A 288,358-nucleotide genomic window follows, 5' to 3' on the forward strand; every position below is an offset into this window, starting at 1 on the left:
CTAATTCACTAGATGAACACAAGCAACACCTCCAGATAATATTTCAAGTTCTAAGAGAGAATAAACTTTATGTTAATCGAAAGAAAAGTGATTTTTTCTTGCAAGAGATTCAATAAATGGATTTATCAAAGTTAGAGGTAATAAAAGATGGCCTAAACCTAGGAATCTTCATGAACTAAGAAGCTTTCTAGGTATGTGTGCATACTATAGATGCTTCATAGAAAAGTTCTCACAAATTGCGGGACCATTACATGACCTAACAAAGAAAAATGTTAGGTATACATGGTCTGCCAAGGAGAACAGGACCATTACATGACCTAACAAAGAAAAATGTTAGGTATACATGGTCTGCCAAGGAGAACAATGCTTTCAAAAAGCTTAAAGAAAAGCTTCTCTCTCAACCTGTGCTTACACTACCGAATCTCTCAAAGCCATTTGAGGTCCAATGTGACGCTGTGGTGAATTCCTTGGAGCTGTTTTGCTCCAAGAAGGGCACGCCATAGCCTATGAAAGTCGAAGGCTCGACCCTGTTGAGCAAGCTCTAGGTATATATGAAAAGGAATTCCTCGCAGTTCTACATGCCTTAGACTCATGGAAGCACTATTTATTGGGGACTCCTTTCATTCTGCGAACGGATCACCAAAGTCTTAAGTACTTCATGACGCAGACCAAGTTCTCCGACAAACAAATGAGGCGGGAAAATTTCCTTTCGCAATTTCATTTTTATATTGCTCCCATTGCTGGCAAGCATAATCAAGTAGTCGATGCACTCTCAAGACAAACGAGAGTGAATGCGGTTTCCATAGCTACTCACAATGATCTATCTTCTATGATAGATGAGTATGCTATTGATCCCGATTTTAGAGATGTAATTTCAGTCCTTGCATTAGGGAAGAAAGAGGAACCATTTACTTTACAAGATGGTTATCATCTCTATGGCAATAGACTATGCGTTACTAACTCACTACGTGAGAAAGTCATGTATGATTCTCATGCTCCTCCTTATGCGGGGCATAGAGGGATTGAGTCTACCCTAAAGGGAATTGAACATATTTCTATTGGCCTACCATGAAAGCAACCTGAAATGCTTCAACCTTCGCCAATCCCTAATTCACCATGGGAGAGCATATACATGGATTTTATCTTTGGATTGCCTTAAGTCTATCCATGGGAATATGGGAATATGGACGATAGTAGACAAGTTTAGTAAACAAGCTCATTTTATACCTGTCAAAAATACTATCAAAGCCCATCAAATGGCAACCCTCTTTATATCACAAATCTTCAAGTACCATGGCTTGCCAATGTCCATAGTGCCGGATAGAGATCCTAGAATGATTTTGGAAGGGTCTCTATGAGAATTTAGGGACAAGACTAAACTTCTCTTCAGCCTATCATCCGCAAACGGATGGCCAAAGTGAAATAGCTAACCTAGCAATCCTTGATCTACTAAAAGCCTATGTAACGGAAGTAGATCAAAGATCCCAATGGGAGAAGTACTTACCATTAGTAGAGTATGCCTACAACAACAATGTACATACTTCCACAGGAAAAGCACCTTTTGAGGTAATTGAGGGAAGATAAAAAAGTCCCCTGCTACTTAAGGTACACGGGAAGATCTTCGCTGCAGATGAGTATAGCCAAGACCTACAAGAATCTTTCCAAAAGATTAAGGATGCTATCTCTATCTCACAGCAAAGGCAAAAGGCTGATGTTGATAAGCACAGAAGAGCCCAAGCCTTTAAAGAAAATGATTGGGTCTTACTTAAATTTCCCAAGGATCGACTAAGGCACACGACGGGCAAGAATCCTACGGGACACCAAAAGTACTATGCTAAGTTAGCAAAAAGGTACTATGGTCCCTTCCAAATTCTTAGGCCATCTCATTCAACTCAAGTTGCCCAACCATTGGCTCATACACAATGCTTTCCATGTGATCCTATTAAAGCCTTACAAAGGAGAGCCACCTCAAGAACAAACTATTGAAGACCCACCGGAGATCGAGGACCAAGAAGAGGTGCTGCAGCACGAGTCCATTCTCTGACAAGAAGACAAGGTACTAAGAGGCGGTAAGACTACTGCCAATATCTTATTAAGTTTAAGAATTATCTTTTGAAGATGCTATATGGATGCAAGGTATACAATTAAAGGATAACCTAAACCTTGTCAATGCTTACAATGCTTCCCTAGAGTAAGCAAATGTACAAATGTTTAAAATGAACAAAGTTTTTGTCTTATAAGACTCTCTTTTTCTTTATTGTGCACAAATATGAAGTAGTATGCATGCTTAGATCAAGTTTGCGGAGACGATGTCTCCCAAACACCAAGTAGAGCTTGGTGTTTTGGAGCTTGTCACTCTACTATGGAAGGTTGATAGGACTAATGTGTAGACATGCTTGCGGCAGCTCAAGCTCTCAAGCACCAAATGGACTAGTCATCCATTCTGGAACGATGTCGTAGGGTAACATAGGGATCCTCTATCCGCTAGAAAAATTACTAATGAATAGACTTTATCTTCTCTACCCCATAGTCGAGGATGACTATGATTTCAAGAGAGAGGTAATGCCATAATAACTAATATCTAATTCTCCTAAATGATTTTCTCATGTTAGACTGATCATTTAATATGGGAAAGTGTTAGGAGAGAAAAATCTATAATATTGGTTAAGCCGGCAGACCGTCCACACAAGGGATCCAAAGGATCAAGGTGAAACAATGGCTTTAAAGACCCTAAGTCTCAGCCCATTAAGACTTCCAAAATGCTAAGGTTCCAAAAATCAAAGGTTGTGTCCAATGGTTAAGCTTAGGAAAATTGGATGCTTTGTGTGTGTGTACAAAAGTCTTCATAAATCCTACAAAGGAGGGGGCGAGCCTTGCAAGTAGGGGATTAGAGAGAAACACACACACACACACACACTCACAAGCCTCCTTTACACAAAGGGAATGAGGGACACATGTCAACTCCCTAGCCCAGATGCCCACAAGGTGTACTCAGATCCTATTGGATGGCCATGGAGGTGGACCAATGAGAATTAGGCTAGAGTAAATCTAGTTTAATTAATTTAAAACACTTAATAAAAGAAGCAATAAGAATTAAGCTCTCTAGAACTATTGGACAGTCCATCAAGGGGTCCAATGAGCATTCAGCAACCCAATGGCTTGCCTGATTCCTATTGGCCAGGAGAAAAAGGGATCCAATGAGAGTTTAGTTTCATTAATTAATTACCTAAAGCTCTCAGAAAAGGGAAAAGGGGGACACATGTCAGAAGGCTATCACTTATGTTGCTTAAATTTCATTGGCTAAGCCTGGCATGTGCCAATGGGGTGCCTGCATGAGTAAAATGGAAGAGGGGTCGACCAAGAGAGGGAGGGGGGGGGCTGAATTTTGAAAGGCTATCTCACACACTCACACACAAGCTCATGTGTGAATCAAGAAGACTCTCTTTCTCTCCTTCTCAAGCTTTGATGGAAAGCTTATCACCTACTCCAAGCTTGTGAGAAGGGAGGCCTACACCAACAACTCTTGGCTTTGTGATGCAAATCCAACCAAGAGCCAAGCTTCAATGCATGCTGATCTCCTCTACCATGCTAATTACTAAGCTATGCTATGCTAACATGAGTTATTATGTGAGGAGATGTACATCGTTGTCGTAAGACTACTCCTTCCTCTCAATCTACTCTCATACCCCGCTAGCTCTCACCATCTTCGAAGGTGTGTGAGGTCTTGGGTCTGAGATTGTGAGGGAATTGATGTTGTGTTTTATAAGTGTTTTTCTTAGTGCTTGAAGCCTCCATATTCATTGCACTAGCTAGTATTTAAGGAACACAAAGAATTGTATTGTAAAATGTCTCTCTTGATGGGAGAAACCTATAATACAAAGGCTTTCAGAGGGCGGACCGGCTCCATGTAAATCCGGTCCTCAACTGTTGTCAATAGCTTGATTTCTCTCTCTTTTGAAGTATTGTTTATGCTATCTAACTAGGTGTTATGCTTTTAGTTGCTTTCTCTCCACCCAAGTACTCTTGTTATGCTCATTAGGAATTTGCTCTAATGAAATACTCACTATGTTCATGCTAATTTTCGCTACGCACAAGTCACTAGGCAATTTAATGTTACACTACATTCCTCATCATAATTCCCCCTTTTATTCTTGCATGGATAGAGATCATCCATTTTTTGATTTAGAAGAGGACATTTCTTATTTCAAAGGGAAAGGTGAGGTTATCGTATTTGGGGATATGAATGCTCGCAAACAAACACTACAACATGATAACAATTTGATATGCCATACATTTTAAGGGAGTTGAAGTTCACTTGTATGATCATACTTCAATGGATGAGAAAGAGCCGGATCACTATGGAAAGTTACTTTTATACATGTGTAATAGCATGGGTATGCTCTTTGCCAGTGGTGTATCTTTGTGATGTGGAACCAATGGATTTATGTGTAGGAAACATAATGGGGATAGTGTGATTGACTATATGCTACTCTCTAAAACCATCATGTATCGCATAAAGAGTGTTATGTTTGGCCAATGGACCCCAGAAGCAGACCATTGGACCTTATGTATTGATCTTTCATTTGGAGAAGCAACTAAGCATTATAATCTCAGCCAAAGGGAAGAGAAATTATCACTATCTATGGATTTCAAACGGGCACCAATGTACATTGAAATGGTTGAGCAAAAGTTATGGATGACAAAGCTTCACTATGACACACCATTGAAAACTAAATGAGAAGTTTTCAAGAAAGTTATTTGTTCTTGTGCCGAAGAATGCTTTTCCATAAAGCATCTCCATGGTATCAACAAAGATAGATCACGACGCAAAAGATGGTTTGATAAAGAATGTCAAGATTCTCGAAAGTCCTTGATAAAGCTTGATACAACTATAGACAAACACAATTATCAAAGTCATTTGCATACATACAAGGCATTGATTCAAACGAAGAGAAGAAGTTGGAAAGTAAAGCAACAACTTTTTCAAGTCCAAGAAAAGGCACATGCATGTGGAAGATTTTGGAGACACTTGAGGGGTAAGCGGGTTGAGAATTTTAGTAACTAGAGTCTTGTGGATATGCACACACATTGTAGACAATTATATGAGCAAGCAAATGCTAAAAAAATGTCATTTTTATGGTTCACTCCCATGTATGTCCTCTTTTTTTACTATTGAGGATGTATGCAGAGGGCTTGAAAAGTTGGCCACTTGCAAAGCGGGAGCTCTTCAAGGTATCAAGCCGGAGATGATCAAATGGACGGGAGATTTTCCCTCTGAGTGGATGTGTGATATGTTCAACCTTGCACTTCAACACGGTATACCTTATGATTGGAGTACTAATTGGGTTAAGCCTTTGCATAAAGGAGGGAATGTAAGGAATGTAAACAACTACCAGACTATAATGATTGGATCTCTTATGGAAAAGTTTTTTGGGTGCATAATGGAGATGAAATTGAGTGATTGGGCTGAAGAGAATGACAAGCGTACAAAAGGACAAACGGGTTTTTGTCAATGCCATAGCACCATTGATCATCTTGTTACTCTTTGTGTTCTCATGGAAGAAAGTCGGTTGAAAGGCAAGCGACTTTATTGTTGTTTTATGGACTTTAAGAAAGCCTTTGATATGATTCCAGTAACAATTTGTGGAATAGGATAGAAGAACTCCAAGTGCCAAGTGAGTCTATGCTTGCGGTTTTTTGAATCTATGAAAAGGTGATTTGTCAATTGCGCATGGAAAGATGAATTTCGATTTTTTTTGTAAGCACTATTGGGGTAAACAAGGATGTCTGTTGTCACCAACTCTCTTTGGTCTATGCATCGATCAATTAGAACAAATGGTACTTGACTTTATGCAAGAAGAATGCATTGAAGAGGTCACTATTTGCAATGCGGTAATCATGCTTTTGTTGTATGCGGATGATGTAGTGCTTCTAGCACACACTTTAGAAGATGCACAAAAGCTTATGGTTGTCCTTGAGAACTTTTGCTTGCATAGTGAGCTGATTGTGAATGAATCCAAAACAAAGGTTATGCTTGTGAAAACCAACCATAAGGAGAAGCCATGCATTGTGTACAACAATGAGACACTTGAAGTTGTTGAGAGCTTTAAGTACCTGGGCCTTGAGGTTCCGTCCAATCAAAAGTGGCATGAATGTGCTATGCGTCGTTTGAAAGCGGGAAAGAGAGTGTATTATGCATTTGAGAACACATGTACTGCGGGAAACATCAAGTGTTGGGTTCTCAAGAAGTACCTTTTTGATGCATTGGTGACACCGGTTCTTCTTTATGGAGTTGAAGTGTGGGGAGGGAGTATCTCAAAGTCTACTTGAAAAGAGTTTAAGAAAGAGTTTTCTTAAAAACTTTCTCCAAGTTAAGACACAAACACCATATATGCTCCTACTTCTTGAGTCAGGATCTCTTCCAATTGAGGTTATGGGCATGGAAAGGGTTGTGGAGTACATGATAAAGATGCGTCAAAACCCCTCACATCGACTTCCTAAAATTGCATGGGAAGCAAGCAAAAAAGTTCAAAAGACGCATAAAAGCAAGATCATGAGCATGGGATGGAGGAAAGACATAAAGAAGTGATTTGGGAGATGGATGCATTACCCTTGCTACATGATGCTTCAATTGACTCCTAAGTGAATGAAGCTTTTCTACGATGCAAATGTATTACGGATTGGGAGAAATCCGGTGGGTCACGCTTCATACATTACACCACCCATATTGCCCCCAACTACAAAACCATGTTCTTTGCTGAAAGAGGAAACCATACTCACACTTATATGCTTGAGCCTATCCCCTTGTCGGTGATACGCAGTATCGCAGCCATTCGGCCTAGCTTCCATTTCCTTTGATGCGAGACAGGGCGTTGGGGCAATGGAGAAGAGTCAAATCAATTATGCACAGTATGCTCACTGCAAGTTTGAGAGTCTGAGTACCACTCACTATTAGAGTGCTTAGCTTTTGGCACATCTGAACTTGCTTCTCTCACATTTCAGACATGACGTAGACCTACACACTTTCCTCTCCCAGCCACAATGTGGGCTCTCCATTGCGACTCTCATCACCACAATTTTGGAGCATCGAGAGTCACTCATCAGCCATACACATACTACATCACATGTAACTTTGGTCCCATAGGTCATATTTGACCTCCAAAATCTCTCTCTCTCTCTCTCTCTCTCTCTCTCTCTCTCTCTCTCTCTCTCTCTCTCTCTCTCTGCTACAAACGGAAGGTGTGGTTGCTCTGCAAAATACATAAATAACATGTTGCAATCCATGAAAGCACGAATCGGTATACATGGCACAAACCCATAGCGCGTATGCAACGCCGTACTCGAACAGATAGAGAGACATAGAGCGGTAGAGAGAGAAAAGAAGCCTGCAGGCGCACCTCCTAAATTGGAGTGCTACGCCGGCACGGCGAGAGATAAGAGAAGAGGAGAGAAGAACAGACACGAGCACTGGGTGCAATCTCCCCCTGTGCAAGAGTCACCATTTCCCTCTTGCACGTATTTGTTTTATAGATTTCTTGAATGGTCAAATTGGTTACAAACTGGCCGGCCGGTCATAAATGGCCAAAGCTCATAAAGAGCACTTGAATAATAAAATGTACATAAAATATGATATCCTTTTGCAATAGCTTAGCTCGGTCAAGCCTTTTCCACCTGTCACAGCTGCAATAAATAATAAGATATCAATTCCATAACATACCTCTCCGTTGGAAAGCAACTATCCTTAGTTGCGAAGATAAAAATCTGCAAACAATACTTGTCAAAAACAGTGATTAGTATGTTGTGTCAAAAACATCACATAATAAAAGAGAAATTTATGAAGCTAAACAACATTAGCTTATGCCCGCCGTCGTCCACATACTACCTATTCTAGTGTCCCATACCACTAGAATAAGCAGTATATGTCATACCCTGATGAACCAAGATATCATTGGTCACACTCATCATTAATCTCATAATGTCAAGTCTCATCACATAAACACTGCCATAATAATCACCAGATACCAAATCCCAATCCAATTCCAATTCCACAATATAAGTCCAAATCCAAATCACTGTCATTATGTACCCGGGTAACAAAATCATACCAGTTGCAGTGGTGGCAAGCCACTGCAGCATGAGTTTGTGATTGGTGTTGCCTAAATCGGCGAATCTACACCAATAAGACGTGCTGCCTAGATCGGCGAATCTGCACTAATGCTGCCTATATCAGCGGATCTGCATTTATCCTTGTGAATAGATCTGCAATTTGTCAGTGTGCTGCCTAAATCGGCGGATCTGCACAGATAATTGGTGCTGCCTAAATCGGAAAATCTACACCAAGATGAGCATTTACACACTGCCTAAATCGGCGAATCTGTGTGCATGTGACCAATGGACTAGACAGGGCATAGAAACATAAAAATTATACTACCTGTTTCACACCACATTGGAGTAAGATTGAGTAACAAGTACTGACAAATTGGTATTTAACGGAAAGCACCTCGACTCACATGAGTAGCTGCATATCTCAATGTGAAATGATCGCAATAGCAATTTCGTTTAATACAAGTATTGGCACAATGTTAGAGAATGCAGGTAATTAAAAAGAGCCATATTGTCTGTCAAAAAAAAAAAGATGGTAATGAAGCTGATAAGTAAGTCACGTGTGTTGACTTTATGTAATTGTGTTGTTCTCTGTGGAATGGTGTATGTGTAGGACTTTGAAAATCATAGAACTTTGAGAGAGTGCTATGAGTGTATGATTGCTTATGTTTACGAGAAGATTTTTCAAAACCAAAAATTGAAAATGCAAAGAGAACTTACCTCTGTGCTGTCCGTAAATCATTAGACTCTGGATGATATACTGTATTTGAAACTATGTACCAGTTTGTGCGTGGGGAGAGAGGTACAAGTAGCAGACAACTGTAACTACCAAATGGACACCAAAGTATAGTTAACAAATTCAAAATGTGTAAATATGGTGTTAATAATTGGCCATGAAATAAAAGCATATTTTGCCTTATTAGTTTATAGACTGGATAGGGAGAGGATGATAACTGAGTAGGAAGAAAAACTCTGCAGTTTTAATTTTAATAGCTAAGATCCACTAGAGTCACAAATAGACATAAAATATAGGAACAAGATCCAATTTGATTGTATAACACAATTTGAGAGACAAAATTACACTGATTACTTACAATTATTTATTATGATTAGCCTTGGATCGATTAGAAAGTTAGATGGAAGTAATAAATTGTTGATTGTTTTTGTTTGAATAATTGGAGAAGTCCTCTTGATATTGTAAATTGTGGGGGTAAAGGGCATGGACTAGTGTAAAGTCATGATATCACAAGCATACATCTTGTATATCATTTAAAAGCCAGGCTACAGATAGGAGATTGATCGAACAAATAAAAAAAACAATGCCAAAATTCATTGGATCTGAACTGCTCTTTCCTAGAGGCCTCTATTTGCTACAGGCATTTCCAGATAGTCATAGAATTATGTAGGAGAATTTTATTTTATTTTTATTATTTTTTATAAAACGACATACTTAAGCTTCTCATTTAAACTTGTAGTAGGTATTATGGGAGTCTGCAACTTGTACAAATTAGCTAAACTAAGCTAAATAATTATGTCTTGAAAGTCAGATAACATAGTGACATGAGAGATATCCCTGTTAGTCAAAATTAGGATGAAGTAAAGGTCTAACTAGCTTGAGTAAAAGAAGAAGGACCCATCAGGAAGAGATTTTGGTTTGCGTAGTAACGAGACGGTATGATATGTGTGTGTATGCGTATAGCATTTGTATTGGCAAGTGAGTGTGTGTGTCTGTGCCGAAAGAAATCATCGATGTGCGAGGTTGCGGACAGTTGAATACAAAGGTAGGGTTCGCAATTTGGTGAAGGGGGGTAAAAGAGAGAGAAAATGAAATGAAATGTTATAGTAACAGTTTACAGAAGCCAATGAGATCAAAATGAGACGGTCTTGGTGAGTCTCCTACAATGTCGGGATAAAATAAAATGAGGTAAAAGGTAATCATCATCCTCATCGTTAAGGTGTTGTCTGAGAAGGTATTGCAGAGGTCTCTATAGAGCTTTGCCAATGTACGCCTTCTTGTAATGTGGCATCTTAAGAATCTTTGGCTATTGTGATGTTGCATCTACACTTGGCTTCTACTTTGGGGTAGGTAATGATTCGCAGGTCATGTCTGTAGTGACTTTGTACGTTGCAGAGATGCAGAAAGTTGGTAAGCTGAGGTGGCAACACTAAGCTTTCCAGGCTCCACATCATGCATGTGCGCTTCATCGACTGCTTCATTGCTTGTTTTCTAGGTACTGGCTATTCAGTACGTCCACAATCCAACCGGACTAGCCCAACCCAAAGATACGCTGACACTAAATGTACAGACGCTCCCTCTTTTTTCTTTTTTTTTTCAGTCTCCAAAACAGCATGTATCGAGGGCTGTTGAAGGACCTTTAGTGTCCGGCCAAACTTGAAGCTCGCCAGGTAAGGGTAGGCGGTTCTTTCAATGCAAGTGTGGACTCTGCTGCTCCATTAAACAGTGATGGACATGGCGCTCATACTTCATCCACTGCAAGCTGGAAATAGCAGCATCCAAATGAAGCCAACATCCAAAGGGTAGGAGGCAACCAGGCACTGTCTCAATATCAGAAAGTGACACAGCTACATGTGGTCGATGAAGAGGGTTCCTGGGTGGTGGGCAAAAGGGTTGATGAGCATAGAAGGTTCTTCATGATAGCTTGTTCTATTGGAGACAGGGGAAGCCAGTACTGAAGAAGCAGGCTCCTCCATTTCAGTAGGTGAACCAAGTGAAGGTCGAGAGATGGGCACATCGCCTTCAATCAACAGCCAGGCAGGACTCAGCGGCCTCCTCTTCCAGTAGCTACTGCTTGGTGCCATGCAAGAGATAGAGGGAGGGTGGGATGACTCAGGTCGACAATGAGAAAGCTGTGAGAGCCGGTGGGTGTGTGTGTTTGTGGTGGTTGTTGCAGCTCCTACCATCAATCTCGGGTAGCAATGTGAGCGCCCTTGCATGGCCATCAAAAGATGATGGGTCGTGACTGCGACTCTGAGAGTTGGGGGGGGGGGGGGGGTAGAGAGAGAGGCTTATGAATGTGTGTGTGTGTGTGAGAGAGAGAGAGAGAGAGAGAGAGAGAGAGAGAGAGAGAGAGAAAGAGAGAGGAAGAAAGAGGTCGTTTGCTGCAGCTCCTCTAGAGGGGGGGAAAAGGGTGGGGTGAGGAATACCTTGGAGAAACTAAGAGTGGGCGACGACTGCGAGAGAGAGAGTGGGTTGGTGGGTCGTATACCACCAAAGGGGTGGCTGCCAACTAAAGGGAGAGGGAGAAAGATTAGCTGAGAAAGGGAGGGATAGAGATGCCCTCAAAAGGGATGGTCGATGACATGCATGCCACCAGAACGGGTGAGAGACTGGGAGAGAGAAGGATGGTGGCTGAACAGAATCAGAGAAAGAGAAAGTGCCATTTTCTCTGGCGGCTGAGAGTGGCGATAAAAGTGAAGGGGCTGAAGGTTGTACCGAGAGAGATAGAGAGTGAGAGCCACTGCATGTAGGCAGTTGAGAGAGAGTTGAGAGAGAGATATCGGTTCAGCTGCTGCAGATGCTACATGGCGGCTAGTGGAGCGAGGGAAGAGAGAGAGAGAGAGAGAGAGAGAGAGAGAGAGAGAGAGAGAGAGAGAGAGAGAGAGAGAGAGAGAGAGAGAGATTCAATTGCGCTGTGTGTGGCTGTAAGGTGATGAAAAAGAGGGTTGCTGCTCGTTAACTCCCCACAACTGTATGCTGTAGGGCAACTAGCCGAGGAGAGAGAGAGAGAGAGTAGACCAGAGAGAGAGAGAGAGAGAGAGAGAGAGAGAGAGAGAGAGAGAGAGAGAGAGAGAGAGAGAGAGCATGGGTGCATGGCAGGCCGGCATTGTCATCCTTGCGACTATTGCTACTGGATGGACTGTCGGTGATGCAGTGGCTACCCTTATGTTCCTGGGTTCCCCACAACCCATGTTGTTTGTGTTCATGGAGATGATCAAGTCTGCACGATGATCAGCGGCCTTGCAGAATGATGTCCTTGTGTACATAAAATAAAACAATATTGTGGTTCATCACAGAGCTGAAAACATAGCTAATGAAAGGGTCGTTTTGCATGATTTTAGCTAGATAGTTTGCTCATATCCCTCGGAATTGATTTTTTTTAAAAAAAAAGACTATGAAGCATTAACAAGCCTCGTCTCCCCTCTTCGTCTCATTTCCCCTTCCGGAATCTATCTCACTACTGTTCCTTTCTCCTCCTTTCTCGTCCTCGAGTATCATCGTGCATTAATTTTAATTTATTCTATTAATATGTTTTAATTAACATAGTTATATAAGCGCTATATTATAACAATAACGAAAGAATTCTCTACAATTTCGAAAGATCATTATCTATCTCATACAATCAACACTAATTATTATAAACTGAAGCCATGAATTCTACAAGCATAGGGAAACAAAACACTTAGCTGCTACTTGAAAAAAAAAATCTTCAGTCTTGGAGCGTAGCCTACGCTCTGATACTACTGCTACAAACGGAAGGCGTGGTTGCTTTGCAAAATACGTAAATAACATGTTGCAATCCATGAAAGCACGAATTGGTATACCTGGCACAAACCCATAGCGCGTATGCAACGCCGTACTCGAACAGATAGAGAGACATAGAGCGGTAGAGAGAGAAAAGAAGCCTGCAGGCGCACCTCCTAAAGTGGAGTGCTACGCCGGCACGACGAGAGATAAGAGAAGAGGAGAGAAGAACAGACACGATCACTGGGTGCAATCTCCCCCCGTGCAAGAGTCACCATTTCCCTCTTGCAGGTATTTGTTTTATAGATTTCTTGAATGGTCAAATTGGTTACAAACTGGCCGGCCGGTCATAAATGGCCAAAGCTCATAAAGAGCACTTGAATAATAAAATGTACATAAAATATGATATCCTTTTGCAATAGCTTAGCTCGGTCAAGCCTTTTCCACCTGTCACAGCTGCAATAAATAATAAGATATCAATTCCATAACACTCTCTCTCTCTCTCTCTCTCTCTCTCTCTCTCTCTCTCTCTCTCTCTCTATGCACATTTGCACTTTGAGCGCCATGTTTGTTTATGAGAGGATCCCACTACAGTGGACTAGCAACGTGCATCTTTGCCAAGCACCAAATGGGAAGAGATGTTGAGGGTCTTCTTTATATTTTGTACTATCTCTGACTTTCACGTTTCTTTTGATTTGTTGTTGATTCCCTTCTTGGTGCACAACTTTGCGTCTGTATTATGTTTGTTTATACCCTTGTGATGCACCCTGCTAGGAATCTCTATAATGTCTCTTTTCCCACAAGATGGACTCAATTGCAACACGTTTGCATCCCTATGCACAACGAGTAGGTGTTTGATTGGTCATCACATTTCGCGTGCTTAGTGGTTTTCGTGCTTCTTGTTAGGTCTACTGCATCCTAGCCACACTCCAAGCTAGGTGGTGCCCCTATCTTTTGTTCTCCATTATGAGGTCCTTGTGCATCACCTCGATGTCGAGGCCATCGAGTTTGTTTTTCACTCCTCACTACTAGCGCTTTTGAATTTCTTCAATGTTGCACTTTTTAGATACTTTTTGTTGCATTAAATTGCAAGTCAGAGGTTGCGTTAATTTGGCTTGGTTTTCCTTCTTTCCTTTTCAACGTTGCCGCCTTGGAGGTTCCTCCACCATGCGTTTAATTTGTTGATTCAACGTTGCAAAATTCATTTTTCGAGCTTCCAAGCTTTGCAAAGGTTTTGCCCACTTCAGCTTGTCTTTATTTGCTATCTGTCAACCGAGGTTCCCTTGTAGCAATGAATCACGTACCTGTTTGAACCTTGCTTAGCCTTACAAGATCTCCTTCCAACTCGACTCATAATTTCATGCAAAAAATGGATATCTATGTTTCCTCTCTCTACTTAAGCTCAAAGCCTTAAATCCGGTCTGAAATTAACTCACGCGGTGAGTGGGACAAGGTTGCCATTAAAATCATGCTTTGATACCAATTGTAGGGCACGATGCGCGAGATGGATGCATGCGTGCATGCGAGAAGGGGAAGAGGAGAGATTGAGATGGGGAATCACACAATATGAAGTAGAAGTGTGTGAGATTTCCTTTATCTTATGAGAAGGAGAAGTAAAAAGTGTTAGTAGTGAGGGTTAGCCAAGGGATGGGTGGCCACTATGGCTTTTGCCCCAGCACCTTGTTGATAGTGAGATGTCTACATGAAAAAACCTTCTATGCCCATATGAAGTGAGATTGTTGTATACATAGCAATTAACCCTCATTTTGGAAAGAAAGTGGGACAAAATAAGCCTCAAGTCACCCCTGAATGCATCAACTATGACCCTCTACCAAGACCCGAGCATTCATCTTCTCCTCTACACACACATGCTTACTGTATTTGCCCCTTTAGTACCTTCTTCTTGCACTCTTCTTGAAAAATGGCCTCTACTTATACAAAAACTTATTCTTCAAACCACGCACATGTATCCCACTTTTTAATAGAGTTCTTAAACTATTTTAGAAGCCTGTCTATCTCTAATTTTAGTAAAACTATTCATATTTGGCAATACTATATCAATTACTAAAAGTAGCTGGATGCAAAGATTCATGTTTCATGTGTGCCTTATTTTCCAAGACTATAGTTTACAGAGTACCTTCATGCATTCTTAATTTTTTTATATTCACCTTATGCATGTAAGCTTTTACTTTTGAGCAAAACTCGCTTACTTATTGCCCGAGCCCAATGGTGAGACACTTTCAAGTATTTCACTATTCATGGCAATTTTGACATGATCCTAAGGTGTTATGGTCTCAATTGCAAGCCATCAACTTAGTTGGGATGTAAAGTGCCATCATGATGCTTCAATCAATAGCTTCTATTTGGGAAGACCTCATGTATATTAAAATGGTCCTTCCACCTCATATAAAGCTTGGTCTAAAATATTTTGTCAAGAGCACTGTTATATCACATAACAAGGAATCCCTTTTTCAAATCCTTACTCTAGATAGCTTCTTTTGAATGCCTTGATTCTGTTGGTACTTCGCTATTCATACTATTGCGAAACTAATTTGCTAGTGAAGATTGATCCGCCTTTGCTTCTTGTGGTCATCTTGGTTTGCCATAGCATTCATTGTTGCCTTTGGCATCTTTTTAAATAATCACACACATACCAATTACCCTTGCCCTCCTAGATCAGAATAATCATATGATCATTGTCATTTATCACTAGCACAACCATACAAAACCTTAACAATGTAGCTCCATATGCAAGGTCCATTCATGAAACATAGCAATAGCTTGTTGATTTGTGGTATCAACACCTATAATAGAGCCACAATATATGTTTTCTCTTGCAATAAATTTGAGAAAGAAATCACCTCCAAAATATTTTTTGATATGACAATAGCTCATTGTCAAGATGCTTTGAACAATATATCTTTCAACAACTTTGCACATATTTACTTTAATTTTATTTTATAAAGCAAAATTGCAATTTCTCTTATTTGGAAAGTTTTTTTTGGCAAATAGCTTTAGATACTTGTCAACAAGAGCATAATATTTCTCTCTTTCATGAATATTCAAATCATTAGCAAGCATACCCATTAACTCCATCGTAAGCATGATTGGTTGGAGGTTGATTTGATGAGTTTCTTTCTTCTTATCCTTGTTTTGTAACTCCTTGCTCTCATCCATATTCATCTCACAAACATCCATGTCAAGATGGAGTTTGAGCAACAATGAATGCAATTTAAACATAGTTTACTGGACCATAATGAAGAACGATAATTCAATAAGACGTAGGGGAGCAAACTTTCTTGCTACAACCACTCCTTATTCTTGGTTCTCTATGGACGATTATGGCCATGGATTTTATCTCTTCGCCCTTAAAATCTATTTATTAAAATATAGAAATTTGGACAATATTTGACAGGTTTAGTAAGCAAGCTTGATTCACATGTATCAAGAAGACAATAAAATCACATCATATGGAAACCCTCTTGCATCTTTAAGTATCATGGTCTGACCACACCTGTTGTTTCTAGTTGAGATCTCATAGTGACCAATAATTTTGGGGAGAGTATTATTTGAGAAGTTGGAAAAAATGCTCAATTTCTCATCGGCCTATCATCCTCCAATGGTTGGCAACAGTGAAGTTGTGAACTCCATTGTCCTTGATCTAATAAGGTCCTCTTAATGGAAGTGGATCAACACAATCAATGACAAAATATATGAATTTTGCCATAGTTTAAGGAGTTGAAGAGATACTACAACCTTAAAGTATCTTTACATCAGGAAGGTCAGGTTCTACTAAATGGATGCAGAAACCTCAATTATAGGGTAATATGTGTCTTGTAAATACTTATAATACTTTACATACAATGGATTAGAGACAACCTTTCCCTGTAATGATGACAAATGGAAATTTTTTCTCTTTGACTTCTGCTATTTCAATGTTCTTCACTATGTTTTTAAGTTTAAGTGTATTGATGTCACACACTTGAGATAGAATTTTCTTCAAAGCACTGAGTAAACTTGCAATTTAGGGCAAATTGGTGTTACAATGTTATGATATGCTTACAATAGTAGTCACTTCTAAGCACTGAATGTTATGATGTTATGATATTCTTACAATAGTAGTCATTGAATAGAGTGGTCCTCTACTATATAATGACGTAAGTCCTTGTAGTGGTCATTAGCCAAATATAAAGAGACCAAGCTCACACTCCCTTGTATATGTTCATAGTCAATGACGACTATGATTTCAAGGGCTAATGTCACCAATTCTAAAATTTGGTCGAACTTGAATTGTAATTAGAAAAGGTATAGAGATGGCCGAAACATCCATGCATGAACTATCACTTTTAGAAGAATCATGGTACCTTCAAAATTCATTATGCATTGCAATGTCATTTTTTTTGGGATGAAAACGACATCAAATTGAGTCTTGAAAGCCTTTGAGAGTGTAGCCAAACAAGACAAAAGTGGGTAGAGAGGTGCATTCATGGTCTAATAATGCTAAAGCAATGATGTTACTTTCATATGTGCCTAGGGGATTCATTTTGGATCTTGACATGTTGTTATGGGATCAATATAGTATTAAAATGGGTCTCGAATGCCTTTGGGGAGGTTACTAAAATTCTAACTAGAAGGGGGAATTAGACATCAAGGAAAAATTTGGTGGCCAAGCCAACAATGGATAGCCAGGAGGGGCTCCAAGAGGGGGCACCTTGGTTGAGTGTGGAACAAGTGGCCTCCATCCACTCTCTTCCAAGTCTTGACACCCACAAAGTGAAACACTTTCCACCAAGGATAGCATGCTCAGAGGTGAGAGGTTGGTTTGGCTCATGCAAGGTTGATATGTAGCAAACAACGGTTATGTTGTTGGATTTTGGAGTTTTTAATCTCTTTGACAAGGGAATGTTGTGACAAACAAGGACACTTATTTGTTTGAAGTGTAGAGAAACTATAAATACAATACCCTTTTGTTTGTTTGTTTTTTTTGTTTGGTTTGGGGGGGGGGGGGGGGGGGGGGGGGGGGGGGGGGGGGGGGGGGGGGGGGGGGGGGGGGGGGGGGGGGGGGGGGGCCCATAATACAATCCTCAATCTCTGTCAAGTTCTCTCTCTTTTCATGTATGTATAAGTGTATACATGTCGATGATCTAGCAAGTGTTTTGTGAATTTTACAAGTGTTATATCATCTCTTTAACTAGTCACACTTGTCCTTCTTAAATTTGATTCTCTAACAAGTAATTGTACTACCATAGGTGAGTTACAACGAGGATTGGAACATCTGTGTCGGAAAAGTTTGATAGCTTAAGATTTTTGTTTTTTGAGACACACCAGAGGGCCCACAGGGGGAGGTGCTTATCCCTTCCAAATATTAGCCATGTTACATGGCCGGGAAAGGGCCGCATGCCATCGGGCAAGAGCCACGCATAGGCATCACCATGGCCACCTAATTGATGCACCATGTGTTGGGAACGACGGAGAGAACTAGTAGCAACCAGCTAGAAACCTCCTCCTCGAGTGATCCACCCTAGGAGGAGGATGCACTCGAGTGCCCAAGGGCAAGAGCCCTAGCAAAAGGTGTCCCTCTAGAGTGTGACCCAACGGGGAATTCGAACCCACACCCTATAGGTTGAGAGGCCAAAGCCTTACTGGTAGACCAACTCTTTGGGGACAACAGTTTAAGCATTTTTCTCATAGATCAACCATAAGAAGCGTTGCTAGAGCTTTTATCCAAGAAAACTTTGCATGAGCAATTATACCATAAAGGATCGGGTACTCTTATTATGCATGTTTTCTAGATGCCATTTAATCATCCACAAAAACGTTTTTTTGGCTAATTATCTAAAAAAAAGGAACATGCTGAATATAAATGAATGTATTCATTATGCAAAATGCAAGTGGACATATGTAATCCTTTTGACACAATGCATCAAGGATTTTTATTTTTCACAAGATGAGTTATCCATGATTCAACAATACATTGTGAATTGTCGTTCTATTTTTTATGAACATAGCGAATCCTTTGGTGTTGTTGATAGGGAGCTATTGGTTGCCTAACTCTTGTTCAACCAAACAAGGACCTCCTTGTGAGCATGGCTGCATCCGTTCACACCTAATCATTTCGTTACGTCTGGAACATGCAGACTCACCTATTGCATGTTGGCTATGCGCATAAATGTAAGCACATATATAATTAAGGGAAAACTACCAAAATATCCCTAAAATTTGTGAAAATTTCCAAAATACCCATCAAATTTCAAAATTCCCAATATACCCTTGTATCATTTTGGGATAGATTTGCCTCAATTTTTGCATAGTTTAATCTTTATGACAATGAAGATCTATCTTTAAGTGTCTTAGACCAAACTATTCACAAATGAGCTCACAAATAGAGGCATCTATGTTTAAAAATGACGAGCGATTTCATCTTTTAGGCCCACAATCCCATCTAAAACCAGTCCTATCATCTTTTACTGTGGGAGAACCCACCTTCCTATGAAGAGAGGCTAAAAAAATTGCCTTGATAGAGATATTAGTGAGGTTAATGAGGGGCATTTTGGGAATTTTGGAGAAATTGAAAGGCATTTTGGGAATTGCTGGAAAAATATTAGAGGTATACTAGGAATTTTCAAAATTTGAGGGATAATTTGAGAATTTCCACATATTACAAGGGTATTTTGGTAGTTTTCTCTGAAAACAGTTTGGACTTTTGACAACCTGCATCAAGTTTCAGGCATATCTTTTATGTGTGCAATATAGTGACGTAGATAGCATACTTGTCTTGAGAAGTAGCATACTTGATTTCTTGAAAACAATATATCCTACCACCGTGCCTTGAAATGTTCTTGTTTACAATACAGCACATCATTTGTAGCTCTTTGCAGCTACCTTTTTGGGAGGTGTGGTCAATTGCATGAACTATTTCCCCCCCTCAAGTAAGCATTTTGTGGGACAAACTTATTACATTCATTTTCACCTCATAATGCTCAATTGTGAGCAAATGGTTATGTGTACTCTTACCTGTATTGGTTGATTCGGCTTCAAATTTCACATTCAATCTGTGGCTCAAGGTAAGTTTCCCACATACAAGTGGTTGACAACTAGATTGGGTTTACTGCATACTGAAATTGGTACCAATATCAATATAGCACTCCACTTTGCTGGCTTATGGTCAATTTTACCCTTCTATTACCTTGGCCTACATCGTCCAATTCTGCATTTCGTATTCAATATTTAGAGGCTTCTTTGGAAAACAAGAAGTAAAGAGGTGGAGAGGACACATATTTCAGAGGGGTGAGTTGATCAACTCACTATTATGAGCTCTGCATTGATGGATTGTACGCTTTTTCTATTTTTCAATCGTGCTGTCATCAATCCACTCTTGGGTGAGGAGTGATCACTACTCTGCATCCCTTCTTCATGGATTTTCCTTGCATGCAAGCTTGAATATTTGTAATTTGTAGAGTGCATGTTTATGGTTTCGTTTCGGGTTCAAAATTCTTAAATGTGTAGATTCTAAGCATTTAATTTGATGAAAATTGGCACTGTAGCGTATTGCCAAGATAATGCACAACACTTAATTACTACCAAGTATATTTGAAAACAAAATCACTTTGTTAGATAAATGACTTAATATCCCTAGGGCTATGTACAGGCACCTGTAGATTACTTATCAACTTCTCTGATGCAAAATGTATTCACTTAAGAGCAGAGGAGCTTCCAACTCTTGGCAATACATACTTAAGACCTGCTGTGTGCAATTTGGAACCGAAATAGTTGCGGCAGTCTTGCCTTTGGACCAGAGCAAATGTCTTCCGCCATCTCAAAATGAGAGTAGCCTGAGCATGTTCTCAACAGGTATCACAGTGCAAAGAATTCCACTTCTGAGTCCGGAAGCTTCTGCTACCAGCTCTTTCAGACAGCAATTACCCTTCTCCTATTGCAATACCACTCTGGTGGCTACTTGCTGAGCCCATCACATCCTGTTCTCGTTCCCTCCATGTGTCTGGTTTCTCTCATCTGGATTTGCAGACAGAACGGAGTTGTTTCAACCCATTTGTAGCCTTTCGTCTCCAAGTATCCAACCACCTACATACCATCAAATCAGTTTTCAAACAATGATACCCAAAGTCTTTTAGTCATGCACTCCACACTAAGAACATGTACGTCAATGGAGCGGCCTCTTCTTCAAAAGCTCTCGCTCCCTCAATCCCGCGCCCCCCCCCCCCCCCCCCCCCCCCCCCCCCACCCCCCACAACACCATTGCGCACACATGTGCACGGTGCACCCACACCCCTTTTTTTAATAGTGAAACTGAATTTCCGTTAATTACAATAATGTATAATGTACAAGACATAGCCACCCAAAATGGGTGAAGCCATGCAGGAACAATAGAAATAAAAGACCTCAAATTGCAAGTGAAATGTCTCCCAAATGGTGCGAAGAAACTGAAGGAGCTCAATACAAAATTATGGCTAAGAACTGTTGCCACGACAAAAAGTCCAAAGAACCCAGAAAAGCACCCAGGTAAGAAAGTAGTCGCACTCTATTAGTGGTGGATTCAACGGCAACAACATGAAGAAGAAGCAATGCACCCACATGCTGGAAGGGGCCCCAGACAGAGCAAACCTGTGAGACATTTTTTTGAAATACTCCTCTCTCTAAGGGGTAATTTGCACCTCCAAGTCTTTTGCAGAATACTTTTCCACCAATGGATGAGTTTGTGCAAATGACATAGTCCATTGCCATGCTCTGACATCCGGGACGGGGGAATGAGCAGGAGATATGCATTGGAAGCAATAAGCGCATAAAACCAGGCAGTAGCTGCCCGGGCGATCAAAACGCCAATATTACAAACTTTCCACAATCTCAAGCGGAGGACCTGGTTTGTTTTACTGAAGGATCCATATCTTCTTTGAAGGATTGTGCTCATTTTTACCCACAAGTTCTTGTTTACTTTTCCAGGTCTAATCGGATCTAGTTGTTTTCCAAAGAGACAACCTTAGAAGCTTAAATCGAGAGAAACAAATGTTATGAGAGATGGCAGCATTTCAAACACACTGGTCGCCAGCTGTGCACAAAACTTAAAAGCAAACTTTGCAACAATACATGAAGTACACGTGACTTTCAAGACTCTGAAAAAGTATCTTCAATTACCTCTTGTTTGATTCTTTTATGTCCTGCTTTTGGGTTTTCCAAACAGCCCGTGACAACAGTAAACGTGTCACACGCTGCAAAACGAGCAACCAGTATTAGAACAATCCAACAAGAGAAATATAAATGAGTCAGTCTCATACAAGGGATTGAAGAAAAAGACTTCAAATGAAGCCTAAGTAGCTGCAGGGCCTCAGGAATGTGCTGCTCCTGCAGATCAAGGGTAAAATCGCTTTCGCTCTGCCGACTCCTGCATACAGCGACATGACAGGAGAAAAGATTTCAGTAGTTTCAAATTTCAATCATTTGGTTGGTAGTTTCAATCATTGCAACCCAAAATGAAAGACAAAAGGGGTAAGCCGTGCCATGCGGTGTTGGGGGGGGGGGGGGGGGGGGGGGGGGGGGGGGGTTCAGTCAAATCAAAACTTGCACAATTTCCATTTTAATGATGATAATGCTCCTAAAAATGAGAGAGATGAAAAACCATACAGAGTCACACACCGGTTACCCTGCCCAACAGCCAGTTTTCTCACATGTGTTGCTGTAGATCTTCGGCTTGGAGTGTCCAAGAGTCTATTACAGTGGTATAAGAGCAAGGACGATTCTTCTTCTAAGAAGGATCCAATCCCTTTTCTATAACACACATGGATTCCGGTAGTTTATCTGGCAGGGAGGAACAGTTCTACCTCGCATGAGCGAGGAGACCAACGGACCTCTTCCGAGGACTCGTGAGCCGAGTATGGCCCTCTTCCGCCAAGTGACCTCGAAAAGATGAGTGAAACCCAACGACAACTTCACATTGACATCTCTACCAACCAGATGCTCAAATATTAAAGGACCCACAATATGCGAAATTTCTGAAGAATCATCCACTTGACAAGATCCATTTGGGATGGCAGGCGGCCATTCACCCACCCTCTCAAGTTGGCAATGAAGCAAAAATCCAAGCCAAGTGCAGATAAGATGAGTTTGACAGTGCCATTACCAAAGTCAGGAAGTCTTTGAACAACTCGCAAAAGAAAAGTCACGCAATAGATTACCCTGGCTACCTAGGCTAGAAATCTACATTCGAAGCAGTTAGTAGATCCAAGAAGCATGTACGCTTTGAGAATGATCCCAGTTCATCTTCGACTTCACGCAGCTTTGAGAGATCCTCTTCCTCCAGCTACAGCGGGGAGGACGGGAAGCATCGGAAGCAGAGAAAGACTCGAAAGAGCAAGAAGAACAAGGAGAACCGACAAACCAAGAAGGACAAAAGGATCCAAGAAGCATAAAAAACAATTCTCACGAAGATACATCATCCTCGGACAGTTTTGATTCGGACAAGTCAATGTTTGGAAAAAGGTGGAGATGAGGTTACCGATTAAAATAGATTCGACCATCTTGAGAAGAAGGGTGGAATGACCAAGGACTTTAAAGAGAGTGGGCAAGCACTTAAATTCGACATTGTTTCAAGATATAAAGACACCCACAGAGCTCTTGCTTTCAAACAAGAGTTCGATATTGTTCTCTGAAGAGGACGCTTTTTAACTACTCCAAAGTACGAAGAGCATCTTCTTATCTGAAAGGAAATGCCCATACTCTGTGGTCGACTCTACTTTTGCGAATGGAAGCACCCACATCATGGATAAAATCCAAACATGTTTTCACCTCCGCATGGCTCACCGAAGAATACGAAGAGGACGTGATCACAGCTTGATGGTGATCTTGTTTAGAAATCGTTAGTCTATGCACCTTCAAAACGTGCCATCTTTCTTCTCCACTAGTAGAACTGGAGAGCAACAGGGTGAAGCACTAGGTCGTACTAGACCTTTTTCCAAAATCTTGTTGACTTGCTTCAAAAGTTCCTCTTGCTAAGCAAGACTTACCCTATATAAGGGTGTTGGTTAGGAGGAGAGCAACCAAGTATGAGATCAATGCAACGATCTCCAGGACATTCCGAGGGTAGCTTATCAAGAAGAGTTTCAATGAAACAATCCTTATATCTTTCAATAAATTGAAAACTTTTAATTTCAAGACTCCAGAGTGGCCCCTCGTTAGATTTATCCTTTTCCCATGCGAAAATCAAGTAAGCAGAAACACACTTTTTTATTTCCTTTTTAATGGAGATATGGCTTACAGTAGGGAATAGCCAATCCCCAGCATCAACAAAAATTTTAATGTTCTTGCCCTCCTGCTCAAAGATGAGGGACTTTTCCACATAGTTTGGGACCGGTTGGATGTGGAAGTTCCATGGCATATCCAAGATGATATCACATCCCTCGATGGGTGCGATAAAAAATGATTCGCGGTCCTTGTCCTCGCCAATCCGGAGATTGAGTTGTCCTTGCACGGGAGTTGCATTGGTAATCAATCCCTCGAATGCCGATCCGAATGTGACAGAGTACCTAGTTGAGCCGGTGTGAGGCCCAAGCATTCTCCTTTCAGCAATGAAAGACCATCAGTTTCAACCCTAAAAGAGTAGCAGATTCAGCCTGGAGTAGATGCAGATTTTCAGCCCTAAAGACCAGCAGAATCAGTGTTTTCCTTAGCGTTTTCGGCAATAGCAGATTTCAACCCATAGCGTTTTTGGACAGCAGATGAAGGATTGCAGATTCCAACCCTTAGGTCCGCCTCGTCATCTCCGTCGTCGTCGTCTTGCATCAGTCACATGCATTCAGTTTGTACCAGTTTGTGAAATCAATAGTAGACCACTCTTGCCGACAAGAGTGGGGCCTTCGGAGGAGGGTTTTACAACGTCTCTGGTGTCGTATCTCTCTTTTCTCTATCTCTCAGTCTCATACACTTACACGCACAGTGTCCATTCACTTTGTTCTGATCATTGCACTCTCTCGTTAAGAACGGAAGGCTCTCCCTTCCATAAGAACAAAAGGAAACTTGAACACAGTTCGGAGCACTCATCTTGAGCAAAGCGCAAACATTCATTCTGTTGTACCTTACAAGAACTATTGGTTAAAATCCTCACCTATTACCAATTGGAATAATTGTTCCAAAAGGTGATGACATCCTTTTAAAGTATGATCTACCCAAGGAAAGGGTGAGTCTTCATTCACGTCAGCCTATTAAATTATTTCCCTCTTACCCTTCTTTCCCTGACCCTTGAGCTTTCAGATTTTAGGGATTGTATATATATAGATATAGTAACTAACCACCCTAGTGTAAAACCAAACAAAAAAAATAAAATAAAAAAATAATAAAGAGCAAGAGCAATTAGCAAACGAGTGTGCACAATACTAGTCAAAATCATTGACCCAGACCTACATATATCACATCAGGTATACTGAAACAGAAACCTATGTCATCAAACACCTAACCATGTTCTATTTGTGTTCACAGATATGGCTGATTCTTACGAATATTCCTTTTACCTGTCCCAAGTAATGCATTTATGTTATCCTCATATTTCCTCTGAATGGGATTCGGTTGGAACACTCGCTTGTGAGAGAAATGTTGAGGAGTTAAAGTGGTTGGTCCGCCTCTTGACTACGTTGGATCCCTATTCTATCCAAGAAGTTCGCTCAATTGCCCAAGTTTACCTTTTGCCCAGGCTGAGTATGCACGCCTCGTGACATTCCTAATACTATTCTGTACGGAAGAGGACGAGGACAATAATGGTGATTGGACAAATGAGACACGGCCTTACCGAAGAGGATTACACCTACCTTGATGATGAGGATGACGGTTTAGCCTTAGAGCTACCGACTGAGCTCTCCAACCTCCACTTACTTTGATCCTAATCACTCTAGTGGAAGGTAGGTAGGATTAGTACGATAGGAGTGTTTTTGTTTTAGAGTTTAGTGATTAGCAAAGTTCTTTTCTCCCACTGATGTACCTCTGGAAGGTGGATGTTTGGTGATGACTATTGTGCAATTTGTGACTACATAAGGATGCCTTCGAAGGACAACGACAATGGATGTTTACATGTTACAACGGATGTTCTACATTATATCAGGTGTATTACTTCCTTTTATCTCTGCTTTCCACAGTTACATGTTTGCATCTTGTCATTTGAGTTTCTAATAATGCATAAAATTTATGAAGTTGTGACATTGCCAGTTTAGATGCTATAATTTTTTCAAGCTTCTAGTACCTTGTTCTTCTCTTTGAGTTTGGTCTATTAGTTGGCTTAAAGTAAGTATCAGGACCTTGGGCTAAACTACGTCACTTAATTGCTGACTTTAATTCCTAAATAGTCTATTAATTGTAGTAACTTTAGTAATGTTTTAGGCTATGAAGATATAGTTCTCTCTAGCTTATTCCACTTAAGTGTGACTTGTGTTGTGGAAGTTCATGTGTTAAGCTGGTATTTGAGACCTCAAGTCTCCCGACTAGTTTATGCTCAAGCTAGTATTTGAGACCTCGAGTCCCCCAGCTACTTATAGCAACTATGACAAAGAAAAAAAAAGAGAAAACAAATAGCACAAACTTCTTTGTATTTTATGTTGATCACACTTAAGTGATATAGGTGACAAGATCACTACTAGTCTTTAGACCCCGACGAGCATTCCTAGGATTAACTCCTATTTAGTCGACTTTTTTTAATTAACGTTGGTCAATCTAGTACTTACTTTAGCCCTAGCTCTTGTGTACTTCTCTTAGAGTCAACCTAATAGACCTTAACTCAATTTCATTTTATTCAGGTACTACGTTTGTTCTAGTTGACAATGTTACAATTCATGATTTTTTTTTGCGTTTCCTAGAATATCATGTATGCATCTCACTTATTGCACGCTTGTACATGCTGCCTTTGACCTTTCACAATTTTTGTTTTTCTTCTGCTATCTACAGGTACTCCTATCGTGGAATCCCGATGTTGCACTATTATAATCTGAGGGCAGAATCTACATCAGGAAGAGAGGCATGTTAACCACCGGCATCCACTTCTAGTAGTCATGGGCCGGGCTTGTCGGTCCAATAGGAAAAGAGTAAGAGTGATCGCCGATAAGAGGCGCACTCTAATTGGAACATTTAAGGGTTAGTTGGCTAAGCATGGGCACCCAAGTGTGAATGAGCGAGCTCGTATAAAAGTCAACTAAACCTAAAAATCACTCATTCTCTCATTTGTGCAATTGAAGAGTGCTCTTGCTCCATCTCTACTATCTTCTTCATCTCCTTCTGTGTGTGTGTATGCGTGAGAGAGAAAGAGAGAGTATGTGTGATCGAGCATTGCGACGGCAAGGCGGCGGCAAGGCGATTGAGCACGGCACGGCGGTAGCTCCCTCTTCTTCGTGGCAAGGAATCCTCCACCAAGGCCAGCGTAGGGCGGTGAGTGACACACCCTTGCTCTCTTCAGCTTGCTCGATTAGTCTGGTTGTGTGCTTGCAGCCATTTGTGGCTTGCACACAGTGTACGGCAAGTCCCTTGCTTTGACACGTGCGACAGACGCGCAAATCCTCCTCTATGTTGCTTTGTACACATTTGCCCATGATAGTGGATTGTCTGGGGAAAACCAAGGTTATAGTGTTTAACATCACACCACAGTGGGTCAAGAGGTCAGCACCCACATTTACATATAGCCAGCAAATGGTGGAGTATACACATGCATACACCTATCTTGGGATGGTCTTCAGTGGACCGGTGTTTTCATTGAGGAGAGCAGCAGAGACTAGATTGACGAGAGCTTATACAACCTTGGGAGGATTGAAGAGGATGTGCTCGTAGGATTAGTTTCAAGCACCTCCAACAAAGCTCATGATTTTTGACATTGTAGTGGCTTCAACTATGCTTTACAGAGTTTAGATTTGGGGACCCTCAATGGACCACCATGGCAGATCTGGTAGCACTGATGGATGGAGATGTATAGAGAGGCCTTTAGTCTCTATGATCTTCTAGATGATTCGGGCTAAGGCCTCAGTGCTACATGAGATTATTCGAGCCGAGCTACCTGCCCCCCCCCCCCCCCCCCCCCCCCCCCCCCTTCTCGAGTTTGAGGCGCTTACTAGATCAGTATCCTTCATGCATAGTTTATGGGGCCTCCCCAAAGACAGATATTCTAGACTAGCCCTTGAGTCATCCCGACAGCTCCAGAGGGATATAAACATGCTGGTATGGGTAGATGACATCATGGTTTCAGCATAGATAGCCTGCCTCCATTCCAATATTCCTTGGATGCACCCTCCCTATCTCTCACACGAACAAAGATCACTAGACTCATACGTCAGGATCTGATTCAAGTAGATATCAAAGCACATGGATACAACCGACACAAGAGTTGGGCACGTAGATGGCTTTCTATAGAGAGTATCTTCTCAAACTAACAGAGAATGGATATGTGATCAGACTGGCCTATATGGACACTCATTTATCCCATGGGATATGATGCCCTATTGGTCAGATGCGCTCATCATTGCATCAGTTAGAGATTGAAATTAGCAGATTTAGAAGAGTACCAACAGAGACCAGGATTTTCTATTTGTGTCATATAGAGCCAAAGACAAAGTTACATGACATTTGTCATTGTTCGATATACTATGAGATACGAGGCCACTTTCATTGTCTATTCAGAGAGGGCTTTGGACCGTTGGCTAGAGTCATGAGATATTAGGATTAAAGAGATGCCTCGGGTTTTTTTTGCTAGAGCTAAGCAAACATAGGGAGAGTCTCTTGAGGAGATCAGGCAGTGGGAATTATTCACAGAGGGAGATCACTAACTTCTATATATATATAGATATGTGTGTGTGCATGTGGTATCACAGCCGTGGTTGTCGATTTGGGAACGGAGACATTCGACAAAGCTTGGAAGCTTTGCGGGAATGGAATGGCAGCTTGAGAGCACAATTCAATATATACAGACACGACTCGAGTCACTGCCATAAGTTGCCAAAATCAGCACCACACAAGCGTCAAGGCAATATCCCCATACTTCCTACATAAAACGTGAGAGATAAAAACCCAAACGTTGCCAAATAGTAGCAGATGCGAGCAAACTGTTGGGGTATAAAGCCCAATGTGGTCGCCCAGGTAAGTGGGCGGGCCGCCAGGTATGTACACATATTCTTTTGTAAAAACCAAATAAGAACTCACTATGCTCTACACATTACAGTAGAGCGAGTTCACCATATCGTCATGCTCTTCTTCTCGCACTCTCTCTCGCGTCGCACTTCCGCTCTTACTCCTTCAACTGGTATCAGAGCTCAAATCGAGGCTCGGGGCAGCACTGCAAGAGGCTAGAGTCACCAGCTCAGATTGGAGTGAAATTCGACAGGCAAAGACACGGCTCCAAATCTTGTGGGAAGGCCCGTAGGGTATGGTGTGCTCAGAATTTCATTCTGAGGTCATCTCGGCCACCGTTCGGCTTCGACAAAGTTCTGCGTAGGACATTTTCGACTACGTGGTCTCGACGGGTGCAGATCCGACTCTACAAATTTGGGGTTTTCGGCCTACGACTGCAGGTGCTCAGGATATCGACACTCCCAGAGTGTTGATTTGTGGCTGTCTACACATCGAAGGACAGCTCACAGTTCTTGGAGGCGTGTCACATACGACACGGACGCATCTACACACAGACTGTAGGCGACATCCACTAGTTCATCAGGTAGCTTGTGTTTGCTGCTTGATATTCCAAATTTCATCCTGACATTGCAGGTACTTCCACATGGGATGTGTTGTCAGAGATGATGTATGTCTGTTGAGGGTTTGCTGGTTGTGAGTCACGCAGCAAACAACCGCCGCAGCGGTTACAGCATACAGTGGGAAATTTGTGGATGTATGACTTTGTGGGAAGTCTATGTACTGTCAGATTTACTGCAGCCTTTGTTGAGGGTTGAGTGAGGTTTTATTGAGCTGGGGGATTCTCGAATGTTGAGATCCTTTCGGTGATACAGGTCTTGGAGCGATCCCTCGAGCACCCTTAGATAGGTAGCTAGGATGTATTGACTGTGAGTTAGACAGTTGGGATTGCATCTTTGCTTTACTGCCGTTGAGGCATTGTCGCAGTCTATGCTTACAGGACAGTGACAGGACAGTCAGAGACAGTACAGGTGCAGGACAGGTTTACCCGTAGCTTACAGTGTCAGAGAGACAGTGGTTTTTGAGCTGTTTTTTGGTCTGTTTTTAGTACACCAAAGCCATTTTACAAAGGTGACTCTGCCAAAATTTCTGCAGAATCTGAAGCTTTCTTGGTTCATTTGACAGGTTGATATTGGTTCAGAGGTCAGTTTACAAGGGAAACTCTGCCGAATTTTTCCCACAAAAGCAAACTACTGTGAAGCGTAGCTATGGATGGATCACAGGACACTGCTCTTTACAATATCAAGAAGCTGGATGGAACCAATTTCCCATTGTGGAAGAAGCAAATTTGGCACGTGTTGGGACAAAAGAAGCGGATAAAACCTATAAAGCTCAAGGGGATAAAACCAGAAGATATGGACGAAGATGAATGGAGCGAAATGGATGAATTGGCACTTTCTACCATTATGCTGACTTTGGCAGAAAGCGTTTACTTCAATGTAGCAGACGAGATGTCGGCTTATCAAGCATGGTTAAAGCTGAGTGATCTTTATGAGAAGCAGAGTGCAGCTTCACAGGTATATTGGCTTAAGAAGCTTGTTGACTTGAAGATGAAAGAAGGGACACCTATGTCCAATCATCTGAATGAATTCAACACAATCTATAGTCAGTTGTCAGCTCAAGGTGTCAAGTTTGATGAACCTGTTAGAGCTATGATCCTGTTGATCACATTGTCGGAAAGTTGGGACACTTTTCGCACAGCTTTGAGTAATTCTGCACCTCCAGATGGTTTGAACATAGCAGGTGTAGAAGGAAGTCTGCTTACTGAAGAAACCAATAGAAAGACAATGCACAAAGGCAAAGGAACAGCCTTAGTTGTCAGGGGAAGGACCAAAGAAAAGTACAAAGGTGGAAAGAGGAATCAGTCTTGTAGCAAGTCCCGTAGTGCTAAAGGCAAGAGTGACATAGAATGCTACCATTGTGGCAAGAAGGGTCACATGAAAAGAGACTGCAGAGAATGGAAAGCAGAAAAAGGCAAAGAGAAAGCTGAAGACCATGGTGAGAAGAACAAGTCCTCAGTGAAGATTCAAGAAATAAATGTGACAAACACTGTTGCAGACGATGACAGTCTAGTGTCAGGAGACATCTACTTCTTGAAGAATACAATGGACTCGGCTCTTCTTACAGCATCTGATGGAAATGCACTGAGTGACTGGATTATAGACTCAGGGGCATCACTTCATGTGTCTCCAAACAAGGAGTGGTTTACCTCTTATGTGACCACTAAAGATCATGTTCGGCTAGGCAATGGGCAGACATGTGAGATCTTAGGTGTTGGAGATGTACAATTGAAGTTTCAGAATGGCTCTTCTTTCACGCTGAAGAATGTGAGACATGTTCCCGCAATTACAAAGAGCTTGATTAGCACAGGTTTACTTGATGATGCTGGCTACGTCACCACTTTTGGACAGAACATGTGGAAGATATCCAAGGGTTCTATGACAGTAGCACATGGAGTAAAGTCTAGAGGACTTTACATGATTTATATATCAAATGTCTCTAAAAATGTAATCAATGTAACCGAGCAGCCGAACGTTTCTTTGTGGCATAGCCGGTTAGGACATATGTCCAAGAAGGGAATGGAAATCTTGTCTCGTTCTAGTTATTTGCCTGGCTTTTCATTTAATGATTTTGAATTCTGTGAACATTGTCTGTATGGTAAGCAAACACAGCAGCCACATAAGCATAGAAGCAATAGAAGAGATACACAGTTGGCACTTGTTCATAGTGATTTGTGTGGATCTATGCCTAACCTATCTCTAGGGGGAGCTTCTTACTTTATGACATTTATAGATGATTACTCGAGGAAAGTATGGGTTTACTTTCTCAAGCACAAGGATGAAGCGTTGAGTGTTTTCAAAACGTTTGTGACACTTGTGGAGAATCAGAGTGGCAAGAAGCTTAAATGCTTACGCACTGACAATGGTGGAGAGTATGTTTCAAAGGCCTTTCAGGACTTTTGTGAGTCAAAAGGTATAAAACGTGAACTTACTGCTCCTTACAATCCTCCTCAAAATGGTGTTGTTGAGAGGATGAATAGGACCATACAAGAGAAGGTCAGAAGTATGTTGTCTAATGGACAACTTCCAAATGGGTTTTGGGCTGAAGCTGTATCAACAGCTGTTCATCTTGTAAATAGATCTCCTAACAAGGTTTTGAAGCAGGATTCAGTGCTAGAGATGGTATGGTCGGGCAAAATGCCCTCATACAAGCATCTCAGAGTCTTTGGCTGTGAGGCATATACTCACGTTCCAAAGGAATTTAGGAACAAACTTGAGCCAAAGAGTAGAAAGTGCATCTTTCTAGGCTATGGTAATTCTGGTGAGATGGGGTACAGACTTTGGGATCCCGAATCCAGAAAGGTTGTCCGCAGCAATGATGTTCACTTTAATGAATCCAAATATCATTCTAAACCAGAGAGGATTGAGGAGATTAGAAGAGTTGTCTTCCAAGAAGATGGACCTGCACGTGCAAGACAAAATGTCAGAGCTCAAGAGGAGCAAGGACAGGATAGAGTGGAACCACAGGTTGTGGCTGAGCCTGAGCCACCTATTGTGCGTAGATCTGGCCGTGTCACGCGACCTCTTGATAGGTTTGTTCCATTTATGAATTATGTCATGTTGATTGATTGCAATGAGCCTTCATGTTACAAGGAAGCAGTGCAAATGAAGGACTCCGGGAATTGGCAATTGGCCATGCAGTCAGAGATGACAGCTCTGCATAAAAACAAGACATGGAAGTTAGTTATATTACCACAGGGCAAAAGGCTCTACCTTGTAAATGGGTTTACAAGTATAAGATCACCGCTCATGATAGTCAGCCAAAGTACAAAGCAAGGCTTGTTGCCAAGGGCTTTAAGCAAGAACAAGGCATTGACTTTGATGAAGTCTTCTCTCCGGTGGTCAAGATGACTACATTGAGATGCTTTCTTGCATTGGTTGCCATATTAGATTTGGTGTTGCACCAAATGGATGTCAAGACAGCGTTCTTGCATGGTGATTTAGATGTGGAAATTTACATGCAGCAGCCAGAAGGGTTTGTTGAGAAAGGCAAGGAAGATTGGGTATGCCAGTTGTTAAAGAGTCTTTATGGCTTAAAACAATCACCGAGGGCATGGTACCATAAATTCCACAAGTTTATGCTTTCTCAAGGCTACAAACGTAGTGAGTTCGATCACTGTCTATATACAAAGAAGGCTAAGGATGGTAGTTGGCTGATCCTTATTTTGTATGTGGATAACATGTTGATTGTTGGCAAGCACTTGGAAGAAATTTCAGCTTTGAAGTCAAAGATGGCAAAATCGTTTGACATGAAAGACATGGGTGAAGCAAGTCATATCCTTGGTATGCGCATTGAGAGAGACAGATCAAAGAAGTTGATTTGGTTATCTCAAACAGAGTATATTGACAAGGTTTTGCAACGTTTCAATATGGAGAAGGGAAAGGCACTGAGTGTTCCATTGCCACCATATGTGAAACTTAGCAAACAAGATTGTCCTGTGTCTGAGGAAGAACAGGCTGAAATGGATAAGATTCCATATGCGTCTGCAGTGGGTAGTTTGATGTATGCAATGATTGCTACTCGCCCAGACATTGCATTTGCAGTGGGAGTAGTAAGTCGATACATGTCAAACCCAGGCAAGAAACATTGGGAGGCAGTGAAAGGAATATTGAGATACCTGAAAGCTACAAAGAGTATGCGTATATGCTATGGGAGTCAGGAGCTAAGTGTAAAGGGTTTTACAGACTCAGATTATGCAGGTGACTTAGACAACCGAAGGTCTACGTCAGGGTATGTCTTTACATTGGCTGGTGGAGCAGTATCATGGCGTTCTAGATTACAAGATTGTGTTACTCAGTCTACTACAGAGGCTGAATATGTTGCAGCATCATAGGCATGCAAAGAATCAATTTGGCTTAATCGACTAGTAACAGATTTGGGAATCAAAGAAGAGATGCCTGTGTTATATTGTGATAGTCAAAGTGCTATACAATTGGCTCGCAATCCAGTTTATCACTCAAAGACAAAGCATGTGGATGTGAAGTATCATTTCATCAGGGAAATGCTCGAGGATAAGCAACTTCAGCTTGTCAAAGTTTACACCACAGAAAATCCTGCTGATCTACTTACAAAACGACTTCCCTCAGAGAGTTTTGCACATTTTCGCAAGCAGTTAGGTGTAGGGTAGTACATCACTTCTCTACATCTCTTGTATATTAGCTTGTATAGTAGCTTCTCTCACACTTAAAGTGCCACATTGGACTTTAAGTGGGAGGTTGTTGGGGTATAAAGCCCAATGTGGTCGCCCAGGTAAGTGGGCGGGCCGCCAGGTATGTACACATATTCTTTTGTAAAAACCTAATAAGAACTCACTATGCTCTACACATTACAGTAGAGCGAGTTCACCATATCGTCGTGCTCTTCTTCTCGCACTCTCTCTCTTGCGTCGCACTTCCGCTCGTACTCCTTCACAAACAAGGACCGACTTGAAATTTTCTACACACAATTAATCTACACAAAGTATATGCAAAATGATGCGGAATTTGAGGAAACCTTTTATCTCGTCATAACGTGTGGGCATCGGGGGCAAAATTCTCAGATCTGCATTTTCCTAGGAGATATTGTTGCGCAAGGTGTACACTCTAGTGGAAGCTTAAAAGAGATTGTGCAAGTGCATGTGAGTTGAAGACTGTGTAGGGTTACGCAGCGTGAGGTGAAATACCTTATCGAAACCTTGCCATAGGATATGTATAGATTGGGTTGGACGCTTGATAGCAAGGTGGTAGGGTATGTAGTGTTTGATACATGATTAGTACGTAACGCACGTAAAACTGAACAAATCGAGTGTAAGGTACGTAAAATTCGCTCGTTATTTTTTAAAACGCCTAAAACCTACAATATTTTCATAGGTTCATGATATATTCAGAAGTATGATTGCGGAAAAGCAAAACAAGACTACTATATGGCATAAACTTTAAAATTTGAGATGTTCATACGAGTTACAAACTGTTAGAATTGAACAATGTTACAACAGGTACAAATAAACACTTCAATTACCAATCGAGACCCAAATATACATAGATGATGCAACAACATTGAACATTCAACAAAACACTTTACAAGGTTGAAACTTCAACTCTCTGTAGCTTAGTTTATAAACCTGAAAGCTCAGTAGCTTATTTTATGAACTCTCTATACGGGTATCTTATAATCTACACGCGAATATAACCCACGAATTCATGCGTTGCCGACCAGAGGCTGCAATTGCAAATTGTAAAAATCTATGCTTGTACGGTACGCAAGGTACGTTGTACAATACGGACATGCCGTGCCTTACGGTAAGGTACGTATATACCTTTCCAACCTTGCTAGTCGATAGCCAAGTTGACTTGATACTATTTTCTTGTTGTAGTTTAGACAATTGGTTTTATATGTGTTTTCTCCAATTACTACCAAAACTCTACCAAAATATGGAAAGAGCAAATCCAAGATGATCTTGTCCAAAAGAAGCATCTAAGGTAAACCATCCGAATTTGTGCCCTATGCATAAGAAAAAAGTTTCTAAACGGCAAGCTTTAGAGATAAGAATTTACGTTTATGAAGAGAACGAGGTCAAGGAGGCGGAGGAAGAGGCTAAAGTGGAAGCCAAGAAGAAGAAATCCCTTTTCGTACACACTACCCTTGAGGAGGAGGAGATGCGGTATGCCCGCTGACTCAACATGAGAGTGACCGACATAGTGGAGAAGAAAGACTCCACACTCGACATGGATGGTAGAGAACTATGTCCCAAGCTTGGGTACAAAGAACAAGAGCCACCCTCCTTCAACAAGATTTGGAGAGCTGGAAAAGACAAACAAGAGAGAGAGAGAGAGAGAGAGCCCTCATCCTCCAATTATCCTCCAGAGAGAGAAGGGCCTCTTTCGTTAGAAAGAGGGTGATTCTACGAGAACTCACAAGCACCCCCATCTACCTAGATGGTGATACGAATAGCACAAAGACGGGCATGCATGCCTAGAGTGCTCAAAGCACGTGAAGAAGGGAAGGAGACATCATACCGCAATGGCTAGGTCATCATTGATGGCAAGGCCGTTCCATAGGGACTTGCAGCCTACACTACACAACACAACATGAGGAGATTCCCATTGCCGTTTGGAACTGCAATGGTAATCTATGGACACACCCAGAGCGACTAGAGGATGTGACGAGCAATTGAGACATTGTCTTACACACAGAGAGAGCCCAGAGAAAGGCCTACCAAGGATCCACAAATTATAGTGGGCGTCCGCCCACCAAAAGTGTCCACACCAAAACACTTGCGAGGGTTTGAAGGAATGGGCCAATGGCCGTTCTCTTAACACGAGATCCAAAGGCGCGTTTAATTTCAATCCGGTTAGAGATTACACAAGAGCCTATTATATGCATCACCCTATGTTACTTTGCACCCACACGCTCTACATTCACCAAAAGGAGGGTGGGGAAAGTCACCATACCCATGTTTGATGGAAGGGTTTATGGGTTACTTTACACTCAGTAAAGTTTTCCTCATGGGAGACTTCAACGCCTGGACATGTTGCCACGAGTGAGAGACCTATGCTTTTGAGGACCAAGAAATACTACATCCTACAGAGAAGGAGGAGCTCATCCGAGTCTCAGTGAAAATAACCAACCCACAGCCTATGGACGCCCTTTACTCGCTCCCAGCACCGTCTTGTTATATATAATGGGATGGCACTTTGGCCTACGTCCGGAAGTCTGACATGCATGCCACATGGAGTTGCAGACCTGCGGGGGGGGGGGGGGGGGGGGGGGGGGGGGGGGGGGTGGTTTAAGCATGTGATATCGGATGGAAACACAGAGATAACTGCAATCTACACACTTGGAAACATTTTATCACTTCAAAACACTGGAATAGCTCTGTGTGTGTGTGTGTGTGTGTGTGTGTGTGTGTGTGTGTGTGTGTGTGTGTGTGTGTGTGAGAGAGAGAGAGAGAGAGTAGTCAGCACGACTCAGCGGAGTTCCGAGCCAAGAGCCACTGGCCCCAAAGACTGGCACCCCTTTCGGTATTTCTTTATTATTATTGCTCGCAATGTACAGCACCCAAGGGTCCGACTCTTTCCAAGACTTTGCATCCAGAGAAGTGGCCCCTGGGTGCCAAAAGCAAGGCACCAAAAGCATCATGTCCAAAAGCACTTAATTTTAGAAGCATCCGGACCAAAAAGCTCACGTAAAATCTGCCCACGGCCACCATAAAAAGCGGAAATCTGTACAGCTGCTGCCACGTGTTATGCTCAGCATAAAACGCAGAGGTAGTGCAGGGGTCCATACTGCTGGCCACGTCATCCTTCTCTACGTCTCATGTGTGTGTATCTTTTATTTAATTGGGCCCCTCAACAAAGCTTTATAAGTTGGTAAGGGTTAGGATTATTACTTCCTATCCCTTTGAGCCACTCGGCAAGACTCCATAAGTTGGGGTTTCCTAAAATTCTTCCTTGTTTCTCTAGGCTTTAGGCCCCTCGGCCGGAATCTGCAAAACCCCCAATCAAGTTAGCCAGAGAGCTCTTGGGAAGACTACAAAGCAAGAGGTCAGACAACAGATGAAGACTCCCACACGCCGCAAGCGGCGAGCTTTCCAGGGGCGGAGGAGCTTGAGCTTTACAACCTATTCATGAGTATTGATAGTGCAACAGCATGGTGGACCTTTAGAGAGCCCCACTCGACCACAGCCATTGAGGATCCATACGCATGGCATGATTATGCAGAGAGGTTGTATGAGGCCCCTAGGCTGTACATGTTTTTGTGCTTTTCAGCGGCCTACGACCTGCTTGTTCTCATATGCTTCGTAATGCTCACTGATTAGACATAAGTTCAAATTGATCTTCTCAAACAATCAATCATGAATTCAAGCACCATCAAATTAGTATTTCAAAAAAAAAAATCATCAATCCTTTGCCACGGTGCACACTTCCATGACAGTTTTTCACTGAGCAACAACTTTTCCTCATAAGCTCAGCTTTGCTGACGTCTGTTGTAGGTTGCACGCTTAAGCATTTATGTTGCCATAGCACGGCTAAAACAATAATTATCATTACGTACGTACTTGATTCCCAATAAAAATGTGTTTGCCCTCTCCTTAGCTTCCATAGATAATTGTTTGTATATATTGCCCTGCATCTCCAAAAAAGCAAGTAAAAATTGGTTTTTTGCTTCGTCCTGTAATGTAACCTGACTGGGAAATGAATTTGACCACCCACAAACCTTCTCTGTTAGAAGTTCTGCTTTATGAAAATCCGATGACGCATAGGCTGCAGTTGCCTGAGGTTTAGGTAAAGAAATAATTACCCAATTCAGAAGCGCTAAACCAAAGCATGCTCTTAAAACATCTCTATACCAAATTACTATAAAGTCATTCTTGTTTCACACTCATTATATGACAGAAAACTTGAAGATACTGTGTAATTTAAACACAGTCCAATACAGAGGAAGCACAAAAATAACCTAGGATGAAGAGGAAAGGATATGATGCTTGTAGATGGAAAACATGTGCGTTCACCTATGCTCTCTTCGACATCTGCGTCTCGGTGCACTTTGCAAGAAGTCTCATTCAACACCCAAAGAAGACATCATACAAGTAGACAGTGAGCAACACAACAATAGACTTCCGTGAACAGAACCAGACAACAACCACAGTAGTCACCAATAGACACCCCTAGACTAGAGATGAACAATGAGTAGTCTCGAATGAACAAGATTTTATACAAAGTTACCCAGAACACAGAATGAAGACATGGATCCCTTGTCCCCCCCCCCCCCACCAAAAAAAAAGGGGGAACAGCCAAGACCCGGAATGGGAACTGCACAGAACGGGAGGCATTAAAAACACCTAATAATGGAATTTTCAAGATCATGCGATTAAATAAAAGAAACATTAGAGTCCTTTGACTACTATTACTAACAAATAAACCTATTTGAAGGCTGTTTCAGCCTACTATGGCTTGAATGTGGTGGGTGCACTTGAGAGCTTGAAAGCTCAAAGACCTTGAAGGTTTAAAGTTGAGCCTTGAGTGGGAGAGGGGGGGAGAGAGAGAGAGCTTGTCACTTGAGAGAGAGAGAGCTTGAAAGTTGAGACTCGAGAGGGAGCTTGTGTCTTGAGAGGGAGAGCTTGAGAGCTTGAATGGAGACGTGAAGGGGTGGGGGAGTGTTTCTATAAGTAGGGAGGGAGGGGGGGGAATGATGATGTTTTTTGCCATATGGAAGTTAAATTGCCCTTGCCGTTCTGGCCCCGTTCCCTTCCGTTCTGGTGACAGACTACCACCCGGACCGTCCAACCGTTCTGAAACGCCTGCACATGTCCGGAATCCCGTTCAAACATTCCCTAGCCAAAAAAGGGTGTTCCCTTGTAACATTATTTACATAGCCTACATATGTCTCTAGAGATCTGAGCAACTATGCCTGTAATAGACTTTGACACCCCAAGCCGAAGATCTATAGCAACACGTGGGAAAACTCCAAACAACTGAATTGAACTTGGAGAAAGAAAGAAAGATTTTTAACGTCTATGTCAGGCCGAAATCGGCCTATGAGACAAATCAAATGTACATGGTGTGTATGTCATCCGTCTATCGGAAAGACAAATGAAACAAAACTGATACAAAACTGAACTGAATGTAGGTAGTGGAGTATCTGAGGAGGGATGGAGCTCTATCTCTAGGGGTATATGCATGTCTATATGCTCAAGGTAGTACAATCATGAGAGAGAGAGAGAGAGAGAGAGAGAGAGAGAGAGAGAGAGAGAGAGAGAGATGAAATGTTATATTGGACGTCTTCAAAAGGCCAAAATGATCCATGAGACCAAACTGATACAATCCTTGTGGATCTAATCCAATGTCTGGGTACAAAAATAAAATGAAGTAAAGTGAAAGACTAAAACTAAAAAACTGAAATCGTCAGACTAAAAATCATCACCATCATCAACCATGCCCGAGGATGCCCGGCATCGGGCGTTGTCCGAGAAAGTATTGCATCAGTCACTGAAGAGCTTCATCAGTGTCCGCCTCTGTAAATAGTCGTACTGGGCGTCTCCCATGTGGTGATAGAATAGTCATGATTCTCCGGTGGAGCCTCCATCGACGTCATGGTCACCCCCGTAGACGTGGGCGTCTAGCTCTCCCCGGCTCAGTGGCTTTGTCCACTAATATACCTCTGGTAGAAGTGGGCTCTGAAGCCTGTTGTGAAGCATGCTCATTTGGCTGCCAAGTCCCTGCTCTAAAGAAGTCAGTGATCTCCCTCTCTGAATGTCTCCCACTACCTAGTCTCCTCAAGAGACTTTCCCTCTGTCTGTGCAGCTCTAGATAAAACAACCCAAGGCACCTCTGATCCTGATATGTCATAACTCTAGCCATCGGTCCAAAGCCCTCTCTCAATAGACACTGAAAGCGGCCTCGTATTTCACAGTATACCGGACAATGACAAATGTGATGTAACTCTGTCTCTAGCTCTATGAGGCAAAACTGGCATATCCTGGCTTTTGCTGGTACTCTCCCAAATCTGCGAGTCTCAATCTCTAGTTGATACGATGATGTGCGCATTTGACCAATAGCACATCGTATCCCATAGGATAAATAAGTGACCATATAGGCCGGTCTGATCACATATCCATCCTCTGTTAGTTGGAGGATATGCTCTCTATAGAAAGCCATCTTCGTGCCCAACTCTTGTATCGGTTGTATCTGTGTGCTTCTGGTATCTAGTTGAATCAAATCCTGACGTATAAGTCTAGTGGTCTTTGTCTGTGTGAGAGAAAGGGAGGATGCATCCTAGGAGTATTGGAATGGAGGCAGTCGATCCATGTTGAAGCCATGTGACTGAAACCATGATGTCATCTGCCCATAACAACATGCTCTCCCCTTGTAGCGCTAGCTGTCAGGATGACTCAAGTGCTAGCCGAGCATATCTGTCTCTCGGAAGGTCCCATAAATTATGCATGAAGGTAACTGATTTAGTAAGGGCCTCAACTACGAGAGGAGGGGCAGCTAGCTCAGCCCCGAATAATCTCATGTGGCACTAAGGCCTTAGCCCAAATCATCTGCCGAGAGATCATAGAGACTAGAGGCCTCTCCATACATCTCCATCCATTAGTGCTACCAGATCTGCCCTGGTGGTCCACTGAGGGCCCCCAAATCTGAACCCCGTAGAGTATAGCTGAAGCCACTAGAGTGTCAAAAAGCCACACAGCTTTGTTTGAGGTTCCTGAAACTGAACCTACAAACACATCTTCTCCAAACCTCTCAAGGCTGCATAAGCTCTCGTCAATCTAGTCTCTGCTGCTCTCCTCAATGAAAATGCCGGTCCACTGAAGACTACCCCAACATAGGTGTATGCATCTGTATACTCCACCGTCTCCTGGCCATATGTAAAAGTAGGTGCTGACCTCCTGACCCACTGTGGTGTGGTGTTAAAACACCATAGCCTTGGTTTTCCCCAGGTTAATAGACAATCCACTATCGTGGGCAAAAGTGTACAAAGCATCTAAATGACATTGTATCCCCTCTGGGGAGTCCAAAATCAGCACAATATCATCGGCATATAACAATAGTGGGATCCATGTCCCTGCCAACTGCGCTCCTCTATCACCATCCCTCTCAATGTAGTCAGCAACCTCATCCACATACATGAAAAATAGTGTAGGAGATAGCAGGCAGCCCTATTTCACCCCAATAGTGGAGTGAACCAAATCAAAAATCCCCTCTCAGGTGCGTACATGCCCCATGACTGGCTTATATAGAGCCATGATTCCCCAAATCAACTCTATGGGTACCCCCATCTCTTGCAGCCTGCGCATCAATCTAGCTCTGGGCACTGTATTGAAGACTTTGCGGAAGTCCACAAAGCAACAACAGAGCTGTCTCCCACGTGATCTCCCCTCCTCAATAATGGCTCTGAGTGTCAGAATATGATCAAGAGTAGAGAAACCTCTCCTGAAACCCGCATGTCCTGTTGCCTGTACACCCTCTCTCTTTGCCCATCTACTCAACTCCTCCTCAAGGATGGATGCGTACAACCGTGCCAATGTGTGTCCAATCATGATAGTGCGATATTTTCGACGCTCCATAGGATCCCTTGACTTGAAGATAGGTACAATCGTGGACAAACTCCAAGTATCAGGTAGGGCCTCGCACATGGTATGGTTCAACATCACTGCTAGAAGCTTTGCAAGCAAATCCTTGCCATGTATAAAATGCTCTGCTACCAGGCCATCGTGATAATATGCTCTCCTAGTCTTCTTCATCCTGTCAATGGCTTTCTTTACCATCTCGGCAGTAAAGAAAGCACATGTGTGTGGGCATGGCTCTGACGATCTGGAAGAGGTGGCTGCCCCAAGACGGTGTAGAGAGATGATGCATACTGACCCCATACCTCCGTAGAAGTGATGTTTGGTGGGGGGGAGTGCTCATGGAAGAGTCGCCATGCCTCGCCTAAATGCTCGCTCAAAAAAAACTGATATAGATCCGGCTCTAGTCGACGAGCTAGAAACGCCCTCTTCTTTCGTTGTACCAAACGCCGAGAAGCAATCCGTGACGGCCTATGAGTAATGACGACTCCTCGATCCACTTTTCACCTTTATCAACCTCCTCTTGTGTTTTGAATACGTGCTTCGTCGACGAAGAGGTTGTTCGTGCCTTTTGCTCTTCCACTTCTCGTAAAGTTTTTTCACCTGCTCCTTAATGCTTTCGAGCTCCTTGATCATTGAGGATTGATTTTCTGCCTCCTTCGCGGGGGTATTTTTGCAAGCTGCAAGGTCTCCCTTATGTGCTTCAATCACTCCATCCTTTTCATTCATGCATTCTTCCATTTTTTATTTCCAGGATTCAAACATAGCGAGTGCATCCTCTAATCTTTTCCGCATCACACATTCCATTGCATTCACTTCTGCCCTCACAATCGTCTGCATTTCGGCCTTCAATGATGTGTACATGTCGTCACGCTTACTAAGCATCTCTTTGTCCAATTCTTTCCTCATATCTGCATACATAGCTCTTTTGTAAGTTTCCGCATTTGCATACATCTCTTTTTCAATGACACCCCTCAAGAGGCTCAACTCCGCCTTAATGATCACATGTATCTTCTCATACATTAAGTCATCTTTGACTCTAGATAGTTTCTTTGCTCTCACAGAACCTAGCGATAGTGTGCTCTCTCGAAACCTCCACCTAAATGTCGCTTTCGATTTAGGCGGGGTTTCATAAATGTTGTCATTCCCGACATCGACTGGTTGGTCCATCCCCAAGCACCCGAACATTCCTTGCGATGGGATCACATGGGCCTGTGAAGAAAGAGCCTGCTGTGTGTCGCCTCGACAGTGTGCAAACCATAGTTACCCGGAACAGGATATCAGAATGGGGAACGGGGATTGGCAATGGGCATGAAATGCCATTCCCTGTTACAGATACTCACGTTTGAAAGGCAGAATGGGGATTCGGAACGGCCAGTAGGAATGGGAACGAGGGATTGGCAACGGGCATGAAATCAGATCACATGGGCCTGTGAAGAAAGAGCCTGCTGTGTGTCGCCTCGACAGTGTGCAAACCATAGTTACCCGGAACAGGATATCAGAATGGGGAACGGGGATTGGCAATGGGCATGAAATGCCATTCCCTGTTACAGATACTCACGTTTGAAAGGCAGAATGGGGATTCGGAACGGCCAGTAGGAATGGGAACGAGGAACGGAGACCTCAAAATGGCACGTCTTGATGCACGTAAGCCCTAACACTCCGCATATAAACTCAACTCTTACTCAAACATTGCTCCATAAAGTTTGACCAATACATGACCAACCATGAATGTCCTGCAGTTGCTTGGATTGAGCATATCTCCTACTTTGTGGATTGGCACAACGGTGTCCATCGTCCACTCAACCAATAAACCCGCTGTTAGTACCCTGCCAAAATAGATGTGCAAGGAAAGGAACTAGTGAATCCACTGCATTTATGAGATGCTCACCTTGTAAGTCCATGTGGTAAGTTGTACGTCCATACTGGAGACAGTGAATAGCATTCTTTAACATCAAATGGGTAAAGAAGTTGGCAGTGCTAGGTTGGGGTTCTTGTGGTAGCAGTATAGACAGCTGCTGTGGAACGGGGCATAAGCCCTCTACATATGTGGGTCAGCAATGGGTCTCTATGTCCATGGCTCTCTGAATCTCCGCCATGCAATAGGGCTGCTCTACTCAAATAGAACCGGAAGATCTCCATCTCTTGTCCCTCTGCAAAAGCCCGCCTTTACGGAGGGTAAAGTCTCTCCATCTCCTGTCCCTCTGCAAAAGCCAGCCTTTTACGGCAGGCATAGTCTCCCCATCTCTCCTTTGGCATCCTCTTGTGTGATGAACCCCAATGCTCCCTGGGTACGTAGGAGTGAGTATAAAGCTATGCACTCATCCAACATACCATCTATTTTGGGGTGGGGCATAGTCCTAGATACGATAGGCTATCTTGAGCTTACTCAATGAGGGAAGCTTTGTACTCCTATTGAATGAGGCGAGTCGGGTGGTGATCATATCCATGGGTGCTATGGGGTCTATGCCTAGTAGCCCATTATGTACACTGCTAATGTATATATCAGACAATCATATGTAAAGTAGATCATAGTGTGTAGTGTCTTCGTGATAGAGGCTGGTATTAGTGGTGCTTTTGCCAGGGATATGGCTGAGTATGTTGATTGACACCGATGGGGCGTGGTGGTACAAAGAATGAGGTGACTAAGTGGGAGGCCTCTTGACCCCATACTATAGTCCACCATGGAGGCTCCAATCCTAGTCCTTCGTGTGGAAAGCATGTCAAGCCTCCTGTGAGGACAAGGGACCAAGGAAGGGCCTGTAAAGGGGCTATGAGCCCAAGTGGCCTTATATAGCCATAGATGGCTATATAAGTGAGGTTTTTCCCTTGCCCTCACATTAGTATCGAGAGCCAAGTGGAGAGGGACGTAGTGTATTACTTTTGGCATGTTAGCATGCATGCAAGGGAGAAAGTGAGGCCCAGGAGCTTCGAGGAGGAGGAACTCGAGCGTGTGCAGGTGCCCTTACACGCACGCACGCACGCACACACTTACACTTGCGGACCAGCACCAAAGCAAGGGAGACATGGCTCTGAAAAATGAAGCGCATCATGAGAGTGGCTGCCCATCCCTGAAAAATAGGAGCATGCCGTCTCAAATACGTAAAACGAACATATGAACCTGTAGGAGTCCATCTTTTGACTGCAAATCTGGATATTGCTTGAGAATCTGGATATGTACATGGGCCAAAAAGCCACATGTAGCAAGATCACCCCTCTAGCCCTTTCATTTGTGCTCCTAGGAGCTCGGACTCATCCCACAGATAAGAGAATTTACAAAGTATGTAAAGCTAGAGATTTTTACACATTCAACAAAACCAAAAAAAAAACCCTCCAGGCATTTTCCTTACAGCTGTTAAATACGATTGCATTGTCTTCCAGTGTTGCTTTGCGCTAGCCTGGTGACGCTCATAATCATCCCAATCGCCTGCACATATAGGAGTGGTTACTAACATTTAAGTTTCAGACATAGACAGGGAGGTTGTAGCATCTATACCATAAGAGCTTCTCCCCTCTTCCTTTGATGAGGTAGCTAATGCAGATCCCTTCACCAATTTATTTAGCTGATCCACATCAGATAATTTCCTTTCTTCTATACGTTCTTCATCTTCTAACATAGACAGTTCAGCGCTAGTGACTGCTTTCCATTTGGGCACCTCCACTGCCTTTGCAGCTGTCTCTTTCATCTGCCTTGTAATGTTTTTCTTGCACTTCTCTTCACAATCGACAACCACTTCTTTCAGGCCGCTAAATAATGATTCTAGAATTGTCTTAGCGAGCTGACAAGGATCCTTTCTTTCTTCAGCGCCAGGACTACCTTCATGAAGACAAGCTTCCTGCAACATTTTCTCTGCATCACTTCAAACAGGTACTCCCTTTCAACAAAAGAAATATGTAGTGCAAACTGAAGAATTTCTGTTAAAGAAAAGAACTTGGAGGTTATAAAAGCTTAGATCTGGGCTACATTGTAAGAGAGTATTATGCATACTTGAGGTTAAAGTTTGTTGCACGAAGAACTTCTAACAAGGTCGCCACCTCTGCATGAGGATATTTGTCACATAAGCGTTCAACAACCCACTGCTCAAACACAGGGAAAATACGCATTAGCTGCATAAATTGTCACAAACCTTGCAATAGACATACCGCTACAGAAATGGTTGCACGCAAGCGCGCACACACACATAAATATGAGAAATAAAATGAGATGAAGTGTTATATTAACGTCTTTAAAAAACCCCAATAACCTAAGAGACCAAAAGCTACAACCGTATCAGATGTGATACAATCATCTGAGATAAAGTGTAAAAGAAAACACCCTAGATCTTAAAACAATCCCAGTAGGAAAGGTTATGAAGCTGGTATATATATATATACAAAATGACCTATGAGACCAAAAGGTTACATGTGGTGAATCTAATACCAGGTCTGGGCACAAAAAGTACAAAGAGCTGAAAAGAAAATAGTGGGTAGGGGTGGGGTGAAAGCTGATACAAGGGGAATACAAAGGGGTGAGCTGTACAATGGAGCTCTCTGACAATCGAGGCATCATATACATATACATATACATCAGTATCCAAAAGGCTATAGAGATTCAATGTCCTCCAAGGTAGGCACTCTGTCGGGACAGCTCCTATGTCGCGCCAGTATGGTATGGATCCTCTGTCGCAGTTTGCGTCGATGTCGAGAGGGCCCCCTCATCCGTGGGCGACGGGACCACCCCAACTCTATCGCCCGATCAAGCAGTATGCCTCTGGTGCCTCTGGTGTTGTTATGCTGTTGGGGCTACTCGGACTCCTCCGTCTGTGACTGAAAGAAATCTGTTATCTTCCGTTGTTGCTGGATCTCTCTCATTGTGCCCCTCTTCAAGAGGTCCTCTCTGTGTTTGCGAATCTCCAATAAGTATAATCTGAGGCATCTCTGATCCTCGTATCTCTTGACTCTAGAAAGTGGCCCTAAACCCTCTCTGAATAGACAGTGAAAGCGGCCTCGTATCTCATAGTATACTGGGCAGTGACATATGTAATGTAGCTCTGTCTTTGGCTCTATCTGGCACACCTGACAAATCCTGGCTCAACGGGTACTCCTCTAAATCTGCCTGTCTCAATCTCTAGCTGATGTGAGGATGTGCGTATCTGACCAATAGCACATCGATCCCGTGGGATAGATGAGTACTCGTCCATGTATCCTGGTCTGATCACAAAACCATCCTCCGTGAGTTGGAGAAGATGCTCTCTATAGAAAGTCATCTTCGTACCTAGCTCATGTGTAGGTTGTATCTATGTCCTCTTCGTATCCAGTTGAATCAAGTCCTGTCTGATGAGCCTAGTAATCTCTACCCTAGTGAGGGAGATGGAGGGTGCATCCAGAGAGTACTGAAATGGGGCTGGCCGATCCATACTAAAGCCATGTAACTGAAACCAAGATGCCATCTCTGCATACCAACATGATCTATCTCCTTGCAATGCCAGTTGTCGCGAAGATTCTAGTGTTAATCGAGCATATCTGTCTCAGGGGAGAGCCCAAGTGCTATGCATAAATGAAACTGATCGTGTGAGTGCCTCCACTAACAATGGAGGAGCAGCGAACTCCGCCCTAACAATGTCATGTGGTACTGAGGCCTTGGTCCTAATCATCCGAGAAATCATAGACACCAAGGGCTTCTCGATACATCTCCATCTATCAGTACTGTCAGCTCTGCTATGGTGATCAATTGAGGGGCCCCATATCTCCACTCCGTACAGCATGGCCGAAGTGACCAAAGTGTCAAAGAGCCAAAGCTTTGTCCAAGGTTCCTGGAATTGAACCAGCGAACATATCCTCTCAAGTCTCCCCAATGCTGCATAGGCTCTGGTCAATCGCGTATATGATGCACGCCTCAGGGAAAATACTGGACCACTAAAAACCGCCCCAAGATAAGTGTATGTATCTGCATACTCCACAGTCTCTCAACCATATGTAAAAGTGGGGGAAGACCTCCTTACCCACTGCGCCGTGGTGTTAAACACCATTACCTTGGTCTTACCAAGGTTCACAGACAATCCACTGTCCCGTGCAAATCCGTGCAATGCATCCAAATGACGCTGCATCCCCTCTCGAGAATCGGAGATCAACACAATATCATCAACATATAATAGCAACGGAATCCATGTCCCTGCAAGCTGGGCACCTCTATCACCCTCTGTATGTATATAATCTGAAAACTCATCTACATATATCCCAAAGAGAGTCGGAGATAAGGGACAACCCTGCCTCAATGGTGGAGTGAACCATGTCGAACATGCCCTGAGTAGTGCGTACATGTCCTACCACTGTCCTGTATAAAGCTAAGATCCCCCAGATCAGCTCTGTGGGCACCTCCATGTCCTGCAATCTGCATATGAGTCTGGCTCGTGGCTCTGTATCAAAGGCTTTGCGGAAATCCACAAAGCTACAATATATCCTCCTGCCATGGTGTCTACCCTCCTCAATAATGGCTCTGAATGTCAAAATCTGGTCAAGAGTGGAGAAACCTCTCTTGAAGCCTACTTGTCCTGCTGCCCGTATGCCCTCCCTCTCTGCCAATCCACTCAGCTCATGCTCAAGAATTGATGCATATAGCCTAGCCAGAGTGTGACCAACCATGATGGTATGGTAATTCCTGGGAAGCATAGGATCTCCCGACTTAAAGATAGGCACGATAGTGGACATGATACAGGTCTTAGGGAAACCCTCATACATGGCTCTATTAAACATCATAGCAAGAGGCTCTGCAAGCATATCTCTGGCATGGATAAAGTGCTCTGTGTTAAGTATGGAGCCTGATTTACCCTTGTAATTTTCTGTGGTAAAAGCGCACATTTGTAAGGCCCCCATTATGAGGAGAAGCCATCGTGCGTGAAGGAAAATCACTCACCGGAAACCAAAATTTTCACGGACAAGAATCAGGGGCAACTTTAAAGGCCTCGGGGTGGAGGCCCCCAAGACTTTTTTTTCGCCGGAATATTATGGCCGGACGGCGGCCGGAAAGTGGTCGGAAAACAACCGGTCGGTTGGCCGGTGGCCGGTAGTCAATGGCCGATGACCGGTGGTCGGAAGTCAATGGCCGGTGGCCTGTGGTCGGAAGTCAATGGCCGGTGGCCGGTGGCCGAATTCAATGGCCGATGGCCGAATTCAAAAGCAGACTTGTCTTCTCAAGGGCGGCCACACATGGGCGGATTGGAGGGTCCGATTTGGACTTATTCGCACAAGGGCGGCTACACATTGCTGTCTCCCATAAGAGAGGGCAACCCTTTTGGCCTATAAAAGGATGCCATTTCTACACACATTTCATAGTGTGAAGTTGATGCAACAAGGTGAGTGTGAGGTGGTGAGAGTGAAGCAAGGCGGGAGCTCCATTAAGGGTATAATCCCTTTGTAAACTACTTCTTGTTTTGAAGTACTAAAGCCATTGAGTGACTGCTTTCCCGTGGACGTAGCCCACATTGGGTGAACCACATATATCGTGTGTACTCTCTCTCTCTCTCTCTCTCTCTCTCTCTACTTTATAATCTCGTGTATATAAATCTGTCTCTCTCCATTAAGTAATCTACTCAATTATCTATTTAGCTACGTCTTATTTCCTAACAACTGGTATCAGAGCAAGGTTTGCTCGTAGCTAAATTATCTCAAGGAAAGAATTCCTTGAATTGAGTGGGAGTTATGGCGGAGGAAGGGAAGCTCAAGATTGAGAAGTTCAACGGCAAAAACTACCAACATTGGAAGATGCAGATTGAAGACTATCTCTACCAGAAGGACCTCTATTTGCCACTAGGCAGTCTTGCGAAGAAGCCCGCAACAATGGCAGATGAAGCATGGATTGTCCTTGATCGAAAGGCACTGGGAACAATCCGGTTAAGCTTGGCGTCAACGGTGGCCTTCAATGTTTCGGAGATGAAGACCACGGAGGACTTGATGAAGTCACTTGACGACTTCTACGAGAAACCATCGACATCCAATAAGGTATTTCTTATGAAGCGCTTGTTCAATCTAAAGATGGCAGAGAATGGTTCAGTTGCAGAACACCTAAATGACTTTAACACAAACATAAGTCAACTTCGATCAATGAAAATCAATTTCGATGACGAAGTGCGAGCTCTCTTTATACTATCATCTCTACCGGATAGTTGGGACAGCCTTGTGATGGCTGTAAGTAATTCTATCTCTAGCACAAATACTCTTAAGTTTGATGATGTTGTGGGTGTTCTCCTAAGCGAGAAAATGCGAAGGAGAAGCACAGGAGAATCATCAAGTGTTGCACTGTCAGTGGAAACAAGAGAAAGGCCTAAGGAGAGGTTCAAAAACCAAAAGGGTCGTGATCGCTCAAGACAGAGCAAGTCAGCACAAAGTCAGTTCTTGAATGTTGGAACTGCGGCAAGAAGGGCCACGTCAAGAAGGATTTCTAGTCCAAGAAGAAGAAACAGACAGAGTCTCAAGCCAACAAGCCAACATCGGAGGCCAATGTGGCAGGTAAAGTAGAGCAAGATGCTCTAATTCTCTCATTAGAGAATGTGTCTAATTCCTGGATAGTAGATTCCGGGGCTTCATTCCATGCGACACCACACAAGCAACATTTCCAAGACTACACCAAAGGTAATTTTGGGTCTGTATATTTGGGAGATGATGAAGCTTGTGAGATTGTCGGCAAAGGTACAGTTTCTGTCAAAACTGCTAACGGAAATGAATGGAAGCTTAAAGATGTTAGGCATGTTCCTTCTCTTCGGAAAAATTTGATCTCTATAGGACAATTGGACGATGAAGGTCACAACATTGCATTCGGAAACAAACGGTTGAAGATCTCAAAGGGATCTTTGGTGGTTGCCAAGGGAGAAAAGGTCGGTACACTTTACTTGTGTACTATGAGCACGCAACCTTCAACTTGTGCAACAACTACAGAAGTTGACAGTGTGGTGTGGCACTACCGGCTTGGGCATATGAGTTCCAAAGGAATGCAAATCCTTCAAACAAAGAAGCTTCTACCAGGTTTGAAAGAAGTGGACTTAGAGTTCTGTGAAGATTGTGTTTATGGTAAACAAAAGAGGGTAAAATTTCAAAAATGAAGAAATGTAAGAAAAAATAAAAAACTTGAGTTGGTTCATTCTGATGTTTGGGGTCCTGCAAGTACACCATCACTTGGTGGTTCATTGTACTATGTAACATTCATAGACGATGCCACTAGAAAAACATGGGTTTATGTCATGAAGAATAAATCCGATGTATTTTCCATATTTCAAAGGTGGAAAGCCTTTGTGGAAAATGAATCAGGTACCAAGGTTAAATGCCTTAGATCCGACAATGGAGGCGAATATTGCAGCCAAGCTTTTGAAAGCTTTTGTGCTAGCAATGGCATTCGGAGGCAAAGGACAACTCCAAGGATACCTCAACAAAATGGGATTTCGGAAAGGATGAACAGGACAATCATGGAACGAGCACGAAGCATGCGGCTACATGCAAGCCTACCTTTTGAGCTTTGGACGGAAGCTATAAGTACGTCTGTGTACTTAATCAATCGGTCACCCTCAACGGCATTGGATGGGGGAGTTCCAGAAGAGGCATGGACAGGTAAACCGGTGAATTATGCATTTCTCAAAGTGTTTGGGTGTGAGGCTTTCATGCACATAGATAGAAGCCTAAGATCAAAGTTAGATGCAAAGTCCAAAAAGTGTTTCTTCATTGGCTATGGAGAAGGAGACTTTGGGTATCGTCTATGGAATCCTGAAGATGGTAAAATCTTAAGGAGTAGGGATGTAATTTTTAACGAACAAAATATGTACAAAGATTACTTGGAAAGAAAACAAACAAAAGAAACAGGTGATGAGTACATGGAGCTTGAGGACGGTGAAGACTCAAGGACTGCAAACGGTGACAATGTGCAACAACGTCAACCAAATGAGGAGCCTCAACCTATTCCCCGAAGATCTACAAGAGCAATTAGACCTCCAGAAAGGTTTGTTCCTTCCTTCAACCATCTCTTGATCTCAGATTCTGGAGAGCCCGAATCATATGAAGAAGCTATGCAACATGAATCCAAAGAAGAATGGACGAAGAGCATGCAAGTGGAGATGGACTCACTACATCGCAACCAAACATGGGAGTTGGTTGAGTTGCCTAAAGGTAAGCGGACACTTCAAAACAAATGGGTGTACAAGCTAAAGGAAGAAGAAGGTGGGAAGAAAAGGTACAAGTCTAGGCTTGTGGTAAAAGGTTTTTCTCAAAAGAAAGGTATTGACTTCAATGAAATATTTTCTCCTGTTGTAAAAATGAACTCAATTAGGCTTGTCTTAAGCCTTGTGGCTGCTCATGATCTAAATCTCGAGCAAATGGATGTAAATACGGCATTCCCTTACGGTGACTTAGAGGAGGAAATCTACATGCTTCAACCAAAGGGGTATGAAGTAAAAGGTAAGGAGAAAATGGTTTGCAGATTAAAGAAGAGCTTGTATGGTTTAAAGCAAGCATCAAGACAATGATACTTGAAGTTTGATCGATGGATGTTGAATCATGGATTCACAAGATGCAACTCGGATCACTGCGTCTACACGGAGAATTTGGGAGATGGGAAATTCATCATCCTAATGTTGTATGTTGATGACATGTTGATTGCAAGTGCTAACATACAGGACATCAAAGACCTAAAAGAGGAGCTGTCCAAATCTTTTTCAATGAAAGATTTAGGTGCTGCAAAGAGGATACTTGGTATGAAAATATCAAGGGACAGGACGAAGAAGACAATAAAGCTATCTCAAGAAGATTACATCAAGAAGGTACTAGAAAGGTTTGCAATGCAAAATACAAAACCAGTTTCTACAGCTTTGGCTGGTCATTTTAAACTAACGAAGGATATGTGTCCAAAGACACAAGAGGAGATAGCCTATATGTCTAAAGTTCCATATGCTGCAGCGGTAGGTTCTCTAATGTATGCTATGGTCTGGACAAGGCGAGACATTGCACATGCAGTGGGAGTTGTGAGTAGGTTCATGGACAACCCAGGTAAAGAGCATTGGCAAGCTGTGAAGTGGATACTTAGGTATCTAAAAGGGACAACAACAAATGCTTTGTATTTTGGAGGAACTGATATTTTTCTAGAAGGGTATGCTGATGCAGATATGGCAGGTGAAAGATACTCGAAGGAGCACTACTGGCTATGTGTTCACAGTTGGAGGCACAGCAGTAAGCTGCGCTTCAAAGCTGCAGAAAGTGGTTTCACTTTCTACCACGGAAGCAGAGTATGTAGCAATGACGGAGGCAAGCAAAGAAATTATGTGGCTTCACAGATTCTTAGAAGAGCTTGGATTCAAACAAGACAATTGTGTCTTGTACAGTGATAGCCAAAGCGCTATCCATCTTGCGAAGAACTCAGCCTTTCATTCAAGGACAAAGCACATTGAGGTGAGATATCACTTCATACGCACTCTTTTGGCAGAGGGACAGCTAAAGCTAGGAAAGGTGCATACAAGTGAAAATCCTGCAGACATGTTTACAAAGGTGGTCAACAAGGAGAAGTCGAGCTTTTGCTCATCTTCAATCGGCATTCAAGGATAAGAAGCCAGAATGGAAAGCAGTCACAGGTTTGGTTTGGAGATCAGTCTCCAAGTGGGAGATTGTTAAGTATGGAGCCTGATTTACCCTTGTAATTTTCTGTGGTAAAAGCGCACATTTGTAAGGCCCCCATTATGAGGAGAAGCCATCGTGCGTGAAGGAAAATCACTCACCGGAAACCAAAATTTTCACGGACAAGAATCAGGGGCAACTTTAAAGGCCTCGGGGACGGAGGCCCCCGAGACTTTTTTTTCGTCGGAATATTATGGCCGGACGACGACCGGAAAGTGGTCGGAAAACAACCAGTCGGTTGGCCGGTGGCCGGTAGTCAATGGCCGGTGGCTGGTGTGTTCTTTTTTGATTTTTCAGTTTCAGTTTTCGTTCCATTCCTTTGAACTCGATTTCTTGAGCCTCTTTTGTTTTTTCGTAAGCTCTTTTGATCATTGCCTCTCATTCTTCCAGAAACCTTGTCCTTAACACAATCTTCCGCCTTTACTAGCATTAGGAATTGATTTTTTCCTCTTATTCTAGGCATCGGATTGGTTCTAACCCCCTTTGTTTTTCTCTTTGCTCTATAGCGTTTCTGGCGTTGTTTAGTTTGGTTTGGAAAATCATAAAATCGGACATCTGTTATAGTTTCTTTGTTTCCGCTTCAATTGTCCGTTGACTCCTTGTCTGCTTCATTTTCCCACTCAGGATGATTGGGAATGTCGTGAAACACCTCCTCTTCATCTTTCTTTTCCAGTGTATCGTTCTTTTCAGTTTCTTTTTCGAGTACAGTTCTCAACATGAAGTACGGAACCACATCGTACCCGTCCTTGTCGCAAAATTTCGTTGTGGGACCATCCGGAATTGCACAAACATCTAGGGTTGCTATAATGTGTGTCCATTCTAATGGTTCAAGCGTGTCCTCTGGAAAGGGTTCTCCTATATAAGTTTCGTCTTCGATAGCCCTTTCTTAAACACCTTCTTCTCGTTTCAGACTTCCACATTTCGAAGCTCCACACATCCATAACTCCTTGGGTTTACCTAACCAAGCTGGAAATTCGGATCCCGCCAAAGTAGCTGAATCAAACTCTTCCACCGGTGTTCGGTTCACATCTTTGTAGCTATGGTCTCTCAGGTTCACACGTGTAGTGGTTTCCATATTTCTCAGGTATATGTGATCGTAGCCCCAATCTTGGACCATTTTCAACTGTCTCATGAATGGTCTTCCCAATATGATATCATAGTTATTCTCCTTGCCAAAATCGACAATAGCAAAAGTATGTTCATATTCAATGCCGCAAGAAGTCACTACGACTTTCTCTAATAACCCCATAGGTTTCTCCATGTGTCCATTTGCTAATTGGAGTTTCAACCTAGTCTTCCTTATTGCTGGTTTCCCCCATTTTTTCCAGATTTCTTTTGTAGCAATGGCTACCCCAACTCCGCTGTCTAGTATTGCCATCGTGTTTACTCCTTGGAATTCAACTGGTAAGAGGTAAGGTTGTATTCCCCTCTTCACCTTCGCAATACTCTCCGACCTTGTTTAAGGGTATAGGCTTAGCATTCTTTTGTGGTTTGCTCAGCTCTTGTATACCCTCTTTCAGTCTCGATGTTGGGTCTTTTATCCCGAATTTCTCCAAGCATTTTCCTACAGTGGTCCACATATGTGGTCTTAGCCTCGAAAGCTCAGCTAGAGTGATAGTGCATGTCACTGGTGTTGACAAGATCTCTATCAATCCTTACGAGTCCATGACTTTTTCTGATGAGATTCTTCGTGAGGGAAGTGCTCTAATCTCGGATTTTGCTTCATACTCTCCTAAGTATGAAGGTAAGGTTTTCAGTGAGTGAGGCTTGCTCTCCATTGTTCTAACAGAGCCCCCATCTCCCCAGTAAGATTGCAGATCCAAGTCCACTTGAGATCCAGCCTCAAATTCCACTATGGGAGGGTTCCTGATGTCCTTTTCCCAATTTGTCTGATTAGCTTGGCAACTTAGCTCGTTTGCAAAGTTTGCCTCTCTCACTTGTTTCCAAAATTCATTGTAATCCTCATCTCTTCCGTAAGACCTCTGTATGACTGGATGAAAACTCTCTATCTCCTGATCGGTTGTGTTCAACACTATGCGGTCATCCTTGTGTGTATTTTCAGGCTTTTGTGCACTGGGAGTCTTTTCAGCTACCCGTGAAATGATAGTCTCTTGCTGAATTGGGTTTTCCGTTCCACAATTCATTGTTTCTTTTGGTGGTTCTAATAAGGCTTGTGCAGTCTCCATCATTCTCTGGCACATTTCAAGTCTCTGCTTTTCCAATTCCGCGTTTGGGTATGTCATCCACCTCTGTTCTTGTGTTTGGTTGTTCTTTAACCTAGCTTCGTAAGCTCTCATCAGTGCGTCCAATGGTTCGTGTACTTTGTCGACTAGCACTGATCCCCCTGAGCTTAAGCTCGTTGTTTCTTTGATACTCTTTTGTTTCGTTCTTTCCGGGCTCATCTCTCGTTTCCCGTTTTGACTCTCAAGTTTTTCTAATCTTTCTTTCGTTTGCTTTAGTTCCTCAGCTAGAATAGCGTCTTCACGTTCTTTTCTCAACTTCATGCGTGCTTTTCTAGCTTTCCATGTGTTTCTCTGACTCCGCGGTTCTTGACTAACCACTTCAGTCGCTAACTTTCCATTCTCAGGTTCTCTCGTGGTTTTCTTAGCTTGAGCTCTAGTAACAACTTGCGTTGGTATCAGAGTTTCATTTTCAGACCCACTGCTGGTAGGAATAGTTTCTAGCATATTCAATGTCGTCTTTTGCACTTTGTTTGGATTCTTTGAACAATCCTCAATGAAGTGAGTAACCCCACACTCAGTGCAATAAGCGTTAATTCTAATGATTTCCGTATGTGGACAAACATTCATCAGATGGTCACCTCCACACTTGTAACAGGGTCCTAGTGCTGGTCTTGGTCCCATTTGATTCGTCCTTTGTGGATAGGATGGTCTTTGTCCTGTTAACCCTCCATGAGCTATGAACATCAATGTTCTTGCGTCCAAATTGTATCTCTCTTCATCAGTAGCACTTGTAACTGTTGGGGTTCCAACATTCCCCATCATGCCCCATGGTTCTGGTTGTTTGGGTTCTTCTGGTGGGTAATACACAGTTGGAGACATGTGTGCACCAGATTCTTCATAATAGGCTTGAACAGGCACTAAGGCTTGTTCTTCCTGATTCTCTAAGGTTGGTGCATATCTAATGCCCATTGGTCTTGCTCCTGGTAAAGGTGGTTGTTGTCCCAATACCGGTTGCGGTCTTTCTATCCCCATAGGTCCTGGTACATTTCCCGTTGGGTATCGAGGTACTGTATGTACCTGAGGTGGTGCTAATTGAGCAGGAGGTGCATACTGACGCTCCCTTACATACCCTTTGTTGTAATAGCACTCCTCTGTTGGATGATTTGTCCATTTTTGCTCAATAGCACACCATTTCAGCGGTTTTGGCAATGGTTTTTGGTATGGTGCCATCCTTTTTAGAGCCTCTTCTATCATTTGCTCTACATTTGGCATGGTTGTTGTTTGAACATTCTTTTTAGTGGTAGTCTCGCTCGCTACGGAGGAGGAGCTACTGGATGCAAAATCTGTATCCGCTGACACCTCTCCATAAACCGTACAGTTATCCACTAAGTACAATGCCTCTCTCGTTACTTGCTCGAAGCTTGTACAAGCTTTCAAGTGCAAGTCCTTCTTGAGAGTGTCGTTTCTCAGTCCCTCAATAAAGAGAACAGATAGTTTGTCATCTTGTGGTCGTTCACGTACTGGACATCTCTCAATGTATTGTTTGAAGCGAAGTGAAGCTTCCTTCACTTTTTCGTGTTCTCTCTGTTTAAAAGCATATATTTGTGAGACCGTATTGTGCTTAATCCCTCGCTTTGAGAATTCCTCAGCAAACTCTCTTAGCAAATGGTCAATGTCATGGAATCCCCCTATGTTCAGTGGTTGAAACCATGTCAATGCCGTACCTTCTAGAGTAAGACCAAATCCCTCGTATTGTGTATGGAAATCGGTTATCTGCTCAGCTCTTAAGACTTGCTTAAAGAGTGACACATGTGCATACGGATCTCCTGAACCACCATACTTCTTTGGCATACACTTGGCTACTTGAGATGGTCTCATACGTCTATGGTCTGCTACCAATCTCATTGCTCCTGTGTCCCGGCTAAATCTTTCTCTAGCATCATGGATCTCATGGGTTACCCTTGTCGGTTCCTCTGCCCTGAATCTACTACTAGGAGGTAAATGTGATGGTTCCGCTTCGAACCTTGGACCTGGAGTGGTATATGTGGGGATTGGAACTGCACTACCTCGATTCTTATCCATTGACTCTCTGGAATGTAATGATCCCATTGGTCCAAGCTTCGAGTACGGAGGTTGACTGAAAGAGTCAGCAACCTGAGTTCTTTGTCCTCCTGTTGTCATTGGGTTTTGCACTCCATTTGTTGGTGCTGGTCTTTGTGAGCTAGAAGTAACATAATACTGATGTAGTGGTCCCCCAAAGTATGTATATCCTTCTAATTCTTTCTTGCCCATTGTTGAGTATTGCCTCCCATACTTGTCATAAGCAGCAATTTTCACTTCCGATCCCTCTGTGTAGGTAAAGACATAAAGTCTTTTTTGGTCTGTCAACTCTCCGGTGTAGGGTTCTTCACATCTATAATAGAGATCTTGCTCCCCATTATTATATTTGTATAGCCCCACATAGATGTTATCAGTGTTGATCCTTGTAGTTTCATTCTCTCTTCTTAACCTCGCATCAGGGAAGTTCATTATTGGTGCCTTCTCCTCAAGTTCTTCATCTACTTTGGCTTTGGTGCCCATCAATCCCCACTTGTCCACAATGTTAGGGTTTAGGACTACCAAGTACATGGTACCCTCGTCATCTAGATATCTATCTCCACTATAGCTCACAGGCACTAAGTCCTTGAACTCACTAGGTCTCTCCTCTATCTTTACACAATAGCGGTCCATTCCATCTTTGTAGATCTTGGCACCTTGCTCATTGTCGTACTGGTATTTTATGAACAATAGCTTCATTGTGGCGGAAGGATTTGATGATCCTGCTGCCATATTTTCTCTGTTGTTCACGTTCAAGTGTTCCAAGTGTTCGGTGAAAATCTCGTAAGATCTCTCTGAAGAAGTATCAGAGACACTTCCTTCAAAGATCGGCTCTAATGGTTGCACCCAACTTTGGTTTACACTTCCCTCGGTTGATATGACACTTGCTTGTTCCCCTTGTTTTGGTTGGTTATTCTGGAGATTCCTGCCCGATCTCAAATTCATCAATTCCCCTAAAGGACTTTAACTTTTCCGTCTCGGCAATTTGTTTTCCCCAAGTTTTTGTGGTCAGAATTGATCCAAACTGATTGATACTTTGTCAATTGTTTAATCTTGTTAGTTGGACAACTTCTGTTTCATCAAGTGAGAATTTTGTTGCAGTTATGCTGAAAAAGACATTATACGCGTATGATGTCTTTTTTCACAGATTTAGACTATTTTGGTTATGCTCACTCTCAGTAGCCCCCTTATGCTCTGTCCACTCACAAACTTTAGTTTAAACTCTGTTTGAGCAAGTTATGGCTAATTTAGGCTTTTCTTGGCAATTTTCCGCTTTTGACTTGTTTTGGGTCCATTGTGATCCAAATGGGATGAAACTTGAAATATAACCTCTAGACAGCTATTACAATGGATCTATGTTGGCAAAGTATCAAAATATGTCCAAAATTAGGTCAAAGACATCATACGCGTATGATGTCTTTTTCATCAATTTGGGTCAAGACTTGATATTTATGCTTCCTACAGTGCTTGTAACAATCTTGTCAGGTCAGATATCAAAAATAAGCAGTGGATGTGCCAAAAGACATTATACGCGTATGATGTCTTTTGTCCCAGATTTTGACTATTCTTGGTTTTAAGCCTTCTCCAATGTTTATAATTGGGTTTCAAGTGTTTTTGTCAGGTTTGAATGTAAAAACAAGATCTGAATCCAAAATTTCCTATTCTTTGCGTTTCTAGGACTCCGACTTGTCTTTTTGGGTTTCTTTGAGTGTTAATGCTCTTGTTTTAAGTTGAAATTAGGGTATAACCCCCCCTTTTAAACACTTTGGTAAAGTCAAAATTTTTGTTTTGGTCTCTGTTTGGTCATTTAGACATCATACGCGTATGATGTCTTAAGTTGCAGATTTCAGTTCCCAATGCAATTGTAGAGCGATGATACAACAGTCTTTCCAATAAAGCTGCTCTTTGTTTGATTGAAGGATTGGTGGTCGGATTTTGGGTTGGTTTTGGCACTTCGGTAGTAGAATCAGTAGATGGATTCTTCTTTACTTTGTTGTTCTTTTTTACAATCCAAATCTGCTTCCGCTTCACTTGTGCTTGCCACAAACTCTTTGCGACCCAAACCTGCTTTGTTCTTTGTGTTGATTTCCTCGCCTTGAAATACCTAGGAGTTTCCGTTGATTGTACTGAAGGGAGTTCCTGTTTACAAATCTTTGGGATCCAAATTTGCTTGCTATAGCTTTGTGCCGTCGTGAACTTCTTTGGAATCCAGATCTGTTTCATTGTCCTTGATTGTCTGGAATCACTCTCTTGTTTGGTATTGAAAACTTTGTTTTCCACCTTTGTGTTCTCTGGCACAACCTTTTTTGGTCTCCATACCAACTTTGACTCCGTTTTTTCCCAAGGTTGAGCTGTTATATTATTGCTTGTCTTCCTTATCCACTGTTGAGAATTCCTCGTCGAAGAGTAATCCGGTTGTATAGAAACTTTTGGTTGCCATTGCTTCTTCTTTTTCTCTGGTTGTTGTTTACCTTTGTCTTTGGATTCGTCCTTTGGAGTTGGCTCTTCTCCTTTGGTGAACTTAACTGATTGACTTTCACCTTCGTATTTGATAAGCACTGATTTAGAACTCCAATCAATCATTGCATTGTATTGCTTCTGCCATGGTTGTCCTAGCAATAATGAATGTTGTGTAGCTTGGTCTTCAACCACGTAAAACATATGAGGATACACATACTGGTTAATCTGTATATGTAAAACTGTGCATCCGACAGTTTTGATTGAATTCTCGGAGTAACTCTTTAACTCTTGCTTGGCAGTTTGTAGTTTAGTGTCATTTGTCAATTGTCTATACAAACTGAGTGAAAGTAGGTTAGCTTGAGCTCCTGAATCCAATAGTGCTCTGGCTTTGATTTGGTTGGTTCCTACTTTGCATTCAATGATGGGTTCTTCTTTGTCATTATCCATTTCTGTTATACTGACTGCGTTTATTCGTATTGCTCCTTCATTGCGCTGTTTCTGACGTAGTAGTCTTCTTTTCTCCATTCTTTCCTTCGCCTCGGCTTGCGCTTCCTCCAAAATCATTTTCTTTTTCTGGACACGCAGCTTTTCTTGATGTATTTTGAGAAGCATGTCTTGGGTTAGCGGCAAAAGATACTTTTTCACTCTGCATCCACTAATCCAATTGGGCATTTCTTCTCCATCTAATGTAGCAAGCTTGACGGCTCCACTTGGTGATAGATCTTTAATCACCAGAGGTCCCATCCCTCGCTTTTTAAGCTTCTTAGCATGCTGTTTCAGAGTGTAAACTAGGACATAGTCCCCAACCTTAAACTCTTTTGTCCGCACATGCTTATCAAAAAATTCTTTTTGTCGCCTTTTTTGAGCGTAGATAGAAGCTACTGCTTTTAGGCGAAGCTCATCTAGCTTTTCCAGGTCATCTATTCTATCAGAAAGCTCATGCCCTGTCCACTCTAGATCCTTAGCCACCCTTAAGGTTGAAATCAAGAATTCTATTGGTAAGATAGCATTTAGCCCAAAAACCATGTTATATGGGGTCGTTCCTATTGATGTTTTATATGCTACCCTATATGCCCATAATGTTGAATGCAACTTCTGGTCCCAGTCAGTTCTCGACTCAGATACAATCTTCGTGAGGACCGTGCATATGGTTTTGTTCGTTGCTTCAGCTTGTCCATTTGCTTGTGGATGATACGGGGCTGATTTCCTATGGATTACCATGAATTCATCTAGAAGGATCTCTATCACTTCATTTATAAAATGTGTACCTCGATCACTCACAATTTCTATTGGCAATCCATATCGTACAAAGACGTATTCATATAGAAATTGTGCCGTGGTCCTGGCATCTGCTTTTTGAGTTGCCTTTGCTTCGACCCACTTTGTTAGATAGTCTGTAGCCACAATGATGTATTGTGCATGAGTTTTATATGCAGGAGGTGAAATGGGTCCGACATAATCAATCCCCCATTTTGCAAAAGCTCTTGCCCCCATCATTGGTCTAAGCGGCATATCATCTCTTTTAAGTGGTACTTTGGTCCGCTGACAATCATCGCACCGTTTAACGTATTCCTCAGCGTCCATATGTAATGTTGGCCACCATATTCCTGCGGCTAAGACAAGTTTTGCTGTCTTATCACCTGAGAAATGGCCTCCACCTACTCCTCCATGAGCTTGCTCTAGGATTATCACATACTCAGACTCTGATGCGCAAATCCTAAGTTGGTTGTCTTTACCTCTCTTATAGAGTTGATCTCCTATTAAAGCGTAATCTCTAGCTTCTGTCTCTACAGATTTCTGACGAGATTTTGACGTTCCTTCTGGGAAAGTTCTATTTGTGAGATATTCAACAATATACTGACTCCAATCTGGAGCGATCATTATCTGATATAATGTCGAATACTCTGCTGGCGGTTTCGATGAACATATAATACATACAGTGACATATTCATGTACGCTTTCTTTCATTCCTGGCCAATAGACTCCCAATTGTAACAAATTCCTATATGTGTTCCTTCTTGAACAATGAAATGCACATTCCTGAACATGTGCTTTGCACAGATATATATTATATTCCTCATGATTGATGCATAGTCGTAAAATATGATCATTTCCCAATTGATACAACCTTCCTGCAACCAATTGAAGATTCTTGGATTGCCGAATAGCAATATGTTTCTGGGTGTATTCTCTTCTATCAAACTCTCCTCCATAGGATAATAGGCTAACGACATTTTGAGACCACTTCGGTATCATTTCTATGTTGAACAAGTACGCGTCTGGCATGTCTTCATCTACTCCTATAGGGTCTTCTCCATTCGTCAATCGCGAAAGATGATCAGCTCTAAGATGTGTTTTTCCTTTCTTTACTACTATCGTGAAGTCGAATTCCAGTAAGATAATGAACCATCTCACTATTCTCCCGGTATTGCATGGTTTATTCACTAGGTAGAGCAAGGCTTGGTGATCCGTAAAAAACACAAACTTGTTGGCTAGAAGATAATGCTGAAATTTCTTCACAGCATATATCATTCCTAATCCTTCTCGCTCTGTTGTGGTGTAATTCTTCTCTGCATTGTTGAGCTGTCGACTGGCGTAAAAGATAGGAAAATCCATGTTTCCTTCTTCTGGCTGAGCCAGAATGCATCTTATTGCATATGCCGAAGCATCTATATGCACATGGAATATCTTCTCCCAATCTGGTGATTTCAAGACTGGAGCAGTAATGAGTGCCTCTTTCAATTTCTTGAACGATTCCTCACACTCCTCTGTCCATTCAAAGTTCACTATTAGCCTGTAAAGTGGTTGGCCTATTATAGCGTACATGTAAATGAATCGTCTATAATATCCGCAATGTCCCATAAAGCTCTGTACTTGTTTCGCATTGGTTGGTCTAGGCATATCCACTATAACTTTTATCTTCTCTAAATCCGTGGATATTCCGTTTTGTGAGACAATATGTCCCAGAATTCTGCCATGTCGGACCATAAACACACATTTCTCAGGATTGAGACAAATGCGATATGTCCTACATTTCTCAAATACTTTTCTTAGGTGTTCTAGATGCTCATCTCTCAGAAGAGAATGTACACATAAGTCATCCATGTATATTTCTAGAAACAACCTTAAGTATTCTTTGAAAGCATGCGTCATCAGCCTCTGGAAGGTTGCGGGAGCATTGGTTAGACCAAAAGGCATAACCCTATAAGCATAGATTCCCCACTCAGTTGCAAAAGCTGTTTTATGTTGATCTTCCAGTGCTATGGCTAGCTGGTTATATCCTGAAAAACCATCAAGAAAGGAGTAGGCTGTTTTCCCTGATACATGCTCTAGAACATGATCAGTTATCGGCAGGGGATAATTGTCCCTGATTGTTGCAGCATTCACTTTCTTTAAGTTGACACACACTCGGAGTTTTCCGTTCTTCTTGGGTACTACCACAATTGGAGATACCCAATCGGTGTGTTCAATCTCGTATATGAATTCAGCTTCCATTAGCTTATCTATCTCTTCTTTGATTCGCTTAGCAAACGTATCATTATATGTGTATGATCTCTGTCTACTAGGCTTTGCGTCTTGTTTCAGTGGGACTGTGTGTTGGCATATCAATGGGTCAACTCCCTTTAAGTCCTTATAAGACCATGCAAACACATCCCTATACTCTCTGAGAAGACTCAAAAGTCTCTCTTCCTCACCTGGAGACAAATCTGTGGCTATGTACACCGGTCTAGGTGTCTCACTTGGAGCTGCTAAATCAACTTTTTTTGCATCCTCCGGTCCGTCATAAGATTCGTTCTCCTTTCTCTCTCGAATAGGTGGGGTTAATACCACCTTCCTATCCTCTATTGTGAATTTCCTATAGTGAGAGGGAACATCCATGTTTTCCTTGATTTTGGCGTTTTCGTTCTCTCCACTCTCAATTTCTGTCGTCCAAACTTCTTTCAGAGTTTTCTTGAGCTCTCTGTACTTGTTTCTACGTTCTAGCTTGGACTCCGTGTGTTCTCTGTTGCGCTTGGCCGGTGGCCGGTGGCCGAATTCAAAAGCGGACTTGTCTTCTCAAGGGCGGCCACACATGAGCGGATTGGAGGGTCCGATTTGGACTTATTCGCACAAGGGCGGCTACACATGGCTGTCTCTCATTAGAGAGGGCATCCCTTTTGGCCTATAAAAGGAGGCCATTTCTACACACATTTCATAGTGTGAAGTTGATGCAACAAGGTGAGTGTGAGGTGGTGAGACTTGAGAGTGAAGCAAGGCGGGAGCTTCATTAAGGGTATAATCCCTTTGTAAACTACTTCTTGTTTTGAAGTACTAAAGCCATTGAGTGGCTGCTTTCCCGTGGACGTAGCCCACATTGGGTGAACCACGTATATCGTGTGTACTCTCTCTCTCTCTCTACTCTATAATCTCGTGTATATAAATCTGTCTCTCTCCATTAAGTAATCTACTCAATTATCTATTTAGCTACGCCTTATTTCCTAACACTCTGCTACCAGACCATCATGATCTTGTGCTCTTCCCGTCTTCATCTTGTCAATGGCTTTCCTTACCCTCTCAGCAGTAAAGAAAATACATGTTTCTGGGCATGCCTCTGGAGGGTCAGGCAAAAGTGGCTGTCTGATGCTGTGTAGAGAGATGTAGCATATTCCCCCCATGTCTCTGTAGAGAGATGGTTGGCGATGGAGAGTGCTCATTGAAAAGCCTCCATGCTTACTAGAGTCCTGACTCATAAACAACTTTGCTCATTGAAAAGCCTCCATGCTTACTAGAGTCCTGACTTTGTAGAGAGATGGTTGGCGATGGAGAGTGCTCATTGAAAAGCCTCCATGCTTACTAGAGTCCTGTAAGCCCTCTTCTTTCGTCGCTCTAGGCGGCGAAAGATAATCCATGACTGTCTATGTGTAGTAGTACCCATGAGCACCTCTCTCTGTAATTTGATCCTCATCTCTCTACACTCCTCATCATAGCAACAGCCATGAGGCATGCTCCCAGATCGTCTGCATGTAGACTGGCTATGGGGATATGCCTCTGAGGCTGCATCATGTCAGAATCTGGGTGAGCTCATCTAGTGGTTGTCCTGGCACCTGAGTGCATAGCTGCTTGTATATCTCATCAGTGTACACATGATCCGTCTCCCTCGTGAAGGTATACTGAGTATGTGTGGAGACCTCTCCCAATGGAGTTTTGCTAAACTGGAATGATAAAGTGAAAGACAAGATAGCATGATCGACTGCTATCCCAACCTGCCTAGTTCCCACCACAAAATCCTGAAAGGAAGGAATGAGTCCTACCGGAGCCATAACATAATCACTATACTAGCGCCATGTCGGTGTGGAAAGCATGTAAAACCACCAGTTGCACGAAATCTCTGTAAGCCATTCAAAATGGTCAATCCATGTGCAGTTCCCATATCAGTCAAGTATCTGCCATACTCAGTGTGCTCTTAAACTGTGTGAGTGTGAGGTCATCTCCAAGGAATATGCCCGTTTTCTTTAGTGCAGGACGCTTCTTCAAGAAGTCCTTCTTTGCCTCCATGGATGGGAAGTGCATGATTAGAGCTCTTTCTTTTGAAGTCTCCCCATTTCCTTGTGTCTTCTTCCCTACCCTCCATGCCTTTGTATGAGTAGCCTCACTACCCATCATGCGGAGAAGTTCTTTGACTTCCCCTTCCACATCATCTTGGTCTTTTAGACCGGTTATTCGTATGTGCAAAGCTCTAGTCTTCCTTCACTGCTCTTCTGCTAGAGTCATGTTGATGATTGTAGGAGTTAGGAGGTTTATTAGGCGGTAAACTTCCTGGAAGAAGTTCAATTGCATGGTCATCATTGCCTCCTTTAGGAGGTTCACATACCATAAACTAACATGAGGAAACCTTTATTCATGCCAACTTCTACAATTTGAAACAAGGTGAAGAATCACGGTGGCCGGCTAAGGAAATGCAATGCAAAAGTAGATGAGCTTTTGCTCATCTTCAATCGGCATTCAAGGATAAGAAGCCAGGATGGAAAGCAGTCACAGTTTTGGTGTGGAGATAGATGTGGTTTCTTTCCCTTTCCCTTTCTTAGCGACTTCTATCCATTTCTCGGCCTCATCCGCCTTCTTCTCTGTCTTCGTGAACGAGGACGTCTTTGCCCCATTCTGTTTCTCTTCCTCTTTGATCATCCGTACTTGTTCCTTGATGACCTTGATTTCTTCTATCACTGAGGACTGGAATTCACCTTCCTCTAGTCTATTGCTTGCTCTATCTGCAAGTTCTCGCTTGAGGGCTGAGACCTCTTCTTTGAGTGCTTGTGAATCCGCCTTAAGTGCTTGTATCTCTACGTGCAGGTCCTCTTTCTCCTTTCATTGTGTCTTCGTTGAGGAACATTTGAAGAAGGTTTGCCTTCTCCTTCCACCATCCTTCCATCTTTGCTTTCCACTCCTTCATCTCCCTTTCCATTTGTGTTATCCGCGTGTTTGTAAGCATGAAGGTTGCCTCCGTGGGGGGACTTTTAGCCTAGTGAAGCGTTCATGACCTCCATCATAACGGCCCCTGTTTTCTATTCCTACAAGCCCTAAGTCTACGCGAGTCCCCCTTCCTTTGCTTTTACCATAAGGGCGTGTTGCACAGTCGCTGGTCTGCTGCTTGTCGACGCAGCCTATTTGAACCTGGTGGTGAGAGCTGCTTTGCATAAACCTGCCAGCATGCAAACCTGCTCCCAAGCGGCTTGCGAACTTGCCCTCTCTGTTCACTAGCGGGCACCACCTGCTGCAGATAGTTCCCTTGATACTGAAGGCCTCTCTTCCCCTTTGCAGTCACACGCTGTTGCTGGTCCATCCCTGCATGATCTGCTCCCCCTGCATTTCTGCGCACCTGCGTGCTCATCAGCCCGCCATTTTCCTCCTGCAGGTCTGCTCGCGCTAAGACAAAGAGGGTTGCGTGCTCAGCAGCCCGCCATTTTCCTCCTGCAGACCTGCTCGCGCTAGAGAGAGAGAGAGAGAGAGAGAGAGAGAGAGAGAGAGAGAGAGGGGGGGGGGGTGTACCTTGCTGTCCCACAGGCCCAACGCGCTGCTCCACTGCAGGTCGCCATCTCCCCAGCGTGCAACTCATCCCCAATCAATAGCAACAAGTCGTTACCTCCTCGGCACGCAACTCGTCACCTCAGCAGCAACAGGTCGTCCCCTCCACAAGACTGCTCGCGCTAAGACAGACAGCAACCCACCAAAGAGAGAGAGAGAGAGAGAGAGAGAGAGAGAGAGAGAGAGAGAGAGAGAGACTCTGCGCATCCCTGCATGAAAACCCTAGGCGCAGACTGTCGTACGCTAGGGTTTGCTGCTGTCTGCAGGGACCCCTTCAGCCTCGCGCTCAACAGCGCGCCAGAGAGAGAGAGAGAGAGAGAGAGAGAGAGAGAGAGAGAGAGAGAGAGAGAGAGAATGAAATGAAATCAAATCAAATGTTATATTAATGTCTTCAAAAGGCAAAAGTGACCTATGAGACCAGAAAGTTACAATGTGGTGGATCTCATACAAAGTCAAAGTAACAAGATGACAAAATGACAGAATGATAGAGAGAGAGAGAGAGATGAAATAAAATGAAATGAAATGTTATATTAAACATCTTCAAAAGGCCAAAATGACCTATGAGACAAAACTGATACAATCCTTGTGAATCTAATCGCATGTTTGAGTACAAAAATAAAATGAAGTAAAGTGAAAGACTAAACTAAAAGACTAAAATCGTCAGCAGAAATCATCATCATCATCATCCATGCCCGAGGATGCCCGGCATCGGGTGTTGTCCGAGAAAGTATTGTATTGGTCGTTGAAGAGCTTCGTCAATGTCCGCCTCTGTAAACAGTCGTACTGGGCGTCTCCCATGTCGTGCTAGAATAGTCATGATCCTCTTGTGGAGCCTCCGTTGATGTCGTGGTCGCCCCCGTAGACATTGGCGTCTAGCTCTCTCGAGCTTAGGGGCTCTGTCCACTAATATACCTCTGATAGAAGTGTGCTCTAAAGTCTGCTGTGAAGCATGCTCCTCTGGCTACTCAGTCCCTACTCTAACAAAGTCAGCGATCTCCCTCTATGAATGTCTCCCACTGCCTAGTCTCCTCAAGAGACTCTCACTCTGTCTGCGTAGCTCTAGCAAAAACAACCCGAGGCATCTTTGATCCTGATATCTCATGACTCTAGCAGTCTCTAAGAAAGCGGCCCCGTGTCTCATAGTATACCGGACACTGGCAAATGTGATGTAACTCTGTCTTTGGCTCTATATGACACAACTGGCATATCTTGGCTTCTATTGGTACCCTCCTAAATCTGCCAGTCTCAATATCTAGCTGATGCGATGATGTGCGCATCTGACCAATAGCACATCGTATTCCATAGGATAAATGAGTGTCCATATAGGCCAGTTTGATCACATATCCATTCTCTGTTAGTTGGAGGAGATTCTCTATATAGAAAGCCATCTTTGTGCCCAACTCTTGTACCAACTATATCCATGTGCTTCTAGTGTCTAGTTGAATCAAATCCTGACGTATAAGTCTAGTGATCTTTGTCCGTGTGTGAGAAAGAGAGGGGGTGCATCCAAGGAGCACTGGAATGGAGGAAGTCTAGCCATGTTGAAGCCATGTGACTGAAACGGATGTCATCTACCCATACCAACATGTTGTGTACCCTTGTGGCGCTAGCTGTCGAAATAACTCGAGGGTTCTCCTATCAAGAAGACTCCAAAGCTAGACGAGCATATCTATCTTTGGGGAGATCCTAGATACTGTGTACAAAAGAGACGGATCTGATAAGTGCCTCTACGACCAATGGGGGAGCAGCAAGCTCTGCACGAATAATCTCATGTGGTACAAAAGCCTTGGCCCTAATCATCCGGGAAATCATAGCGACGAGAGGCCTCTCCATCCATCAGTACTGTCAGCTTGGCTATGATGGTCTGCTGATGATCCCCATATCTATGCCCCGTAAAGCATAGTTGAAATAACCAATGTGTCAAATAGCCAGTGCTTCGTTCGAGGTTCTTCACACTAAATCTGCGAACACATCCTCTCCATGCTTTTCAAAGCTGCCTATGCTCTCATCAGTCTGGTCTCTATTGTTCTCCTCAAGCAAAACTTTGGACCACCGAAGACCACTCCTAAGTAAGTGTATGCGTCTGTATACTCAACCGTCAGTTGGCCATATGTGAAGGCCGGTGCAAATTGCCTGACCCACTTTATTGTGGTGTTTGAACATCATAACTTTGGTCTTGCCAAGGTTCACCGACAAGCCGCTATAACTAGCAAAAGTGTGCAATGCATCCAAGTGTCGATGCATTCCCTCTGGCAAATCTAAGATCAACACAATACCACCTACATACAGTAGTAATGAAATCCATGTCCCTGCTAGCTATTCTCCTCTGTCACCTCCCCTCTCAATGTAACTTGAAACCTCATCTACATAGAAACCAAACAATGTAATAGAAATGGCCTCTGAACTTTGAGAATAGCGGAATTAAGAAAATTAGAGTGAGCATTTTTGTGAGCTTACTTTGAAAACATAGGGGGTGAACTTAATTGATGGTAGCAACATAAACATAGTACTTAATTAACTTGGCATGAACAATACTTTTGCAAGAGAGAGAGTATTAGAGAACATGACAATAGTTGAGGACCAGATTTACTTGGAGTTGGCGGTCCCCCCTCCAAAAGGCGTTTGTATTATAGATTCTCCCATCAAGAGAGACTTGTTACAATACAATCTTTGTGTTCCTTGTGACCTTGGTGATGCTATGAAGGTGGAAAGCTTCATGCATCACGAGCATAACATAAACTTTACAAAAAGCATTAACTATCCCAAGCCTCAATCCTAAGGCCTCAAAAACCTTCGAAGGTGGAGAGAGCTAGCGGGGTATGAGGGTAGGGAAGAGAAAGAAGAATCATCCATAGGAGAAAGAAATAGTTCCTCACTTATCATCACTCTTCTTGCTTAACATAGCATAATAGCATAGTAATGAAAATGAAGAAGATGGCAAGCTTAAGCATTGAAGAATGGCTCTTGGTTGGAATTGATTTCCATAGCCAAGAGTGTTCGTGTAGGCTCTCCACTTCGCAACAAGCTTGGAGAAGGAGATGGAGCTCTTGCACTTTGCACTCCACACATGAGATTTCCATAGCCAAGAGTGTTCGTGTAGGCTCTCCACTTCTCAACAAGCTTGGAGAAGGAGATGGAGCTCTTACACTTTGCACTCCACACATGAGAGAATGTGTGTGTGTGTGTGTGTGTGTGGGGGGGGGGGGGGGGGGTAGAGTATACCCTCTCTCATGCTTGGTCCACCTCTCTCTCTCTCTCTCTCTCTCTCTCTCTCTCTCTCTCTCTATATATATATATATATATATATATATATATATATATATATATATATATATATATATATATATATATATATATATATATATATATATATCATTTGGACATGTGTCCTCTTTTGCCTCTTAAAGAGAGAGAACTTAATTATTTATTTATATGCATCTAAATTTTCATTGGACCCCTTTAAAGCCTATTCAATAGGATTCAAGCACATCAAGAGGGCCACATTAGGAGGATCTTGACATGTGTCTTTTGTGCTTCTTAAGTCATTTGGTTTGAATTGTACACTTCAAGCAATTAGTCAATCAAGCATGGAAACCGTTTATGCCTCTTGAGAGTTTATCTTTGAATTGAACACTTCAAGAACCTTAGTCATTTTAAGCATAAAAATCACCTCAAGCTTTGGGCAAGGTTCCCACAAACACTTTAAGCACTTTAGTTAGCAAGCCGACAAGCACCTCATGCTTGGGTAGGGTTCCCAACTCAAGGTCAACCCTAGCTTGCCTAAGGTCAAAGGACTTTTTAACACTAACTTTTGAAGGTCTTTAATCAAGCTAACCGTAAGCTCTTTAAGCTCCATTAGGTAGCATTGCTCTTTAACATACCATCTCTCATTTGAACCCCTTTAACCTTGGCCCTGTGTTGAGACAGATCCATAAGCACATGTCTATATTCTAACCCTTGTTCCCATTTATTCTCCCACATTAAATGATCAATTTAATATAAGAAAATCATTTGGGTTGGTTAGATGTTAGATTTTATGACAAACAATGTTAGGTGCAGCGGAATGATTATTTGCGCTTTGCTCAAGACGAGTGCTCCGAACTGTGCTCAAGGTTCCTTTTGTTCTTATGGAAGGGAGAGCCTTCCGTTCTTAATGAGAGAGTGCTATGATCACAAACAAAGTGAATGGACACTGTGCGTGCAAGTGTATGAGACTGAGAGATAGAGAGAGAAGAGAGATACGACACCAGAGACGTTGTAAAACCCTCCTCCGAAGGCCCCACTCTCGTCGGCGAGAGTGGTCTACTTATTGATTGCACAAAGTGGTACAATGATGATGCAATGGACTGATGCAATCTGGGACTATGCCGGTGACGACGACGGTGATGACGACGACGACTTTAGGGCTGAAATCTGTGGTCTTCTATCTACTGAAAATCTGCTTATCTTTGGGCTGTTTTGGGTGGCTGAAAATGACTGTTTTGGCTGCGTTTTTATGGCTGAAAATGGGGGTTCTTCTACAACCATCTGGGGCTGATTCTACTACTGTCCCATAGGGCTGAAAACGTTGTTGTTCTACTGCGGCAATGGCTGAAAACCACTAACGCTGGGCTGCTTGTATCCTTATCCAAAAACACTGGCTTGATGGACTCCAAAATCGCTGATGGGTTGGGATTGGAAAACGCTAGCAAAACTGGGATTACTGGCGATGAAAGGAATCTGCAGACGCTAGGTAATGCTGGTGATGATGGCGATCAAGGCAATGCTGGAAACGCCAGAATGGGGGTTACTACTAAGGTTGTCCGATCCAAAAACGCTACCTACTGTGAGAGGAAACGCCAAGGTTGGGGGGGTTCTGCGGGTTCTGCTGAGAAGTTGCCTGTTGAGCGGGAAGCTCCTGCTGCCTCTTATGCCAGAAAGTGCTAACTTGGGTTTGCTTATATATTAACTTAGCAACATTGCCCTACCTACTTTTGTTGGAAAGTCGCTTAAAAATAATAAGCGAAAATACCCAAAATACGGAAAATAGGGAAAATAGGCTAAATGCACTGGAAAATTCCCCTGTCTGAATCTGATGGATTCTGAAGGGAATATTGATGATCATGTTGTGTGCAACCAGAGGATATGCATCTACACTAAGTGACTAGGCATGCACGGTCTACGAATAGACTTACAAAAGTGCTAGATCACTTCTAAATCTAAACAGACTGGACTGACTCAACCCTGATCATGCTGTAGCTTGTCCACAGACACATAGGGTTGGATGTGTCACGTGACATCCCCTCCTTTTCAAAGTGAGGTACTGGTACCGAACTGTATGGCGTCGAGGGAGATCGCAAATAGCATCCGGAATCCTGGAAGGGACTCTTTGCCGGCCCATTTCGATGTGTGGTGGGTCGTGCGATACTTGAACTTAATAAAGGTCTGCAACGCTTGCTTCTTTGGGCCGCGTCGAAACCGACACAAAGTCTTCTGTGGCTCCTTCGATGCTTCAACTTCGTCTAGAGACCTGCTTCGTTCGTCTTCAAGAATCTCCATGGCTGAAAATTCTTAAAACCATTTCCAACACAAAACCATGAACATACCCATTCCATGTAAAGTGAAGGAAAAAAATATTGTCTTCTCTAAAGACTGTGTATGCAATGTAGATGAACATAGAGACACAGTGACCACCCGTTCATCAAACACGTGCAAAGAATGAGATCGAATCTTTCTCTTATGATCTAGAGCAATCAACTATGGCAAAACACAATGGAAATGCCCACGCTTGGTGCTCATTCGGAAACTGTGTCATGCCAAGGAAGAGACATGGAATGTGACTTCTTGACATGCATACTTTTCAGCTTGTCATGAAAAAACCGCATACATTCGTGCTCATCCATGAGAGAAACGTGCTCAACATACAATATGTCATGCCTAGGAAAAGGGATCACATAACGATGCTGACTAAAATACAGGAAACGATCACGAATGAAACATTCAAACAATGCGTGCGTACCAATCATGCGAACACATAATACTTCCTGTGAGGGTTCTTTGAGACCTAGGCTCGAGAGCCAAGATCGCTTCTTCCTGAATGATCGAATCGTCCTGTGGGGGTTCTTTGGACCTCGACTCGAAAGCCAAGATCGGTTCTTCGTGATTGATCGAATCTACAACGAGGTTAGCTTTGCTAGAAAAAGCATCCACTAACACATCATCCTTGTGAACAATCACATCATCTTCATGCAACTCATCATGCTTGTCATTGTCATCCAAATCATTGGCATCCAGATCATCATGCTTATCATTGTCATTCAAATCATCATATAAATCCTATGTGTCATGCTTCGGAGAAGAAGAGACTAAGACAGTCTCCTTTCCCCAAATCTCTTGCATCTGTGCCTGAACTTGAGAATAGAGTCGCCAGAACTCTTTGTTTTGTCGGTCGCTCTATTCTTGTATTGCTTTTCTTTCTGCTTTGTCTTCTGCGTGCATACGATCCATTTCTGCTTCTCTTGCTTTGGCTTCCAAGCGTGCTTGCTCGCTCTCACGCGCTATGGCTGTCATTCTTTCTTGGTACTTACGCTCGATGGCTGCGATTCTTTCTTCGCTTTCTAACTTACTGTCCATCATCCTCTTGTCGAAAGCCTCCATAGGAGTTAGTGCAATCCTTGTTGTAGATCGAAAGCCTCCATAGGAGTTAGTGCAATCCTTGTTGTAGATGGAAAAGGGGGAGGGTCGGAAAAACCTCCTGGTGGGGAAAATTCTTCTTCGCCTCTCTCATGCTCATTACCTCCAAGCGAAGCATCCATGCCGCTTCGAGTGATGACCATTTTGAAGTCGTGGGTTCTTGTGGGTTCGTGTGGGTTCTTAAGTTCACGAGGAACTTGGGTTCTTGGGGGTCTTGGGTTCTTAAGTTCACGAAGAACTTGGGTTCTTGGGGGTCTTGGTTCTTGAAGTTCTTGAGGTTTTCTTTCGCTTGCAAACCACGTTTGAGAAGGATAGGTCCATTAGTAGATTCTATCTTGTGAAGTCTGCTGACGTATCCAATATAAAACATTGTGCTTGCATCAAAAAGAGCACGCTCATCACAAAGAGGACAAAGTTAATAAATTAAGACAACATTCTTGACATCACATGCCTATGTCACGGCCAAACCTTACAGACAATACAACAATCTATCCAGAAAAAGGAACCGAAAGGAGCAAGCGAATCACTTTACATAGAAGGCCTGCAGAATGTTTAATTGGGATAAAAGATTCGAACATGCTCAAAAAGATTCTAAACTTAATTAAAGTAAAACTAATTAACATTCTAAATGTATCCATAGAAGCTAGTAGCAGGTGTTGCACCTTCATACTCGAGTTCTCATGCTTCAAAATGGCTTTCTCAAAGGCATAATAAGTTTCTAAAGTATGTGAATTCATTGTACTACAATTTTCTACATTGGTCATGCTGCTAATCTCCCCTGTTTCAACCATGCTCCCAACTGCAGCAACCTCCTTGAAATCCTGCAATGAGAGAAAAGAAAATTTAGGACCATAGTCTTACATACGTATGTGATCAAAATTCTTCGAATAGAATAGTCGACCAAAAATGCCAAATCTTCAATCAATTTTCAATCAAAGCGAGGGATTGGCACCAACAGATATACCAAAGAAAAGAATAATCAAGCTTAAACTTGAGTATCTTCAATCCGGGTAGACAAATAGATTACAGCAAACAATTTATTACCATTCTCCCACACTCTCCAGCCAAGAGCTTGAGCTTTTTCTTCTGCAACATACTCCCAGATAAAGAGACCAGTATACGATACAGCCCTAGAAAAGCCCTAGCTTATAGCAAGCATAAGCTTTAAATTTCCATGCCATTTCAGTTTCAGTAATCAAAAGGTATCCACTCAGGCAAGTATGTCAACAACATTGGTTGATAGAACAATATGAGCTTAAACATTTGGCATAAGTCTTGCAGTAGACTTTGGACTTTTACCTTTTACTCCGTCTTGTCATATGTTTCAGTGGACTTTCGAGGCATTAATATGCACAATACCTTTTCAACTCACAAATAAGGCAATTCCCTCTTTACATCAAAGACTTTTCCTCTTCAAAATTTCACCAATAAAGTGTCTTTTCTGACCTTCACTTTGTGCAAGAGCAGGCTGAATGATCTCTTTTTCTTATCAGCTTTACCCTTGAAACATTTACCTAGAAAACTTTTTGCCCTAAAATAAATTTTCCTTGAAACTCTTTTTCTCGATTTTAATAATCCTAAATGTCCTTGTTAAAACAAGAAGAAGATTTTGTTATCTACTCAAGCACTGACACAACCTTGCAGGAGCTCTAGGCAACAATGCCTTCCAAAACTTCCTATTGTACTCCGCCAGATTCTGACAATTGGCCGCATCCAACTCGTGCGATGCTATCATCACATCATTTCAAAAAGAGTCTATCAGCCATCCGTATGAGGAACCCTGCTTGAATTGGATGCATCCAACACATACAAAGCTATCATTGCATCATTTCAATAAATGTCTATCGTCCACCCAGACAAGAAACCCTGCTTGAATTGGATCAATGAGAAAGGAGCCACCTTGTTAAAATACAGGTCCACTATATCAAAGTGTGCAGCAGAAGAGAGACATGAACACGGGAAACACCCTAGAACACGAGAGAGAGAGAGAGAGAGAGAGAGAGAGAGAGAGAGAGAGAGAGAGAGTCAATAATTGCAGAAGAAGAATGATACAAGATCACCATTATGTGGATTCGGGCTGCAGTGATATAGTGAGCCAACTCTAGGCCGGGCAAAACCAGAAAATCCACAAAACTGGGAATAATAATAAATGGGTGAAATGTCTCATGCAAACCCTATGTGCACCTAGAATTCCACAAGTAAAACAGGTTGAGCTGAGTCTTCTCAAGAGCAATCGTTCCATTTATCAAATGGAACGTCCTAGCCTTTGCCACTACATCTCGACGTCAGTGGGGGCTGTCTTTGATTAAAGCCCAATGGTAATCCTCATGTAGTCCCAGCAAATACATGTGCACAACGTGCATGGAATCCACCTTACAGAAGGTGAGCGCTTCCTTGAAAGCTCCATTTTGGCGAAGTCTTTCTTGAAGTTCACACAGAAATCAGTCCACGTCGTAGGCTTCTCTGCCATGTTGCACCACCAAGTAAGCGCCCTGCTGCGCAAATAAAGAAGAATCGTTTGAATCCTCCAGTCCTCATGCTCCCCATGGAGATCGAAATACGTGGCGTCACAAAAATGATCAATCGCCACCATTGCTCGGACGCAGACAGCTGACGATGTGGCAGTTGTACAACATACCCACGATTTACGCAAACAACAATACGAAAATCTCGAAAAATGCGTTGACATGCTGACATGGCAGGCAGTACGGATTTCTGCGTTTTGCACTAACAGGTGTTGATATCGCATACTGTACAAAATTTGGCAAATTACATTGACTGCTTTCTGATAGTTTTTTGGGCCTAAAAGTTTTTGCGACAATTTGCTTTAAAGAACAACTTCCGAGGGACCTCTGCTCTCAGATTCTACATCCAGATGATCTCAAGAGTGGAACTCAAAAGCAAATTGTCCCAAAAACTTTTAAGAACAAAAACTGCCAAAAAGCAATCAGCGTAATTTGCGGAATTCCGTACAGTATGCGACGTCAGCACCTTTCAACGCAACGCGGAAATCCGTTGTAAGGTGCAGCGGAAGTGAATGTTGAACTTTGCTCAAGATGAGTGCTCAGAACTGTGCTCAAGGTTCCTTTTACTTGGAAGGGAGAGCCTTACGTTCCTTTAGTGAGAGAGTGCAATGGATATAAACAAAGTGGTGAACACTGTGAATGAAGGTGCTGAGACTGACAGATAGAGATATAAGAATACGACACCAAAATGTTGTCAAACCCTCCTCCGAAGGCTACTCTCTATGGTGAGAGCGGTCTACTTATGATTGCACAGATCTCTACAATGCTTGGACTTGCCGACGATGTCACCGACGATGAGGACGACGACGAGACAGGCTGAAATCTGAAAATGCTAAGGGCTGAAATCCGCAAATCTTTCTCTGCTGAATTCTAACTCTATGTCGGTGACGTTGTCGATGGTGATGATGCGGCGACCACGCGCTGAAAACGCAGATGCTGAAATCTACTTTTTCCGGGCTGAAACTGCAAACTACGCTGGATCTGACCGTGCGGCCAGGATCTGCTACGGGATGGTGAGATCTACGAGGTTTGGGACTTCTTCTGCGGGTTCTAACTGCTAAAAACTGACAACGTTGGTCTATGGGCTGATTTTGTCGCGAAGATCTGCAAAAACTTCAAGGGTGTCAGGCTGAAGCAAAAACGCTGAGCTGATCTGGTCTCTGTTGTGCAAATCTGCTAACGCTAGGGCTGATTTGTTGTGGCTTGTTGTGGATCTGCTGATCTGCAATGCAAAAACGCCAAGGCTGAATTTGGATCTCCTTGCAAAAAACGTTAGGTCAACTACGTGGGGGGGGGGTCTTGTTAAGAAGGTGCCTGTTGAACCGAAGCTCCTGCTACCTCTTCTGCCAGGTTTGCTTATATATTAACTTACTGAAATTTCCCTACCTAGTTTCCAACAAAAGTCACTTAAAAATAATAATTGAAAAATGACAAAAATAGGGAAAATAGGTCTATGTACTGTAAAAATGCTCCTGATGGATCCCCCCCCCCCCCTTTTTGCCCTCACGTAGCCCCTCCTCCCCACCCTCTTGCACGCAGCCCCCCTGCCCGTCCCCTGCGTGCTCTGCCCTGCCCGCTACCCGTCGCCAGCCCCACCCGCTGCCCATCGCCATCCCCACCCACTGCCCGCCCGTCCCCCGTTGCTGCCCTGTCCGCCAACCGGCCCATTGCCCCGCCCGCCCGCCTACACATTGCCGTTAGCCCATTGCCCCGCCCGCCTGCACTTTACCGTTAGCCACTCCTGCTTGTCAGGCTCGCCAGCACCCTCGACGTCCTCGGTCCAGCAGAAGTTTCCCCCTTCGTCGACGCTTCTCCGCCAGTTCTTCACAGCACAAGACACAGATGGAGGCTCAAGCTCCACCACAGAGAAACTCCAATGAAGTCCCCTCGCCCGACCTCGGTGAGCCCACCATGCGACTTGCTCTATCACCGACAGAGCAAGCGAGCCTAGCTGCATAGGTGGAACGCATGTAGGCGACCTCCGTCGTCTGCAAGATTCTCGGCACCAGACCCAGCAGAGTAGAGCTGCCTGATCTTCTCCAGGCCCGCCTTCTCGTAGAGGTGGACACGATCTTGGACATTCAGTTCCTTGGACGTGGCTACTATTAGATAGAGTTTGAAACCTGCGAAATATGTCTAAGGTCATCGCGATAAGCCCCTTGACCATCCGAGCAGTTCGAGCCCACTTTCGACAGTGGAGACATGGTTTTGACCCAGCTTCTGATGTTTTGGTAGAGGAGGTAGACCTTCTGATCTCCGTCTGCTTTCCTTGTTTGAGGAGGGAGTACTTACCACTTTTGTCCAGGATAGGCTCAATGATTGGGACTGTCCTAGAGACACCTCGCACGGCAGCCTCAGTTGCTGCCAAGGCGGCCGACATTCCCTCAGTACGTGTTCTGGTTAGGGACACTCACTCTCCCCAAGGTTATCCTACTTCCTCGGGTGAGTGGGGTTTACACGATTTCTCGGCACCCTCACCGGACCTTGAGGCAGCCTGCTTCAGAGTTCATGTACTGTTCCTTGCAGCTAGGGGGATAGAGGCCTTGGACTCAGTAGTTCTCTTTTTCCCTATGCGGCAGGGACCAGGCTGAGTGGACTATAGACTCAGTGTTGGAGTGGCTGCAGACACAAGCCCTAGAGTTCACTCACCACATGGGAGACCTAGGGGTTACGGACTTGCTTCAAACTCTTTGGCCACCACTGGCCAAGTTTGTTGTGATACCTCAAGACGCAGCAGGATGTAGACACATTGTGTAACAAACTGTTGACGTGTCAAAGCCCTGAAGAATGGAGTCAACTTGCAAATGCCGGCCGAGGGGCCTAAACCCTAAGAGAACAAGTAACAGAAGAAGAAGTCCTACCAACTTATGGGGACCCCGTCGATGGGACCCCAGTGACATAAAGAAACTAAAATAAAGCAGGATCCACACGCAAAAACTGATGACGTGGCAAATTTCCGAAAATTGCACTGACATAATGATGTAACAGGCTGTACGGATTTCTATGTTTTGCGCTGATTGCTGATGTGGCAGCTATACGGATTTCCGTAAATTATGCTGGCAGCTTTTTGGCATTGCTTTTGAACCAAAAGCTTTTGAGTTTGAAGGCTTTTCATGTAAACTGCTTTTCAAGCCAAGGGCCTTTAAATGAGGCTAGGACTCATTCTCTGGCATGCTTCTTGGAGAAGGTGCAGAGTCTGGAGTACCGGCTTGTTCTGTGTTGATGCAATATAAAGAAATACTGAAAGGGGAGTCAAGGTTTGGCGCCAATACTCTCTGGGGTGGAATCCCGCCACTCTGTGTCGTGTGTCCTCTCTCTCTCTCTCTCTCTCTCTCTCTCTCTCTCTCTCTCTCTCTCTCTCTCTCTCTCTCTCTCTCTCTCTCTCTCTCTCTCAATTCAGTTGTTATCGAAGTGCTAAAAGTCTGTCCAGTTTGTTCCTTTCTATTGGCACGTTGTGCTGGTCTTGTGACAGTGTTATATTATTGGGCCGCCGACACCGAACTTACTAGCCACTCCCACCCTTAACTTCATCGCGCATCGGACGCGCTCCCGTCTTCATCGCTCTGTCTTACAGGGCATAAGCCATAAAGAACCCAAGACTTGGAATTCATGGATACAACAGAATATTTGCAGTTTCAACTTTCTGCTCAACGAACTTCACGATATTCTTTCGCGGCATCTTCAGCAAAATCTTTCGATGCTGCAAAGTTTTCAACAATTTTTGAACTACATGTTACCCCCTCTGATACCACAGGTGGTACCTCCTTCTTCGGCATCAGAAAGTACGAGAGATTCCAACCGGCAACCTTTTCAGCCGTCTGTTCCAATCGAGGGAGTTTTCGAGAATATGGTGCAACCATCTGACCATGATCCGGTACAACAGCCATTGCCCCCACATCCACCACCACCACCGCCCCCAGACTACAATGGTTGGAGCCCATATGGATACCCTTATTATCCATACCCAAGATATGCGCCTAACCAACCCAAAGATTTCAAAGATGGTGGCACGACAGACAAATTTCTCACTTTTCCCGGGGTGAAAGATCGCATGAAAGGATTGCAGTTCCTACAACAATTCGACAACATCTATGGTTTAGGGAACTATACAGAAGAATCCAAGATTTCTCGAGCAGTGGGATTTCTTAAAGATTATGCTATGCAATGGTGGAGTTCAATTGCGACACAACCGCATACTCCAAGGACTTGGCAAGCTTTCAAGACAGTTTTTGCACGTAGTTACATGACTTCTATGTTTGAAGTCCGGATTTTGGCAAAGTGGGGCAACTTGAAAATGCTTGCCACCGAAACCATGGACGAATATAACCAAAGGTTTCTCGACGTGTACCTTCCGGTGTCCTTCTCGAGTGGTGGTCCTTGGCAACGTCGACCACCAACCTGCTGCCAGTCCTCCTTTGCCTAGGCATCAGGCTCGGAGGAACCTGCTTGAGCTCCCTGTGTCTTTGTCTGCTCTGTCTGGCCAGCCTTAAGAGGCTCCGTCTAGGTCTGTGCCGAAAGTCTAGGCTTCCTCTAGATGGCCCATCTGTCGACAAATGAAGAACTCATCAGGAGGCCCAAATACTCCACATTCTGACACAACCAGCCACCACTCACCCGAGGTAGTAGAACGACCTTCGGGAGGGTGTGCATGTACCAAATCAGAATGCGTACAGTAGGTATGTCAGTTGCCTTAGCAGCTACTTCAGCTGTTGTGCGCGAGGTGTCTCCAAGACCGTCCTAATCTCTAAGCCAATCCTGGAAAGGAGCAGGAGGTACTCTCTCCTCAAGCCTGGGAAGCAGACTGAGATGGGTAGGTTTGCCTCCTAGATGAGAGCATAGGTAGCCGGATCAAATTCATGGCACCAGTGTCAAAAATGAGCTCTAGCTGCTCGGATGGCCAGGAGGCTCATCGCAATGGCCTGGGACGCCATCTCGGAAGTCTCTAACTCTATCTGATAGTAGCCGCGCTCGAGAAGCTGAACGTGGATGATCTTGCCCACCTCTGCTAAAAGGGGAGCCTGGAGGAGATCAATCATCACGCACCTCCCCTCTGCTAGGTCGGGTGTCAATAATCTTGCAGATAACATAGGTTGCCTTGAGGCGCTCCACCTCTACGCGAGGCTCGCTTGCTCTATCCGTGAGATGGTAGCATCTGCAAGGTCGGACGAGGGGGCTTCTTGAGATCCCTCTAGGGTGGAGCATGAGCCTCCATCTGTGTATGTTGCTGTGAAGGAAAGGGGACTGAATGAAGACAACCCTCTAAGAAAGCTCCGGCGAGCAATGTCAGAAATCCATCATTATCGAGGCAGAGGCAAAGTCAAGTCTTGGGGGGGGGGGGGGGGGGGGGAACAGAAATCCATCACTATCTAGGCAAAGGCAAAGGCAAAGTGAAGTCCTTGAGGCGGGGGGGGGGGAACAGAAATCCATCACTATCTAGGCAAAGGCAAAGTGAAGTCTTTGAGGCGGGGGGGGGGGGGGGGGGGGGGCAATGGACGAAGCGGGGAGGAGGTGAGCGGACAGGAAGCTGCGTGGGGAAAAACAGCCAACAAGGGTTGTACGTGGCAAGGGGATGGGCGGGCGAGCACCCGACCGAGAGAGCAAGGGGATGCAACGCGAAGGGTGGGGGTGGGTGGGTTGGGGGGGGGGGGGGGGGGGGGGGCACGCAAATGCATGAGTTTGCTAGAGGACAGAGTCAAAGGCAAGCTTGACAAGGATGGCAATACCAGTACTCAGTTAGCTGCCTCGGTACCCACGAGGTCCGACAACACTTGTTATAAATGTGACATGACGCTTTTTTTGGCTCGGGAGTTTGAAGCCAAAGGCAAAAGCAAGAACTCACAGATAGACAAAGACAAAGGCAAGCTGAACAGAGATGACGGTAATAAAGATTTGACGGAGGAGATCGGCATGGCACATGTGGCAGCGGCCACAGTGGCCACAACACCAAATTTAGTCAGAGGGTAGTTGCCGCCACTAGCTTCAGCGAGAGAGAGGCTTGTGAGAGGCAAAGAGGGGCAAACAGTGCTGCATATAATTAATTTGGACCCTTGTGTTGGAGTTCAAGTTATCGGTGTTCGAACCCGTGGGTCAGAGTTCAAGGTACATGCATCTGGCAGGGAACCAATCACACGTATCTGAAACACTATGGATGAGTGCACCGATCCATTTTTGTTGGTCGGATTATGGACAGGATGTGTTTCAAAGTTCACTATCTGGAAAGTTTTTTTGAACGTAATGTGTTCACCTTTCAATTTTCTAAAAGGCAAACGGTACTCAAGATGGCATTCTTCTAAAGTACAAAGTTGAGAGTAGCAATCCCGAGGCGTATCCAATGGAAAGGATCCTTTGTTGGGGTGTCCATGGTAGCTTCTTCACCGACTTGGTCTCACTATTTATGTTCACTATAAGTTGCGAAGAGGGTATGAGAGTTTTGGCTCGTGAACTGCCCAATGTGATCCCATTATTTAGTTTGGCTTTTAGGTATTTATTTTACTATTTGTCAAAGTTTGAGTAGGGCAAAGTATTGAGGTTGCTATATAAGCAACCCTCATCCCCCATTGTATTCATATCAGTTATTTCATTGCCAAGGTTGGTTGGTTCTCTCTCTCTCTCTCTCTCTCTCTCTCTCTCTCTCTCTCTCTCTCTCTCTCTCTCTCTCTCTCTCTCTCTCTCTCACATACATTGCTATATGTTACTTCACCCCTAGCACATCAGTCTATACCTCACCTAGAGGGCAATCCCCTTTCTCTATACTTGATGATGACATATGGGAGTTCTCTAGAGATGGAGATATCATTCTCTTGTGAGACTTTAATGCCAGGACGGCCAACTCCCAAACGGTATTTTATGATACCTCGGAGGAGATGCTTAGAGAGATGGATATATCGGAGATGGGACTTGACAGACACTCACAGGATAAAGAGCACACAGAGTATGGGAGATATCTCATGGAGATGACAACTACGCATGGTCTGCATGGTTACCCGGAATGCGGAACGCGAAACGGGAACGGCAACGGGATCCCCGCGGAACGGAGCTAGGGGTCCGGAACGGGAACGTCGCGGAACTGGAGGTATAAAAAACACCCAAATAGTGCAATTTTTAGCTCCTTGTGTTTAAATACAAGGAGTATTAGAGTGCTTTGACTCTAATACTCACAAAAAACTCGTTTTGAAGACCATTCAACCTTGCTATGACTAGATGATGAGAGAGAGAGAGAGAGAGAGAGATGGAGAGGGAGAGATTTGAGAGAGTGGGAGGGAGAGGAAGAGAGCTTGAAGGCTTGAAGCCTTGAGCCTTGAGAGAGTGAGTCTTGAGAGGGAGAGATCTTGAGAGTGAGAGGGAGAGAGCTTGAGCCTTGAGGATTAGCTTGTGAAGAGAAAGGGGGAGGGGGGTGCATTGTAGGAGTCCTTGAGGCCTTGCACACTTTCAAAAGAAGCCCAAACATTTACTTCAATTTTTTCAATTTTTGCCAAATTTGTTTGTAGCCGTTGATCGTTCCAGGGGCATTCCGGAACGGTCCGGGGGCGTTTCGGAACGTTCCGGAACGGCCGTTCCGGTTTGCATTGGCCACCCGGAACGTCAGACATTCCGGGACGTTACGGAACGTTCGGGAACTGCCCCCCGGAACGCCGGAACGGGGGCTAGGGGACGTTCCCCGGTAACTATGATGGTCTGGCCATACTTAATGGTCTAGAGATTTTTCCTTCGTCTGGGGGATTCACATGCTTTCCACACAGACATGGGGCCAGTACAGTGGACTATGTCATGACTTCACCGAGCTGCATCTCTCATATTCAAGATCTTAGTGTGGGCCCTAGGCCTGTTGGAGTAGCAGTGGACCATGCTCTCCTGACTTTTTCAGTCTCTTTCCAGTATAGTGTCTCTCAGACACCACGGAGGATTGCACACACACGGTATACTTTTACACCAGAGACGGATTCAGTTTATGTGGAAGAGATTTACAGACGGATGGGGGCAGCCGAGCCTGTATATACAGTGGAGGAGATCACCACTTTATTGACGGAGATCTTGCATGGGGCAGCAGCAGAGGCATACCCACAAACTCAACCAGGTCAGAGAAGACGTTCTAGGAACATGCCTCAGAATAGTTGGTATGATGAGGAGTGCAGAGAGATGAGAGTTCAGATTCAGAGCGAGCTTATACTTGGAGTCATTACATATAGACAGTCTCGGATTGCCCTTCGGCGTTTAGTGCGACGGAAGAAGCGGGCCTTTTTAGCCCAGATGGAACGTGATTTGTATCAGCTCTTTTTGAGCCGAGATTCAGGTGAGGCCTGGCATCTCTTCCATGAGCACTCACCTCCTCCAGTGATTACCTCTCCCGAGATTTGGGGTCAATATGCAGCATCATTATATACAGTACTTGGGCAACCACCATTACCAGACCCTCTAGAGCCATGTCCAGCCACTAGTACCTTCTTTACCACTGAGATGGTGAAGAACGCCATTGACAGGATGAGGACTAGGAGAGCATATGATCATGATAGTTTGGTGGCAGAGCACTTGATACATGCTAGAGATTTACTATCAGAGGTTCTTGCGCGGTTGTTTAACGGTGTCATGTGTGAGGGACTACCCGTGTCCTGGAGATTATCTACTATTGTACCTCTTTTCAAGGCAGGGGACCCCACAGTACCAGGGAACTACCGTACTATTATGATAGGGCACACATTGGCACGGTTGTATGCATCCATTCTTGAACAGCAACTGAGTAAATGGGCAGAAAATGAGGGCATACGAGCAGCAGGACAGGCTGGATTCAGGAGGGGTTTCTCCACATTGGACCATACTCTTACACTCTGAGCCATTATTGAGGAGGGTCGGGCACATGGGAGACGGATGTATTGTTGCTTTGTGGACTTCCGCAAGGCATTTGACACAGTGCCAAGGGCCAGATTGATGCACAGGCTACTGAAGTTGGGAGTACCCACAGAGATCATATGGGGGATCATGGCTTTATACGGCTCAGTGACTAGCCAGGTACGCACTCTTGAGGGGATTTCTGACATTGTTCATTCCACTATTGGAGTGAAACAGGGGTGTCCTTTGTCCCCTACACTTTTTGGTATGTATGTAGATGAGGTCTATGACTACATTGACAGAGAGGGTGACAGAGGCGCTCAGCTGGCAGGGACATGGATCCCTTTATTATTATATGCTGATGATATTGTGTTGATGTCAGAGTCACCAGAGGGCATGCAAAGACATTTGGATGCATTGCACAACTTTGCAGAGGATAGTGGACTGTCTGTGAACCTTGGTAAAACCAAGGTTATGGTGTTTAACACCACACCACAGTGGGTCAAGAGATCGGCACCTACACTCGTATATAGCCAGGACACTGTGGAGTACACAGATGAATATACATATCTGGGGGTGGTATTCACGGGACCGAGGTTTACCCTGAGGAGAGCAGCAGAGACTAGACTATCCAGAGCCTATGTGGCATTAGGAGGGCTAGAGAGGATGTGTTCGCAGGTTCAGTTTCAAGAACCACGAACAAAACTATGGCTCTTTGATACTTTGGTTGCTTCAGCTATGCTTTATGGGGTCCAAGTTTGGGGACCATCTATGAATCATGACAGTTGGAGGAACATGGAGAGACCGTTGGTATTTATGATATCCCGGATGATTAGAGCCAAGGCCTCTGTACCACATGCGATTATTCGAGCGGAGGTAGCCGCCCCTCCTATAGAGATTGAGGCTCTTACCAGATCAGTGTCCTTTATGCACAGTCTATGGGATACACATAGAGGCAGATATACTAGACTGGCTCTTGAGTCCTCTAGACAGTTAGCCATGCAGGGAGATGCATCATGTTGGTATGCACAGATGACCTCATGGTTTTAGAGGCATGGTCTCAACATGGATAGATTGCCTCCCTTTCAGTATTCCCTGGATGCACCCTCCCTGCCAATCACACGGACGGAGATCACTAGACTCATTCGACAGGATCTTATACAGTTGGACACCAGGAGGACATGGGTAGAGCCAATACAGGAGTTGGGCACGAAGATGGCTTTCTACAAAGAGCACCTTCTCCAACTTTCAGGGGATGGGTTTGTGACTCGTCCGAGCTACATGGACACTCATTTATCTCATGATTTGCGATGTGCTATTGGTCAGATTCGCACATCCTCACACCAGCTGGAGATTGAGACGGGTAGATTCAGAGGGATACCACCAGAGTCTAGGATATGTCAACTATGCGGTAGAGAGCCAGAGACAGAGCTACACTACATATGCCACTGCACTGTGTATTATGAGATACGAGGGCGCTTCCATTGCTTATTCAGGGAGGGTTTTGGACCCCTAGATAGAGTCATGAGGTATCAGGACCAGAGATGCCTTGGCTTATATCTACTTGAGCTACACCGACATAGAGACAGTCTGTTGGGGAGACATGGAGTACGACAGTCGCAGAGACAGATCACAGACTTCTTTGGATCGAGGGAGCCAAGAGACCAACCACCGGCACATGGTTGTACCCGCATTCATACCAAAGGCACCCTCATTGACAGGGCGATTGAGCTCGGGAGATCGAGACGACCACGACCGAGACACAGGAGCACACTACATCGACGGAGACTCCAACAGAAGATCAGAGGCATTCTAGCACGACACCCAGAGTGTCATTGAGGGCCTATTCTACATTTTCACATTTCACATTTCACACTTCATTTTCAGTTTTCATTTTTACTTTCAGTACTTTTTGTACTTGTACTTCAGACATTGTATTAGATTCACCACTTTGTATCTGATGGTCTCATAGGTCATTTTGGCCTTTTGAAGACGTTAATATATCATTTCATTTCTCTCTCGTGCTTTCTCCCCTTGGTCTCTACGCTTCCGCACTGTCGACTTTGACATGATGGCGCTTCACAACAAAGCAAGAAAGCTGACCACACCCTCAAGAAGCACAAAGGTTTTTTTTTACCGCTAGATAAGGGCAACAATTAATGCCCATTGTATAGACCTTCCTTGAGACAATTGATCCCATTCCTTCGACATTGTTGATCGGGCCATTCTTGTCCATGCAACACAACAAAGTTGACCTGTCTTTTAGATGAATATAAAAGTGTGTTTAAATTGGAAACTTAAACAGCACTTTGTAGAGCAATAGCATGAACTAACTATCACAACTCTCAATATTTTGAAAACACCCTCATTTCTCATTGAACATACTTAAGAAGAAAATCTAAGTGAAAACAAAAAATTATTTATCTATAATACCTCCCAACCTAGAATCAAAAAGGATGAGGAATATACAAGCTTCAAAATATGGGGATAGCTTAGACCACCCTAGTGAAACATAGCCAGATATGGGCTAAGGCTATAAGAGAACTATTTACAACACCAACAAGCAGCCTAAACTCTTTATTTAACAAAACAACAACCTAGATACATAACTTGACGAACCTTAAAACTAATCAGTTTACTTGTAATTGCTCTTCCTAGGTCAGACAGAGATGATCAATGGAATGAAACATTGATCTTGTGTGCTATCCAAAATCAAGAACATAGGCTGGACTACATATCATGCTCTCAATTATATACCTCTAAAGTTTCAAGAGAAAAACCATACAATTATTTCATAATGGAAAATGCCTACCTTTCTCTTGCCTTCTTGAACAAAAAGCATTTAACACCCTTGAATAAACTTCAGCTGTCCAGATTTAAGAGGTGCCCTCTTTTAATGTCAGAAAGAGAGACTTTCAAATATGAGGTACCTCTAATAAGCTTGATTTTGTCTGGTTCAATGTACCCAAAGTTGAAACTTCCGTATGAGCTCGATCATTGCTTGATGAAGATGAATTTAATTGTTGTAAGGCCTCAAAAGACTGCAAGAATCACCCTTTACTACAAGAAGGATAGCAGTCTTGGACATTTGAATTTAGCATCGTACCTTTTGTATGTTTCCATTGAAATAGCCTACAGATTAAAAGCCTTAATATCAAAAACTCTCTCTGAAGAAGACGCACAAAGAAGATTTGCAGACACAAAAAAATTGCAGATAGCTGGAAAAGAAAGAGACATTTGGGCAAGGGGGGGAGAGATTGAAAAGTTAAAAGCCAAAAAAAACTACAAAACCAATGATAAACAACCACATTTGTACACGGCCAAATTACTAAATAGGAGTGTCATGGAAGTGAATAAGTGGGCAAGTGAAGGTTGACCAAACAAACCTAATACATGAAGGGTGATATAATATGAACTAAAATCTTAAAACAATGGTTCAAACCCCTCACCAAAAGGAAAAGGAATCCTTCTGTACCACATTCAACGAAGTTTCACACATTGTCCTCTTCTACCTCTATGCCTAGGTGACACAATAGATCAATGTAGTAATTCAAGGAGATCTACGAATCATGTTACATATTAGAGCCCCGTCCCACCCAAGGGCTCAGGCGGCTGAATAGAATAATTGCCAGCTTAACCGACCGCTCTGAGTGAAAGAGGGGCAAATCCTTTCACTTACAGCCATCAGTTAAGTTGGCTAGAAAGGGAGTACTAATTGTCAGCTTGCAGAGCTTTGTCTCCTGTAGTGCAGCCATTGTAGGCTCTTGGCATGACTTGGATCTTAGGGAATCTTCACATGAGCCTTGGTTATTAGAAAATGATAACTAAGGGTGCCTTCACAACTCACTGAAATTGATGAGGTCATTTTTGAGCTATACAAACGTACTTTTCTCTTCAGTATCAGTAAGGATAGATTTCCATGCAACCCGTAGGTCCTTGCTTTATTTTTACCACTCCCTTTTCTGGTCCATAATCTAGATCTAGATATATCTCGTTTGATCTACAAGTTTGTTGTAGACCGGGTATAAAGTTGGATGGAACTTAGGTAGTCCATCCTCTTTCATTGGAAGTGCATACATGAAGATAGGGGAGTCTGTCACAGCTTCAATACAATTCAAGACTATCTGGTTTTCCTGTTGCATCATTTTTTTGAGGATTGTGACACTCAGATTGCCCGAGCCAAGGTGGCTTGGTCGGTCATCACACTTCCTTGTTCGCAGGGAGGGCTTGGGATCATTGATCCAGCACAGCAGAGCAGAGCCCTTCTTGGGAAGTTCATCGTCAGAGGACTTCTTCCAGGCGAGGAGCCCTGGAAGGAGTTCTGGCTGCAGAGGCTTCGTGCCAGGGTGCCTCAGTCAGGAGGCCCTTGGCAACCTTCGACCAGATGGATCTTTACAGAGTTGCGCCGAGTTGGTTTGAGCAGGAGACTGGAGGACCGATTCGCTGTGAGTTTGCTGCGTTCTTGGGAGCTATTACGGCGTGGCCTAGAGCAGAGACAGCCGAGGTGCACGGAGGAGCGCCGACGGCAGCCCTTCGTATGGAACCCCATGGTTAGCACTCAGAGAGGCCACTTGGTTGGGAGTAGGCCTCATGTTTCTTGGGGCCCCATGGCAGCAGGTCCAGCGCGCTCTCTAGGTGACTGGCTAGAGTTCACAGGTTTGTCAGAGGAGGTGCAAGCTATCCAGCTACAGGGCATGAGAGGGGTTCAGAGCAAGTGTCAGGACATCTCAGAGTCAGTTCCAGCTGAGTGGCTCATGCCTTTCGAGCCAGTAGCACCCAGGTGGATGGGAGCCTTCACACGACTGGAGGTTCTCATTTCAGCCAGGGCTTGCTCTGAGACTATCCCAGCCCTGTTCTTCGAGCTTCAAGGTGGGGGACGATTACAGCGAGTTGCAGTAGAGGCCCCGCAGGTAGCAGAGTGTTGTTTCCAGAGGATCCGAGTTGTGGGCATCTGTGGGAGGACTTGCGTCATAGACCCTGACCCAACAGCTCTTGAGACAGGACACTGGAGGCTATGGGCTTGGGAGTGCTGTCCACTGGCACGAGTACAGTGGGATCCTGGTGAGTGGCTTTAGAGGGACCCCTTCTCTTTTGCAAACCGCCCAGGAGTCCCCTTCTTTCAGTACACTGTTCGGCTTGGACGTCATATACTTGCAGCACAGAGAGAGGCCCGCCCCGCTGCAGCACGTCATTGGCAGGAGGAGGGCCTCACAGTTAAGTTCTTGGCAGCTTTTTGGCAAAGGCTATGGGACTCCAGACAGCCGAGGCGCGTCACTTTGTTCCAGTGGTTGGTTGCACACAGAGCCACAGCAGTAGGGAGCTGGCTTGTGCATAGTGGTCTCTCGGCCGCATGTACAGCCTGTGACCAGTTGGTGGAGAGTCAGCGACACTGTCTTTGGGACTGCCCCTCGGCCCAGCAGGTATGGCTACGAGTTCTTCGGCTGATGCCTGCCCTCTCCACGGCTCGACAATACACTGGGGGGCCAGCGGCTTGGTCCACCCTCACGGGCCCAGCACTTCAGTTTGAGCTATCTTCCACCAGCAGGATGATAGTGATACAGGGGGGGCGACCTACACTCCAGCCTGCTACAGACCTTACTCCACAGGAGTGGTGCAGTGAGAGAGAGGAGTGTTGGGAGCTCATCAACGGCCTAGCTCTCTGGTTCATCTGGCGGGCCCGTTGTCTCCGCATCTTTGAGGCTCGCCCTGTGCCACCAGCAGAGACTGTTCGTGACTTTTGGCTAGAGCTGATCCATACTCTCAGAGGACAACTTGAGGGACTACAGGGCAGCTCCGACCGCATGCGGGAGCACCGCGAGGCTTTCCTTCGACTCTGGCGCCTTGGGCCTTTCTACACCATGGTCAAGGGGGTGCTCAGATGGCACTACTATCCACCTGTGTGGCTCTTCCCTCCTCCCATCTCTTGATTTAGCCCCATTGTATATATGCTGTTTTTTCATTGGGAGAGTCTCCCCATCATGCTTGGTGTAGCCCTCTCTTGTAGAGGTGGATGTAGCCCTATGGGCAGTTTTCATTAACTAATAGAAGGATCTTTTTCTCGGGAAAAAAAAAAACAATGTCCATTCGTAGTTACTCATGGGTAATGGCATAAACACTCCACGTAACCAAACGTCCGTGTACAGGCCCTACCCATCTTTAAGAGCTCCGTGCATGCCATAAATGTGATTGACATTTAGCCACTAGCCTTGATCATCGGCCTTAGCCTATCGTAGAACCTCTCTACAATCCTCAGCAAGATTGCCTTTGTCTTTGTCCTTTTGAGAGTTTTTGTCACGTGACATGAAACCGGCCTGTTCAATCCAAAAAGGACGGTAGACTTTACTTCAAACCTTGATTTAGCTTTCACCCATTATTAGTCGTCTATTCTACCTGTACTTTCAAGACACAACAAAGGGGAGAGGGATACAGGCTGCTAGATTGCACCTGTATGAGTAGCCGACACCAGATTGGCCCCTAACTTAGGCGCCCCTTTCGGTATTTCTTTATTGTTCAAAAGAGGGAATAAACGCTGTGGTTCCCTACAAGCTGCCCCGCACAAACTTGGCTGAATTTCAACTGTTCCGACCCGATTTCGGCAACATAACTGTACTAGGACCCTTCACAGTCAGTATTCCCACGCATTGAATGACTCTCCCGACGCATACGGGCACTTTGCAAAACCTGGCGAGAATCTGCAGCACGCTGAATTCTCTGTTTTCAGCCCCGAAAATGCGCCAGATCACTTGTACAGCGGTCCCCTCGCGTCCCCGAACCTCCTGGGGGTATTAGGGACCGTTTAGGGCCATAACCCTAAACCTGCAAAAATACACAGCAGGCTGTAATTTACTGTTTCGGGCTCCGTTTCGCGTGCCGGTCGCATCCGTAGCAAGTCCTCCAGCTCCCGCACCTGTAGGGCTACTTGCCCTTTGAATCGGACGAGATTTCTGGAGTGAAACCTCTCCGAATTCACGATTAGCCGCTAGCTAATCCAGTACCTGTGCAAGAGGCTCTTGCCTCGGCAATCGCGCATGAACCCACACAACTGTACATTGGTCAAATGAAAAGCCCACTAGTGGGGCATAACATAATGCCATAGAGGAGAGAGAGGGTAGTGCGTAGCGTGCAAGGCATCACTCTTGGCACCGCACTGTACATAGGAGGGAAAGCACGCACTCCATAGCTCTTAACCTGTGACAAAAATCTGCAAATGAGCCCTTCTCCTCTCTAAAATCAGTGCCCCCTTCTCTTGCATGAGGAAAGTGCACCAGAAGGTGCCACTTGGCACATTTATAAGCATTTTCCCGTTTCGGGGTTGCCGCCTAAAAATCTCCCAACCGGTTGCCCAGTTGACTTCACAGCAGAGTAAGAAAATGTTCTCCTTGTCATTCCGGAGGTAATGACGCAAACACATTTTCAGGTCCCAAAATAGCAGTTCCCTCAATTTTAGGAGATGCTGCCATTGTATATTTCTAGGTCATCTGACCCCCTTTGTACACTGCAGCCACACCCAAAACTGAAATGTAGCCTCTGTAGCAAAGGATCCCACTTTGGCTAGTCAATGACCCCACTTTGGCTGACCATAGTCCTTGTCCAACCTTAGTGCTCTCTTGCCCTCAAGCCTGGACTCCCTTTGGACAGTTCCACACTAGCTATGCAATGCAGGGCAGTTAGATTTCCCGAGGGGTGTTTCCAAAAAGTGAAAGTAAATAGATAATAAGAAAGAAATCAACAAAAAGGATAGATAGTAGTCACACGCTGGTGACATACCCCCCTCTTGAAATCTCAAACGTCCTCGTTTGCATCTATGTCGTACATGCTCACGGTCAACACTGATGTATTTGACACCTGTCGACACATGTACGACACATACATGCTCATTGTCAACCCTCGTGTATTTAACACCTTGTCGACACATGTATTGCCTGCGTGTGAACCCTGTCCCAATGACATAGTGGTAGCTTCGTACTCTACCATTGCTTTGAGTCACTAACTTTCCAATGACAAAATGGTAGCTTCACATTTTGCCACTGTCTTATAGTACACGTTGGATCCCGTAACACTTTCGAGCGTACCCAAACCGACAGTTTGAGAATGCAGTTACACATGTACTCTTTAATAGAAGCAATTACTGTATTCTTGATAAACTGACAAGAGATACTCACTTCTATAGCACTAAGCACACTTTTGGGCATTCCATAAGAGCAATTGCCAAACTGACAATCTATACAGCTCTAACATTCATGTAACAGGTATTTCATTTGAGCTCACTTTAAATACCATGTACATCATTTCTTTCAAAAGCCATTGTCACACTGACAATCCATGTAGCTTTGAAACTCAAGGGGTCAAGGTAGGTTGCAAATCGAAGGCTTCCAGATAAAGTGATAACACAGTTGGTGACTCTACAAGTTCACCTTCTTACATCCACTTAGCATCCATTGATGGATAGTTTCTGAACTTTACCAAGTAACGCCTAGCAACCTTGCCTTTCACTTTCCTTTCTTTGTGTGCCAAAATCTGTTCGGGGACCAAGATCTTGTCAAGTTCCTCGACTTCCAGCTGATCTTCAGCGGGCATATGTTCTGGCACATCACCCACATAGGGTCTGAGAAGACTCACATGAAACGCATTGTGAATCTTCCAACTGTCAGGCAATTTCAGCCTATATGCAACATCACTGATTATGTCGCACACTTCAAAAGCCCATAGTAACGCATGCTGAGCTTTGGAAACAGTCTTTCCTTGCCCTTCATCTTCTTTAACCTTGCCTTTTCAAAGCATAAAAGCACCCAATCACCAAGTGAAAATATCACTTCACGACGGTGACGATCAGCTGCTTTCTTTTGCTTTGCCTGAGTCTTTTCTAAGGCCACTTTGACCTTCTTGTACATTTCATCCATGTCCTAAACATACTTATCTGCTTCAAATATCTTGTCCTTTGTATGCAGTATGGGAGAAACTTTCTTGCCACCTTCAACTATCTCAAAAGGTGCCTTGCCAGTTGATGAATGCACTGTATTATTGTATGCATACTCCACCAATGGCAAATATTGCTCCCACTTTCCTTTATGCTCTGACACATAGCACTTCAGCACATCTAGGACAGTAGAATTTGCCTCTTCTGACTGCCCATCTGTTTGAAGATGAAATGACGAAGAGAATTTGAGCGTGGTGCCCATATTCTCAAACAAGCCTCTCCAGAACAAACTTGTCATGCGTGGATCACGGTCGCAAACAATCAACTGTGGCATGCCATGATACTTGAAAATATTGCTCATAAACAAGTGTGCCATTTGATCTGGCTTTATCTTATTCCTGACAGGAATAAAATGAGCCTACTTGCTGTATCTGCAAATAATGGTCCAAATACCATCGTTTCCTGTTTGCGTTCTCGGAAGATCAAAGATAAAATCCATAGCAATACTTTCCCATGGTTTATCTGGAATAGGTAGTGGTTGCAATAACCCTAGTGCCTTTTGCCTATCAAACTTGACCTTCTGGCAAATTAGGCATTCTCGCACAAAGGCATCCACATCTCTTCTCAATGTAGGCCAATAGAAGAATGTCTCAACCGCTTTAACTGTAGCACCGATACCACGATGCCCTGCATACGGTGGGACATGACTCTCTTCCATAACTTTGCGTCGCAATGGCTTTGTGACACACAATCTGCCATGCATCATCATGAACCCATCTCTGAGAAGATAGTGTTCATGACGTTGTCCATACATTAGCTGCTCGAAGACCCTTGCAAAATCTTCATCATTTGCATATTGTTCTCTCATATCACCAAGTTCATGATGATAAGGAATTGACACAGCTGAAATTTGTGGCTTCCTTGACAAGGCATCAGCCACAACATTCTTCTTGCCTTCCACATGCACAATCTGAAAATGGAACATGGACAAGATATTTGCCCATCGCATATGTTTCTCAGATAACTTTGTCTGTGTCAAGAAGTATCGCAAGGTCTGATGGTCCGTTTGGACAACAAAATCTGCACCTAGCAGGTAGTGTTTCCAACTTAAGAGCGCATGAATCACAGCCAGTAACTCTTTCTCATAGACCTGCATGGTCATCTCTGGCCCTTGCAAGATTCTACTCTCATAGGCTACTACCCTGCCATCTTGCATTAGCACTGCACCAATGCTACTACCACAGGCGTCACACTGGACCACAAATGACTTCCTAAGATCTGGCAACACAATGACTGGATCTGAAGTCATCTTTTCCCTTAAGAGATTAAAATCGAAAATCTCTTTTTGTGTCCATCTAAAGGTGACTGCCTTCTTTTGAAGAGCATGTAAAGGTGAAGCAATCTCAGCGAAATTTCGGATAAACCTTCTGTAATAGGAGCATAGTCCCAAGAAACTTCGGACATCGTGCACCGTCTTCAAATTTGGCCATGACTTGATCGCTTCAACTTTTGTGTCCGAGAAAATGAATCTCTTCCAGAAAAAATTCACTTTTCTTTGCATTGATGAGCAACCTATGACTGCGTAGCTCTTTGAACACAATGGCCAAGTGATGCCTATGCTCCTCTTCATTCTTTGAGTAGACTATCATGTCATCAAAGAATGTACCAACAAACTGCTGGTGTGGACGGAAAATTCTGTCCATCATCCTATTGAACGTAGCAGGAGCATTTGTGAGACCAAAGGGCATCACTAAAAATTCGTAAAGGCCAAACGTTGTTCTAAAAGCAGTCTTGTGCACATCCTCTGATCTAATGCGGATCTGATGGTACCCACTCTTTAGATCTATCCTGCTAAACATAGCTGCTCCTTCTAGTTTGTCCAGAATGTCATCAATTCTAGGTATAGGGAACCTATTCTTTATGGTATTCTTGTTCAGTGCACGGTAGTCGATGCACATACGCCATGAGCCATCCTTTTTCTGCACCAACAACACTGGAGAACAGAATGGAGATGAACTGGGCTGAATCAGCCCCTTTTCTAACAGCTCCTCTACTTGGCCCATTATCTCTTTCTACTGAGCCGCACTAACCCTGTATGGAGGCTTATTTGGTGGGCTACTGCCTGGCACCAAATCTATCGCATGGTCCTCGGGTCTCTCTGGCAATAATTGAGACGGTAATGAATCGGAAAAACAGTCACTATACTGTTGTAAAAACATTGACCTTTCTTTATCTAGCACAGATAAATTTGATTCATCACAATCTGACACTTCACGTGCAAAAACCAAGTACGCAAAAGTAATAGCAGAAGCTGATACAGTGGGAATAGACTCCCCTTTAAGCTTTACATCCAGAATGTGAGTCTTTCCCCTGCTCTGTACAGTGATCTTTTTGTTGTAGGCATCCATGATTCCCTGTACATGAAACAACCAAGGAATACCTAACAACACATCACATCCGTCCAGTGGCATGATGTAAAATTCTTCAGCATCTACATAGGACTGGATATGTAGACGCAACTTTCCAATGATGGGTGTCACAGCCTCTGTATGGCCAGGACATGCCAAACCTGCCTCTGCTGTATACCCCATCTCTTCAGGTCTGATTCCCAACTTTGAAGCCAATTCTGGGGAAATGAAGTTGGCTTTGGCACCTGGATCAAAGAAAATAAGAACTGTTTGATCCCTGACCTTTCCCCATGCTCTGCAAAGCTCACTTGCATCTGAATTTGGCTTGTCGCCCACCATATCTGGCACTAGACCAGCCATGGGCTTCTTTCCTTTCCTGTCCTCCTTGTCTTCAGAATCAGCTGGCCTTTTCTTTGTAGGACAGTTGTAAGCAATGTGGCCAGGCTGCTCACAGATAAAGCATTTGTTCTCTGACCTCAGGACCTTCTTTTGCTCTTCCGACTTGCGAGGAAAACGTCTTTTCCATTTCTTCCCTGGTCCCTTTTCTGATTCAGCTGTAGCTTTGTCTTTCCCTGCGTTGGCTGGCTCCTGAGTCACTTTAGGAACCTCCTTGGAAACATACTTCTTCGCTGAATTTTTCTTGGCTGATCCTTCCTTGACGCCAGTATTGAATTCACAATCTTCTCCCTTGAGCAAACCATTGCCAGTGTTTGCTACCTCGATGAGCTGCGTCAAAGTAGTGACTTTGGTCTTCGTGCAGTACTTTCTCAATCCTTTGGGTAGGCCACAACAGTATTTTTCAATCTGTTCTGTCAATGACACAAACCTATAGGAAGTTACTGGAAGTAGAGCTTTCCAAAACTTCTGATTATAGTCATCCAGATTTCTGCAAGTGGCAGCATTAAGTTGGTGCCATTCTGTGATGACATCTGCTTCAAAGTCATCAGATAACCATGCTGCTGCAAAAATCTGCTTGAAGTAAATCCATGTGGACAGAGCTTGCCCTTGAAGCAATAAAGTTGTCCACCATTGTCCCGCATTCCCTGTCAAGAAAGTGGCTGCCTTGCGGACCTTTGAAGCCTCTGTAAAGTTTCCCCCTGCATAGGCCTTGTCAAACTGCTGGAGGAATCAGACAACCTTCTTCCTGTCATCAAACCCTGTAAAGGTCGTGAAAGTCACACCTTTGCCACCTTCTTTGTACGGAGTTGGCCTCTCCAGCGGCGTTAAATTGTCATAGGGAAGTGACTGAAACATGGGAACACTGTTAGGGTTCATTTGTGTTCCCTGACCGCAATTAAGTTGACCTGGAAATGCCATATTTGGCTGCTGATTTGTAATTCCAGCCATACCAAAATTTGCCTGTGGCATCCCAAATTGGCCCTGAGTGCTTTGAAATCCTGGTAGCATGCCCATGACACCATACATGGGGTTAGGCATCATCGTTTGAGCACCCCCGAACACTGTTCCTGGCGTATAAAACTGATTTCCAGGTGCATGACCAGCCATGCTCTGGAATACCGATCCACCTCCAAAATAGCTAGGGTGTACTGAAGGTGGTGGGAAGACTTGTTGCATAGCCCGTAGGTTGCTTCCCTGCCCATTAGAACAAGCTATAGGCTGCTGAAAGGTGGCGTGCTGAACTGGTACAGCTTGATAGACTGGCATCTCAGCCACCTGTTCTTGCACCTTATACACAGGTTGTGGAGACTGCATGTTCTCCGTCAAGTGTACAAGTGTTTCCATTGACTGTGCAGTATGAATCACCTGTGCTCGAGCCTTAACAGGCTTTTGAATATGATCCAGTGACCCAACTTGCTGAGACGGAAGAGGAGGTTGCAGAAAGGCTAAAAACCTCGGGTTCTGCATTACTTGTGTGAACATAGCCACAGCAGTAGCCAACTGGGTCCTGAATATATCATCATCCGTCTGTGGTGGTCTTGAAGACTCACCCACTTCATGTGTCTGTTGACCCTGTGAAGAGGAAACCTCTTCAGTCACATCATCTGGTCTGTCAGCCATAATTGCAATTCCCTGTGTCTGGTCTATGATCCCCTGTGTCTTCAAGCCCAAACTGACCAAGGCTAACTTCTATGGGAAAAAGTGATTTAGTCCCGGCAACGGAACCATGAAACCGGCCTGTTCAATCCAAAAAGGACGGTAGACTTTACTTCAAACGTTGATTTAGCTTTCACCCATTATTAGTCGTCTATTCTACGTGTACTTTCAAGACACAACAAAGGGGAGAGGGATACAAGCTGCTAGATTGCACCTGTATGAGTAGACCGACACCAGATTGGCCCCTAACTTAGGCGCCCGTTTCCGTATTTCTTTATTGTTCAAAAGAGGGAATAAACGTTGTGGTTCCCTACAAGCTGCCCCGCACAAACTTGGCTGAATTTCAACTGTTCCGGCCCGATTTCGGCAACATAACTGTACTAGGACCCTTCACAGTCAATATTCCCACGCATTGAATGACTTTCCCGACGCATACGGGTACTTTGCAAAACCAAGTTTGGGGGCAAACCTAATGGGGCTCTGATACCAGTTGATGAGCGCACGGCTGTGTTTGCAAGTGATAGAGCACGCGAGGAAGTGCAGTGTGTGTGCAGAGAGGGGAGGCAAAGGCCAACAGGAGATGGAGCGCTAGCAGAAGAGAAAGGACTTACGTTTTTGGGGAAAACTCAATAACTGAGTTTTGGGTTTTCCCACTTTTATTATAAGTGACCTTTGAAAAATGTGTCCAGGTTCAATATGAATCTGGACAAAGTATAAAAATGTACAAAAAGGGGTTGTTTAGGCCTTTAACCCAACACCTGTTGGGTTAAAGGCCCAAATGGCCCCCTTTTAATGTATATTTTAGAGGTACTAACCTTTGGCCAATTTCACATTGAACTTGGCCACTCACTTATTAAATTGGTCCTTATACAAATAATAAACGGTAAGTGAGTTTCAAACAACTCACTCACTTATCCCCTTTGAAGAAACTTACGTGCCCTCTCTCTTCTGCTAGCGCTCCATCTCCTGTTGGCCTTTGCCTCCCCTCTCTGCACACACACTGCACTTCCTCGCGTGCTCTATCACTTGCACACACAGCCGTGCGCTCATCAACTGGTATCAGAGCCCCATTAGGTTTGCCCCCAAACCTGCATACGCTGAATTTCAGCCAAGAAGTTCAACTTTCACGCGAGATTTTGCAATTTCGTCGACAAAGGACTAGTCCCCGAACACTAGAGAGCTCCCGGCAACCCAAATTGACCCAAAACAGGCTGAAATTAGGTCAAAAACAGGAAATTACAGGTTATGACAACAAAATACAGGTTTTGCAAATGATGTATTAAGGTGTGGGAATACTTTTGCTAAGTCTCCGCTACCCGAAAACTGTGAAATTGACGAAAAACAAACCCTAAAACAGTTGTTTTAAGCAAATTTCAGATTTACGCAGGTTTTTGCAAGTGTTTTTATGGTGCGATTACATTGGGGAAAGTGCAAATAGATGCAATCCACGCACATTTGACAAATTTTGTCGATGTATGACCATTTGTGGCTCAATTTCATGCAATTTTGATGCTACAAATTAGGGCTTTTGAGCTTACATGCTTCAAAAGGCTGTGTATTAGCCTTATGTATGTCTTCTGAGGTTAAAAACAACTAAGTTTGTTGTTTTCGAGCACAAATTCGCTCGCTGAAATTTCCTGCACATAAATTTCAGAAATTGAATTTTGTGCCCAAATCGTCCTATTTTGCCCCAAATTGCTCCTGTGACCATTTGGAGCTGTAGTGCACATCTCTGTGAGGCTATACTCCGATTTTTGCGCATTTTGCCCAAAAATTTAGCGTATTATCCCTCTTATTTCGTGCAACTATGGCCTCGTCTTCTTCGGATGTGAAGAACCTCTTCGAGATTAGGAGGTTCGATGGTACAGGTTTTGATCTTTGGAAAGACAGGATTCCTTGAATCCTATTTCTTAAGAATTGTGAAGGGGCACTTGAACAGGTGAAGCCACAGAATATGACGGATGAAGCATGGGTTAGCATGAACAGGAAGGCCGTTACATACATTAAAATGGCCATGACCGATGAGACCGTCATTGATGTGAAAGGTCTCACGATTGCTTTTGATGTGTGGGAGAAGTCGAAGGGAATGTATGAAAATACAACGCCTGTCAACCAGGTGCACTTGATGCGAAAACTTGTTGGCATGCAACTAGATGAGTCCAAGAGCGCGGCAGAGCACTTGTCATTATTCGCAGGTACTTCGTCGCAGTTACAGGATTTTGCTTGCCCCCTTTTGATGATAAGCTGAAAGCTATCTTCTTGCTTATGACCTTACCTGAGTCATGGGAAACTTTGGTGGTTTCGTTGTCCAATAACCCCAATTTGACCTTTGATGCTCTTAGGGGTTCTATCTTGAATGAAGAAATCAGGAGGAAAGCAAGTGGAGAGGGAGGCAGCTGTGTCAACATGGTTAGAGGTAGGACAGAAAAGAAGAATGCTTATGCACAAAGGAGTAAGAGTAATAGTAAAGAAAGGGGAAATGCAAGCAAAGGCAAGGGTGATGTGACTTGCTATCAATGTGGAAGGAAAGGTCACAAGAAACCCGATTGCAGGTACTATAAAGATGAGTTAGAAAGGAAAAAGAATGGCGCAGACAAAAAGAAAGAGAAGAAGGAAGTCAAGGCAGATGCACAGGATAGCTCAAAGGACAAAGAGAAGGCCAATGTGGCTTCCAGTGTCGTGATTGAGGAGCTGTCAGATGTAGAGGACATCTTGTGTGCCACTTTGTCAGATGATGATGCTTATGACTTTGATGCCTCTCTAAATGTTCATTCACAGGACATGCAGATCACCAAGAGTGATCTCTTGGTGATCTTATTGATGCTTTGTTGACAGTCAATGATTCCCAGACACGGATTGTTGATTCCGGTGCTTCATTTCATGTGACTCCTATCAAGGAGTGTTTCTCTACTTTTGATGAGGGCAAGCGTGGCCATGTATACCTTGGAAACAATCACGCATGTTCCATTGAGGGTATTGGCACTGTGCATCTCTCCATAGATGGCACAAATGAGCTTGTCTTGCATGATGTTCCATATGTGCCGGGAATCAAGAAGAGTCTGCTTTCTGTTGGTCAGATGGATATGCATGGTTACAACATCTTGTTTGAGAGAGGGTCATGGAAAATGACTAAAGACTCAAGGCTGATTGTAAAGGGCACAGAGAAAGGGACACTTTACTGCATGCATGGAAAGGCAGTGTTGGACAAGTTTATTGCATTACCTGAAATTAAATCTCACATGGAGTTGTGGCACAAGAAGCTTGGCCATATGAGCCAAAAGGGCCTTTCTAAGCTTTGTACTTTGAACAAGCTTGATGCTAAAGGCACAAAGCTTAACTTTTGTAATGAATGTCAATATGGGAAGCTAGTAAAGCGTTCTTATTACTCTGGTGTCTCATAAATCTTGTGTGCTTGATCTTGTACATTCCGATGTATGTAGCATGCCTACTAAGTCTATGGGTGGTGCATGTTATTTTATCTCCTTTGTTGATGATCATTCTATGAAAATTTGGGTTTATTTGCTTAAGTCTAAGGATGAAGCCTTTGCTGCGTTTAAGAGATTTCATGCATTTGTGACCACCCAAACAGGTAGAAAGCTAAAATGCTTGCGTACAGACAATGGGGGGAGTACAAAAGTGCTGAATTTAACAAGTTTTGTGAAAATTTGGGCATTAAGAGGGAGCTTACTGTGCCATAGAGCCCCTCTTCTAATGGTGTGGCTGAAAGATTCAATAGGACACTTTGTGACAGGGTGAGATGCATGTTGTCCACAGCTAATCTCTCTCAAGGATTTTGGGGAGAAGCTTTGAAAACTGCAGTGCATATATGCAATCGATCCCCTCACATGTCTTTGAAAGGTGACATCCTTGAAGAGGTTTGGTCTGGCAAGCCTGCTTCATATCATCACTTACGCATTTTTGGTTGCGAAGCTTTTGTGCATGTTAGACCTGAGTCGAGGAGTAAACTAGATGCGAAGTCCATTAAAGGCCTCTTCATGGGATATGGTGAAGAAGGCGAAATGGGTTACAAGATTTGGTTACCTCAGCTCGAAAGGGTTGTTTGCAGCCGGGATGTTGTTTTTAATGAGACAAGGCTGCTTCAAAACAATTGTGCCTCAAACCATGACCATAAAAGGGTGAAATTTCAGCATGACCAGCCACCTGTTAGGCCTATTTTTGACCCTCAGGATGCACCACAAATGGTTGAAAATGTAGATGATCCAGTGGTGTTTGAGCCAGATGATGTTGGACAGCAAATTGAAGCTCCTGAAGGGCATTTGCAGCCAAGAAACAATGCTGAAAATGGTGCTGAAAATGATGTACAACAGCCCATTGTTGACGATTTTGTAGTGCCACCTGATGTAAACCCATTGCCGGATAATGTGGATCATTGGGTGAGGCGGTCTACTCGTCAAAGACGGCCTGAGTCGATATGACCCCTCTTTGCATTACATTATGTTGACAGATGAGGGAGAGCCTCTTACGTATAAAGAGGCAAAGACATGTGAGCACAACGACAAGTGGGAGCTTGCTATGCAAGAAGAGATTAAAGCTTTGCATGCTAATCATACTTGGGATTTGGTTGAATTGCCCAAAGGAAGGAAGGCTATTCCTAACAAATGGGTGTATAAAATCAAGACTGTTGATGCAAAACCCAAGTATAAGGCAAGGCTTGTGGCAAAGGGATATGTTCAAACCAAGGACAGACTTTCAGGAAGTGTTCTCTACTGTTGTGAAGATGACCACTTTGCGTGTATTGTTTGCCATAGTGGCTGCTCTTGACTTGGAAATGGACCAAATGGATGTACATACCGCTTTCTTGCATGGTGATGTGGACCAAGAGCTTTACATGAAGCAACCCGAGGGTTTTGTTATCCCTGGCAAGGAACATTTGGTATGTATGCTCAATAGAAGCTTGTATGGGCTGAAACAATCATGTAGACAGTGGTACAAGAAGTTTGATCGCTTCATGCTTAAACATGGTTACAAAAGAAGCCATGCAGACCATTGTTTGTATACCAAACGTGATAGGATGGCAGCCCTATCATTCTTGTGCTCTATGTAGACGATATGTTGATAGCTGCAAAGAAAAGAAGCATTGTTGATGCTCTTAAAGGGCAACTAAAATCTACGTTTTCAATGAAAGATCTTGGGGCAGCTGAACATATACTTGGAGTGCGTGTTACACGGCAAAGAGACAAGCGCCTATTGTATTTGTCGCAAGAAAAGTACATTGAAAAGGTGCTGGACAGATTTAACATGGCTGAAGCAAAGCCTCTTGGTGTGCCATTACAGCCATATGTCAAAATCTCCAAGGATGATTGTCCCAAGCCAAAGGAAGAAGCCAATGACATGCAAAGTGTGCCTTATGCTTCAGCTTGTGGTTCACTTATGTATGCTATGGTTGCTACTAGGCCTGACATAGCCCATGCAGTGGGAGTTGTGAGCCGGTTTATGGCTAATCCAGGCAGGTTGCATTGGGATGCAATGAAGTCCATTATGAGGTACTTGAAAGGGACTAAAAACAAATGCCTCTGCTACGGTAAAGGACCAATGGAGTTGGAAGGGATTTTGTGACTCTGACATGGCTGGTGATGTGGATACACGAAAATCCACAAGTGGCTATGTATGGCGTTCTAGATTGCAAAAGATTGTTGCATTGTCTACGACAGAGGCTGAATATATTTCAACCACTGAGGCTACCAAAGAAGCTATTTGGTTAGCACGCCTATGCAGTGAGTTTGGTTTGCCTGCCAAGGCGTGCCATATGTCTGGCAAAGAACGCCATGTTTCATGCACGCACAAAGCATATTGATGTGCGGTATCACTTCATACGAGAAGTGCTTGAGGATGGCCTTATTACATTGGTTAAGGTCCATACATCACAAAATCGAGCCGATGCTCTCACTAAGTGCTTACCCAAAGCACAACATCATCTATGCATAGAGATGGTGGGAGTCACGTAGCTTAACGGGGCCATTTATGCCTTTAAGTGGGAGGTTGTTGTGTTAAAGGCCCAAATGGCCCCCTTTTAATGTATATTTTAAAGATACTAACCTTTGGCCAAGTTCACATTGAACTTGGCCACTAACTTATTAAATTGGTCCTTATACAAATAATAAAGGGTAAATGGGTTTCAAACGACTCACTCACTTATCCCCTTTGAAGAAACTTACGTGCCCTCTCTCTTCTACTAGTGCTCCCTCTCCTGCTGGCCTTCGCCTCCCCTCTCTGCACACACACTGCACCTCCTCGCGTGCTCTATCACTTGCACACACCGCCGCGCGCTCATCAACACCTCCTATTGATGAGTCTCATTAAGTGTTATGGTCATGTGAATGGTCAGCATTTTGTCATATTGTTTGACCCAGGCAGTATGCATGATTTGATTAGTGACTCTCTTGTCGAAATAGCCCTCTTGGAGGTTCGCAAGACATGTCCTTTCGAGGTGTCTGGCTTCTCTCCCGGTATGGACTCTCTCATCACGCAAGAGTGCCTTGATGTTTTGTTCACTGTTCAACAAGTGTCCTTCAGCAGAAAATTTGTAATCTCTCCTCTTTCATGATGTGATATGCTTTTGGACATTCGATGGTTTCGTGAGCATAACCCTCTCATTGATTAGGCGGAAAATACGTTCATTTTCAATGCCAAAAGTGACTCTCCCCTTGTCATTCATGGAGAGCAAGTTGTTCATTCTTCATCTCTCATTTCTAATGTGCAAGCGAAGATGACAAAGAATCCAAAAACGGAGCCTCTCTCAGTCTCTTCTTTTCCAAAGATTGACACAAAATATTTGCATGATCAGGATAGGCATAATGATTTGCATGATCAATATGTGATTTCTCACAAGCAAGATGATTTGCAAGAAGATGATGTGATTGTTTACCAGGATGATGGTTTAGTTGATGCTTTTTCTAGCAAAGCTAACCTCGTTGCAGATTCGATCAATCACGACGAACCGATCTTGGCTTTCGAGTCGAGGTCCACAGAACCCCCACATGAAGATTCAATCGATCCCGAAGAACCGATCTTGGCTCTCGAGCCTAGGTCCAAAGAACCCCCACAGGAAGTATTATGTGTTCAAATGATTAGTCAGCACGCATTGTTCAAGTGTTTCATTCGTGATGCTTTCCTGTATTTTAGTCATCGTCCTTATGTGATCCCTTTTCACAGCATGACATATTGTTCGATGAGCACGATTCACTCATGAATAAGCACGGATGTATGCCTATAAATCATGAAAAGATGAAATTTTGCATTCAAGGAATTCACATTCCATGTCTCTTCCTTGGCATGACACAGTTTCCGAAGGAGCACGAGAAGGATTGAACATCAAGCATTGGCATTTCCATTGTGATTTGCCACAGTTGATTGATTTAGGTCAAAAAGTCAAGACTCTACCCCATTGTTTGCGTGTGTTTGATGAACGGTTTGGCACTCCGTCATTTTGTTCATCTACATTGCATGCACAGTTTGTTCAAAGAAATAGTATTTTTCCAGTCACTTTACATGGAATAGGTATGTTCATGTTTTTTTGTTGGAAGTGATTTCAAGAATTTTCAGCCTCTGAGATTCTTGAAGATGATAGACGCCTGACTATAGACGAAGTTGAAGCATTGACGGAGCTATAGAAGACTTTGTCGCTTTCGGCGCAGCCCAAAGAAGCAAGCATTGCAAACCTTTATGAAGTTCAAGTATCGCATGACCCACGCATTAGAGTGGGCTAGCGAAGAGTCCTTTCCAGGATCCGGATGCTATTGGCGATCTCCCTCGACGCCATACAGTTCAGTACCAGTACCTGACTTTGAAAAGGAGGAGATGTCACATGACACATCCAACCCTATGTGTCTGTGGACAAGCTACAGCATGACCAGGGTTCAGTTCAGTCAAGTCAATCTAGAATAGGAAGTGATCTGACACTTTTGTGAGTTTGTTCGCAGACCGTGCATGTCCAGACACTTAGATTAGATGCATATCCTTTGGTTGCACTCAGTGTGATCATCAGCATTACCATCAGAATCCATCAAGAGCATTTTCCAATGCACAGAATGTCACAAAGTGATGACGTGGCGGACAGCAAAAACCCTAATTTCTGCCAAAAACCCTAATTTTTGGAAATCGCGAAGGCTGGAGGAAAAAAAAATTTGGGGAAAATGATAAGCGACGCGAATTTTGGGTTTTTTTATAAAAAAAGAGAAAAAAACTCTCTAAGAGAGAGAGAGAACTGATGCTTTTTATTTTAAAAGCTTTTGGGGCTCTGCTTTTGGGCATCCCTTGTAACCTTTAAATTAGTGGTGAGGGCCTCACTTCTCAGGGCATCTGGACGCAGAGTCTGACAGTGAAACCCTAACCGCTCTCTTGTACTTTGATGATTGATTAATATAAAAAGAAATACCGAAAGAGGCACCAATCTTTGGGGCCAATATCTCTAGGCACGGAACTCCGCCGGGCCAGTGCAAATCTATTGTGATCTGTGAATTGTTTTGAAGTGGTTATTTGGTGATGTCGCTGTTAATTCTTTACTTGGAGTGTCCAAGTCTGTTACACAGAACCTATAGGCTATTTTCCCTATTTTTAACATTTTTCACTTATTATTTTTAAGTGACTTTTGTTGGGAACTGGGTAGGGTAAAATGACTAAAGCAATATATAAGGAAACCCTAACGCTAGCATTTCTGGCAGAAGCAGGAAGGAGAGCACAGGCACCCAATGCAGCAGGCCCTATGGAGAACCTTCTCAAGCAAGAACCACGACCAAAGAACCTCAGCTTTTTTTAGCCCTGCTGCCACAGTAAATTCAGCCCCATAGATCAGCGTTTTCAGCCATCTTCTGCAGCATTAAAGATCAGCACTTCAGCGTTTTTGAACAGCATGACCAATGTTTTTTGAACAGCATGACTAGCGTTTGTTAGACCAACATGACCAGCGTTTTTGAACCAACATGTCAAGCCTTTTTGGAGCAACAGAGATAGCGTTTTTGTAGACAGCAAGACAGCTTTTTCAGCAAGGTATCAAGTTCACGGGACAACCCCAACTTGGCGCGACAGGAACCGACTCGCAGCATTCAGTTTTCAGCCTTAGCATCGTCGCATCACTTAGATTTGCATCAGCATCTTGTATCAGATTGTGCAATCAATAGCATAGACTTCAAGGGCCTTCGGAGGAGGGTTTGACAACTTCCTGGTGTCGTATTCTCCTCTCTCTATCTCTCAGTCTCATGTACCTTAATTCACAATGTTCTCCAATTTGTTTGTGTCCATTGCACTCTCTCACTAAAGGAACGGAAGGCTCTCCCTTCCGTTAGTAAAAGGAACCTTGAGCACAGTTTGGAGCACTCATCTTGAGCAAAGTTCATGTCACACATCCAACCCTATGTGTCCGTGGACAAGCTACAACATGACCAAGGTTCAATCAATCAAGACAGTCTAGAATAGGAAGTGATCTGGCACTTTTGTGAGTCTGTTCGGAGACCGTGCATGACCAGTCACTTAGATTAGATGCATATCCTCCAGTTGCACACAGCAGGATCACCAGCATTCCCATCAGAATCCATCAAGGGAATTTTCCACTGAATTAATTCTATTTTCCCTATTTTTGATATTTTTCACTTATTTATTAAGTGACTTTTGTTGGGAACTAGGTATGGCAATTTTGCTAATGAAATATATAAGGAAACCAGAGCTAGCACTTTCTGGTAGAGGAGGCACTTTCTGGCAGAGGAGGCAGCAGGAGCAGTGCTCAATAGGCCAACTCTCAACAAGAAAAAGAACCTCTCTCAAGCAAGACTTCCCCCTTGGTGGCGTTTTCACCTCAGCCCCTTCAGCGTTTTCAGCCCTTGGAGAACCTCAACCCCTTCTGCGTTTTCCCAGCCTTGCCTTGGCGATTTTGCACAGCCATTTCAGCCAGCACCATGGTGATTACAGCAGCCAGCCATTAGTGTTTTTAAACCTCAGCAATTGGCGGTTTCAAGCAGCCCATTCAGCGTTTTTTGAAGCAGCCTATCCAGCGTTTTTTTACTGCACCATAGACAGCGTTTGGTGGCGATTTACAGCAGCTTGCGTAGTGTTTTTGGACAGCAATACAATAGTGTTTGAAAGCAACAGAAAGCAGCCAACCTTAGCGTTTGTGGACAGCAGTACAACAACATTTTCAAAGCATTCAGCTTTCAGCCATATTCTTGTCCTCATCGTCCACACCGTCGGCATCGACATAGTCCCGTTTAGATTTGCATCAGCCATTGTACCAGATTGTGCAATCAATAGTAGACCACTCTCGCCATCGAGAGTGGGGCCCTTGGAGGAGGATTTTACGTCGTCTCTAGTGTCGTATTCTCTTCTCTATCTCTCAGTCTCATGCACTTTCACGCACAATGTCCATTCACTTTGTTTGTGTCCATTGCACTCTCTCATTAAGGAACGGAACGCTCTCCCTTCCCTAAGTAAAAGGAACCTTGAGCACAGTTCGGAGCACTCATCTTGAGCAAAGTTCAACATTCATTTCCGTTGCACCTTACATTGGTATCAGAGCTTTGGCAATGTTTTGTATTACTCAAGGAAAGAACCACAAGATTTTTTTTTTTGGCTTGTTGCGGTCACAAGTAACCCAAGATTCCTTGGGCGTGTCAATTCCTAATCGTGTTTTTGAAGAGTGACAAGAATCCCAAGCAAGAAGGGCTTGTCCAGCCTCCCCTTGTTCTCTTTTCACTCATTTAGAGCGGACCGTGCACTTAGCGGCCAGCCAATCGACATGAGGTGGGAAAAAGCAACCTTGGTGTGAGCGTAAGGCCGCCAAGGGGTGCGCCCGCGGAAAAGAGCAGAACTCGGGTGAAGAGAAGATCCTTCTCTAACACAGAGTGCAAGCGAAAGAAGAACCTCAAGACCCTCAAGAACCTCAAGAACTCAAGAATCCAAGAACCCAAGAACCATAAGAACTCAAGTTCCTCGAGAACTTAAGAACCCAAGACTTCAGTGGATGGTCACCACCCAAAGCGGAATGGATAATTCGCATGGAGATGGTGAGCATGGGAGTGGCAAAGAAGAGTTTTCCCCACCATGAGGTTTTTCCCACCCTCCCCGTTCCCCATCTACGCCAAGGATTGCACCAGATCCTATGGAGGCTTGGTGCAAGACGATGATGGACATGATGACAACGTGGCACAAAGCAAGAATGGCAGCCGTGGAGCGTGCACGCGAGCAATTACGCTTGGAGGCCAAAGAATTTGATCGCACGTACGCAGAAAGAGAAACAGAATTGGATCGCAAGAACGTTGTTCATTCTTCCTCTCTCATTTCTAATGTGCAGGCGAAGATTGAAGAGATTCGGGAAAAGGAGACTCTCTTAGTCTCTTCTTCTTCCAAGCATGACACATAGGATTTGCATGATGATTTGGATGACAAGCATGATGATTTGCATGATGATCAAGATGTGATTTCTCACAAGCATGATGATTTGCATGATGATCAAGATGTGATTTCTCACGAGTATGATGATTTGCATGAAGATGATGTGATTGTTCACAAGGATGAGGTGTTAGTTAATACTTTCTCTAGTGAAGCTAACCTCATTGCAGATTCGATCAATCACGGAGAACCGATCTTGGCTCTCAAGTCGAGGTCCACAAAACCCCCACACGAAGATTCGATCAAGCACGAAGAACCGATCTTGGCTCTCGAGCTTAGGTCCAAAGAACCCTCACAGGAAGTACTATGTGTTCAAATGATTAGTCAACACGCATTTGTCGAGTGTTTCATTCGTGATCGTTTCCTGTATTTTAATCACCGTCCTTATGTGATCCCTTTTCCTAGGCATGAGTCATGACATATTGTACGTTGAGAACGTTTCACTCATGGATGCGGATTTCTAATGAAAAGATAAAATGTTTGCATTCAAGGAAGTCACATTCCATGTCTCTTCCTTGGCACGACACAGTTGTAGAAAGAGCACAAGAAAGTATGAGCACCATGCATGGGCATTTCCGTTGTGAATTGCCACAGTTGATTGATCAAGATCAGCACAACAAGCTTCCATCTCATTGTTTGTGTATGTGTGGTGAACGGTTTGGCACTCCGTCTCTTTGTTCATCTACATTGCATGCACAGTCTTTGAGGAAGACGAGATTTTTTCCAGTCACTTTACATGGAATAGGTATGTTCATGTTTTTGTGTTGGAAGTGGTTTCAGGAATTTTCAGCCTCGAAGATTCTTGAAGAAGGAAGAAGCGTGACTATGGACGAAGTTGAAGCATTGAAGGAGCTATAGAAGCCTTTGTGTCGTTTTCGACGCGGCCCAAAGAAGCAAGCGTTGCAAACCTTTATGAAGTTCAAGTACCGCACGACCCACACATCAAAGTGGGCCGACGAAGAGTCCCTTCCAGGATTCCGGATGCTATTGGCGATCTCCCTCGACGCCATACAGTTCGGTACCAATGCCTCACTTTGAAAAGGAGGGGATGTCACATGACACATCCAACCCTATGTGTCCGTGGACAGGATGACTAGGGTTCAGTCAGTCAAGTCAGTAGTGATCTGGCACTTTTGCGAGTCTATTCACAGACCGTGCATGACCAGTCACTTAGATTAGATGCATATCCTCCGGTTGCACACAGCATGATCATCAGCATTCCCATCAAAATCCATCAGAATCCATCAAGGGAATTTTCCAGTGCATTAAACCTATATTCCCTATTTTTTACATTTTTCACTTATTTATTAAGTGACTTTTGTTGGGAACTAGGTAGGGCAATTTTGCTAATGAAATATATAAGGAAACCAGAGCTAGCACTTTATGGCAGAGGAGGCAGCAGGAGCAATGCTCAACAGGCCAACTTTCAACAAGAAAAAGAACCTCTCTCAAGCAAGACTTCCCCCTTGGTGGCGTTTTCACCTCAGTCCCTTCAGTGTTTTCAGCCCTTGGAGAACCTCAGCCCCTTCTGCGTTTTCCCAGCCTTGCCTTGCCAATTTTGCACAGCCGTTTCAGCCAGCACCATGGCGATTACAGCAGCCAGCCATTAGCGTTTTTAAACCTCAGCAATTGGCGGTTTCAAGCAGCCCATTCAGCCTTTTTTGAAGCAGCCTATCCAGCGTTTTTTACTGCACCATAGACAGCGTTTTGGTGGTGATTCACGGAAGCTTGTGTAGCGTTTTTGGACAGCAGTACGATAGTGTTTGAAAGCAGCAGAAAGCAGCCAACCTCAACGTTTGTGAACAGCAATACAACAACGTTTTCAAAGCATTCAGCTTTCAGCCATAGTCTCGTCCTCGTCGTCCACACAGTCGGCATCGACATAGTCCCGTTTAGATTTGCATCAGCCATGTACCAGATTGTGCAATCAATAGTAGACCACTCTCGCCATCGAGAGTGGGGCCCTTGGAGAAGGGTTTTACAACGTCTCTGGTGTCGTATTCTCTTCTCTATCTCTCAGTCTCATGCACTTTCACACACAGTGTCCGTTCACTTTGTTTGTGTCCATTGCACTTTCTCATTAAGGAACGGAAGGCTTTCCCTTCCCTAAGTAAAAGGAACCTTGAGCACAGTTCGGAGCACTCATCTTGAGCAAAGTTCAACATTCATTTCCACTGCACCTTACAGTTCAACATTCACTTCGACTGCACCTTACAGTTTTTGCCTTTGGCTTTAGGATTCTTTGGATGTACAATCCCAAGACAAATGACCACGCTTTCCACAGTTATAATTTCAGCTCTAGGACTTCTTTTTAGTTTCCGATGCAACATGTACCATTTCATCGCTTTTCAAAACTCAAACCTTGCCTTGGGAGACTAAGACCGTGTAACAAACTTGGACACCCCAAGTCTAGATTCTAGCGCGACCCAGAAGAGATTCACTTTAAAACAGTTCACAAAAGACGACACGCCCCGGCGTAATTCCGTGCCAAGAGGTATTGGCCCCAAAGACTGGCGCCCCTTTCGGTATTCTTTTTATATTAATTTTGGTGCAAGTACAAGGGAGTCTATGGGGACACACTCAAACTCTACGTCCAGATGCTCTAAGTAATGAGGCCCCAACAAACTTATTTATTGTTACAAGGGATGCCCAAAAGCAGAGCCCAAAAATCTCAAACTCAAAAGCTCTTTAACTCAAAAGCAACTGTAATCCAAAAGCTTTGCTCAAATTCTGACACCTAAACACAACCAACGTATTTTCCACAAATCGTACTGACTGCCACGTCATCAACACGTTTTGCGGAAATTGTACGGACTGCCTGTCAACACAAATCGCACCGTGTTTTTCAGGTTTGCTGTCACGTGGCATGTTGTGTGTGTATTCGGAAGCACTGCCACGTCACCAATTTGTGACATACCCCCCTCTTAAAAGAATTGTAATCGCCCTCAATTATGCTTGCAAACCAAACAGAAGCCATAAACTGTCTTAGTAGACACTGACTGTTAGTACCGACGCACTAGACACAACACATCTAGCACTTGTACAAATCGACAGTCACATCACCGAACATCAGAGGACATCACTTGACATCACAAAACATCACATGACAAATCACATACAAATTCACTCCAAATCTCAGGCCATGATTAATCGGCAACGTATTTAATAATCGCATCTAGATCCAGTCGGGACATCACACATGCCCGATTAACTAATCCTTATTGCAATCATGTCTATAGAGATTTATGAGACCGAAATGCTGCAGTCATTTTCGTCTTTCAGTTCCTACACTCAAACAAGTCAAGTACAAATCAATCATTTTCATTTTCAGAAATTCCAGTTCATAAAGTCATACAGCAGAATACTGTCAGCCCATCAATATCCCTGAAACCCAAAAAGGGACATCAGTGACTCTATTCCAAAATCGAGGTAATCCGTTGACAAAGGAGCAGAGTGACCCCCGTCTTGTGCAAGCCCGCTGCACTAGATTAACCCATGCTGAAATCGGGGTTCTATCGGAGTAGACTATGCTAAACCAAATGCTTCAAGGTAAAGTTCCAAAATCTGAGCAATATTTGCTAGGTCCTCCTCCTCCATCCACTTCGCATCCAATGCAAGATAGTTCTTGAACTTAACCAAGAACCGCCTAATCACTTTACCTTTTATCTTTCTGTCCTTGTGTACCAATATTTGTTCTGCAACGTGTATCTCCTCGCTTTCCTCCACTTCGGGTTCCTCATTTGGCTCCCCAACATCGGGCACATCGCCTTTAAAAGGCTTCAATAGACTCACATGAAATGCATTGTGAATCTTCCAAGTATCGGGCAACTTCAGTCTAAAGGAGACATCATTTATCTTTTCTTTTATCTGGAAAGGGCCATAGTACCTCATGCTAAGCTTTGGAAGAAGCCGCTCCTTTCCCTTTTTCTTTCTTAGGCGTGCCTTCTCAAAACGTAAGAGCACCCAATCGTCTTCCAAAATCTCAAATCGTGACAGTGTCAATTTGCTGCCTTCTTGTGTCTTTCCTAAGATTTCGCTAAACCCTCCCGGACCTTGGCAAATGCAGTGTCCAAGTCCCTCATGTATTGGTCGGCTTCAAAAATCTTATCTTTCGCGCTAAGGAAGTGTGGAACCTTCGGAGCACCTTGAATGATCTCACATAATGCCTTCCCCGTCGAAGAGTGAATCGTGTTAAAATAGGCAAATTCCACCAAGGGCAAAAAAAATTCCCATTGAGTCTTTTGATCAGAAATATAAGACTTCAATAAATCCAGTACCACTGAATTTGCAATTTCAGATTGCCCACCTATCTACGGGTGGAAAGATGATGAGAACTGTAACCGTGTGCCAATGTTCTCCCAAACAGCCTTCCAAAACAAACTTGTGAATCGAGGATCTCTGTCAGAGACTATTGTCACAGGCATGCCATGTAATCTGAAAATTTGTGCAATAAATAGTCTCGCTAAATGATCCAGCTTGATTGTTTTCTTCACTGGAATGAAGTGAGCTTGCTTACTAAATCTGTCGATGACAGTCCAAATGCCATATGCCCACTCTGTGTCTTCGGGAGATCAAAAAAGAAATCCATTGCAATACTATCATGTGACACATCCAACCCTATGTGTACGTGGACAAGTTACAACATGACAAGGGTTCATTCAGTCCGATCAGTCTAGCTTAGGAAGTCAGTCTAGCTTAGGAAGTTTTCTGGCACTTTTGTGAGTCTGTTCGCAGACCGTGCATGCCCAGACACTTAGAGTAGATGCATATCCTCTGGTTGCACACAGCATGATCATCAGCATTACCATCAAAATCCAACAAAATCCATCAAGAGCATTTTCCAGTGCATTAAACCTATTTTCCCTATTTTGACATTTTTCACTAATTATTTTAAGTGACTTTTATTGAGAACTGAGTAGGGCAATTTGGGTAAGATAATATATAAGCAAACCTAGGCTAGCACTATTGGACAGAAGAGCAAGGAGAACGCAGGCCAAGGGCAGAAGGTTCCCCCTCTCTCTCTCAAGCAAGACCCTTTCCCCCTTGGTGGCGATTTCCTCCAAGCAAGGCCCGTATTCGACCTCCAGCACCCTAGCGTTTTTCAACAAGCCATCATCACATAAGCAAGGCAAGCATCGGGCGTTTTTCAACAATTGCATCATCGCCATAGCCCTTGCGTTTTCAGCACTCAGTAGCATCGCAATACACCACAAAAATCAGCGTTTTAAGCCTCAGCCTGAAGCAGTTTTCAGCCTCATTGCAGCGCTTATAACCAGCGATTTCAGCAAGCAGATCTCAGCCTAAACCCAGCGTTTTTGGAGAGCCCTAAAACCAGCGTTTTTGCATCCATATTTCAGCTCTTTGGCGTTTTTGGACAGCAGAGCAAGTGCGCAGATTTTCAGCCATCAAATCGGTCTCGTCATCCACGTCATCGACATTGACATAGCCCTAGACTTGCATCAGTTATCATCCATCCTTTTTTGTACCAGATTGTGCAATCAATAGTAGACCACTCTCGCCAACCAGAGTGGCGCCTTCGGAGGAGGGTTTACAAACATCTCTGGTGTCGTAATCTCTTCTCTCTCTATCTCTCAGTCTCATACACCTTCTTGCACAGTGTCCATTCACTTTTGTTGTGTCCATCGCACACTCTCATTAAGAACAGAAGGCTCTCCCTTCCATCAGTAAAAGGAACCTTGAGCACAGTTCCGAGCACTCATCTCGAGCAAAGTTCATCATTCATTCCGCTGCACCTTACATTGGTATCAGAGCTTTGGCAGTGTTCTGTATCACTCAAGGAAAGAACCACAGAATTTCTTTTGCTTGTTGTGGCCGCACGTAACCCAAGTTCACTTGGGCGTGTCGATTCCTAATCCCGTTTTTGAAGAGTGACAAGAATCCCAGGAAAGAAGGGCTTGTCCAGCCTCCCCTTGTGCCTCTTTTCACTCATTGAGAGCGGACCGTGCACTTAGCGGCCTGCCAATCAACGTGAGGTGGGAAAAAGCAACCTTGGTGTGAGCGCAAGGCCGCCAAGGGATGCGCCCGCGGAAAAGAGCAGAACTCGGGTGAAGAGAAGATCCTTCTCTAACACAGATTGCAAGTGAAAGAAGACCCTCAAGAACCAAGAATCCAAGACCCACCAGAACCCAAGTTCCTCGTGAACTTAAGAACCAAAGATCACAGTGCATGGTCGTCACCCGAAGCGGAATGGATACTTCGCATGGAGGTGATGGGCATGAAAGTAGTGAAGAAGAATTTCCTCATCATGGAGGTTTTCCTGACCCTCCCCCTACGCCATCTACGCCCGGGATTGCACCAAATCCTATAGAGGTCTTGGTCAAATCAATGATGGACATGATGGCACGACAAGAAGCGACTCGCATTGCCTTGGAACGCGAGCGCGATGAACGAAAAGAAAGAAAAGCACAACGAAAGGAGGAAGCCGAAGTAAGACGAGCGGCCTTGGAGGCCGATCGGGAGGTTCAACGGAACCTCCGCACTCAAGAATTGGTTCTACAGGTTCTGGCCTCGAAGTCTGAACCAACCAAAGATGTTGGTAGTTCCTCAAGTGACGCAAGGCGAGATGGGGACTCCAACAACCCAGTCACAAAGAAGTTGACTTTCAGTAAGTATGATGGTAAGATGGATGTTATTGTTATTCATTCTTGGTTGCATCAATTTAATGCTTACTTTGCGACAACTAAGAAGACAGGAAATAGCAAGGTTTTGACGGCAGCTATGTCTCTTATCGGTGATGCCATCAATTGGTACCACGCAAGGCAAGAGGCACAATTAGCTACGCACCTAGAGGAAGCCGACGAATTCACGCCCCTTTCCTTCAATTGGGTTGATTTCCAAGACAAGCTCACCACCTCAGTACCTCGCACGATTGAAGGACGATTGGCAAGCTCTCAAGCAAAATGGTATGCCTGTTATGTCTTTCTCTAATTGTGTTTTGCAGCTTGGCACTCAATTATGCAAATCGGATGCGGAGCGCAAGGAGGCATTCCTTTATGGATTGGACGAGTATATCAAGTTTGATGTGGAGGTGCTTGATCCAATCGATCTCAACAAGGCGGTAGCGATTGCTCTCGCACAGGAAATGAAGCACAAGGGAAAGCCTAAGGAAAACAAGACTTCTCAAGGAACCCCTTGGAATTCTTAGAACACGCAGAATGGTAAGAACGGTAAGAATGGTAAGAATGGTAACTCTTCTAGCCCATCTTTCTCTAATTCTTCGAAAAAGAACAATAACAATGAATCTAAGGGTAAAGCTAAAGCACCTGCAAAACCTAAGCTAACCCCGGATGAAAAGGCTGCACAAGGAATTATAGGAGGATACATCACGGCTGAAGAATAATTGATTTATGCTAAGGAAGGTCAATGTTATCAATGTCACGTCAAGGGTCACATTAAGAAGGCTTGTCCTAAGACAGCCCCACCTAAAGAACCAAAGACACCCACAGCAACCACAAGCACTTTAATGAACCAAGCTGAATCTTCTCATGTCTCTGACACACACATTGATGAGTCTCTCATGGAGTGTTATGGTCATGTAAAGGATCAGTGTTTTATCATATTGTTTGATCCAGGCAGTATGCATGATGTGATTAATACCTCTCTTGTTGAGAGAGCCCACCTAGAGGTTAGTCAGAAATCTCCTCTCGAGGTTTCTGGCTTCGGTCCTGGTATGGACTCTCTCATCACGAAAGAGTGCCTTGATCTGATGTTTACAGTTCAACAAGCTGCTTTCCGTAGGAAATTTCTTGAGTCTCCTCTTTCAGGATGTGATATGCTTTTGGACATAAGATGGTTTCGTCAGCACAACCGTCTCATTGATTGGGAGGCTAACACTCTCACATTTAATGCCAAGACTGACTCCCCCTCATCATTCGTGCTGAGGAGGGTTTGCATTCTTTGCCTCTCATTTCTCATGTACAGGTAAAGCATGAATTACGAGGAGCACAAGCGGCATTCATCTATGCTGCTCCAGTTTCCCAGAGCATTCAAGCTCCGGCTGAGTATTCAGATTTGTTTACCAAGTTTAAACATCTCTTTTTGCAGGACAATCTTCCACCCCATCTCCCACCCGAGCGGCAGAGGACCATCGTATCGAGCTTATGGAGGGGACACAGCCTGTCAGTAAGGCTCCCTACCGTTTGAACAAGACACAAGAGGAAGCGTTAGAGCGACAACTCACGGAGTTGGTGGCTAGAGGATTAATACGTCCTAGTGTAAGTCATTTTGCTGCTCCTATTTTGTTTGTTCACAAGAAGGATGGTTCGTCTTGTTTGAGTGTTGATTATAGGGCATTGAACAAGATGACCGTCGAGAACAAGTTTCCAATGCCTCGCATTGAGTATATCCTAGATAGGCTCAATGAGGCAAAGGTTTTCAGCAAGGTTGATCTCAAGAGTAGATACCATCAGGTACAGGTATTCAAAGGCGACATCTTCAAGACTGCTTTTCGCACTGAGCGAGGGCAATGGGAGTATATTGTTATGCCTTTTGGATTGACAGGTGCCGTGGGTACATTTAATCGTCTCATGGTAGGCCATTTCGGCGATATGGTCGGTGTATGTGTGTTCATCTTTTTGAATGATATTCTCATTTTTTCTGCATCATGGGAACAACATGAAAGGGATGTCAAAAGGGTATTAACCCGTTTGGATGAGTGTCAATTGTACATTGCAGCTAAGAAGTCTGAATTTTTTCTTACTGAGCACATTGAGAATTTTGCACGCATTGTTGCACCTATGACTGATGTTTTGAAAGGGGTCAAGACTCGCCGTCAGCGCTTAGAAACTTGCCCGAAGCAACCATTGAGGCTTTCGCAGCTCTCAAGGTTGCGGTGACAGAAGCACCGTGTCTTATCCTTGCCTCTTGGGATGATCCCTTTGAGGTATGGACAGATGCGAGCAATGTTGCCATAGGCGCTGTGCTTCATCAGCATGGTCATCATGTAGCTTTTCTAAGCCGGAAGCTCAAAAGTGCGGAAAAGAATTATTCAGTTTATGATAGAGAACTTTTGTCTATCATTCACTCTCTTAAGCATTGGAAGAATTTTCTGTATGGTAGAGAGTTTACAGTTCGCACAGATCATCAAGCCCTCAAGTGGCTCCAGTCAATGCCTAGTGCACATTGGAGTGATCGCAAAGCACGGTGGTCACAATTTTTTGAGCAATTTGGAGGTTTGATTGAGTATGTGCCTTGAAAAGCTAACCCTGTTTGCAAATGCGTTGAGTTGCAAGGGACAGATTTTTGCTCTGGAGTCAAGGTCCACATTGTCTATTCAGGGTGTGTCTTTCAACTACATGAAGAATCAGTATGCGGATTCTGAGTTTGGTAATCATTGGTTGCAAGCTCTTGCTTCCCAAGGGCCAAGCAACTATCTCATTCGTGATGGTTTGTTGTATTTTCGTCAACCTTTATGTGTGTTGCCCTCTCTCAGGCCAACCATATTGCATGATGCACATACGGGTGGGCACGGGGGAATGAACACCACTTTGAAAAAAATAGAAAGATTCTTTTATTGGCCTAAAATGCGAAAGGATGTGTTTCGTTATGTCACACAGTGCACTATATGTCAAAAGGTAAAAGCTCCTCGGGGTAAGCAGCAAGGCCTCTTGCTTTCGCTGCCTATTCCCGATGAAAACTTTTCAAGATATTTCCATGGATTTTGTGACTAACCTTCCACCAAGTTTGCATTCAAGGAACACTCAATGTTTAACAATTGTTGATCGTTTCAACAAGTTTTGCATGTTGATTCCTTGTAAAGCCACAGTCACTACACAAGATATAGCACGGTTGTTCATTAAGCATTGGCACCCCCTCTGTGGTTTGCCAAAATCAATTGTTTCAGACAGGGTTCTTAAGTTCACGTCCAATTTTTGGTGCGCACTCTTTGAAAATTTTGACACTAAGTTAAATTTTTCATCGGCTCACGTGCTATATAGCACAAACCGTAGAAGACTAAAAGGCACCTCTTATGCAGAAAATGGCACTAACATAAATTTTGCACAAAATGACGAAATTGCCTGTGCATACCTCTTCTGCCAAATAGTGCTAGTCTAGGTTTGCTTATATACAAACTTACTCAATTTGCACTACCTACTTTCCAACAAAAGTCACTTAAAAATAATAAGTGAAAAATGTCAAAAATAGGGAAAATAGGTCTATGCACTATAAAAATGCTACTGATGGGATCTGACTGGAATCTGATGGTCATGCTGTGCGCAACCCGAGGATATGCATCTAATCTAAGTGTCTAGACATGCACAATCTACGAATAGACTCACAAAAGTGCCAGATCACTTCTAATCTGGACTGACTGAACCCTGTTATGCTGTAGCTTGTCCACGGACACATAGGGCTGGATGTGTCACGTGACAACACAGCATGATCATCAACATTACCATCAGAATCCAACGAAATCCATCAAGAGTGCATTAAACCTATTTTCCCTATTTTGACATTTTTCACTTATTATTTTAAGTGACTTTTGTTGGGAACTGAGTAGGGCAATATGGGTAAGATAATATATAAGCAAACCTAGGCTGGCACTATTGGGCAGAAGAGCCGAGAACACAGGCCAAGGGCAGCAGGTTCCCCCTCTCTCTCAAGCAAGACCCTTTCCCCCTTGGTGGCGATTTCCTCCAAGCAAGGCCCGCATTCGACCTCCAGCACACCTAGCGTTTTTCAGCAAGCCATCATCGCATAAGCAAGGCCAGCATCTGGCGTTTTTCAGCAATAGCATCATCGCCATAGCCCTTGCGTTGTCAGCACTCAGTAGCATCGCCATACACCACAGAAATCAGCGTTTTAAGCCTCAGCCTGCAGCAGTTTTCAGCCTCATTGCAGCGCTTATAACCAGCGATTTCAGCAAGCAGACCTCAACCTAAACCCAACCTTTTTGGACAGCCCTAAAACCAGCGTTTTTGCATCATTAGATTTCAGCCCTTTGGCGTTTTTGGACAGCAGAGCAAGCGCGCAGATTTTCAGCCATCAAGTTGGTCTCATCATCCACGTCGTCGACATTGACATAGCCCATCCATCCTTTTTTGTACCAAATTGTGCAATCAATAGTAGACCACTCTCGCCAACGAGAGTGGGGCCTTCGGAGGAGGGTTTACAAACGTCTCTGGTGTCGTATTCTCTTCTCTCTCTATCTCTCAGTCTCATACACCTTCTCGCACAGTGTCCATTCACTTTTGTTGTGTCCATTGCACTCTCTCATTAAGAACGGAAGGCTCTCCCTTCCATAAGTAAAAGGAACCTTGAGCACAGTTCGGAGCACTCATCTTGAGCAAAGTTCATCATTCATTCCACTGCACCTTACAAATACTCGCCCAGGGGCGGGTGGGAATGGGTAAAGGCTGTAACAATCCTTGTGCTTTATGCATGTCAAACTTGACCTTTTAGTATACCAAGCAACTGCGTACAAAGTCGTCCACATTCTTCTTGAGTCTAGGCCAAAAGAAGTAATGTCACGTGACATGTCCAACCCTATGTGTCCGTGGACAAGCTACAGCATGACCAGGGTTCAATCAGTCAAGTCACTCTAGAATAGGAAGTGATTTAGCACTTTTGTGAGTCTGTTCGCAGACCGTGCATGACCAGTCACTTAGATTAGATGCATATCCTCCGACTGCACACAGCATGATCATCAACATTCCCATCAGAATCCATCAGGGGAATTTTTCGGTGCATTAAACCTATATTCCCTATTTTTTGACATTTTTCAATTATTTATTAAGTGACTTTTGTTGGGAACTAGGTAGGACAATTTTGCTAAGATAATATATAAGCAAACCAAAGCTAGCACTTTCTACCAGAAGAGGCACCAGGAGCATTGCTCAACAGGTCACATCTCAACAAGAATAAGAACCTCAGCCTGGCATTTTCTGTAACTAAGTCAGACTTTGTAAATAATTAATTTATTTACGAGAAAAGAATTATCTAATTAGTTGTGTGCACACCAGAATAGACCTAGCAGTTCTAAGGCCTCAGGTGAGCCTAAATGCGGGCTAGAACACCTCAGAGGGACCTTAGCAGAAATTACCCTGAAGCCCTAGTGATTGGGAAATCGGGTCTTCAGAAAGGGGTAAGCAGTAGCCTCAGATTTTAGGCTCAGGAAAAATACGCGCGTCAGTACAAGCACATGAATGAGATGGGGTCCTTAGAACAGTGACCCTAAGGCTAATAAAGCTAATAAAGCCTTAGGGTAAGTTTCGTTAAATTAAATTTAACGATCCGTGCCCGGGCAGGCGGCCGGACAAGTGTGAACAGGTAAAGGCGGTGCAGTGCCAGTGCAGCATTGCGCCGGCAGACCTTTGGTGTTCTCATAAAAGAATCATTGGTAGCAGTTGTTAGTTAGTTGCACATTTTTTTTTATGAGCTAGAAGTTTTTAAAGTCAAAAGTTGAATGGTTTTTAAGTTTTTAAAGTAAGTGTGCCAAGTGGCACACTTACCAATGCAAACTAATTCTCTCTCACTCTCACTCTCACTCTTACCCTCTCTCTCTTCCTAGCGCCCCCTCTCCCTGATGGCTATTTCCCCCCTCCCCCATTTTCAGGGCTGGCAGTGCACCTACCCCCCCTAATGTGAGCGTACTCTACGCGGTGGAGCCCTCCATTGAAGCTTGAGAGCAGCCCCTTGCGACATATGTGGTAGCCTTGTGCTCCCATTGTCAAGAACAAGGGATCTCACAGTCATAGCCACCTTCTGGTGAAGTTTCATCGCGAGAAGCTGCCGTAGACGCTCTCTTAGCAGAGTGCGGCTGCTGTAATTCTCTGTTTTCAGCCCCTAATCACCTCGATTAGGGCTGTTTTCAGCAGATCAGCCATAGAAATTCTCTTCTCTCTCCTTATCCTAAGTCTACATCAAGTTTGGCGCGATTCCATCGCGAAGAAGACCTCTGTTTCGGCGTAGGGGTGTGCACAGGTAAGAATTTCAGGTTATGTGCAGAAAATTACAGCAAGCATGTGCGTGTGCATTTTGCTTGTTTCTCTTTTGTGTTCGATGCATGAATGAATGAGCATGAAGGCAACACATAACGGAAGATGGACTCTCCTCTGTGAGAGCTTCCGATGAGCTGTTTCGGAAGATAGACTCTCTTTTCGAGAGCTTCCAACCAGTCTCGCAGAAGAGGGGAAATCCCCTAAGCAGTAAGAAAGTGGAAACACTTTCTCAGTCAGTAGTCAGAACAGAACAGAAGAAAGAATAGAGGACGGGCGTATGCCCCGTTCGTGTGCTTGTAAAGATTCTCCCTTAGTAATAAAGATATTCTCTTTATGGGGGGGGACCAGCCCATCTTCTGGTCCCCAATGAAGTGTCAAGTTTTCTCGCTCCCTCTAATTCTCTTGAGTATTTGAAGTGCAATTAAACGTCAGTTTACGCTTCCGTATTTTTGTGACATTTTCCCTCACAGCAGAGTTAGCGTTTTTCAGCCCCATAAACCTGGCGTTTTTCAGGACCAGTAGACCAGCGTTTTCAGCCTCAGCATACCAGCGTTTCAGCAACCCTTAGCCAGCGTTTCCAGCCTCATTTGAACAGCCATTTCAACCATCAATAGCCGACCAAAACAGTCATCAGATCCATCGATTTTCAGCCGTCAGACTCAGTTTTCAGCCTTAGCATCGTCCACTCCGTCGACATCGACATAGCCCATTAGATTTGCATTCAGCCATTGTACCAGATTGTGCAATCAATAGTAGACGACTCTCGCCATCGAGAGTAGGGCCCTTGGACGAGGGTTTTACGTCGTCTCTGGTGTCGTATTCTCTTCTCTATCTCTCAGTCTCATACACTTCCATTCACAGTGTCCATTCACTTTGTTTGTGTCCATTCCACTCTCTCATTAAAGAACGGAAGGCTCTACCTTCCCTAAGAACAAGGAACCTTGAGCACAGTTCGGAGCACTCATCTTGAGCAAAGTTCAACATTCACTTCCGCTGCAGCTTATATTGGTATCAGAGCTTTGGCAGTGTTCTGTATCACTCAAGGAAAGAACCACAAGATTTTTTTTTGCTTGTTGAGGTTGCACGTAAACCAAGACCTCTTGGGCGTGTCGATTCCTAATCGTGTTTTTGAAGAGTGACAGGTAACCCAAGAAAGAAGGGCTTGTCCAACCTCCCCTAGTGCCTCTTTTCACTCATTGAGAGCGGACCGTGCACTTAGCGGCCAGCCAATCGACGTGAGGTGGGAAAAAGGAACCTTGGTGTGAGCGCAAGGCCGCCAAGGGGTGCGTCCACGGAAAAGAGCAGAACTCGGGTGAAGAGAAGATCCTTCTCTAACACAGATTGCAAGCGAAAGAAGAACCCAAGAACCTCAAGAACCTCAAGACCCGCAAGAAACTCAAGAACCCCAAGAACCAAGACCCCCAAGAACCCAAGTTCCTTGTGAACTTAAGAACCCAAGACCACAAGAACCCACAAGAACCCAAGACTTCAGTGGATGGTCATCACCCGAAGCGGAATGGATACTTCACCCTGAGGTGATGAGGATGAGAGGCAAAGAAGAATTTTCCCCACCAGGATGTTTTTCGGACCCTCCCCCTTCCCCATCTACGACAAGGATTGCACTAACTCCTAATGAGGAGTTGCCGCATTTGTTTATGGACAGGAAGTTAGAACAGGACGAAAGAAGGGCAGCCATAGATCGTGACTACGAAGAAAGAGTGGCAACCATAGAGTGTAAGTACCGCTTGGAAGCCAAAGTAAGAAAAGCAAAAAAGGAAGCAGAAAGAAAGGCCGACTTAGAGTGTGAACGCGAGCAAGCGCGCTTGGCGGCCAAACAGAGCGCCCGGCACATGAAAGAGATGTTGCGACTCTTTTCTCAAGTGCAGGCACAAATGCAAGAGATTCGAGAAAAGGAGACTCTCTCAGTCTCTTCTTCTCCAAAGCACGACACACATGATTTGCATGATGATAAGCATGATGATTTGAATGACAATGATAAGCATGATGATTTGGATGATAATGACAAGCATGATGATTTGCATGATAATGATGAGCATGATAATTTGCATGATCAAGATGTGATTTCTCACCAACATGATGATTTGCATGATCAAGATGTGATTTCTCACAAGCATGATGATGTGATTGTTCACAAGGATGATGTGTTAGTTGATCCTTTCTCTAGTGAAGCTAACCTCATTGCAGATTCGATCAATCACGAAGAACAGATCTTGGCTCTCGAGTCAAGGTCCAAAGAACCCCCTCAGAAAGAACCCCCTCAGGAAGAACCAATCTTGGCTCTCGAGCCTAGGTCCAAAGAACCTTTACAGGAAGTACTATGTGTTCGCATGATTAGTCAGCACGCATTGTTCGAGTGTTTCATTCGTGATCGTTTCTTGTATTTTAGTCAGCGTCTTTATGTGATCCCTTTTCCTAGGCATGATATATTGTACGTTGAGCATGTTTCACTCATGGATGAGCACGAATGTATGCAGATTTCTATTGAAAAGATGAAATGTTTGCATTCAAGGAATTCACATTCCATGTCTCTTCCTTGGCACGACACAGTTGTAGAAAGAGCACAAGAAAGTATGAGCACCAAGCATGGTCATTTCCATTGTGTTTTGCCACAGTGGATTGATTTAGATCAACACAACAAGATTCGATCTCATTGTTGCGTGTGTGTGGTGAACGGTTTGGCACTCCGTCTCTTTGTTCATCTACATTGCATGCACAGTCTTTTCCAGTCACTTTACATGGAATAGGTATGTTCATGTTTTTGTGTTGGAAGTGATTTCAGGAATTTTCAGCCATGGAGATTCTTGAGGAAGAAAGAAGCATGACTCTAGACGAAGTTGAAGCATTGAAGGAGCCACAGCAAACTTTTTGTCACTTTCGGCACGGCCCAAAGAAGCAAGCGTTGCAGACCTTTATGAAGTTCAAGCATCGCACGACCCACACATCAGAGGGGGCCGGTGAAGAGTCCTTTTGAGGATTCCGGATGTTGTTGGCGATCTCCTTCGACGCCATACACTTCGGTACCAGTGTCACGTGACACGTCCCAACCCTATGTGTCCGTGGACAAGCTATACCGCAGCAGGGTTCAGTTAGTTCAATCAAGTCTAGATTAGCAGTGATCTGGCACTTTTGTGAGTCTATTCGTAGACCGTGCATGCCCAGTCACTTAGCATAGATGCATATCCTCCGATTACACACAGCATGATCATCGGAATTCCCATCAGAATCCATTCGCATCAGTTAGGGGAATTTTCCAGTGCATTTAGCCTATTTTCCTATTTATTGGGATTTTCACTTATTATTTTTAAGTGACTTTCCTACAAAAGTAGGTAGGGCAATTTTGCTAAGTTTCTATATAAGCAAACCCAAGTTAGCACTAAATGGCAGAAGAGGCAGCAGGAGCACCTTGCTCAACAGGCAACTTCTCAGCAAGACCAACCCCCGCGACTACTCTGGCGTTTTCTCCACAAAAGACCTAGCGTTTTTGCATCAGATCAGCCTTGGCGATTTGTGCACACCAGATCAGCCCCGGCGTCATCACGACACAGCAGAACAGCCTAGCGTTTTTGCATTTGCAGAACCCTGGCAACAGGACCAATTTCAGCCCCTGGCGTTTTTGGATTTCAGCAGCAAATTAAGACCGGCATCATTCACCTAAAGTGAAGCAGATTCAGCCCGTAAAGACCATCAGTTTTCAGCCCTAAGAAACCTCATTTTTCAGCCAAGAAAACGCAACCAAAACAGTCATTTTCAGCCACCGAAACAGTCCCGAAATTCAGCGATTAGAAGATCTCAGATTTCAGCCATCGTCGTCGTCATCGTCATCATCGTCGTCACCGTCGTCGTCATCAGCATAGACCAAGTTGCATAGTCCATTGCATACGCATTGTACACCTTTGTGCAATCAAAGTAGACCACTCTCGCCGATGAGAGTGGGGCCTTCGGAGGAGGGTTTTACAACCTCTCGGTGTCGTAACTTTCTCTCTCCTTCTCTCAGTCTCATTCACTTGCATGCACAATATCCACTCACTTTGTTCGTGACCACAGCACTCTATCTTTCCCTAAGAACTAAAAGGAACCTTGAGCAATAAAGATCACTAATCTTGAGAAAATACAACATTCATTCCACTGCACCTAACAACCAATACCTCACTTTGAAAAGGAGGGGATGTCACGTGACACATCCAACCCTATGTGTTCATGGACAAGCTACAGCATGACCAGGGTTCAATCAATCAAGTCAGTCTAGAATAGGAAGTGATCTGGCACTTTTGTGAGTCTGTTCGCAGACCGTGCATGACCAGTCACTTAGATTAGATGCATATCCTCCGGTTGCGCACACCATGATCATCAGCATTCCCATCAGAATCCATCAGGGGAATTTTCCAGTGCATTAAACCTATTTTCCCTATTTTTTGACATTTTTTACTTATTTATTAAGTGACTTTTGTTGGGAACTAGGTAGGGCAATTTTGCTAAGATAATATATAAGCAAACCAAAGCTAGCACTTTCTGGGAGAAGAGGCAACAGGAGCATTGCTCAACAAGTCACTTCTCAGCAAGAACAAGAACCTTAGCCTGGCGTTTTCCCTCACAACAGTTAGCGTTTTTTAGCCCCATAAACTTGGCGTTTTTCAAGACTAGCAAGTCAGCGTTTTCAGGACCAGTAGACCAGCGTTTTCAGCCTCAGCATACCAGCGTTTCCAGCCTCATTTGGACAGCGATTTCAGCCATCGATAGCGAACCAAAACAGCCATCAGATCCATCGATTTTCAGCCGTCAGACTCAGTTTTCAGCCTTAGCATCGTCCTTGTCGTCCAGTCCGTCGACATCGACATAGCCCATTAGATTTGCATTCAACCATTGTACCAAATTGTGCAATCAATAGTAGACCACTCTCGCCATCAAGAGTGGGGCCCTTGGAGGAGGGTTTTACAACATCTCTGGTGTCGTATTCTCTTCTCTATCTCTCAATCTCATGCACTTCCATTCACAATGTCCATTCACTTTGTTTGTGTCCATTGCACTCTCTCATTAAAGAACGGAAGGCTCTCCCTTCCCTAAGAACAAGGAACTTCGAGCACAGTTCGGAGCACTCATCTTGAGCAAAGTTCAACATTCCTTCCGCTGCACCTCACAAGTAACGCTCCACACCTTTCAAGGTGGTGTCAATGCCGCGGTGACCCGTAAAATGTGGACAATGGCACTCTGTCAAAACTTTTCCCTCGACGGTTGTGTAACGCACAACATTGTTTTCTTCATCAAGTAGCCATCCCGTATGAAATATCCCGCTACTACCTCCCCATTCTGTATTCGAGCGAATACATCTGAACAATCTAGATCTGTGGCGTACTGATCAACCATGTCCTCGAAGCTTCTATGATGAATCACGGAGATAGCCAAGACTAACGGCTTCCAAGACAAAACATCTGCCACCAAGTTCTTATGTCCCTGAACATGGAATCTAGAAGTGAAACTGTGACAGGATGTTAGCCCACCGAATCTGCAATTCCGAAAGCTGCTTCTCTGACAAGAAGTAGCGTAAACAATGATGATTAGTGAAGATCGTAAAATCGGCTCCGAGTAGATAATGTCGCCACTGAGTAAGATCGCTTGTGCATTGCTCGCATCCCAATCAACAAATAATTTGAGGTGCTCCTCATTATGAAGACGGAAGTACCTATAATTGTTGTCACATGCACATCTAACCATGTGTGTACGTGGACAAGCTACTTCATGACATGGGTTCAGTTCAGTTAGATTAGGAAGTGATCTGGCATTTTTGTGAGTCTGTTCGTCGCAGACCGTGCATGTCCAGACACTTAGAGTAGATGCATAACCTCTCATTGCACACAGCATGATCATCAAATTTCCATCAAAACCCATCAAGAGCATTTTTACAGTGCATAGACCTATTTTCCCTATTATTGACATTTTTCACTTATTATTTTTAAGTGACTTTTATTGGGAACTAGGTAGGGCAATTTTAGCAAGCAACTATATAAGCAAACTAGCGCTAGCACTTTCTAGCAGAAGAGGAAGCAGGAACTTCGCGTTCAACAAGCAACTTCTCAACAGGACCCCCCCCAAGATAGCCTAGCGTTTTTGCATCACAGCAAAGGCCTAGCGTTTTTCCCGCAGAACCAGCCCTCGCGTTTTTGCATGGAAGATCAGCCTCGGCGACAACAAGACAGCAAACCAGCCCTAGCGTTAGCAGTTTTCCACAGAAAGACAAATCAGCCCTAGCGTTTTTGGAGCAGCATAACAGCCAGTGTTTTGCAGTTCCGTCGCGACAAGACCTCAAGAAGGACCAACATTTTCAGTTTTCAGCAGTCAGACTCCGCAATAGAAGTCTCAAACCTCGCAAATCTCACCATCCCGCAGCATATCCTTGCCGCGCGGTCAGATCCAACATAGTTTGCAGATTCAGCCCGGAAAAACGCAAATTTCAGCATCTGCGTTTTCAGCGCGTCATCGTCGCATCGTTGCCATCGACATCGTCACCGACATAGAGTCAGAATTCAGCAGATAAAGATTTGCAGATCTTAGGCATTAGCATTCATATTTCAGCCCGTCTCGTCATCGGCAAGTCCAAGCATTGTAGAGATTTGTGCAATCAATAGTAGACTACTCTCGCCATAGAGAGTGGGGCCTTCGGAGGAGGGTTTTTAACTTTTGACAACATTCCGGTGTCATATTCTTCTCTCTCTATCTCTCAGTCTCATGCACCTTCATTCAGAGTGTTTATCAACTTTGTTTGTGTCCATTGCACTCTCTCATTAAAGGAACGGAAGGCTCTCCCTTCCGTAAGTAAAAGGAACCTTGAGCACAGTTCGGAGCACTCATGCTGAGCAAAGTTCAACATTCACTTCCATTGCACCTCACATTAGTATCAGAGCTTTGGCAGTGTTTTGTATCACTCAAGGAAAGAATTTTTTTTGCTTGTTGCGGTCGCACGTAACCCAAGTCCTCTTGGGCGTGTCGATTCCAAATCGTGTTTTTGAGAAGTGATAAGGAAACCCAAGAAAGAAGGGCTTGTCCAACCTCTCCTTGTGCCTCTTTTCACTCATTGAGAGCGGACCATGCAACGGCCGGCCAATCGTCGTGAGGTGGGAAAAAGCAACCTTGGTCTGAGCGCAAGGCCGCCAAGGGGTGCGCCCGCGGAAAAGAGAAGAACTCGGGTGAAGAGAAGATCCTTCTCTAACACAGATTGCAAGCTAAAGAAGAACCTCAAGAACCTCAAGACCCTCAAGAACCCAAGAACCACAAGAACCCAAGTTCCTCGTGAACTTAAGAACCCACGACTTCAGTGTATGGTCGTTACCCGAAGTAGAATGGATACTTCGCATGGAGGTGATGAGCATGGCAGTGGCGAAGAAGAATTTTCCCCACCATGAGGTTTTTTTGACCCTCCCCCTTTCCCATCTACGCCACAGATTGCACTAACTCCTATGGAGGCTTTCGACAAAATGATGATGGACAAGAAGCTAGAAAGCGACGAAAGAATGGCCACCATAGAGCAAAAATACGAAGAAAGAATGGCAGCCATAGCTCGTGAACGCGAAGAAAGAATGGCTGCCATAGAGCGTGAGAGCGAGCAAGCACGCTTGGAAGCCAAAGAAAGACAAGCCGAATTGGATTGTGAGCACGAAGAAAGACAAGCAAACTTTGATCACGAAAACAAAGCAAGAAAAGAGAAGAGCGACCGACACATGCAAGAGTTGTTGCGACACTTTTCTCATGTGCAGGCACAGATGCAAGAGAATCATGAGAAGGAGACTCTCTCAGTCTCTTCTTCCCCAAAGCACGAAACACACGAATTACATGATTTGCATGATAATGATAAGCATGATGATTTGCATGATCAAGATGTGATTATTCACGAGCATGATGATTTGTAGGATAATGATGTGGTTGTTCACAAGGATGATGGTTTAGTTGATACTTTGTCTAGTGAAGCTAACCTCATTGCAGATTCGATCAATCACGAAGAACCAATTTTGGCTCTTGAGTCGAGGTCCAAAGAACCCCCACAGAAAGATTCGATCCATCACGAAGAACCGATCTTGGCTCTCGAGTCAAGGTCCAAAGAACCTCCACAAGAAGTATTTTGTGTTCGAATATTTAGTCAGCACGCATTGTTCGAGTGTTTCATTCATGATGCTTTCTTGTATTTTAGTCACCGTCTTTATGTGATCCCTTTTCACATGCATGCCATATTGTACGATGAGCACGATTCACTCATAAATGAGCACAGATGTATGCGGATTTTGCATTCAAGGAATTTACATTCCATGTCTCTTTCTTGGCATGACAGTATCAGAAAGAGCACAAGAAAGATTGAGCATCAAGCATCGGCATTTCCATGGTGATTTGCCACAGTTGATTGATTAAGATCAGAAAGTCAAGATTCGACCCCATTGTTTGCGTGTGTTTGATGAACGGTTTGGCACTCAATCTCTATGTTCATCTCCATTGCATGCACGGTCTTTTAGGAACACTATAATTTTTCCAGTCACTTTACATGGAATGGGTATGTTCATGTTTTTGTGTTGGAAGTGGTTTCAGGAATTTTCAACCTCGGAGATTCTTGAAGATAGTAGACGCATGACTATCAACGAAGTTGAAGCATTGAAGGAGCCACAGATGACTTTGTGTCGCTTTCGACGCGGCCCAAAGAAGCAAGCGTTGCAGACCTTTATGAAGTTTAAGTATCGCATGACCCACGCATCAGAGTAGGCCGGCGAAAAGTCCTTCCCAGGATTCCGACGCTGTTGGCGATCTCCCTTGACGCCATACAGCTCGGTATCAGTACCTCACTTTGAAAAGGAGGGGATGTCACGTGCACATCTAACCCTGTGTGTACGTGGACAAGCGACTTCATGACATGGGTTCAGTTCAGTTAGATTAGGAAGTGATATGGCACTTTTGTGAGTTTGTTCGCAGACCGTGCATGTCCAGACACTTAGAATAGATGCATAACCTCTCATTGCACACAGCATGATCATCAGATTTCCATCAGAACTCATCAGGAGCATTTTTACAGTGCATAGACCTATTTTCCCTATTATTGACATTTTTCACTTATTATTTTTAAGTGACTTTTATTGGGAACTAGGTAGGGCAATTTTAGCAAGCAACTATATAAGCAAACTAGCGCTAGCACTTTCTAGCAGAAGAGGAAGCAGGAACTTCGCGTTCAACAGGCACCTTCTCAGCAGGACCCCCCCAAGATGCCCTAGCGTTTTTGCATCGCAGCAAAGGCCTAGCGTTTTTCCCATAGAACCAGCCCTGGCGTTTTTGCATCGAAGATCAACCTCGGCGACAACAAGACACAGCAAACCAGCCCTAGCGTTTTTGGAGCAGCATAACAGCCAACATTTTGCAGTTCCATCGCGACAAGACCTCAAGAAGGACCAACATTTTCAGTTTTCAGCAATCAGACTCCGCAATAGAAGTCCCAAACCTTGCAGATCTCACCATCCCGCAACAGATCCTCGCTACACGGTCAGATCCAGCGCAGTTTGCAGATTCATCCTGAAAAACGCAGATTTCAGCATTTGTATTTTCAACGCGTCGTCGTCGCATCGTTGCCATCGACATCGTCACTGATATAGAGTCAAAATTCAGCAGATAAAGATTTGCAGATCTCAGCCATTAGCATTTTCAGATTTCAGCCCGCCGTCTCGTCGTTGTCCTCATCGTCGGCAAGTCCAAGCATTGTAGAGATTTGTGCAATCAATAGTAGACCACTCTCGCCATAGAGAGTGGGGGCTTCGGAGGAGGGTTTTGACAACATTTTGGTGTCGTTTTCTTCTCTCTCTATCTCTCAGTCTCATGCACCTTCATTCACAGTGTTTATCCACTTTGTTCGTGTCCATTGCACTCTCTCATTAAAGGAACGGAAGGCTCTCCCTTCCGTAATAAGTAAAAGGAACCTTGAGCACAATTCGGAGCACTCATCTTGAGCAAAGTTCAACGTTCACTTCCGCTGCACCTAACAGGTTACAGTTGTTGCCCCTCGTAGATCGCGCCTTGGAGCCATCAACAATATCCCATAATCCCTTTTGTGAAAACCAGAGCCGCATGATCAAGTTCCAATGAGCATAATTATCCCCGTTAAATTTGTTGTTGGCACTCGAGTAAGGGGGGGCCATCTTGCGGGTACAAAGCCTGGAAAATTTTGGTTTTTCTCCTACTCCAAAAGGCTTCACAAAGTGTCCCTCAAGCCGCACAAAAAACACTATTTGGCCGGTGCCTATTTAAGATAACTACTTCACAAGGCTCCCAAAATCACAAAGCCTAGCCTAGGAATGTTGGCAACAAGTCAAGTGAAGGCAGGCACATGGATGAAGGCGTCTCAGGATGCTCTCACGACGTGTAGGAATTCAGGGTCAAGGAGGGGGGCTTGCCGTTTCAAAGAGCAACCGGCAGAGGCTTTCAAAACGCCATCGCTAGAAACTTGCGAACGCTACCCTATGGGAGTCCGTCACCAACAAAAGACTGCCTCTAGATTTGTTGCGTCCCTCCAGCATAAAACACTACAAACTCTTTGTACGAGCATTTTCAAAACGCTAATGCCTTCCTCCTGGCTCCAAAAACTGCCACGGCTCTTCAAATTCTCCACAATGCAGCTAGTTCTCCCACCAAGGTACTGATACCATGTCAAAGTCGACGATGCAGAAGCGTAGAGCCAAGAGAGAATACAGAAGAAAGAGAGAAAGAGAGATATTGTTGAACCAACCAACTGGGCAATGAAATAGACGATTATACAATGGGTGTTAGGTGTTTCTCATATACTCTCCTCAGCCATTTGCCCTACCAAGAACTTTGACAAATAAGTAAAATAAATACCTAAGCAAAAATTATTGGGATCACATTGGGCCATTCCCTTTATGCTATAACTTTAACACATCAAGCACGTCTCTCTATAGAGAACCGCAGGGCCAGGATAGACAATCCTCTCTACCAACGGCAACCAAGTGCACACCAATGCCATTAGTGTCCGCCACGTCCATGGAACTTGTGTCGGTCGTACAAGCTAGAGCTCACATGTACAATGGCATGTGAACATGTCATCAATAGCTATAGGTTTTAGGATAAGTCAAAGATCAGGCACACCTCCTCGGGGAACTAGTCGAGCTATCCTGCCCCAAAGTCTGGCTCACAATGCCAAAAGCCAACATACATGCATCCTCCAGAGACTGAATAGGTACTCCAAGCTCTGCCAAGAAAGTAGGAGCAACCACTTGAAACCGGAGCTGAGAAAGAAATCCAACAAGAGTGTTATATATCCATTAGTCTTTATGGAAAACCAAGAGTGAAAAGCCGGAGGAGGTGCAATATTAGCTGCCTCACTGGACTTCGAATCCAATTTTGACTTCTTCAAGAAATTCCTCCGATATGCCCCAATTTTCCATACTTACTACATGTCACTTCCTTCTTGGGTGACTTGCTTTTACCAAAAGTATCATCCTTTTGTGCCCTTTGCTTCTGCATTGATTTCTTGGATGATTATCTAACCAAGACCTCTGATACCCCTCTAAATCAAGACCTTCGTGATTGGTCCTCCTGATCCAACACCATGAAAACGAGCTCCTCCCATGTCAAATCAAAGGTCCTCACTGAAGTAATCATGGCTGAATAGAGAGCACTACACTCGCAATTCAAACGTGTCATCAAGATTATACCCATATCATTCAAAGAGAAAAGCTTGTCTGCTTAAAGAATCACTTGTTGCATCTCCTGCATCTTCCTAACGTGATCCTTGATGGATGTAGAGGGTACAAAGTCCACAATTGTATCTCTAGGTGATGCACCAGGCAATCCAGCTTTTGATCCTATGGAAACACCAACAATACCAGACTCTTCCTCTCAAGTAACTGTGGCAACTCCTCGCTATGAGTAGACTTTCGTAAACCCTCCAAAGCATCATCCACTGTATCTACATATTCATCTTCTATGTCCACAGCATCCTCAACATTATTCTTCTTTTGCCATCGTCAAGACACTCCAAGGTCACCAAGCAATCCCCATGGACAAGTACAACTGGAGGTTCAAGGCTGCAAGCAGCCTCCCGTCGAAAGGCATCGCCAATCTCCTCAGCAAGGGTGAATATACTCGCTGAAATTGGTCCAAAATAAGCCACCTCTGCCTCACAAAAGTCTCCAACTGGCTCATTGAAAATCTGCAAAGGTAACGGGCATGAACCATCGCACTTGTCACCTTCTGGTCTTCAACACGCAGCCCAACTCTCATGCAACTCCATGCTAAAAATCAGCAACACTCCTCAGCCAAACGTAGGTCCTCAAAGGTTCTTCATAAAGAAGTCAATAAAGAGCATGATAAACCCTCTCTCAATGCAAAAACACAGATTTAGAAACCTTCTCCGCGACAAAAACACAACCGCAAGTCGTCCTCCTGCTCGATGAAACAACGCACCCTCAACCAGCTCCTCCTCATGGAGAGAGAGAGAGAGAGAGAGAGAGAGAGAGAGAGAGAGAGAGAGAGAGAGAGAGAGAGAGAGAGCTCCAAAGCCCTATAGGGAAACTCTGCAACACGAGACCTACAAGGTTATCCGTTATGCACAATCTGCCAGAATGGGGAAGTCCCCCTCTCCCTATAAAGGAGGCTACAAAATATCCCCGTGTAAATCTAACAAATCATTGCTCCACATTTTTAGACTCAGAATGGGTCGGTTGCAAAGACCCACAAATGTCCACAAGTTGCTTTTGCTTCAATCTCACTATCTATCACATACCTTGGTTGAACGAAAAGCAACCTATTGTGGCCGCTTCTAGTTGTGAGGCTGAGTACAAAACAAATTCCATAGCTATGGTGAATGTATGGCTCACAACCATTGTTGTTGATTTGGGTGTTGGAAAGCAGATTGCAACTACTATTTTCACTAATAGTCAATGCCATTGGCAATTGTGTGCATTATCATTACGTCAGAAAGAAACTCTCTGGAGGAGAGTTTAGCTTTGCTTACAAGCAAAAATAGGACAACTGGCCGATCTATCCACAACACCTCCATTTCCTGAGAAGTTCGATCGAAGCTCTTGTTACAATATTTTAATATGGATGTGATTGAACACATTTAGGACTATAGGTGTGCAATGTTCAAAGATATTGTAGCCCAATAATGATGGGCATACTATGATGCATGGGAGAAAATATCGAGGAAAAAATTGCCCCTCATAGTCAATATGCATTCGATGTTGTTTGCTCTTGAGTTTCTTCTTCTCCTTGTAGAGTGTGTACAAGTTCTTGCCACCCTAAACCCCAAAGGGTGGCATATGTCCAACTACAAAAAAAATTATAAACGCTCATGAATGCTCAAATGCCGTGCAAATGCACGTATTCACTTCTTGAAAGGTATACAAGTAAGAAATGCTCATCCATGCTCAAATGCATTGCAACTGCACATATTCACCCAAGAAGGATGCAACAAAAATAAGAAAGGGAAGAATAGTAAAATGTTTGATGCCTCCTTGCAATGTGCACAAATGTAACCGTATAGATGGTCTTTCAAGTTTTAACATGATCATGAAATGAGGGTCCAGATAATAATAATTACCACCACCCTGGACTACTTCCATATACAAACTCTGATACAATTTTAGTGAGGCTATTATTGGACGAAAGGTCTCTAAAATCATGCCGCAAAAGTGTATGCCAAAAGATCATATGCGCACAACAACCAACACAGAGGTGAAGATCAGACCTAGAACATCCCTTACAGCTTCAATGTCAAGGTTGAAGTCTTCTCCAAGCATAGAAAGCAAAGATGCTTCAGTTTCAGTAGGCCACAGCGATGCCCCTTCTGCCTTAATAGCCTGCTGGTTAGACTGCTTTGATTGCTTTAAGGAGTCCTTATCTTTCTGTCTATTGTCACTCCTATTACTGTTACGCGCACTTGACACAAGCCCAAAAGTAGCTGAGGCTCTACTCACGCTTTGACCACGGGATCCCAAAGGCTGTAATATGTCTGAACAACACAATCTCTGCCCTTTTCCATTGCTAGCTTTCTTTTCTAAAGAAGGGAATTCGACAGAGCTAACCGGCAGCTGCATTTCCTTCGACTGGTTTTGCAACATCATGTCTTCTTGCAGGCATTGAGACAGAGGTTTTATCCAAGCATTTTCCTTTGAAGAGGAAGGGAAATATTCTTCAAGTGTAGGAGCGCAGGGTCCCCTAGATCGAGAAAGAGCGGGGTGGGATGCTAGCTTCAAGCTCTTACTGGATGTTTTGTTGTGAGACACATGGGGCGCTCCACTCCAAACGCCATTACCAGAAGGCTCGCTGCTGATGCCATCAAGGGAGAAAGCGATGATTTCTGCAGCAAGCTTTTCATCCGAACGGGCTTGGATATAGGCAGAGGCAATGAGCTCCAGAGGGGCCGAAGGGAAGGCATCCAGCAGACCTTGCAGGGCGTCACCTTCATGGTCTGAGGTCTCGTTGGGCATCGCCAACCTCTCCCGCGTTTGAGCAACGACCCAGGCACCATTTATTGAGGTTAGTGAGATGCCTTAATGCATTTATGTTGCGTGAGAACGTTGAAGCATGCTACATATTAGAGCCCCGTCCCACCCAGGGGCTCAGGCGGCTGAATAGAATAATTGCCAGCTTAACGGACCGCTTTGAGTGAAAGAGGGGCAAATCCTGCTAGAAAGGGGGTACTAATTGTCAGCTTGCGGAGCTTTGTCTCCTTGTAGTGCAGACATTGTAAGCTCTTGGCATAGGAAATCTTCACACGAGCCTTGGTTATTAGAAAATGATAACTAAGGGTGTCTTCACAACTCATTGAAATTGATCAGGTCACTTTTGAGCTATACAGCTGTACTTTTCTCTTCAACATCAGTAAGGATAGATTTCCATGCAACCCATAGGTCCTTGCTTTATTTTTAGCACTCCCTTTTTTGGTCCATAATTTAGATATATCTCATTTGATCTACAAGTTTGTTGTAGACCAGGTATACAGTTGGATGGAGCTTGGGTAGTTCATCCTCTTTCAAATGGAAGTGCATACATGAGGATAGGGAAATCTGTCATAGCTTCAATACAATTCAAGACTAACATTTTGATGAGCCAGTCTCAGCATTTCCATGTGGTCTTGGAGAAAATCCTTGACCTGCTGAAGTTTCTCAATTGCCAACCCCACCATAACTGGCGATCTAAGTTGAAAACCATGCATAAGCATGAAAGGAATAAAACTACTCGTCACATGCTTGGCACTATTGTAAGCCAACTCGAGAATAGGGAGATAATCTTCCCAATTTGATTTCTTTTTGTTAATGTATGCTCTTAGAATATCCTCTAGCACTTGGTTAACATGTTTAGTCCGATCGTCGATTTCAGGGGATAATCTTCAACACGATGTTGAGTTGTGTACCCGATTTTCAAACACAACCCTCCCAAAATGATTGTTAAACTTGGGATCACGATCACTCACAATATTTATGGGCAACCCATACAGCCTGTACAAATTTTCAACAGACAATTTAGCATCTCTAGAGAGTTTTAGTTGTGGACTTGACTGGAATAAACTTGCAAAGTTTAGTCAATCAATCTACGACCGCCCATTTAAGTAATGACCTCGTACAATGGTTGGTAAACCCACAATAGAATCCTTAAAGATACTTTCCCATTTACCATCACGAATCTCCAATGGATGCAAGAGACCTCCTACTTTCAGGCGCTCGGCTTTATTCACTTGACATTTTTGGCAATGCAAGACATAGACTTGAACATACCCGTGTAAACTTGGGCAATAAAATCAAGTGCATAAGTTTTCTTTATGCATGGGTGCCCTACATTCATAAAGAATTTGGTGTCGAATGTCCGTGTTTGTTGGTACACAAACTCTCCCCTTCTGGAGAAGGTACCAATCATTTATGGTAAAGTTCTTCTACCTCTGTAGCTTATCACTCAAAAGAGGAGAACTAGGTGTGGAGGTTAAAGACACACTACTAGCATTAGAGTGAGAAGAATCTTTCATTTTCACATGGCTCCACACTTTGGAATACGTGTCATCATGCTCATATTTGCCCTTAAGAGATTCCAAAAACTCACTTCAAAGCTACGTGAAACTAGAGTGCTTCGTTAGCCATACCTGTATTGAATTAAAGTGGGTCCAAGGGTAAGAGAAAACAAGAACCTAGAAGAAAAATGATATGTGTGCGTGCGTGCGTGCGTGTGTGTGTGTGTGTGTGTGTGTGTGTGTGTGTGTGTGTGTGTGTGTGTGTGAGAGAGAGAGAGAGAGAGAGAGAGGGAGCTTGTGCTTTGTTTTCCACAAATCTTATCACCTTAAGTTGACATAATCCTATTTTGACAACGCGATGATCTTCATGTTCCAATGTTGTTATGTCTAAATATGTTTTTAGATTTTAGATTGTATCAATTCTTTGATTCATGATCTATTGTCTAAGTTCTTGTCATTTGTATATGCCACTTCAACCTTCTTAAATGAACAAAAATCAACAAATTCTATTATTTGATGCTATTAATTATGTCTAAGATATTTATTAATTGGGAGGTGAGACGTTAAAATGAAGCACACAGAGAGAGAGAGAGAGAGAGAGAGAGTCAAAGTGTGTTAGATTATTTTACTTGAGAGCGTGTTTGGGATACCGATCATAGTGTTTCAGAGGTGTACCTTGCAAAAAACCACAAAGAGAGTTAGAGTTTTGTCAAGGTCAATGTTTGTAATCATAGAAGATGAATGTTATTGATTGTTTGTTGTTCCATTTTTATGTTTTTTTAAAAAACATGCAAGCCTCCTTGCATGGGGGAGTTTGCACAGTCGTTCCCAATTTTTATAATACGAGGGAACGTGCCATTCCCACGGCTGCGTACAATTTTCAGTGTGTTCATTAACTGCGTTCTCAGTGTCAAAAATTAGAAAATGGTAACGCTTATTCACCTTGTGATTATCGTCGATGCACACAGATTGCATTTAACCTTTCGTATCACCGCACTGCTCTGAACAAACATGATAGTTGAGACGGAGTGGACATTGCAAAGCCTGAAGCTGCGTCACCAAGCGTCATAAAACCTAATATCTAACCAATTTAAATGGTTTTCTCATATTAAAATGATCATTTAATGTGGGAGAATAAACGAAAACAAGGGTTAAAATATAGAGCCAAGCATGCCATCTCTTTTTGAGAGCAATTTGCATAGATCCACGTGCCTACAAGATGCACACGTAGGTGATAGCATCTGGAGAAAGGTTGGAGAAAGGCCCTCGCTTTGCATCTACTAAAAAAGCCCAGACCTTGCTTGCCCGTTGTTGGGCATACCCTACAATCAGTGCGTTCCAAAACACATATCACACAGGAGCACCACATCTTGCATACATATTGATTAAGGCATTGCCAAGCATGGCAATTGTTTGCAACAGCCCCTTACTAACAATATCAGAGTTTGCCAACCACAACAATTTTTTGCTGAAGTGTCCCATAGTTGACGTACATTACCGTAGTCAATGCACTTGAAGAGATGGCATTCGGGACATGAAGCTCCTCAAGCACGTTTTGTGCTTTCTAAAGTGCACCACATTCAGCCATATCGACCAAGCCATTGCCAAGCACGACAATTTTATTAAAAATCCCTAGTGAAAGTGTCCCACGTTTGGCGTACGTATCAACAAAGGCAGGGCCAAGCATGCCATCTCTTTTAGAGAGCCTCTTGCATAGAGCCACATGCCTGCAAGATGCACACGTAGGTGATAGCATCTGGAGAAGGTCCCCCGCTGCGCACCTGTTGAAAACAACCAATAGCTTCCTAGCCTGGCCGTTGTTGGGCATATCTTGCAATCAGTGCATTTCAAAAGACGACATCCCGCACAGGAGCACCACATTTGGTGTACAAATCAACCAAGGCATTGCCAGACACAAGAATTTTCTGCAGCAACCCATGACTAACAACATCAAAGTGAATTTTTAAGCCCATATCGGCATCTTGCGTACAAACACATGCCTTGTAGATGAATGCGTATGTGATTGCGTTTGGAGAGAGGCCCTCACTTTGGATTCGATGAAAATAGTTGAGAGCTTTCTGTCCCTGCTCATATTGCACGTATCCTGCAATCAATGCACTCCAAGAGATGGCATTGGGAATAGGAAGCTCCTCAAGCTCATTTTGTGCTTTTTGAAGTGCACCACATTTAGCATACGTATCAACCAAGGCATTGCCAAGCACGACAACTTTTATCAACAACCCTTGTTGAAGTGTCCCACATTTGACATACATATCGACTGAGGCATTGCCAAGTGCGCCATCTCTTTTTGAGAGAAATTTGCATAGAGCCACATGCTTGCAAGATTCACAGGTAGGTGACAGCGTCTAGAGAAATGCCCTCGCTTTGCACCTGCTGAAAAAAGCCCAGAGCTTGCTAGCCCGTCAGCTATTGTTGGGCATATCCTGCAGTTTGTACGTTCCAAAAGACGGCATCCCGCACAGGAGCACCACATCTGGCATAGATATCGACCAAGGCATTGCCAAGCATGGCAATTTTTTTCAACAGTCCCTTACTACCAATATTGGAGTGAATTTTTAAGCCCACAACAACGTCTTGTGTGCCTTCAAGATGCACTCTTATGTGATTGCATCTAGAGGGAGGCCTTCGCTCTGCATCCATTGAAAATAGCTAAGAGCTTTCCGGCCTTGCTCTTGTTGTGCGTATCTAGCAACCAATGCACTCCAAAAGATGGCATTTAGGACCGAAAGATCCACAATCACATTTTGTACTTTCTCAAGTGCACCACATTTAGCATATGTCTCAACCAAGGAATTGCCAAGCATGGAAATTTTTTGCAACAGCCCCTGACTAACAATATAAGAGTGAATTTATAAGGCCATGTCGGCATCTTGCGTACATCAACATGCCTACAAGATGCACGCTTATGTGATTGCATATGGAGAGAGGCCCTACCTTTGCATCCGCTGCAAACAGCCAAAAGATTTCTGGCCCTGCTCCTGTTGCGTGTATCCAACAATCAATACACTCCAAGAGACGACACTTGGGACAGGAAGTTTTGGGCGTATTCTGCAAAAAACACATTCCAAGCGAAGAGCATGCCTTAAAGACATTTCATGTTTCCATGATGGCACCACATTTAACATACATATGGACCAACGCGCTGCTAAGCAGTGCTAGTTGATTGTGAATCCTCTTACCCATATGAGAGTCTTGCGTAAGAACATAAGCCAAGTACGACAATTTTTTGAAACAACCATATCCAAAGTGCCCCACAGTTGGCGTACATTCCCGCAATCAATGCACTGCAGGAGACGACATTTGGGAGTAGAAGCTCGGCAAGCACGTTTTGTGCTTTCTGAGGTGCAGTACATTTAGCATACATATCGATCAAGGCATTTCCAAGCATGAAAACTTTTTGAAAAAGCCCCAGCTGAAGTGTCCCACATTTGATGTACGTATCGACGAAGGCGGTGCCAAGCACGCCATCTCTTTTACAGAGCATCTTGCATCAAGCCACATGCCTGCAAGGTGCATATGTAGGTGATAGCATCTAGAGAGAGGCACTCGCTTCGCACTTGTTCAAAAAAACCCATAGCTTCCTCGCCCGGCCGTTGTTGGGCATATCTTGCAATCACAATGCATTCCAAAAGACGACATCCCGCACACGAGCACCACATTTGGTGTACATATCAACCAAGGCATTGCCAGGCTCGAGATATGTTTCTGCCACAACCCTTGACTAACAATATCAGAGCGAAATTTTAAGCCCATATTGACATCTTGCGTTCACACATGGCTTCAAGATACACACGTATGTCATTGCTTCTGGAGAGAGGCCCTCGCTTCGGATCCTCTGAAAACAACCGAGAGATTTTTGGACCGGTTCCTGGTGTGCTTATCCCGCAATCAATGCACTGGGGCAAGAAGCTCCTCGAGCTCGTTTTGTGCTTTCTAAAGTGCACCACATTCAGCATACATATCGACCAAGGCATTCCCAAACATGACAAGTTTTATAAAAAACCCTTGCTGAACTGTCCCACATTTGTCATACATATTGACCAACGCAGTGCCAAGCACGCCATCTCTTTTTGAGAGCAATTTGCATTGGACTATTTTCAGCAGGTGCAAAGTGAAGGCCTTTCTCCAAACGTTGTCACCTACATGTGCATCTTGCAAGCACGTCGCTCTGAGCTTGCTGGCCCTACTGTTGTTGGGCATATTCTGCAATCAGTGCGTTCCAAAATACGACATCCCGCACAAGAGCACCACATATGGCATACATATCGACCAAGGCATTGCCAAGCATGGTAGTTTTTTGCAACATCCCCTTACTAACAATATCATAGTGAATTTTTAAGTACAAACCATCGTCTTGTGTCCTTTCAAGATGCACGCGTATGTGATTGCATCTAGAGAGAGGCCCTCGCTCTGCATCCGCTAAAAACAACTGAGAGCTTTTCGACCCTGCTCCTGTTGCGAGTATCCTATAAATCAATGCACTCCAAGGGACAACATTTGGGACAGGAATCTCCACAGACACGCTTTGTGCTTTCTGAAGTGCACCACATTTAGCATACGTCTCGACCAAGTCATTGCCAAACATGTCAATTTTTTGCAACAGTCCCTGACTAACAATATTAGAGTGAATTTAACAGTCGCTAACTAACAATTCGGGACAGGAAGCTCTACAAACACGTTTTGTGCTTTTTGAAGTGCACCACATTTAGCGTACGTCTCGACCAAGGAATTGCCAAGCATGGAATTTTTTTTGCAACAGTCCCTGACTAACAATATCATAGTGAATTTATAAGCCCATGTCGGCATCTTGCGTACAAACCACATGCTTTCAAGATGCACGCTTATGTGGTTGCATCTGGAGAGAGGCCCTCACTTTGCACGCTTATCTGGAGAGAGGCCCTCACTTTGCATCCGTTGAAAACAACCAAGAGCCTTTTGGCCCTGCTCTTGTTGCGTTTTTCCCATAATCAGTGCATTCTAAGAGATGACATCCGGATAGGAAGCTCCTCAAGCACTTTTGGTGCTTTCTCAAGCACATCATAGTTGGCATACATATTGACCAAGACAATTCCAGGCATTGCATTTTGAACTTTTTGAACAACCCCTGACTATAGCACTCTCATCATGAATTATCTCATCCAGGGGGAAGCTTTCAAAGTGCTTGCACTTTGCTTTGAATCTTGTGAAAAGAACCCAAAGCTTCCTTGCCACAACCATGTTGAGTATACCCTGCAATCAAAGCACTACAAGAGACATCCCAGAAAGGATGCCCATCAAGAACTTACGTGCTTTGGTGAGGGCATCACATTCAACATACATATCGAGCATACATACTCTCATCCATGTCAACGTCTTGTGAAAGGGTATAGGCCTTCAAGATGCAAGATGTATCTGGAGACTTGCGTCCGCATTCGACGAAGTAGTATGAAAACTGTTGCTATGTGGACTCGTAACCGGTGACGCTTACAAGATATTTTATCCACCCGCAAAGATAATTTCGGAAAGGATACCCATCAATAACTTTTTGTACTTTGGTGAGGGTCCCAAATTTGACATACATATTTTCTCAAAGCAGCGTGGAGGAATTCATGATCTCACCATGAATTCTCTCTTGAGTTGTTGATGCCCTACCTGGGATAGGTGCCTCAATTCAAGAGTTGCACCCTGCAACAAAGAGCTGCTTAGATTAAAGGAGCTGTTTAGTAGCACAAGGACCATCGCACGTGAGTCGTGAGCATTTAGCAGCTGTATGTGCACTTTCTTGTTGTCTTTTTCATGCAACACACCATCATGATGAGGAAAGGTGATCTAGGCTGAGGTTGGACAAGAGACTACATAGGGTGGACTCCAACTCTGGAGGTAGGCGCATGCATAGACTCAGAGGATATGGCGTAGTGTTGTAAAAAACGACATAACAAACGACATTGCCTATTAAGTGACATAACAAACGACATTGCCTATTAAAAAGCTCTGACCGTGCGGAGGCTCGAGAGCTCGAGAATTCAAAAGAGAAAGGTGATGCAGGCTGAGGTTGGACAAGAGACTACATAGGGTGAACTCCGACTCTGGAGGTAGGCGCATGCATGGACTCAGAGGATATGGCGTAGTGTTGTCAAAAAGCGTACGAGCCATATTAAATGACATAACAAACGACAGCTCGAGAATTCAAAAGACAAAGGTGATGCAGGCTAAGGTTGGACAAGAGACTACATAGGGTGAAATCCGACTCTGGAGGTAGGTGCATGCATAGACTCAGAGGATATGGCGTAGTGTTGTCAAAAAGCATAAGAGCCATATTAAATGACATAACAAACGACATTGCCTATTAAAAAGCTCTGACCACGTGGAGGCTTGAGAGCTCGAGAATTCAAAAGAGGCTGCTTTCTAACGAAGTAAAGAAGAGAGTTGATCTCATGCATATGATTGAGAGCATCAGCTACCAGATTGTATCATCCTTTACGATACCAAAGCTTTGCATCATACTCCTAAAGAATCTATTTTTTGTGTAGACCATTTTATACTTTTATAGTCAAACTTATCTCCATAAAAATAATGTCACCACATTTTCAAAGTAGAAACTATTGCATAGAGTTCTCTTTTATAAGAGAAATAATTCTATTGTGCCAAATCAAGCTTCTTGCTTTCAAATTCAATTGGCCTCCCCTCCTACAGAATGGTTGCTACAATAGCACAATGGCTAGCATTCGTTTCTAAGACAAACGATTTTAAAGGATCTACAATAGCTAAAATAGGAGTTGTAGCTAACGCATCCTTGAGAGCATCGAAACTTTGTTGTTGAGCTTCTTCCCACTGAAAGGTTTTCTCCTTGGCTTTCAATTGATCCATCATAAGAACAACAATATGAGCATAGTTTTCAACAAACCTTTGGTAAAAACCTATAAAGCCCAAGAAAATATAGAACTCTTCTAAATTTCTAGGAGAAGGCCATCTTCAACTTGGATTTATCCACATGTAGCTCAACAACTAAAATTACATGCCCCAAATAGTGAATTTCCTCCTTGAGAATATCACACTTGGATTCCTTGGCATATAAGTTATTTTACCGTAACAATTAAAACACCTATTTTAGATATTGTAAGTGCTCTTTCTCACACCATACACTAGAATGTCATCGAGGAAAATGATAACAAGCTTGTCCAAGTATGGTTTCAAGACATTGTCCATAAGCGTCATGAAAGTAGTTGGTGCATCGGTCAACCCAAAGGGCATAACCAAAAAATTCATAGTGTCCAAACCTTGCCTAGATATGGTTTCAAGACATTGTCCATAAGCATCATGAAAGTAGATGGTGGATTGGTCAACCCAAAGGGCATTACCAAAAACTCATAGTGTCCCCAAACCTTGTTCAAAAAGCAGTTTTGGGTATATCAACAAGTCAAATTTGTACTTGATGATACCCTAATCACATGTCTATCTTCGTAAAGATACAAGCATGGGTGAGCTTATCAAATAACTCATCCACTCTTGATAACGGATACTTGTTCTTATCAGTAACCACATTCAAGCCATGGTCATCTACGCATATGTGCATCCTACTGTCCTTTTTCTTCACCAACAAGATGGGAGAGGCCCATGGTGAACACTTAGGTTGTATAAACTCTCTACTGACATAGTTCGTAAGCTAACACTCCACCTCAATAGCTTCAAAATGACTCATTCTATAGTGTGGTTTACTTACAAATTTATGATCAGCACGTGTCAGTGATAACTCTGGTGGCAAATCATCTAGGAACACATTTTTTAATTTATAAGAAACATTTTATTGTTCTAGTGAAAGAGAAGTAGCCATACCTGGAAGAGAAGAGAGAGAAGCATGGGGCATTGAGGAATTGTCATTTAAAAGTTTATCAACATTTGACAAAAAATAACACAATGAGTAATACAAAAAGAGTTCTTCTATTTTATCATGAGAAAAGAGCTTCATAAGCTTGGATGTACAAATAATTGGCGAGGAAGGAACATCCTTCTACCCCATTAGCAACACGTGCATGCCATTTGATTTGAACATCAAACTATTGTGCTCATAGATACGTTCTAATGATGACCCTAAATCATATAATTACCCCCAATTAAGGTCTAAATCTGTCCAATCTATGTTCCTCATTTGAAAATTCAAGGACGTGTGATACCTTTGAATCTCCAGCGGTACATCCTTCACTTGAGTAACCCACACCTTGGCATCATGTCCGTTAATCATTGCTACCTTGTAACGGTGGAAATTCGGAGTTTGGGAGAAATTGAGATGTTTTACTAAATTATAGTTAACAAAGTTGTGTAAAGCACCATCATTTGCCAGGATTTGCACATTGTGACCTTGGATAGACCCATGCATATGCACCAACTTGTGTGGGCCAAAGGTCGGCTGCCACATTGAGGCCATGATATAGCACTCATGCACCACTTCAATGTGTGTTGCTTTCACATTGAAGAAATGAGAGGAGGGCTTGAGAGGCAACAATCGTACCATGTGCATCACTTTCTCTTTACTTTGGGCAACAGATTGTCTCGTGGGACAATCCTTTTTACCATGTCCACTCCCTAATATGTAAAATATACTTTTCCTTCTTAGCCTTCTCAAACTCTTCACTAGACAGATGGCCCTTTGGGCTTCTTGGACTCATCAGATGCAGTTATTATAAATTTTCTCTTATTATGCCCATGTTATGTTCGTGCATTTATATGTGTAGTGTCAAACACGTAAGTGTTATGCAATGCTTTTTCATCATGTACATGGACTTGCACTATAGCCTCCTCAAGTGTCTTGGGGTCTTGGGTTTTAACATGCTTCTTAAGCTCTAGTGCTAACCCACAAATGAGCCCACACACTTGCTAAAAAGTATCTAGACACTCAATCTTGAGAATCACATCACGATAGTGTAAGATATACTCCAACAATGTCATATAATGATGCATAAAGCACTTGTCCCATGGAGACCTATTTGTGTCTACTTCATTTGTGGGCATACATTCCTTTCTAAACACATCCTTGAAGGCTTCTCAACTCTGTGGTATGATGCTCTTCTTCTTAAGCAATATCCACCATTTTTAGGCCTTACCCTCTAGTGTTGGATTATATTCACAATATCTTTGTTGTGCTCCCTTTCCTCTCCTCTAAAAATCGATGGCTTGGTATTATTTAACAAGTCACCCACCTCTTTTTGAGAGAGAAAGTGCAACCACTCGAGATTGGAGCCTTGCTCCTGTAGACTAGGGATGCTCTTGTCAGGCATGGGTGTCGCAAGAATCCTAGTCTACTCATTAATTGTGACTGTGTGAATGCAGTGTGTATAGAGAGAGAGAGAGAGAGAGAGAGAGAGAGAGAGAGAGAACACAAAATGTGGGTGGAGCAGCTCACCACAATGTGCATGTGAGAGAGCTTCTTATTTTCCTATCTAGTAAAGAATGAGATGTGTACAAGTGATGGGCGATCGAACACCTCTGGTGCATCTGATCGGGATAAGAGGTACACCGCCTTTACCCCAACTATCTCCCACTTAAAGAAAATGTGCCGATAACTACAATATGACCTAGTAGTATGTGCAATAGGTATATGGAGGAATCTCGTCTCAATCTTTGCCCACTGGCTCTCTCGAAGTTGATGCATGCCATTGTATAGGCTCTAGCAGTGTGCAAAAGTGTATATCCCTGCTAGAATTAGCATGTATATCCTGCAGGTATCCTGTAATTCCTACACTACTCCATGATCCATCATTCTAGTGTCACTCACCACTCGACTGACAACCCCAATTGCAAACGCTCTCACTACAGCTGCTATGTCGGGGCTCGATACTAACAGGTTGTACTTGAGAGTTCCAAAGGTGATGATAAATGCGTAATTTTTGTGAGCATGTTTGTGCCAATCACATCAATGCTATGTGCAGTGACCTCTGCCAATCTATTCGCAATAGGTATCTCAATGCTCAGTGCATCACCACCACTAGTCACACATGGATGGCGACTCTGGGGTAGTCGTCACTCCCACATTTTCCATAGGGACTGTGTCCACATGTTCTAGCCTCACCATAATAGCCTATAGCATGAGCATGTGAAAGAACTCCATATTGCTCATCACCACGATAGGAAGCATCTCTGTCCTAATAGGATCAATCCATTGTGTCTCGCTAGAGCATGGCTGCTCTAACTCTACATCTATAGACATGTCGTGCGCGCAACACTCTAGAGCTCATCCACAAAAGATACATGTCTAGTCTCTTGCTGACGTGATTGTAATGTAATCTAGACTATGCCTCTTGCACCTCAGATACATGCATAGGGTAGACCAAGCCAATCTTGGCTCCTCTCTCAATGACTACCAAACCACAATGCATATGGAAAGAGTGCCCTCTAAGCACTACCTCACATCCCTCTCAACTGTCTCACTCGGATCAAATTGTGTCTCAATTGAAGAACATATCATAACATACATGTCATAGAGTATAGGATGTACCATTGGGTAATGACAAGCATACATCTCTTGCACCCTCTATGTCATATGTTGATCCATCAACTAGATGCACATGATCAAGGCTCTCACTAGCAAAAATGCTAAATCACTCATCACATGATGTGATGTGGCATGCTATATACTCATCTAGCAACCATCAAGATCAATTGGCATCTCTATCAAACATAAAAGCAAGAGGAATACTAGAAGTAAACATGACATCACCCTCACTAGCATACAAAGCCACCTCTCTAGTCTGCGTCGTCAAAATTGTCTCTATAGCACTACGTTGCTACCTCATGCGTCTAAAACAACAACATCTAATATGCCATGTGTGACCACAATGCCAATATCTTAAGTGTCAAGATGAACAAGATCACTATCTCACATGAGTCATCATTATAGACTCAAAACTATCACACATATCAGCTGCAATCAGTGCTCTATAGCATGTACAAGGGCAATGCGTATAAACCAATCTTGAAGAGAAGTGCACCAAACCTGGAACAAAAAGAGCTCCTTGTGGGGAGAAAACACTCTCAAAAGAGCTCACTAGCACTTATAGTGCTCAATCACATCAACACATAAAATCTCCCATAGTAGTGTAACCACACTCTGCTTGCAATCAGCACATTGCAAGTCAACTGCCAAAAGTACATGGAACCTGTAAACAGTGGCTACCAATAAACTATATGCAATAGACTCACAACCGGAATATTCATTGATTGGAAACAATGCATACATAAATTTACATGTAGCCAATGCGAGCATACACAAATCTCACTTGCAAGAGTGGATACAAGAACACCAATTCATGTCCAAGAACAACCATATGCCCATCATGTGGGAGCAAAGTCGACCACAACAAGGGAGAATCCCCATCTCAGTCCAATGACTGTAAATACATCAAAAGACTATATGGCAATCAAGCCAAAAGTATGGCAAGAAATCTAGGGAAAATCGGATATAGTCTCCCCTACAAAATGAGTAAAATCTCATTGTAAACTCTCGAACCATAAACCCATCCAAGTTGCCAAAGTGGGAGAAGCTCTTGCCCACTATAAATTGACCAAAATCTATCAACAAAGAATATGTAAACTTCAACCACTATAGCCTCCAAAAGAGGACTCTAAACCAAAGACCATAACACTACTCAATGCCAATGAGTAGAAGCACCAAAGTGGCTCCACAATGTCACATATAATGGCAATCCACACTCAATGTACATCAACGAAGTAACTGCACATAAATAAGCGCCAAAATAGGTGTGAGCCAAAAAAATTGATCAATCCGGAAACAATGCTCTCAAGAGAGCTCATCGACACTCAAAAGTGCTAACCATAATGCATATACAATGGGAATCAACCATATGCAAATCCATTTGCAAAGATTATAGACCGAAGCTTAAAATTGATGCCAAAGTGTCATGTGAAAACTTGTGAAGAAGCTCCACATGTGTGCTTGGAAAACTGCATCTCTCAAGACAGTGCTTTGATGATGTGTAAATGCCTCCGTGATTTTTTACCCAAATCTACCAAAAACCTCATACCTCAAGCTTTGCACAAGCTAAAATTGCATCTTCAACCACAAAATTTATGTACCTAACTTCAAGCACCTGCCATGCTTCCAAAAGTGCATCAAACTTACACAAACAAAAAACCTTAAATTTTTTACATGCACACAATCTGAGCTGAATATCAACAAAAGAGTTAGAAATTGGCAAAAAGTTGCTTCTACAAAGTTGTTGACCATGTCAAAACAGAGGGCCTCAATAGGTAGAATTTTTAGATGTGCTTTTTACAAGGAGAAAAATGAATTTGACGTAGGGTAGCACCTTTACCTACACACTATCTTCTACATTCTCTTCCGAGCTTCCACAAAAGCATACATTACTCTCAACAACTGAGCTCACAAGCTGCCATTGCATTCTCACAAAGCTTCCAAGATTTCTTGATCTCTCCACTGCCAAGAGCAAGCAAGCTATCACCTTGAAGACCTCGACACTACCATGCTCTCTGCGATCGCCATGCGCTCTGATACCAATTGTGAGTGTGCAAATGCAATGCTCTAAACTCTTGGATATCAAGCACTTCGATGCTATCATTTGGCCCGATTTCTGTGCGGACACCTCCATGAGAGTAGCCGACCGTAGGGTAGCAACATATAGAACTAGTGTAGCTAGTGTAGGATTTTCAAAATCAAACGTATGTTGCACGTCAATATCCAAATCCACGGGGTAACTTGATGTGCTATCCATAGAAAAAATGTACGTACCTTAGAGAGAAAAAATTATCTACCAAAACCAAACCATAATCGGCTAGGAGCAACCACAAACAAAATCAATTAGCCTTGCTAAATTGATACTGTCACTTGTAGTCAATTGGCGATGTCAACCGCAAACTTCGTAAAGCAACGTCCACTTCTGAACTTCTCTGTTACTTGAAAGCCCAACAAAAAAGACCGTGCCTAGTCCGATGAAGATAAAATGTCAATTTGTAGGTAGACAAAAGATTTTGCTAGATATTACCCTCTTTGTGTGGTGAACAACTTTGTTGATACCGCTTTTGTAGTTGAAAACTTGCCGATAAGAAGAAATTTGAAGAGATGCTTACTTTCACAAATAATATTTTTTTGAAATTTCCCAAGTTTGTAGAGGTTTGGCAATGTTGCTTGCCTCAAAATCCGCTCACCGCCTTTCATCCTATGTGGGGTTTGCACTACGCTTCTAAGGAGAGAGAAGGTGAGGGTAATGTTTTGTGAGCATACTCCCTTAGGGGAATTTTTTGAAATCAAAGGGTGGACCTTAGTCTTGCATGGGTGACCACATGCGAACCCAATGACCTCCAAGATATGGCGCCCCTGTCGGGCAATGCAACAGAGGATGACTTGCTCATAACACTTTGCATCAAGCTTAAGAGAGGGAGAGCAAGAAGCAAACAACACTCCCCTTCCTAGTGCAAACGCAATAAGCCTGGCCTTGCATCATTTTGAGTCAGTCAACTTGGTGCTCCTACCCCTCTAAGCGGCCATACCCATGCGGCCTTCTTCATGAGAGAGAGAGAGAGAGAGAGAGAGAGAGAGAGAGAGAGAGAGAGAGAGAGAGAGAGAGAGAGAGAGAGAGCCCTTTTCCAAGAATAGCTCCACATCTTGCTAAACTTACCTCTGATACGACTGTGAGACTAGAGTGTCTGGAACCCTACTCTCCACCTAGCCTCCGCCTCTTTATATAGGCGACTCCCAAGAGCAATTTAGACTAGCCCTTGGCCTTTGGCCCTTGTCCTTACAACTAGAGACCTAAATTAAAAGACATACATAATCATAAATGGACTAAACTTTGTAGTCACATATTTTGTACTAGTGTAAGCAAATTCTAGGATGGGGAAATGCTTGTAGCATACCTTTGAGTGCTTGGTTGACCCATTTTGTCTGACCATCTATCTGCGGATGATCATACGTACTTAGATAGGGACAAAGTTTGGTCAACTTGTCAACAACATTCCCATACTTCTTCATGTCCTTGGATAGTAGTAGGAAGGCCTACTATAAACTCCATAGAAACCCATTTACCATTGGAAATCTCAAGGGAGAGTCACCGGCTTTGCGGCGCTCTACTTTATTACCTTGACATTTCTAACAATTCAACACATATTCTTGAACATGTCGATGTAGACGTGGCTAGTATAACTATCTCCTTACAAGTGCCTAAGTCTATATTATGAGTCGGTGCCCTACACTCGGACTATCATGACATTTGTACAAAATTTGGCACCAAATTTTATGTCTAGTTGTACGCCATAATCTCCCCTTGTGGAGTTGAAGAGATTGTTTTATCGACTCCTTAAGTTTATTACTCTTCATAGAGGAGACCCATGTGCACATATACTAAAAGCACTACCATTATTGAAGTGCCAGAAGGATTCTTCATTTTAACCTGGCTCCACACCTTGGAGTATGCCTCAACATGCTCATATTTTCTCTTTGAATATTCTAAAAATTCATTTTGTATCTCCGTGAATAAGAGAGAGTTGATTTCCGGCATTCTACTGAGAACATTTATTACAATATTATATAAACCTCTGTGATATTGTAGCCGAGCATTGTACTCTCGAAGAATTTCAAACCACCTAGACTTTCAACCATTCAAATTAGGTTCATTTGTGAATAATTTTATACTTTCATGGTCAAATACAATTTCAAATTGAGCTCCATACAACTAATGTCTCTATTTGTTCAAAGCATACACTATAGCATAGAGTTCTCTTTTCTAAGCATAGTAATTCTTTTAGGGCAATATGGTTTCTTACCCTTGAAAGCCATTGGTCTATCATCTTGCAGTAGAAGAGCACCAAAACCTCTAGAGCCATCATTAATTTTGAGTACAAATGGTTTAAGTGGATTAACTAGGGCCTTGATGCCAAAGTTGCCTTGAACTTCTCAAACTTATGTTGCTGATCATCTTCCCAAAAGAAATTCTTGCCTTTATCTTTCATATGCTCCATCATAGGAACAACAACTTTTGCATAGTTCTTAACAACCTTACCATAAAATCCTGCCAATCTCAAAAATATCTAGAGCTCTTCGAAATTAGTGGGATGAGACCATTGAAAAATAGCATCCACTTGAAGGTATCCATTGATATGCCTTGTATCGAAATGATATGTGTGAGGTAGTGAAGTTTTGTCTTATGAAGTCGCGTTTGATCTCCTTACCATAAATCTTGTATTGGGATAGTAAATTAAACACCTACCCAAGATATTTCAAGTCTCCTCTTTGGCAACATTGTAAACAAAGTTGTCATGTAGAAAGACGATAATCAATACTATTGTGCTTGTAGCTAATGAGTTATCTTCAGAAGGTTTGCATCTTGGGCTTCTTCTTGTATTGGAGAAAGCATTATAGGCTGTTGCATAGTTGATGTGGTTCTTTTTGCCTCCTTGTTGTCTTATGCTGTGTCTTTTTTAGCTTCAATCTACTGTGTTCTTTCCACTCTTCTTTTCCATATAAGAACTCTAAGCTTGCTAGAGGGTCATCCCCTTGTCTGTATAAGGGCTTTTTAGTTTGGACCTTACGAGGGTTTGGTTGCCAGTACTCTTCAAAGTCACCTTGGAGACCTCTTTCTCTTCAAAAACCTCCTTTTCCTTGTCCAATCTCGCAGCTCTTTGAGAAGATTCCTCTATAATAAATAGTGGTGGCACTTTGATGCACTTGGGGCTTCTCTTGCTCACCTTTTTCTTGCCCTTGGAAACTATATTCCTTTCCTCCTACGTATTGAGGGTCCTTCAGCACCTTCAGCCGTATCTTTTTGTGGTTGATCTTCAAATTCCGGTTTTTAGTTTCTAAGCCTTCATCACTTTCTTCCTCTTCATCCTTTGAAGGCTCTATAATATTTCTTTTAGATCTGATGTGGCAGGAGATTTGGCTGCTTTTTTTCCTTCTCCTTCTTGATCTTAATTTTTAACCCCGAGTATAAGCCAAGAATTTTAATATGCGGTAGGTGAAAGATTATTAACCATACCTATAGCATGGTAGGCAATCCTTGTGATAACTTTAGGGGCTCCAAGGTATGAGGCCCCACTACTTTTCTTGGTACTTTTAAGGTATTGAGCACATAGGCGGCATGGTGAATCGGCATTGGTAGTCTCGCCTTCAAAGCTGCTGTAGTGAATTCTGAAGCCATTGCACTATTAGGGTTTGTATATCTGGGTGGCCTCTTAGCCTAGAAGAACACTCCTATTCTCTTCTTCTCTTTTGGCCTCATTTATTATCCTTCTCTGGGTAACTTCAAGGCTTTGGCTACTATGTCCTTGGTGATGTTTACTTCGAAGACTTGCCTGATTGAATATGTGATGTGGGCCATGTCATCTTCTTAGATAGAGTTGAGAAGCTCGTTGGCCCTTTGGAGGTCAACTCCACATGGTTCCATGTCATAGAAGGGGAATATCCTAGCCATCGGTTCACTTCCTTGACTTCTGGTGCTTTGGCTACATCATAAATCTCTTTTGGGGGAGGAGTTGTAGCTCAACCGCTTGGTTGTCAGCACTTCTAGATATTTCATGGAAGATTGCAACATAATGTTGCTCCAATTAAGTCTCTCCTACACGTCTTGTTGGAAACTCTTATTAGCTCTTCTTTCAGTTGGTAGGGTGGAAGTTTGTGTAGCTTTTGCTATAGAGTCTTCTTCTTGTGAACTGCTGCTGGTGAGGATTGCATTGAGTCTAAATGCACCACACATGATTTGACAAGCCAGGTGCATTTCAAAGCCGATAATTTTTTTCAAGATCCATTTGAGCTTGGAAATACCAAATCTAACCTTGATGCTAAGAGATTACTACTAGAATCCATAAAAATAGAATGCAACATTCCAAAATCAACTTTAAACAAAAATTGACAACAAGCAGATAATAAACGTGATTATTATCTTGGTTTAGATTTTGGCACAAAAAATTCATTTTGATCATGCAAATGGGCTATAGGCTTTGTAAATAGGTATGATTTGGCCTTTTGAAGAATTTGGTTTGACAAATTCTAGGTTATAGTCATTTTTTGAATGAAAAGCTTCTAAAACTGACTAAATGTGGGTGGGAATGCTTTGTGTGTCCAAATTCTTCCAAGCTTGACGTTTGGGCTTTTGATAACATGCTTGAGCTATGAGTGACAAAAATTTGTGGAAATGGATCCAATTTGGCACAGTAGATATAAAGCGTGCTTATTATCTATGAGCCCATTTTGCTAATTTTTGCAACTTTGTGGCTTGATACAGTGTTCGGACCATGATGTGATAAGGCCTTGAATGTGATTTTGAGGAATTTTCGATTTTTCAAGTGTCCCCTGAGGTCAAATTTTGAAAAATAGAAGCTCTACTATGATTTTAAATATGGGAACAAAGTGAAAATGATTTTTTGCACTTTTTCTTGTATGTGGGATCAATATAACATGTATAAACAAGTTGTGATGGGGTTATGCAAAGATGGGTTAGTTTGGGAGACAAATAATAATCACATTTAATATCTATACTTGCAAATCATTATAAAAACTATTTTTTGAAGCTACAAATATGTTCAATCGGTTTAGTAAGTGAACTTTTGCTCATTTTGAACTTGGTTTTGTTGCCTTGAGGTGTCTCTCCCTACTATGCACGTGGGAAAAAATCACCTAGTGAGGGAAAAAATGCCCCGACGGTCCTAAGTGTGTTCACACACATTACTACCACATGTATATGGTAACACTGGCCGGGGGGGAGGAGGTACTATTCATGGAAACACGTGTAGAAAAACTTCTAGATAAGTTCACATTATTTTATGCCATAGCACCTTCGGCTGAAGCCTTACCTAAATTATATCCATTGCTATATCCAGGGGTGATGGAGCCAGCAGATGCTAAAGATTATGTTTTATTGGTGGAGAAGTTCACTGAATGACGCGATCAAATGAAAGAAAACTACAAGGTCATAAAGCAAATGCTTCAATAAAATCTAGAGGGGGATACATTCAAAGGTATATTTGCAAAATGGGCTCATCATCTAAACAAGTTGATCAGGTTATGCAATATTGTGCTGTAGCATCAAATTTTAGCCTAGAAGATGCCGATAGAGAAGCAAGAAACAAGGTGTGGAGCTTTATGTAAAGTGGATGGCAGATAGTCTATTGAAAGCAAGGGTAGATACCAATCTTCCCAACCTTTGGGACTTGTTTGGCAACTACTACTGGTGCACTCAATCAGCTAAAGCAAGGATAAGATCTAACCCAGCGGTGGTGGAGTACACAACATGAGGAAGAGGCAAGCGCAAGAGGCTTATCATGTTCACGAGGATCGGGGCAATAGAAATATGCAAATCCATCTAGCCCAGTTCTCAAACCATAGAGCTCCTAAAAAGAAGAGAGAATGAGAGAGGGGAACACTATGACGAGAATGTAATAGAAGGCCTCCACCCTAAACATGAACAAGATCTCATATGGGTCATAGCTACGCACCAGGAAAGTCAAGATATAGCTGTCAGGAAAAAGAGGGACAAGACTCTTGCTAAATGGGGAGATTTGGATCCCAAACCATAAGAGCTAGATCTCATGCTAGAATCTAACAATGATTGAAACTACCAAAAAATTGATGGGTCCTTATACTTGGACTTCCCACAAACATCATCTGGGGTTTGAGGAGCTAATTCAAAAAAAGGGAGAAGAATGTTAGAGGTGAGAATCCAGAAAGGGTAACCAATAGCCATGGGTAGTTAGAATCAAGCAAGTTTCAAGAAGCCAACTCGTATTGCAAGTGAGGATAAAAAGGAAGCAGATACCTAAACATTGGGGGGGGGGGGGGTGAGTAGATGGTTGCCTTGAGCGCCATTGTGATTAGCAACTAGTTTGTAATTCGTTGTCTATTTTAAGTGTGTATCGTGTACATAGTCATCTATTGTAATTATGAATGAGCAAGTGATGTGTTTGTCTCCAATTGTACATCTCTGGGAATGTTCTATCATCCGTGTGTCTAGTGCTGGCATAGTCATCTAACCTTGTCACTGAGCAGTAGTTAGGGGCATGGCATGCCCGAGGTTCAACATGTTGCATGCCAAAAACACAAACACAAAAACTTCACCAGACACATTGATTCAAATATCTTTCACCCATGATTAAATGAATCTCTAATCTAGTAATCTAAGTGTTGTTGGTATATTAGATACAAGTTGGAAGATCATGGCTCCACTCTGGCCAAAGAATCTCTCATATACATTCGTAAAAATAAAAAAATTACAAAGTGGTCAATACAAAATTTTGGCTTTGTCGTATGAGATCAAACATTACAAATTTGCCACTCTAGATTTGGCATTTTTTAGGATGTGCTAGGTGAGTACCGAGCATCCCCCGCCCACTCCCTCCCTCCCTCCCTCTAGCTCATGGCATTTGCAACATGACTACCGATAAACTAGTCATCGAGCCTTCTGTTTCTAGTTAGCTCTTCTTTGCCTTTGCCTTTCTTATTCATTGATGAGCATCTCTGATGGTGAATTTTTTAACTCAATTGCCAAATCCCATGAAACTTGCCGTATATATGCAAGCATTGAGCAAAAGATTCTGGACCGTAGCTCAAAGAAGCCAATATAGAAAGACTCTTCGAATTCTTCCATATAACAAGAAGGCAAAAATGACAATTTGGCATAAAATTAGAACAACAAATCATGAAAGGGATTCTCTTACATTCGTGCACTATGCATTATTAAATGTCTCAATGTAGGTGAGGAGCATATGAAATATCTTCCTCATCATAACATAGGCTAAGTGTGGAATCCCTTGTAGCATCTTGGTAGTGATGTCGCAGGCCTCCTTCATGTAGGCTTCAATTGTTAGATTTTTCTTTGGCTCGAACAATAGCAGATAGTTTTTGCCATCCATCTATTTTTCTTGCATGAAGAGGAAAGTGTCCCAAGCTTGTCAGCATGGTAGGGGATAAAAATTTGGGTCTTCTCTTATCTCCTTGAGTGCACCTGTAAAGGAATTTCCCATTGACGGTATTTTTGAAGACAATTTTTACATTAATTTGGCTCTTCTTTTGCAAGTATCTTGATACTATCTTTGAAGTGAAGCATTTTAGGCTTCAGAAATAGATAAGGTAATCCCCTTTTATGCCAATATGTATGTATCTAAAAAGGCTTAAGCATGTTCATGTTGTGTACAAACCCCTTTTCCCATTTTATTGCTTCAGCAAATACCTCCTCTTCCTCAGCTCTGCAATGGATTTCTTTACATTCTTTTTTTCTTATGTTGGATATCTCTCTATATCTTTTTTTGAGAGGAGGTGAGTCCATCTATGGGTGTCAACCTATCAAGACAAGGTTCCTATAAGGGCAAGGCCAGGTAGGAGCCACATTCACAACATGCACGACAAGGGTCTCGGGAATTGAGCCAAGGAGTCCTACTTAAGGGAGTTCAATGGCAGGAAATCAACATGCTAGTACCCTCATGGTCTTACACACCAAGTTGGAGGCCACCTATGTTAGAGGATCTATAATCACATAGCTATTATCAAAATTTCTATTCATGAAGGCACAAAAAAAATGCCAAATGCAGGGAGTAATATTGTTGTGTTGGTGAGGGGGAAAACCAAAGTTGGTGGCATTGATGAAATTCAGTTGAATAGCTAAATTTAGTCATAGATATGGGTTTAATTATTGCAAGGTAGAAAATTCATACATTGATCGTGTTTTGAAGACTCCAAGATCATGGGCAAGTGTGGTGATACCATTTTATGGTAGATCCTAAAGATATCACCAATTTGCATTAGCCAATCATGCAAGAGGAGTGGATTATGTAGAAAAACTGCCCGCATTTACCAAAGTTGCATGTTAAATCATCACATTACCCATTACTCACGGTGGTCTTAGGCTCATTGATCTAGTTGCCTAGAGTAGGGCCTTGCTAGGGAATTTCGTTACTTGTGGACTCCTCGGTGATGAGCTTCTTCTACTATCTTGATGACTAGGCTACATCTAAGGTCCTTTTCCTGGTGAAAGTGCTTGGTTGTTGTTGGACTATGACAAGGAAATTAGATGCATGCATGTCATGTTTGCAAGGTGTTTTGATTGTCCTTATTTCATGGCTCAACTGCAAATTTCAATATGGCCTGAGATGATTATACTGCAATGTCTTGGAGGGAGTCTTAATCGCTTGGGGTGTCTTGTCACACTGCTAAATAGTGGTTCATTAGTTTAGCACTTGTGTGTTGTGTTTGCTGTTGTGGCTTTCCGTAAGAAAAGAGCTTGCTTAGTGCATAGCTATATGTAATTCATGAGAGAGAGAGAGAGAGAGAGAGAGAGAGAGAGAGAGAGAGAGAGAGAGAGAGAGAGAGAGAGAGAGAGAGAGAGAGAGAGAGAGAGAGAGAGAGAGAGAGGTTTCACTTGCTTAATTGCCATGTGTTTGTGTCGTTATTTGATATGTCTAGTTTGAGATGTGAGTCAAGCTATTGAGATGTGATATTTGCTCCGCCAAAATTACAAACAATGTCATCAATGCCTCATATCAGGGAGGACAAAGCTAGGCATCCATACATGTTTCATGCACCCACATACACTCATGGTAGCCACCCATATCATGACATACCCATCTCGCATGCTACACCAATTAGACATAATTGCTAACACTTAGTTTAACTATGGTGCACTACCAATATAGCATTTGATTGTGTGTGTTGTTAATCCATAGCCTTGAGAATCCATGGGTGAGGAGGAAGAAGTGCAGATGAAGAGAGAAGGGAGAGCTGCACATTCAAGCCTTATTTTACTAAAAAACCAAGGGAGACTTTAATTCATCAATCTTTACATATATATATATATACCACATATGTTTTGTTTGGAAAAAAAATACTACCAATAGTACATTATGGCAAGGTTATTCAAAAAATAAATCTTTTGAGCAAACCAAAAAATTAAGAGAAACAAGGTGTGAGGAATTCACAAATATGTTTATGGAGATGTGAGGATTTTAAAGCCAAATATGTTTATCCAATAGAGAAAAAAGAATTCACAAAATCCTATTTATGGAGGTGGAATGTCAAGAAAATAATGGCATGGTTAAACTAACAACAATATTTAGTCCAATTCAATTGTGAATGGGCCGGGCATCCATGGCTGCCACTTCACATTTTTGAGTTTCACATTTAAACTAAACTTTAAGCATCTCCCAAGATTATAAATGGCTCCAAAATCGTGCCACCCAACTAGATTTATTATGTTGTTATCTGCCAACATATATCAATCACACAATAAATCATGTTTCTCACTAATGGAATATTTGAGGTAGGTTAAAAATAAAAGTCATTATTTAATTCATATATCCATAACAACACAAAAGGTAATTGTGCTATGGAGTTTTTTTTGTGTGGACAACAATAGGACCAAGGGGGCATGGCCCCTAGGCATGCACTTTCAAGGGGTCTTCTAAAGATAGAGCCAGCGGCCTATAAGAGAAGGTGGTTGGTTGGAGATGAGAATGCTTCGTCCTTTCTGTGGTATTAGAGAAATTCATGGTTTTGGTGAGGAGGGTAATGGACCCCCACAATTTTAAAGGTGCATGCATGCAAAGCTTTCATGGCATGGTCGAGGTGCAAGCTTGAGGATTTATGAGCCATGCGGGATAAGACGCTGGCATGGAAGAAAGGAAGCTCTATAAGGAAGTGTGGGTAAGAGATCTTACAAAGAGTGGGAGATCTCGATGATCAATGTAGAACGCGGCGGAAATAGGGCCAAATGGCACCCTAAGGGTCTCTATGGGCCAATGCAAATTCTTCTCTCTCTCTCTCTCTCTCTCTCTCTCTCTCTCTCTCTCTCTCTTTCTCTCTCTCTCTCTCTCTCCCCCCCTGCAGTTTGCCATAGCTTGAGAGCCAAGCTTTGATTTTCCACTTGGGTGTTGCTCAAGGTTTGTTAAGTGGCCACCCTTTTAAGGGAGCCTTTTCCACTCAAAAAGAGAAGGCATGCAAGTAGTTAATGGTGCGGAAGGCCTTGCAAAGCCGAAAGAAGCCACGAAAATATCTGTTAGGTAAAGGCGGTGTGCCTCAATGTGCTTTGCCTGTGTCTATCGGCCAGTGTCCGGCCGCCCACATTTATCTCCTTATTTTTTATACATACAAAGAATAAGGAGCTCTCACTCATTCTCACATTGTGCTCATACAGTGAGATTTGGGAGCTCCACCCACATCCTATGTACTCTCTCTCTCTCTCTCTCTCTCTCTCTCTCTCTCTCTCCCCCTTCTCATTCTCTGCACACGCACTGCATTCGTGCACTCACAATTGGTATCAGACCTTGGCAACGCGTGCAACGGCTTCCTGACGGGCCGGAAGCGATGGAGCTCAGCTATGGCGGCTTGAGCTCGACGGAGGTGGATATAACTCGATGGTGTCAGATCTTAGCTTAGGCATGTATATTCAGCTTGTAAAGAGCTTGTATAGCAAGACATTGCTGAATTTTGCAGAGAAAGAGCATGAACAAGAAGTATTGCAGCTCGTTTTTGCTGTTTTTGGCTCCCGAAACAATGTTTTTTGCATATCTCCATCTTACGGAGTCGGATGGATATGATCCAGGAGTCTAGCTCGGGTTTTGGCACATTTTGAACGCGATGGTGATGTCCATTTTTTGAAAGTTTTCTCTGAATTACAGCAAGTGTAACAACATCAAGTTTATGCTACGTTTTTGGGCCGAAAACTGAGGTTTTTGGCATATCTCTCACACTCGAACTCGGATACATGTGATCCAGGAGTCTACCGTGAGGTTTTGGCACGTTCCAAATACACTGGTCATATCAGAATTTTAAAATTCTGAGTGCTGCATGTTTTGCATCAGCCTGTCAACAATCTCGACGTATCGAGGTTTTGTAGTTTGATTCCTACAGTGTAGAGAGTGATGCGGTTTGCATTTTTGGCTATGTATGGCATACTTTGGTGCTATTTGAGAGAGAATTCACTTTGTTTTTGCGTATGCAGGTGATACTTTGGGATGTGACTTTCGGATCGTTACACATACGAATGCGGTTTTATGTGCATTGTTTGACTGTGTGGGGCATTTCTGAGAGCTTTTTTAGCACGGTTTTGTGCAGTTTGATGCTATGTATGCATTGTGCAGATACAATTTGAGCTAGTCATAGCTCATAGGTAGTAGATCTATAGGTTTGCAGTGTTTTTTGAACAGGTACACGTCCATAGAGCTACTCGATCAGGAGTGAGGAAATTTGCCAGGCTTTTGGCATTGCATGTAGACAATTTGTGGATTTTGCTACTGAGACAGTGTCTATTGTCATGCGTATTTGGTGAGATATTTTTGAGTTTTAACTAAATTTCCATAGAAAACTCTGCCAGATTTTTCCCAAGATTTCTTGCCATGGTTTATGCGTATTTGTTGTTTGGTCTTTGATGGTTTAGTGGTTGAGTTTTGACTCCCACTTTTACATAGGTTGCGTATGCTACGGTTTTTTGGCACATTGTTCATTCATTGACACATTTTCGCAACAATTTTTCACTCACATATGTATGTCATTTGTGGCGCGATTGAGTGATACTCCGACTAGAGCGGTTTGGCTCAGTGTATGACTTTATGAGGTGATTCCGGACGAGTACATTCCCGGATTGGCCATGTGGGCATTTGTTGTTGTACTCTATTGCCATTTATTGTTGAAGTTTTGCTCCACTTATAGAGGAGACTCTGCCAAAATTTTGCTAGATATGTATGCCTATTGGAGAGGCTAGTAAGCTTGACCGTTTGCTCAACTTCTTTGCTTGAGACAGTGATTTGCTCTCGTGTGGGAGACTCTTGTGATCTTGAGCATTGTTTGCCATAGTTTTGGCACGGATATGGAGACACTTTAGGTTAGAGGTAATTCTCGCTCACGATCGCGGCTGACATGTTGGCACTACGGCCATGATGGGCATATTAGGTGTCATTGCTTCAGGCGTATGAGGCAGATTCATGGTGCTACTATGAGGACATATACTAGAGAGTATGCATGTAATGGGCATGTGACTTTTGAGTCTAGCTTGCCTTCATACTACTTTGTGTCTGGGGATAGCACATTGTCTACGCGTTTTCTACTAGACGAGCATGTAGTTTTTCATGTGATGCCACGTCGTGATTTGTTTTGATCTTTCTAGAGTGGGAGACTTGGTTGTATGCAGTTTGCTGATGGTTCAACATATGACATAGAGGGTGCTAGAGATGTATGCATGTCTTTACCTAGCAATGATGCATCACTTATGCTACTCAGCTCTTGTATATACTAGTTGTAGGCTAGTCTTCTCGCCACTTATCGGCACACAGCCTTTAGTGGGAGAATGTTAGGTAAAGGCGGTGTGCCTCACCGTGCTTTGCCCGTGTCTGTCGGCCAGTGTTCGACCGTCCACATTTATTTCCTTATTCTTTATATATACAAAGAATAAGGAGCTCTCACTCATTCTCACATTGTGCTCATACAATGAAATTTGGGAGCTCCACTCACATCCTGTGTGTTCTCTCTCTCTCTCTCTCTCTCTCCCCTTCTCACTCTCCGCACATGCATCGCATTCGTGCACTCACAATCTCGATGGGTAACATCTCATAATTTTAGAGTTTCTTTTTCTAATTTTTGTATGTTTAGGGATTGAATTTTTGAGGCCACAGAAGGCTCTCACACGTGCTTGGCAAGCAAGGCTTTGCAAATCAAGCACAATTAGGTGGGGGCTCCCACACGGGCTTGGCAAGCAAGGCTTTGCAAATCAAGCACAATTAGGTAGGTGCACGACACCATAATTTGTAGAGAATATTCAATAGAAGATCAACATCTTGATGACCAAGGTGAAGACAGGAAGCAAGGCGTTGATGCCATGCAAGGGCATGCAAGAGGAAAACAAGATGCAAGTAGTTCTTATTTTATGCATTTTTCCCAAATAACACTAGGAGAATCCTAACGCCTTAAAAGGTTTTGAAGATACAAAGTATTTAAGACTTTGAAGCAAAACATTGGTTTCACCTCAATATGATTGCCGATAATTAAATACTAAGCTTGTGCATTGAAGGCACACAAAGCTTGCATGAGCACAATGTGCTTGTGTATGTAAGGCCATGAGAGTTTAGGAAAATCAATAAGAGGCAAGTCAAGCTAGGCAAGGCCTTTCCGTGAAGCTTTTGGAGTAAAGCAAGGCAAGGCCTTTCTGTAGAGCAAAGCAAGGAAACAAAATCATGGCATGCCTTCATATGAAGCTTTGGTTCAAGCAACATCAATTTGATGCACAATTTAAGGATATCTGGCACCAGAATCCAGTCACCAACGTGCATGTTCAAGCGATCCTAGAATTCAAGGAAATCTAGTCAATTTATCAAGGAGCAAGGATCAATTTTTACAAGCTCAAGGAGTACTACATATATGAAGTTTACTTGATGAGAAATTAATTTGTATTGTCTCTACAAAAAGTGCATGAGAAGAGAGTAGGTATGAGCTTGAACCAGCACAAGGTTTGTGCATAAAGTGGTCGTAGATTTCAATAAAACAAGTCAATTTCAAGGCTCCCCTCATGCAGAGGGGAGCCTTGAAATCAATAAATTGGTCGTAGATTTCAATAAAATTAGCATTTCAAGGCTCCCCTCATGTGTGTGTGTGTGTGTGTGTGTGTGTGTGTGTGTGTGTGTGTGTGTGTGTGTGTGAGAGAGAGAGAGAGAGAGAGAGAGAGAGAGAGAGAGAGAGAGAGAGAGAGAGAGAGAGAGAGAGAGAGATTCCCCATGGCTTTATCTCCTTTCTTTATTACCCTCAAACTTCCCCTTTGTGTTTTGCCTGCAACCCTATGGTATCTCTCCCCTCACGCGTTCTCCTCTCCTCTTTTTTCTGCATGCAAATCTCCCCTCTTAAAACAACCCCTTCTTCCTTTTGCAGTGGCGCCACCGTCGTTGACGTGGCATAGGAACCCATTCGATGACGTGCAGGCCATCGAACTGCATGAAAATTGCTAAGAGCAGGGCCAAACATGGGCACTGAAGCATGTAGAGCAACTCTCGCTTTAGTGTCAAAGACAACTGAGCTCCACAGAGAGCAGTGCAAGCACCTTAAGCTCCCCTTCCCTCTCTGCCCGCTGCATGCGCTCCTCACTCCCTTATTATCTCCCCCCCTTCACACCCATTAACCTCCTCCTTTGATTTGGGCGGCCTTCCCACCTTGGGAGGCCACTAAATTGGCATTGGGCGGCCATGCACACCTCATTTGGCTTACACATTGACCAAGGCATTGCCTCGCATGGCATTCATTTGTAGTAGCCCTTGACTGACAACATAATTGTGAATTTTTGTGCCTATATCAACATCTTGCGTAAAGCCCCATGCCTTCAAAATGCATGCTTGCATCTAGAGAGAGGCCCTGACTTCGCATCATCTAAAAACACACAAGAGCTTCCGGCCTTGCCTCTGTGGGGAAAATCCTGCAATTAGTGAGTCAACTTTGTCAATTTAAAGCTCATTAATAACTTTATGTGCTTTCCTAAGGCATCACATTTGGCATATATTTAGCATTTAACCTGCTTGTTATCAAGATTTTATTACTGTTGAATAATCATATAGGCTTCAATTAGGCTTAATCTGCATCCTTTTGCTATTTTTCCCATCATGGAAGGGGAGCCGACATCCATACCCTTTGAACCTGCACAGCCTCCGGTTTGTGCCAATTGATCTTCAATCTACATTTGCTATAAGCACTTAAGCTCTTTTCCATCATCAAGCTCACATAATTGGTAAGTAAATGCAAAACAAAATAGGGTGTAAAACCTATCATCAATGGTGTAGTTGTATCATTAGGTAGATGTCCATCGTAATTCTTTTAATTGTTAGGTTTAATGGCCATGTGGCTGACCGCCCATCACTAACTGCTACTAACCCTAAGTGTACAACTATACACTTGTGTGAGCCACTAACACTAAGTAAAATGTGTATTGTGCCTTAGCGCATAAGATAGAGAAGAAAGAAAGGGGGCACACAGCACGTAATGGCTCTCCCCCTCCAACCTGTGTGTGTGGCTATGGCAGTGAGTGTGTGAGTGTGTGTGTACGTATTCCTCTTTCGATTTCGCTGTGCTCCCAGCTCCTCCCCTTCATCTGGTATCAGAGCCATCTCATTCCCAAAATCGTTTCTGTGCGTGCGCACTTTCAAGAGTGCAAACAGGGTTTCGATTTAGGCTTTGGCAAATTCAGCTTTTTGAGAGCGTTTCCAGCAGGTGTCCTACGATTTTATCCCCCTTTCGGAGCCATTCGAGCCATCAGAAACCTCATTCAAGCTATGGTTTAGGAGTCGAACTTTTCATCCCTCGTTTGGTAGTTTGTGTTGCAGAGCTTTCATAGCCAATTACAGGTACCATTGTTGTAATCTCTTCCATCTACGAGAGCCCACGGCTCATTCGGGAGTGTGTAGCCTCTTTTGGAGTGGCCTCATACACACACATAGAGTGGGAGTTTGACGGCATTGTCTTCTTTGACTACAGATACAAGTACAAGTACATGTACACGTACATGTATATAAAGTGACTTGGTTAGCTTTCTCTGTGCTTCTCGGCCTCGATCTCGGCTTTGGCTACGACATCGGCATCAACTCACATGCTACAGGTTTTAGTGCTTGCGATACTCTGGTTCCAGTGGGAGCAGTTGTTTATGCGTACATGCATATGTTGACACTTTTGATAGTGTTTAAGTTTTTTTGAGAGCGATTTGACTCCCTGCAGGAATGTTTATTTGCATGCACATGCTTTGACACCTATTTGAGCATCCTGATAGACTTGTACGTCTTTGTGGATACTGTCATTGTACGCTTTTGTGGAGCCATCTTTTGGCTAGTATGACAATCCTGGCCATTTCTGAGACTTGGTCCGGAAGATAGCCATTTCTGAGACTTGGCTATACGTTTTGCTGCATGACCTACATTCTTGAGGGTTGATAGCGTGAGGGTTTCATTGAGCTAGGGTATTCTCAAATGTGGAGATACCTTCGGTGATATAGGTAGCTGGAGCATCCCTTACGAGGCCTCGCCATAGGACATGTATAGAGTGGTATAGGTGCTTTTGACGTCGAGTTAGTGATCTATGGTCAGTTTGACATTTTATGCACCTCAGTTGGTCTCTATACAATGTGCTTTTGAGAGGCATTGGCCTCTTTTATGATTTGTCAGTGATGTACTTGGTCAATTTGTCTCGTATTTTGGTTGACATAGTCCCAAATACAAAGGAGACTCTGTCAAAATTTTCCTAGAATCTTTTGGTAGTTTTGTCACCATGTCTACTAGAAAAGAGGGTGACATTTATGACATAAAGAAGTTTGATGGCACTAATTTTCAGCTTTGGAAGAACCAAATGCATGATGTGTTTGTCCAAAAGCAAAAGTTGCTTATTGCCTATGCGGCTAGAACTGAAGATATGCACATGACTTAGTTTCAGTGGGAAGAGCTTGATGAGTTATGCAGGTCTACATTTAGACTGCACCTTGGTGAGTCGGTGTACTTTTAAGTGTTAGAATGCGAGACTGCTCATGCTTTATGGTAGAAATTATGCGACACTTACAAAAAGGATATGGCTAGCAATAAGGTTTTCCTCATGCAAAAACTTTTCAACCTTCATATGAAGGAGTCCGCTAGCGTTGCCAGCCATATCAATGATTTTGATTCTCTTTTTGCCTAGATTTGTGCACAGCGCATGATCATTGATGATGAGATGAAAGCAATCTTTTTGCTTTGTTCGTTGGCACCCTCTTGGGATATATTTTGCACATCTGTTAGTAACTCTGCTCCTAATGGTACACTAAAGTACGATGATGTTACTAGTGCACTTTTGTAAGAGGAGATGCGTCGGAAGACCATGACCAACTCGCATTATGGTGAAGCTCATTATGTGCAAAGGGATATAAGCAACGCAAGGGCCGTTCTTTGCAACGTGAGTCCAAGAAAGGGGGCAATAGAGATGCATCAAAGGATAGATCTAAGTCTCGTGGTCATTGCAATGTTCAATGCCATTATTATGATAAGTTTGGTCAAATAGAGAAGGATTGTTATGCTTGGAAGTGTGACAAAGAGAAAGGCAGAAGGAAGGTAAAGATCATGATGATAAAGAGGAGAAACCAAAGAGTTCGGTTAAGATTGAAGAACTGAACATAGTTCAGGATGACAGTGATGCATAAGACATTAATATGTTGACTAAAAGTAATGATGTCGTTTATGATGCATAGGAAACTCTATCTTTGCAAAGTTCTATGCCAGCTGAACTCCTTGTTAGTGGTGAAGTATCCCATACATAGATTCTTGATTCGGGTGCTTCGTTGCATGTCACACCTCATAGGCATTGGTTTACTACATACGAGGAAACCATTGGCTCTGTTACACTTGGTAACAATTACTCTTGTGACATCGTTGGTGTAGGCGATATTGCCATGGTTATGGCAAATGGGGTGAAGTTTATCATCCATAATGTGCGTCATGTTCCAGTCTTGATACGCAATCTGATTTCGGTTGGACATCTTGATGACTGGGGTTACAAAGTCACTTTTCATTAGCAGTCTTGGCGTGTTGCGAAGGGTCATCTTATTATAGCCCATGGTTCTAAAGTTGGTTCACTTTATCCTCTTTATGTATCTGATAAAAACAATGTTCTTTCTGTAATCGAGCTGCCAACCATTGCTTTGTGGCATAGCCGGCTAGTACATATGTCAAAGAAGGCAATGGAGACACTCTCTCATTTGGGCTACTTACCGTCTTTGTCATTTTTTGATTTTCCCTTTTGTGAGCACTGTCAATATGGCAAGCAAACACGGACACATCGTACACACTCTTTTGACAATGAAACAAAACCCTTAGAGCTTGTGCACAATGATTTATGTGGGCCTCTGAGTTCTAAATCCCATGGTGGGTCCTATTATGTTACATTCATTGACGATGCAACACAACATGTTTGGGTCTATGCCATGAAGTCTAGAGATGAGACCTTTTCTTTCTTTAGGAAGTTCTTATCTAGTCTTGAAACTCAGTTTGAACATAAGTTGAAAGCTTTGTGCTCAGACAATGGTGGAGAATATGTCTTCAAAGAGTTTACCGACTTCTGTTCAAGTGGAGGAATTAAGCTTGAGTTTACAACTCCTTATACCCTTTCCCAAAATGGTGTTGCGTAACGAATGAATAGGACCATCCAAGAGTGGATTATGTCTAATCACATGCTAATTTACTGCAAGCGTTTTGGGCCGAAGCATTATACACAGTCGTGTACTTGATCAATAGATCACCACATGTTTCATTACAGTTTTGTGTACATTTGGAGTTATGGTCAGGGCATAAATTGTCTTATGAAAAACTCGACACATTTGGCTGTGAAGCTTATGCACATGTACCCAAGGAGTTTCGTGCTAAGCTAGATGCTATGTCCGGGAAATGCATCTTCATTGGCTATGGTGTAGATGGTCAATTTGGCTATTGTTTATGGGATCCAAAAAGTCGATCAGTGATCCGTAGCAACGATGTTGTCTTTGATGGAACTAAGATGCATAGACATCCAGTGAAAGAGGTTGAATTCTGAAAAGTGACATTTTTTGATGTATCACCTCCTGTCCAGATAGCTCCCGAGCCACATACTACACAGGCTAGTATGAGTTCTGATCAGCCGTGGAGATCTCAAAGAGTCTCACATCTACCGGAATGTTTTGTTCGAGGCATGGATTTTGTTTTGCTGAGAGATAGTGGTGAGCCTTCTTGTTACAAAGAGGCTATGCTAGCCAATGATAAGGTTAAGTGGGAACATGCTATGAAGAGGGAGCTGTCTATTCCCAAGAACAAAACATGGCAAGTTGTTCCATTGCCAAAAGATAGGAAAGCATTACCTTGTAAATGGGTTTATAAGAAGAAGATTGACAAGTACAAAGCTCGTTTAGTGGCCAAAGGTTTCAAGCAAGAACATGGTGTCGATTTCCAGGAAATCTTTTCTCCAATGGTGAAGATGACCATTGAGAATGCTGCTTGCTTTGGTTGCCACTGAAGATATGGAGCTTGATCAAATGGATGTCATCACAACTTTCTTACATGGTGATTTTGAGAAAGAGATTTATATGCAGCAACCTGAAGGGTTTGTGCTAAAGGGCAAGGAACATTTGGTCTGTAAGCTTCGGAAAAGTCTCTATGGCTTGAAGCAATCATCCAGAAAATGGTATCAAAAGTTTGATGCATTTATGCATTCACTAGGCTATAAGCATAGTAATGAGGATCCATGTCTTTACTTGAAAAGACAACCCAATGGACAACTTATAATGCTAATCGTTTATGTAGATGACATGCTTATTGCTGGTCATTCCAAGAAGGACATTGTTGACTTGAAAACCAAGCTGAAGAGTTAATTTGACATGAAAGATTTGGGTGAATCCAATCACATTTTGGGTATGCGCATTACTCATGATCGTAAGAAGAGGTTGTTGTACCTTTCTCAAAAAGAGTATGTGCACAAGGTCCTTGATCGTTTCAACATGCAGAAGGGGAAGGCTTTGAGTACTCCACTGCCTGCATATTTGAAACTTAGGAAGAACGACTCTTCCAAATCTGCTGAGGAAAAATCTACGATGGCTAAGGTTCCTTATGCTTCAGCTTGTGGTAGTCTCATGTATGCCATGGTGGCTACAAGACCTGACATTGTACATGCAGTGGGAGTTGTCAGCAGATTTATGTCTAACCCTGGTAAAAAGCATTAGGATGCTGTCAAGTCGATTCTCACATACTTGAGTGGCACTGCAGATAGACATTTATGCTATGGTCATGGAGAGTTATCCATTCAGGGATTTTTAGACAGTGATTATGTAGGCTGTGTTGACAGTCGTAAATCAACAACAGGTTAGACTTACACATTTTTTGGTTCTGCCATTTGTTGAAGATCCGTTCTTCAAGACTATACATTCATTTCTACCACTGAGGCAGAGTATGTTGCATTGAGTGAGGCATGCAAAGAAGCTATTTGGCTTGCTTTCCTAGTGAAAGATCTTCGATTGGAGCAGTGTACACTAGTTCTTCATTGTGACAGTCAGAGGCTATTGCCTTGGCTAACAATCCAGTGTTTGATTTTCCGGCCATCACTTTTAGCACTGTCGTGAGTTGGGTGAAGAGTGGTTCTCTTCCATTCTTATGGTCTCCCACATTGGCCATCAAGTGGGAGAATGTTAGGTTTAATGGCCATGTGACTGACCCCGCCCATCACTAATTGCTACTAACCCTAAGTGTACAGCTATACACTTGTGTGAGCCATTAACACTAAGTACAATCTGTATTGTGCCTTAATGCATAAGTTAGAGAAGAAAGAAAGGGGATACACACTACGTGATAGATCTCCCCCTCCAACTTGTGTGTGTGGCTATGGTGGTGAGTGTGTGCGTGCGTATTCCTCTTCCACTTCCATTGTGCTCCCGTCTCCTCCCCTTCATGAACCATATCTGCCATATCTCGAAAGCACTCAATTATGGAAAACCTATTTAGTGAACCTCACCAGACTCAAGTGCTCCAGTTAATTATGCACACAGCTTGACCATCAAGCTCAATTTAGGGAACCGTGTCAAGCTCAAGTATGCCTTAGTCTGTCTCCACAGAGAATGGTCGTCAAGTCCTTTACCTCAAGTTCTGGCAACAGAACCAACTGAAAAGATGTATAGATACTTCATCAATTGTCCAAAGAAGTCAATTGGAAGCTAGCCATGTACGCTTACTAACCACAAGACTAAAACTTTGCTTTTCACTTAGCTTAAATTCAAAAAACAAATCCTAGTGCCAAGCAATCTTCTACAAATAACAACTAATTTCCTTTTTTGAATCTGCAAGCTGCAATTTAGTAGCCCCCAAGGATCAAGTGGGATAGTAAGGAATTTCCCCAACATTGGAGCAGCATAATATCCACATAAGAATACATTTTTTGTATCAATCAACATCAAACATCTCTAGTGAAGGCTTGCTATTCCTGGATCCAACAACAAGCAACCACAATGCATACCCTAAAGTACCCATCAATATTGAATCTGCCTTTGCAGCTCCTTATAATCTCCTGGATCAAACACCATCAAGAGAATATAGAATTAATGGGCCCCACAATATACTAGAGCATCACCTGAAGCATAGTGAATCACACAAATCCCATTAACTTTTGGCAACTTAAGCTCATTACCAACAAGCATTAAAGAATACCGACTCTCTTTTACTGGAATCCAATACATCACTGACATAAGCATCATTAGAAATAGCATCCAAATCCAACCATAGCAGGCATATTGTCTAAGGAAATGAAGGAAATTGTGCACTTTTTGTAGTACCAAGGATGATTTAGCATCATCACCCCCTCTAGCTTCATAGCCATCACGAAGATCCTTGGAACAATCTGTACCTATATCATCGGAGGAATTTTTACCTGGTATTTTAGCTTGATCATGGAAAACAACTTTAGCATGTAAATCTTCATCCATAGCATCCTTGGGAAAACCACCCTCAAAGTCTCAACATTCATCAGAACTATAGGAGTTACCTCCCCATGCAGCCCATGTATAAGCATAGAAGTAGAATCCCCATCGATAACCTGTTCACAACCAACATGATCTAGACAATCTTCAAACTCATCAATGTCACCCTTTTGCATCCATGCTACTTAACAACCCATCATAACACTCCAAAGGTTCTTTTGGCACCCCCTCTTGAGGGGTAAATGCATTAGAAAGCTCTTTTATATCGTTATAATCTTGTTTGGATTTGGCCAAGAAACCACTGATTATGGCATCTTCTTTTGTAATAACAGCACTTGCAAACATATTGGTAGTAGAAACCATAGAATCAACGTCATTCTCAGGCTCATCCTGTGTTGGCTCCACAATCTCTGGCACTTCATCAACTGTGTTGTTTTTCTAGGGTATAGTGATGAGAGATCCATTAGTATCCTGTAGAGGCTCATCTTCTTGATGAACTCCTTGAAAACATCCCATGCCAAGGTCAGTTGCTTGTGAAACACTTGGTGTACAGTCTACGTCCTCACCGGAATCATTATTGGAGGTAACTTTCATGCGAGCAATCTTTGAAAAAAAATCATCAATTTTTGTTTCAACATTGAATTCATTGTTTACATTTGCTAGGTTGCTCAAAATATGGTCCTCTGAAGGTGGATCTGCTACTTCCAAAGTTGTATTTGCCTTGGCTTTACTGCTTGCAAAAATTTTGTTCCCAAAATTCATCATACTTGAGGAACTGCATCTGATCCCCTTCACCTTTATTGAAGACAATTTCGGTTCATTCAAAAATCTGCTACATTGTCAATTTGATAAACGCTGAGCTTTCATGAACAAATCCATATGCAAAATAGTCCCACTCTATGGGATATGTTTCTGCCAGATCTCAAACCTTATCTTTAACACTAGTTCTGTACTTGGACACTAAAGTGTCTTGAGACACTAAAGTGTCTTGTTTTCCTACCAAGTTTTGGTAGTTTATTTGTCAAGCTACAAATAATTTTTTTACACCTTGCTTGTACTATAGATTGTTTATGAGGGAAAGAAAACATTGGATTTTTCTCCATGTCAAAATACAAGCTCTATGGAGCCAATTGTGGTAATTTCTAAGTCGTAATTTTTTTGTAAAATTTCAAGCTGTTTTGCCAAAAAAACCATAAAATTCTTATATCTTTTTGAGAGATGAGTTTTTTTAATGTTTTTAAAAGCCAAGTGCTAATACTTAGTGTTACAAAACAATGGAATGACCTTCAAGGAATAATATTCAAATTCAATTGCAAGTTATAATTATAATATCATACTTGAGCACCATCTGACTAAGAGCATAATTTTGGTCTTTCAAAGGTCCTCTCATGGAATTGCGGCTATTCTAGTGAAATTTGGCAACACCAAATGACTTTATGTGTTAAAATCAAGAAACTACGTATTTTTTTGGCTCCCTAACTTACTTAAATCTTGTCACTTACAGCCTATCTTGAAATTTTGATTGTACAAAAACTCTTGAAAATCTTGCGTCCTCCACAATACCATTGAAACCAAGGTTTTAGGTACCCCATTTGTATCCATTCCATGCACTTTGAGATATTTAGTTGATATGTGTGGAAAGTTTGAAGTTATTTGAGGTTTTCAATACTTATGTCTCAAGAATTAAAATATCAAAGTTTTTGCATACGCAATTTTGAATATTTGAAATGATCCAAAAATTGTTTCTTACCAAAGCACTTCTACTTTCCACCTTGAGTCCTCATTGGAGAGGGTCAGCAATGTATCAATTTCTAAAACTCACAAACACATCAAAAATATATTTTTTCTATGTATACAACGATATGCTTGAAATGGCCACATCAAACACATAGAGCTTCCAAATATTTTATATACTCCCAAGTAATCTTTTTTGCACATGAAACTTGCAATTATCTATAGCACAATTGTAGAAAAGTTGTGTACAATTTTCTACAAGGTTGCTTCATATTTTATTGAGCTTATGAAATCGATTTCTTCAAAGCATCAAGCGTACTCTTATGGGGGTCCACTTGATGAGTATATTTCTTGATCATGATAGCTTCTAAAATGCAAGGTTATATTTTTCAAAGACTCAATAGCTAACATATTTAAGCATATCACGAGGGTTTTCTTAAATACAACATCTGATGCAAGTAGCATTTAATCTAAAATTGTAAAAAAAGGACACTTAAGTGTCCTGTTTTGGTACCAAACTAGTGTTAAACTCAAAGATTACAACTTCTTCAAAAGTTGCAATCATCCAATCTTTTGGAACTCCTCGACTCTTCATCTCCACTTTATCGCATGCAAGGAGACCATCTGGATCGTGCCCTTGAGAAACACCACATTGTTCCCATACAACGTGAAGTGCCATCTCTATCGCATCGTCAATTTTCTTTTTCATCTTCATTGCTTTCACTTCAAGCAAACATCCCTGAACCAATTGCAACATCTCTAACAAATTTGGAACTGCAAGATTTTTATCAAATGATTTGGAACTTATTGTATCCATACGTTTCATCATCTGCTCCAAATTCTCCACCTGTACCTCCCACCTCCGCTCGTTTTGTGTTGTGTTCACCATAAAATGTCGGGAGATATGTGTGTGAAACATGAGCCGGGAAGGCACGGGGCCCCTGGCTATGGGATGTGTGTGAGAGAGAGAACAAGAAAAAGAACTTCAATGATTCCGATGATGATAAAGTTGACCATGACAATGCTTTCCCCTGCCTTAATTGGCCTCAACAACTCTTCTCCTCCTTGCTTAATCAAGAGTGAGAGTGAGATCTCAATCGGCTTTGTTCTTTGCTTTATCGAGAGTGAGAACCAGAGAGAGATCTCAATTAGCTTTGTGTTTCCTGGCTTCTTGCTTGTTGCTCCCCGTCTTTCATGCTTTGGAGAGAGAGAGAGAGAGAGAGAGAGAGAGAGAGAGAGAGAGAGAGAGAGAGAGAGAGACCCACGGATTTATTTCCTTTCTTGATTACCCTTGAACTTCCTCTTCGCATTTTGCGTTACAGGTATCTCTCCCCTCACATGTTCTCCTTTCCTCTTTTTTCTTCATGCAAATTTCCCCTCTTAAAATAGCCCCTTCTTCCTTTAGCAATGGCGCCGCCATCATTGACATGGCATGGGAACCCTGATGATGTGGCAGGCCGGATGTCGAACTGCACAAAAACTGTTGAGAGCAGGGCCAAACATGGGCGCCCAAGCTTGTAGAGCAACTCTTGCTTCAGTGTCAAAGACAACCGAGCTCTACAGAGAGCAGCACGAGCAGCTTAAGCTCACCTTCCATCTCTACCTACTGCCGGCGCTCCTCATTCCCTTATTATCTCCCCCCCTTCACACCCATTAACCCCCTCCTTTGATTTGGGTAGCCTTCCCACCTTGGGCGGCCACTAAATTGGCCTTGGGAAGCCATGAGCACCTCATTTTGCTTACACATTGACCAAGGCATTGCCTTGCATGGCATTCATTTGTAGTAGCCCTTGACTGAAAACATAATTGTGAATTTTTGTGCCAATATAAGCATCTTTCAAGATGCATGCTTGCATCTAGAGATAGGCCCTGACTTCGCATATGCTAAAAACACACAAGAGCTTCTGGCCTTGCCTCTGTGGGGAAAATCTTGCAATTAGTGAGGCAACTTTGTCAATTTAAAGATCATCAATAACTTTATGTGTTTTTGTAAGGCACCACATTTGGCATATATTTAGCATTTAACCTGCATGTTGTTATCAAGCCCTTATTACTGTTGAAGAAGCATATAGGCTTCAATTAGGCTTAACTTGCATCCGTTTTCTATTTTTCCCATCATGGAAGCGGAGCTGCACGACACCATCTGGTGGCAGGAGGCAGCCTCAACATCGACGACTAGCCGTTCTGACACCGACTTCACAGACAATCTCGACCTTAGTCCGTTGACCTCGACACTGGACATTGATGACTTGCCGCTTTGCACTGGCACTACCATCTGCATATAGAGAGCACACTTACTTTCTAAGTGCTCCACATTGGCTCAACACCTCTTGTTACGGGAAGATTTTCGACATCTGACCCGATGCCGATTTTCCGCGGACGACTATGCTTGGGATGTGCACATGTGAGGTACCTCTATCACACATGAGTGACACCCAGCATCGGCACCAAGCGCTTCAATTTCACGATTTTAAGCTACAAATATCTTGGTGGCTACTTGACTAGCGCATTTTTGCCCGGTGGTGGAATTTGGCATCGACATTCCCATATTGACACTGACTCGCAGGTTACAGGGGGACTTTTGAGCTCGTTTACACACAGTTTCTCCAAGTTTCTAGACACTTACAGACACAATGCTTTCAAGAAATTTTGATAGTCATTTGGACAACAATTTCTCTGTGGATAGATGCATTGACAAGTGCATGTTTGTTTTAGCACACCATTGTGCTGTTGAGCTCTTTTGAGAGCAGATATCTCTAGAGGGATACTTTTTACTGCACGCAACAGTTCTTGGTCCTTGTTTGAGCGCGGTCATTCATGTATGTTGAGTTGCAAACAGTGTCCATCATACTATGCGTGGAGCCATTTTTTGGCTATTTTGGCAGTTTTTGCGGTCATTTCTAAGACTCGGACCGAAAGAGCCCTTTTTGAGATTGTGGCTAGTCGTTTTGTGTCTACTTTAGCCTTTGGAGGGTATTTGCGTGAGGTTTTCTTTGAGTTGCAATATTCTCAAATGTTGAGATACCTTCGGTGATACAGGTAGTTGGAGTTCCCCTCTTACAGTACCCTCGCCATAGGACATGTATCTGGACAGTTTCTTGTGCTTTTGAAGCCGAGTTGGTGGTCACACACCCGTGGTTGTTTTGAGCAGTTTATGCGCTTACTTTTGGTCTTTCGGGTTTGAGAGTTTGCTCCCCGTACAAAGGAGATTCTATCGGATTTTTTCCATGAGTCCATTTTATGCGTTCTTGGCACTTCTAGCTATTTTTACATAGTGATTTTACTACTTTTGGTTTTGAGTTTTTGCTCCTGTTCTAGGGGGAACTCTGCCGAAATTATCCTAGGCAATTCACCATAAAGTTTTTGGCTACATTCTCTTGAGTCATGGCTACGAGTGTAGTGCTTCCAAAAGAGAAGAGTACTACATCAAAAAGTTTGATGGCTCAAACTTTGCTATTTGGCGGCAGCATATGCAGGATGTTTTGATTAACAAAGGCTTGATAGCACCCTTGCGAGAAAAAAGAGAGAATGCAAACACTGATGAACAATGGGAAGACTTGAATGAGCATGCTATGGCAACCATTCTCTTGCACCTTGGTGAGTCCATTTACTTTGCCATAATGGATAAGACCAATGCCAAAGATTTATGGGCTGCTCTATGTGCAACATGGGATGTAAACAATGCTTTGAACAAGGTTTTCTTGATGAAGAAGCTTATGTGCATGAATATGAACGAGAGAACTAATGTTAGTTCTCCCTTGAACGAGTTCAACAAAATCTTTTTATTGATTACTTCAAAAGGCCTCAATTTTAGTGATGAAATGAAGGCTATTTTCTTGCTATGTTCACTACCATTCTCATGGGACACCTTCAACACAGCCATAAGAAATTCTGCACCTAATGACAAGTTAGTTTTCAGTGATGTTACTTGTGCATTGCTCATTGAGGAGATTTGACATCAATCTCTTGATGCGAGTGGGCATGGTGATGCATATGTGGCTAGTGGCTAGTGGAAATCGTGACAAGCAAAGACAACGTGGTCGTAGCCGTGATCGTTCTCAAGATCACATGCAAGGTCATAGCAAGTGTTGTAGCAAAGACAAGAAAAATGTTGATTGCTACTACTGCCATAAAAAGGGACACTTGAAGAAAGATTTTTGTACAATGTAGCATGATAATGTTACATTTGAAGGGACACTTGAAGAAAGATTTTCGTACAATGTAGCATGATAATGACAAGTTAGTTTTCAGTGATGTTACTTGTGCATTGCTCATTGAGGAGATTTGACATCAATCTCTTGATGCGAGTGGGCATGGTGATGCATATGTGGCTAGTGGCTAGTGGAAATCGTGACAAGCAAAGACAACGTGGTCGTAGCCGTGATCGTTCTCAAGATCACATGCAAGGTCATAGCAAGTGTTGCAGCAAAGACAAGAAAAATGTTGATTGCTACTACTGCCATAAAAAGGGACACTTGAAGAAAGATTTTCGTACAATGATGCGAGTGGGCATGGTGATGCATATGTGGCTAGTGGCTAGTGGAAATCGTGACAAGCAAAGACAACGTGGTTGTAGCCGTGATCGTTCTCAAGATCACATGCAAGGTCATAGCAAGTGTTGCAGCAAAGACACGAAAAATGTTGATTGCTACTACTACCATAAAAAGGGACACTTGAAGAAAGATTTTCGTACAATGTAGCATGATAAAGGCAAGGAAAAAGAGAAGGCTGACAAACCCAAAACCAGCGTGAAAATTGAAGAGATTAATGTGGTTGAGTATCCAGCCATTGAGACAGTTTTTGACATCCAAATGATGTGTTGATTTTCACATATATAATTTGAGTCTCGATGCATTGTTAGCTCTTGACAAGTGTTATGCGTAGAATTGGATTGTGGATTCAGGCGGTATCTTTCACATGACTCCTCACAAGGAGTGGTTTTCTCCATACAATACCACACATGGCACAATGAAGCTAAGCACCTCTTATGAGCTTGATATATGCATTATAGACAGCATCAAGTTTTCTATGCATAATGGCACTGTGTTTATGCTGCATAATGTCAATGTACCCAAATTGACAAAGAGTTTGATGTCAGTTGGACAACTGGATGATTTGGGTTACACTACCATATTTGCTCATGGTTCTTGGATTATCAAGAAGGGAAATCTAGTCATGCTTGAAGGCCAGAAGTCTAGCTCATTGTACTCACTATATGTCTCTTCCATGAAGAGACTTCTATTTGTGTAGCCGAGCTGCCGTCTATAGAGTTGTGGCATAACCGGCTAGGACATATGAGAAAAGGGAATGAAAGTCTTGTAGCATTCTGGTTATATCCCTGTGTTAGATTACTCTAACTTCTCTTTATGTGAGCATTGTATCTATGGAAAACAGACTAGGTTGACATCAACACCTTTGGACAAGGAGTTAGGGAGTCCTTTAAATCTTGTTCATAGGGACTTGTGCAGACCTATTCCAATCAAGTCTCTAGGGGGAGCGTTATACTTCTTGACATTCATAGACGACTCTACTAGAAAGGTGTGGGTTTATCTCTTGAAGCATAAGAGTGACATCTTTAGTGTCTTTCAGAAAGAGAGCAATAAGTTTTTCTCGGCTAGATCATCTCGCTTTAGGTAGGCTCTACTATTACTCTAAGCTCCAAATAAAGATTCTTTTTCACCAAAGGAACAATATTTTTAGAGGATACTTGATTTAATCATTTAGTTTTACTTTTGCTACTATGAACAGAGAGTTACACACATGAGGACCATATTTGGTAATTCTAAAGTGGCTCAGTCGACCTGCTAAATTAGAAAAAAATTGATGTTCTTAAGAAGAGTTGTTCCATTGATGTTTTAAAGGATGAGAAACCTCCCTCAAGATGGAGTAATGTCAAAACAAGGGTAGCACAAGGGGGAACACAAATCCTAGGCAAGGCCGGCTAGGCATGCACAATCAAGTTTTAATATGATATGCTATAAAAATAGTAATCTTTTAGTTTGAAGCTTGTTATCATCATACACTTCTACTTAAAAGACATTTTTGATGTGTTGTTTCCATTGGTTATATTATCAAGATGGTGCGGTGTGACTTGTGAGAAAAAATTATTGGTCAAGATTTATACCAAGTTCCATCCTCACTACATCATGACACTGTTATTGAGCTTGACATAGTTGTGTAGCATATGTAGGAGCACCTCTTTAGTTGCTCAAATCAAAAGGATTGCAAGGTCATATGGGTAAAGATCATTTAATTCTCTGGATCAAGTTTGAGTATCTTACATGATGTTTTGAGAAAAAAACCTCTTTCCAACATATTTAAGTTTATTTTCAAAGTCTCACACAAGTTTAAGGATCTAGTAAGGAATATCTACCAACCAAATTGTATCATCCATCAGAGTGTGGAGTTAAGAAGATTTTGGCGATCTCTATCACATAGATGGTGCTACAATCACTCCACACATGACTCTTCTACTTTATAAAAACAACCCTAGTTTTTGGAGCTTTGTCTACATGTGGAGGGTAAAAGCACCCAAACTTTGACACGTCCCACATTGTCACAAGCGAGTCCAAGTATCCGCCATTCCATTGATTGGTCACCTTAGTATGAGGTCAATTCCATCTCATGAAATTGAGGGTAAGCAATAGGTTTTTGGAAGGCATGAAAACTATTGGGATGCAAGGTTTTGTTGCATCTCTTGTGTGAACAATCTCTTCCACCTAGAAAAGTGTCATTTGTCAATAACCCATGTGAAGAACCCCTTACAACCCATGTGTAAAGCAAAGCCACTTGTGTTTGTGCATAGGCAGCCACATCTTGTGCTCATGTGTCAAAGGCTGTCTCTTTTGTATAAGCCTATATAGAGGCACATTATTGTGAATAATACCAACCCCTTACAACCCATGTGTAAAGCAAAGCCACTTGTGTTTGTGCATAGGCAGCCACATCTTGTGCTCATGTGTCAAAGGCTGTCTCTTTTGTATAAGCCTATATAGAGGCACATTATTGTGAATAATATCAAGTTTTATCATTTACAATTATACCCTATTGTATTGTACAATAGTCTAGCTCTACACTAACCTATCCAAGCATGCCATTAGCATGAGTGGCACACTAACCTATCCACCTTAACCTACAACTGGTATCAAAGCATGGCTTAGATTAGCATTTTCTAATAAAATTAGATCCTGGGTATTCTATTCTATGCTAGAATTTGTGGGTATCCTTCTTGCTCACAAAATTGAATCAATTGCTTTGCATTTGCATGTAGATAAACTCTAATCTATTTTCTAATTACTTTTGTCTTGGGCAAGTTCATGGCTAAATGCCTAGAGCCACTACCCTTACATGAGTGATTGCAATAGGTTTTGGGCTCAACACGTACGTATTATAACCTAGTCCTACTTTATGCATTAATTGATTGCGGTAATTGAGCCCCTATCGGTTCAATTCTTAGCTCTAATTACTGAATAATTAGTGTCAATTAAGCTCTACTTTGCACTAATTTTGTATGGTTTTGCTTGATTTTTATTGTATAAACCAAGGGCTGCATTTTGATTTCAACTGTATGATTTGATTGTGCTATGCGAGAGCTTTCAGTAGACTGCTCAACCTATGAATTTGGCTGAGATTTTAAGTACTAACCATATTTGTTAATCACGTGTGTGTGTGTTTGTGGCTATGAATACAAAATCTGTGGGATCCACCCCTAATCGACACATTGATTAAAGGAGCCATTTTTGGATGCTTTGTAGTGGGTTTAGCTTGCATCGTGCCAAGTCCACCTGTTGACAAGCCTAGCCAGCTTACTGCAACCCCACCTTCTTAGCCACAACTATGCTGTCGGGGGATAGGTGCTCGAAACATGATCCGGGAAGGCGCGGGCCCTCTGGCTGTGAGAGGTGTGAAAAAAAGAGAATAGTAGATACTAAAAGATTTATCATCAATTAATTGAATAATGTTTTGAGTACAACTTAATCGTTAGCCCAGGCAGATTGTTAACAGCACTGTCACTTGGATCATCTAATAAATAGGAGTTTAAGCTCCCATTTTATAGGATTAACCGGGTTGTTAACGACACCAAGACTTAACAAGTAATAATGAATCTTCAAGCTAATGACGGTGATGGAAATTCCCTCCTGTCTCTTTATCTGCTTCAACTACCTTCAAGATTCTGCAAACTTCATTTAAGTTCACTGTGTCGATCATCATGCTTCGATTATTGTCAACAGTTCTGCAACTTCCTACTTTGTGTGCTTTGCACTACCTTAATTGCTAAAAATAATCTTCAGCCTTCTTATCTGATTGTTTTGCTTTGATTGCAGTCGTGTTTTATATGTCCTTGGTGCTTTCTCTTTCCCCAGTTCAAAAGAGAGAAAGAGGGTTTCCCTGCTTAGCTTTGAGATCGAGAGATAGAGTCTCCCTTGATTGCTTCTCCACTCCTTCCTTGCTTAGATCCAAAAGCGAGAGAAAGAGATAGCCTCTTGCTTCTTTGCTTCTCCACGAGAGAGAGGTAGAGAGAGAGAGATTGCTCTTTCCTTTTTCCCCTTCTCCATGCTTCCTCCTTGTTTATCCGAGAACGACAGAGGTAGTTGATTCCTCCTCCCTTGCTCATGCATGCACACACACACACACACACACACACACACACACACACACACACACACACACACACACACACACACACACACACACACACACACACACACACACACACACACACACACACACACACACACACAGAGAGAGAGAGAGAGAGAGAGAGAGAGAGAGAGAGAGAGAGAGAGAGAGAGAGAGAGAGAGAGAGAGAGAGAGAGAGAGAGAGAGAGAGAGAGTTCCCTTCCTTGTTCAAGCACGAGAGAGAGATTGCCGCCTTTCTCCTCAAGGTCGAGAGCGAGAGAGATCTCCTCCCTTCTCGTTCTTGGAAGGATACTAAAGGTTAATTTTAGAACCTTTCATACCTTCATCTTTGCGTGCAAGTGGTTTGCAAATGTGTTTAGATGACATGAGAATGGCCTTTACATGGTGGGCTCTAGTGTGCATCACACAATAAGATATGACAATTTAGTTTTACCGTGCAATTGTGAGCAGGTGAGTGACATGTACATTTTGCCCCTCTCATTCCAAGCCCTCAAAAACCTTCTTCCTTTTATGCCTCGCTATGCCCTCCAATTTCTCTAAAAATAAGCTCCCCCCACGTAGTCACGACGCCCTGACTAACGTGGCATGGGAACTATCTCGATGATGTGGCAGTTGGTGGAGTTGATTGGCGTGAAATTCAGCTAGAGTGGGGCCAAACAGAGGTGCCATGAGCTTCCATGTAAAACTCGTTTCATTGCCATGCGCATCCGGGCCCCGTAGAGCCCAACGCGAGCGCATTTATCTCCCTCCTCGTTGCCTGCATTGCCTGTACGCCTTGGCCATCCCTCTTTTGCTTTCTCTTTCCCACTTAATGCCACAATGGATGCCCTCACACTTGGTCAAATTGGGCGGCCCTAAGGCCCCTTGCCTTTGGCATCTTTTGACCCTTCAAATCATAAGGGCACCATATTTGGCATGCAAAACAACCAAGGCATTGCCCTGCAACACAATCAACACACAAGCTCATCAAGAATTCAATGTGCTTCCGTACGGGCACCATATTTGATATACGCATCGGCCAAGGCATTGTTTACTGTGCATACCATCCAAAGTAGCCCTTCTTTGAAAATATCATCGTGAATTTTACTGCCCATATCAGGATCTCGTATAATGCCACATGCCTTTAAGACGTAGGTATAGGTGATTGCATTCGCCAGAAGGCATTCCCTTCGCATTCGGTTAGAACTTCACTAAGCTATTTTGCCACAACCTTATCAACATCTGGCAGCCCCTAAATGACAATAACGTCTTGAATTTCATTGCTCATATCAGTGTCTTGAATAATGCCAAAAATTCATCCAGCTTAGTAGTGCCAGCAATCGACACCGGTCTCAAGCCGTATTATCTCATCAACTCAGACTCTATCTGGCAAGTCGTAAATTCCTATTGTCTTCTCAAGCTGCATAGAACTCATACAAACCCTGTTGAGGCTGCAAAATTCCCAGGTAGCAGACCGACCGAGGCGACTGATTTGGCACGAAACTAGCCCTTGGGGAAACTTAATCTGGTAATAACTTGGGCCAAAACTCCGATCGCTGATCTAAAAAGACCGGACGCGCTCCACAAAGTGAGCAATTTAGGCCTATGCATTCACTTCTTTTCTGTTCCCTCAGCTACAGTTGTCCAATCCGGTATAGATTTGCATCAACTCAAAATTCAAATTGACATAACTTTCTCACCGTAGCTCCAATTGACGAGCTGTAAATGCACCCCGGTAGAGCACTTCAAGCACTACAATTCAAGATCATAAACTCCCATCTGTGGTCACATTAAGCATACATTTTTTTTAGCATCATTAAGGCATCTATTGGCCCCCTTTAATTGGCATACATTAACCATAAAAATAGCTTGCTACCAAGCTCTGTACACTGATCATTAATTAGGTAAGCTTCAAATAAGCTCGACATGCATCTTTTTGGTATCTTTCTTAGCATGGGAGTGGAGTTGCATGACAACGCCTCAAGGCCTATTGCAACCTGCACACGGAAACTCGCTTCACCCCATCCTCACTTCAAGCCCACGGTGCCCATCTCTGCTCAAGCCCGAACTACTTGGGTGCACGCTCATCATTACAGTCATCAATTGCAAGCTTCTACACACTTTGCGTGCATTGACCCCGCACACAGCTCGGCTAATTTGATGACTTTTGCACCTGTCTCGGATTGCCGCCTCACCGTAGGTTACTGCATAGTGCTATCCCACAGGGCATTTCCATTGCAGGCCTACAATAGCAATCAGCCCGGCATTGGTCGAGAGCAGCCGACTGTAGAAAAACCGGGTCCCGATTTCTACTCGTAGCAACTTACTCCCACCCTCCTCACACCATCGACACCCCTCGGCTGACTTTCTTCCACCTCCGCACCTGCAACCAATCAAAGCCCTGCCATCTTGTAGCAGCATCTCATCCACTGGCCTAACACACCCACTTGCTCAAATCGGTGCCCGTACTTGCTCGACATGCCCTTGTTCGACTGATGCCTTGCCCTCAGCTTCCACAACTTGCCATCTCGCTGGCTTGCCTCGTCACCCCCCCCCCCCCCCCCCCCCCCCCCCCCCCCCCGACAACAAGCCATACACGGCACCTGTTAAGCTCACCATCGACAGGCAATTAAGCTTTAAAATAATCTTTTTGCCTTTAAAAAAATAAAGAGGCCGTACTCACGGGGTTCAGTCCCTTGGTTTGGGCATCATTATTGCTAAGCTCGGTACTCCAAAGCATCTAATCCCCTTAGGCCCTCGTTCACATGCCATGGCCTGAGCGAAGAGCTTTGTCGAAGTTTGCACCCACTAACCAAAAGCACTTCTCGCTAGTAAAAGAGCACCTTAAAACATCACAGCCATCTTCAACGCATCGTCAAAGTCAACAAGCAATAAAAAGTATTTTCAGAGCTTCATCTTTTCCCAAGCTTTGTGAAGAGGTGTTTTATAATTGTGAAAAGTGACTTCACACTTGGTAAAAACACTTGTAATTCATTGATGCACAACCTTCCATGGGGACTAGACACCGCCCAATTATTCGGGTAAGACCTTCCTCTCACCGCACACAATAGTGCACCGTCATGGGAGAAAAAGGAATCGACAAGTTCAACGGCATTGGTTTTCATACGTGGCAAGCAAAAACTAAAGGTTACTAAATGAGAAGCAATTATGGTGTGTCATTAAACCGCTAAGTGATGATGACAGAGTTGAAACACGACAAAGTTTAGCACAATTTGCAGCTAAGGACGAGCAAGCTCTTGACATTTTGCTCACTTCACTTGACGACAACTTTGTGCATTATTTAGATGATTGCACCATTGCACACGATGCATGGATAACTTTAGAGAAGCATTTTGGTGCTATTGCAAAGCATTCTAAAATTGCATAAAAAATGCAAATTTATGGATTGCTGATGGAGCTTGGAGAAGATGTGTCATCTCTATTCAATAGGCTTAAAAGTATTTGCACACAGTTGACATATATAAAATGCCCTGTAGATAATGAAGACCAAATTTTTGTGCTTCTCAAAGCAGTACCAGATGTAGATTTTGGCCAAATTAGATGTGGTAAACTCTTTTCAAGAGCACGAAAAGAAACTCAAAGGCAGCCAAAAATAGCCAAATGGTGCTTATGTGGTCTCATCCAACCACTACAACCACAATCACAAAAGGAACTTAAAGTGTACACACAGTGGCATAACAAATCACCTTTCAAAGGGTTTCTATGAAATCAACCTTTGTCGCATTTGTGGCAAGAACAACCATGCTACAAAGTATTGCAGACTCAACAGTAAATCTACAAAGATTACCAATCACAAAGAGCACTTCAAAGATCAAACAAAAGCAAAAATCAACCTTGCCACCTCTGTAGATTCCGACGAAGATAATGAAAATAATATTGGCTTGGTTGATGATGTACTGTGAGCATTCTCTCAATTGTACCTTACCCTCTATTTGTGCCAGGGGAGGCTTGTGTGTGCCTACACCCTGATGTTTTGTATGCCTACACCATTTGTGTCTAGGGGATGCAACTTTGTGATCAAGGGGAGGCTTGTGAATTGTGTGCCTCACCCTAGTGTGTTCTGAGGGGAAGATTGTGTGAGTGATATGCAACCAGAACCCACACAGGGGAGGATTGTTGGGATGCGAGGTTTTGTTGCATGTTTTGTGTGAAAAATCTCTTCCACCTAAAAAATTGTCATGTGTCAATAACCCATGTGAAGAACCCCATACAACCCATGTGTAAAGCAAAGCCACTTGTGTTTGTGCATAAGAAAACATCTTGTGCTCATGTGTCAAAAGGCTGTCTCTTTTGTATAAGCCTATATAGAGACATATTATGTTGAAAAATATCAAGTTTTATCATTTACAATTATACCCTATTGTATTGTGCAATAGTCTCTCTCTCAAGCTCTACACTAACCTATCAAAGAATTCCATTAGCATCAATGACACACTAACCTATCCACCTTAACCCTACAAAAACTGCACTTTAGCTCCTTCCATAATACTAGTGGCTGCATCACCTCAATATGATCCCAACGATGATCCATCCTTGTCTGCTCTTGTTTTCTAATTGACCATGGCAGATTCTGGAGAGCCAAGCTCTCCTGGTAGTTCTCAACACTTTGGCTTCAAATACATAAACCTTAAATTTTATTATTGGGCTCTACTAAATCGTGTGTTGGAGCTAGCCACAAGTGGTTTTTGGACTACATAAGTAGTTCTTAGCAAAGGGTCGGATTTTGGGTGCATCTATGGACCATTGGATAAAGCTTGAGGATTAGTATGCTAAACTTGGTCTCAAGCCTAGTGCAGGGGAGGGTGCGCCAATCCTAGCGTGCATGCATCGTGTTGAGGGGCTCCACAGGCGCTGCCTAAGAGGGCTTCCACACGGTGAGTTTCAAAGTGGGGATAGTTTTGAAACTTTGCAAAAATTTCCTTCACATAGTGAGTTAAAGAGAGTTTGATCAAAGGAATCCTTAGAAGTAGGGGGGGGGTTTTATTTTTGCGAGCTTTCAGTTTCGAGCTTTTACAATTGGAACTGTTTTTTTGAGCTTTTAAACCCAAATTTTACACCAATGATATCTTTAAATATCATTGTATAGTGGAAAAACTCAAAACCTTACAGTACAATCCTTCAACTACCAAACACTTTTAAGAAATATGGAAGCATGTCTATGCTTATGCAAAATGAAACTTTATAAAAAGCACCATTTGTATGTATTTTTGAGGCTGTACTGAAAACGTGGGCTCTAACATGGGATTTCTTTCACATAAACTCTTATTTCCATCACTTTACTGATTTTGTTATCTCACAAAAATCAACACACAAACCAATGGTGTCAACATAATCTAACTACAAAAGAAAGCTCCAATCAAAGTCATCTCCACATCATGTGGCGGTCATGTACCAAACAAACACAAATGAAGTATCCAAATGAAATGTATGGAGCATACCAAAATGCCATGTCAATGTCATATGGCTGCCATGTACATAAAAACATAAATCAAAACATGAAGATGTGTACTATCAGAATAGAGTTTCCTCAACCAAATGTGCATCCGCAATCAACATTTCACAGGTCCACATGCAATATCGGTCAAACATCTTTCATAGAGCACATGATCTAGCTCTAGACACATGCAATGCCTCATATCTTCCGCAGAAGCTCGGCCCAAACCACCACACCCTGCAAACAAGTCCAAAACATAGTCATGAGGCTCAGTAAATGTTGCCAGCAACCACCTGACCATATAAAAAATAAATTAGAAACCGAATGCAAACACACATATACCATAACATTCACTAGTATCATACTTTGGACTAGTCTTACCGAAAGAACAAAGAAGACCGCTCTGCCCCGCCTCTAAGAATAACACCATCAATCTCAATGGGGAAGACTACATCATCTATCATGTAGCTACAATCTGCTGGAAACAATCTCTCGGCAATTTTCTCCTCTTTCTCTCTATCATAGTGTGGCACACGATGGCCAATACGATACCAAAGACACATGGTAAGATCAAGTACCTGCATGAATAAAAAACTCAGAGAATGAATGGCATAGCTACAATGTTTTTAGTTAGGAAATTAAACTATGAAACTAAGTTTGTTATCTTACCGCCTCTCTAGTGAGTGGATGCTGATATGCCTTCTTATTACAAATGAGAGTCCATGTACGTAAGAGCACAAGTCCTACCCTAGTTGCATCTGCAATAAAATCTCCAATATGCTCGGCCATGCACATGGTCACTAAAAACCCCTCATCGGCCAAAAACTCACGAGCAACATCCATGCACCCTGTCACTAGACCCTTGGAAAATGTGTTCCACTTGGGAACACTCATGCCCTCTACAAAAGTGAATGATGACATGTAAGCATACCATAGTTAGTTGTAGGTACTAGTCCAAAGAAAAGTTACTTACCCAATGGGATTGGTCCTAGACCATCCACAAGCAAACTTGTAGGAAAATCTGCAAAGATATGGCACACCATCTTTGCTATATAGATTTGTATTCTGTGTCGCAAAAAATTTGTTGATGCTATAAGAAAACCAAACATGAATTATGTTCAAAATCATAGAACAATGCAAGAAGAAAATGCAAATAAGTAAGCACTATGAAAATCTACCTATCAAGGGCAAACTTATCAATTTGTGATATATCCACAAGCAAAACATCTACAATAGTTTGGTAATGGAACCCTGCAAGCATTATCCAAATTAGCTTTGAATTAGGAAATATGGAAGACAGATATGCTAAAAATTTTCTTAAACTTACCAACAGATCGTGTGATCGGCCTTCTCTCCCAAGCCTCTCACCCAAGTGAAGACTCTGCAACAAACGAAGTAGTGTGCACCAATGACGATGAAGTGGGAACAATAGAAGAGGGTGCCATATGGGGTATAGTGGTTCCCAAAGAGGACATGCCGGGCTCTGCAGATGGCACAATGGGAGGCATTGAAGAAGAAGTGGATTTCCTTGATGTACTTGGAGGCTCCATTTTTCCTTTACCCTTCTTGAGTACATTGCTTGCTAGTGGAGTACCTTGAGAGCCACTCTCAATGGTGTTTTGAGTAACTCCTTGAGAAACGGGAGGGAGAGACTCTTCTTGTGTCTCCTGTAAGTACTCATCACTCTCATTTTGAAACCCTTCACTCAACAACCATATAGCACAATATCACATAAATTAGTACTAAAGTAAGATATATACATTCTCAAAATAAAAGAGCCACTAGTGTTAAGATACTTACTCTTACGTAATTCCAACTCTTGCTTTGGAATAACTCCTAATGGATAATCCAACCACCAAGGACAAACCTTGGCTTCCCATGTTGTCAGATTCCTTTCAATCAAAGAGGGAGAGAACATTGTATTCTCATCATGTACATCAATCCACTCTCTAGTAAATAATGGGGCTTCATTCAATTCCTGCGCCTCAACGCATTGCATAACCCATCTACACAATTTTTAGAGCATCATCCACTTTGAAAATCATATAAACGCAATGGCATAATATATGTCATGTATCCAAAAAAAAAAATGGCAGAGTCTCCTTTGTATGGAGAATACTTTTTCAAAATAAACCATAAACCCTATCTTGGGCTCCCACAAGGAATTTAAGTGTTTTCAACATAGACATTATACACACGCATATTGTCAAAAGAACCATCCACCCCATATTCAGGGCTTCCACAGGGAATTTAAGGATTTTTTGTAAACACAAAATGAAATTTCATCATTCTCAAAATGACCCATTGTCACCAAACCATGACAAAAAAATGAAATGCTCTTTATTTTTGTAAAAAGTGCAAGTGGAAGATACAAACTTGTAAATCACTCTCTTAGCCGACAACACAAGCTTCGGCATCTTCTCACTAGAGTCGGAAGACTTCACCGCATCCATTAGATACATAAAAGCCTACATACATAGTAACAATCAAAAAGCACACTCAACTTGATCTTGTGTAAATAAAAACATGTCTATATTCTTTTAAAAACAATGGTCAAACGTCTACCTGCAAAATATGATTCTTCATGCTCATCTTGTAGAATAGGTCAAAAGAATTAGGAAGTTGTGGACCTTCTACTTGCATCCTTTCAATCATAAGTGTAGCCTCCCCATGCAAGTGAGCCCAATAAGTCTCCTTTTTCATGTAACTTCTAAAAAGCTTGTAATCACCAAAATGAAGATATTGTGGATCCTTAGACTTAGTGAGGCTCATGAGGTGCAAAATTATCTTCTTTCTACTAGCAATAAGAACAACATACCACTTAATCATATAGAAAAACAAAATTGAATGAATACAATTAAAAATGAGAAACTAATAGCTTCAATACCTCTCAGGAGTGATTTTAGAGCTTGTCAAACAATAGAGCTTATCTCTAGTGATCTTTAGCATTCCAGGTTCATCCCATTTAATGCTAAAAAGAAACTTGAAGAACTCATCACCATTAAGAGGATTGGCGATTGACAAGTACTTGTAGCCCCTATCTTTCAACCGTTCCTCTTCTACCTTTGTGGCCTTGTCCAGTCTCTTCTTCTTCTCAACATCATTTAGTCCAAGTGCATCTAGCTTCGCTCTTTCTTTGGACATAAATGCAGTGAACTCATCCTAATACAAAACACTGTATTGAAACCATAATAAAATTTTACATTAATTACCCAACATGTAGAGTAGGTATCACCTTCCACACAAGTTGAGATATCAATCCACATGGAGTGTTGTCCATGGTGCAGCACCATGGTAGTACCTTGCCTCCACAGTCATCTCCACCCTAGCCCATTCTCTCATATCAGGTGTCAATTTTTGAAGGATTGATTCTTTATTTGCCATGCCAAATCTTTGAAACATATAAACTTCATGAGTGATGTTTGGCATGACATGTGCCCTAGAAATGCTGCAGACAAATTGAAAACAAAGAGTTGAACACAAGCATTGCTTGCAAAAAAATGAGAGTCTACATGCAATTAACAAACTTACGCAACGGAAGTGTCAAGTGCAAGAAGCAACTCTGCTTCTTTTGCTCTGGACAACTCAAGGAATTGGCAATGAACACTAACATGGTATTGACCATTGTCCGAGCACTCTATCACACACAAAAAATCATCATTTGTAAAAACAAAGCTTTACAACAAAAGAGTGAAAAAGGTGAAAGATCTTACTATCTTTGATTCTCTTCCACCATGTTTTTAGCCTATGGTTTCCATCCCATACCAGAAACTTTTTTCCTTTGAGCTCCTGCCATTCTCTACCAAGTGATCTCTCGAACTTAGCATTTCTTTCCCGCCAAAGTGGTCCCCATTCCTCCAAATCCGCTGCGGTCACGGGAATGATATCTCCTCTAGAATCCCCAACGGACACAAGGAAATGCCCCATAGTTTCTAAATACCCAGCAGAATCAAATGAGGAAATGAGCCATTCTACATCATCTCTAGCAAACCTAACAGTCTCATGCACCATGAGTCGACAAAGTGGAACCGGAGGAGGCAATGTCTTCTTCTTTACATAAAACTGACTTAGAACATCTTTCATCAAGCCAAGCGAAATTTGCTTGCCTAGGTGTTTGGAATGCTTATTCTCCTCATCCCCTTTAGGATCACTATTTTCTTCATTGTCATGATGATCTTCAATGTGAACATTGGTCTCTGCATAGAGATAACAAGTGACAAACATTCAATTGTCCAAAAACATATGCAATTAGGATTAGATAGTATAAAGTATTTAATTTACAGAAATTTTGCCAGAGTCTCCTTTGTACGGAGACAACTTTAAAAAAAAAAACCGCACACCCTATGTAGGGCTCTCACATGAGATTTAAGGACCTTTTCTCCAACATAAACAAAAACAATACTTAATATTTTCTCTTGCAACTATCAATGATATGTATATAAAAAATGGTTCACCCTTTCTTACTCTCCTACATGGTTATTAATTACCAAACTTTCCAAACGAAAAAAAACGTCCATCAAATTTAACAATCTACCATTGAAAAATTTATAATATAAACTACGTATTGACATAAAATTATAGCATACACTCATAATTTACCTGTGATCTCTACGTCATCTCCGATGTTGTTGGAGTCTTCATAAACTTGAGCCGCATCATCAATAAAAACACACCTTTTGAGAATCCTGTTCTTTTTATTTGGTGGAGTGTCCAAATGTCGGACTCGTGATGATGCCTCCTGATCGATAGCTCCCTTTGGTATACAACCACACCTAAGCTTTATGCTCACTTGACGGTTGCTAAAAGGAGAGACTGGAGGTTTTCTTTTCTTGCTATCCCTCTTTGGTGCCATTATCTACGCAACACATATAATATAGTTTTTAGTTTATATAAAACCACATAAAAAATGCAAAAAAAGGGGGAGGCAGAGCTTCCCCATCATCCGCGTGCGCGTGGATGATGGGGGAGCTCTGCCTCCCCTTTTTTTGTCGACACAGATGATGGGGGAAAAACATTTTAAAAACCTTAACCAAAAGACTATTTCCAGCAACACCATTGACAAAGCTCACCAAATCTACAAAAAAAGGGGAAGGTAGAGCTCCCCAATCATCCGCGCGCGCGGATGATGGGATTGCTCTGTCTCCTCTTTTTTTTGTGTGTTTTTGATGTGTTTATTGAACAAATAATTTCGGATTTATTTCAATAACCTCAAGCAAAAGCATTTTTCCTACAATACCGTTGACAAAGCTCACCAAATCGACAAAAAAAGGGGGAGGCAGAGCTCCCCCATCATCCGCGCGCGTGCGGATGATGGGGGAGCTCTGCCTCTCTCTTTTTTTGTAGATTTGGTGAGCTTTGTGCTATTTTCATTAATTTTTTGGAGTTAATCCCAAAATTTAATGACATCTATCTGATAGATTATATGCTTTAATCCAAAATTTCCAAAAAAAGGGGGGGGAGGGCAGAGCTCCCCCCCTTTTTTTGGTAATTTCTGATTAAAGCATACAATTTATCAGATAGATGTCTTATGAACACCAAAATCATTTTGAACCAGAACTTGAAGAAAGCCAGTCATCGTAAGAAGATAGACCACAGAGAACCGATCAACGCGGAAAGAAAGGGGGGCACAGAGCCCGCCCATCATCCGCGCGCGTGCGGATGATAGGTGGGCTCTGCGCCCCCCTTTTTTTCTACGTTGAACGGTTCTCTGCGGTCTATCTTCCGGCGCCGCAACGACAAGTGTGTGTGTGTGTGTGTGTGTGTGTGTGTGTGTGTGAGAGAGAGAGAGAGAGAGAGAGAGAGAGAGAGAGAGAGAGAGAGAGGAGGCACCAACATGATGCGTGCATGATGGTACTGGACTGTGTTAGCTCGAGCAGGTAGACCTCAAAGTAGTAATGCTTCAAACCTAAGCTTTGACATTCACTATTTTTGACCTCTTTCTAGTCTTAAGCAAAGACTGGACTAGTACTGGACTGAACTTATCCTGGATTGGGATTGGTACTGGACTGGATTATCTTGGACTGGACTTATCCTGTACTGATACTAGTACTGGACTGTACTAGTACTAGTAATGGATTGGAACTGGAGCTGGTACTGGTATTGTACTGGACTAGACTTGACTGATACTGGATTGGACTAGTACTGGATTGGATTGATACTGGTACTGAACTGAACTTGATTGGTACAATACAACTACTGGACTGGACTGGATTGGTACTTGACTGGATTGGTACTTGATTGGACTGGGAAACGACTGGTACTGGGTGGACTAGTACTCGATTGGACTTGACTGGTATTGGACTGGACTGATATTGTACTGGACTGGACTGCTACTAGACTGGACTTGATTGGTACTGGACTGGATTGGTACTGTACTGCTACTGGACTGGACTAGACTGGACTTGATTGGTACTGGACTGGACTGGTACTGTACTGCTACTGGACTGGACTTGATTGGTACTGGATTGGACTGGTACTGTACTGCTATTGGACTGGACTGGACTGGACTTGATTGGTACTGGACTGGACTGGTACTGTACTGCTACTGGACTGGACTTGATTGGTACTGGACTGGACTGGACTTGACTGATACTGGGTGGACTAGTACTGGATTGGACTTGACTGGTACTGGACTGGACTACACTGGACTTGATTGGTACTGGACTGAACTGGTACTGTACTGCTACTGGACTGGACTTGATTGGTACTTGACTGGACTCGACTTGACTGGTATTGGATGGACTAGTACTGGATTGGACTTGACTGGTACTGGACTGTACTACACTGGATTGGACTGGTACTGGACTGGGCTGGTATTGTACTGGACTGGACTAGTACTGGACTGGACTAGACTAGACTAGACTGCTACTAGACTGGACTTGATTGGTACTGGACTGGACTGATACTGTACTACTACTGGACTGGACTGGCCCGGTACTGGTGCTGGTATAATGTAATGTAACTATATATACTATATACTTAAATACCATATATTCTATATATAATATACTATGTCCATTTTAATTTTTTAACGCTTAATTGGGAATATAAAAAACTCTACTCTATACTATATAAAAAACTATACTCTATACTATATATATACATATATTATAAATAATTTTTAAAACATCGTATATTTTATAACTCCTATGTTCAATTTTTTAATATGCGCGTATTTTGGGAGATTTTGAAAGCTCGATAGGTGAACAGATGGATTTGACAACATGCTGATTCAAATGTATCTTAATGGCTATGACTGTGCATATCTTAAACAGTGAATATTCCAAATCTATTTAGAACAGTTTTCAATGAATGAATTAAATTTCGAACAGTTTTCAATGAACGCAGCAATAACTTTTTGCAGCTGCATGCTTTTACACTTTCTTTGTACCTTATGCACATTCTCTTCCTTCTCTTTTCGTCATTTTTTTTAACCTCAAGTATTATTCCTCCCCGTCTGTCTCAAACATGATAGCTACAACTACAGCAATGCTTTCATGGACGATTAATGGTGCTCATATGGATTATAGAGTCTCATTAAGAAATGGAGAGCTTCTACTTAGTGAATATTTTCTTCAAAGCCTATTGCCTCCTTCTATTCAGTTTGAAGGCGTGCAAGCAGTCGTTCAGACAGAGAGCTCTGAGTCTAAGGTCAATGTGTTGCCTAGATGGGATCATGAAGATCAAAAGCATTACCTTCTTGACCATTCTCTGTCCTCAGCTTACCACATTCTTCATTCAGATGGCTATGTTTATGTGGCTGACAGTTTAGAAACAAATGAAGAAGTCGGTGATTCTTTTATGTTCGCTACACCATGTAACAAAAGCTCGACTCCATCACATTTAAATGTTGATATTGATGAAGGTACAGACACAGTTGTTTTGGAGACAGTGGAACTAACCAGGTCACCAGGACCCTTTCAAGACACACAAGATGGGGTGGAGCATACAATGCAGGAGTATTCAAAGGATATATCCATCATTTCATGGATGAAAGACAAAGGTAAATCGTGCAGGTTGTCTAAACTTTTAGAGATTTGTGGAACTCCCAAAAAGGTTGACAAGCTCCCAAATTTTTATAATGGCAATGTTTGTTTCGAGCTTCCTCCAATTCACAACAATAAAAGGATGCTCGGTATGGAGCAGAAGTATGATGATCACCTTTGGTCTCGCCCAGCATCGACCAACATGGCCATAGATTGCACTGTGCGTTTGAGTTATTGTCTTGGAAGCCTTCAATGTTGCAGAGTGACATGCCCTTTTTACCTTGGTGAAAGGAAATACAATGATGCCTTCTTTCATGGACATCTGGACAGACAAATCAGCATGGGCTATCCTGCTAGCGAAGGTAAATCTAAAATAACCTGCCACTATTGTGACAGAACGGTCACTTGTTCAAATGTTTGCAAGTGTATGATCTATTTTGTGATGCCAAAGGAATCAACAATAACATGTTTGGCAATCCATCTGGGAGTGCATGACCACAATGTACGGCCAGGTACTAGAAGGGCAGCTCTTGAAAAAGTGCGCAATCTTGTTAAGACAGTTTTAAAGATTGAGAAGGGGGGTCCTAGAAAAGTACAAATGTTAGTTGCTCGTCAAATGCTATCTCAATCATTGACTAAAGAAGATGATTTAGAAGCCACTGATGTAGAGCTTAACCATTTTCTTGAGGAAATGATGCCCCTTGTTCAAAATAGGGGATTCAAAAGTATTTTGTCAAATGAGAAAGCTAAACAGGGCCAGGTTGTTGGTGATGGATACGACAATATACTATTGCTACAGAAATGGTGTGTTTTTCCATTCTTTCATGGAAGTCGTTTTCCAGGCCAAGGTGGACCTAACGACAAATGTTATGTATTCAAAATGTCCACAAAAGGACCTGCTTCTGGAGTTGAACTAGTCAATAGAATGAGGCGAGGAGGGACAGGAGATTTGAGTAGTGCTTGGGTGCACTTTGATCATACTCATCGAATTGAAGGATGGGCAACTATGTCCTGCTCGGTTTATGATCCTGGGTAAGTGAATTTATAAAAATATGTTAGATTGCATGTTTGATATAAGACACATGTTATTACTTATTTGTTCTATGTGTACAGCATGCGAGCATTGCAAGTGATTGCAATATGTGAATGTAAAGAAGAAGACGAAGAAATACAAATCTTGTTTTGGAGAAATTTAACACAGTTATGGAGAGGTGTGGGCATGAACCAACAGACTTTGTTGGATTTATGTCTGATGAAGCTGGGGCTAATTGGCTAGCAATACGAGTTGTATACAATGGTGGACGGCATAATGTAATGGAGGGAAGAGAGCGCTCGTGTCTTTTCCATTGGGAGTAGAGTCTACACAAACATACAAAAAAACATGTCGCTACAGATAGACAAATGCATCACATTGAAATGTGTGAAGCATGGCGCTTAGCAAAGACTACAAATGAGGCCTCTCGTATAGCTTCCACAATACGAGAATGGTGGGTGAAATATGTGATAGGGGATAATAAAAAGGCTTTAGAGAGATGGTTTAATTGGTGGGAGCAACGGATTGCCCATTGGGGAAGCGCTGAGACAATGGTATATCAATCATTTTTTTGGTTCTTATTAAATACTTGAAAACAGAGATTTACATTTATATGGTTTTAATTGTTTTGTATTTATAGGTCACTAAGAGTCCATGGCAGAGAGCTCAAATTCCAAGTATAAACTTGTCAGAGAGCATCCATGCTAATTGGCTGGCAGGTGAAGGTGGTAAACGTAAAATCTCACTTTATGATGCATGTGTCAGTGATGTTTTGAATGCATATATTCAATGTGCAAAAAGATTGGGATACACCACAGGCAGATACATCGGAACCCTTCCATAGAAGCAATGATGGCCAGTTCCAAACGAAGAGAATCTCCAAATCCAAATCATTTTACGAGTACATTAAAAGGCTTGGTTGCTGGTAGTCCTTTGTATGAGGAGCTTGTGATGGAAGGTGACAAAGAGACAGTACAACGGAAGAAGAAAACATGTGAAGTTGGTACAAGCTCACATAAACCTGGATATGTAATGGAAGCAAGACAACGAAAAACCAGAGGGAGACCACAGAGTATACATTTTGATAGAGAGGATAATGAAGAAGTATATGTTGTCATTGACAATGAAGTAGGACATAGCATTCCAGTGCAGCCTGGGGAGAATTCAACAAGGTGTATTCAAGAGGTCCAAGTTGCCCGTGAAGAGTGGGCTTTACGAAGGATGCCAGCCAATTGCATGAGGAAATGTTTTGGAATGGTAGGGAAGAAAAGTTGTGGTAACAACTTACAAAGCCGTAATGTGGGAATGGTTGCTCCTTGTTTTTGGTCTGAGAGAACTTTTAAAGACAAGACAATTGCACAGTGGATATGGTTCTGCAATTATGAAGTAGGCCACACACAAAAAGTACAGAGGCAAGTTAAATTTTCACCTGTCGTTCCTACTTTTTGGCAAGTGGATATTGGAACCAATTTATCAAAGGAAGAGAGTGACAGCTTGGTACAAAGTGCATTTCAATTTGCAGATTTTGCAACACCACTACGACGCATGAACAATACAAATGCTACTCTTACACAAGGAGGCTCCAGTAGTAGCAGGAAGCGTAAGTGGAGACATGGTATTTCCAAAGAAGCGCAAAAGAGATTGGAGTCAGCTGCAAGCATGGTTGCAACGTTCTTGGACGAGAAATTAGAAAGTGAACAACACATAGTTTTTCGAATATTGACAGAGAGTTGTTATGATGTACGCATTAAGGTAGAACCTAGTTGCACCTGTCCCGATTTTCAGAAGAGAGAATCTACACATAAAGCGTTTTTGGCATGTAAGCACATGTAGTATGTGTATGTACATATTCTAGGGCTTCAACCAAAAGAGCACATGGTCATTCATCAACCTGCACTAACTCCCACAAACCTTACATTTGTATTAGGGCAAACCCGCAAGATAAAGCCTGTGGTGTAGTGAGTCTAAATCTTTGAGATTTCCCTGTAGAGGTATGCATTGAAGTAGATTTCTCTTTTGTATTAGATGTGGGGTAGCTTTTCTAAACATATAAGACTTTATTTCTCCTTTTAGTAAGAGAAGCATGCTTTGTGGTATCTATCTAGACAATTGTACAAGCTCAAAATTAGGGCTTTTGGAATCTTGTACATGTTTTTGGTGTGTATCGTTAAAAGAGACTCAAAATCTTAAGCCAATTTTTTGTGAGATTATAGATCTTTTTGGTTGTGTATAATATTTTGATGTCTTTGTTTTTGATTAATTTTTTGTGTCATTAGAAAAGGCTCTAAATCTAAAATCAAAAAGCTCGCAAAATTGGGTTTGATTGCAAAAGCTCGAAATTGAAAGCTCGCAAATAAAACGTACTCGAAGTAGGGAGGACATTCCTTTTCTCTAACTTTTGCCTAAATGACAAAAGCTAGAGAAAAGGAACCCTCAAGAGTGCCAAATAAAGTGTATACCCTTAGTTCAAAATAGAGTATTACCTAAACATATCAAATTCACTCATTGCTTGAATTTTGAAGCTTACTTTTAAAGAGAGCGTGTGAAGGCGAGGCCTAAATTTAAGCGATAAATTTGGAAAAGTTATACGAGTTTCATGAAACTCACCGTGTGGAGGCCCTCTTAGGAGCTCCGGTGTTCTCTCAGCCTCGGGCTTTATTTGTGGCCTGCTAAAGGCTTTAGTATCCATATGGGTGAAGGTCGTTTAATTATGGTGGCTTCACATGTGTCCCTTTAAAAGTTGAACAGAAGGAAATCATTTCCTTTCAAATGCTATTTCCCAAAGCTACTTTTTTTTTTTTTGGGCATGTTGAAAAAGACTTTAGAGAACAAAGGATTAAAGAGTATTCATAGGTGATGGGAAGTATTGATTCAATAATTATTTTTTTCTCAATTGTAAAGACTCTTTTATTTAAGGACTTCACAAAGATTCATTTCATTAAATTGTTAGATTGTTTTATTATTCTCTATGCTTATTAGATCTATCTTTTTTATGAAAACATTAATAAATTTTTTGTTTTAGTTTTTTAATTTTATTGTTGTATTTTTTTAAATTTTATTTTATTTTTGAATGATAATGGGTAATGTGCACCTTTCACCTTATTATTTAAGTGGAGCCTTTACTAATATATAAACCATTCGTGATTATGGTTGGGTTCGCAAGAGCTGACAAAAAACATTAAAAAAGGAGCGTGTCTCCACCATGGCCACCATGGAGGCTGTCCATTGGCGCAAAAGGAAATTGCATTTCTCTAGATCCACAAAAAAAATAGTGAGCCTCCCCCACCCCCCCTCTTCAGAAGAGCAATTCTATCGTCCACTTTTCAGCATGAAACGTGGCTCAACGTGATTGAATTGAATATAGTGGCTATGTGCTGAAAAACACTACCACTACACTAGCGCTCATTGGACGTCAAAATCATGCAGATTTATAGAGCTACCTCTATCCCTTGTTAATGAAGGGAGAGGTGGAAGAAAGAGTGTGAGATTTTTGTTGCCCGCTCTTATGAATCTAGCTTGTGTATACATAATGCATGGATAATGAATAATGTAATACATATTTTTATTTTATTTATTTTTCATTTTAGTCCGTTTTCAAATAATAATGTGCAATGTGCATCTTTCACCTTATTATAAAACCATTTGGGATTATATATGTATAATGGATAATATCATTTTATATTAAAACACAACAAAAATTTTATGTGATTGTAAGCACTCATTTAAACTTACTTTCCATAAATCTCATTCCCCCCTTAACTTAGCAGGCCTTCGTGCCTCTTCACCTAGTTTATCATAGGGTTTGGCGATGGCCCTGCACCCTTTGTGGGTGCAAATCGGTTCGCTAGGATTCGGATTGGGTTGGCCTGGTTGTCTGGATCTCGACTTTGCCTCTGATGTTCTCTTTTGGTAGCATGGTTGGTGCTCTTTCATTGACAGATCTGGGTTGCAGATTTGTGTCGAAAGTTTGGCAAGCGGTGGACAAGCAATTGCTACTCGGTATTCTGGTGGCAACCCACCTTCTCATGTGGTTGGTTTGGGAGTGTTGTTGTTCTGATATTCACTCCTTTTGTGCCTGCTTGGAGTCTATGCTGCTTCGCGCTTGGCTTCTCCGGGTTGGCAGGCGGTGGTTGTGTGGTAGGCATGTGTCGCTTGGTGGCACCACTGGGGTAGTTGAGTGGTTTGCTGATATTGGTGCTTGGCTCACCGGTAACAAACTGATTTCTGCTCGGTGGTGGTCTACTCAGATCCGGCTCCTTGGACACTACTTGTCGGAGCCTTATTGGATGGTGATGGAGCCAACAATCCCCCCCTTACTATGGTATGCTTTCTTGACCGTTCTTGTGTGTTATGTTTTGGAGGCTGGCTCCCTTGTGAGCATGTTGTGGTTTTTCTTGATTGGGAGGTGTCTTGCCCTGTGGTAGAGGGCTCACCGTCTATGGCAGCCAATCAAGATTATGCTACTTTTGTTGGATTTGGTATGGTCTCTATGTGCTAGTTGTGGCTGACTATGTATTTGTATGAAGTCATAGCTGTTGGAATTAGGGTTGCAGAGAAACGCACACAACTTGGAGAAGACGAAGGAAGCTCAAGGCACACAATAGAGAGTGTGTTACTTAGTGTGCAATGGAAAGATAGATAGCCCTAGAGTGATGGGCGTATATACTATGCTCGGGAGAAAAAAACTCCTAAAGAGGGAAAAATGCCGCGACGGTCCTAGTGTGTTCACACACATCACTAGCACATGTATATGGTAACAAATCCCCCCTGGAGTGATGCGGTGAACGAGAGCTGGCACACGAGTAAAGGGAAGTGCCATGCCCTGAGGACATCATCAGTCCACAAAGGGGAGTAAGCCCAAAGCTTTGCAGAAAGCTTCAAGCTTCTCACGAGACAATGCCTTTGTGAAAAGATATGCAAGGTTGTCCTCTGTTGGCACATAAGCCAAGCTGATCTCTCTTGCTGAGAGCCTCCTCTCCCTGACATAGTGGTAATGCACCTCAATGTTCTTTGTGCGAGCATGAAAAACTGGGTTCCTCGCAACTGCCAATGCGCTCTGACTGTCAGTGTAGATAGTGTTGGCAGTGTCCTGTCCAACACCCAAATCAGCCATAAGGCGTCTGAGCCATACACACTCAACCGTACCTGTAAAGACTGCCATGTACTCAGCCCCAAAACTCGAAGTGGCCACAATAGGTTGCTTCTTGCTCAACCATGATATACATGAACTGCCAAGCATGAAACAAAAACCACTTGTGGACACTTGCGTGTCAAAACAACCAACCCAATCTGAGTCTGAAAAAGCATGATAGTCTGGCGGCAATGATCCCCCCTTGGGATAAAACAAGCCAAGATGTAAAGTGCCACTAAGGTAGCGAAAAATCCTCTTGACAGCCTGCCAATGCTTAGACCCTGAGCTATGCATAAATCTGCTGACCTGTGAGACTGCAAACTGAATATCCGGCCTCGTGTTGCATACATAAATGAGGCAGCCAATAGCAGTTTGATAAAGAGTGACATCATGCCAGCATCATGTAGACTCAACTTCAAACCTGTTTCCATGGGAGTGGAAATAGGTTTGCAATCCTCAAGTCCAAACTTACATAGCAATGTCTCTATGTAACTTTTTTGACACAAGGCAATACCACCATCACACTGCTTAAACTGTATACCCAAGTAATGATGCAACAGCCCCAAATATTTCATCTTGAAAGCAGCATTCAAATCAGCCTTGAATTCAGCAATATGTCTCTCATTTGGTCCAGTGATCAGCAAATCATCGACATAAAGAACCACAATGAGAAGTACATCACCCTCACGCTTTACATACAATGTGCTTTCTGTTGGACTGTTACGAAAGCCTCCTTTGACCAAATGAGTGTCAACTTTCTCATACCAAGCACGAGGAGATTGCTTCAACCCATACAAATCCTTCTTACATTTGCACACTTTGTCCTCTTGTCCTTTTATGACAAAACCGCGAGGCTGCGTTACATAAACTTCCTCAAATATGTCACCATTTAAGAAAGCAGTAACATTGTCTGATTGATGTATATCCCAACCAAAATGAGCTACCAATGCACATATAAAACGCACAATAATCATATGACAAGTGGGAGAAAAAGTCTCTTCATAATCTATGCCTTTTTGCTGTCCATAGCCTTTTGCAACAAGTTGAGCCTTATGGCGATCGATCTCACCATCCAGCTTGCGTTTCAACTTGTAAACCCACTTCGTAGCAATGGTCTTTTTGCCAGGAGGCAAATCACATAAAGTCCATGTGTCATTGTCTATAAGTGCATCATATTTTGATTGCATGGCAGCCAACCAATTTTCTGAATTCTGCGCTTCATCAAAAGACAGAGGCTCCTTAACATCATGTAAGCTAGACACAGCCAAAACATAACAATCTGATACATAAGATGCATGGCGAGAGCCTGAACGAGTACGACTAGACAAAGGTGCATCCAATTTACTGTCACGCAAAGTGTGCACTAGCCATTTTGGCATACCTCTAGCCTGCTCATTTTCAGCCCTTTCCTCATCAAGTACATCATGTACATCTGCATCAGTAATAGGCTGATCTGTAACATTTTTAGAAACCCCCATAGGCTGTACATTTGCCTCATTGGAACTTACATTCATATTTTCACCACCGAAAAGAGGCAACAAAGTGTCATAAATGTCCTGTGAGCTTACACTACTGTCTCTAGTACATGACAGCAAGGGCTGAACAGAATCTTCCACAAACACTACATCCCGTGAAACAAGAATACGTTTTGTTTGCGGATGATACAACCTGTAACCTTTGCTTTCAGCACTATAACCAACAAAAATACATTTGACAGCCTTATCATCCAATTTTCTGTGCTGTGTTTGTGGCACCAAAGCATATGTCAAATAGCCAAAAACATGCATGTGCTCAATAGAAGGCTTTCTATCATGCCATGCTTCATACGAAGTAATAGACTGCAAAGCTTTCGTAGGACACCTATGCATGCTTGGAGTAATCATCAATGAAAGTCACCAAGTAAAGGTAATTTCCCAAGGACGGAGTTTGCATGGGCCCACAAACATCACTATGCACAAGCTGCAACCTACATGTGGCCCGAACTGAACCATCCTTTGAAAACTTAGAACGCTGCATCTTACCCAAAATACAGCCTTCACAAACATGTTTGATAGGTGCTTCAAGAGGCGGCAAAGAAGCAACCATATCAGATTTCTGCAAACGCAGCAAACTGACAAAATTCAGATGACCAAAACGTGCATGCCAAAGTTTTGCATCTGAAATAGCCCTTGAATCTGCAACAACATTTGCAATATTTTGTCCACACTTGTCATACAAAGTGAGCTTATACAGCCCACGACACACAAGGCCATATGCAACAATGTCATCACCAAAACTGAGATCATGAACTGTACATCTGTCATCCACAAATTTGACTACAAGTCCAAGTCTAGCAAGTGCGGATATAGACAAGAGATTCTTCTTGATCCTAGGTACATACAGTGCATAAGCAAGTGTGAAGGAATGCCATTAGTAAGCACAATCTTTCCAACTCCCTGAACCGGATAAGAGGCATTGTTGGCACAAGTGACTGAATTCCCATGAGGGACAGACTCGAGAGAGGTGAACAATTCACGATGTGAGGTAATGTGCTTTGTAGCACCACTGTCGAAATACCACACATGTGAATCTGCAGCAATTGACAAGCATGCATCATGGACAACAAGATTGTAAGCGTACTCTGCACTAAAAGCCCATTCTGCATCAACATCAGCAACACAGTCTCCTTTCACAGAAGACTCAACACTGGCTGTATTTGTAGTGGAACCAGCATTTGCAGTGGAACCACCCTCTTTCTTCTTAGCCTCTTTGGCCTTCAACTTAGGACAATGCTTGATCAAGTGATTATTAGCTTTACAATAATGGCAACGCATCTTCTTTTTGCCCTTATCATCAGAATTGCCAGACGAAGTGCTGCCAGCAGAAGCATTAGGAACAGAAGTTTTGCCACTCGCAGCAAAACTATAAGAAGTGGCTGCATTGTTGTTACCACCCTTTCTTTGAGAAGCAATAAAAGCCTGCTCAACTGCACACTGTCTAGTCCCGTTTTTTCTGGAAAGTGACTCTTGCAACAACGATGTGCATAATGCATCAAACTTGACAACTTCTGGATTTCCTTGGGTCATATGTCTCCAAGTACTAGCAAAAGTCTGGTAAGAATCTGGTAAGGCATCAAGAACAATCTGCACAAGGGAACTGTCTGAAATGACTTCACCTGCAGAAATAAGTTGCTCATGATATCCTTGATACTAGCAAGGAAAGTGTCCATACCATCTTCCTCATGCATAATCTTCAATTCCAGCTCTTTACGCAACAAAGCAATTTTAGCCTCATTGCGACTTGCATAAAGACCAACCAAAATATCCCAAAGCCTGTTTTACAAGTTTTGCTGAACGGATGTGAGGAACAATGGTGCGCTTCACAGACAATGCAATCAATGCATGAGCCTGCGCATCCTTTACATCCTAATGAGCTTGTTCTGCCGTAGGCAAAACAACTCTAATAGCAGCAATCCTTGCAGCAAGACCTGCAACATCCTCAACATCGCCTACATCCTGAGAACCAGGACGTACATCAATGCCCTGCACAATATTCCAGACGCCCTTTGACACAAGAACGTGTTGCATCATATAAACTCACATAGGGTAATTGTGCCCATCCAACCTGTCCTCAGCATCAAACATCTTGAAGACATCTATGTTGTTGTCAGACATGGTAAATGCTGCACATGATGTGAAAACTGTCCGAAAATAGGAGAAACGGAGCGGGAACAACATGTGCTATATAGCACAAACCATAGAAGACTGTAAGGCACTTGTTATGCAGAAATTGACACCGACATAAATTCTGCACAAAATGACGAAATTGCCTGTGCAGACCTGCCTGTAGTGGAAACGGAGGCCGAAATGAGCCCGATCAAAAATTTGAGCAAACTAAGCTCTACGAGCTTTCCCAAAATATTTGTCGACCTGCAAACACTCGCCAAATCTCACTGTAATCGGAGAAAGTGAGCAAGCGTGTACTGGAGCAGCTGGCGACTAAGCCCGGGAGGACGTAACCTGCTTTGATACCAATTGTTGAAATTAGGGTTGTAGAGAAATGCACACAGCTTGGAGAAGATGAAGGAAGCTCAAGGGACACAATAAAGAGTGTGTTACTTAGTGTGCAATGGAAAGATAGATAGCCCTAGAGTGATGGACGTATATACTATGCTTGAGGAAAAAAACCTCCTAAAGAGATAAAAATGCCCCGGCGGTCCTAGTGTGTTCACACACATCACTACCACATGTATATGGTAACAATAGCTTGGTCCGAGCATGGTTGGACTTTATCTCTTTCACTTCGTTTTATTTTTTTTTGAATTTCTTACAATGCTTCTAAGTGTTTTTTAATAATTATTTTTTATGCTTTTGGAATATATTATAATTTAAATAGTTCAGTATTGCATTTTTTCCAAAAAGACATAATATTTTATCACGATACGACATGTTCTACAATACTAGTCAATTTCTATTTTTCTGTCTCACAAAGAAGCCTATTATTATGAAATTCTTCTCAACGGCCTTTTATGTAAGCCACATGTTTTTAAAAACTAATCACTTTCTATTGTTCTCTCTCACAAAGAAGCCTCTTACTATGAAGTTCTTCTCAATAGCCTTATGTGAATGTTAAACCTTGTTCAATTAGCTAGCATGCTGTAGACAAATTTGACCTTGTCAACACAGTTTCTGTAATTTTATAGATCTTAAAAATTTACCACGTTGGTCTGCCTCTTGAATGAACCTACAAATACTCTGTTTTTGCTGCCAACTTTGCAAGGTGTGAATTTAGCTCCTCTCATAGTTTCCATTCCAGTAAAATCTTTAGGCACTGTCAGAAGTGGGCTCTCATTCATTAGTGTGTGGTAAGAGGGTTATGTCGCTTTGAGGCTTGCTAGCTTCTGTTGTCAGCTACTTTTGACTACTTGTTTTGCAGGATACTCAGACGAGTGCAATGGACAATAACATGTGCGTGATCATTGATGAGCACTTACACTTCTCCCACGACAAACCCACCTCTTCACTATCCGAGCAGCAACACAATTGGCAATCCTCCATCAGTAGAACTCTTTGAAGATGAAGATCTATGCTTGCATTTTCTTTCATTAGTTGAAAAATGACACTACGCTTCGCCTGAAAGGTATGCCAAGGATGGTGAACTCGTGAAATGTGACTGGCTATGTTGTATCTTGAAGGCAAGAGGTGGTATTATGCAGAATGTTGACAAAGTATCATTATATGTCATGCCTTAACAGTTCCCATAAGCTGTTGGTGACCTCACATTGCTTAAAACTCTCAATGGCCTTCTCATAATCCACCAATGAGCTGTAAGTTGAGCCGTCAGGCTTTGAGGACAACGCTAGGCCTTTTCTCTTCCTTGAGCTTCTTCTCTGCAACTTCTCCAGAAGCCTCCCTATGAGCTCTTTTTCAGCAGCACTGGCAGCTTTCAACCGTCGACAATTCTTTACAAACTGCGACAGGTACTCACTGGTTTGTGATTCCCCCTTCAAATTTATCTTAGGGGGGCTGCTGCTTAAATAGAAATCCAAAGTTTGCAGCACTTTGAAAGAGGGGTGAAGAAAACTTGCCAAAAAGGCCACACCATTCTGTCCAAGTGCTAATATCTGAAGTACCGAAGATGCCAGTTCATCACTCTGGAGGTCAGTTGCATCCAACACTTGATCCACAAGTATTGTAGCCAGCTTCTTATGGGACTCCAAATTTGTACAATGATTCCAAAGACTTAGTAAAAGCTTGTGCTTTGCCTTGCCAGCATCTTGGACGAGCCTTTTGAGCAAAAACCTTGCAATGCTGCAAATCTTCTCATTGTTGTCACATATACAACTGCATATCGGCCCTAGAAGCACATCCAGCTTAAACTTCCTCTCCAAAATAAGATTTGCATAAACACTGAAGGCTGCACATTTGACCACGTCATCATGAAAGAGTGGCAAAATCATATCCAGAACAGGCAAGTAGTTATTTGGAAAAGCCAAGATTAACTTTTCGGCCAGAAACAAAGCAGAAAGCTTTATCTCTGGTTTCTCATCTTGAAGTAACGCCTCTAGAGTTAGCCTGTACTTTTCTGCCAAATCAATGTTGGACAGCATGTAATGTCCAAGACTTTGAATTGCTGTTGTCCTTAAGAAAGTTGGCACGGTACCACAAGATGCCAGCTCGTGAAGAAAAGGGACATAGCAACCAGGCATAGAATCACCATCGAGTAACATGTGAGCAAATCGCAGAACAGCATCTGAATGTCAAAAGGATCACAAATCAAACAACGGCTGTAGTAATCAGTGGGATCAAGAATTTCTACCTCTGCAACTTAAAGCAATTTACTCAAGAACGATCACTGCCGCAGACCTTCCTCTTGTGCCTTCTGCTCCTCTTGCTGCAGGTAATCAAAATCTGAAGGGCCTTCAGCACAGCTTGCTGGCACCTCCCTCATGTGTTTTTGCGCCTCCCTCAAGCGTTTGATGAAGGCATCACATGCAAATTGATAACTTTTTGATAGATCTCCAATAAATATAAGGTATCCGCGAAGCACCTTAAAAGGCTGGGGAGAGTCGAGGACTTGAAGTCTCTCTTCATATGCATGTAAAATCTTCCTGGTCAGTGTATGAGGGTTTTTAATACTATAGATACAGTCAACACAACCTTCTATGCCTTCATTGTAAGCATCAACAAGCTTTCTCTCAAGAACTTCAAACACCTCCATTGTGGCAGCTTTCCTGTTTTTCTTGAGCAGAAGAGCCAAAGCCTGTAGAAAAATATCTGAATTTAGTGAATCAAAACCAAAGCAACTCAACGACAGCATACAAATAGACACATGGCAAAATCCAAATCCAACCTTCAAGAGCCATTTGATGATATAACTTTTCAATTGCTTCTCACCCTCCAAAATATTCTGAAGATTATCTATATGCATGTTTAGAAGCGTCACAAGGGCCTGGCAAATATCCTGCTTTTGGGGGCCTCTCACACAATCCAATGACATGAACAAAAAGATCATCCTTAAAGATCCTAAAAGCCTTACATCATCTAGTGTCTGATGTAGTACTTCCAAGTGTGCTTGCTTTAGGATGCTATGCAGACTGGCAGAGAAAACACTCTGCTCATCCACACTTGCAACAAGGAATCTTTCAACAGCCTTCACAGACTCGTCTGATTTGGCAGCAAGAAATTGAAGCCACTGGTCATACCCATCTAAATGGAAATGGAGGACTTTCAGTATAACTGGAAACTTTGCAGAGCTGTGCTCACAGCTTAAAAGCACATCAAGAGTTTCCACCATAGAAGGACCCTTCAGACATGATGTACAGAGCACCTTCCCAGCAGCCTCAAAGGTTTCTTTGCAGAAGTATGGAGAGTCTGCAGATATCTGTAAGAGCTTCGAGACTTTTGCAACCACCTCGTGCTCTGTTTTTCCTAAAGAAGTCGAAACTGGTAATTTGGAGAAAAAAACTGCCAAGCTTTGAAGTGCTTTCAACCTGACAGTTTTGCTTTTGTCCGTGACCCTTCTCAGCACAATTGATATGAAATTGTAACAGGCATCTGCTGTAATGCAGCTATTTTCTTTCAAGCTCGAGCATATTCCTGTCAAAGCCTTTAACCGGCAAGTTGCATCCCGATCTCGCAAAAGGAATGAAAGTAGGGTTACCAGAGCTTGCTGATCTGCGAGAGTATAAACATGGTAGTATGGAAGGCACCCTACAATGATATCAACGACATGCTTTCGAGCTGCTGCTCGATCACTTTGCAGGACAGGAAGTAAATGCCCTGTAAAAAATTAATTTTGATACCACACAAGATCATCAAAAGATCACAAATAAAGTGCAGCATTATTATCTGAGACCTACCAAGATACAGTCCAAGTACTAATACAGCATCCTTTCTCACGGCAAAATCTGCAACCATAGTCAACGCCAGATCTACAGAACAAATTTGGAGGGTAGATATATAGGACTTCTTGTATGAATCTTCCAAAACAGAGACAGCAACAGAATTTTAATACCTTACCACACTCATCATTAACCTGCTGAGATCCCTTTCCTCCAACAGAAGCATTTGAGAGTGACTTGATACCATGGACAAGTTTTGACTGAGGCCGGCAAGCGCAGAACAACTTTGTAAGCTACATCTCAAGAATGCCATTGAAAGGGAGCTTGCAGGCTGAAAACGTAGTCAACGCTAGAAAACTGGCGTAAAGGAGATACACCCCGCAGGAGTTGCAAACAACCACACAAGTCTAGCACAACATGATATACACACCAAGCAAAGTCTTAAGTGCCAACGCCCTTTCGAGCCATACATTTCTTTTGCATCTCTTCTTAACCATTATGCAAGCAAACCTCGATCATGGCACAGACCAGATAATCATAGATAACATGCAATTGCACTATATAGAGTCATCATGCAGCAAAAATATTGGCATTCGTAATGTCACAACCGCTAAAGATACTCCCCATTCTGAACACTAAAGCTCCTGCCAATGCGATTTTTTTTTTTCCATATTTTGATTTGTTGCTTCAGCCAATTTCCGTAGTCTCACTAAAATTAACTCAGAACCTTACACACTGATCAGTTCTTAGACCATAAGGATACCAGTAAGAGTATGGAACTCTTAGCTAACATGCCCAATCTAAAAAATCCCAGCATCCACAAAAGAGCAGTGTATTGATGCACGAATCAGTATACAGGGACTACAAATCCTAAGTTTTGTAATGCACTCTGTTACATGCAGTTATCCAAAACTTACTAAAAGAGCTAATCCTGATGCCCGCTGTATTGACACCAACTCTGCAATCATGTCAACCTAGTGAAGCATTGGACACACCCTTAGTAGAGTTCCAGATTCCGGTACTTACAGTGTTTCATAAAAGCTGCATGAAAGAACGTGAATATCATATAGGAGATACCATGAAACTGATCAAATTCTTGTGCTCTGCACAAAGGGTCATCAACAAGCCAAAGGCCTGTTCAGAAACCTCCGGAGCAAAGGGTAGGGGGTGAAGAAAAGGATCTCCAAGGATTCCCAAAAGTGCCTTTTTCAAATTTGATAATGAAGTTTTTGCTACCGCAGCTCTGTCACCCTAAGCACCGACGAGAGCCAGTATCATATCCTCATTTTATGTCCAAAAACAAGTAAAGCTTCACTTCATTGTTCAGGAAAACGCACCCATTTTTGATGCACTAAGCAAGCAATAGCAGTTGTCCTTATAAGTGCTCCCGCGACCATCACTTCTTGATGGACATCAAATGCTGACACCAAGCTCTGTAGAACTTTCCAGAGCAGCAATACTGCTGCAGTCTTCAATTCTTCATATTGGCAGAGTTACAGGCTTAGTGAAATATAAGAATTTTGATTTTTCTAACCAAATTCTTTGCAACCTTGAATAGGGGTGATGGAAATACCCAACCATCGCACGCCATCAATATTAGGCGTAACTTTCTTTACTTCAGAGGACTGTCCTGACGCGGAAAGAATGTTTCCCTCGGTAATTGATATGCCATGACACAGGTAGAATATACAGATACGCAAATCTGCATTCATGCACCACCATTATGGAATTTCGCTCCAAAAGGTTTACGGTAAGCCAAATGGAACATGGGGAGACAATATATCAATACTATTTTGACTCAGCTTCCGCAAATCTGTTGTTGAATCATCCTCCAAGCTCTTCGTGGATGCTCTGGCCTGGTGATTAATGTTTCATAAATGACAAATCGTCAATAAAGAGTAGAAACAAAGAACAGGCGACCTTTAGACTCAGACATAGAAGCTTACAAAGGTTAACAAAGCTTTTATCAAATCTGAAAGGATATCCACACTCAACACTTTGCATTCCTTACTGCACCAGTTCAAGGTGGCATATGCAACCTGAAAGTAAAACCTGTTGTATCTTTATTTCTGAGCAAATTGTCAGTCTTTATGGCACATTTCAATGAGTCAGTGGACAAACCTGTATTGATAAAAAAATTACCTCAACAAAGGTGTAACCATGGCATCTATTATCACATCCAAGTTTTGCATCTCCATCCTTGAGCATTGGGAAAACAATAGCCTTGAGCTTAGGCAGAATAAAGGCATAGTGCGATCAACGGATGTTGCTTAATCTGCACCTGTCCATGAAGCAAAAATGAGCGCAGCAAAGAGGACGGATTTTCCATTTGACGAGTCGACTCGATGAAAAAACCGTTGGAGCGCCTTTCCTCTAAATCCTGAATCAACAAAAGCTCGTAATGTACTAAAAAAATTGAAACTTGCAGCACATAGTGAGACAAGAAAAAGGAAGGCCGTTGCTTGAGCCGAAACGTCTCCAGTTCCAGGAATACTCTCTCTCTCTCTCTCTTTCTCTCTCTAGCTCAACGATTTGCGCAGTCCATAAGCGAAGAACGGCACACACAGTAGGAAAGAAAGTAGCATGGAAGGGAAGCCGGAGAAATCACCTGTAGGGAGGAAAGAAGGGGGAAGTAAGAAGCGCACAGCGAGATCGCCATGCTTCCACCTTCACAAGTGTAGGCTGCACATAGAGCTCCAAGTCACCACCCCCTCGTAATATCTCACACGGGGTACGGTGCACCCCTAGTTCACCGTTTTTTCATCCCCTGGTTCACCGGCCTCGCGGGGGTGTGGTTCGAACCTGAGACCTTCCGGTTGCTGCACGAAAGCTCTACCCCTCTAGTTCACCCTTGTTCGCCCAAACCCCCCAAATTTGGGCCCTACATCCGCTCTAGGCCATACCCTCATGTCATTTAGTGAAAAGGGCTGCAGACATAGCTAGCAATGATCGGGTGCCTTTATGAAGAGAAAATACCATGTCCATTGAGTAGTCACATGCGACGGTCATGTTTTCAGTGATACGTGATGAGTTTCATGTGCATCTGCACTTGGTTTGGCTATTGTGTAGGATGGGTGAGGCTAGGCAACATAGACCCCTTAGACACAAAGCTCGGTAGCACGGCCATGACATGGCTTTCAACTCACCAAAAGAGAAGCTTTTCCAACGCTTTGTGTGGCATGCATTGCGGAAGGTAGAACGCAAGATTGGTCCCATGCTCAACGCCAGGCATGACCGTCCAAATACGTCTAACAGAATCCTAAGGTAGCATGGAAACCGCCACACAGAACACTTAGATGAATTTCACAAAACAAGGGAATTTATAAGGGGGTTTGATAGACATTTCAAGCGAGAGGTAAAAAGAAGTGCACAAAACAAAAACTTTGGAAGAAGCAATTAAATCTGCACAAATTTATGAAGACAATACTCACTTGATAGCTCTTAACCCCACTCAGACTAAACCCAAGCCCATGGATACAGGGGTGTCACGGCCTTTTCAAAAGGGGAAGTGGAAATTTCCATTTAATAAGGAGGGTAAACCACTGGTTAAAAAGAGGGTTGCACCAGGACCTAAACTCAATTGAGAGGACTTCACAAAGACCAAAAAGGAAAACTTGTGTTTGTCACCCCACCATCAATGGAATTGTCCAAAGAACAAAAGTTAAAAAGATGATGAAAAGGATAAGGGTCTTGACATGAGTCATAAAGATAGGAAAATCCATGTTGTCCAAACACTTCCGATAAGTGGCAATGAAAAGTATAAATTCATAGAAGTGTTGCATGAAGACAAAGAGAATTATTATTGTTTGTCAACCAACATGCGAAAATCTAGTTTTGGTCCTCATGAGCTAGTAAAAATGCATGGGTTGTAAATGGAAAAAGGGTTAGGGCCATGATAGATGACTTGGCCACCCACAATTTTGTAAATTATGCTCTTGTCAAGAAACTAAAACTTTCTCAACAACCAAGTGCCCACCAATATGTCGTCTCCATGATGTGTGGCGAGGACAAGAAGATCTGGGATACTTTGGTATCCAATTTGGAAGTCGAGATACAAGGATATAAAGATACACTTGACTTCCAAATCATGAATATGAATCATGTGGACTTGGTTTGGGAAGAGAATGGTTGTGGGCGCTAGGACCTTCTTTGAAATGGAGTTACTAGCAAAACTCACTTGACTTTGAAAAAGAAGGTAAAAATTTTGTTATACAAGGTGAACATGATGTACAAAATAGTCCTTTGATATGTTCTCTTGAGTTACAAAAGCTTGTAAATAAAAGGTCTTGTGATGTATATATGCTTTGGTGTTGATCTGTTGTAAATAAGGACTCTGATGTAGAAATGAAAGATCAGGTTCCTTACTCATCTTTGTATTCTTGTAATATTATGAAACTGATATGAAAGTCTTCTTGTTAGAGGAATTTGAAGATGTTTTTCTTGTTGATTTGCCAAAATGTTTATCTCTTGAAAGAGGTCAAGTAGATCATGCTATCGATTTAATTAAAGATGCAAAGCATGTTTGTAAACCACCTTATAGACTAGGCCAAGCACATCATTTGGGCCAAATACAATAATTAGGCCAAGCACACCATTTAGAAGTAGAAAAACAATTACAAGATTATATAGAGAAAGGTTTCATTAAACCTAGCAACTCTGCATGGGCAACTCTCCATGGCCTTCGTCAATTTTATTGGTGAAGAAAGAAGATGATTCTATGCAACTTTGTGTCAACTATAGAGCACTAAATAATCTCACAATCAAGAACTAATTCCCTATGCTTAGAATGGAAGATCTTTTTGATCAATTAGAGGGAGACAAGTACTTTACTAAGATCGACTTATGGTTTGGCTATCATCAAGTTAGAATAAGGGCTAAAGATGTTGCAATTAAGGCCAAGCACACGATTTAGAAGTAGAAAAACAATTACAAGATTATGTAGAGAAAGGTTTCAGTAAACCTAGCAACTCTCCATGGCCTTCGCCAATTTTATTGGTGAGAGAGAAGATGGTTCTATGCGACTTTGTGTCAACTATAGAGCACTAAATAATCTCACAATCAAGAACTGGTTTCCTATGCCTAGAATGGAAGATCTTTTTGATCAATCAGAGGGAGCCAAGTACTTTACTAAGATTGACTTACGGTTTGGCTATCATCAAGTTAGAATAAGAGCTAAAGATGTTGCAAAAACAGCTTTTAGGACTAGATATGGGCATTATGAGTTCTTGGTTATGCCTTTTGGGCTTACCAATGCCCCCGCTACTTTTATGAAGATGATGAATAGTGTTTTATGGCCCTATCTAGGCAAATTCATAGTAGTCTTCCTTGATGATATCCTCATCTATAGTCATTCTCGAGAAGAGCATCTAGAACACCTTCGAAAATTGTTCCAATTGCTCAGAGAAAATTCTCTTTATGCAAAGCAACCCAAATGTGAATTCTTTGCAGAAGACGTCAAGTATCTTGGTCATATCATTTCTAAATGGAATCATGATAGATACAGAGAAAGTTCAAGCTATTTTACAATGGCGTGAACCTAAGAACCTAGAGGAGCTGCATATTTTCTTAGGAATGTCTGGATTTTATTGTAGATTCATCAAGGCTTATGCCAAGATATCCGTTCCCATGACTGACCAGCTCAAAGGAAAAGGAGAAAACCTTTGAGTGGGGGAAAACCAAAAGAAAAGTATGCAAAAGTTAAAGATAGCAATAGGCACAGCTCCAATTTTGTACCTTGTGGATCCTAATAAACCCTTTGTAGTTGAGACATATGCTAGTAATCCTGTTGTAGGTGCAATTCTAACTCAAGAAGGTCGACCAATGGCTTTTGAAAGTCAAAAGTTAGATCATGCACAACAAGATTACTCAGTATATGAGAGGGAGTTGTATGCTATTGTACATGCATTAAAGAAATGGAAGCACTATTTATATGGTACTAAGGTTATGATAATGTTTGATTAGGAAAGCATCAAGTGGCTTTTCAATCAAACAAATTTAAAGGGTCATAAAGCCAGATGAGATGAACTCTTACAAGATTTCAATTATGAGCTTAGGTATTGCAAAGGGAAATATAATGTAGTAGAAAATTCCCTTAGTAGGATGCCTATGTTAAATGAATCGAGTTTTACTAGATTCAACAATGATCTACTTGAATCATTAAGAGGGAAATGCCAGTTTGATCTTGTATATTACAAGATATGGGAAACCATTCAAGGGGGGTCTAGAACAAGAGGTGTCCAATGGGAATCCAACATCGACGGGTGCTTAAGAAGGATGTAGGTGAAATTCATTTGCCATAGATGATGGCTGTTTACTCTACAAAGGTAGAGTTTGTGTCCCAAAGGATGAAGATATTAGGCGCCATATACTCTATGAGTGTCATGATAGTCCAAGTGTAGGACACCCATGTGTAAACAAGACTCGTAGTCTTGTTAAGAGGCAATTTTATTGGTCTACAGATGATGGCTATTTACTTTCCAAAGGTAGATTGTGTGTCCCAAAGGATGAAGAGATTAAGCGCCAATATACTTTATGAGTGTCATGATAGTCCAAGTGCGGGACACCCATGTGTAAACAAGACTCGTAGTCTTGTTAAGAGCCAATTTTATTGGTCTGTAATGTATAAGGACATCCTAGAATATGTAGTTAAATGTAATAAATTCCAGATCAATAAATCTGAAAGGCTTAAGATGGGAGGACTACTCCATCCATTAGACATTCCTTCAGGGAAATGGGAGAGTATCTCCATGGACTTTATAATTGGATTACCTAGGACACAGAGAGGGCACAAATCTATCTGGGTGATAGTGGATAGATTAACCAAAATGGCTAGGTTTATTCCAACCAAATCTGATGTTAAAACTTCAAAATTAGCTAGATTATTTGTAGAAAATCCCTATTAACTATATGGTTTACAAGAAAACATTGCATCAGATAGAGTCATGAAGTTTACTAGCCATTTTTGGAGGATGCTTTTAAGAGGTTGGAAACCAAACTAAGCATGAGCATCCTCAAACGAATGGTCAAACTAAAAGGGTTAATCAAATCCTAGAAGATATGCTATGAACATATCTAAGTAAATGGAAAACTAATTGGAAAAAGTACCTACCTATAGTAGAGTTTGCATATAATAGTGCCAAGTACTCTTCCACTGTATATAGTCCATTCATGTTAATGTATGGGTTTCACCATAGCAACATGATTGCAAAAGGAGAAGGTTCAAGCAGCTAAGAACTTATTAGAAGAGATGAATGAAATGCTTAAACTTGCTGAAGATAGTATAAAAAGGGCTCAAGATAGAGCAAAGACATATGTTGATTTTCATAGAAGGCCTCTTACCTTTGAGGAAGGGGAGAACGTTTAATTAAAAGTACTTGAAAATTCTGTAACCATGAAAATGGGACCATGTCCAAAATTATTACCAAGGTATTGTGGACCTTACTCAATACTAAAGAAAATCGGAAATATGACTTACAAACTCAAATTGCTAGAGACACATTAGCAAACTCAAGAAGAAATTGAATCAATTGGATAATGTTCTTCAAGATGATCAGATAGTGGAACTCATAGATACTCAATCTCTTTCTGTTAGCCGAAGACGGGCGGCCACACTCAAGTGGAGACTGAAGAAATGATAAAAGAAGGAAATCATATGTAGTCATTCCCTGATTAAGAAAACCCGTAATTTCACTTGTAAATACTGGGGCTTGCAGAAGTTTCCAATTTTGTATATTATTTTTGCCATGAGACTAAGTAGGATTTCACTTGGGAACATGAGGTTTTGTATTTGGAAGGTATATATACCAAATTCTAACCTTAATTAAAAAAACCCTTTTGTTCATTCTATGAAGTGTCTATGAGAAGCGTATTCTGTGTATGAGAGAGAGTGAGAGATTATCTTGATGCTACGTGCATACTAGTGGTAGAAATCGAGTACGGAGAAGTGCAGCGTGTTGCCCTCGGAGAGAGCTACACGCTAATACCCACACTACGCGTGTACGGCCTGGCTTCGTGAGATTGACCCGCGAGCTATTTCTAGGGATTCGATAAGCAAACGGTGTCTGTTTTGACATTTCAGCATATCCACGCGTTTGTATTAAGTAGAGCTACACATTAGGAACCTTAGAGTTCAAAAACGTCGACCTGTAAAAACTTGTTAGACATCCTACGTGATTCTGCACTGGGTGTTTATGGGTAGGGTTTTGGGTCACGGACCTTAGGGAGAGTGGCCTATTGGTGTTAATAGGATATCCCTTAAGTTTCGTAGCGTTTCGAGAACGTCTAATGGGTATTTGGCTCATGGAAGCGTTGTAGGAAATCTCCTCCTGTGCACAATAGTAGGTTGTAACTTAAACATTGGGTAGAGACCTCTGTAGGAAGTATTCAATAGTCGGTCAAGCGTACGTTGACACCCTATGCTTGCTTCCACGCGCCTGCGGGTCGAGCTTCGTCCTTAGCTGACAATTCTTGTTAGGTGAGTTCTCGCTGTGCTGATGTCCGTTGCTGCGTATCCGCCAACATTCGCGCCGCTGCCGAGGACGAAAACCCTAGGTAGGTGACCGAGACTAGTCCTTGAGGATAGGGATTCTCTCACTTGCCAAAGTCTTATTTTACATTTAGATAGGATCAGAGGGTGGTGGACTCTCTAGGTCTTAGGAGGAGTCTAGGGAGCGTATGGCTGGCCTGGATCGTCCGTCTTAGGTAGTGTTAGATAGAAGTTAGGTTGTGGTGTGGAGAGTAGGAGTTGGAGTGGTAGATGCGGTGAGAAGATAGCTTGAGAGTCCGTGTGAGGCCAAGAAGCAACCGAGGCACCAAAATCACTATCTCACGTGATGAGTAGGATTAGGGTAAGTAGGACATCATGATTTATGATCTGCAGCACTTGATGCATGTTATATTTGCTGTTAGGCTCATCAAAGAAATATAAAAGACGATAAATTGTGTTTAGAAGCAATTGAAGTCCAAAAGTTTCTATGATTATTGCTGAAAGGTCTTCAGAGCATAAGGAAGTCCACTGGTAGATTTTTTTTTAAAATTCTAAGACAGTAGACATCCTACATGTAGGATGCCTACAGGGTGATCTGGCAGGAATTTTGAGAATCTGAGTTGACCAGAGTGTTTAGAAGGTAGGTTTTACCCTATTTTCACCTGCAAAGTGGAAGATTGACCATATCTGGACAGATTGTGGCCGAAAGACAGGAATTGCCAGACATCCTACCCAAATTGTGCCAAGGCATAATTTTGAGACCAAAACCATAGGATGTCTTCATGTGCATGATCTACATAATTTATTGAGTGCATGTGAAAGGTTTCATCTCAATTGGGTGAGAAAATTGGGGTTAAAGCACGCTTTTTGACCGAAAAAGGCCAGAATAGCTAAGTTTGGGGTCTTTTGACATTCAAACACAAATCTAAACACACCAGGGTAATCAGCACATCAAGGAAAAGCTGTGGGCCAAGTTGGGTTAAATTCTGATGCAAAAGACATCCTAGGCGTAGGATGTCTAATGCATGATTAAAAGGCCAAAATTATATTTAAGACATACCAGGCTCTCATATAGCCTTAGACAAACCTCCTAGTCAAGTTTGGTCCAATTTGGAGTTGATTTGACTGGTGAATTCATCAGAACGGACATTAGGCTTCTAGAATAGATTTCTGATCAGTTGACCAGCTTATATGTGTCCAAACCAAAAAGTGAGAACAACTATGAGCTCAACACATCAAGGGAAAGCTACAGTGCAAATTTTATCTGAAACATAGCAACTAGACATCCTACGCGTAGGATGTCTATAGGATCATTTTTAGGACAATATTATACTGTGGACATACAAGGAGGTTCTAGTTGACTTAAGGGTTCCAGAACTTCTTTCAAAAGTGAAGTTGGACTTTGTTTGACCTATTTACGGAGCAAAGACGAGAATTAAGATGTTACCTCTAGACTGACAAACACGTAGGTGGTGTACAGTTCAAGATTAGTGGACTTAATCAAGAACATCAGAACTGTATAGAGTACAATAGTGGTTGGGATTAACACTCCAGTTATATCAATCATTACTAAGACCACCTCTAACGGTTAAATTCTTTGATTCAATTGCCGAAATTAAATGCTTGTGTATAGGTATATTCAACAGCAAAGCAAGAAGTTGTGCAGAAACTGATCCCTTGCCAGGTGAGTGGTTGGATTTGTGATAAATTGCATTGCTAAGTTTGATGAATTTAAGATCAGGAAGACACATTCCAAGAGACAAAAAAGTGGCATGTGATTAAGATAGCTTAGTATCCACTGAGGAGAGTGTAACTCAAGCAAGGCTAGATTCATTAGCCCCAATCATTGAGGAAGGTAGTGATACTGACACTTCATCAGACAAGTCCTTCTTCATGATGGCTAGTCAACAGCCAGGAGGCTTCTCCGGTGAAGGACCAATGCTAGGAGGAAGTACCTCCCAAAACCCTTTGAACAAGGCCAAGTTCACTATAATCTTCTTAGAAGGAACAAACTCTCGGGGAGCCCTAGTTTATTCTGACTATTGGGGACGCAAGTGTATTTGTATAGAGGAACGACCTTCTCAGAGACTGGAGATAATTCAAGTCTATGATGATGGAGATAGATTCCGAGATGAAAGGGGGAACCACTATCTGATAGTTAGGAACCCTGAGGATTACAACACGTATGGAGATAATGTGGCAAAAGGAAAAATGGTCTCAGAAGCTCAAGAGCCGCCTCCTAAAATTGACCGACCTGGAGCTTTTTTTATGTATGATAAAAAAACAACCAGAGTCTCTACCTATAATGAGAATGTGGGAATTTACAAGCATGAGAGCGAGGGAGTAGTCTCTTATTTTCGACGCAAAGAACCCTACCCAAATGAATTAAGAGATGACAGGTTCTTTACTTGTTCTCTTATGAAATTGCTATTGGGAAGGATATCATTTTTGTTGACAGGTACGGGCGAGAATACAAACGAATTCTGCCAGAGGAGGTAAATAAGGCAACAGTTCCAGAAACATCAACATATGCCCTTGAAGAAGTACCAAGGTCCACCTATATCCCCAACAAGTCTACACATCCATTTTCAGAAGAGTACAACGCAACATCACATTCTAACCGCCGGCAGCAGACTTTCAACTATTAGAACCAACAGGCAACCCAACCATCATTGCAGGCATGGCTTCAACAAAATGCAACATCCGAATAAGACCTAAACAGAGGTGGTTATCCAGCCGCACGAGGGCTAAGAGATTTACAAGAACCACCACTCCATTCACATTACCAAAGCGAGAGTAAGCCGAAAACTCCAAGAGTCGGCAGAGCCTGGAAGACAACCCATAGAATGAGAACAAAGAGAACGAGTTCAGAGAGATGAACCACCTCTTGCAAGAACCGTCAGAAATTATGGCTTAGGAGCACCTGTGGGAGAGGAACCCTCCCACTACTGAAGGCCAGAAGAGGCATATCAAGGAGGACGAGGAGAATCGATGATGAGATTTGTAGACCATCGTTGAATTAGACCTTCTTAAGTGCAAAAATGGGTAAACAAGAAATACCCGAGAAACAGAGATCCTAGGGATCATGTAGCAGCCTTCGTGCATGTAATTAGAGCTGAAGAAGTTTTGGATTTTCCTACTCAATTTGTAGGGTTTGGACTTACCCTAGAAGAGGATGCAGCCACTTGGTTTGTTTGTGTGGAGCGTAGAGATTTTGAGTCTATGGAGGAGGTTTTTGATGAGTTTATTGAGGAATTCTCACACAGGGGGATAGCTCATGATACAGTCTCACAAATCCATAAATTCAAATAGAAGGAAGGGGAATCTGTGCGAAAGGCAGCCCTACGACTAAAGAGATATGTGAAAGTTCTGCCCTGTGGAAGAACTACCAACCCAGTCCAGACTTATGCTTATATTTATTCAAGGATTGAGAAACCCAGATCTCCAGAAGGACTTACATATGAAGAGGAGCACAACGTTAAATGAGTTAACTAAGGAAACTCTTTACCTTGTAGACAATTGTGCGGTCTACAAGGAGGGTGAATTCAAGGATCTTGATGACGATTCATCCTCACAACAAAATGGAAGCAAGTCCACTAAGTCAGCACAGAAAGGAGAAGAAGCTGTAAGCCAAGAGCAGCTGGTGGAAGAAGTGCTAAAAAAAATTAATATGTATGCTAAGCCTCAGGCTAAGCAGCCGAAGTGGTGTGCAATTGAACAAAAATGGACAAACCATGTGACAGAGAAATGTTATTATAATAAGGGATATGTGAGAGAGCGACCTTATGCTCCCCAAACTCATGTAGCATCTCCTCAAATCCCACCGATGCATAGGTATCAAGCAGGTAACCTACCAGGACCTGTAGGAGTTGTAAGACCACAACTAGTATTGGGGCAACAACCACCCCTACCAGGAGTAAGACCGGTCGGCATAAGGTATGCACCGACGGTAAAGGAAACATAAGAGAAGGCTTTGGTATCCATGCATGCATATTACGAAGATCCCAATGGATATACAGCAAATCCTGTCTACTATCCACCTGAAGAACCTAAGACGCAAGAACCTTGGAGCATGATTGGAAGTACGGAACCACCAACAACTACCTAGGCTGCAGAAGAAGGAAGATACAGCTTGGATGAACGAACACTGTTGTTCATAGCCAACAGAGGAATTGGCGGGCAGAGGCATGCTTAACAACAGAGAGGAGCTCAAGGAGAAGCTCTGTTAAGTATGGAGCTTGATTTACCCCTTGTAATTTTTTGTGGTAAAAGCGCACATTTGTAAGGTCCCCATTATGAGGAGAAGCCATCGTGCGTGAAATAAAAATCACTCATTGGAAACCAAAATTTTCACGGCAAAAAATCAGGGGCAACTTTACGGGCCTCGAGGGCGGAAGCTCCCGAGACTTTTTTTCCTTCGCCGGAAGATTCCTTTTCGCCGGAATATTATGGCTGGACGGCGACCGAAAAGTGGTCGAAAAACGACGGTCGGTGGACTGGTGGCCGGTAGTCAATGGCCAGTGGTCGGTGGTCGGAAGTCAATAGCCGGTGGCTGGTGGCCGAATTCAAAAGTGGACTTGTCTTCTCAAGGGCGGCCACACATGGGCGGATTGGAGGGTCCGATTTGGACTTATCTACACAAGGGCGGCTACACATGGCTGCCTCTCATGAGAGAGGGCAGCCCTTTTGGCTTATAAAAGGAGGCCATTTCTACACACATTTCATAGTGCCAGAGGTTGATGCAACAAGGTGAGTGTGAGGTGGTGAGAGTGAAGCAAGGTGGGAGCTCTATTAAGGGTATAATCCCTTTGTAAACTACTTCTTGTTTTGAAGTACTAAAGCCATTGAGTGGCTGCTTTCCCGTGGACGTAGCCCACATTGGGTGAACCACATATATCGTGTGTACTCTCTCTCTCTCTCTACTCTATAATCTTGTGTGTGTGAAATCTATCTCTCTCCATTAAGTAATCTACTCAAATATCTATTTAGCTACGTCATATTTCCTAACAACTGGTATCAGAGCACGGTTTTCTCATAGCTAAATTATCTCAAGGAAAGGATTCCTTGAATTGAGTGGGAGTTATGGCGGAGGAAGGAAGCTCAAGACTGAGAAGTTCAACGGAAAAAACTACCAACATTGGAAGATGCAGATTGAAGACTATCTCTACTAGAAGGACCTCTATTTGCCACTAGGCGGCCTTGCAAAGAAGCCCGCAATGATGGCAGATGAAGCATGGATTGTCCTTGATAGAAAGGCACTGGGAACAATTCGGTTAAGCTTGGTGTCAACGGTGGCCTTCAATGTTTCGGAGATGAAGACCACGGAGGACTTGATGAAGTCACTTGACGACTTCTACGAGAAACCATCGGCATCCAATAAGGTATTTCTTATGAAGCGCTTGTTCAATCTAAAGATGGCAGAGAATGGTTCAGTTGCAGAACACCTAAATGACTTTAACACAAACATAAGTCAACTTCGATCAATGAAAATCAATTTCGATGACGAAGTGCGAGCTCTCTTTATACTATCATCTCTACCGGATAGTTGGGACAGCCTTGTGATGGCTGTAAGTAATTCTATTTTTGGCACAAATACTCTTAAGTTTGATGATTTTGTGGGTGTTCCCCTAAGCGAGGAAATACAAAGGAGAAGCACAAGAGAATCATCAAGTTCTGCACTGTCAGTGGAAACAAGAGGAAGGCCTAAGGAGAGGTTCAAAAACCAAAAGGGTTGTGATCGCTCAAGACAGAGCAAGTCAGCACAAAGTCAGTTCTTGAATGTTGGAACTGCGGCAAGAAGGGCCACGTCAAGAAGGATTTCTGGTCCAAGAAGAAGAAAGAGACAGAGTCTCAAGACAACAAGCCAACATCGGAGGCCAATGTGGCAGGTAAAGTAGAGCAAGATGCTCTAATTCTCTCATTAGAGAATGTGTCTAATTCCTGGATAGTAGATTCCGGAGCTTCATTCCATGCGACACTACACAAGCAACATTTTCAAGATTACACCAAAGGTAATTTGGGTATGTATATTTGGGAGATGATGAAGCTTGTGAGATTGTCGGCAAAGGTACAGTTTCTGTCAAAACTGCTAACGGAAATGAATGGAAGCTTAAAGATGTTAGGCATGTTCCTTCTCTTCGGAAAAATTTGATCTCTATAGGACAATTGGACGATGAAGGTCACAACATTGCATTCGGAAACAAACGGTTGAAGATCTCAAAGGGATCTTTGGTGGTTGCCAAGGGAGAAAAGGTCGGTACACTTTACTTGTGTACTATGAGCACGCAACCTTCAACTTGTGCAACAACTACAGAAGTTGACAGTGTGGTGTGGCACTACCGGCTTGGGCATATGAGTTCCAAAGGAATGCAAATCCTTCAAACAAAGAAGCTTCTGCCAGGTCTGAAAGAAGTGGACTTAGAGTTCTGTGAAGATTGTGTTTATGGTAAACAAAAGAGGGTAAAATTTCAAAAATCAGGAAATGAAAGAAAAAATAAAATACTTGAGTTGGTTCATTTTGATGTTTGGGGTCCTGCAAGTACACCATCACTTAGTGGCTCATTGTACTATGTAACATTCATAGACGATGCGACTAGAAAAACATGGGTTTATGTCATGAAGAATAAATCCGATGTATTTTCCATATTTCAAAGGTGGAAAGCCTTTGTGGAGAATGAAACAGGTACCAAGGTTAGATGCCTCACATCCGACAATGGAGGCGAATATTGCAGCCAAGCTTTTGAAAGCTTTTGTGCTAGCAATGGCATTCGGAGACAAAGGACAACCCCAAGGACACCTCAACAAAATGGGATTTCAAAAAGGATGAACATGACAATCATAGAGCGAGCACGAAGCATGCAGCTACATGCAGGCCTACCGCTTGAGCTTTGGGTGGAAGCTGTAAGTACGTCTGTGTACTTAATCAACCGGTGACCCTCAACGGTATTGGATGGGGGAATTCCTGAAGAGGCATGGACAGGTAAATTGGTGAATTATGCATTTCTCAAAGTGTTTGGGTGTGAGGCTTTCATGCACATAGATAGAAGCCTAAGATCAAAGCTAGATGCAAAGTCCAAAAAGTGTTTCTTCATTGGCTATGGAGAAGGTGACTTTGGGTATCACCTATGGAATCCTGAAGATGGTAAAATCTTAAGGAGTAGGGATGTAATTTTTAACAAACAAAATATGTACAAAGATTACTTGGAAAGAAAAAAAACAAAAGAAACAGGTGATGAGTACATGGAGCTTGAGGATGTTGAAGACTCAAGGACTGCAAACGGTGACAATGTGCAACAACGTCAACCAAATGAGGAGCCTCAACCTATTCCCCGAAGATCTACAAGAGCAAGTAGACCTCCAGAAAGGTTTGTTCCTTCCTTCAACCATCTCTTGATCTCAGATTCTGGAGAGCCGGAATCATACGAAGAAGCTATGCAACACGAATCCAGAGAAGAATGGATGAAAATCATGCAAGTGCAGATGGACTCACTACATCACAACCAAACATGGGAGTTGGTTGAGTTGCCTAAAGGTAAGCGGACACTTCAAAACAAATGGGTGTACAAGTTGAAGGAAGAAGATGGTGGGAAGAAAAGGTACAAGTCTAGGCTTGTGGTAAAAGGGTTTTCTCAAAAGAAAGGTATTGACTTCAATGAAATATTTTCTCCTGTCGTAAAAATGAACTCAATTAGGCTTGTCTTAAGCCGTATGGCTGCTCATGATTTAAATCTCAAGCAAATGGATGTAAATACAGCATTCCCTCACGGGTGACTTAGAGGAGGAAATCTACATGCTTCAAACAAAGGGGTATGAAGTAAAAGGTAAGGAGAAAATGGTTTGCAGATTAAAGAAAATCTTGTATGGATTAAAGAATGTAACATTTAATGGCCTAAAAACTTGTGTGTAGCGGAAATTAGCATGAACATAGTGGGAATTTCATTAGAATAGACTCCTAATGAGAATTACAAGAGTGCTTGGGTGGAGAGAGCAACAAAAATCATAACACCTAGTTAGATAGCATGAACAATACTTTCAAAAGAGAGAGAAATTAAGCTATTGACAACAGTTGAGGACCGGATTTTCATGGAGCCGGTCCCCCCTCCAAAAGGCTTTGTATTATGGTTTCTCCCATCAAGAGAGACATTGTACAATACAATTCTTTGTGGTCCTTCAAGACTAGTTGGTGCAATGAAGATGAAAGCTTCATGCACTAAGAAAAACACTTAGCAAACACAACATTAATATCCCCGTTCTTAGACCCAAGATCTCACACACCTTCGAAGATGGTGAGAGCTAGCAGGGTATGAGAGTAGATTGAGAGGAAGGAGTATCTTACGAGAAAGATGTACATCTCCTCACAAAATCACTCATATTAGCATAGGTTAGCTTAGTAATTAGCTTGGTAGAGGAGATGAGCATGCATTGAAGCTTGGCTCTTGGTTGGATTTGCATCCACATGCCAAGAGTATGTCGATGTAGGCTTCTATCTCACAAGCTTGGAGTAGGTGATGAGCTCTCCATTAAATCTTGGGAAGAGATAGTCTTCTTTACTTCTCACATAGACTATGTGAGTGTGTGTGTGTGATAATGCCTTGCAAAAATCAGCCCCCTCTCTCTCTTGGGCGAGCCCCCTTGCTATTTGCTCTTGTTGTCCTCCCATTGGATCTCCCTAGAGCTAGCCAATGACAATTAAGCAGCATAAGTGATAGCCTTCTGACATGTGTCCCCCTTTCCCCTTTTGTGAGAGCTTAAGGTAATTTAATAATTCAACTAAACTCTCATGGGACCCCTTTGCCTCCTGGCCAATAGGAATCAGGCAAGCCATTGGGCTGCTGAATGCTCATTGGAGCACTTGGGAGACTGTCCAATAGTCTTCTAGAGGACTTAATTCTCATTGGTTCTTTTATTAAGTGTTTTTAAATTAATTAAACTAGATTTACTCTAGCCTAATTCTCATTGGTCCACCTCCAAGGCCATCCAATAGAAATTGGGTACAGCTTGTGGGCATCTGGGCTAGGGAGTTGACATGTGTCCCTCATTCCCTTTGTGTAAAGGGAGCTTGTGTGTGTGTGTGTGTGTGTGTGGCTTTCTCTCTCATCCCCTACAAGAAAGGCTCGCCCCCTCCCAAGTAGGGATTGCAAAGAATTTTTTGTACACACACAAAGCATCCAATTCCCTTAAGGTTGACCTTTGGACACAACCTTTGAATTTTGGAACCTTAGCATTTTGGAAGTCTTAATGGGCTGAACCTTAGGGTCTTTTTAGCCCATTGTTGCACATGGCTCTTTTGTAGATGCCCCCCCCTTTGGATCCCTATTTTCCCTCCTTTGGATCCCTATTGTGGCCGGTCTGCTAGCTTAACCAATATTCTAGCTTTTTCTCCCCTGTCACTTTCCCATATTAAATGATCAGTTTAACATGAGAAAATCATTTAGGAGAATTAGATATTGATTATTATGACATTACCTCTCTCTTGAAATCATGGTCGTCCTCGACTATGGTGTAGAGAAGATAAAGCATATTCATGAGTCCTTTTCTTAGTGGGTAGAGGATCCCTATGTTACCCTACGACATCATTCCACAATGGATGACTAGTCCATTTGGTGCTTGAGAGCCTGAGGCTGCCACAAGCATGTCTGCACACTAGTCCTATCAGTCTTCCATAGTAGAGTGACAAGCTCTACTTGGTTTTTGGGAGACGTCGTCTCCGCAAACTTGATCTAAGCATGCATACTACTTCATTTTTGTGCACAATAAAGAAAAAGAGAGTCTTATAAGACAAAAAAACTTTGTTCATTTTTAACATTTTGTACATTTTCTTACTGTTGGGAAGCATTGTAAGCATTGACAAGGTTTAGGTTATCCTTTAATTGTATGCCTTGCATCCATCTAGCATCTTCAAAAGGATAATTCTTAAACTTAATAAGATATCGTCGGATAGTCTTACCGCCTCTTAATACCTTGTCTTCATGTCGGAGAATGGACTCGAGCTGCAGCACCTCCTCTTGGTCCTCGATCTCTGGTGGGTCTTCAATAGTTGGTTCTTGAGGTGGCTCTCCTTTGTAAGGCTTTAATAGGCTCACATGGAAAGCATTGTGTATGAGCCAATGATTGGGTAACTTGAGTTGATAGGCCATCTCATTGATTGGCCTAAGAATCTGTAAGGGACCATAGTACCTTTTTGCTAGTTTAGCATAGTACTTTTGGTGGCCCGTAGGATTCTTGCCCGTCGTGTGCCTTAATCGAGCCTTGGGAAACTTTAATAAGACCCAATCATTTTCTTTAAAGGCTTGGGCTCTTCTGTGCCTGTCAGCAAAGCAGCCTTTTGCCTTTGCTGTGAGATAGAGATTGCATCCTTAATCTTTTGAAAAGATTCTTATAGGTCTCGGCTATACTCATCTGTAGCGAAGATCTTCCCATGTACCTTAAGTAGCAAGGGACTTTTTGATCTTCCCTCTATTACCTCGAAAGGTGCTTTTCCCGTGGAAGTATGTACAGTGTTATTGTAAGCATACTCCACTAAGGGTAAGTACTTCTCTCATTGGGATCTTTGATCTACTTCCGTTACATAGGCTTTTAGTAGATCGAGAATTGTTAGGTTAGCTATTTCACTTTGGCCATCCGTTTGTGGATGATAGGCCGAAGAGAAGTTTAGCCTTGTCCCTAAATTCTGAAAGAGACCCTTCCAAAAATTACTGGTCATTCTAGGATCTCTATCCGACACTATAGACATTGGCAAGACATGGTACTTGAAAATTTGTGAAATGAAGAGGGTTGCCATTTGATGGGCTTTGATAGTCTTTTTAACAGGTATAAAATGAGTTTGTTTACTGAACCTGTCTACTATCGTCCATATTCCTGTATTCCCATGGATAGACTTAGGCAATCCAAAGATAAAATCCATGGATATGCTCTCCCATGGTGAATTAGGGATTGGCAAGGGTTGAAGCAATCCAAGTTGCTTCCCTCTATCAAATTTTGTCTTTTGGCATACCACACATTTAGAAACATACTCTTGTATGTTCACTTTCATGGTAGGCCAATAGAAATATGTTTCAATTTCCTTTAAGGTAGACTGAATCCCTCTATGCCCCACATAAGGTGGAGCATGAGATTCATACATTACTTTCTCACGTAGTGAGTTAGTAACGCATAGCTATTGCCATAGAGAAGATAACCATCTTGTAAAGTAAATGGTTCTTGTTTATTCCATAATGCAAGGGCTGAAATCACATCTCTAAAATCGGGATCAATAGCGTACTCATCTATCATTGAAGATAGATCATTGTGAGTTGCTATGGAAACCGCATTCACTGTCTTGAGAGTGCATCAGCTACTTGATTATGCTTGCCAGCAATGTGAGCAATATGAAAATGAAATTGCGAAAGAAAATTTACCCACCTCATTTGTTTGTCGGAGAGCTTGGTCTGCGTCATGAAGTACTTAAGACTTTGGTGATCCGTTCTCGCAGAATGAAATGAGTCCCCAATAAATAGTGCTTCCATGAGTCCAAGGCATGTAGAACTGCAAGGAGTTCCTTTTCATATATGCCTAGAGCTTGCTCAACAGGGTCGAGCCTTTGACTCTCATAGCCTATGGCGTGCCCTTCTTGGAGCAAAAAAGCTCCAAGGCAATCACCACAAGCATCACATTGGACCTCAAATGGTTTTGAGAGATCCGGTAATGGATCCATTTGGATGCCATCTTGAGAGATAATGTGACCTAAATACTGAATCTCTTGCAAGAAAAATTCACTTTTCTTTCGATTAACATAAAGTTTATTCTCTCTTAAAACTTGAAATATTACCTGGAGGTGTTGCTTGTGTTCGTCTAATGAATTAGAGTAGATGATAATATCATCAAAGAACACTCTAGTGAAGGTTCGATGAGGCCTGAACAGCTTCTCCATCAAGCGGTTGAATGTGGCTGGTGCATTGGTCAAGCCAAAAGGCATGACAATGTATTCGTAAAGACCAAATGTGGTGCGAAATCCGGTCTTTACAATGTCTTGATCAACTATCCTTATTTGATGATAGCCACTTTTTAGGTCAATCCTACTGAAGTAGGTCGATCCTTGTAGCTTATTAAATAGGTCTTCTACCCGTGGAATGGGAAACCTATTCTTGATAGTGATCCTATTTAGTGCTCTATAGTCGACACACATACGATATGTGCCGTCTTTCTTTTGCACTAATAGCATAGGTGAGCAAAATGGAGATGAGCTAGGCCTAACCACGCCCTTCTCAACTAACTCATGCACTTGCCGCATAATCTTCTCTTGTTGAGCTTGAGAAACTCTATAAGGAGGTTTGTTAGGCGGTGAACTTCCTGGAAGAAGTTCAATTGCATGGTCATCATTACCTCGTTTAGGAGGTAGCTCACAAGGGATGTCGTCAATAAAAACATCTTGAAACCCCTTGAGAAAATTGGATAACTCTAATTACTTTTGGTTGCTTTTATTTTCTTTTGCTAAAGCATTAGGTTCATTTTGAGAATCTTTAACAAAAATCATGTACACAGAAATAGAGCTCTTTATTGACTTGTTGAAAGCTGGTGTATGTACAATGGGGATAGTGTTACGCATTTCCTTAGCATCTATATACATGTCTTTTTCCCTGAACTTAAAGGAGATTCTCCTTTCAGGAAATTTAACATTGGCAGCCAGGCGGTCAAACCATGGTGCCCATAGGATTACATCCTCATGCTTGAGAGGAGAGATAAAGAAGTCCTCTTTGTCCACATAGACTTGGACATGAAGCCTCAATTTCCCGATTAAGGGAGTGACTGAAGCTTCTTGCCCCTTGAAGGCATTGTCTGTGGGTAGGACATCTCCCATCTCGTAAGCTTGTATGCCTAGCTTGGTGGCCAACTCTATAGATATAAAATTGTGAGTAGAACTAGGGTCAAAGAGAATAAAAGCATCATGTTCTCTTACCTTTCCCCAAGCATGGCATAGAGGAGATCCTTTGTGATGAGTTTGGTGAATCTCCTCCTCTTGGATTTCAACCAAGGAAGCTCTAGGAGGATCTTGGCGGTTGTTCTTTTGCGGACAAGCGCAGTACGCATGCCCTTGTTCGCCGCACTTGAAACACCGGTTATCCTTGCGATAACGCTCAAGCTCTTCAGGAGAGAGTTTGTTTTTACCTTTGTAAACTCCTTCTCTTTAGCTTTGTTGGAGTTGCCCTTAGGAGACTTTTGGACATTGTCCTTCCCCTTAGGCTCGTTGGAACCCTTGTTTTTCATGGGCTTATTATTTCTTTTAGCCCCCGTTTGGAAATTGATTTGAGAGGCCACCATAGCATGGTGTATTACCGCCGATAGGGTACGTGGCCTTTGGGAGTTGACATACTCCGCCATTTCTTCGGTTAAGCCCGCACAAAATTGTTGCTTTTGCTCTCCAAAATCCAACTTTTTGAAGACAATGGCTTTGAGTTGTAGGTCCCAAAACTTGTCTACATATTTGTGGATGGATTCATAGGGAGAGAGCTTTAAGCTTCGCCATTTGGTGAGTACTTTGTCTTTGGCATCGGTGGCCAAAAACTGCTTCATAATGGAAGCTCTTAAAGCTTTCCATGTTCGTGGAGCTTCACCGTTGGCTCGTAGGCTAGACCACCATTGCCTGGCGGACTTTTGAAAGTGCATAGCTACATGGCGTAGCTTAGAGGATTCCGTGAAGCCCTCATCTCCAAACGCCACATCAAATTGCTGGATAAAGGCCAAGACTTTGTCCGTAGCACCAAAGGTGCCATCATAGGTAAGGAAAGAGATGCTCTTCCTTCCCTCTTTGAACTTCTTCAGCTTGGATGACCTCTTCCATGCGGCATAGGATTTCCTATGGCCTCTTCTTTTTGATGGTTCAAAGGTTGCACCATCACTTTCTTCAGAAGGTGAAGAATTTGAAGAAGGTGGAGAAGAGGGTGACCTCTTTCTCGCCTTTTTCTTGTCTTGATCTTCGTCGTCTTCACCATCACTTTCATAAGAGGAAGAGGATGAAGAAGATGGAGAAGAGGGTGTCCTCTTTCTCGCCTTTTTCTTCTCTTGCTTTTTATCATCCCTCTTTGAATTATGATGTGGAGAAGGGTGCGATGGTCTTCTCCGCTTTGGTGGTGATGGAGAGCGGTTAGCCCGCCGTCTTCGTGGAGCCATCTCCGCCGAGGTGGCGGGAGACTCACTTCTTTCTCATTCCTTCAGTGGAGGCTCTTGAGTTCTCCTTTGGGAAGGAGATGCATCATCAAGAAGTAAACTCTTGAGCCCTTCGTATGGATTCTCTTCTTCTTCCCGAATCAGAGAGAGACCTCTTTTGGGAGTCTCACAAGGAGGCTTCCTAGGTGTTCTCTCGTCATGGTGATGAGCTTGGAGAATCCTGTGAGCACGGAGCTGCCGTTGCACTTCACTTTGGAGAGATGGATTGCCCATGGCTTGCTAAAGCCTAGAAACAAGATAGTTAACAAGCATCGGAGCATCATTAGTAGCTTGCTCATTAGCAAAATCAAAGTTAACAACATTAATTTCACTCTCTTTACTATTGTCAGCCATTCTAACAACTTTTAGGTGTAAACTTTTTAGGTGTACTTTGGTACTTCAAGCCCTAGTTTCTACTCCTCTTTACCCCTTTAAAAAAAGCACTCAAGCTACTGTACCCGTGGCTCGAATACCATTAATTGCAAGGAATAGAAGAGAGGGTCTTTCAACACCAAAACAGCACCGGCTCCTATCAAGTTTCTAATAGCTCAATAGTGGTTAAGCCGTAGGCAAGCCCCATAGGACTCCACTATTAAGACCATAGCTCTCGACGGTGATGCCCCGTTAACTGCACGAAGGTAGGCGCACTGCAAGGCTGAAAAATCCCTATTCTACTTACTCATAGGCAATTAATAATACCAACCATTTATGCTAGCTTGAGGACCTCCCATCTTGAGCAAGAAAAGAGAAACCTTGTGCTCTGATACCAATGTAACATTTAATGGCCTAAAAACTTGTGTGTAGCGGAAATTAGCATGAACATAGTGGGCATTTCATTAGAATAGATTCCTAATGAGAATTACAAGAGTGCTTGGGTGGAGAGAGCAACAAAAATCATAACACCTAGTTAGATAGCATGAACAATACTTTCAAAAGAGAGAGAAATTAAGCTATTGACAACAGTTGAGGACCGGATTTGCATGGAGCCGGTCCCCCCTTCAAAAGGCTTTGTATTATGGTTTCTCCCATCAAGAGAGACATTGTACAATACAATTCTTTGTGTTCCTTCAAGACTAGTTGGTGCAATGAAGATGAAAGCTTCATGCACTAAGCAAAACACTTAGCAAACACAACATTAATTATCCCCGTTCTCAGACCCAAGACCTCACACACCTTCAAAGATGGTGAGAGCTAGCAGGGTATGAGAGTAGATTGAGAGAAAGAAGGAGTATCTTACGAGAAAGATGTACATCTCCTCACATAATCACTCATATTAGCATAGCTTAGCTTAGTAATTAGCTTGGTAGAGGAGATGAGCATGCATTGAAGCTTGGCTCTTGGTTGTATTTGCATCCACATGCCAAGAGTATGTCGATGTAGGCTTCTATCTCACAAGCTTGGAGTAGGTGATTAGCTCTCCATTAAAGCTTGGGAAGAGATAGTCTTCTTTACTTCTCACATAGATTGTGTGAGAGTGTGTGTGTGATAATGCCTTGCAAAAATCAGCCCCCTCTCTCTCTTGGGCGAGCCCCCTTGATATTTGCTCTTGCTGTCCTCCCATTGGATCTCCTTAGAGCTAGCCAATGACAATTAAGCAGCATAAGTGATAGCCTTCTGACATGTGTCCCCCTTTCCCCTTTTGTGAGAGCTTAAGGTAATTTAATAATTCAACTAAACTCTCATTCGACCCCTTTGCCTCCTAGCCAATAGGAATCAGGCAAGCCATTGGGCTGCTGAATGCTCATTGGAGCACTTGGGAGACTGTCCAATAGTCTTCTAGAGGACTTAATTCTCATTGGTTCTTTTATTAAGTGTTTTTAAATTAATTAAACTAGATTTACTCTAGCCTAATTCTCATTGGTCCACCTCCAAGGACATCCAATAGAAATTGGGTATAGCTTGTGGGCATCTGGGCTAGGGAGTTGACATGTGTCCCTCATTCCCTTTGTGTAAAGGGAGATTGTGTGTGTGTGTGTGTGTGGCTAAGGAGAAGATACAACAAGCGAAGGATTTTCTCCAAGACCATTTTGACATGCTTCGAGTTGCTCGACAGAATGTTAAGCAAGCTCAAGATCGATATAAGAAGTACACAGATGAGCATCAACTTCTTGCTACTTTCGAAGAAGGAGACAAGGTTTTCCTCAAAGTTCCGAAGCATTCAGAAGTCTGAAGACGGGAAAAGTTGCTAAACTTTCACCATGCTATTGTGGACCGTTTACCATTCTCAAACGTATAGGTCAAGTAGCCTATAAGCTAGCTCTTCCAGAGCACTCACGAGTTCATCCTGTTTTCCATGTTAGCTGTTTACGAAAACAGCTAGGACAGAATGATAATGTCATTGACACAGGTGTGCTGATTGACCTTATCGACCCGCCAAGCATTCCTCATGAGCCCGAAAAGATTTTGGATACCGTAACGGGTGATCTAGGTTGAAATCCATACAAAAGCATAAATGGACTAAACCCTGTAGTCACATGCTTTGAACTATTATAAGAAAATTTCAATATAGGTAAATAGTCTTCCCAATTGGTTTGCTTCTTGCTAACGTATGCTCGTAGCATATCCTCTAGCACTTGATTAACTCTTTCTGTTTGACCATCTGTTTCTGGATGATAAGTCGTACTTATATTAAGTTTAGTTTCCAACTTTTGGAAACACAGCTCTCCAGGAGTGATTATCGAACTTCTGATCTCTGTCACTAATGATACTAGCTGGAAGACCATAGAGTCTATATATATGCTCTACAAATAGACATGCTAATTTCGGTGTCTTAACCGTAGTCTTAGTGGGAATGAATTGACCCATCTTTGTGAGACGGTCTATAATTACCCAAATGGCATCATGGCCACAATTTGTAGTAGGTAGTCCTACTACAAAATCCATAGAGATACTCTCCCACTTACCTTGTGGAATCTCTAAAGGATGTAAAAGGCCACCTACCTTGAGGCGTTCTGCCTTATTAACTTGGCACTGTTGGCAGTGATAGCCGTTTTTCGGCTCTCTGTAATTGCCATAGTGAGTTATCTCACCCTATCAAATCACTCAAACACTGTGGTTACCCTCACCCTTTCACTGTATATAGGTGCGTGTGAGTTAGGGGACTTTTCCCATATCTCCTTACTGAAATAAAAAACCCTCAATTAGCTAGTCATTGGGCTAGTTGAGCCAAAAAAATAAAGAATATAAAAAATATAAGTATATTATGGCCCATGTGTATGTAAATATTTCTTTGTATATAGGGCCTAAATAAAAGATTTTTTCATAATTATTTTGGTATTTATTTAAATATTTCTACCTAAGTGTGTGTTATTTATGCTCTGTACATTGCCTCACCATTACCACAATTTTTCTTACCATTTTTCATAGTCTTTATTCCATATAGAAATATTTTCATGTAAGCTTCTCTTATATTTGGTGTAACTCCACCCCAACAAAAATCCAAAAAAACTAGTTTTATTTATGTGTATATTTTTTCACTATTGTGATTTTTCCCTTCCTACATCTATTTTGTTTTTTTTCCAAAAAATTAGAACACCAAAAATATTTATCTTTTTATGGTAGCCTCATAATGAGAGAGATTTCTTTTGACCCCTTTATATTTTTTCCACTTATATTATTTATATTTGACATGTACATATTTTTTAGACTCCTCAATATTTGATTTTCTTAGTTGTACTATTCACTTATATCATGATCTCAACAATATCTTCAATTATAGACCTACCAAATAAGGTCAAGGGTAGGTGGCATGCATACATGCACTATGGAGGGCCCACTCTTGGAGGTATTCAAAAGAATCATCCAAAGAAGGACCCCACAAGGACTTTGTGCAGTGGAAAAAAACAGTCGGTTTTGCTGAATTTTTAAAGTTCACTTGCTCTTCGAATTTGAAAAGGTGATACAAACAAAAGTTGTAGCTCGTGGGCCGAACTTTTGCCTCAAATTTTTTCATATTTTTTTGAGCTACGAGCTGTGAGCTATGATTTTATTAGTGGACCCCAGTTTTCCCATGCTATGCATCCACACTCTCTCTTCCACTTTATCATTTTCCTCTTTCACACACACTTCTCCACTCATCATCCCCACCTCTCTCACCACTCCTCTCTGCACCCTACTCACCTTCACCTCAACCTTGAAGAATAAGAGAAACCATGGTGAACTCATACCTCCCACACACAATTCCATTCCAAAATTGACTACCTAGTCTCATTTTTCCTCCTCCAAATTACCCATATCTATCAAAAAAACCACAAAATTCAGCCTCTTCTCTTAAAAGACAGCATCATGGTGGTTGATTACTCAGCTTCAATTACCTTGTCTCTCAAGGAAGGTCAAGAGTGGAGAAAAAATGTACCGTCAACAAGCGTCAAAATTGGCCCTACTCAAGACACTTGGAGCATCAACCTTGTAAGAAATCCACCTTTTCTTACCTCTTAAGAGTTTTTCTTCCTTATTTGTATCCTACATGGATACTCCCATTGTAAATATCCAATTCCATTTGTAAATTAATACTAACTCTACTAACACTAACCCACTATGAAAAGTCCTATCACCTCCATTTCTCTCCTCTCTCTTTCCCCACCAACTTCTTGATAATTCCAAGCAAAAGAAATTAGATAAATTGATGAAAATCTAACCCAACCATGGTTAGAGGAGTAACCCTACCTTCAAAATTGCTATAAAAGGAGGGTGTAGCTAGCACAAAAAGGGGATCCATAAGCAAGAGCACTATGCTATAGCTTGAGAAGCCAAGCTCAACCTCTCTAGAAGGAGCTCTTGAGTGGAAGCTCATTGTCTTATGCATGTGCATGTGTTGTAATAGGAGATTAGCAAGGGAACTCTATGCCATTGTAAGAGAGAGAGTGATCACTCAATTGAGAGTAGGAAATCTATCATTTCTCCTACTAGTGTAAGCCCAACATTTGCTGAATCAAGGAGGGTGGATTTGGACTAAGCTTGGATACTTTGTCTCCCTTCCCACGTGAAGTAATGGACAACAATGATGTGTAAGTGTCTTGGTGTTTTTTTTTTGTTAAGTTCTTGATAGCTTGTCTCTAGTGTTGTCATCAATTTAGCCATAAATCCCACATACTGTAAGAGGGCGACAGGGTGGAGAGGACTCCCCTGGCCTTAAGACAATGAGTGGGGTGGCTTTTCTTGTGATGTGTTGTGGTGTAATTTACTCAAGCTATGTTGAACAAATACTAATATCACTTTGATTGGTCATGACAGATTTGTAAGAAGGTATTAGTGCATCAAACACCCCCCCCCCCCCCCCCCCCTTCTCTCTCTTTCTTACATATATAATTGTGTTTGCTTGATCATTGCCGATACGTTTCAAAGCAGCCCGAGCACTATCTCTCTCTCTCTCTCTCTCTCTCTCTCTCTCTCTCTCTCTCTTTACGCGTCCTAGTTCGCATCTAAAACTAGGTGGTGCCCCAAATTTGTGTAGGGTTAGGTTGCGGGTTTGTGTGTGTGTTTGTTGTTTTTCCAACCCCAACCCAATTGAGCAGCACGGGAGCCTTGAAGGGTGTCTAGAGGTTGCTCTTCTTGTTGCCCGCCCCGGACCGCTTCAGCAGTTTAGTACATACTCTTGAACATCATGATGTAAGCCCGGCCAATAAAATTGCCGTCGAACTAAGGCATACATCTTACAGATACCTGGATGACCAGCACTTGGACTATCATGACACTCAAATAAGATTTGGCGCCTAGTGTCTGAGTCCTTTGGCACACATACTCTACCTTTGTGGAGTAGCCATCATCAATGGAAAAATTCTTCCATCACTTAAGCTCTTCCTGAGTAGGGGCGGACCTCTATGTGTTGGAGTTTCTATCTGCGCATGCAGAGACATGTTGATTTGGCTGTTCAAAGACATGTGAGTGTGAGGGACCGCTTTTTAAAACTGCACTCCACACTTTAGCATATGAGTGATCTTGTGCACACTTGCCACGTAATGACTCCAAAAATCCACTCTTTAGTTCCGTGAAAGCAAGTGAATTAATATGAGGCATCCGACTTAGTGCATCCACTACTACATTATATCGCCCCTTGCGATATCGTAGCTTACAATCATAATCTTGAAGGATTTCTGCCCATCTAGCTTTACGACCCTTCAAGTCTGTTTGAATAGTAAACCATTTGATACTCTCATGGTCAAAAACTACTTCAAACTCGGCACCATATAAATAGTGTCGCCACTTTCATAAAGCGTGAATTATGGCATAGAGCTCTCTCTCATAGACATAATAATTATGTTGAGATCTATCTAACTTTTTACTTTCAAAGGCTATAGGTCTTCCCTCCTGGAGAAGTACCGCACCAATGGATTTATCACTAGCATCAGTCTCTACCACAAACGGCTTAAGTGGGTTGACGATTGCTAGGATGGGAGCAGTGGCCATAGCTACCTTGAGTTGTTCGAAACTGCATTTTTGGGCTTCTTCCCAAGAAAAGGTCTTACCTTTTGCTTTAAGTTGATCCGTCATAGGAACAATGATTTTGGCATAGTCACAGATATACCGTCGATAAAATCCAACCATGAATAAAAATATTTGAAGCTCCTCAACCGTATTGGGATGTGGCCATCGAAAAATGGCAATGACCTTTTCAGTGTCCATCTTGATGCCAGAATAAGAGATCACATGACCGAGGTAATGTATCTTTGTTTTAAAGAAATCGCACTTGCTTTGCTTAGCATACAGCACGTGAGCTCGTAGCTGTTCAAACACTAATCGTAAGTGTTCTATGTGTTCATCTTCAGTCTTACTGTAAATGAGAATATCATCAAGGAAAACCACAACAAATTTTCCAAGATAGGGACGTAAGACACTATCCATGAGTGTCATAAATGTAGCTGGAGCATTGGTTAGACCAAAAGGCGTAACAACAAATTCAAAATGCCCGAACCGTGTTCTAAAGGTAGTTTTGGAGATGTCTTGCAGTAGGATATGTACCTGATGGTATCCTGAACGAGGATCTATCTTTGTATAGTATCTTTCCCCATGGAGTTGATCAAATAACTCATCCACTCGAGGCAGAGGATACTTGTTCTTGATGGTTATCGCATTTAATCCGCGATAATCTACGCACATGCGCATAGTACCATCTTTCTTTTTTACCAATAGAATTGGTGATGCCCAAGGCGAAGTGCTGGTCTAATGAAATCACGAGCGAGGTAGTCAGCCAAGTGACTCTCAACCTCCTTAGCTTCTTTAGCACTCATACAATAAGGTGGTTTACTCGCCAGTTTAGTGCCTGGCAAGACATCTATGCCATGCTGCACATCATGTCTAGGGGGTAAACCCAGTGGTAAATCACTTGAGAACACATCACTATACTTCGTGAGTAAGTGAGTCAGCTTTTGTCGTGCAAACGGAGAAAGTAAACTAGAGCTATGCTGGGATGGAGAATCTTGTAATTCCTGTAATGTTTGTTTTACAACAGTTGCACGTTGCTCGTTGCTCGTATATAATTAAAATTGAGAGCACTTTTCTCGTTAGATTTGTTAACACTTTGTTTATCAATAGAATTCATTGCACTTTGCATACCATTACTAGAATTCACCGCACTTTTCTCTTGAGAATTCACAAGACTTGGAGACAAGCAGTAACACAAAAAGACTTCATCTATTAAACTTGGTTTCTGCAAAATAGAAAGCTCGGCTGTACATATAAGAGGTGCAGATGGTATATTTTTCTCACCAAGCAAAAGCACATGTTTACCATTGGCCATAAAGGATAAGGAGTTGTGTTCATAACTAGTGTGCAATGTGTTTCCTAAACCATGCAGCCACTCCCGTCCTAAAACTACATCAACACGGTCCATGTTCATAACTTGGAAGTGAAGGGTCATCGTATGATCTTGAACAATAAGCTCAACCCCTTGAACTACTGTGTCCCATACTTCTTTATCATTCCCAGACATCTGATCCACCACATACTTGTGAGAGATGGGAGTTTGTGTAAGCTTCAATTTCTTACTAGCTTATAGTTCAAGAAGTTATGAGTTGCACCATCATCCACTAAAATACGAACACGTTGTCCGTTAATAGTGCCATGCATGCAAATCAAATCATGGGGGCCAAAGGTGGGTTGCCACATTGAAGCAGGCACACAACACTTGTGCTTTTGTTCCATATGAAGAACCTCTACAATACAATATTTAGGAGATGAATCTAATGTGAGACGTTGCACCGTGTGCATGGCCTTTTCTTTGCCTTGCAAAAGAGGACAATATTTTTTGTTATGTTGGTCTGAAAGACATCTAAAACACAAATTGTGTTTCTTTGCACGCTCAAAAACAGTAGTGCTGAGAGATCCATGCGGAGTATCTTGTGATTGCTTAGGCTTCTTAGCCTCTTGTGGGCGTGGAGAGGTAGATTGTCTCTTATTCCTCTTGGAACATGTGGGAGATCTACCTCGCCATTGGCTCTTAGTCACATTGCTCTTAGCAAAAGTATTCTTAGAATAGGGAACATTTCCTTTCCTCTCTTGGTCATCATCATATCTTTGTGCATGACTAATGGCTTCTTCCAAAGTTTTTGGATGTTGGGTCTTAACATGAAGACGATAGTCTTTGTTAAGACCCCTATTAAAACCCCGTATCATTTGGAATTCATTGAGACCTTCTAGTTTTAATATGATTTTCCGATACTTTGAAAGGTACTATGTGAGAGAGAGGTCAGACATGCGGCATGCATCCCATGCTAACCAATTCTTATCTTCTTCATTGGAGTCCAAAAACTCTTTGGAAAAAAGCTTGAAACGCAGCCCAAGACGGAGGACGAGCATCTATTGGAAATGTCATCCACCACTTATAGGCCTTGCCTTTAAGAGATAGACTTGTTTCCACAACCGTCTTTATATCCGGGGTGTGTCTCAATCTCTAAATATCACTCCATTTGTGTAAGAACGTATTGACCGCATCCTTGTTGCGATCACGCTCTTCCCCGTGAAAATTAGGAATGGTGATATTCTTAAGTAATGCATTGCTACCTTCTGCATCTTCTGCAACACTTGTCTCTTGGGCTCCTTGAGTCGTGCGAGCTTGGTTTCCTTGAACCGTGCCACTTGTGGCTCCTTGAGTTGCCTGTGAATTCATAAATTTCACAAGTAACTTTGTAAGATTGGTAACATTTGCATTGAGTGTAGAGAGGTTTCTTTAAAGTACGCTTTGGCGATGTTCCAAAGTCTTGAAAGAAGCCATATCTACAAGCCCATGATCTCCTAGGTCATCATCATCATGCATATTAGTGTCAGCAGCACCCGTGGTGCCTTGATTTTGATCTACGTGCTCAAAATCAAATGTGTGTGTAGGTGGGATATCGTCACCGGCCATGGTAAACACACACTAATTCAAAGAGAGAAAAAGAAACGACAACTTGTACCTTGAGAAATTGAAGTCTGTGTGTTTTGTATGCTCCGCGATTTGCGTTGCATGCGAACCTCGCATTGCGAGAAGTTGAGCGCTTCACTTGTCGTTCCTTGTAAGAACACCTTTGATGATTCTTTACAAAAACTCGTCGTTTTTGTGAAGGCTTTCTTTACTTTGAAGCTACCTCCTTGAGGAAAAAAGAATTTTTGGAGGAAAACTTGACTTCCTCCAAGAAGAAGTGAAAAGGAAGGGTAAAGCTACTTCCTTAAAGTTTGAAGCTTTCCCTTTCCTTATAGTTTTTTTTTCAACACAAGTAGACTATCTTTCCTTGTTATACACAACAAGGGCCAATAGCTTGATGGTAAAGTGTTGGCCTCTTACCCTCATGGGTTGGGTTCAACCCTCCTTCATGCAAGGGTTAAGTGGGCCTTCCTACGTGCGCAGCCAACGGAAGCTTTCGGAGCGTCGGTGCCATCGAATTGCTGGTTGAGTTTGCCTTGGTCGCCCGTTGTGGAGGGCGTAGATGGGGCGGCCACTATCGGATGTCGCTATTTGTCCACGCTTTTCTTGCACTTGTCTTCTTTTTAATGCACAACAAAGACGTCGCTGTCTGCAGAACGTGGGGGAGAAGCAGGGCGTCGCACGCACATGCAATCCGCTTTTAGCCTCCTCCCAAAAATAGCTTGGATACCAGTGTAAGGGCTGTGGTAATGCGTGTGCTAGTCTCCACCCAACCGTGCTATCTTATAGCCTCCCCCTAGCGTACACACTGTCCGATCGTGCCAGTGGCCTTGCCCATAGAACCCATGTCCTTACAATTGTACACTGGTTTATTATATTGCTAGAGTTTGACTTCACAGTGGTAGTAAAAAAAGGTAAAACGCATCTACGAGCGTATCGTCTTTCAAGGCTACAAAACCGGGAAGCTCCTGAAGGAGTCAATGATGAGATACCTGATGCTTATCTTTTCAATATTTAAATGATACCCAAATGGTCTCATAAAATTGTTAACATTCTTTCCTTTGGAGGTAGATTTGATAAAAAGGAAGAGGGATCCAAACAACAAACATTTCGACAAACAAAAAACTTTCAATTGATAGCAGGACGACTATACCATCTAGGCTCGGACAAAATTCTACGATTATGCATAAATCCAGAGGAATTCGAGTGTTATCTTGAGGAAGCACACATCCAAGACTGTGCATTTCATTGTTCAACAATGAAAACACACCAAAGAGTGAAACACTTAGGAGAATATTGGCCAACTATGTATGCTGTCACACATGCTTATGTTAACAAATGTATTATATGTAGTGCCAAACGATCGGTGGATCACGCGACATTGTTTCGGGTCACCATTGCACCTGCATGGAGTCAATATATCATTGATTTCTTAACAACAAGGATATTTCCTAAAAACATAACAAAAGCACGACAAAGGGCTATAGAGTTGGAGGCTCGAGACTTTAATTTAATTGAAAATCAACTCTACAAGCGAGGAAAGGACAATTAACTTAGAATTTGTGCAACTGAAAGTGAATACCTGTTGATTCTAGAACATGCACATGGAGGAATAAGTGGAGGCCATTTTTCAGGCAATAAGACGGCAAAAATTGTCTTAACCGCGGGGATATGGTGGCCTACATTGCACATGGATGCTGAGGAATTTGTAAAGCGTTGTGACGCATGTCAATGCACTAAAGTGCCGATAAAAAGAGATGAGATGCCACTACGGCCAATGATGGGAGCATTGGCATTTGCAAAATGGGGAATTGATTTTGTGGGGCCTATTTCACCCCCTGCGTATCTCACCCATTGTTATGGAATTGATATTTTATTATTCATTGCAGATGTGACAGGTGGAAAAGACTAGACCGAGCTAGGCCTTTGCGAATGAAAATATATATATTGTAAATTTTATTATTCAAGTGCTCTTTATGAGCTTTGGCCATTTATGACCGGCGGGCCAGTTTGTACTCACATTGACCATTCAAGAAATCTATAAATGAAATACGTGCAAGAGGGAAATGGTCACTCTTGCACGGGGAGAGATTGCACTTAGTGTTTGTGTTGCTCTTCTCTTCTCACCTCTCCTCTCTCCTCTCTCGCCGTGTCGACGTAGCACTCCATTCTAGGAGGTGTATCTGCACGCGCCCCTATTACTCTCTCTAGCACTCTGTCTCTCTTTGTTTGTGTATCTCGCCATTATGCGTCTATGTGGTTGCCAGGTATGTCGATTAGTCTATTCTATGGTTTGTAGTATGTTATTTCGGGTATTTGGCAGGGATGCCGCGTCTTCCGGTTGTAGCAGTGGTATCAGAGCCCAGGCTACGCTCCAGAGATTGCAGATTCAGATAACCAAAAGCTAAGTGCTCTTGTTTTCTTCTGATTTTAAAAATTTATAATTCTATGTCCTTGTTTTATATTATCTTTTTCATGCAAATTTGACGTTAATCCTTCATTAATTTATAATTAGTGAAGATCTGAATAAGATAGTAGAAATGATAATTTTTTACTGCAAGCAAAGTTTACATAATATTAACGTGTGTGTGTGTGTGTATATATACATACATACATATATATATATATATATATATATATATATAAATATTAATAAGCATGATAGATATCGTCATACGATTTGTATAGGAGACGGAGAAGAAGAGCCGTTGTCGATAAATTTTAATACTTTAGGAACAATCTCAAGAGTTGTAGAAGGTGAAGCATTCGAGCAATTTTTCTCATTAGTATCACAATCCTAAGAGAGCTCGACGAATTTCCCAAAGAGACGGAGCCGCCATCTCAACGGGCACCAAGCGTCGAGTTTGCAGGAACAGATAGCATGGAAGGAGTGTCCACACCCAATGATTGATTTCAACGCCCACGGGAGTAGGCAACGGAAACCGCCACCAGTGCTGGCTTGGGTGCAACCTACTTGACTTGCTTGTTACTTGGCAGTGCCATCAACAGAAATGGCCGCACTAACAACTATTATCATGTTTGAGTGGAAGCTTGGAACACGAACGGATCTTTATGAAGATCAACCATTGGTGCATGGAAACACACCATCCATGAGTGCATGCCGATGCAGATTGTGGTGTCTCCACACACAGGCCCTCACCCTCAGTTGTTACGGCTCTGATTACAGAGCACTCAGATGCAGCTTGTACGAGCGCTTCTTTTCCCTACCCCTCGTTAGGAGCATGCAAACCAGTTGTCTCAATATTTTTTTACATTGCATGCAAAGGCGGCCACCCTGCTCACCGACGGAACTCTCTCTCTTTCTTCAGTCGCCGCCACACACTTCCTACCTAACTCTAGCGCCCACCATGCACACACACAGAAACGCAATTGAACTATCTCTCTCTCCCAATGCCTCTCAGACTCTCTCTCTCTCCCCCTGCCACTAACTGGCGGCCCACCTGCAACAAAGTGAAATATCTCTCTCTATTTCTCTATCTCTTCGTCGTCAGTGGGCTGACGACACCCTGCATGCACCCACCCAACTGTCTTTTTTTTTCACGACCATGCAACATATCAGCAAACCATAGTAGTTATCTCTCTCTCTCTCTCTCTCTCTCTCTCTCTCTCTCTCTCTCTCTCTCTCTCTCTCTCTCTCGGGCCACCAGACCAACCACAGTTTGCGACTCCCAGAGGTGCCATGAACCAAACTCACCAACTAGACAAAGGTCGCCTGCCTTTTTCGGCTAATGAGAGGTCAGCTACGAAACTACTTGCACCAAACCCTCTGGACTCTCGGACCCTCGACCAACCACCAGTCATTCGAGCCTTTTCCCCTCCCCACCCCTTGTGTGGCCTTGGATTGACACACACACACACACACACACACACACACACACACACACACACACACACACACACACACACACACACACACACACACACACACACACACACACACACACACACACACACACACACACACACACACACACACACACACACAGTTTTCCCTCTCGCATGGTGGCGCCAACTGTTGCAACCAACTCGGATTCCCTCTCCCTACGTTTTTGGCCCTGCATAAACATGCGCACTGCAGCCGCTCTTTCTCTCATCCTCTGCAGTGCCGCCACCAATTTGGCTGCGTAGTAAACCATCGCCTGCGCGATCTCAAGCAGCACCATATGCTCACTTGAGCGTCCTCCCTGTCGCCCGCAGGAGTCCCTGCTTTCTGCTGCGCGCCGGGTTTCTCGCCTACGACCTGCTGAGGGCGAGCTTTTTGAAATGGGGCCTCTAAACCCAAACCAATGGGCCTACCCTCACAAAATGTTCGTAAAGAGGTACGCACACTACTTGGGGCACCACCTTCTTTTGGGAGTGGAGAAGGAAACCAATCAAAATAGCACTTGCACTCACCCACTCAAGCAACACACTTTGAAAACCCCCTTACTCTATATACACTTTGGACACTTGAACACCATCAACGATTATGCAACCCAATGCCGACGATTATACAACCCAATGCCGTGCATCAAATGAAATATGCAATTTGTGGAATAGTATTCACCTTCTCCCCATAAGAATACCCATAATACATCCAAACTTCTCCTCTCTCAAGCACTCATCAAAAAGTCATGCGCACAAGACTTTCCTCTCAAACACACAAGAGAATCACTTACAAACTAACACACTTTGCATAGAGAGCTCATCTCCATCTATGCAATGCCGTGACACAAATAAAATCACCATGAGAGGTAGCCACATGCATATGTAATGAAGCAAAAGAGAGTTGGAGTGAGAAATTTCTTTAGACCAATTGAATAAGTGTGGAGAAACAAACCAATGGTAAATTGAGAATAGAACACTTACTTGATTTCTCGCACACCTTTAAGGGGAGGACAGACGTTGGCTAACCATCACGAATTGCGACGCTTGAAAATTTTGAAGATGATTTAATGATCACTAACATAACCATGAGAGAGATCATGATGTATTTACAAGTTATTGAGGTGCTATAAATGATTTATTGGGTTGATGGAGTAAGAGATTGTAGAATAGAAAGAGTGGAGGATAGAGTTGCACTTCCTCCAAAGAGGAGGGTTAGGAGGGAGGATGTGAAAGAGGGAGAGTTGGGGTTTTCTCTACTATTGATCAAGAAACAATATGAAGTTGAAAATATAGGTGTGTGTCCTTGAGTCTCTCCAAGGGGGGCTATTTATAGTTGCGTAGGAGTGGGATTATGCTACACTTAATTAGGGTGAGTGATTAGCCCTAATTAAGTGTCCTTTGACCACTCATTGAATATTGGACATAAAAGGGACTATTTATTCACCAAAAATATCATTTTAGACCGTGAAGGCTCCATAGGGGTGCATAATGTAGGTGGGCCCCACCATGAGGCCCTACGGGTGGCTCCTGCGGGGTATCTCAACTTGTCTGTCTTGGCATTTAGAAAGCATCTGTAGGTTGGTCCCATCACATGCAAGTGACCTTGAAAACTCATTGCTCTTCTAGAAGATGAGTAGGGGGAAAATAAAATCTCACCCTCTTGATTTACTTGATTTACAGTTCCCTTTTGCTGCGAATCTGACAGATTTACACTATTTTGACCATAACTTTTTACCTGTAGCTCGGAATGACATGCTTCAAAAGGCAAATTTGACCTTCTCAACATGTTTGATATGAATTTGGACTATTCTTCACGCCCATGCACCAAGGAATTCGGTTTGGAAGGTCCACACTAGGTTAGGGAACCTTTTGCTTCCAAGTCTTCTTGTATGGGCCCTTTGCTTGTATGCATCCAAGGGGAATCATGCTTTTTCAAAAGGCTATGATGCTTAAACAAATAGAGGTGGGCCCAATATTATTTGCTTGTGAAAAGAATATACAATTGGAGTCTTTTTGAAAAGAGAAAAACTACATGTATATTCTTAAGAGATATTGGGCCACCTATGTAGGGGGCATAGAAGACTTGTAGAGATGGACCATAATCTTTAATAAAGACAAGTGGAGAGTTGATTTCCATGGTAATTTATCTATATGGGATGGAAAATGGATATATTATTTTTCTACTACTAATTCACAAAAGGTAAGAAAGTTTGGGGGTAGATAGTTGGTTATTGTATGCTTACTTTTATTTACAAAGCAAAAAAGAAAAGGGTGGTAATATAAATATATGACTAAGGTGACATTTTTGGGAAGAGTACAATGTATGTGTCGCCACAAAGGTTAAACGAAGAGGGGGAATTTACTCTAGATAACTTAATATCGTAGAAAAATATATACACATATGAGGAAGAGGACGTTGAGTCGGCTGAAAAATGTTGCAAAAAGATAGTTACCATTTTATGCCACTCATATTAGCCCTCCCCCAAGACTAGAGATATTCATATCTTTAGGAGGACGGTGTTGCTTCTTTTTCTTCTTTTTTTTTCTTTTTTTTGTCATTTTTCCTTTTTCACTTTTTTTTTTCAATAGGAGGAGTGTCATGCACTCTTTTACTCCATTAGACCTGCTTTTCATTACCTCAATCCCATAAATCGAAGATGGGAGGGTTGCCTTGGGTATGTTCAGATTCCAAAGCTGGTTCTTCTTTGCACATCAAAGCTTTAAAAATAGGTGGAGCATTTGCCAAGCCCAAGGGAGCCATGCCAATTTGGAGCTTAGACGATGTAGGCAGATGACTTCCTATCAACGGATTGATACGTTGAAAGTAGGGCTTTAATCTCCATCCATTGACTCTGGTCTTGTGGAGTTTTCCTGATAAATATGCTAATCTGTAACTACCATTCCCAAACTTTTTTTTTTATCATGAAAGGTCCCTCCCATCTTTGCAAAAACTTTTTGTCAAGTCGAGTATCAAGTCGGTTATCATAGCGAAGAACCAACATACCTTCCTTCAATCCTTTCCCCTTGAGCTTCTTGTTGATTTTGTCCCTTTGGCTTGTCGCTTTGGTGATGTAGTGATCAATGGACTCTTCTCTATCTAGCTCAAGTCGTTGGAGATCTAAGATCCTTTCTTGTAGAACCTCTTTTGGTTTTTTTGCCACTCTTGCAAGAACGCTTGAGAGCTCTACCTCAATGGGGAGAAGTGCCTCCTGTCCATAAACTAGATGAAAAGGGGTGAATTGGGTAGATACCTTGAAAGATGGCCTCGATCTGATAAGATTTCTAGGGGTGTTCCAAACCTACTACAAATATGGTCAAAAATAAACTTTGATACCTCTTCAACTATGATTCGGGTTGTGCTTGTTGCTTCCGCCCATCGTGTCATGTAGTCAACACCCATGATGATGAAAACCTTCCCTGTAGAAGTACGAGGTAGGGGACCTATTGCCTCCACACCCCACTTTTCAAAAGGGCCATAAGATATTTGGGGCTCGAGGCTCACATGTTAGTCGTTTATCCCCAGCAATTTGGCATGGCTTACATGCCTTACACCAATATTGGACATCACGATGTAAGCTCGGCCAAATAAACCCTGCTTGTAAAATCTTCCTACTTGTAATATCTTGAGAAAAGTGACCACCACAGACATCATCATGACATGAAAGAAGAATTTTCTCTATCTCTTGCACACCTGGTACTCTCCTCAAGACCAAATCTTTCCCTTTGTGATATAAATCATCCCCGATCAACTGGTAAGGTGTGGCCTTCTTAACTAGTCTATGTCTTTGCACCTTGTCTAAGTGTTTGGGACACTCACCTGCTTGTAGAAAGAAGATAATGTCTTTTAGCTCCTCTTGACCTTGATATTTGGGTTCATATAGTTTCACACCTCCTACCGCCATTTGAATCTTTTCATTTGCGAGTAAGTCTGCTTCCTTGTTATGAGTTCTCACAATGTGTTGTACCTGTGTTGCTTTAAAACCCTTCATCAAAGCTCTTACACTACTAAGACACTCAAACATGTACGATTCTTGCACCTCCAAGTCCCTTGGATTTGCCTGACCACTAGCAAAGAATCACCTTTTATAATAAGTCTTTGTATGCCTAATTCTTTGCATTATTCTAACCCAAGGGTTAGAGCAGCATACTCAGCATTGTTAGAGTGAACATTGGGTAGAGTGATACCTTTTCTAACCATTACCTCCTTTTCTGGGTTCAAAATGATGATCCCCCCTGCTGCTTTGTCTTGTTGGCGTTGATAAGCTCCGTCAAAGCATAAAGTATGGGCATTATCAATCTCCTTCACTTTGAACTGTTTTGAGCTTTCCTCTCTTTGTAATCGTGATCCTTCCCTTTCTCTCACTTTGTAGGTGAGAATGTCTGCAAGTCCTGCTCTTGTGCTATCTTCTACAAGGAAAATGTATTCAAACTCTTGGAGTTCAAGCACCCACTTTGCTATTCTAGATGAGAGGCTCATGTGTTGTACTACATATGGTAGATTGTGCTCTAAGGTGAGAAAAACAAATGGCACAGGGAGAAGATACGATCAAAACTTTCTTACCGCAAACAAGATTGCAAAGACCACTTTCTCCATTTCAGTGTATCCCTTCTCGGCCGGAGTCATCACCTTGCTTGCAAAATAGATCGGCCTCATGTATGATGTTTTAGGATCTTTTTGCATCAAAACAACACCAATTGCTTTGAAACCTACACTTGGAGTGACATAGTAGGTCTCCTTTGGATCTGGTGGCATTAGGATTGGGAGAGAGCTAAGAATGCCCTTCACTTCCTCAAAACATTTTGCATGTTCCCTCCCCCATTCAAATGTAGATTGGCTTGCCAACCTATGCAAAGGGGCGATGGCTTCTGCTAGGAGATGGATGAAGCGAGACATGTACCTAACTTTGTGGTTGAAGGTCATTAGCTCCTTAGTTGTTGTTGGTGGAGATAATGACAAAAGAGCCTCTACTTTAGAGGGATCCACTTGAATTCCTTGTGAAGAAACCACATGGCCTAGCAAAACCACCTGAGATTCACCGATATGACACTTCTCTGGGTTGAGTTGTCCCCCAAATTGATGGAGCCTCTTAAGCCCCTCTTCAACCTTTTGGCAGTGAAGTGATCTACAACTATAAATACAGAAATCATCCATAAAGACTCTTATAGATTTTCCAAAGAATGGCTGAAATACAAATATTGTGAATCTCATGAAGGTGCTAGGAGCATTGGTGAGCCCAAAAGGCATTACTCTGAATGCAAAACATCCCCAAGGTGTGATGAAGCCAAGCCATTTTAACCGACCTCACCGAACACCTCCTCGACCGCCCATCCACCAATGAAACCATCACACCCCGTGTGGACACTCTCTAGCTCAAACCTAATTTTTTTTATTGATGTAATAAGCCTACACTGGCGGCACTTGCACTTTCATTTTTCATAGCTCTTCACTGTAGAAATTTATTAATCTTGCAATGTCGGTCTTATTTTTAGATCATCAGATTTTAATTATTGTCTATTTTCCACACTGCTCCTGGCACAAGCACAACACCTTATTTAAAACAGTAGGTGCAACCTATGTATGTTCGCATTTCACACAATATCATGAACATTGTGCACATACAAATAACCTAAAAATGTATAGATTGGCATCCCTACTTTTGCAAAATTGTGTTCTTCTCCCAAATTTCTACCACATTTACATCGCTCAAATCTGATGTACTACACCTAGTATACTGAACAATGACATATCCCTTTATCTTGGACCACGTATTGTGGCCTCTGCTCATATCCCTCCCCCTTTACCCCCCCCCCCCTCTTACAATTACATTGGGACTACACCTGATCACCAACTACAATCTGGCTAGATAATACTATCCACAAATCTAACTAAAGCATAGTGAGGCCCATTAATGAATCATACAAATTTGTAGTAGGTAACAACACAAATTTAGGTAGTCAGTAATTAGAACACAATGCTGGAAACACAAACAATCAAGATTCATAAAGTAAACTTAAGCTCTAAGCTCTGTATAACTCCCATATCCTCAGTGGATTCTATCACACTATTTGCAAAAATTTAATTTTCCTTCTAACGCGGCTATATTGCATACTGTTTTTGCGATTCCTTCTCTCGACCGTGGTTATCAAATGTCCCGCATTCTTCATTAGGGACTTGAAATTGTAGGACTTACCAAATTGTGAAGATTTTATGGGTTTCTCTCCTCTTCGAATGACTCATTATTTAATGTATAGTAGCACTGCTTAACCTCCATACCTTTATTCGGTTTATCTAATTTACTAGAAATTAAAATTATTTGTCTTGCTTGACTTTAATCAAATGATTTTTATCAAACTTGTTTTTGTTACATTTCTCTAACTCATTTAAGGATTCACAAAAACCGATGCAGACCATAATGCGAGGACGTCAGATAAGTCATCTTTTAACTTTTTTTTTGCAAAATTCATTCCTACGGCTTTCGTACTAATCTTCTCACCATACTTTATCGAGTTTTGTGATACCCCCTACTATGTTATCGATCCAATATCTATCCTCACCTAAACCTTACTACCTCTTGCTTGATTATACTAACTATGTCATACAAGATTGTGCCAAGCTCCTAGTTATGTTTATTGATAGCATTCCCAGAGACAACACAACTCTCTCAACACGCATAATCAAGTAGCCACTCGGGATCCTACTGGTATGTACCTCGAATACATCACTCCTCTTTTCTCTGCATTGTATTTGTCTCTGCATTGTATTTAAGCTGAATACTCAAACACTACAAAGATTATGCCCTCTTATTGAATACTCAAACACTGCAAAGATTATGCCCTCTAATTGAATTCAAAGGAATTTTTGTGAGATAATTTTGTTGAGATGCTTTGTCAGTAAGCTATGCAGCTACTCATGTGAGCTACAGTACTTTGGGATAGTGCACAACAATTTGTAAGTGCTTTGATATACTGCACTGTGATGTCAACAACATAGTAAATATATATATTTTCCTTTATGTCTTGCCTAGTCCATTGGTCACACACACACAGATTCGCTGATCTAGGCAGTGTGTAGATACTCATCTTGGTGCAAATTCGCCGATTTAGGCAGCAAAAGTGCAGATTCGCCGATTTAGGCATCACACTTTATTTGTGTAGACTCGCCGGATGAGGCAACACCGATCACAAAATCATGCTGCAGTGGCTGGCCACCACTGTAACTGGTATGATTTTGTTACCCAGGTACATAATGAAAGTGATTTGGATTTGGACTTATATTGTGGAATTGGAATTGGATTGGGATTTGGTATCTGATGATTATTTTATCACGGCAGTGTTTATGTGATGAGACTTGACATTATGAGATTGATGATGAGTGTGACCAATGATATCCTGATTCATCAGGATATGACATATCCTGCTTATTCTAGTGGTATGGGACACTAGAATAGGTAGTATGTGGATGATGGAAAGCATAAGCAATATTGTTGAATTTTATGTCTTTTTCTTTTACTATTTGATACAGATTTCTAATCATTGTTTTTGACAAGTATTGTTTGTAGATTTTTACCTTCGCAACTGAAGACAGTTGCTTTCCAACGGAGAGGTATGTTATGGAATTGATATTTTATTATTCATTGTAGATGTGACAGGTGGAAAAGACTAGACCGAGCTAGGCCTTTGCGAATGAAAATATATATATTGTACATTTTAATATTCAAGTTATGAGCTTTGGCCATTTATGACCGGCCGGCTAGTTTGTACTCACATTGACTATTCAAGAAATCTATAAATGAAATACATGCAAAAGGAAAATGGTCACTCTTGCACGGGGGGAGATTGCACCCAGTGTTTGTGTTGCTCTTCTCTTCTCACCTCTCTTGTCTTCTCTCTCACCATGCCAGCGTAGCACTCCATTCTAGGAGGTGCATCTGCACGCGCCCTATTACTCTCTCTTGCACTCAGTCTCTCTCTGTTCGTGTATCTTGCCATTATGCGTCTATGTGGTTGCTAGGTGTGTCGATTAGTCTGTTCTATGGTTTGTAGTATGTTATTTTGGGTATTTAGCAGGGACGCTGCGTCTTCTGATTGTAGCACCCATACCCAATATATCATCGTGGCTACGGACTATCTCACAAAACGGACTGAAGCCAAAGCGACACAAAAAGCATGTGCAAGGACCACTGCACAATTTTTGTATGAGAATGTCTTTGTAAGATACGGATTACCAATAGAAATTGTTAGTGATCGAGGAACACATTTTCTTAATGAAGTCATTGAATACCTGCTAGAGGAATTCATGGTCATACATAAAAAATATGTTCCATATCATCCACAAGAAAATGGACAAGTTGAGGCCACAAATAAAACCCTATGCACTGTTTTGACTAAAATTGTATCAGAATCAAGGGCAGACTGGGATCAACAATTACACTCAACACTATGGGCATACAAGGTACCTCACAAAACATTGATTGGAACAACACCGTAAACATGGTGTTTGGTCTAAACGCTATATTACCCACAGAGTTTTTGATTCCAACTCTATGAGTGGCGAAACACTTAGAATGGACAGGCCATGAACTCTCTTCAAGAATAGATGATATTGAAAAACTAGATGAACTTCGACTGAGAGCTGTAGCTTCGATCTATGCTCAGAAGAGAAGACAAAAGGAGTTTTTTGACAAGCATGTACGCACAAAATATCTTAAAACAGGTGATTATGTACTTGTTTACACTTTGAAGCAACATGCCAAAAAACTTAAAAAGCGAGGGATGGGACCCTTTGTGATTAGTGACTTATCACAAAGAGGAGCCGTCAAACTTGCAACATTGGAAGGTGAAGAAATGCCAAATTGGATTAGTGGGTGTCGGTTAAAAAAGTATCATTTACCACTAACACAGGATATGCTTCCACAAATCCATCATGAAAAACAATGGACAAAGGAGAAATAGAGGGTCAGAGAAGAAGCACAAGCAGAAGCAAAAGAACGCATTGCAAAAAGAAGGCTTCTACGACAACAACAACAAATTGGATCACCGTTGCGAATAAATGCTATTCGATTAACAAATTTTAATGAAGACACAGTGGATCCAATAATTGCAGTCAAAGTGGGTAGCAACCAAGTTGACTCGACGCCATTGCTTGATTCAAGAGCTCAAGCAAATATGATTTCTTGCAAATTATATAAATAGCTCAAGCTTGAAGAACAACTCCATCCTACTCAACAAGCACTGGAAAGCAGTACATCACATTCATTAAGCATGTTGGGCTGGAAGATATTGCATGTACAAATACATCAATATGTTTATCCCCACAAGTTTTATGTGGTTGATGATGCGAGCACACTACATCCAATGTTGTTGGGATAACCATGGCAGAAAGAGTATAATGTGCAGATAGATTGGAGTTCAAATACGGTCAACATTCAACAAGCACAAGAACACCAAGTGGTAGCCTTTGCCCAGACAACCCGGAAGAACTAGATAATGGTGCCACAATCACTTGATAAAGAGAAAAAAAGATGGGTGCCACTTAACCAGCAAAAGATACCTACGAAGGATAACCAGGAAACTGCCCACCATATTCAATCAAAAAATGAGACACCATAGGCGACAATGAATAGATCAAGGTCAGCAATACGCAAACAACAGGTATGGGTACGGAAGGATGGAAGTGAACGAGGCTACAAACCACAATGCAATAGCAGAGGACCTCCGAAAAACAATGTTAAACAAACACCGAACAGGGTCCTAAAACAGATATGGATACCGAAAAACATGCTCAATCGCCAACTACATGAGATACACATTTGGATCCCCAAAGCGACGCTACAGGAACTCCCTTCAATACAAGCAACATCAGCAGCCAGACAATCACTAAATCCGACATCGGCAAACCGATCTATGTGGGTGCCGATCAAAAGAACAATAATAACAACCAAAAAGGAGGCCATAAACCTACAAACACCTCCAAATCAAAGCTATAAATGGCAATCAAAAGAGAAAAGATTATGGCCACATCGGACACGACACTCCCATCCACGTAGACCACAACAGCCATAGCTACAGTTGCGGCAAACCAAGCCACTTTTACAAAGAAGACGATCAAACAAGGAGTGGCAGAATTACAACTTTTAATTGCAAAGAAAATCTGCCAACCAAACCAGGAACAAACAGGAAACCTCGACGTCGAATGCCAATAAGCATCTTGCTTATTCCCTCCTCTCGCACCGCATTAATTTTACCATGCATTGACTGAGTATGCATCAGGTAGGGCCACAGTACAAGGCCGCACATTAGCATGATTTTAACCCCATGAATTGCACATACCCCGAGGCGATACCTGATCGTCCGGGAGGACTCCAATTAGGAGGGTGGGAGGCATTCTCAATGCGAACCCGATGACTGTAAAAAGCAGCAAAAAGGGCATGTTTTGACTATTTTTGAGGGGTTTACGTTTGATTGTGAAATTTCCTGGACTAAATTAAGTATATATGTCCTTATACAACATTAATCTACTGATATATGATGCCAAACGCCAAATTGAGGCCTATAGGTGTGTGTATATATGTAAAAATAGCCAGTTTTTGGGCAAAAGATTAGTAAAACGGAAAAATCCGGCCATAAAAATTACATGTGAGTGTACATAATGTGTCGGGGTGAAGTTTTTTGATTTATTTTTATTTTTGGGATTTTTTCGGGTTGACTTTGCTATTTTCCTTTTAATTTTACTAATTATTGGCAGAAAAACTTTAAAAATACAAAAAGCAAGTGAATTGTGAACATAATGAAAACAAAAAAGATGGGGATGATCAATGACTATAAGACAACCCAAGGTACAGTGTGGGTGCAATTATGAGAATGACGCGAGAGGCATGTTGTGGCCACATTTTGATCGAATCGTCAAAATTCTCAAAAACTGGACAAACGGAGTCCAAATGGGGAACTTTTCGAGTCTAGACCGCGTTTTGTGAAAAGTTAGGAGCACATGTCAAATTTCATGAAAAATGGTTCGGGGACCCCCATTATAAGATTTTTTCACTCCACTTAGAGCTCATTTCTACTATTTCACTTGTGAGAGAGAGCTCTAGCCACCTAGGGCGCAGAGGACTTCCAGTAGTAGTTGATACGCCGCGCAGAGGCACCCGACGGCCACCAGATATGAGAGGTAGGCTCAACAGCTTATGCTCTTCATGTATATTTGATGTTTTGTCGCCAAGACTAGCATAATTAAACTCCAACGGGGCTTGCAGGGTAGAGGCCTGTGAGCATAGGTAGCCACCTAATGGCTAACCCAATACCAACAAGACTTCATAGGGTTTACCCTAGCCTAAGAGACCAACCTTGGATGCCCAAAGGAGGCAAGAAAGCAACGGAGAAACCCTGGCACCTCAAACCCTGCAAGAGGCCACAAAGAGGAAAATCCGGCAAAAGTGGCCCAAATGATACTAAAACTCATGGGTAGGAGCTTCTCGACGAGCTCTACAAGGCTACATAGGCCACATGGCCATAAGGCGACCCAAAGCAGGCCTAAGCTTCAGAAACGGCATCGGAAATGCAAAGCGTCACTTGGCTCTCACAGCCAAGCGAGACGTCCGTTTGCCACCAAACTTCACGAGTGACTTACCAAGGCCTTCAACAACCAAGTCCTATGGTGGTAGACCACTACAAATCAGCGGGGGCATGCAAACGCAATCATGGGTGCTTCCAGATCGACAAATCACCAAACGAAGCTCAGGTGAAGCCAAAGCCAAAAAGAACCACATGGCAAGGTTCCCCAAGGGTTCATGAAGCTATGCTGGTCATCATGAAGAAATTTCATCGCGGAAAAAGCGCTCTAAGAGTCAGAAATCGCCTCTGAGGCTCTGAAAGCCAAGAAGGGAGTTTCTAACTAGCCATTTGATTTTTAATTGAAATAAGGCACAACAGGGACTTAGGGAGGTCATATGCACATAGTAGGACTTGCTCCTAAAAAATGCACAGGAGACATCCTACGCATAGGATGTCTCAAGGCCACTTTTGTGCACCCAACTCATCATTCAGCCATACACACAGCCTCTAATGTCATTTACATCTTATCCCTCAAGTTTCACTCCATTTGGACCAAGTTTGACCTCTTATGTATCAAAAAACACAAAGTCAGAGCATAGAGGCAAGAAATGGTCATAGACCTATCAGAAATGATCCAAATCAAGTGAAACTTGAACACACACTCTTCATAACATGCCAAAGCTAACTGTGAGGTCACATCTTCAAAATCATGAAAAAGACATACTACGCGTAGTATGTCTCCAATCTTGAAATGACCTCAGGTGGATTTTTTGATCTTCATACATCTTTATCACATTCATACAAGCCCACCCACCAAGTTTCAAGCCAAACAGATCACTTTTTGGCCTCATAGCTCCATAGATGGACTTTTCAGACTCTGAAACACCAGAAATGGTCTTCCTACCCTCAAAACTTATCCAAATTCAAATCTAAGACCATGGTGATGGTCCACAGGCTGTGCCCTATCATACTGACAAGTTTCATGCAATTTTGAGCCTAAACACATACTACGCGTAGTATGTCATTGACCTACTGAGAAACGTTTGACATCATGAATGTGATCAACATGCTACAAGAAGCCTACATATTAAGTTTCAAGTCATTTGGATAACATTTGCTCATCATCACAAGACATCCTACTCATTTGTACACCAAAAGCCTAAGATAGTCCAAAATTGCACTTTTTGGTGTCTAAATCAAAATCCAAGCACATAGCTGTGATGTACACGTCATAAGCTATTATCATGTCAAGTTTCAAGTCATTCTAATGAAAAAGGCATCCTACGTGTAGGATGTCATTAGGCTTATTTTGCAGCACAAATCCTACTGTTTTCACTTGCAGGGCATCCTTAGTCCCTCTTGAGCTCATGTTTCAATTTTCAAGTCAATTGGATAGTTAAAACTCAGTTTATCAGCTAATCTGTAAAAAAAACAAAAATGCTAACCTTAGACTACTGAGTGCAACAGGATCCATGGCAGCCACTAAGTCGCCAGCAAAGAAGAAAAGAATGACCAACAAGGATTACCTGGATGAGGTGGAGCCATTTATAATACCAACAGGAACCATAAAGCCCACTACCACTTGGGTACAAAGCAACTTACTTGAAGCAAATGACCTCAGAATATACCAAGGCATGTTCAAAGACCCAGAGGGCAATGCCATAGAGCTGCCAATGATACCACAGGAACTCAATGATTTCATGAGAAGGCCAGAGATAGTATCTATCTTGGAAAAGTTAGACTTACACAATTATTTTTAGGCTTTGCCAGCAGGAATTGACATTTAGAGAGTCTGGGAATTCGTCACAACAATAAAGGAGAATGGCATAGCCAAGGTAAGGAAATAACAGAATGATTATGATCACGCCAGAGGTGGTTGCAAGTGCCTTGAACCTCTCTAATGCAGGAGACAATGTCAACAAGAGACGAGAAGAGGTGAAGGTATACAAGGAAACCAAGAAGAACTACACTTTCGAGGATATTGCGGATTCAATGGTGGCAACCATGTGCCAACTATACAACCAATATTTCCATATCTGCACCAAGAGGCCTCAAAAGTACATTGTGCCACCTGCAGCAATTGAAACAACATTCACATGGGCAATGAAGACAAGCCACCTAGGAGAGATAGATTATGCGGCATACCTGTAGTACCACATTGTGAGGATGGGAACCAAGAATCCCACATATATTGCAGCAGGGGAGATGCTCACCAAGGTAATATATGAAGCTCTAAATGCTTAAAGGCCAGTGGCCTCTTCCTCCATCACAGAATGAGTGGTTGAAGCTGACAGAAGACAAGGAAGAGGAGCAACCTACATCTCCTAGGGTGGCCACCAGACTGAAAAGAAGGTTAGAGAAAGTAGAGGAAGAGCCACCTTAGCCAAAGAAAGGAAAGAAATCTACCATTCAGATGCCAGCAAAAGAGACTAAATTTCAGAAGGCCGCTCGGCTAGAGAGGCTGATGGAGAGTTTCAGAGCTGAAAGAATGCTTAAAGGAGATCTAAGCGAATTATGGAAGAACTCACTTGAGGCCGTGTCTGGATATTTTCAAAGGACTAATAGGGATCGCTTCGAAGATTATATAAAGAATTTTGAGATCCTAGATGCGACGGAAGAGAATATTCCAATTATACCTTTTACCAAAGAAGAAGTTGATGATGTGAGGCGGCAGCTGTTAGAAGAGCAGGAAAGTGTAGAGCGAGAGAGGAAAACAAAGGCTGATGGGACTTCAAAAAGAAGCAATCAACCCCACCATCAAGCCGCGAGTCTAGTCCTCCACCATCACCACCTCCTCCTAGTCCTCCTCAACCTCTACAGACTGAGGAGTTGATTAAATCTGAGAAGCCGCAAGACTCCAAGAAAGAAGAGGACAAAGAGAAAGAGCAGAAGGAACAGTTTGAGCCAAATCCTGCGAAGCAAGATCCGGAAGCAAAAAACTATAGAATATTCCTAGATCTACTAGCTGCTGGATACACCCGAGAAGAGGCAGCTCATACAGCTTTTCAACTGTCAACCCCTAAACCAGAAGAATACACGCTGAGCCCTCTTTTGGTGGAGCTAAAGGAGATTTCAACAAATATAATGGATTTGCAACCACATGCCAAAGATTGTGATGCAGAGACTACAAGGATTAAGAGCCAGATCAGTGGCCAAAGAGATTGAGTATGAAGGGCTGAAGTTGAGGGAAGTAAAGGTGAAAGCTGAAGTGGAAACACTTCATAAGCAAAGTCAAGAGAAGCCAAGCACAACTGCAAGCTGAACTAGAAGCAACACTGAAGAAATGTCAAGAGTTAGAAAGTCAAAACCCAGAAACCTCTCAGAAGCTAATGAACTCTGAAGAAGAGTACCAAAAAATCAGCAATGCTCTGACTGAAGCCAAAAAGGAAAGGGATGGGCTCACCCTACAGCTGGTGGAAGAGTCAAAAGAGGTTGAGAGCTTGAGGGAGGCCAAAGACAAAGCTGAAATATCATATGATGCTAGCCAAGATGAGGTGATCGAACTAAAGGATCAAATCAAAGTGAAAGATCAAACAATTCAGAGGTTGAGAGCGTCTCCGGGCAGAGCAAGAGCTGCAGCTGCAACTAGTACTAGCCAAGATAAAGACATGTTTGAAGAGCAAATGATAGAACTTCAAAAAGAGCTGACGCTAGAAAAGAGGCAGAGAGTAATGCTAGCAGAGGGATCAATGGTGGTACAAGGAAGGTTAGAAGATGATAACAAATCATTGAAAGAGAAATTGGATACGCTTCAGAAAAGACTAGAAGATGACACAAAGACGCTTCAGGAGATAGAGAATGATGAGGTAAGGTAGAAGCTAGAGAAAGCTGATAGAGTCAATGCAAAACTTAATGACCTATTAGTAGTTGTGACAGAACAAGCTCAGTTAGCAAAAGACGACTTACAGAAGCAGCTGGACGAACTTAAGAGCCAACCAACTGAAGAACCTCAACAAAGTCATGGGTCGGCTGCTATGGAAGGAATTGATATAGAGAATGTGTCAGATCCGGTGGACACAACAATACAAGAGGACATTCCTGTGGGACCCTTACAAGAGCCCCGGGATCTGACACAAGAAGAAGAAGACAATCTACAAAAAGCAATAGAAGCAGCCATAAAAGACACCGCCAAAGAAGCAATGCTATGGGAGCAGAGGGTATTGAAGTCCATGACCAGAGATTAGATGCAAATGTCGTTCGACATGAATGGCTACAACCCTCTCTCCCCTATCCTCTTCTAAAATACGAGGTTGCTACACTCAACAAGAGGATTAAAGAGGAGCCTATAGTGCCGCTGTACCATGAAGACATCACCAAACTAGAAGGTGTTAAGCTCATTGTGGACTCTCAACCAAAATGGAGGAAGGCATGGCTCACTAAATACCCACAGTATTTAGTACATTTGGTAGAGGTGCCTAAAATGATCAGAGATGACCTTAGCTTTTTCCGTCTACCAAGGATGCGGACATGGAAGGAACATGAACTGCTGAAGAGAAGCCACCCCACGTGGCTCAACTACCAAAGCTGCCAGGCTTGAAGGCAGGCGAGAGAATGAGTGAGTAATACATGGTGAAAATCCTAATGGGCGCTATTAAATTGTTCATTGGCTCGCCCGACCTCTCTTGCATTATGCTTAGAAAGATATGTAAAACAATTTTGGTAGTCTTTGAGGTCTTCAAACTTGGACAAGCAACAGACATCATATTCTTCTTCCAGGACACTTATAGATGTACTTATGACCTGTCTGCTCAACCTTCACATGAGGTGATACATGCCCTCTACCAAAGAATAATGTTCCTGCCCTCATACCATCTCCAAGCCTTTGAAGAAGCCTTCTACACCAGATTCTTCACCATCGACACAGATATATTCGGCCCAACATTAATGGCCCAACATGCACGGTATGAGTCCGTTTTAAAGATGCGCGACATCCTCCACTGAAGCAGCGGCTCTACCGTCATATCGGGGACAACATGAGCTAGGAGGGGGGGAGTGTTAGCTGAAGACGGGCCGCCACACTCAGCTGAAGACTCACGAAATGATAAAAGAAGGAAATCCTATGTAGTCATTCCCTGATTAAGAAAACCGTAATTTCACTTATAAATACTTGGGGCTTGTAGAAATTTCCAATTTTGTAATTAGACTAAGTAGGATTTCACTTGGGAACATGAGGTTTTGTATTTGGAAGGTATATATACCAAGTTCTAACCTTAATTAAAAAAACCCTTTTGTTCATTCTATGAAGTGTCTGTGAGAAGCGTATTCTGTGTACGAGAGAGAGAGAGAGTGAGAGCTTATCTTGACGCTACATGCACACTGGTGGTCGGAATCGAGTACGGAGAAGTGCAGCGTGTTGCCCTCGGAGAGAGCTACGTGCCAATACCCACAATGTGCGTGTACGGTTCGGCTTCGCGAGATTGACTCGCGAGCTATTTCTAAGGATTTGGTAAGCAAACGGTGTCTGTTTTCGTATTTCAACATATCCATGCATTCGTATTGAGTAGAGCTACACATTAGGCACCTTAGTTTTCAAAAACGTCGACCTGCAAAAACCTGTTAGACATCCTACGTGATTCTGCACTGGGTGTTTATGGGTAGGGTTTTGGGTCACGGACCTTAGGGAGAGTGGCCTATTGGCGCTAATAGGATATCCCTCAAGTTTCGTAGCGTTTCGAGAACGTCTAATGGGTATTTGGCTCATGGAAGCGTTGTAGGAAATCTCCTCCTGTGCACAATAGTAGGCTGCAACTTAGACATTGGGTAGAGACCTCTGTAGGAAGTAGTCAGTAGTCGGTCAAGTGTAGGTTGACACCCTATGCTTGCTTCCACACGCCTACGGGTCGAACTTCATCCTTAGCTGACAATTCTTGTTAGGTGAGTTCTCGCTGTGCTGACATCCGTCGTCGCGGCATATCCGCCAACACTTTCACACAAACCAGAATTACTGGACACTTGAGAGAAAAGAACTAGAAATACAATTTACAAAGAGTGTCTAGTTAAGTGGAAGTCTTGTATTGAAGAGAGTTCAACATGGGAGCGAGTAAGCACTGTCCAAAAAAGATAACTTTAGGATTACCCCATCCCAATGAAATTTTTGAGGACACAAATTCTTTTAAGGGGGAAGGAAATGCGTGGACATATCCTATATGGGGGAGCACACACACTGGGTCGAACAAGGGGTATGGCCGAGTGAACCACCCCCTTAAGTAGCGAGGATTAATTAAAAAGGCTACGAGAGCTAGGTGACAGGTAGGATTCTCTTGTACTCATGCAAGAGGCGGTTACTTGGATTAAGGGGAGAGGCAGCACTCGAGAGGGGTGTGTGTGTGTGTGTGTTGATCTTGGAGCTTGACAGCTTGCCATTGCTTGAAGCTCACCATAGCTTGAGCGATTCTACACTCTTATTTTGTATTCTCTTCTAGAGAGTCTTCCTCCAACTACCTTTGTTGAGATTAGGTTCTGAAGGATGTAAATGAGCACTCTGCATCCACATCAACAAAACAATCTCCATTTCTAGTGAAGTGATCCGGGGCTGGAAACAAGAGAGACAACCTCTAAACACCCCTCAAAGCTTCTGTGTTGCTCAATTAGGGCTAGGGCAACCACAATCAAAAAACAACAACAACAAACCCATAACCAAACAAGTGAAGGGGCACCACCTAGTTATAGAGCGAACTAGAATGCAAGAGAGGAGAACCTTGAGCAATACAAGCAAAAAGGAAGGTACACTATCACTAATATCAATGCTACAAATACACACCCCAAACACTGAGAGAGAGAGAGAGAGAGAGAGAGAGAGAGAGAGAGAGAGAGAGTTTCGTGCAAGAATTAAGCTTCAATCTAAATGATTGACGCGGGTGTTTAATGATGTTGCAATCTACACATTATTTTAGGGTTATGGAAGCCCTCTCACCATACAACCCTCTTGTAATGTTTTCTCAAGCAACAAAACAAACACAAAAGCTCTTGAGTCACATACAAGAAAATACTACAAAAGAATCTCAAAATGAAAACACGTCACCTTAAACCAAACAAGATGAGGTTGCCAAGCATGAATTGAAGAGACTCAAGAGAGTTTTGAACTGTGGTTGCACGCAACTTATTGATTAAATTGATGCGTAAGAGTAGGTACAATTTTTGATTGGAAGTTATGAATCACTCACTCCCTTGCAATGCTACAACTAGCTCAAAGAAGCTTTCCTATACACCACAAGTAATGGTGCATAGAGAGCTCACTCTCTCCCCCTACAACTAAAATGGTGAATGGTATGCTCAAAGTAGTGAGCAATAGTGTAGAGATCATACCATTTGCAAAGAGAAAAGGGCTCTATTTATAGGTGAGGAGAGCCCTTATTAGGATTATCTCCTGATCAACATTTACATAGAAAACCATGTTTATGAAATTTTTTATATGTTTTTATGAGAGCGGGGCTCTCTTGTCTCTTGAATCACATGGATGTGGACTCAAGAGGAGAGAATTATTGAGTGAAATAGAGAAGATTCTAGAGAGGTGAGTGATTTTTTGTGTGAGGTTGCGAACTCCAAGGTAGAGTAGAATGGGTGCAATTTACAAAAAGGGTTAGTCATTAGTGTTAGTAGTTTGTGGTTAGTAGGATGAGGTAAAATTACATGGCATATGCACTCAAGGTTCATTACATGATTTATACAATGATAAAAAGTAAGAGAAGGATGAAAATATACACAATTTGATGGAAACCACAAGATGAAAAGAAAATTTTCCACCTATCTTTTTCAGTGAATGAAGCGGTTGTAGAATTTTGTCAGTGTAGTTCTTGTAACCATGGAAAAGTCAAATTTTCCATGATTAAAATTCTCCTTTTGCAGAGCTTGAGCTTGGTTATTTTCTAATTTTTTCTCTTTTTGTGAAAGGGTGAAGAGGTTATGGTAATATTAATTTGATTCTAGAGAGAGAAATTGAGCATATGTGTGTAGAGATGATAATTTTTGAGCTATGGAGTAAGGGAGTGATGAGAACGGTGAAGAAAATGAAAGAAGCCATGAAAGTTGCAGGTTGGAGTGAGGGATGGAGAGGATTGAGTGTGTGTGTGTGTGGAAGTAGGAAAGGAGGTGAGATAAGACTATGGGTTACTTTGTGAGAAAAGTGGGTAGACTGGGGTCCACACAAAAAATCCTATCTTATCGGTGGTATCTCCAAAAATTATGAAAACATTTAAGGTGATTATTCAGATTATGGGCTACATTTTCTTTGTTGACCACTTCTTCAAATTTTGGAGCGGAGATAGGCGCCAAAAATCTCACCAAAAAGCCTGTTTTTTATGCCTGCAAAAGTCCTTTAGTGGCTCCCTCCTTTGTTGAATTTGCACAATGCATCCAAGAGTGAGCCCCACCTTTGTCATATCATAATACAAAGCTTCTAAGTTCCCTTTACACATGCATGGAGGAGGATTATTGGTGAATAAAGAAATATATATATACATGGTGGGACTAGTGTTTGGATATTCATGGATTTTAGCTCAATGAGCACATGGTGTTACAATAATGAGTAAATAAAAAATATGAAAGAATTACGGATATGGAAAAATATACTGAAATCATATGATATGGTTCCTCTTTTGTATTATTATTGGGTGAAAGAGGAAAAGATATGCAAGTAATATAATAAACGTGACTAAGGGAGTAGAAATCAATTTTTTGTTTTCACAAGGGTGAGGGTGAAAATGTGGGGGGTGATTTGTATAAAAGAAAAATATGAGGTTAGAGTACGTACACATTGATAAAAAAATATGCTTATGGTACAAGAGGATGAAAGAAGCCGTATATAGGTTTAATAAAACACACACCTAGGTACAAATATTTAAATAAAATACCAAAATAATTATAAAAATCCATATATTTAGGCCATATATATGATGAAATATTTACATGCAAAAAAGGCCATAATATAATTTTTTTGTTATTTCATTTATTTTTTTGACTCAACTAGCCTAGTGACTAGCTAATTGAGGGTTTTAAGAAGATATGGGGAAAGTCCCCTATCTCACACACGCCTATGTACAATGAAATGGTAGGGATAGCCACATTGTTTAGGTGATTTTGATAGGGTGAGGTAGCTCACTATGGCATTTTTGAATAGCTGAAAAATGGCTATTATTAGCCCTTCTCCTAGGATGATGGTATATTCATGTACCATTATAAAGCATCTTATCCAAAGAGAGTGCTTCTGAGTCCTTGACAAGATTTTCATTGTTTGGCCCCGGAATTTTGGTTGGAGCTACACTCATGCTTCATGCAACAAAAATTACATGAGATCGTTGCATTTTGATAGATCTTTGGTAGATCCTTCGGTAGAAGGCGACTCAAATAGGACTTCAGGCGATACCCGTTTACCTTCCTGGAATGCTCTTTACCATTCAAGTACATAAGCTGATAATAACTTGAATTTAAAGCCTTCTTGACTATGTATGGCCCCTGCCATCTAGTTTCAAACTTGGCATCAAAACGATTATCGAGTATGATTGTCATACCTTAGTACAAGATCTCCTTCATTGATGCCTTTGTCCTTCAGTTTCTTGTCAAGCTTCTTCTTCGCTTGTGTGGCTTTCCTCTTGTAGCACTCGTTAGCTGCTTCTCTTTTCCACTCAAGCTCCACTAAGGTAAGAAGTCGATCCATCCATGCTTCCTGATCATCTTGTGCACCTCTATTATGAAGCCGCATTGTTGTGATATTGAGCTCGATAGGCTGCAAAGCCTCTTGATCATAAACCGAGTGAAATGGTGTGAACTCCGTGGCTTCCCTATATGTGGTTCGATACGCCCACAAGGCACCATCCAAGAAGTCATCCCACAACTTTGTCTTATTTTTCACCATCTTTCTAATGATGTCTTCAATGACACCATTACCCTTCTCAACCAAACCATTTGACTGTGGGTAGTAGAGTGTGCTATGATGATGTAGAATGTGAGGCTCTTCACAAACTTTCGTGAGTAAACCCTTCTTGAACCCTAGACCATTATCAGAAACAATCTCCAAAGGTGTGCCAAACCTGCAACAAATAATAGTGTAGACAAACCTGCTCACTATTTTTCCATTAACCCTTGCCGCACTTTGAGCCTCTACCCACCTAGTCATGTAATCTACAGCCACTAGAATGTAGAGTTTACCATTTTTTGTTCTAGGCAAAGGACCCATAGCATCAATGTCCCACTTTTCAAAGGGTCCATTTGCAAGCACGATCTACCTTGGACCATGGACCTATAGCATCAATGTTCTAGGCAAAGGACCCATAGCATCAATGTCCCACTTTTCAAAGGGTCCATTTGCAAGCACGATCTACCTTGGACCATGGACCTATCTTCTATTTCCATTTACCTGAAAATTATGACTAATTTTACACCAATGTTGGATATCCATATCCAAACTTGGCCAAACATACCCCGCAAGCAAAATCTTCTTCATAGATAACTCTTGGGCAAAATGACCACCACATGGTTCTTCATGCAAACCTTTTAGAATGGCTGGAATTTTCTCAATAGTTGGTACTCTTCTGCACACTTGATCCTTCGCTCTTTGATAGAGAGAGCCTTCTAGGAAGAGATAGGCACTTGCCTTCTTCACGAGCCTCCTCTTTTGAGCTTTTGTGAAATCTTGTGGAGACTCGCCTTCCAAAATGTAGCCAAGAATGGGAGCCAATGACTCCAATCCCTGGTATCTCGGTTGCTTGACAGCTATTTCCACCATAATGACTTGCAATTCTTTCTCAACACATGTAAGTGCTTGTTGTGCAAGTAAATCTGCATCTTCATTTTGTTTCCTAGGAATATGATATAGTTGCACTTCTTCAAACTGATTAAACAACCTACAAATGGCATGAACTTTTGTCCTTAGGCTTTCATTCTTGCATGCTCAAATGCCTAAAATCTGCTTCACAATGAGAAGTGCATCCCCCTTTACAGTGAGACATTGTATACCTTGGCCAGTGCACATCTTTAAACCATGAAGTAGTGTGTCGTATTTTGCTATATTGTTGCTAGTTGAACCTGGTAGATTGACCTTTTCTTTCATGACCACCTCTCCACTTGGGTTGAGCAACACTAGCTCTCCCCCTGCTTTTCCTGTGGCTCATCAAAAAGCTCCATCAAAGAACAAGGTAAAAGCATTAGGAATACTTTTTGGTGGCGGCAATGGTAGGGTCTTTATTTCAAGCACCTTAATCTCCTTCTCATGTACCCTATAAGTGAGAATCCCTGCCAATTGTGCACGCACACTATCTTCTACCTTGAAAGAGTATTGGAACTCTTGCAACTCCATAATCCACTTTGAGATCCTAGTACTAAGATTCATTTGAGATGACACCCAAGGAAACAAATTTTTTGCAGTGAGAATTACAAAAGGTTTTGGTAGCAAGTAGGATCTAAGCTTTCTCACCGCAAACATGAGAGAAAGCATCATGAATTCTGCTTCTGTGTAGCCTTTCTCCAATGCATTCATGACCCTACTAGCAAAGTAGATGGGTCGCATCCGCGTACTATGAGGATCTTGTTGTAGCAAAACCGCACCAATTGTTTCTTTCCCAACACTAGAGCTAACAAAGAATGTGTACTCCCAACAAGGAGGCATGAGTGTTGGTAGCTCTGTCAGGATGACTTTAATGTTACAAAATTACTCTTCAAGATCATCAGACCATGCAAATTCTACTTGTGTCAACTTTTGCAAAGGGTGAAGTAACTCTTAAGCTAAGTGAATGAAGCGTGACATATAATTCACCTTTTGAATGAATGAGATGACCTCTTTGAGATTCTTGGGTGATGGGAGCTCAATAAAAGCCTTTGCCTTTGAAGTATCCACCTCAATGCCTTTATAGGAAACTTTGTGACTGAGAAAGATCTCTTTATCCTCACCTATGTGACATTTGTCGGGATTGAGCTGACCTTTCACGTCGTAAAGTTTTTTTAGATCTTCTTCTACCTTTTGTAGGTGCAATGATTTTGAGCTAAAGTCATCAATAAAAACCCTAACGGACTTTCCAAAGAATTCTTGAAACACCATGTTCATGAATCATTGGAAAGTTGCAGGAGTATTTGTTAGGCCAAATGGCATGACTCTAAAAGCATAACAACCCCAAGGAGTGATGAAGGTTGTTTTCAATTGATCCTCCAATGCAATCCCTATTTGAAAGTAACCTGAGTAGCCATCAAACAGAGTGTACTTCTCATGACCAACTACCTCATTTAGTATCTCATCCTGAAATGGGAGGGGAAAGTGATCTCTTTTTGTTGCCTCATTGAGTGGACAGTAATCCACACACACCCTCCACTTGCTGTTCTTCTTGGGAGTGACAACAACGGGAGAGACCCACTCTGAATTCTCCACCGGATAAATGAAACCTGCTACTAGAAGCTTTCTTACCTCCTTGAGTAAAGCTTGCTCCTTGATGACTCCTAGCCTTCGTAGCTTTTGAGCCTTAGGTGTGACCTCTGGCTTCAACTCAATCTTGTGTTGAACAACATCTACTCCATGCACAGCGGCGTAGTCTTTAGAAAAAAGCCTAGGAAATTTCCTTAACACACCTTTGAACTCCTCTCTTTCATCCTTTGTAAGTGCAGTAGACAACATACCTTCTAACATTCCTTCATCTTCCACATTTTGGTTCTCTTGAGTACCTACCTCCTCCAAGCCTGGGCAAGAGGTTTCTTGGTTGCTTGGCTTAAACCTTACCCCCATGACTTCAATGGAAGACCCCTCTTCCGTAGTGCTACCGCTACCTTCTTCTTCTAAAGTGCTATCAGTCCAGTCTTCCCCCGTCTCACTTTGCGATGATTCTTCATGGAGCTCCTCTTGACGCTGCTCCTTCATGTCAAAGACAACCTTCTTATGATTGTCATTCTTGCAAATCAACTTTCCACTTTCCCAATCCTGCAAAGCTCGCATTTGTCGACATAACATAAAAATCCACCGCCTTCTTCATGCCAAAGGCCTCCACAAAGACATTTTTACAAATCCCTATGCACCTAGCCTTGCTATTGTCTGCCATTTTCACTTTGATTTCAGGTGTCTCATGGATGTGCATGCCTAGTCTTTGCATGAGTCCCTCTCCCATGATGTAAATTTGTGTACCCCCATCCACTAGACCTTTCCTAACCAATCTTCCTTTGATGTAACAATCTAGCACAAGTGTAATATCCTCATTCATTTCAGCTTGTGCAATTTTTACAACACGCACACTCTCTTTTACCTTTATCCTAGTGCTAACTGCCTTTGTTAAATCCCTCCTAACTTGTGGACATAATGCAAGAAACTGAGGCCATGAGATATTAGGACCCTTACCTCTCATGTCTTCCAACAAGTTGTATGGAGCCATACCATGTCCAAGAGGGAAGTCTTGGAGGTTGATACAACGTCGAGTACTCTTATCTTCCTTGGTTTCCTTTGCCTTCTTTTCTTGTCCATGGTCACTTTGTGACGTAACTCCTTCTTTCTCCTTACCTTTTCCTCAGCCACGCTTAATGCCATTTGCTTCCATGTCAACCTCTTTTGAATATTTCACCTCTACCACGTGTACATTTGGGTCTGGCAAAGGTGGAACTCCTTCCACTCTTTTGGAGGTGGTCTTGCTCCATTTGGCCTTTGTAGAAGCCGTGGTTGCTGAATAGTTCCTTCATCTGCATTCATCACTGGGTAATTCAAGTTAGGTCTCCCTGGCTCCCCACGGGGCCGAGGACAATTATACATCCCATGTTTAGACTCTCCGCAATGTCAACATCACAAGACTCTCCTAGGTCGTGGATCTCGCTCTTTAGACTTCTTTGCTTGTCCCTTTGGACCTACAACTTGTGCAAGGTGAATTGACAGGCTACTTAAAGATTCATTTAACTTCTCAATCACTTCTGCGCCCGTTACCTCAGGAAGCTCCCTAGATGTTGATGCTTGTGACTTACCTTTGGGTCTAAGACCTTCTATTGGAACCTCTCCCCTTAGGCACTTGAGTTTCCTATACTTCTTGGAAGCTCTAATTTTAGGTGCATCATAGGTGGCAGGTGCATCCGCCTCCACCTTTACTTTAAGATCAGGAAAGAGTCTAGCTATGAACCTCTCCTTCTTTAGAAATTTTGCACCATCACCAGGGCTAGCAACATTTCGTATCCATAGAGCCCAAAGATGTAGAAACTCTTGCTTGTACAAGTAGTAGTCATCTAAATCTTTTTGCTTATGAGAAACAATGTCTTACCATAGTTTTTGAATGTTTTAGGGATCAAAGAAGCATCTCTTGAAACGAATCAAAACTTCCGTGTAATTCCCCTTAACTCCCTCAGGCAAAGAGTCAAACCAAGTGCTAGCATCTTTCCTAAGGATCACCTCAAACATTTCTACAAGTTCTTGATCAATTACTATCCTTAATACGACAAAATATCTTGAAATTCGCTAAAAATAATTATGCATCCTCTCGAGGCTCTCCAAAGAAAAGGGATATCCAGACATTTGGCGTTGGCCATTGAATTGATTTCAAAGTGACGCACGTTTTTTCTTTTCTTAAAATTTTTTTACACAATAATGTTTTCTAAATTGCAATCTGTTCTATAACAAAATAAAAATATGCACATCAAATGATCTATGATAATCAACAAGAGGCAGGACGATAGGGTTTGGTGATGCAAGAATTTCTTCTACTCTGTGGGCACCAAACATGAACACCATACGTTGCTGAAAATGGATCTTTCTACTAATTGCAATGTTTATTCTAATGTGTGGAGTGAAATGGAGGGAAAAACCTCTATTCCTGGGCCATTATCGATGGTCTATGCATAACATAATGCTTAAAACAAAACAAATATATAGACGTCCAAACTAAGGTCGTACCTAATGAGAGACAAAATAAAAGGATTTACCGAAGCGTTTATCTCGACCAGCCTAATAGGGCCAAAAATTCTATGAATTACTCGTTGAAATTGCAACTTAGTACTAACAATTATGTGCACCTTTTGCCTTGCAATGAGAATGAAAGGATCATACAAATTCTCATGATTCATGCAAACTATTTGACTATTCTAAAGGTTGATCCTACACAAAAAATACACAAGCCCTCCTTTGTGGGGGCACCAAAATTGAAGCGGTCTTGGGCGGGCAACAAAAGAGGAGACCTCTAAACACCCCTCAAGGCTCCCGTGCTAATCAATTAGGGCTGGGGCAACCACAATCAAGAAACAACAACAACAAAACCATAGCCAAACAAGTGAAGGGGCACCATCTAGTTATAGAGCGAACTAGAACGCGAAAGAGGAGAATCCATGAGCAATACAAGCAAAAAGGAAGGTACACTATCACTAATATCTATGCTACACACACACACACACACACACACACACACACACACACACACACACACAGACACACAGACACACACACAGAGAGAGAGAGAGAGAGAGAGAGAGAGAGAGAGAGAGAGAGTTTTATTCAAGAATTAAGCTTCAATTTCAATGATTGACGCGTGTGTATAAACAGCTTGGAGGAGAGTCAAGAGACATAGCTAAGTTTGATGATGTTACAATCTACACATTATCTTAGGGTTATGGAAGCCCTCTCACCATACAACCCTCTTGTAATGTTTTCCTAAGTAACAAAACAAACACAAAAGCCCTTGAGTCACATACAAGAAAATACTACAAAAAGAATCTTAAAATGAAAACGCGTCACCTTAAACCAAACAAGATGAGGTTGCCAAGCGTAAATTGGAGAGACTCAAGAGAGTTTTGAACCGTGTTTGCACCAAACTTATTGATTCAATTGATGTGTAAGAGTATGTACAAATTTGATTGTAAGTTATGAATCACTCACTCCCTTGAAATGCTACAACTAGCTCAAAGAAGCTTTCCTATACACCACAAGTAATGGTGCATAGAGAGCTCACTCTCTGCCCTTACAACTAAGATGGCGAATGGTATGCTCAAAGTAGTGAGCAATAGTGTAGAGATCATAACATTTACAAAGGGAAAAGGGCTCTATTTATAGGTGAGGAGAGGCCTTATTAGGATTATCTCCTAATCAACATTTACATAGAAAACCATGTTTATGAAATTTTTTATATGTTCTTATGAGAGTGGGACTCTCTTGTCTCTTGAGTCACATGGATGTGGGCTCAAGAGGAGAGAATTATTGAGTGAAATAGATAAGATTCTAGAGAGGTGAGTGATTTTTTGTGTGAGGTTGCGTACTCTAAGGTAGAGTAGAGTGGGTGCAATTTACAAGAAAGGTTAGTCATTAGTGTTAGTAGTTTATAGTTAGTAGGATGTGGTAAAATTACATGGAATATGCACTCAAGGTGCATTACATGATTTATACAATGATAAAAAGTAAGAGAAGGGATAAGAATATACACAATTTGATGGAAACCACAAGATGAAAAGGGAATTTTCCCTATCTCCTCGAGTGAATGAAGCGGTTGTAGAACTCTGTCGGTGTAGTTCTTGTGACCATGGAAAAGTCAAATTTTCCATGATCAAAGTCCTCCCTTTGCAGAGCTTGGGCTTTTTTATTTGCTGATTTTTTCTCTTTTTGTGAAAGGATGAAGAGGTTATGGTAATATGAATTTGATTAGAGAGAGAGAAATTGAGCTATATGTGTGTAGAGATGATAATTTTTGAGCTATGGAGTAAGGGAGATATGAGAATGGTGAAGAAGATGAAACAAGCCATGAAAGGTGCAGGTTTGAGTGAGGGATGGAGAGGAATGAGTGTGTGTGTGTGTGTGTGTGGAAGTAGGAAAGGAGGTGAGAGAAGACTATGGGTTATTTTGTGAGAAAAGTGGGCAGGCTGGGGTCCACACAAAAATTCCTATCTCACCGGTGTAGCTCCAAAAATTATGAAAAAATCTGAGGTGATTATTCAGATTGTGGGATTTTTTTTTTGTTGACCACTTCTTCAAATTCTGAGCGGAGATAGGTGCCAAAAATTTCACCAAAAGGCCTGTTTTTTATGCTTGCAAAAGTCTTTTAGTGGCTTCCTCCTTTGTTGAATTTGCACAATGCATCCAATAGTGAGTCCCTTCTTTTTCATATCATGATACAAAGCATCCAAGTTCCCTTTACACATGCATGGAGGAGGATTATTGGTGAATAAAGAAATATATACATGGTGAGACTAGTGTATGGACTATTCATGGATTTTAGCTCAATGAGCACATGGTGTCATAATAATGAGTAAATAAAAAAATATGAAAGAATTATGCATATATGGAAAAAGATATTGGAATCATATGATATGGTCTCTCTTTTGTATTATTTTGGGTGAAAGAGGAAAAGATATGCAAGTAAATGAAAATAATATAATAAACGTGACTAAGGGAGTAGAAATCGATTTGTTGTTTTCACAAGGGTGAGGGTGAAAATGTGGGGGGTGATTTGTATAAAGAAAAATATGAGGTTAGAGTATGTACACATTGACAAAAAAATATGCTTATGGTGCAAGAGGATGAAAGAAGGCGTACATAGGTTTAATAAGACACACACTTAGGTACAAATATATAAATAAAATACCAAAATAATTATAAAAATCCGTATATGTAGGCTATATATACGATGAAATATTTATACGCAGAAAGGTCATAATATACTTTTCTTTTTTATTTTATTTATTTTTTGACTCAACTAGCTCAGTGACTAGCTAATTGAGGGTTTTAAGAAGATATGAGAAAAGTCCCCTAGCTCACACAATGAAATGGTAGGGATAGCCTCAGTGTTTAGGTGATTTCGGTAGGGCGATGGAAAAATTTTGAATAGCCGAAAAACGGCAATCACTAGAAAACTCTACAGTAGCTACGTTGGTAGTAGATCCAGCCTCTTTTTTCTTGGCCTCTTCTGCCTTCAACTTAGGACAATGCTGTATCAAGTAATCATTAGCCTTGCAATAATGGAAACACATTTTCTTCTTGCCTTTTTCACAAGAATTCCTTGATGAGTTGCTACCACTAAAAGTAATATACATAGGTAATATGCTACTCACTGAAAAACCACGAAAGTGGTTGCATTGGTATTATCACGTCCTCTTTGAGTAAAAAGAAAAGCCTATTCAACTACACGTTGTTTAGCCTTGTTCTTTCTTGAAAATAATTCCTATAACAACAATGTGCATAATGCATCAAACTTGACAACTTGAGGGTTTCCTTGGGTCATAAGTCTCCAAGTACTAGCAAAAGTCCACTAAGAGTCGGATAGGACTTCAAGAGCAGACTGCACAAGTGAACAGTCAGAAATAACTTCAGTTGCAAAAATGATTTTCTCATTGATTTCCTTGATACCAACAAGAAAGGTGTCCATGTCATCTTCCTCTTGCATAATATCAACTCTAGATCTTTACACAACAATTTAATTTCAGCCTCATTACAACTTGCATAAAGACCAGCCAGAGTATCCCAAGCCTGTTTTGCTGAGCAAATGTGAGGAGTAGTAGTGTGCTTCATAGATAATGCAATCAATGCATGAGCCTACACATCTCTTACATCCCAATGAGATTGCTCAGCTGTAGGAAAAATAACTCTAGCAGCAACATATTTGCTAGAATGTGCAACATCGTCAATAGGACTTGTATCCACAGAAGGGGGGCATATATCAATGCTGTGCACAAGATTGTTGTCACTCACCAAAGCTCACCCATTTCAGAGAAAGCGAGCAAAGAGGTGCTAGTGATGTTGGTGAGTGTGCCTGGGAGGGAACACCCTGCTCTGATACCAATTGTTGGAATTAGGATTGCAAGGATGCATACACATCTTGGAGAAGATGAAGAAGCTTAAGGTACACAATAGAGAGTTTATTGCTTAGTGCACAAATAGAAAGATAAGTTAACCCTAGAGTGATAGACGTATATCTAATGCATGAGAGAAAAAACCTCCTAGTGAGGTAAAAATTGCCATGGTGATCCTAAGTGTGTTCATTAACTACATATATGATAGAAACGACGTAAACTTAAATTCATTAGCATAAAATTTAAACCTAAACTTAGAACATAGCCATAAATAAAAAATCTAAACTTAGACCATAACTTTAATCTATACTAAAAAATGCAAACCAAAACAAAAACCACAAATGTAAACTTAGACCATACAAACCTTTAATCTGAACTTAATACCTAGACTTCAACTTACAACCTAAACGTAAAATTAAAATTAAAAGTTACAATCTAAACCTAAGCTTAGAACATAGACATAAACCATAAATGTAAAACTAAACTTACAATTTAAACTTACAATTTAAACCTTAACTTATAATCACAAACCTAAATTTAAAATCTAATTTTTAACGTCAACATCTAACCTAATTTTAAACATACAACAATAACACTAAACATAAGCATATAACTTGCACTTAAATCTACAACCATGAGATCTTAAACTTAAATCTACAACATAAACCTAAGCTCTAGACCCAACTCTAAACTTAAACTTGAATTGTAACATTTATAAAAAACCTAAAGCTAAACCGTAAACTTAACCTATACTTACAAATGCAAACCATAAACTTAGCCTATACTTACAAACGCAAACTTACAACCATAATCCTAAATGCAAACCTACAATTTAAACCCAAACTATCACTTTAAACTTAAAACCAAACATACAATTTAATTTTAAATTTAAACCATAAATCTAAATTGAAAAGCTAAAGTTAAATCGTAATACTAACCTATACTTAAAATCACAAGCTTAAATTTATACCATAAATTTAAAACTAGGCTTTGAATTTGAACCTAGTTTCAAATCGTAAACTTCAATTTAAATCTTTAACTTAAATTGGAACTAAAAAACACAATTGGTTTTTGATTTGTGGTTTAAGTTTAGGTCTAAGTTTACACACTTTAATTAAATTTACAGCTATAAATTAAGGTTAATAATTTGCATTTTTTATTTAAGTTTAAAGATTAAGTTCAAATTTAGGGTTTGCATTTTTTGTTTAAATTTACATTAAGTTTTTTATTTAAAAAACTTAAATGCAAAATTGGAATTAAAAAATCAAATTGTATAAGCAAATGACTTAAGATTAATATATTCTTAAATAAAAAATTTAACTTACAATATAATCATTTTTAAATTTAAATCTAGAAAACAAACATGGATATAAACACTTAATTCTAAACATAAATCTTAAATTTCTAATTTAAACTTAAATCAAATCCTAAATCTTACATTTAGGATTAAAGAAGATTTAAAAATAGATTTTAATTGGAAAAACAATGCAAAGCTTCAATCTAATATGAAATAATGCAAATAATAAAGAGCATTCAAATATAATTTTTAAAACATATTTAAAAGCTCAATGTATTTCAATAATTTAACAATTTGTTAAGAAAAAATTGATTTTCTTCAAATTTGTACACATACGTGCCTATGTTCAACTAGGTGTATGCAAATTTAAACTATGTATGTGTAGATCTAAAGTGTATGTATGTGTGTAAGTATGTATGTATGTTTTATTGTGCATGTTGTACACACAATACATGTGTGTGTTTGAGAGAGAGAGAGAGAGAGAGAGAGAGATGAAGCTTACTTGTTACACGGTTTGGAAAAGACAAAACCCTACTTCTTACCGTGAATACCTCAAAATGAGCTCATGACGTACTTCTTTTTTTTAAACCCTTTTCAAGCATCAATATGTGTGTCTTTTCCACAGTTTCTATTTGTGATGCACGCATCAGTGCAAATAAAAATGAAAATGTGGATGCAAATAGAAATGCAAATAGAAACACAAAATATCAACAATGATTAAAGGGCCAAAAAGAACCACACACTTAGCATCAATACGTTGAAGAACCTTTAGTAATGGATGCAAATGAGTAATTGTAGCCTTGATGTCAGGGTGCAATCCACAAAGAAAATCTCAGACCTTATGGAAATTATCCAACTTAAGGATCATCTCTTTGTATTTGGAGATATAACTAATTAGAGAAGCACTTAGCACTATGCATGTAAAAATTGTCCATCCCTTCCAATTCTTCTCTATATCATTACTAGTCAAAAGATCTTTCTAATATACATGCTTAAAATGTATCCATGTCTTGGATCTTTGTGTAGGGGGAAAAGACATCCACCAATCGTGGGCCTTGCCTTGCAAAGCTAGAGTGGTCTCCATAAGACACGAAGCATCTAGTGTCGCACAAAGATCTAGTTATGCAAAAAAGTATCAATTGCATCTTTATTGTGTTCCCTATTTTCACCTAAGTAGACCGGAGACTTCAAATCCTTCATCCATGATGACGCTTTATGATCATCTTTCCCATCGTTCCCCACAAGAGGAGACTCTAATGATGATGGAACTCCATCAACCCCTTGAATAGCCATGGCAAGAATCTTCTATCGATATGGCCTAAGTTTCACCATAAAATCATTAACTAGATCCGTAAGTACAGTTGAACTTGTATCAATCAATGCCAAATTAGTTTCAATGTGTTTAGTTTGTCATAGAAGTGCGTTGAAACCTTATATGTCAATGAAACTATGAACATTTTGTAAATTTTCATTCTCGTTTTCTTGCACATCCAACATAGACACATCCAGCCTTGATGGCGGAGGATTTTCAAAGTCAAACATGAGATCATTGGAAATATTGTGTTCAGATGACATTATTGAAAAATCTTATGATATTATACTCCTTGAGCAAATTGGTCAAAAATCAATAGTTGTAGGAACTTAACATCTATCATAACTACTTTGAAAGAGGAAGCTTGGACAAGAGGAACTTGCCAATTAAAGAAAGGAAAAGCCCTTGACTTTGACAACATTGTGCAAGAGAAAAGGAGGTGATGGAGTGCTAGATACAAGCCCTTAGGGATGGTGCTCATGAAGCAAAATTTGTTTCCCATCCCATTGCACTTTGTTTTTGTATTATTGCTGTCATCAATAAGAATAGTCACTTTCCTTACTTGTTGCTCGCAAGCCCTTGCTCTAACGAATACTTTTTTAGTGAAAAAATGTGTCTCTGGTTCTATTTTTAGCATCAAAGGCCCTTCCCATGATTTGAAGATTAGCTTTGAGCTTTGATATCATTGTAAAGGCCTAGGAAACTCTATAACTTTATATCCACCCAACTTAACCTCTCTTGGATAGAACATTTGAGACCAAGAGAGGTTCTATTTGGTTATCAAAGCTATGGCCATGAGTAAAGGGGTCCTAAAGATAGGTGCCAACCAACACTTGGACAAAATCATGCCTATTTTAAGGGGCCTATTTGTCAGTTTTGATGTCTAATACACTCAATAGCTTCCTCTATAGGAACATCTCCTATGATGGGAATTCTAAAGGGATGCATAATTGAAGTAGAACAATCAAATATAGGAAGAAGATGACCATGCAAAAAACAAAAAAAAAAATCCGAGAGCACTTTACACAAGGGAGATATGGGCACAAGAAGCAAGAAGGTAGACAAATTACTCAGAATGATAGAGCACTCACTTCCATTTATCCAAAACTTAGGTTCAATCTACAAGCCAATGGTCAGAATCTAGTTCTTTGAACAATGCGGCTCATAACATTGACAAACTAAGTGACCTGGGTAATTCAATTTTACAAGATTGAAAGCCATCGATTCCAATCTATTGAGGAAAGGCTCACATATAGAATTGTAAATAATAATTATAATTTTGGATCCCGGTTGGATCACATGTGGTTCCTTTTTGTTAGCTTAGTTGCTAACATTGCCCCCTTCCTAGTTTGTGTCATTTCATGACACAACAAAATGTAGGATGGCCTTTGGGCTAGTTGTCTTTGGTGAGGAGCTTCAAAGTTGGTTTGTAGTCGATATGATGGCATGCATGTTAGCCGTTCCTTGAGTTATGGCTTCTTTGGGGTGTACTTGCTAGTCCACAGACTGTTCCTATAAGGATTAGACTCCAAAGATCCAGAATTCAAAAGTAGTGCTTGTTTTCAACTTCAATTTAGCATAGTGATGCACAACATGTCTATAGACATAGGGGAATGTACATGACTTGTAAAAAGTGAAAATTGACACGTACAACCATTATCCAAATGTTCTTGATGTTGTACATAAAGTCATAGGTAACATGGAGCATGAAAAGGTGGTGTAAGGCCCCAAACTAGGATGACAAACTTGGGAAACGGGTTATGGACCCAAATAAGTTGAGATTTGATGAGGAGACTTTGAAAATAGGTGCCAACACTCTAGTGATGAAAACTTCCGCTCCTCCTAAACAATTCGTAGCGTGGTATTTTGGCAAAGGGAATTGGATATACATGCTATTACAAGGCTATTCAACAACTTGTGATATGTTTGGACCTGTTAATAAGAAGTTAGGGAATTGGATATACATGCTATTACAAGGCTATTCAACAACTTGTGATATGTTTGGACCTGTTAATAAGAAGTTAGGCATGGAATTGGATTTGAGGCTCTGAAGTTGGATGTCCTAGAGTTTTAGGGTAATTGTGTGATTCCAACTTTGTAAAAATTTCTATGCATAGATGTGAAGACCTTTTGGGAGTCACTAGTAATGAAAATTCTCCCATTTTGAAGAATAGACCAATATCAGAATACAGAGAAATCTTGCACGATTTCACTAATACTTATCCCACACATCCCCTATGGCATATAGAACACATACATGCGATCACAAGAAAATTTGAAAGTTGAAAATTTTCCCTTGGTAGCAGTCTTGATTTGACATCTTTGAAATTTGGGGTTACACTCTCTATGTACCATCTCTCTGTTCTTCTCTTTCTTTGTCTTCTCAACATGGTATCAGAGCATGGTTGCTTTTTATTCACAAAAACAGGGCATTTTTGGCCACCTGTGGCTTTGTGTAGTGCGCGCATGCGCAACAAAAATTTGCAAAACATAAAATCGTGATAACTTTCTTTTTGAGACTTTGATTTCAACATTTGAAGAGTCATTCTTAAGGTTTTGTGGCATTCCGGAGCTACTTGTCACATGACAAATTTTTCAAATTTTACACACAAAGAAGTTCATAACAAATCGGTAGCTATTTTCAATACGTTTTCAATCGAAACCATAAAAAGATAAGAGCTTTTATACTTTTGAATCCATTTGCATTAAGCTTCTTGTTAGGAAATCTTGTTTTGCTTTTCATGCATCGTATGCAATTCGGTTTGTATAAAAGAAATTAGATCAAGATTTACTTATATTGAAATTACATTGTATTCAAATAGATTTACATATTGATACATGTTAAGTTCTTGTTGCATTATTCTAGGATTTTCTTTTCATGTATCATATGCAATTCCATTTGTGTAAAAGAAAATATATCAAAAGTAAAGCATATTGAGTTTTTATCTTCTTCAAAGCGATTTACTTATTGGAAGAAGTGGATAAATTGATTGATATATATTTTCTTTTTATGCATATCATATATATTTCAATGCATGTGCATCAAATTAGATCAAAGTTATATAACTATAGATCTTTTTATTTTTGTTTTTCTTTTTAATTGCATACAATCTATGATAAAGATCAAATCATGATTTCATTTTATTGAATTTACTGAGAGTTGCATGATGCTAATGTTGAGAAATTATATTCATCATGTCATATTTCAAATAGAGATTTAATATATGACGTTTCATTCGGAGAAAAAATTTGTATCCATCATAGATATTGAAGGGTTATGATTTTGATGATTCTTAAAGGGTTATGATTGCAGATATTGAAGAACTAAAATTTTGATAATTTGTGTTACATTCAAAAATTGATGTTAAAAAATTATGTTTGGATAATTCTTTTTATTTTTTCTATGTGGTATCGAAGTGTTATATTTCAATGATTTATTTAGCTACATCTCAAACACTTACAATTCATATTATTTCTCTTCTCTGTGAATGTCAAACGATTATGATTCTGATGGTTTATCAAAGAGTTATATTTTATGATTTATATTCTCTTTTGATTGTAAACATCAACAATTATAATTGTGATGATTTCATTATCAGATTGAATGCTATCAATTTGTTTATGATGCCATATATAGCCTTCAATGGTCCGCTACTTATTAAGATAGCTAAATGCAATAGGAAAGAGTTTTTGAACCTAGTTGAGAAATTTTTTTGTAAGAACAAACACTAAAGACGCAAGGCCTTGGCAATGGGTGAAATGGGAGATGGTCGTGAGACCTATGGAGCAAGGCCGTAGGTTTTGGATCCTCAACCCTAGCACTCACATGAAGGCTCAATTTGCCAAGTTTGTGGTACCCATCGCTAAGAAAAACCATGATTGGGCTATTATAAGTATATGATGAACAACTCCAAAATACGCTCAGTGGAAAGGGCTTGAGGTGCACGACAAGTTGTTGGCCCCACAATGGGCCATCCTAAAACTTGGGGGTATGATAGGCGAGCTTAGAGTCATGATATCTTTGGAATCGGGAGAACTATCAAGGTACTTCCACAACTCTATATCTCAATGGTCCCCTTGGTTATCCAAGGCTGGAGGCGTCCTTCTCGCCCCTTTTTGGAGGGAAGTTGCCCAAAAGGTTAATGACAAAGGTATTAGGCTCATAGTGCGATGCTCAAAAGTGAAAATCCACAGTGTCGCTATTTTCTTTGTTGCATAGTGATGCTTATAGCGACGTCGATAGGGGTAAAAAATAAACCGAGAGTGCCAGAAACTCAGATCTCAGATCTGAGTTTTCATCTTCTCCCCCTCTCTCTCTCTTTCTTCCCACACACACACACACACACACTCTTTCTCTCTCTCTCTCTCTCTCTCTCTCTCACACACACACACACACACACACACACGCGCGCGCGCACACACACACACACACACATTGTGTCTTTGAGAGAGAGAGAGAGAGAGAGAGAGAGAGAGAGAGAGAGAGAGAGAGAGAGAGAGAGAGAGAGAGAGTACACATGCACAAACAAAAAACACATACATACACACACATGCATAAACAAAAAATGCATACACACACATTGAGAGAGGAAAAGAGAGAGATGGAGAAAGAGAGTAAAGAGAGAGAATGAGAGATAAAGTAAAGAGAGAGAATGAGAGAGAGAGAGAGAGAGAGAGAGAGAGAGAGAGAGAGAGAGAGAGAGAGAGAGAGAGAAAGCAAAGAGAGAGAGAGAGAGGGGGGGGGGGGGGGGGAGGGGAGAAAACAAAGAGAAAGAGAAAGAGGGGGAGAGAGAGAGAGAGAGAAAAAAAAAAACCAAAGAGAGAGGGAGGGGGGAGAAGACGAAAAGAGAGAGGTAAGGGGAGAAAACAAAGGGAGAGAGAGATAGATAAAAAAAGTAGAGAGAATAAGAATGAAATGTTATATTAAGATTTAGGGTTAGGTTAGATTTAAAATTACATTCAATTAAAATCAGGTTAGATTAAAATAAGATTAAGTTAGACTACATTTAACTTATATTTAAAATTTATGCTACATTCATAATTAGGTTAAACTTAAGATTTAAATTAGATTTAAATCTTTGAGTTAGATTTAGATTTATGCTAGATTTAGATTTACGTTAGATTTAAAATTAGGGCAAGATTTAAGATTAGCTAGGTTAGATTTAAGTTAGATTACATTTAGGTTTAGGATTTAAGATTGGATTAGATTTAGGTTTATGTTGAGTTTAAGATTAGATTAGATTTAGATTTAAGATTAAGACAATATTTAAGATTAGCTAGATGTCATTTAAGTTTAAGTTAGATTTAAGATTAAGACAATATTTAAGATTAGCTAGATGTCATTTAAGTTTAAGTTAGATTTAAGATTAGATTAGATTTAGGTTTATTTTGAGTTTAAGATTAGATTAGATTTAGATTTATGTTCGATTTAAGATTACATTAGATTAGATTAGATTTAGGTTAGATTTTAGGGCATGTCAATGAAGCTTTGCCCAAAGAGCAAACACTAGTTACACAACAATATCTATATTCCCATCAGAATTTGACACCTATTAACTCACACACTAACCATATTCAATTAGCCACGAATCACCATATGTTCAATTTGGTTAGATTTAAGATTAGATTTTGGATTTAGTTTTCGTATTAAAGTCTACCTTCAGGATTACGAGAAAAAATTTAGGGTTAGGCGAACGGTGATCCCTCTCTACCTCAGTCTCCATTGCACTACGAGTTTCATCCTTTTATAAGATACGTAGAGTGCACACGGGAGACAAATTCACAAGAACTTCATAGGAATCTCTCTACATAGGAATCCCTCCCCCTTTATGAGTCCTCTCTCTCTCTCTCTGTGTCTCTCTCTCTCTCTACACAAGAATCCCTCTCCCTATTATTTATAGTATAGATTATAACTTGTCTGTGTTTTCTTCTCCATTCAATATTAAGATTAAATGTTCGTGTGTTTAATGCAGGTATGGATGATGATGAGGTTCTTTCTTCTTTGTCACACCAGCAGAGGAGGTGGTACGAGGATCGTCATCGCTCTGGAGCATCATCACGTCGTTCTACTCCTCAGCGTCTCCCTCAGTTTTGGAGCATTCAGCGCGCTCTGAAGCTTTGGTGTCAATGAGACGATCTTCACACTCCTCTAGGCATCGACACTCTAGTGGTGACGGAGGCGGTTGTTGTGGGATACCGTCACTGATGCCTCGACATCACCTCATGCTCGATGAGGCTCTTTACCTTCCCCTTCTTTGCTTGCCACCACACTAGCCACGGCATAGCCATCTACGCCAGGTTTTGTGCGGCTATCGGTTGTTCCTGGCTACACACCACTACCTACTCCTCCGGGAGTCACCCCAGTCGACACTCCTCGCTTCGGGGCCCAGACTTCAGTGGAGACACCTGACCTCCGTACCCCCATTGAGACGCCGCTAGAGACCCCTGCCGAGACACCGAGGTTCACACGTCACACGCTAGAGGGCTTGCCATAATCAGTCGACATCAGTGACGGCATCATCTTGGATGATGAATGCAAAAAGGTGATCTCGCGCATGTGCGGTATTTGCCCTCAGGTGTTTAGACACTACATACTAAACACCTGGAGTGAACTGCCAAGTGAATTAAAAGACAGAGTCATCAGCATGCTGCATGACGAGTTTCCCGTGTCAGGTCAGGATGAGCGCTTCAATGAAGACCTGATGAAGGTTCGAATGCATGAATACTGCAATCACAAGCGTTCTGAAGTACAAAAAGCAGGAAAGCATGGGTGGAATAGACCAGGTTGGCTGGCCAAAGAAGATTGGAAGAATGCGAAGGGAGCAGCGCACGAGAATCCTGACAAGTGGAAGCAACAAAAGGAGGTAGCCAAAGCGCGAGTAGAGACAACGATCTCTCACCACTTGGGGAGCAACGGGTGGGCATCATTGAGACCTATTTTGTAATTGTTTTTGCATTTATCTTTAGGTTTGGTTGTTACGTCTATTTGTACTTTTAAATTCTAACATAATGGATTCTTTGTATGTTTTGAACAACGGTCGATGACAGGACGTGACCCCACACCATACGAGTGCAAGTACGCATGCAGAAAAGGCTTAAACGCCCTGATGGACATTCTGAGTTCTCGCGGTGGCATGGTTAGTATTAGGGTTTACTCTTTTCCATTTGCTGTATTGTTTTCTAAATTAAATGTTTATACTTACAGCAAGTCTTATTGTTTTTTTTTGTAGAATCCGGTAGATACGCCGCTTGGATGCGATGACACGTCCAATTAGAGGACGTCAGTCTAGCCGTAGCTAGATAGCATTAGTTTCCTTTTGTCATATCATGTATAATGAGATGACGTGTATACGTATTTTTGTAACTATTGGAAAATCATGTATATTTTCTCAATAATGACAATGGTGTTGTAACTATTACATTTGCAAAGCTTAACAATCAACTGTTTGCCTATGATGTGTACAATTATAATTGATTTACTTTCATCAATTTACTTTTGTCAATTTTGTATCTTTATTTTGCAAACAATACTATGGAAGATGGAGTTAATGGTTATATTGTCTTGTGGGTGACTACATTGGGTCTATACCTTTCTCTTTCTTTCAAAGGTGAATCTGGGCTTATCTTGGAATCATTTAGTTTTACTCTATTATTGAAGCATTCAATATGGTTGATGGGTGGCAGGGCATTCAATGCCTGAAATGCCCTGCCACCCAAATTTTTTTACTCTCGGGCGTTGCTATATAAGGCTTTGCAACGTCGCTATGATCGTTGCTATATGAAGCCTGTAAACTATCGCTAGTTGCATCGATATATAGAGACGCATATAGCAACCTGGATAGAGACACTGTCGTGCTGCTCCGCTACGTACCATGATGAGAAAAAGAGCAAAGGAAAGCAGAAACAGTATATTTGAAGCTTACACATTTATTGAGCAGTGACTAGGGCTCGAGAACAAGCAAGGAGATCCAACACGTGTATGTTTGATGTGGTTATGAAGGCCTAAGCGTAGAGATTTCATGCTTGATGGAAAGGTTTTACATGTGAAAGGGCTCTTAGGACATACAGAGAAACTTGGGTTGAGGAAGACATGTGGTCAGTGGTAAAAAGGAAAGTGTGTGAGAGACTTCACACCTCTGCATGAGGGAGGCCAAAAAAGTCTTATTCTGGAAATTTTTTGTAAAATGGGTTTTTGGTAAAAACGGGCCATCGAAGGCAAAAGGAAAAGAGTGTTTTGAGCATTTTTGCATCTCACGCACAAAGGCTAATTCTGCACCGATTAGGAGATATTCAAGTTTTCGTTCTCTACTGTATCAGGGGAGGAAGCCATAAGCTTTGAGCACTCTAACTCTTTTTCCAAGCTTCCATAGCC

The 288,358-nt window shown here is 42.2% G+C and overlaps 2 protein-coding genes across 4 annotated transcripts; both read right to left on the reverse strand.

Annotated features, from left to right (window-relative positions):
• Positions 1–20,134: 20,134 nt before the first annotated feature.
• On the reverse strand, positions 20,135–137,569 carry LOC147455322 (uncharacterized). Its single transcript, XM_086514128.1, has 12 exons — positions 136,774–137,569; positions 88,400–88,425; positions 88,224–88,334; positions 74,608–74,766; positions 45,838–45,926; positions 45,346–45,707; positions 45,200–45,276; positions 37,997–38,053; positions 37,839–37,906; positions 21,877–21,983; positions 21,737–21,810; positions 20,135–20,668 (listed from the first exon to the last, which is right to left on the reverse strand). The coding sequence occupies exons 1-12, from the start codon at positions 137,513–137,515 to the stop codon at positions 20,540–20,542; spliced, it is 2,001 nt and encodes a 666-aa protein (XP_086370254.1). The 5' UTR covers positions 137,516–137,569; the 3' UTR covers positions 20,135–20,539.
• Positions 137,570–208,140: 70,571 nt separating this feature from the next.
• Positions 208,141–214,008, reverse strand: LOC147455323 (uncharacterized). 3 transcript variants are annotated; one of them, XM_086514129.1, is made up of 14 exons: positions 213,835–214,008; positions 213,508–213,606; positions 213,369–213,425; positions 213,173–213,265; positions 213,016–213,082; positions 212,800–212,928; positions 212,564–212,703; positions 212,304–212,477; positions 212,144–212,200; positions 211,405–211,486; positions 211,245–211,316; positions 210,236–211,164; positions 209,749–210,145; positions 208,141–209,635 (listed from the first exon to the last, which is right to left on the reverse strand). In XM_086514129.1, exons 1-14 carry the CDS (start codon positions 213,883–213,885, stop codon positions 208,617–208,619), a joined length of 3,366 nt encoding a protein of 1,121 aa, XP_086370255.1. In that variant the 5' UTR covers positions 213,886–214,008; the 3' UTR covers positions 208,141–208,616. The 3 variants fall into 3 exon arrangements, with proteins under 3 accessions (XP_086370255.1, XP_086370256.1, XP_086370257.1); XM_086514130.1 differs by having other exon boundaries at positions 213,173–213,278; positions 213,835–213,873; XM_086514131.1 differs by lacking the exon at positions 213,508–213,606 and having other exon boundaries at positions 213,369–213,507; positions 213,835–213,983.
• Between the last annotated feature and the right edge of the window lie 74,350 nt (positions 214,009–288,358).

The sequence above is a fragment of the Adiantum capillus-veneris genome, chromosome 6 (genome assembly GCF_014529385.1).
Source record: "Adiantum capillus-veneris isolate H3 chromosome 6, ASM1452938v2, whole genome shotgun sequence".
In the NCBI taxonomy this organism is placed as follows: Eukaryota; Viridiplantae; Streptophyta; class Polypodiopsida; order Polypodiales; family Pteridaceae; genus Adiantum; species Adiantum capillus-veneris.

Bases quoted from the DNA above. Each gene is read 5' to 3' on its own strand.
- LOC147455323 (XM_086514129.1), bottom strand. From the start codon at position 213,885: ATGGCGATCTCGCTGTGCGCTTCTTACTTCCCCCTTCTTTCCTCCCTA. The intron at 213,266-213,368 runs GTAATTTTTTTA...TTTTACTTTCAG, and splicing joins ATGGTTACACCTTTGTTGAG to GTTGCATATGCCACCTTGAA. The intron at 211,487-212,143 runs GTAAGTTTTGGA...TGCCGGCCTCAG, and splicing joins CATCAGGATTAGCTCTTTTA to TCAAAACTTGTCCATGGTAT.
- LOC147455322 (XM_086514128.1), bottom strand. From the start codon at position 137,515: ATGCCCAACGAGACCTCAGACCATGAAGGTGACGCCCTGCAAGGTCTG. The intron at 88,335-88,399 runs GTACGATGCTAA...TGATTCTTGCAG, and splicing joins TCAATGGAAACATACAAAAG to TCTTTTGAGGCCTTACAACA. The intron at 74,767-88,223 runs GTACCTCATATT...CTCTCATTGCAG, and splicing joins CAAAATCAAGCTTATTAGAG to GATTTCAAGGAGGTTGCTGC.